Below are 271,321 nucleotides of genomic sequence, written 5' to 3' on the forward strand. Positions count from 1 at the left end.
ATTGAGATCGATGAAGAGGATCTGTGCCGATTGATTGAAACGAAGAAGATAGCAACAAATCTAGGTCAAAGAAATTGAAATCAAAAGTAAGAAAAAGAAAATGAAAGATGCAAACAAAAGAAATTGAATCACAGCGAAAGAGAAGCTAAGGATGAAATCGATGAGGATCTGGGAAATCGAGCGGCTCATGATTTGAAAGAACAAGCTCAATCTCAGCTCAATCGAAGAAGATGAATGAGAAACAATGGCAGAAGCTTTGAAATTCTGTTAGCTCTGATACCATAACAAGAATTAAGCATAAAGTTGTGTAAAACTATATTTCTCATTAACTGTAAAATGTGTGATTACATTAGCTTATATACAAGAGTAGGATTAAGTGAAAAGAGGCTTAATCCTACATCAACTATACTATACTAAACCAGTTTGTTAAACCTGTTATCTCTCCTAATAGTTTACTTGCTTAATTATATGAGATAAGTTTACGTAATGGCTTCCTGTGACAATGAACATATTATATATGAGTGTATAAAACCCAAATGACATAATATCTGGCTAGTGTGACCTCTATATATTATTGTTTAGCTTTCAATCGATCTTTAGACACATAGTATATATTAACTGTTTGCCAAAAAAAAGAGTATATATTAACTAAAATTTAAGGTTAAATACACTATTTTTCTCAATAGTGGTCAATGTACTGTGAAGACAAAGAAATCAGATTCTCCTAGATGTTTTTTCTTATTTATTTTTGAATAATTTCATAAAATCTCGTGTTTATGTTTTCCAAAATTATACCGCAAGTTAAAAATAAGAAAAAGGACCAAATAACCTTAACTACACATAAGATATGTGATCGATAATTACCCTAATTGAGCTTCTTTTTTTTTTTTTTTTGTGTTTTGTTAATTGTCTTTAACAAAATTAAAACCCAATTGTTAAATAAGAATCCGAACGACTTACAAAAATTTAAGAACGTGATTTGAGAAGGGGATTAGTACGTAAAATTGTTACGTGATTTTAAATTATAAGAAGTCTTTCTGGATATAAAGCATTTTAAAGGTTAAAATCTATTTAAGGAAAGCTGCATGTTTTATACAGTAAACTTCGTAACTTACGAAATTTGCCCAAAAACAAAAAAAAAAATGAAATTGTGAAGCTTCTATGACCGCCTGCTGAAACCGTTGTGGTATTCTTTTATTGGAAATATACTTTGTTTGGCTATTCTTTAGAAACTTTTGATGCATCCACTGGAACGGAAGATACATATGTATCGTAAAAGCAACCACGTAATGAACAAATGATTAACCCATGCATTGTTATATCATAATCAAACCGCCACGTTTCCAAGCAATCATATAATTCTGTGACACCTCAGATTTCTTTGTCATGCTAATGTCAAACATTCACATAAATTAATTGGTAATAACTAGGGTAATGATAACTAAGTAAGTAACACTTTTAAAACAATTTATCCTGTAAATCGATCTACTAATAAGTCACTACAGTTTAAAAATATGATAATTTTTCTGTTCTTTCCACTCAATCCCAATGTCGAAGCAAAAAAGAGCTAGATGAAGCAATGCTAATTTTGCTGTTTTCCTGAATAATGAAAGGAAATATTTCGATAACCAAGATTATGCATGATAACTAACACTAAAAGAAAAATCGGACATTGTGACGTTAGATTGAGACGAATTTTTTTTGTCATAAATTTGTGATTTTTTAAATACTATGTTATGACATGTTTTTTTAGTTATAAATTTGTAACTATTTCGTCACAATATTATTACGAATTAAATCGTCACTGAAATTGTCACTATTAGCTACTAAATGGTGTCAATATTATTAATCGTAACAAATGTGACGGTTTCACTACAATTATGTAGTCACAAATAGTGACGTTCATTTTGAGACAAAATTATTTGTCACACATTTGTGACCTTTTAGATACTTTATTGGGAAGAAAAAAAATTGTAACAAGTTCGTAATTGTTTGGTCATATAATATTACAATTACAGATAAATTTATATCAAAATGTTATCTCAAATTGTTATGATAATTTAAATCATAATTATTGTAATGGTATTATGATATTTTTTATGAAGCATACATTGATTAACCAGTTAAATATACTTTTACATAGAGAATGATAATTGTATTTTATTAAGGAAAATACGCACTACTAATTAAAAACTTTCTTTTATAAACTAATCAATTACATCCTAAGGATTGTATTGTTTATAAAGTAGATAACTATTTAATAATTATCTTTAAAATATGAAAATGATTATATTGTTTATAAAGTAGATAACTATTTTAACTTATAGTTAAATATCCTTCATAAGTTTACTTCGTGTCTATCCATCTCATTTCCACCACTTAATTAATCCATGAAACAACATGAATATAAACAAAAAAATGTTATAACACTAAATGATTGTTAAACTGTGAATAAATGTTGTTAAAATCATTTGAAAGGTTCGTGAAAACATGTTATATTTCATTAATTAGTGGTTAACATAAAATAGTGTTATGTTTCTTAATAATTAATATTTTTATCTTTTATGTAGGTTGTTCAATAAAATCATGGTTGGTGCTAATCCTGACATAAGTGGAGATAATCTAACCTTGCTTAGAGGAAAAGAATTTGCAAGTTGGTTACTAGAACATGTAAGGAATTATGGTTATTTTAAAGCAGTTTGAATTTATGATTAAATAATTATATTATATTTTAATTAAATTTAACAAAGTAGTTTAAGATACCATATATACTAGATTTTTAATTTTTGGAAAATATTTTATTTTTATTAATAATTAGAATTTTAAGCGCCTAAAGATTTTCGAAATATTTAGTAATTTTTGGAGTTTCCCTCTTAAACTATTTATTAGTATACCTAAAAACTTCACCTATCTTATATATAAAGAATATACCTAATCCTTAAATTTTAACCCTAATTGAAAACTCTATTACTCTTTCTTCTCACCGCTTTGTTTCTCTCATTCTCATCGACCACTCTTGCAAGGTTAGTGGCCATCTTTTTAATTTAATTGTTAGATTTATATTATGCAATCAATCATTGAAATTATCCTTTTTCTATTATCACGTTTTAGCACTTTGTTTACTAAAGTACTGCATCATCATTGATACGTTTCCGGAGTGATTTGATTTTGACTAATCTAATGTATGTATATAATTGTATAAATAGATTTTCCGTTTGACTATTCTAATCGATCTGTATGTATATATAAAGGAATTGAATTGATTTCACACTGTTACATTGATTTGAGGAAACTGTTGTGATTCCATCTACGTATATATTTAGATGGAGTGATTGCAGGAAAAATCGATGAACATGTGAAAGAACTCTTTACACAGAGAGAGTCTTCAAATGGCTAGGGATTGGCAATAGAGTCTAACCCAAAAGGAGAAATATGAAATTTATGTTAAGGTAATATTTATAGATTAAATTATAGATAATTACATATTTTTTAATGAGTTAAACATTTAGTATTTTATTTGCGTTTAAAAATGTTCATATACTTGTGTTTTTTTATAGATTGCTGGAATATCAAAACAAAGCTGGAAAATGGGATTTCTATGTTTTGAAGAACTTGAAAATGAATTGAAAAAGAGTCATGATGTCTCCAAGCACTTGACATTGAAAACGTCTATTCCTCCACAAGATAGAGTGGCTAGTTAATTAAGTTTGGTTTAGCTTTATTTTGTCTATTAATAATACTCCAGTTTTTCATATTGGTTTTGTTTACTTTAATTTATAAATCAACAAAATTATTTTATTATATAAGTTTGTTGTAATTATTAATATATAGCTTATGTATCATTGTGACAATAATTTGATGAAACAATAATATTAAGAAAAATAGGAGACGATGGTTTTGGTCATTAACTGTAATCATTTTGACACTAATGGTTGGTTGTGATGAGTTAAACATTATAACGTAATAATAGTAACAAAATGCATTAAGGGTTAGGGACTAAAGTTTTGTTATAATAAATGACAGTTTTGATACATGTACTTAGTTAGTAACTGTGACGGAAAAGTGACATTTTACAGGTCACTAAGTGTGACGTTTTAAGACTACAACAGCGTCATAAATAGTGACTAACTTGATACGTGATTTCAGTCATGAAATAAAACGTATTTGAGACGATAATTTTAGTAAGCAATTGTGACATTTTAGATACGTTTACAAATCGTTACATTTGGTGACGAAATAGATACGTATGAGTTAGTCGCAACTCGTATGACGTTTTAGAGACTAAAAAAAATTTGTGACCAATATTGTAACCATTCACTAATCGTCACAGATTCGTAACAATATTTTTATTGTGACGAAAAAAAAATTATCGTGACCGAATATTACGTGACAATGAACTCATTTTCTTCTAGTGTAATGTGAATACTTATCATAATCTTTTTTTAAATACCTTAAAATTTACCCTTTCTAATAGCATTAAGTTGCATAACTACTATAAAATATGATAAATAAAGCCTAGTTTGTCCCAATAGCTTAAATATTAGTAGTTTTGATCAGTTTAGTTTGTGTCTACAACTATTATCAGAATTTGCTGCTAACTGTTGTGATTTGTTATTTCTCTTCTAATTGTCAGAAGTCATATTTTCGTTGGCAGCACATCGGTAAAACAATCATTAAGCCATCAGACGAAGTATGTATTAGGTTACCAATTAAAAAAATAATTAATTTCTTAGCATTTGAGTTCGTCAATTTTAAAGAAAATTTTTCAAACGAAGATATTTTCAGCTCTTTATAATACTAGTTATTTCTTGAAGATTTTTATGTGAGATTATGTCCTCTTTCTCACTTCTTTTTTCTCTTTAATATAGACAGAAGAATTTGAGTGGCACAAAAATATTGAATAAGAAAATAGTTTTAACTAAGAAAAAAGAAAAGTAAAAGAAGAGGAGAGGAAATTCACAACAAAAGAATGTGGCTCTTCTATTATACGTAGTTGCTCTCGGCCTCCTCCATCCAATCTCCCTTCTTGCCATATTTTCTCACTTTGGTATCCTTTTCATTTCTTTTTTAGCATCCAACTTGTATCATATTCGTATAAAAATACATACATAATCGACGTCGGTTCATAATACATAAAATAAATATCTGAAAAGGAAAAAACCAAAATATGAGGTTTAATAATATACCGAAATTTATCATCCAACTTAAATCGTATGAAATCATAACACCATCATACAGAAGGAATCGAACACGCGACACGTAATAGATCGATTCAACGTAGACGTTGATGAATGACCCAACGTAAATCATATGAATCAATTTCATTTCAATTTAGTGGAACGAATTACAAGAAACAGTGAAATTCCATTAACTTGGTATGACGATGTCATGATTGTTTTTTCACTCCAAACTTTTTGGCAAATCATGGCTAACCATGTCCATCGTGACTCGTGATGTGCGAGTTTCGTCTCATCTAATAAGATAACGAAAATAAAAAGGGAAAAATAAGCAATTATCAAACAAAAAATGGAAAACAAACATCCATGAAGATAGCGATCACGTCGGCTTTATCTAGAGATCTTATAAAAAGAGAAAGATTAAAAGAGAGATTGGAGAGGATATGATATGACTGGCCAAATTTGTTATTGCCAATTAAATAAAATGCACTGTTTATTTATTTCTAAAAATGAGTTGTGTCAAGTTTAATTCTTCTTCTTTTCATGCCGCCCCTAACCTTATTTATAAGGTCGGGTTTGAAAATTCAACTATATTTTATTGTTTTCGCCTCTTGGGTCTAAAAATGTTTGATATATTTTTGAATAAAATCAGAAATTACTAGCACGAGAACTGATTTATTTTGTAGCTTTTATATTAATATTTTTTGTTAAGCTAGGTTTTATATCAGGAGTTTTTTTTTCTTGATGTCCACACCATGTGAACGAAAACTTAACCTGAAAACTGTGAAAAAGATTTATTTACAGCCAATTTTGTTAGTTGTTGTTACTATTCAAATTCCCTTAACTAAACAAGAAATTTGATTTAAATGATAAGTTGATAACTCATAATTAGTTCTAGAACCACATGTTTACCAAAAACAATTTGGGAACAGTCTAGTATACATTGAGTCACTAACTTCTCAACTTCATTAAAACCACAAAATAAATTTCTTAAATTGGTAAGTCGAATGACTGACATAAGTTTCAGTCATGCTATTCCATTTTGTCTATAATTAGGTAATTCGCAGTTTCATTAGTAGTTAGTACAAACAGATAAATCTATCAGCATTTGTACAAATGTGTTTGTGAACAGCACAAAAAGTGATAATTTTGAGGATTTGTTTTCTTCGAACTGATGATCAGTCGTCATAATATAACGATCAGTTCTCATTTTTCTATAGTCTCTTCACAAACATAATATTTTCTCAAAATTATAAATGAACCATGTATACGACTGAAATAAAATATAAAAAAGTTGACCAAATAAGATTTTTTCTTTTTCTTTACTTCACCATTAACTTTTTATTACATCATGCCTACTGAGCCTTTTTATGATGACGGCGTAGATATGACTATTGTTATCCGTACACTAAAACCATCATTAGTCCAGCAATCCTCCTAAATTACTCTCATATTAATTAATTATATAATTAATACTAAATTAATTAAAACAATTTTAAGAGAACTTAAGCAAAATCATCCGTGCACTAGAGAACTCTAAAGAAGGTTATTCAAGCATTCAAATAATAATTTTTTAATTTGTGTTTATTAATTATCAAATTTTAATTATGTAAATGACAAAACAATTGTTTAAATTTTTTACAAACTATGAAAATGAAGAAAATGAATTAATATTTTAAACATATTTTATAAACTATGAAAATGAAAACTTTAATAGTCATTTCGAAATATTTTAACAATGAATTGAGAAAGGTGAGGATATATATATATATACAATGATTTGTATCACATCATAAACTATGAAAATGAAGAAAATGTACATAGTGGATAATAAATTATTACCTTAACTAGAATTTGTATTACCAAACTCAGAAGAACTGATCTTTTTTGTTGTTGTAACATTAATTATTGACTGGCCATTAGCTTGATGAAGTTTATTTAAACAAGTCGAAAACAATAACATTGACCCCTCTGTTGTTTCTATGACCAACAATGGCGCTATATATGTATATGTTTCAAACAACGAAAACATGGATCATATACAGGGTTCTACTTTCCATATAATACTTGCTAATTTAACTGGTTTCAATTGAGTTGCCAAGTTCCAATGATATTGAACTTGCCAAGTTCTAAATACATTCATGATCGATACTGCACTTATAAATTCTTAATGTTTTCATGAATAACGGTTATGTAAGAAAGAAATTATTAAAAAAATTGAATATATGTTGTAAAACCAGATCAAACTTGACCAATAAGAACACGAATCGAAACTGAATGAGAAGATTATACTTGAGAAAACTTAAACGAATAAGAGAAGAGACGACACGCGATTTAACGAGTTCATGTTTCCAAAGTGGAAACGCTACATCTTGCCGGAGAAAACTTTTCCGGTAATCCACTAGAACAATGATCAATTCCGATTACAAAGCTCTCACTTCTCTCTCTTCTGTAACTGATTACTCTCTCTCTAATCTCTCTTTAATCTGATCTAACAAACTTATGATCGAGCTAAGAAGAAGATAAACGATAGAGTAACAAGAAGGATGGATCTACCCTCAGCTGTTTGCAACAACCTCCATCCGTGCCACTCACACGTGATCCTCACATGTGTGAGTTAGAGCTTGTATCGAACCCTCTCATACACCGAGAGTATTCTCCACACTTAAGCATTTCTTGATGCTGAATCGGAGTCATAACACTTCGATTCTCCACCTTGACTCTGATTCTACTGCTTAACTGCTACTCCATCTAGTCTTGGATTACCCCTCTCCGGAACCTGAGCTTCACCACTCCAAACCCTGAGCTTCACCACCCAGTCTACAAGCTTAATTTCTCCACTTTGAGTTCAACCACTCAACCTCCGAGCTCCATCGCTCCACCCTGAGTTCAACCACTCAGAGAAACCTTGATACTTAACAACTTGTAACCCAGAGCATCTCCAGTGCTCCATCCAACTTATCCATAGGAAGTACCTTAGTGAAGATATCAGCTGGATTGCATTCACTAGAAATTTTACCTTCAGCAACAATATCTCTAATAAAATGCAATAGGATATCTATATGCTTGGTTCTCTCATGATGAACAGAGTTCTTTGCCAAAGAGATCGCACTTTGAGAATCAGAGTGTACCTCTACAGAACCTTGAGAGAAGCCAAGCTCTGCTGCTAATCCTCTAAGCCATAGAGCCTCTTTCACCGCCTCTGTTAAAGCCATATACTCAGCCTCTGTCGATGAGAGAGATACCACTTTCTGCAGCCTTGACTTCCAACTAATAGTATTCCCTCCTACTGTAAAAACATAACCAGTAGTAGATCTTCTGGAACCACTATCACCAGCATGATCTGAGTCACAATACCCTCACAGCACAAAATCATCTTGTTTCCTGTAACACAAACTTCTTTTCTCAGATCCTCTAATGTAGCTCAACACCCACTTAGCCGCCTCCCAGTGACTCTTAAGAGGTTTACCCATGTACCTGCTAATAACCCCAACAGGATACGCTAGGTCCGGCCGAGTACCTATCATTGCGTACATAATACTACCAATAATATTAGCATAAGGAATCACCTTCATCCTACCAGACTGCTCTTCATATTCTTCATCAGTAGCAACTCTTAACTTGAAATGAGCTCCCATTGGTGTAGCTACCGACTTAGCTTGATCCATATGAAAAGTTTTCAACGCTTTTTTTCACATAACCTTCCTGAGACAACACCAATGTTCCTGCTACCCGATCTCGTGTAATCTCCATACCCAAGATTTTCTTAGCATCTCCCAAGTCTTTCATTTCAAACTCCTGACTCAACATCTTCTTTAACTCTTGAACATGAACCTTGCTAACTGATGCAATCAACATATCATCTATGTATAACAGCAAATATACGTACAGTCCATTTTCAAGCTTTCTCCAATAAACACAACTGTCATAGGCACTTCTACTATAACCTATCCCCTTCATAAACTCATCAAATCTCAAATTCCACTGCCTAGGAGATTGTTTAAGACCATACAATGACCTCTTCAGAAAACATACCCGATTAGGATGGCTCTTGTCTTCAAAACCCTCCAGTTGAGCCATCACAATGTCTTCATCCAGGAAACCATGTAAGAACGCCGTCTTGACATCCATTTGTTGAAGCTCCATATCAAACTGTACCACCATCGATAGCAAATACCGAATTGAAACATGTTTAACCACCGGTGCAAAAATCTCAGAGTAATCTACTCCTTCCTTCTGGGTATAACCCTTTGCAACCAAACGAGCCTTAAACCTTGGAGCCTCAACCCCAGGAATACCAGGTTTTCGAGTGTAAACCCATCTACAACCAACCACTTTGGCATTCTCCGGTTTATCTCCAAGATCCTAGGTATGGTTCTTCTTCATAGAAACCATTTCCTCCTTCATCGCTTCATTCCACCTATCCCAATCAGGATCTAATAACGCTTCCTTATAGGATCCTGGCTCTGACTTTCCTCCATGTTCAGTGTAGTAGGCAAAAGCCACCATATTGGACTCATTATACCTTTTGTTAACTTTGATCGCCCTCTTTCCTCTATCCCTGACCAACTGGTAGTCACTTAGGTCTTCCTCTTCTTCAGATTCCACAGTCTCCTCTTCAACCATAGACCCTTGACGAGTCTGTGACGAGTCTCCTCTGACTAGAACCTTATCCGCAGGGACATCACTCTCCTGTAAGACTCCACCTTGATCAAGTGAATTAGAAAACAACTCTTGATTCTGTAGATTTAAGTTGAGAACATCAAACTGAGAGCTATCCTTAGCATCTTTGTACATAACTTCTTCCCTGAAAATAATATTTCGACTGATGACACATCTTCCTTCTTCTGGAACCCACACCTTATATCCCTTAACTCCTTTAGGATAACTCGTGAAGTAACCCTTCTTTGCTCTAGGATTCAGCTTGCCTTGATCAGCATGAACATAGACTAAACAACCGAATTTCCTAAGTGAACTCAAATCTGGTAACCTCGATGTCCACCTTTCTTCTGGAATATCACACTCAATAGCTGTAGAGGGTAATCTATTAATCAGATATACTGCAGTTGAAGCTGCTTCTGCCCAGAACTTCTTCTCCATGCCACTCTCACTAAGCATACTTCTCACCTTATCCATTATGGTACGGTTCATTCTCTCTGCAACCCCATTTTGTTGAGGAGTATAAGCAAAAGTCCTGTGTCTTACAATACCATCATCTTTACAAAATCTATCAAAGTACTGATTACAGTACTCTAAACCATTGTCGGTTCTCAGCTTCTTAACCTTCTTCTTAGATTGAGTCTCCACCATCTTCTTCAAATCCACAAACCTCTCAAAAGCTTCATCTTTTCTTTTCAGAAAATAAATCCATGTCTTTCTCGAGAAATCATCAATAAACGATATGAAATACTGACAGTTTCCTAAAGATACCGGATTGTGTGGAGACCCCCATAAGTCTGAATGAACATACCCCAATTTTTCCTTCGTAACATGCTGAGCCGGTGAGAAACTTACCCTGTGGTTCTTCCCAAACACACAATTTTCACAAAACTTTAAATCTCTGATGACATCTCTCTTCAGACATCCTTTCTTCACTAGAACCTCGAGTCTTCTCTGACTCATATGACCGAGACGACTATGCCATAAGTCTGTCTTATCTTTCGACAACTCTGAAGAATGAGACTCATCAATTTCTGTATCTCCTTGTAAAATATAAAGAGTATCTCTCTTCTGTCCCTTTAGGATAGTAGAACATCCTTTGTTAACCTTCAGTATACCATCCTTGGATTTGAACCAACATCCCTTATCCTCCAATGTTCCCAGAGATATCAGATTCCTGGACATCGATGACATATATCTTACATCTGTTAAAACCACAAAAGCACCATCTGAGTCTTTGATCTTCACACTACCAATTCCTTTAACCTGTGATAAGGTATCATTCCCCATTTTAACATATCCATAATGAACCTCCTTAAAATCATAAAACCAATCTCGCCTCGGAGACATATGAAACGAGCAGCTAGTGCCCAGAACCCATTCATCAGCTTTACCTCCTGATGTCACAAGACTCTCATCTACCGCCATTAAGACCATGGCAGAATCAGCTTCACCTTTAGACTTCGCTAAACCAGTTTCTCGCTTCTTAGAACCTTGAGTCTTACCATTATTCTTTTCAATCCACTTGAAACATTGTTTCTTAAAGTGGCCTTCCTTACCACAGATCCAGCATACTCTTTTACCATCCTTTGACTTAGATCGAGACCTTCCTTTACCTTTGTTACTCTGACCATTATATTTCTCCTTAGACCTTCCTCTTGCAAAATGTCCTTCTGAAACTGACTTATTGTTCTGAGCCACCTCCCTTTTCTTTATCTCGAGCAGCTACCATAACATCATCCAGTCTCAACTTTTCTCTACCAGTACTGTACTTCAAAGTCTCAACAAGACTATCAAACCTAGCAGGTAAAGAACTCAGCAAGAATATCTCATGTACCTCGTCAGACACTTCGATCTGCAGATGATTGAGATCCGCAACTATCTTCAAGAAGTAATCAATGTTGTCATTGATCTTCTTGTTATCTTGCATCTTAAACGTGTAGAAATTTAACTGTGAATAGACGCGATGCGGGAGAGAAGTCGTCATGAACATCTTGTCTAAGGTTGATCATGCTTCCGCTGCACTTTCACAAAGCTCAATGTTCCGCAAAACCTTATCTGCAACATTCAAGAAGATTACATTCTTCGCTTTGTCACACCGCTCCAATCTCGCTGCATCATCCGCCTCATGTTTCTTTTTCTTTTCCGGATCTTGTTCTTCTTCCTCCGTAAGTGGCGGAGGCGAAACCTTCTCGATCAACACATCCTTCAACCCGATCACACTCAGATGAGCTCAGATCCTTTTCTTCCACAAAGAGAAATCCCCCGAACCATCGAACACCGCGATCGGAACCCCAACCATCTCCGATTCGATTAAACCTTGCCAAAACCGTGGCTCTGATACCAATTGTTGTAAAACCCGATCAAACTTGACCAATAAGAACACGAATCGAAACTGAATGAGAACATTTGACTTGAGAAAACTTAAACGAACAAGAGAAGAGACAACACGCAATTTAACGAGTTCACATTTCCAAGGTGGAAACGCTACGTCTCGCCGGAGAAAACTTCTCCGGTAATCCACTAGAACAATGACTAATTCCGATTACAAAGCTCTCACTTCTCTCTCTTCTGTAACTGATTACTCTCTCTCTAATCTCTCCTTAATCTGATCTAACAAACTTATGATCGAGCTAAGAAGAAGATAAACGATAGAGTAACAAGAAGGACGGATCTACTCTCAGCTGTTTGCAACAACTTCCATCCGTGCCACTCACACGTGATCCTCACATGTGTGAGTTAGAGCTTGTATCGAACCCTCTCATACACCCAGAGTATTTTCCACACTTAAACATTTCTTGATGTTGAATCTGAGTCATAACACTTCAATATAGTATAATACATATTTTTGAATTTCAACAATTGATTTTGTAACGGTTTTTTTTCTTTTATTTTTACATTCATTCAAAAATAAAAAATTGATTTTATGTGAAAAAAACAGGTGTGCTAAATACTCAAAAGGGAAAAAGGCTTTTCGCTTCTTTTGCTACTCGTTTTCCTTTTCACCCTTTAAACAAGCAATTTGTGGCTGGTTCAAATTGCAAAATCCAAATCGATCACAATCATCTATGATCTAAATCGATCCAAACTCAGTGCCCTATTTGCTATTTCATACCGCTTTCAGTAGGTAAGATATTTGAATGAAATATAAGTAATTTAAAAAATATTTATTGTTTCTTAGGAAAAAACTAAAATTAATTTTAAACAGAGTTTTATTAATTTGATGGGGATAACTTTTTCATATAAATACCAAGTTGGTTTTTTAATCTAATACTTGCTCGCATGATAGACTAATTATTGAAGGCTTTATCAGCCTTTCTATGAGTTAACATTCCATTATTCATTTGTTTTCTCCTTTTTTCTTTTGTTGTTGTTATTGTTGTTGTTGTGTATTACAAGAAGAACATATCTTATTTTTTGGTCTTCCCCAAATTTGATGCAACACTTGGCAACTTCGGTAGTTGATTGGGTTGTTGCATACTTTTATAGTCCTCTTTCATAATTTTCAAATCTATATATATATTTTTAATATGTGTGTGCATATACTGATATAAACATTGAATAACAATATCGCAAAATTCATTTTCTAGAGTAAAATAATATAAATGATTAATTAAGGAAAAAACAATAACATTATTTTTGCTTTTTACATTATTTAGTCTTCACAATTCAACAATGCACAGCCATCTAACACAAAATATACACTATATGTATATATATGCATTATCCATATATCATAATGCCTCTAATGATTTTAAAATATATATACAGTATTAAAAAACACACTAGTCATCCATTAAGGGAAAAATTTAAAATATATTTTTTTGTCTTGTGTACAGTTGGCCGGCAGCTTTGGTCACCAACAATATTTGTCCCTCTTTCCCCCCTTCTTATTATGCCATTAAGTTTATCTCCTAAACTTATTACAAAATCATACATTTTTAAACAAAAAAATTCCCATAATTATTGGGAATGAGGTGCTATTATACGTACCAACTCCACACACACACACACACACACATATTTGTATGTGTATGTAATGAGATTTTAATTAATTAAGAGTACAATACTTCTGTAGGTGTATGGATGTATAAAGACGAAGTATTGTCTACTCGTAAACTAGTTCGCGTTAACTATTTGGGAACAAAGCAGAGAGAAGTTTATTGGTTGTTGAAACAAAACAAAAGTCTGCGTGCGTTTTGATAGTTTTCTTTATTTCTCACAGTGAATATTTTCGATCTAAAATTAAAAAAGTCTGATATTATATAAGCCCAGCTGAAATCTTATCTAGGTACATTAGCTTATGTAGTCAACAGAGTATATAGTGATATATATAGGACTTTAGTCTGTAGAGTTTATACATATTTTATATTTACATCTCAGCTGAAATATATTTCATTAAGAAAAAAAATAGTTTGATATAGATTTCTTTTTTTAGGCTGATGTTTGCTCATTTTGATACTAAACACGACTCCACATTGTAATTTATTTGCGAGATTGAATCCTCTTTTTCTAAACTAAAGGAGATTCTCTCTTTTAGTGTCAATACTCTCTATTGTTTTTTTTTTTTTTTTAACTTTTCACATTTTTGTTTTCAACCAATCCAATTATACTATCTAATAAAAAGAAAAAAATAAAATAATAATATTATTTATGTAGTATAATGTTGACAATATACATATACATAATTTAATTATAATTTTCACATACAAAGTTAATATATATTAACATGTTATACCAATAACTGCAATTTGTAAATTTGGTAAATTTACAATAATTTTCACTATTGTAAATTTGGTATTTTTGGTATATTAATTTTCACCGTACACAATCACATCCACGATGTAATACATACTCACTGGTCAATAAATGTTTTTTATTTATTTTATTTTTATTTTATCGAATGTATAATTAACGAATTTGATATTCTATCCAAATCAAAATAGTAGTATCGACTACGGGCCAAAATCGAAATATAAAATTAAGTAAATTAAATACCTAATTTTATAAAATTTATAGAATAAATAATTTATCTACTATTATTTTGTAACAAGCAAATTCAAATTTACGTAAATATTTCCCATGAATCACTATCTCATATATTTTTAAAAACTAACAATATAGGACACGGACGCAGTAAGCTTTGAGAATGCACAAATACTAAGCTTTCAAAGTTGTAGATGGGACATCCACGATTCTGCTCCTTCATTGGTTGTGACTAGCTGTGAGGATTTTTTTTTTTTTTTTTGAACAACCAACTACCTTCAATAAATTCAACAGGTTCATTACAAAGTAAAAGGGTGTTTTTTGCCAGTTTATCAGCCTCAATTTGTCTCTTGGAATGAAATTGAAAGAACATCTAATAAAAGAAGTCGAAAGGTTCAGGATATTAAGGAGAATCCCGTGAAGTTCCTTGGATCGGATCTTCGAATTAAAGACTTTGATCGGCATCTGCGAGTCTGAAGCGAAAAGAAGATGGGTGAAACCCAATTCAATTGCAACTCTAACTGTTGTGAGAGTTGCTATTGCTTTGGCCATCAAGGGGGAATCAAAATGATCGGAGGATGAGGATCCATAACGCAGTGTTGTTCTGGGTCGATCTTTGAATGTCCAGCCGAAACCTGCGTTTTTATTCGTCGTCCAAGCCGCATCCGTGTGGCAAATTATGGTGCAAGGGGGCAAAGGTGGTTGCGGATTGAGCAGGTTTGGCCTCTTGGTTCAGTTCTCTTTTACATGTGCTTGTTGCCATTATTTAGCTCGGGTAATTGCTAACAGGAGGATCTCCTCTGCCTGCATCTGTTCTTTACGAAAGATTAGGCGATTTCGGGCTGACAAAATGGACCAGAGAATCCATGGGAAGAGAGGGCCATTACAAAGTCCGGATGGTGGGAGGTTAATCATTCGAGAACCTATAGCGATGCCAGCTTTAAGGTCGCTGATGAGTTCGGGTTTGATGGGATCTTTTAGGGGGGCCAAGGACCAAATCTTGGAGACAAACGGGCAGTAGAAGAAGAGGTGACAGACAGATTCCGGTTCACCACAGTGAGGGCAGTTAGCCTCTTCTCTGATATGTCTGTGAAGAAGATTCTCACCCACTGGGAGGGCATTCTGTGCGGCTTTCCATAGGAGGAGTTTGACCTTGGGGGAACAGTTGATATTTTAGATGCTAGTTCTCCAGTCAAAAGCGATAGGTGGGTTTCCTTGGGTCCATCGTTATCCTTTGAGCACAATCCTTCATAATATCCTGATTTGGTGGAGTAGATACCATCGATTGAAGGTAACCACCCCCATCCATCAGAACCATGAATTCCACTTGGTCTTAGTTTAAGAATGTCTTCCTCATAGAGGGGAAGGATCTGGCGGATACGGTATCTGTTCCAGTTTGTCGAGTTGGGTAAGAGGAGGTCCGAGACAGTGAGATTCTGGGTGGTTTCAGTGGGTGGACCAAAAGGTGCAAGAGGTCGTGAGAGAGATAACCATGGTGTTCTCCATATCGGTGTGGAAGCTCCACTCCATATCAGGCGTCCCAAATGGGGTTTGAGTAAATCCCTGCCAATGCATATACTTTGCCAACCGTGAGAAGCCGATGAAGGGGGATTACAGTCCGTAAAGGAGTTGGTTCTGCAATATTTTCCAACTAGGACTCTTGCTAACAAGCACTGTGAGTTTGACAGGATTCTCCAGCTGATTTTTGCCAGTAGCGCATTATTGAAGATTTGAATGTCCCTGAAGCCTAATCCTCCTTCTTTGTTTGATTTTGTCAACTTTTTCCATGCTAACCAACACATCTTCTTTTTTTCATTGTTGGAGTCCCACCAGAATCGAGTAAGTGCAGATTGGATGCGTTTACACAGAGAGTTGGGGAGCTTGAAGCAGGACATTGTATATGATAGGATAGCCGCCAAGATAGATTTAAGGAGAGTTAGTTTGCCAGCAGATGAGAGGAAGCGTGAGGACCAGCTTAAGGCCCATTGTTGAATCCTATCAACAATTTCACTGAAGAGGTCTTTTTTCTTGCGTCCAAACAATTCCGATAGTCCGAGGTATTTCCCTTGGCCTCCCTATTTCGATATGCCTAGTATTCTTTTGGTTTCCATCTTGACTTCAGTATTCGTCTTAGGAAAAGGTAATAGATGATTTGGCTTGGTTGATTTGCTGACCAGATGCCTCTTCATATTTGTGTAGGATATTCTTCAGTGTCCGACAATTCTGTTTGTCTGAACGACATAAAAACATGGTGTCGTCTGCAAACAGGAGGTGGTTGACTCTTGGGCTGTGTTTTGACACTCGCAAACCAATCAGGCTACTTTGAGCATGTGGATTGTGGCATAGGCCAGAAAGGACTTCGCTACATAAAATGAAGATGTAGGGGGACAGTGGGTCGCCTTGGCGTATACCCCTGTGTGGATTCACGAATCCTTTAGCCTGACCATTGATAAGGTATGCATATGATACCGTGGTTATGCATTGCATGAGCCAGTTAGTCTATTGGTGTTGAAAACCTAACCTGTCAAGGACAACTTTGATGACATCCCATTCTAGGCGGTCATAAGCCTTACTTATTCCTGTCTTGACAGCCATAAAGCATCTTAGTTTAGTCTCTGATGTCTTCAAATAATGAAGAGCTTCATGTGTGATTAGGACATTGTCTGTGATAGCTCTTTGAGGGACAAAAGCTGACTAGTTTCTGATATGCAGATTGCAAGGATTTGTTGGAGTCGGTGAGATAGGAGCTTTGCAATGATCTTGTAGTAGACAGAACAGAGAGCGATGGGTCGATAATCCGAAAATTTTGTGGGGCTTAGAATCTTTGGTATGAGCCTGACGTGGGTGTGGTTTATATTCTGTGGGAGGGATCCAGATAAAAAAAAAGATTGAACCTCTGCAATCACTTTATCGGCCATTGTCTCCCAGTTACTTTGAAAGAAGCAAGCCGAAAACCCACCAGGTCCCGCGGCTTTGTCCGGATGAATAGAAAAGCATGCTTTTTTGATCTCCTCAGTAGACGGCATTTTTATCAACTGATCATTCATCTCCGGCGTGATTCATGCAGTTAAGGCTTCGTGCACAATAGAGTGCCTATTCCCACTTTGAGAGGTAAAAATATCCAGGAAGTAGTTTGAGATTGCAACTACTATCTCTTTTTCTTCATAAACAGGGACTCCAGTTTACTTTTCAATGATTGATATATTGTTCATTGCCCTTCTTCCTTTTGTTGCAGCATGAAAATACCTGGTGTTCCTATCTCCCAGCGCTAACCATAACTGGAGACTGCGTTGTTTCCAGAATTCTTCCTCCTTTTGGTATGCCTGGAGTAAAAGAGAGTTTAAAGAGTCAACCTCAACTTGTCTACAGGTAGAGTCACTCATTGCTTCCTCTAATTGTTCTCTGAGGCCCAGGATAAGGGCTTGACTATTTGTGTGGTGTTGTTTTGACCAGGTTATTACCGCAAGGCGACAGAGACCGAGTCTCTTTTATACTTTTGCGTTTGGGGAGGAGTTCCAGGCTTCAGGTATCAAGGTTTTGACCTCATCATTATTCTTCAGTCGTCTGTCATAACGGAACAAGCCTCTTATTTTCTTTGTCACAGGATCAAAGGAAGTCACAACAGGCCTATGATCCGAGCCTTCAAACCTAAGATACTCGCACCGACCTGACGGGTACTCCAAAGTCCAAGAGCTATTTGCCATAACTCTATCTAGGCGACATTTGACAAAATGCGTGTGTCTCTGTCCTCTCTGGAAGAGGCAGTTGCCCGAGTGCTTTAAGTAATAGAGATCACACCTCGGGTGCTAATCCACCAGGTGCTGGAGTTAGAGGTATTAGACTTGATGGAAGTAGTAACAAAGGAGTAGAATGATATCAAGGCTCCATCTAGGCTTCAAGTATCATAAAGGGCCGAATTAGTGTCCAATTAAGGCCCAAGATAATTCTACACTTAGTAAACCTAAGGGAGAAGAAGATAGAAGAATCTAGAAAGCCCATCAAAGCCCATGAAAGAATGAAAGGGAAGATGTTGAATAAATCAAAGGAAGGCAAGTGGGAGCAAAGAGACATTGGGAGTGTTCACATGTGAGCATAAGAGAACATAAGTGGGCAAAAGAGACGTTGGCAATGGTCCCCTCACTCCTTGGGCGCTCATGAAGACGTTGGGAGTGGTCCCCTACACGCCTTGGGCGCTCATGTAGCTCCTTCTCTTTCCTCATGTCACTTTCACTCTTTGTCGTATGTTTACAATTCAAATCTCCTTCCTTGCCTATATATAAAGGCTTTATAACTACTTTGTAATAATACACATATTGAATACAAGTATTTTCTCTATCTAGTTTGTTACTCTCTTCTCACTACATATGCTTAACTAATAATCATAATGTAGATTAGTTAGAGAGTAATGTATTAAAGGCTGCCCTTAAGGGCAGCCTAATACTTGTTAAATACACTCTAAACTCATCTTTATTTAGTAGTTATTCTCTAGTTTATCTAGTGGATTCCATCACAAGTTGATGGCTTGTTCACCTTAGAAATGAGTTCTCTTTTGTGTGGGTAAAGGGGGATTCAATCGCCAAGTGATTGTTTGCTCCCTCTTGTGAGCTTTGTCTCATAAAATCCAACATGGTATCAGAGCCTAGTTGCTCTCTTAGTTCCTTAAGAACTCATTTCTAATGTTTGCTATTTTTCTTTCTTGTCTTAAAGATCTTTCCTTTCACATCTTGTTGTTGCAAGCTTGTTCTTGGTCTTGTTGGTATTCCCAAATCCAAGCTTGAGGAGGGGAAAGATCTAGTTTTTGCATCTCCATTTAGCTTAGTCAAATAGATTAAAGCTTGTTCTAAAGATGCTTCTTTGTAACCAATGGACAAATGGTTGTTCCACAGGTTCATTTATTTTTTTTATTTGCAGTTGACCACGAAAATCATCTTCAATATGATATTTTGTGGGTCTTGTTCAGTTAAAACCATCGAAAAATCACTTGTTCATGTGTTATTTCGTGGGTTAAGTTGTTCAAAACATATGTCTTCTGTCTTTACCGTTGGATAAACTAATTGTCCAAATGGTCCATAAGTTTCAGCCATTAAAGCACCAAATTCTCAATGACTATTGGATGCCTTTGGTTGTTAAAGCTTCCGGAAAACTCAAGAAAACAGAGCAGAACTCTGTCCATTTGAACTCTTGAGCAAACTCTCTATTCTCTACTCTCTATTCTCCTTATACTATTGCTTATACTCTTTAATACTCTATATTATCTGATTACTTATTCTCCAAAATTCTCTTTTTATTTTCAGTAATATACTCTATTCTTTAATCTCTCACCATCTCTTGTTTAGAATCTGTCTTACTCAGGTTCGTTCTTTAAAGATGGTGAGGTTGTTAGCACATCACAATGCTTGGAAGTTAGAACCAATGGCCATCAAGCTGGTGGAAGGTGATGAATCAGCTCCAAAGCATGTGTGGTAGTGTAAAAGTTGTCAAGAGCTGATTGAATGTGCACTAGTTAAGATTCTCTAGGCACAAGGTTTCAAGACTCAAAGACATGGTCCAAGCCATGACCAAGTCAAGAGAGTGGTCCCAAAGATGATTCAAACCATATCTCTAATTTAAAAAGGCTACCTTCTAAACTCTACCTTTTAAATTATTTAAATTCATCTTATTTCAAGTTTTGTTCAATTTGAATTTCAAGTTTGAATTTATTTAATTCTATATTTATCTAAAAATATTTTATTTCGTTTTTAAAATAATTTTAAAATTATTTTAAATTCGTTTTAAATATTTTCTTAACATAAAAATAGTATTTAAAGAGAAATAAAAACCATTACCTTATTTATCTTAACTCTCTTAATTGGTTTCTCAAGTTTTATTTAGTGTTTTCTTAAACCCCACTACATATACTTTAAAATTTTTCTTTAAATCTCATGATAAAGGTTTAAAGGAGAGGAGACATGTGTGGACATTCTCATGAGAAACACAAGATAAAGCAAAGAGATCCATAAAGAGGAGAAATCAAGTCATGAAGGACTAAAAAGGGAATGGAAACACTTAGAGGAAGGAGCCAACTCTCATTCTAGTTACTCTATTCTAGGCAACAAGAAAATCTCTGCCGAAGCGTCTCAAATATCGACACATACGGAGGTCTTCCACTGTTATTCAGCTTCCGCGTTCTTCACAAAACCTGTAGACAATTGTGTTGTCGGGCCACTGGAGGTGAGATCATGCCAATCGGAGCAACCGTTCACGAGTTATGCTCGATTAAGTGGAGATATATCAGTCTGGCGCGACTAAGAAGAAGCACTCGATCATTGAGATAAGTTGAGGGTCGAGTGGCCATTGAATGGACACGAAAAAAGCTGCAAAAGAAGCTACATTGAAGTTCTTACTGGAATTATCGGTCCATTGTTTGAACTAAAGTAGGGTTTACACAAACCTACAAGATTGGTTCTCATTAACCATTCAAGCCAATCTTGAGGGGGAGAAAGGTGTAAACTACCCTTATGGAGCTATAGAAGCAGTTTGAGGCAATTATGCTTCAAAGAAATGTTGGATTGGGATCAAGAAGTCATCAAACATAAAGAGGAGACCTATGGGGAGAAACTCAAATGGTGGTGCAAAGATTGTCTCAACCAACACATTTCAACAAGAAGATCAAAGGCTATCTCTAAATCCTTAACTCTTTCAATATATTTAATTCATTAACCACATTTTAATCAGATTAGTCATGCATTGAAGTGAATTATTCATGCTTAGAATCTGAATTTAGAGAACATTTTTTAGGTTGTGGTTTTAGAGAATTTTCTTGTATTAAATCAGATTATTAATATTTAATTTGTCATGTTTAAAGTTTAACTTTAGAACTTAAATTCATGTTTAAAATCTGAAATTCATCTTGTTGAATTATGAGTTTATAAACTGAATATTAAACCGGATTTAGCATGATTTAAAATTGAATTTGCATGTTTGAAATTTGAGTTTTAGTCATGTGTTAAAATGAATTTAGACTTAATAAAACCTGGTTCTCTCAAGTCTCAATCTATGCTTAATGTTATTTATTTTATGATAAACATACTTAAAAACTTTCTTTACATATTTTGCTGAAGGTGTTAAAGAAAAGAGGCCACTTAGAAGCTAGATGACAAGAAGAGAAGCAATGGGAAGAATTCCAAGCAAAAAGCCAAAGCTATCCCACATTCAAACCATGGCCATAGCTACATCATTCAACCATGAATGGCTATACTCTTTTCCCCTAGGCAAAGTTTTATCCCAAGTGGTTTTCTTTGCTAAGGTTTTTAATGAGGTAGTTCTTTGTGTGTTGCAAGCTTGGTCTTTGGTTCCCACCGCCCAAGCTTGAGGGGGAGTATTAGAGAGGAAGAAGAGAACAAGAACTTAAGGTGGATGTCAAGAAGACAAGGCTGAGCTTTTATCTACTTAAAGGAGAACCTAAGGAGAATGTTTAAGAAAGTGTAACACTCAACTAGGCTCGTGATTCTCCAAGCTTAACCTCCAATATCTCTACACTTAAGCTTGAGGGGGAGTATTAGACTTGATGCAGGAAGTAACAAAGGAGTAGAATGATATCAAGGCTCCATCTAGGCTTCAAGTATTATAAAGGGCCGAATTGGTGTCCAATGAAGGTCCAAGATGATTCTACACTTAGTAAACCTAAGGGAGAAGAAGATAGATGAATCTAGAAAGCCCATCAAAGCCCATGAAAGAATGAGAGGGAAGATGTTGAATAAATCAAAGGAAGGCAAGTGGGAGCAAAGAGACATTGGGAGTGTTCACATGTGAGCATAAGAGAACACAAGTGGGCAAAAGAGTCGTTGGCAATGGTCCCCTCACTCCTTGGGCGCTCATGAAGACGTTGGGAGTGGTCCCCTACACGTCTTGGGCGCTCATGAAGCTCCTTCTCTTTCCTCATGTCACTTCTACTCTTTGTCTTATGTTTACAATTCAAATCTCCTTCCTTGCCTATATATAAAGGCTTTATAACTACTTTGCAATGATACACATATTGAATACAAGTATTTTCTCTATCTAGTTTGTTACTCTCTTCTCACTACATATGCTTAACTAATAATCATAATGTAAACTAGTTAGAGAGTAATGTATTAGAGGCTGCCCTTAAGGGCAGCCTAATACTTGTTAAATACACTCTAAACTCTTCTTTATTTAGTAGTTAATCTCTAGTTTATCTAGTGGATTCCATCACAAGTTGATGGCTTGTTCACCTTAGGCATGAGTTCTCTTTTGTGTGGGTAAAGGGGGATTCAATCGCCATGTGATTGTTTTCTCTCTCTTGTGAGCTTTGTCTCATAAAATCCAACAAGAGGAGGAACGAGGAAGCTTTTTGGAAACTCCAAGCCTTGTAATTTTGTCAGGACAACATCAGTAGGATTTTTTGTTTCCATTAGAAAGATAAGGTCAGGGTTAATTTTCTTTGACATGTCCTTTTTCCTCCGAACTTTCATGGGGTTCCCCAGCTCACAACAGTTCCAACTAACCATTCTTAAGGAAGAAGGGGTGGTGGATTCTGAAAATTCACTCTCTTCTTCTTCTTTGAAGCATGTATCAAGTTGATGGTGGGAGATCCCGTAGAGGAGGCTTTCCAGTTGGACCCAGCAGGAGTAGATGCGCCCTCTCGAGAGGACTTGACTGGAGGAGAGGCTGATTTGGCAGTTTTGGGTCTGCTGGAGCTACCTTCGGTTAGTGTAGTTGCCCTTTTCTTCTTTATTGCCTTCTTTGGTGAATTTTTGGTAAGGTGTCGTTTTGAGATTTTTTTCCTGGTAGTGTTTTACTTTGAGTGCCCATCAGTTTGTGTAGTGGGGGTCGGCCTCTACCTCTCTTAGTGGTTTTCATAGCATCAATAAGTATAGGATAGGAATTTTCTAACCTTCCTTGTAGCAGAGTGGGTCTGACTTCTTCAGAAGGTGGGACTTCAGGGTTGGAGCCAGTCCCATTCATGATTGCAGAGGTAAGAATTCCATCAACGGTATCCTCCATTAGGTTTCTTGTCTCTCCTTGAATGACTCACAACTTCCTGGCAGCACTTTCTGTAGGGTCCGCACACGCCGTATACTGGACAATCACCTCCATCAGATCCTCCATAATTTGTTATCTTGTTGGGATATCAGCAGGAGTGTTTTTTTTAGAGTAGGCGTTAGAATCTGTCTGTCGTCAGGGAGCTTAGTCGGAGATATAGCTTTTGGTTGATCATCCTCTCTTTGAAAACGCTCAAGAGGTGGTCGATGGGTTCGAGAGGGGTCGCTGTTACCATTTTGCTGTGGAAGGGATGCTTGAGATTTTTCTCGCCACTAAAGGTTTCTTGGTTGGAGAGCTGAGGGGATCTCTCTTTGTTAACAGATTCATGGTATTGTGTCCTGTCCCGAGAATGTCTGTGGGAATCCCTGGATCTGGTGTAGGTGTCATAAGGTGGTCGGTGGTTTCTGCGGATTCCTTCTCCATAACTACGGTTGGATTCCATCTCCATATATTCATAGGTTCTCTTTTGGGGAGCAGAGCTTCTCTGTGAATTTTTGCTCCTTGCAGGACTGTGAGGTCGCGATATTGGAGCCCTAAAATTGTCTTCATGGGTGTAGTAGTTTCTAGCTATTTCTTGAGAGGTAGGCTGCGATGAGACGTGGATCGGGTGAGATTTGTCTTGTTGTTCCTCTGCATCCTTCAGACCAGGGCAGTTCTTCTTATCATGAGTAATTCTGAGGCAGTGCTTGCAATGGTTTTTCAGGTTTTTGTATTCCAAGTAGATCAGCATCTCTGAGCCTGTTGAAAACTCCACCATTGTTTCCTTGAGTAGTGGTTGTAGACCATCAAGCATTATCTCCAAAACTTCTCCTAGTTCCTCACCTATGGTTTGGAGCATTAATGGTTGCCAGAAGTGTTTAGGGAGTCCCTGTACTTAACCCCAAAAGGGGATCTGTGAAGGGAAGGCGTCCGAGATTACAGGTTCCCACCGTTGTAATATAACCATCCATTGGTCAAAATGGTACGGCCTCTCTTCTAGAACTTTGAGTAAATCTTCCTCATAGTCAAACCGGAGTTAAAAAACACCACGACCAAGGTCGGAACCTCTAGATATTCCTTTCAAGTTCCAGCGGTTTTCAAAGAAGGGCCCAGATCCGTTGTCCTGCAGGGTTTGTTAAGGGACCAATGAGGATAAGATAATTCTCTTCAATGAGGGCAGAGCAGTCCAGTTCAGGTGCTTTTATGCATTTTCGTGGGGGGGTGGGGAGTAGCTTTGGGCTAAACCCTTTCCTTTCTGGTAAGCAGGGATTCTGGAGGTCATGGGTTTCGGTTATAGAGGGTTGGGGATATGTGTTCAGTTGGTTTGGCGAGGAGGATCGGGAAGTGTATAGCAGAGGTTTCAAGAAGAGCAGCAGGATTTCACAGGAGAGAAAGTTACTTGACAGTTTTGATGGACGCCAGGACTAACAGCGAGAGTTTTGGTACGGTTTCCGGCCCAGAGTTGTGGTTTGAAAGTTGACTTGAGGAGGAGGATTACTAACCATTGGATAAAGCCTTAACGATCGGATAAAGACTGGGTAAAGGTACCTTTTTAGTGAAAGGTGTTAGGTAAGATCCAGATAAAAACTTGCATCTTGGTTGGAGGGATGGAGACACCGGGAGTCGTGCCTTGGTTGGGAGCTGTGAGGATTAGGCTTTGTTTTCTAGGGGTTTTCTCCCTCATTCTAATAAATTTTCTTTTTCTTTATTATTATTTTTTTTTCTTGGCTGTTAGGCCTCATTTTTCGTTTTAACTATGTATATCATTATTTTATACGTTTTGTATCTCAGATGTTCTGCATTAATTATGATTACACTGGTTCTTTCTAATTAATGAAAGCTGAGTTGAAAAAAAAAATTATGGTCAAACAAATTAAACTTGTAAAACAATTCGTTTCAACATTTGTTCATTGGGATTTGACCAAACTTTTCATTTCATTCGCTCAAAAATAATTCCGCAAAAATTAATATTAACTGTTAATACAGGGGATTGCACAATACTAAGTACATAAAAATGTTGGGGGAAGAGTGGAGCTAGTCCTTTATTAACAAGAATTTGAGGTCGGCAATTACAAAGAGTCGAGATTGAGTTCGTAAGTTTACAATAAAACTAGTGAACATAATCGTGACGAGCTCAAATGTTGGTGCGAATTACACAAAGAATAAAAACTTAATTATCGATGCAAAGTATTGCTCTCTGAGTAATGTCTGGGGTCAGGATAGTAATCTCAATAAATGTTGTCTCCTTTTATAGCGGACTGTTGACCTAGGGTTTCCAACGCGAAATACCGAAATTATCCTCTGCGGAGTGTTAATGACTATCTCCCAATGTTGTCAGGCCGAAATCACAATTAATGAATCTTGTTGGGCCGAATGGCATATTGGATGCAGCCCATGTCCAACATTAACTCCAATAAATTGTTTGGGCAAAAATTAACCAGTTTGATTTGAGATAGTATTACAGAAGGAGGGAAAACAATACTTATTTTTTTATTTATCAACAAACTTCGGTTAGTAAACCGCTCAAACTTACAGTAAATTACTGATACAAAAAAACCGGTCGAATATGACTTCGTCCTAGGTCGTAAATCGTATGTTAATTCTAGGTTCATGGCTCTTTTGATAGATTCATTCAATGACGAATGCCTCGTTGGCGATGGTGGTCTTCCTCGTGGTAATGCTCTCATTGACCGCTATCTTTAGAAACCAAATAATCAAACAGGGACTTCGCAGAGAGAAAATGAATAGCCGGGAATATAGTCTCCCTCTTAAAATAGTCATTCATTTAACCAAACATAAAACTCAGTAAGTCAAGTTTTCCCCTTTACCACTAGAGCTGTGAGTAGCCGGGAATATAGTCTCATTCTTAACGATAAGTTCTCATTCTAATATAGTCTCTTCACAAACATACTATTTTCTCAAAATTTAAAAGCACGCATATAAGAAATTTCCCTTTCCTTACTTCAATATTGACTTATTATTACAACCCCCAATAGATTCCAATGGTCTTGAACTTGCCATTGAAGGATTAAGCTTTGGTGTGGAAACCCCTAGATTCAGTAACTGTAATCTGAATTTACGCCAAATTCTAGATACATTCATGATAATTAATTACTACACAAAAATTCTTAATTTTTCATGAATTATGGTTTGAAAGGAATAAGTTATTTTGAAAAATTATATAGAGCATAATAAACATTTTTGACTTTGAATAATAGATTTTAAGTGAAGTAAAAAAAAAAAAAAAGTCATTGTATATGGCTGCTGCAATTTGCACAATCCAAGTCGATCACAATCATCTATACTATGTATGATGTAAACTGATCCCACTCGGGCCCTATTTGCTATTTCATACAACTTTCATAGTTAGGATATTTGACTCAAGTATAATAGGGGATTTTCAAAAATATAGTTTGTTATATGTCACTTTTCAAAAATACTTTTTTATGGTATTTATTTCCAAAAATATATTTTTTAAAATATATAAAATGACTAAATTTTAAACTATAAACACCAAATACTAAACCTTACCCCCTAAAATCTAATTCTAAATGTAAAATACAGATTCTAAACTTAAAAAAAAATTCTAAAAATTAATTTAACATATTGTAATTGTGTAAAAGAGGTCAAAAATGAAAATGTTCAAAAAAATATTTTTGAAAAGAAGTATCTCAAAAGGGTATTTTAAAAAAAACTCAATATAATATAGATTAATTGTTATAAATATTTATTTTGTAGATATTTCTTTCAAAAATACCTTTTTTAGCTATTTTCATTTTTACTATCTTGTAATTACAATGTATTAAATTCATTTTTAGATATTTTAAGTTTGGGTCCTCTATTTTACATTTAAGGTATAATTTTGAGAGAGTAGGGTTTAGTATTTGGAGTTTAAGATTTATAATTTAGTCATTTTTATAGAGAATTTGTTAGAAATGCCCTTTTTAGATACTCTTATTCAAAATACCCTTTTTTAGCATATTTATTTTTACCCTATTGTATACAAATTATAATATGTTAAATTAATTTTTAGAAATTGTTTTTAGGTTTGGGTTCTCTAATTTATATTTATGATATAATTTTAAGGGGTAGAATTTAATATTTAAGTTTTAAGATTTATAATTTAGTCATTTTGTATATTAAAAAGGGGTATTTTTGAAAATGGACAACATGAAAGTGTATTATTGATAATGGACATAGAAAAATGATATATTCAAAATGCCATTTATATAGAAAATGGTAATTTTAAAAATAGACAATAAAAGAGGCTATTTTTGCCAAAAGGTATAGAAAAATGTATTTTAGCAAAAAATCAAAACTAATTTTAAACAGAAATTTATTAATTCAGTGGGGATAACTTTTACATATAATTACCACGCTAGTTTTCTAATCTTATACTTCACATGATAGATTAATTGTTGAAGGCTTTATGAGCCTTTCTATGAGTGAACATTCCACTCTTGAAAGATAAATTCTATTTATTGGTTCATCAAGTTTCTTAGATGGTATTATTATGATACAGCTCCAATAAATTGAAACATGATACAAAACTATAGTTAGGGCCTGACTGGTTCAAACGCAGCATTTGCGGTTGCGGGAGATAGCGTAAGCGGGTGGTTGCGGTTTCAAACGTTATTAAGCGTCTTGAATGACTGATTTAGCGTTTTAAAATGGGTGCATTTGGGGGAGTTTTCCGACTGTTGACTAGCGGGTGCAATAGCGGTTAAAACATAATAAACGCAATATATAAATATATAAATGTTTTAAAACACCAAAATTCCTATTAAACTTGATTTATAATTAAAATTAATTAAAAAATACTAAAATAATTATTCAGAAAACAAATAAATTTATATTGAAAAGAGTTATTGGTGATTTGTTTTAATATTTTTCATAAATAATCTTATATTTTTTTAATTTTCTGATGAAATGTTAAATTTATTTAGATTTTTTTGAACTTATGTGCAATGTATCATTAAATTTTCATCAAGTTTTCCGGGTTATTGTTAATTGGAATCTTATTCTCTTTTATAATTGTTTATTTTCTAATCTCTTCAATCTTATCCATACTTCATTTTCTCCTATCCTTAATAGATAAAATGGTTAGATAGAAGATATATAAAAAATAGTTCAATATCATTGATTTGTTGTAAGTTAAAAAAAAATCCAACCGCAACCGCAAATGCTTGCGGGAAGCAGCCTTTAAAATTCAGTGATTTCAAGTGGTTGAGAGCGATTGAAAGCGATTGAGATCGGTTTGTGTGATTGGTACCAATCGCTAGCAACCGCTACCACCCGCAAATGCAGCGTTTTTGGGAGGTAGCAGGAGAACTAGTCAGGCCCTTAATAGAGTATTAGAGGGGGGTATTGAACTTGGTATTTTAGTAGATTTTAGAGTATTCTTAAAATCACTTGTTATTCAATTGATGATTTTTAAAATCTTTTAAAATCCTATGTTATTCAACTTAGATTTATGTAAAATCATTTAAAATAATTTACAATCCCTTGTTATTCAATCAATGATTTATAAAACTTACTTAAAATCTATTGTTATTCAAAATATCACAACTTTTTTAAAAACTACTACTTTGAATGATTTTAGGAGATTTTGATTTGTTTTTTAGTTAAAAATACTCTCACTCAAAATCATACCCTTTGAGGTAGTATTTTACAGGATTTCATAAAAAGAAAAAACAGTTTTTCGTGGGAAATTAAAATTAAAGTCTCACCTCATCACATCTTCTAGCTCTTGGCAGAGTCATATATAAACATTTCCTTTGCTCAGTTGACTAGTTAAACACATAAACGTTTTGCTCAGTTTGTTTATAAGCGTATTTGCTCATGCCTAATGTTTAAGCGTATTTAGCGTGGATTTAACATTAATAAGTGTTCATGCCTAACTAACAAGAGCATAATAAAGTTCATATAAACAAAAGTGCAGGTGAAAAACAGAACAAGAGACTCGACAAATGAGCAACTTCAGCGTCACAAATAGTTAAGGCTCGCTCAAGCATAGGAAATGTACATAGAGTCATAACATACCTCTTTTTGCAGTCTCAAGCGAAGAAAGCTGCGCAGCTTGTACTTCAGGTAAACAATTTTTTTTGAATCATCAATACATTTGTTAGTAGTATGTTTTAGAACCTGGATCTAATGTAGTGTCTATGTATAAAACAAATGAAACAGATGAAAGAGAAAGAGGGACAGAGAATGTTGCAGAGAAGATAGCAAACGGTCTGTTGAATGAAGTTAGAGCAATGCCTACAAAGGACAACACCTCCATCATTTACTTATGTTTCGATACTCCCACTTTGGTTTTTCTCTAACATTTGCTTCTTAGGCTCTTACAGACTTCATCTTCTTCCAAACGACGGTCAGTCTCATGAAAAATTGATGAGAAGTCGAGAGCATCTATCATCGTCATCTGAGTTCTAGAAGCAATTTTTTTTTATTATAAAATATCCTAAAATTTCTCAAAATCTGAAACGAGAATTTATCCATATCCCAAAGTATTTTTTAAAAAAATATAAAAACTCTAACAAATAACCAAACATCTTCAAAAAGAGCAATAGAATCTTGCAAAATCCTAAAATATTAAAATCCCATCAAATACCTTAAAATACAAGTTCAATACCCTCTCTTAGAAAGAATGGAGGTTTTTTTAATAGAAAAATATTATCTACTAAAATTAATAATTTGCTCAAGTAGATATTTATTAAAACTTCAAATAAAGAAAGCTTGTGAACATTGAAATATTTAAATGGTATTATTTATTCAATCAATATTGATATGATAGAATTAATGATTACAATAACTTTTTCCAAGGACCATCCTCCCATTTGAAACAATACGGTTTGTCTTTCTCAGAACGAGGAATACGACAAATAGGGTTTTTATCATCTCTTCCCACCTCCCATATACATTCTTTACAAACAAGAAATTTCCCATGTACATGATCATCTCTTGATACTTTAAATATATAAAAATAGTGAGATCCGCCTCCAGTCCATGTAAAATGACAATGAAATTTTGTTGTTTTTGAAAAGTTAATTAACATGAAATCTAAAATCCCATGTACCATTCCATGGAATATGGACCATCCCTAAATCAGTTTTGCTAGATTTGCAATGTACATTCAAAATTTCTTTGTTTTTTACCTTGTTGATGATTATAACATGTTTTTTGGCGAAAGGTAACCAACCGTCACCATACGAAGTTGGTGCTTCTGCTGGAGCATTTGACAAATCTAATGACAACGTAAAAAATATAAGAGTCGAAAATATCATAAACAACAATATCAAATTAGGTTTATTAGTGAATGACATGGTTAGGTAAATTATGTAAGAGTGGTTGGAAACAACATATATGTTCTATATTTATAGATTCATGTATTTATTTTATGTTAGTATTTTATTTTCCAGTCAAGTCAATATTACTAATTTATAGATGTAAATTTATGAATAATTTTTTTTTTTGGGGGTTATAAAAATATTTATTTTAAAATAAGAATTGTATATACATACTTTTGGTAAGAAAATTATTTTGGAGTATAATCTTATATAGTATTTACAATATTTAAAATTTTGACTTTGACTTTATTATTGTTAAAATATTTTGTAGGTTTAGAAGTATTTATAATGCAGCTAATAAGAAAGTTACCAATCCATTAATTTTATACTATGTGCATAATACTCATGAATCTAACAAAAGAAGTTTGACTAAACATACTTATCTTAAATAAATATTTATATTCAAATTTCTTACAAGATTACTAAAATTTACAAATTAAGTTAACATATATATCTTTTATCCTATAAAACACAAGTCACACATCCATAAGATTATGCCACATAGATTTTATTTATGTTTACTTTTAAAAAACAAATAAAACAGTCATAAAGATCGTGTGAAAAAAAGAAAAAAAAGTTAAAAACTGAACAAATCTCCATGTTTTACGTAACTGAACAAAAAAAATGGCAATTGTAAACCCATTACTGTTCTTAAACCTAGAACAAATAGATTTTTATTGTCTTCATCCACATTCTTTTTTTTATTCATCATGAAAGGAGACAACGTAAAAATACTACAATGGTAATCACAATTAAATAAAGGAATAAGAGCCAAAACAATACAACTTCAATTAAGAAAGAAGCTTGGTATTATCCAAGCCGAAACCGTAAACCTCCCGTTACCTTACCTACTCTCGTGTAGTTCCTCCTCGAGTAGATCGTGTAACCAGGAAGGGCCACCCATAGACGTAAACCTCCCCTCCCTCGTGACAATGCAAGCAATCGCCCTGGCCAAAAAACTGGCTTTCCGTGAAGAGAGTCTAAAAGTCACCTCCCCCATCACCTGTTTTTCTTGGTTAATCTTCTTAATTTGGGTTCTGTACTTCGGCCATTCTGTCGGGTTCTCTAAAGCAGCAAAAACAACACCACAATCAGTCCATATTTCACACCATGTAATGTGCAATTCCTGCAAACTATGTATGCACCACAAAATGCATTGAAGCTCCGCTAAAATCCTATTGTTCATTGGTCTGAAAGCATCTCAAGCATGAAAAAGCGCACTACCATCATGGTTTCTTAAGATCAAAGCACCACCAATAAAAGTTGTATTTGTCATCCATGAAGCATGAACATTTCACTTTAACAAACCAATTGGTGGTCTGCTCCAGCGCTGGGGACATCGTACCACTCGCCTCTGCTCCATAGTTGTTTCCTGTGTCTAGAAGTTCTGTTATAACAACCACTCCTCAGCTTCCTCCAAAGCTCGAGCTAATTGAATATTGTGATCATGTGCTTTTGCTGCACAGAGAGATGAGTTGCACGCCTTCTAAATACCACACACAATCCAAGGAATAGCATTTCGGATCGTCACATGCAATTCTGTTTTTCTCATCAGTCTGATAACTCTCTAATTTACATGTTTTTAGCATCTTTTTTTGTCTATATTTTGCATTGTTTATATCCTTACCTTAGCATTTTTAGGTCATTAACTGTAGGAATTCACTTTTAGACCATTTAGGGTGTTGCATTCTTGCATCTGCATACTTTGGATGAAAACAGGTGCTTTAGAGCCTAAAATGGGGAGAAACAAGGACAAATCCGAGCATGTACCCGAAGGAGCAATCGAGCTGGAAGAACAGTCTGAACCCCAACACGATCGAGGAGGATCCAAGAGCAAGAAGAACAACCCGAAAATCTACCCGAGGTGTAACCCGACCTTATCCTCGTGTACCCCATCGAGTAGACCTTCGGGCAAGACTGGGAAGCTAGGTCAAAAGGGTTTCCATATATAACCCCCCCCTCTTCTTCCTCGAAAACGAACACGCCGCAAACCCGAAACCCAGAGAGCGAGAGCTTCTGTGAGAGGACTAAGCGACTCAAAACACTTTACACTTTTTGTTAGGATTTCTTTTATATATTTTGTCATTTCTTTAGATTTCTACTTTGTACTCTTATTTATCTACTCTATCTTTTAACACCATGCAATTTTCGTTCATATATGCTTTTATGTTTCTTGTTATGATTTCCAAGTAGTGTAGCAAAGTTTCTAGGGATGGGATAGATGATTTTGTGCTCTTGATCGGCTAGGATGTCTTAGTTTGATTGTATATGTTTTATAGATTCCCTTCTAGATTGGTGTTCTTAATGTTGTCAACAAACCGAGAGGGTGAGATTAGATCTAAGGTGTTTTACCACCGAGAGGTGTAGATGAAATGCTTAAACCAACCAATGCCAGAGATTTACTCACTTAGCCTAAGAGATTAGATGACTAAGAGGTTTATTGACAATAATGAATCGGTTCTTATTGCCTGCTTGGTCATGTTTCTCCAACGAGAGTTGGGTAGGGGAGTGATCAAGGTTGATTATTTCTATCACGAGAGTGTTTTGACAAGGTTTTAGAGATTCATTGTCTAGGGAATATTTGCTTGAGGCATGTAAGACATCTATATTGGTCAGGAACACTTAGGATTCGATTACCCCATCCTTAGAAGCTTTTGTATTTTAATTGCTTGCATTTTTATTCGTCACTCGATCCATTACCCGAACAGGTACACGATCACCTGCTTCGAATAACACCTCGAGTTGTTCATACCTTCTTTGCTTACTCGATCACCCCCCCCCCCCCCGATCATGTACTCGAATGCTTGCATCGAGTGTTTAGGTCGTGTGGTTTCTTGTTTATATATTTTCTTTATTTATTCTAGGATTGTTAGATCAAAACCATATTTTGCTTGGCTTGACTTGCATTGTTCTGATTGCATCATTCCTGCTAGCATAAACAACCATTTAGATTGATAACCCTTTGTACTACAACTGCATAGGGAATTGATACCCTAGGTGAAAATCATGTTATCAATTTGGCGTCGTTGCCATTTGGTTGAATTTAATTTTGCTACGTTTCGGATTTCAGCACTTGTTAGATCAAGTTCTTTTATCCATATTGGTTCGGCATCTGACTTGTTTGGTTTCGTGTTTGTTGGTTTTGAATCTCAGGTACAACCCGAGCACCCACCCGACCCATCACTCGATCACATGGATCGGGTTGACCCTCGTGTACACACTCGGTCGCCTACTTGTGCAAGCAAACACGATCCAAGGGTAAACAAAACCTGAGTCCATTCATCGACAACATCGACAGACCACGGTTACTTCGACAACAACAAGTTCAACAACCGCAACCAGCAACCATTGAAGAGACAATGAACAATCGGAACGGTCCACTAGCTCCTTAAGCAAGGACCAACATAGGAGCAGGAGATGCTCCATCTACTCATACTCAAAGGAATGGCATTGATCCACCTGTTGTCCAGAACAACAATTTTGAGATCAAGAGTAGTCTCATCCAGATGATTCAAAGCAACAAGTTTCATGGATTGCCAATGGAGGACCCATTGGATCATCTAGATGAATTTGATAGGCACTGTAGCCTCACAAAGATAAATGGAGTTAGTGAGGATAGATTCAAACTCCGGCTTTTCCCATTTTCCTTGTGAAACAAAGCGCACCTCTGGGAGAAATCATTCCCCAAGGAGTCCATCACCACCTGGGAAGCGTGCAAGAAGGCGTTTTTAGCCAAATTCTTCTCCAACTCCAGAACCGCAAGGCTGCAAAATGACATTTCCAGCTTTATTCAGAAGAACAATGAGACGTTTAGTGAAGTTTGGGAACGTTTCAAGGGATACACTACCAGATGTCCTCATCATAGCTTTAGCAATGCTTCATTGCTGAGTACACTTTACAGAGGAGTGGTCCCCAAGATACGAATGTTGCTAGACACCGCAAGCAATGGTAACTTCCTCAACAAGGATGTTGATGAAGGTTGAGACCTAGTGAAGAACTTGGCTCAATCTGATGGGCATTATAATGAGGAGTATGATCGTACTGTGCGATCTACAGGAGAGAAAGATGCCAAGTACAATAGGGATATGAAAGCCCTCAATGACAAGCTCGAAAAAAATACTCAGCCAGCAGCAGCATGTTCATGCATTATCAGAGGAAGAGCAGTTTTTACAACAAGATGGGGAGAATTTTCAAATAAAGGATGTGAACTACATCAACAACCAAGGAGGTTACAACAAAGAGTACAACAACTACAAGCCGAATCCGAATCTGTCTTACCGTAACCGGAATGTTGCCAATCCTCAAGACCAAACCTACCCATCAACAGTTCAAGGGAACCAGGTCCAACATAAGCCTTTTGTTCAATACAATCAAGGTTATGCCCCTAAGCAGCAGTATTATAGAAATTACCACCAACCCATGGCCCCACCTGGATTCCAACAACAACAAGGCCCACAGAACCAATCCCAAGACGCTAAACTACGCGGCCTAATTCAGCAGATGATTCAAAATCAGGCATCCGCCACTATGGACACCGCAAAACGATTTGTGGAGATGAGCAACAAGATCGATTCTGGATACAATGACTTGACTGCCAAGTATGATTCGCTCAATACTAAGCTGAGGTACCTAGAGGGCCACCACAACAACCAACTAGCTCCAAAAATCAACCAGCTTCCAAGTAAAGCTGTTCAGAACCCAAAGGATTATGCCACTGCCCAAGCCATCTTCCTTGATGATGACTATGAGGATTACCTAACTGGGGACAGTGATGATCAATATGGGGAGGATATGGATCACTATGGGGTAAATGAGGCCAAGTACTACATATACGAGTATGAACCCGAGCCTTCACTCGAGGAGACTGATCAATTTGATGATCAAACACTAGTTCGAGAATCACAAATCGAAGAACCACCAGAGGCAGAACCCGATGATGGTGATCGGACGATATATCTAGTAGATGTTCAGATGACAGATCAACTTCAACTACTTGTAACAGCAGAAGAGGAACTAGAGGAAAGGTTTAATGCTGCCCTTGACATCCAACTGGAGGCACTTGCAGAGCGTATGGCCAATCGTAAAGCTCGACCTCCTAAACTTTTGCCACCACACGAGCTTCAAGAGGAAATCACCAAGGAGGCAGCTCAGTTGGAGATTGAGGTTAAGGAGGTTGTCAAGGATATTGGGTATGAGATTCTCAGGAGTGGAGTGTGCTTAGATCCTGAGCTGTGAATGGAAGAGAAATTGGAGATTCTGGCTCTTTTACTTTGCCATGCTCGATAGGACTTCGGATTTTCAAAAATTGCTTGTGCGACCTAGGAGCCTCCGTCAGCATCATGCCACTGTTAGTTGCCAACAAGATGGGTTTCAGAAGTTTCAAACTGAGTAGTTTGTATTTGGCTCTAGCTAATAGAACAATCAGACATCCGATTGGGATCCTAGAAATTTGCCTCTCAGGATTGGAACGGTGGAAATCCCTACTGATTTCATGATCCTTGATATGGATAAAGAACCAGACGATCCGCTGATCTTGGGGAGACCATTCTTGGCAACAGTAGATGCAGTGATTGAGGTGAAGCAAGGCAAGATCAGAATTGAGCATGGGGAGCACTTTAAGATGGAGTTTTATGTCAAAAAGGGAATTAAGAGGCCAACTATTGACGTTCAAGCTTTTTCCATTAAGACAAAGCAGAGAAAAGTCAAACATCTTGAAGAAGTCAACACCACATTTGCTGTGGAACCTGGACAAGACTTGGAGAATCAATTGAATCAGCCTGCTACAGTGGAGAGGATTCCAGAACCTCTCCCTCCTAGATACTATGCTTAAGGAGTATGAAGAGTCAAGCTAAGTGACTTTAAACAAGCTTTACATGGGAGGAAGTCCCAAAGGTATCCTTTATTTTGTTTTAAGTTTTATCTATTTATTCTTCTTAATTTTCTATTTTTGCATATTTATTTATTTATTTATAAAAAAATAAAAATAAAAAAAGGAAAGTGAAAAAGGAAAATTTGAGGAACTTGAGGGTCAACCCAACACCGTACTCGACACGCCTGATCGTGTCTCTACTCGGGTGGCGAGTGGAGTCCGAATTCCACAAACCAAGCCCACTCTCAGTGAAGCCCAAATTGATAACCCTACTCTATTTAAAGGGATTCGAACCCTTCTCCCTCATTAGCACAAACTTATAAGTCTTTCAACCCTAAAAGCTTTTTGTTTTCCTACTTTCTATTCTCTCTCAAACTCGAGTGATCTTTGATTTTTGGGAACTAACCCTATTAATCTCGAAGTTTAGCTTTTCTTTCTTCTCAAGGATTCGATAATGGAACCAAACATGAAAACCTACCAAAGGAAGGGAAGAAGATCAACCTCTGCTGTTGCTAGATCCGGAGGTGATGCCGTCAAACCTCGAGAAACCCAAGTAAGAAGAAGCGTTCTGCATTCCCAACCGCTGGTTGGTCGTTTCGCTTCTCCTATTCGATGCTCAACCCGATCCGTCACCCAATCCGGTGCTCGAGCAACCGATTGTGTAGACCACCGAGTTCACACACCAAGTCCGGTGGCTAGTGCTGTTCGCTGATCTCCTCGACGTAGGGAACTGTCTACGTCCAAGAGAACTGTTACCGACCCTATGGAGGTCGATTATGACGCTGGTGGAGGAGAGCTAGAGGAGATCCAAACGTCGCGGGTAAGTAGCAGAGCTGCGGTTGCAAGAGGGAAGAGACCAGCCTCTAAAAATGCTGAGAGAGTGGCTGAGAGAGCAGATGAGGAAGAGGATCGAGACACAGAGGAGGAGAACCGTGAGCGAGAGGTGGAGCAGAGAGAACGCACACGACAAGCCTCGCGGAGGCTGAAGCAGAAAGAGGTGGAAACTACACAAATCTCTTCAAGGTTTTCCGCAAGATGAGTTTCGTTGGTACCCGCTACCCTCACCGAGAAACGATGAAGCAATTGGGCATCGCAAGAGATGTCGAGTTCTTGTTCGACATGTGCCACCTGGGCCATATGATGCGAGCCCAACTTGAAGCTTATTAGGAGGAGACGATCCATTTTCTCTCAACACTAATGTTGCACTACGTTGAGGACCACCGGACCCTACTACCCGATGGGGGGATCGGGTTCATCACCTTCTCCGTGCCAAACAAGGAGTACCGGCTTACTTTCAAGGAGATGGAGAAGTTGTATGGTTTCAAAGCTGGGAGTGGAGAAGGAATGGAGGTGAGCAAGGAAGAAATGAGGTCCCTATGGCTGAAAATAGGAGACAAGCTCCCCTACAAGTCCAAAAGCTCCAAATCCGCTCAAATAAGGAGCCCTGTTTTGAAGTATTTTCACAAGTCCTTCGCATGCACTCTTTTTGCTAGAAAAGAGACTGGAAATGTGAATGATCATGAGCTCCAACTGCTAGACATTGCATTGTGTGGAGTGTTAGAAAATGCTAGGGATGGGACACCGCTAGTAGGAGATGTTGCGGATACTAGTATGGTATTTGTGCTGCTCGATCAGTTCCTCTACCTCAAGTCATCGGCTAAGAAGAGAAGATAAGGGGGCAAAGAGATCTCCATTGGAGGACTGGTCTCACCAATTTTGGTGGCCTGCGATGTACCTTTGAAGGGGGTGGTACACGATCCGAGATGGCTGGATATCGACTACCTCACGATGGCGAGGTACTTGGCTTATGAGAAGCCAAACGACATGCTACTCTTCAAGTTTGTCCATCCAACCGCCGACGCCACCCAAATAATCTTGCCCAATGTAATGTGCACCAAGGTCCGGCTGGGGGACAACATCGACTTTGCACCACCTTTGGAGGAGCTGTACAATCAGGACGAATAATCCAAAACTGAAAAGGGAGAGACAACCGGGCAAGGACAGGGAGATAGCTCGGAAGACTTTGACTTTGAGGAGTATGCTTGCTCTCAAAAACAAGTCATTAGAGTGAGAAAAGCCCACAAGAGGATCGGGTGGCTGAAGAGAATGAACAAGTTTTTGGTGAGAAAGGTTAAGGATCTTACCGGTTCAGTGAAGATGATGGGAGGTCAGATCAAGGAGCTGCAAGACAAGGCAAGCTGTGCCTCAGCTCCTACCTCGCCATACGCACCAACATGGATGGGGAGAAGCGGACCGCTAGGAGGAATTCGAGGACTGACACCTCCAGAATCTCACATAGCATCATCCTACGAGCCCCAAGCTGAGAAGGATGTCACAAGACCTGAACTACCGCGGAGATGCCATTCAGACGCCCATCTGATGCCTAACCCGATGGGATACACGATGCCTTATCCGATGCACCCATCGAGCACACAATCGGGTGATTACTCAGGTCTCTTCCCTCAGCCGTACCAGATGCCTTACACGATGCCATATTCAATGCACCCTGCGAGTGGCTATCCGGTTGATCACTCTGGACCTCTTCCACCACACCCGTCGTATTACCTGATGCCCTACCCGATGAGCTACGCGATGCCCCCCACGATCAACCCTCGGATGCTGGTCCGAGCAAGTCGTCCGTACATATCACTGAGCTCTCTGACGAGCAAATACCGGCACCTGCTGAAGCCGGTGACGACCCTGGCTACACGTTGGCGACTGTGTATTTACACAGGGCCGGTGATTCTTGGATTCTTTTTCTGACTTTTATTTACACAGAGACTGTGTAATTTAAGTTTGGGGGAGGGTCCTAGAATATTTATAACATTGTGTTTCATTTTCTTAATTTTCTTATTTCAAGTTTTTGCATGCTAGTTTTATTCATTTGAGTCTGCATCTATGTGCATTGAAAAACCCAAAAAAGATTTGAAAAATTTAAAAAAAAAAAAAAAAAGTGTTCATGTAGTTGTATTTACATATTAGGATTGAGTCTAGTTTGCTTCATATAGGATTGTTGCATATGCATCTTAGGGGACAATGATTAAAACCACCTTCGTTAAAATCAAACCTTAGGATTGAAGCTATAGCCCTTAATCACAGTTCATTGTTGCTAGATCAATATTTGGGAAAAAATGAAAAATGTTTTCTTAGAACCTTGTGTCCTTTGAATGCTTCCTCCACTTGTTTGAACATTGGAACATCTCTATATTATTAGACTTAATTTGAACTTAAACTATCTTGCTTATGGAATTTGAATACTTGCTCATGGTAACTCTAAACTCGGATTAGCACTCCATTTTTACCAATCTTTTCATTTAACCCGATTTTTTTTCCCTACCCTTGAACCCAAACCTTTCTTTCAAACCTTGTTGTGAATTGTTGAGTGATGCCTTTTTCATTGTGCTATAGGTTGTGAAACCTTGGGAGTATTGAGAACGACAAAGAACTGCCTCTTGATTTAGCTAAGTTAGAATTTGAACTAGCTAATAGAATCGGTTTTGAAAGATAGGTGGTTAGCATGTTTATTTGGGTTGGGTTAAGGAATAAAAGAAAAGAAGAAAAGAAGTCCCTAAGGTTAGAATCAAGTAGCTCTAAGTCTCTTAGTAAAAAAAAAAAAAACATCTTGCTAGTCTCCTAGAAAAAGAAGAAAGAAAAATATGCATATTAGGAGTTTAGCAAAGAAAGAAAAGAAAAAAAAATGAGCTAGATGTTTAAAGTTTAAAGTTTAAACCTTAGGGATTACAAAAAAAAAAGAGTTAAAATCAAGGTTGTGGATAGTTTAAATCTAGGGGAAGGTTAAATAAATAAAAAAAGGTGACTGAGAAAAGGGTAGATTATCAAGAGTTAAGCTTTGTATGCCCAAATTGTTCTCAATTTTAGATAGTTTTCACAACTGTCAAGCATTCCTTCTTTTGAGAGAAAACCACCCAAAGAATTTGTTTGAAATCACCTTACCAAAAAGCCTTCCCTTGAAACCGATTGAGCTTGATTCACCTTACATTTGCAAGAATTCGCCAAATACTTAAATGAATGTGAAAGAGATGTTCTTTATTTTAGGTTGAACTAGATCGATGCATGGTAATAAGCATAGAAAAATATTTGTAAGTATGTTGATTGATCTTAGCACTATTAAACTATCTTTAAAGACTATAACTTGAATCCTTCGCTTAGCATATAAAGGTTATGAGTCCCCGTTTTTAACCCGCACCCTCCTACTTCCTTGCTAGAGGACTAGCAAGATTTAAGTTTGGGGGTCTGATAACTCTCTAATTTACATGTTTTTAGCATCCTTTTTTGTCCATATTTTGCATTGTTTATACCCTTACCTTAGCATTTTTAGGTCATTAACTGTAGGAATTCACTTTTAGGCCATTTAGGGTGTTGCATTCTTCCATTTGCATACTTAGGATGAAAACAGGTGCTTTAGAGCCTAAAATGGGGAGAAACAAGGACAAATCCAAGCATGTACCTGAAGGAGCAATCGAGCTGGAAGAACAGTCCGAAGATCTACCCGAGGAGTAACCCGACCTACTTGTGTACCCCATCGAGTAGACCCTCGGGTAGGACTGGGAAGCTAGGTTAAAGGGGTTTCCATATATAAACCCCCCCCCTCTCCTTCCTCGCAAACGAGCACGCCGCAGACCCAAAAACCAGAGAGCGAGAGCTTCTGTGAGAGGACTGAGCGACTCAAAACACTTTTCACTTTTTGTTAGGATTTATTTTATATCTTTTTGTCATTTCTTTAGATTTCTACTTTGTACTCTTATTTCTCTACTCTATCTTTTAACACCATGCAATTTTCGTTCATATATGCTTTTATGTTTCTTGCTATGATTTCCGAGTAGTGTAGCAAAGTTTCTAGGGATGGGATAAATGATTTTGTGTTCTTGATCGGTTAGGATGTCTTAGTTTGATTGTATATGTTTTATAGATTCCCTTCTAGGTTGGTGTTCTTAATGTTGTCAACAAACCGAGAGGGTGAGATTAGATCTAAGGTGTTTTACCACCGAGAGGTGTAGATGAAATGCTTGAACCAACCAATACTAGAGATTTACTCACTTAGCCTAAGAGATTAGATGAGTAAGTGGTTTATTGACAATAATGAATCGGTTCTTATTGCCTGCTTGGTCATGTTTCTCCAATGATAGTTGGGTAGGGGAGTGATCAAGGTTGAATGTTTCTATTAGAGTGTTTTGACATGGTTTTAGAGATTCATTGTCTAGGGAATATTTGCTTGAGACATGTAAGACATATGTATTGGTCAGGAACGCTTAGGATTCGATTACCCCATCTTAGAAGCTTTCGTATTTTAATTGCTTGCATTTTATTCATCACTCGATCCATTACCCGAACAGGTACATGATCACCTGCTTCGAGAAACACCTCGAGTTGTTCATACCGTCTTTGCTTACTCGATCACCCCACCTGATCATGTACTCGAATGCTTGCATCAAGTGTTTAGATCGTGTGGTTTCTTGTTTATATTCTTTCTTTATTTATTCTAGGATTGTTAGATCAAAACCATCTTTTGCTTGGCTTGACTTGCATTGTTCTGATTGCATCCTTCCTACTAGCATAAACAACCATTTAGATTGATAACCCTTTGTACTACAACTGCATAGGGAATTGATACCCTGGGTGAAAATCATGTTATCATAGTCCCAACAAGAGGGTGATATTCTCTGAAACCAAAGAGGCAACACCATTTGTAGGCTTAGGTAAGGATGTTGCAATCCATACTCGCTGCAGGAAAGGGCAAGTAAACAGGACATGAAAAATTGTTTCCTCCTCAACCCGATACAGTTGACAAACCTGATTAACTTGGAGACAATGTTTTTGCAAAAAAACTGCAACGGCAACAGCCTCAGATAACATTCTCCATAAAAAAATGTCTCTTAGGGGCTGTGGCTATTTTTTAAATCTATTCCTCGAGTCCATTTGTCTCCTGCTCAAAAGTTAGTTCCGCCCCCGCTATCTCTGCATCTTGCGTTAGCAACTAATTACTACTCTTGACTGAATTTTTCCCATCTTTTATATAAGCCCACACTAGTTTATCCGATAAATTAGCCTCTGGGGAAAACAAGAAAATTTTAGTAATATCACCTGGTAAAAACAATTGATTCAAGAATTGCATGTTCCACGCCCCCTGAGATGTTATAAGAGAAGAGACTTGCAGGCTAATGTTCATCATCCGCTCTTTGTTGTAGGGTCACCTTGGTTGACCATCAAAGAGCCATTTATCTAACCAAACAGAGTTATTAATCTATTTCCAATGGAGTTCAAAAGACCCTTCTCCAAAAGCTTCCTGTCAAATAATATGCTTCTCCATTCATAAGACGGTCTGTAGCCAACCTTTGCTTCCAAAAACGTTGTATTAGCATAGTATTATGCTTTATACACCGTGACAACAAAGAAGTAGGGCAATCCAAAAGCCTCCATGCTTGCTTGACCAGGAGGTCTTGGTTAAAACGCCCAATATCCCGAAAGCCCATACCTCCTTGAGCCTTTGACTTACATAACTTCTCTCAGGACACCTAATGCATATTATTTGTCTTCACTCTCATTCCACCAGAAAGAATCCATAACACTCATGATTTGTTTGCATTGGTGTTTTGTCAATCTAAAACATGACATGGCATACACATGTAATGCCATGGCTACTGATTTTAGTAAGACCTCTTTCCCACCCAAAGATAGTTTATTTTTCATACCATCCTCCCAAGCGTGATTTGAGTCGATCCATAATAAAACTTAACAGCTCCCTTTTTGATCCACTGAAAGATGCTGGTAAGCCCAAGTATTTACCAGCTCCCCTTTCTTTCTCCATTCCCGTGAAGAGACCAATTACCCTTCTCATAATTGGATCCATCTTCTTCCCAAATGTTATCGCTGACTTCTGGAAATTGATTTCTTAGCCAGAGGCCTTTCCATACAACTTAAGACAAGCCAACAACTTAGAGCATTCCTTCAAGTTGGCCTGACATAAGAATAGGCTGTCATATGCAAATAATAAATGTTGAATTGACAGGCACTCCAGTGTGAGTCTCATACCAGTTAGGTGACCTTCACTCTCTGCCTTATTCATGATATGGACTAATGCTTTAGCGCATAATATGAACAAAAATGGTGAAAAAGGGTCTCCTTGACTTCTCTCTGGTTTAAAGAAACCATGCACTATGCAATCAACAAGGAAAAAATAAGAAACTGATCTAACACATGAAATTATATATTGCACCCATGTCATATCAAAACCCAGGCGGATCAACAAATCCTCCAGAAAGCTCCACTCTACATGATTATAAGCCTTGGACATATCTGTTTTGATGGTTATAAAGTCCTCATCACAAGTTGAATTAGTCCTCAAAGCATGGACTAACTCATGAGCTAGAAGAATCTTGTCAGAGATGAGGCGTCCCGATACAAAAGCGCCATGAGTGTCACATACTATCTCTAGAAGAAACTGTTTCAGTCGAGTACACAAAACTTTGGAGATAATCTTGTAGATAACTAAGCAAAGAATGATGGGTCGGAGATCAGTCATACGAGTTGGGTTTGGCCGCTTTGGGATTAGACAAATCTGAGTAAAGTTCCATTCAGAAGGCAGAACACAAGATTTAAAAAACTGTTGGACCTTAAAGATTACTTGCGGCCCAACAGTGTCAAAATACGCTTGATAAAAGTGACTTGACATGCCATCCTCCCCTGACGTGTCCGCCCCTGAGGCGTTTCTAATACTGAAAACTGCACGCTTAATCTCTTCACCTAAAACTGGTTTTGTAAGTTCCAAATTCATTGCATTTGTTACTCATGGTATCATCCCATCTAAAGCTTCAGTAAATAAAAGACGGATTACTACAGGAGAACATTGAACGGAAATAATCCACCACCACCTCTCCTTTAGATCATTCATTATACTGTTCCACACCATTCTTGTCAAAGAGAGATACGATGCGATTTTGTGCTCTTCTCCTTTGCACACTACCGTGGAAGAATTTTGTGTTTCTATCTCCCTCTCGTAACCAACTATCTCTTCTTCTTGATTTCCAATATACTTCCTCCTCTTTATAAGCTTCTGCCAATTCTCGCCTCACTTCACGCAAGATTGCAAAGTTAGGTTGTTGTTTTGTGCCTTCATCTTCAAGTGTAGCAGTCAGCATATTGATACGGTTCTTGGAATTTTGTTTATACATTCTTTTCCACCTTGATATAGATCGCCTACATTCTGCAAGTCTATTCATCACCGAGACTTGTCCTATAGCTACTCCTTGTAGCCACCATTCCTCACTATTTTATAGAAATCCGGTTTTTATATACAAAGCTTATTAAACATAAACCGCCCTAAACGAGAGGCGTTATCATTCACAAATCGAGTAAGTAAAGGCCGATGATCAGACCCAATGTGGTCAAGATATTCAGTCTGAGCCTGAATCCAGACTCTATTTCTTTCCCCAGCACAAGAAAACTTATTCCCAATGCTTGGAACCTCCTGTAGATGGTAGTCACTGATCATATTCTGAAAGGAATAGAACGATGCTTCCACATGTGATGGTCCACCAAGCTTCTTTGTGTTATCCTGGAGTTCATTGAGGTCAATTAGCTTGTCCCAAAAAATCTAGTGTAGACTACATACCGAATCACTATAGACAAAGGAAACGAAACAAAAAAAACTGATCCCAATTTCACTTTGATGTCTATAATATGACTATCTGAGCTGATAACTTCAACCTTGTACGCTCTCTTCCATAATTAAGCCAAACCAACACTAAGTCCTATCGGCTCAACTCAATGAGAGTTCTCATATCCCAACCCTTCTGAACATTCTTCACATAGGTGTTGGAGTTCTTCGTCTCCTTGACAATTCCAACTCATAAAACTCATGATTGCGTCGGCAGTTCCTCATGTATAATCACCTTTCCTTGACTAGTTTTGGTCATCTTCAGTGAAGCTTCCATTGCAGCAAAGGATTTGCCCTTGGACCGAACACCCTCTCATACATCTCTGATCTCATATGTCACCCTCAATTCCACTGTATCATTCTCCTTTCGTGCAGCCTGAGTTTTCCTTCTCCACTGTTAGGGACGTATGCTTTTGCTAGTATGCTTAGTTCTGGTCCTGGTGGAGCCATCTAAGAACCTAACTCTCGGATCCGTCGAACCATTACCATGCTTAGTAGCACTCGCAAAAAGAGGTAGAAAAGGATTGAGCTGGCTGGGAGATCCTTGTCATTGCAACACTAGATTGTATCGCCCCAATAATCTCCTTTTCAGTTCCACTTTTGTGGTCCCCTACTCCCTCAAAATCAATAATTAGACATTTCCCTTTGTCCACATCTATGGTGAACTTTGGTGGTGCTTCCAAACACAGCAAAGTTTTTTTCCTTGAGAGTCTCCAGCTAAGTCCCACACAGAACGCCTGACTCTCTAAGCATGAATCTTCTTTTATTTGGGATCAGCAACACATAAGTATTGTCGCATTTCATCCAGGACAGCTTTTGCAATTTTTGGTTTTCCAGAAACCAAATCAATGTCAAGATTTTCATGAGTTATCACTCCATACAAGGGATCGTCTTTGCTAATCTTCAGTATCAAGCGGCTGGGGATGATCTTAGCAACTTCAAAACCTCCCGTAGCAATTATTTGCTGGTTAGAAGGATTGAAAGGAAAATGATCCTTGTCATGAGTGAGGCAGTGACATTGATAGCAGTGACGACTGATTTTTTCATACTCTAGACCAATTTTGATAACATCTCCATTAGGGATTTGGACCTCTCTTAAATTCTTCAAAGGTTGACTAACATCAAACAAAACTCTTACCGAGACATATCCCTGCTTTGTGGCTTCAAAGGGTCAAAAGCTACATCAGTGACCTGACCCAAATGCTCCGCAATCTCTCGAATTGTGTCAGCCTTATTATAATTAATCGGGATATTCCTCAGATGGATCCAAATCGAAAGAATCTTTAAGTAGTCGGAAGGTGGATTTGCAATACATCTCTCTATTGTCATGCTCTAGTCGTTAAAAGACCAAGCTCCAGCCCCCAGAACTGCTTGTAGATCAGTTTTTGAATCAAGATGAACTGAAACTTGTCATCTGGTAACGCTATTCCTCTTGCTCGATTATACACTCGCCATATCCTTGGCATCTCGTGAATCATACTTGACATTTTTGGTTCTCCGGAGAGAGCAAGCGACCAATGATGTTGCATTCATTTCTCACACTCAAGCTAAATCTAGGGTGATCCTTCAAGACAATTGGATTTTCATCCTCCAAAGACATCTCTTTTAACGCTTTGTCAAGAGCATATTCTATTTTTTCACACTCCATGACCAGAAACCCAAAAGGCACTCTTGAAATATTCAATAATGCTCAAAACAACTACGACGGCGACTCAAAATTGGATGAACTAGGTTAAAATCTATCGCTAAAACACAATCTTTCATTTGTAACAGAAAATATTCTATCCAAATCTAGCAAAAAAAAACGAAGATATTCCCGGTATTCTCAATTTTCTCAAAGGGTTTGAAACCCTCTAAATGAGACTAAATGAAAAAGAAGTTAGTAAGCAAAAAAACCCATAAAAATCTCAGCTTTCTAGAATATTTTTTGTTACATATAAACAAAGTTGTAAAAAATTATACCTCTCTAATTTTACTCCCACCAACGACTCCACACGTTTAAAGCTGATTTACAACCGACTGTGTCCTATTTAAATCCAAATTCTCTCTTGATCTTCTCTTTATTCCCTTCATAGTATAATGGTGTATCTCTTTCCCTCCATTTTTTTTTAAGTTCTTAACCTTCTAATAACAATCACCACTGAAGACCATGATCCTCATGAAGTTTTTATTTCTTTTGAATTATGATGAGTTAGGTGAGCCACATCATAGATTAAATAGAGTGGATCGGAAGCTATTCCGTCAAATACAAGGAAATCACTATTTCATCTACTTCTTTATTTTTCTGAAATATTTAAAGCAGTTTTTTTATTAAAAAAATTTGTCGAACACTTTAATCTCCCTTCTTGCTTTTAGGAAGATGACAAAAAATTCAATATCAAACACCAACAACCATTACAAAAGACATGATACCTTATCATACCATCATGAAAAGGTATAATCACTATCTTCTCATGTGTATGGCATTTTTTGTTCTTCTCTTTCCCTATTTATATAATTACTAAGGGCATCTCCAACGGGGCCCTGAAGTGGGAATTTCTTATAAAAAAGGCTAAAAATAATTCAAAAAGAAATAAAATGTGAAGAATCGTCTCTGAAAAGGGAGCTTTAAGACCATGTGCATCGGTGATGATTTGGGCCGTCCCCCGTTTTTTTTGGATTTAAAATAAATAAAAAAAGCCCAAATTTGAAGAATTGTATCTTCATTCGGGACGTTTTTTGGTCGTCCACTTCGACGCGTGTTACGTTCTCATTGGATGTTCTATTTTCTCTAGGGTTAGAACAAAAATTTGTCGAGACTTTGGTTGTATCGATTCTCTTCTAAATATTATTATTAAATGTGAGGGACCAAAAAAAAGTCTCAACCGATGTGCTTGCTCTAAAGAGATGGTAAGAGACGCTTACGTGTCAGTTTTTGATTGGTTAAAAATTTTAGACAAGGGGAAAAAAATTTGGACGATCTTCTTCGTCTCTTTCGTCTTCTCTCGTCTCTCTCGCGGATGAAAACGACGGCGAGGTGGCAGATGAAAATGCCGGCGAGGTTGCTGTTATTATCTTCTTCAAGTCTGGCAAGCTCTTTGAGTTCTCCAGTACTAGGTATTTTACTTATTACCATTTTTAAGGATAATTTGTGTGTTCATCTATTGAAATTGTTTTGTTTTTTTTATTCATTTACTCTTTCGAACTTCCCCTCGTTCTTTTTCTTCGCATTTTCCTAATAAATGTTATGTGATTTCAGGAACAGTTGTTGACAATCGAACTTGAAGAATCACACCTCAAGGTAAACACTAGTTTTTCCTCTTTAGCTTCCAACTGCGCATAACCAAATGTAAGATACTAAGATAATGTGATCACATGATTCTGTAGTGGTTATGTTATCATTCGACACTCTTATGCTCTAATTAGCTAGCGTGCATCATGTTTGTCTTAAAACTCCTAACTAGGCACATAGTGCAAAAGTATATTTCTTTTCTTGACCAGCGATAATATTTACTTGCAGGGACAGCGGGCAGAGTTGTAAGTTTGTAGACAGTAAGTTTTGCTTTTAAAATTGGTCGAAGTTGAAGTCAGTGTAGCGACATAGTAGCTTAAGTAGGTGAATCAGTTTGATTTGAGCTTGTAACTTAGAACTATACTGACCTTAACTTGTTATTTTTGTTTAATTATGAGAATGATATTCTTAGATGTTTTGTTAGATTTTTACATAGAAGGTAGCTGAATCAGTTTGTGTTTAGGATTTTGGGTATTTGCTTAGTTTGTATTTTCTTCTCTACCCTCTCTACGTTGAGAATTGAAGTTCTGATTTTTAATGGCTATGAGAACTTATATCAAAGATTGATCAGAGAGAAGCAATGAAGCATCTCTGTGTTAACATCTTCAAAGGGTTTTGTTCCTTCCACTTAACACGTCTGTTGCTTCTTTTTGTTCATGTTCCTTACGTTTTGGAAGCTTTGTAGTGAGATGATGGTTTGCTGCAGATCAAAGGCGACGAAATTGGGCTGGAAAAATAGTCTCGACTAAACTATTGTAAGAAGATTGTACAGAAACCCATATAGGTTTCTACCATTGGAGGAATCAAATTTTAGTTAATAGTAAAGAGTCTCTTAACTTAAAAAGAAACAAATTCTATAACTAAAGTAATGTAGGGATACCATGAGGGTTTCTTTGCATTGGAGATGACCTAATTACCTTGATGGTCTATTTATTTTGTCTATAGTTTTTTCCTTCAAAACATGTAAAAATTGTCTTTCATAAAGCAGATTTGACAATGAGATACAAAAGTTAAGGAAGAAAAAGAGGGAAATTGGGAATACAAGAAAGGTAAATGAAGAAGCATTAATGGAAGCTGCATGAAGAGCACATAGATAAACAGAAATGTCTTGGCGGTTTGCTGACACGACATAGATTTTAATTTTTACGCCAAAGGAGAAGCCTTTCAAGAATGTTAACATGACATAAAGCTCAAATCTTCTCAACCTAACAACAAAACCTTCAGTCATGATGTCATAAATTATGTTTGGACAGTGTGGTCAACCGTCAACTTCTTCTACATTGAGTTGAAGCGTTCATGTCTTGGAGACACTTGTTTATTTGGAGTTTTGTGATTTAACTTCTTGATCCAAAACATATTATATCTTTCATGAACTCTCTTTCGTTATTTAGTTCTATGTATTCAAGAAGTTGAAAAAGAGATGAAGAATTACACCGTATATGTAATTATATAGCACATATGAATTTGATATAAATAGTAAGTGAGTTTCCGGTACGTAGTACATGTTGAATACTAGTTAGTTTATAACACATAGCACTAAACTTATATAAATTACGTAAACAACTACAATTTTGTTTTTGTTTACAACATACACTCGATTGGGTTGGGTGAAAAAAAAAAAAATTATTAGCTGTAACACTCAAATTCAGCTAGCCAATAAGTTTGCAATACTTGGCATTGAAGAGGAACCTAAAACTATAATGCCTTTTGTATATATAGGCTTACTATTGTAATAAAGAAAGCAAGTAAGAAAATGCAATAATAAGAAATGCTTATCTTCTTCAATTCTTGACTATCTCACACTTCGTTAAAACTATAACTGAGCTTCCGTTCCAAATCACCAGTCAATTTACCTTGTAAAAATATAAGGTCTATTGAAAAGCCATCAAGGCTAAAAGGATGGTTCTACGACAAAACTAAAAAAGAAAACAGGACTAACATCAGAGTTTGAAAGCCTAATCGACCAAAGAAAACATTAATATATATATATATATATATTAAAGTTACTTTAAAACATAATTTTTATTAAAACCAGTGGTAAAATTAAGGGTTACGTGAGTCTGTCATACAACATTTTATTTTTAAGTTTTTAACTACTCTAGAATCTAGATGGATTTATTTCTTGATTAACGTAAACTGGTAAAAATTTAAATCGTTATATTGATAAAAGTTACGTATTTCAATCAATCGGTTCTATGGTGTAGTGGTTAGCACTCTGGACTTTGAATCCAGCGACCTGGGTTCGACTCCCGGTAGGACCTTTCTTTTTCAATTTTTACCACTTTTCTCAATTATTGTTTGTTTGAGCTTTTTTTTTTTTCTTTTACTTCTCTTTCTCTCATCTTCATATATACTATCTTTTATCAAGTAAAATCTTTATTTGGGAGAAATCCTCACCAATTATATATTTGGTTACTTAAGAATAATTTGAATAAATACATGAGGAAAATGGTTTTTGTTTACATCCCCTCTCGTTTGTGATCCTGAAAACTTGATATTTTTTTCATTGGAAGTTTTTTTTTTTTTTTTGGATATAAACAGCCCGTCTTCTTTTTTAATATTCGTCTATTTCAAATCTACATTGATACTTGAGAAGTATCCAATATCTACGGAAAAGGTAGGGCAAAGTGTGAACCAGATTTCTTCTGAATGGTTCTCTTGAATCACACACTTCTTTGATAACAGGAACTTGAGCAACATGGCTTGATGATTGTGAAATAGGAGCATAATCTGGTTCTTCTAACACTTCATTTCTTTTTTTGATGAACTTCAAAGGGACTCCTAAAGGTAGGATGCATAATTCTGCAGCAATTAGCTAGTGCATATATATTACTATTTGTATAACAAACAACATAAACACAGCTCAATTTAGATACACTAAAAGAGGCATGATGGAGATTCAAATGAATACGACTTCTATCTCTTAATACAACAACATTCATAAAATAATTTATCACTTTATTATTCTCCAAAATTTATCTTTGAGTTGGTCATTGGTGCAAGACTTTATTATTTACATTAAATGTTGAGTTGCTTAATGACATAAACCTTTTAATTAAAAATAAACTTCTCCCATTTATCTTTGGGTTGTTGGTGCTACAAAATATTTTTTTATCAGGTACATTTTTTTCTTTGAATTCAACTTTTTACCGATCCAAATTCCAAATTGTGAGAACTAGATCCGAGTTCTCCTTCCGATGTGTTTTTCCGAACGGAGGAGACTATCACTGTCGAAGGTTCCGAACTGATTTTAGAGACTAAGTGTTGTAAATTGGAAATGTATGTTATTGCTCTTTTAGAGTTTTTTTGATCTCCTTTATAGTCTTCCCTACTCTCTACTTACACTATTGTATTACAATTAAATGCTAAATCAATTCATTCCGTTAATCTTGCTTTCTCATTTAAGCTAATTAATACAGAAAATCTTTTGACCGTTCCGATCTCCAAAGTGACGCGGAAGGCTTTGCTTCTCTTCGCTGTCGGGCTTAGCGGGCTTCCTTTGCATTGGGTTTGGGCCCATTTCATCAGTCTGCCTTGGGCTTCCTCGTAACCCGGAATGCGAATCGTGGTACCAACACAAACCGTCTCTTTCAGAATTAGATTCGGTATATTAAAAAAATACAATTTCATACCACCAAGTTAATGCGGTTAGGTAAATTAGTAATCAAAGAAAATAAAATAACGAACAAAAATTTCGTCACTCACACATTAATTAAATAAATAAATAAAAAGAGAAAAAAAAAAAAAAAGAAAAAAAACCCTGACTCAATTAAGTCAATCGCCTTTCGACCCTAGTCCTCTCTTCTTCAAGCTTCACAGAAACCACCACCCTCCTTCTCCCTTTTTCTCAGAGACAACAAGAGCTCTGAGAGAGGATCCGTCGGTGTGCTAGTCTCACTCTCACACTACATCCGATCGTCGTCTCCGGTAACTTGATTCTCGTTACTCTCCGATCAATTTCTTACTGGATGAACTTTTTTTTTTGTTTTCGTTCGAATTCTGACTTGAAACCTGTTGTTGTCAATTCAACCTTACGCTTTCTCTTCTCTTCGTATTCCATTATCTTACTGCTTCGATGCTGATCTCTACTTGTTTCCCCCCTTTTAGCATTTCCATTGGCGTCTCTTACTAGTGTTTCTTCTCTAGATTTAGACTACTTTTTTTTTTTTTTGTGTGCATTTTGTCGTATGATTGTTCGCTTAGCTCCATGTTTCTCTGGATTGGAGAAAAATACGAGTTCGCTGCTCTGGATTTCGTTTTCATTTTCCCGATTTGTCCTCTTGAACGATTTAAAGCAGCCTTGTTTGATTGTTCATTTTCATAATCTGTCCAAAGAAATTAAGTCATAGTAGCTTGGATCTGAGCTATTTTTGTTTGTTTGTTTGTTTCCTGCGTCTTTTTGTATAGTTTGACTTCATACAACACTTGCTGTTTAGAATGTGCTGAGATAGCTCAACTAATATAGCCTGCGATGTTTTCTTATTCTAATGTGTAGGTGAATTTTGCGATTAATTTGTGTTTTGTGACATTCAGATTTACATGTGCAGAGTTGCGTCAGTTTGGTTATTCTGGAATTGATGGATCAGGTTTGTGTAATGGTTGTTTAAGTTCGTTGTGACACTGCTTTGCTCTTTGACGAGAGTCTCTGTTAAAAGTGCTCTTACTAATAATGCAGTACGAGAAAGTTGAGAAGATTGGTGAAGGAACTTACGGTGTGGTTTATAAGGCAAGAGACAAAGTGACCAATGAGACTATAGCTTTGAAGAAGATCCGGCTTGAGCAGGAGGATGAAGGTGTACCTAGCACAGCTATTAGAGAAATCTCCCTCTTGAAAGAAATGCAGCACAGCAACATTGTCAAGTATGAAGTTGTTTGAAAATTGATTGTCGAAAACTGATTCAGCATGAGTCTGGTGAACAATTTTGGTTGATTTTTTTTTAAAACATTTGTTCACAGGTTGCAGGATGTAGTGCACAGCGAGAAGCGTTTGTATCTGGTCTTTGAGTATCTTGATTTAGATCTCAAAAAGCACATGGATTCAACTCCTGATTTCTCCAAGGATCTACATATGATCAAAGTGAGTGCTACACTTTAGGCATTTTTATTTATTTTTGTGCTTAATGCAGTTTTATGTGAAGCACTTTAACAAACCAGAAACCCCTTAAAGTACTGTCATATTGAGCTATTTGGTTGGTCATGTTGTCATAAAATACCTTCTGATCTATTTAACAACTCTACCTATTACTGCATATTGGTGAAATCTAAGTTTATGTTATGTCCTCCCAATGCGTTTTTAGTACTCAACACAAGCTGATTAGAGCTGTTCATTCACTCTCTGCAGACATATCTTTACCAGATTCTCCGTGGAATTGCGTATTGCCACTCTCACAGAGTTCTCCATCGTGATCTAAAGCCACAGAATTTGTTGATTGATCGCCGCACAAACTCACTAAAGCTTGCAGATTTTGGACTGGCCAGAGCATTTGGTATCCCTGTCAGGACGTTTACTCATGAGGTGCCGAAGAACTTAATTTTTGTTCATATGTTTCTGTTATGAAATCTTTGGCATGGCTTCACATTTGCTTCATTCCTAAAGGGTAAAGAATCACTTAAGTATCTGATATATGTGGGAATAAAGGACTAAGACATTTCAGATAGACGGATTCGAGATACCCTAATAAGTTTCAGTGCTATATTCAGATTTTGACGTCTCTTGATGGTTATTCTCACAATTTGTTCGTTGTGTTCCTTCTAGGTGGTTACTCTCTGGTACCGAGCACCAGAGATACTCCTAGGATCTCATCAGTACTCTACACCCGTTGATATCTGGTCTGTGGGATGCATATTTGCTGAGATGATCAGCCAAAAGCCCTTATTTCCTGGAGACTCCGAGATTGATCAACTCTTTAAGATTTTCAGGTTTCATTACTAACTTACTCAATCCAGTCATCTTCTATATATTACAAGTCAAAAGAACTTGTCTGCAACGATATAACAAGGAATTCTGAAAACATTCTCAACTTGAAATGTAATTTTGGAGTACTCATGAAAACAGAGATTGAAGTGTCAACTGATTATACATTATCACTGCCATGCATTTTTTCTTCAACCAGAATCATGGGAACTCCATACGAGGATACGTGGCGTGGGGTAACTTCTCTGCCAGATTATAAATCTGCTTTCCCTAAGTGGAAACCGACGGTACTTAAAATTTCTTTGTTCACTTCTTGTTTTCATCAAACAAGAGTTCACGACACAATAATATTCTTGCCCTTATTTTATTTTTTTTCGTATACCACAGGAGTTACAAACTTTTGTCCCCAATCTAGATCCCGATGGAATCGATCTCCTTTCTGTAAGTTCACTGACCATATACACACACATCTATATATTTAACTTCTGCTACATTAGAAATCTGGATGCTTGATTTTGATGGACCTGGTTTCATGCTTACTCTACTCAACCTTTAACCACATGAGGTTTTAGTTGTCTTATAAAGTCATCGATAGGACTATGAACAAACCTTCGGTTAGGTGAATGGTTTCTAAACAAAAAGCAGAGACATTGGGTTGGCTCCTTGTATATGCCACATCAAGCCAAAACCAAACTAGTCTTAGACATGAACAGTATTCAATAACCAGGATTCATGGAAGTCCTAAACCAAACCAAACTTGTGAAGCTCATGTGAAAGTGAAGAGGATGATCATAATATGCCTCCGTTTTTTATTTGGTTTGTTACAGAAAATGCTGATAATGGATCCGAGCAGAAGAATCAACGCAAGAGCCGCCCTGGAGCATGAATACTTCAAGGATCTTGGCGTCATGCCGTAGAAAGAGATAAAACCAGTAATCTCTCCTTCATTCTATATATAATTATCATCTTTCAAAATTAAGAACAATATTAATGGGTTTTGTTTATTCTTTCTCTGAGTTCCTTTCCTACTTATATATTCTAGTACGCAAAAAAAAAAGAGAAGATTTCGAGTGTGTGTTTTTTTTTTACTTTTAAGCTTTTGAGATCACTTTCTTGTATCCTTTGTTACCCAGAATAACATTCCCCCCATATATGGTTTTTGTTTTGCAAAATTACCGTAACTTCTTTCTGTATAATAATAGTAGTGATTATCATCAGTTTGATAAAATATCACTTTTTGCAGTTGTGACTTTTTTCATATACTTCTCGGGACAAAAAATCATTTCATCATACTATGCATGATATTTTCATGTAAATGTGCCAATAATCAAAACCTAAAAACTTAACAACAAAATAAAAAAAATAAGACTAAGTTAATCTTTATTAGCTGGACTAGGATTTGACAGAGATTAGAGGGTGGATAGTTTTGTTTAATTAGGATACGTAAGGAGAAGAGAGGGTCCAATAAAATCAATTAGGTGAGACCAAAATTGACGAGTTGTATAACGGCGACAAAAAAAAATTTGACGAGAAGAGCTGGTCAACACGTATTGGATAATTTGGATTACACATTTTTACATTCAGTCTATATTCGAATAAATCAAAAATGTCAAAGAATTAAATAGAATCTAATAAAAAAAGGTAGACAGATCATTACCCGATGATGACCATCTAAAAATGTTGACATAGTTGTTGAGTCGACACATTGATATAAACTGGAAGCAGTAGGTCCGTTTCAATCTTCTATTACCATGATTTTCCGATATAAGCTTACTTGGTCTCAGCTGCTCTTTCATTGAGCAAGGAAGCACTGTGTTCTTCTTCGGAATAAGACATATTTTGGGTGAAACTACATTTCTAATGTAAAACGTTCCTAATCTGAAAGAGTTTATAAACAAGAACGTTAAAGATATGCAAATGCAATAATGATGGCAGATAATGAAATTAGGTGTTTGGAAACAAATTATAGTTAGTGCGGTTTAATGCGTGTGCCCCTAGCACATTCATACGTGAATAAAAAATGTATAAATTATCGAAGGGAATAAATCGCCTTTTATAAGTACTAGTACTTTTTTTTCACATAACGTGTGATCTTTTTTTTTTTTTGAGATGTTATTTTAAGCTTTTATATAATTCGTAGAATAAAATTTAAGGTATTTTTACTTATAATTATAGAATGCATGGTTTTATATTACAAGTTATATATTATCTATATGATATGAACATCTATTTCAACAAACAAAAATTGTATATTTGTAACGTAATGATGTATTGTTTAATTTTTTATGTCATTATTTATTGCGTAAATAATAATAATAGCAGTTTCTTACAACAATTAATAGCACATTAATAATAAAATTAGTATATAGAGGAGTAATATTTTTTTGTAATCAAAATTCAACTGCTACATGTCACCCCTTATAGACTATGTACTTAATTTTCAGTTAATTTCATTGTCATTTACCTAATAAATTATGATAAACTTAATGGAAATAACTTTAAAGGCTTATTATCTATTAATTATTAAAACGGAAGTACATTTGTTCATATAATATTCTACTAGGTACTAACACCACGTTAAACTGTGGGCTGAACATTTTATTTGAATTAAATTTGAAATATTATTTTTGTTATTTTGGTATTCATTATTAGCAATTCATCTAGCTCTCTTACAATCAAATTATTGCTGTAGAGATATTGGCGGAAATATCTATATAAAATCGGATAATATTTGTAAAAATCTTAGTTGTTTAACCGAACAGATATTTCTAAGTATCTTATTTTTAATACCTTAATTATTTATCTACCCTAGTTAAATTCTCTTTATTATCTTTAATGATCCTATTATTTATTATTTCTAATGACATTTCAATGTAATTTTTTACACTTTTAATGTTATTTTTATAAATGTACTTCTCAATTAATATAGTAGGATTTGTAAGAGTTACATGATAAACCCTTATCATTTTATTACATACTACAACTTAAAGTTATTATTTGTAATATTATAAATATATATACATCATTTCTTTATAAACAGTGCACTATTTCTAACCAAATCATTTTCTTATACCTATCTAAACATATCTCTTTACGCGTTTCACATTATTAACAAGGTAAAAAAATTACATAATAAGATAAAAAAAAAATCCGGATATATCCATTGAATCAACAAGATAATAATCAAAATCAAAATACATAAACAGTTGTAACATATAATAAAAATAACAATTTAGAACTTATAACAATATATATGCTATATTTTTTAAAATAAATACAATAAGAATATCAACCCATTCTCTAGCAAAGATCCTGCTCTAATAATGCCAAGACTGATTCCTCTAAAAAAAGAAACAGCTTACTGAATCTATGACACATCAATTCAATTATCTTAGTTGACAGAAAGAAAAAAAAATCATTAATACATTACCGAAATAAAACAAAAATTAAATTTTAAATTGAATTCTTGAAATTAGTTGTTGACTCGTAAAAAAAGAGAAAGGTGGCTTAAAGTGGCCAAGTAGGCTGCTGCTAGCTTTTAAGAAAGACAAAAAAAAAAAAAAAAAAAAAAAAAAAACATAATTCTCATCTCTGTCTCCCTCTAGTCAATATTTCCTTTTTTATTTTTTTGAATTTAATCTTTTTGTTTTGGTCTCTCTGCTTTTAAAAAAAATAACAAACAAAAATTGATTGCTCCAAAGACTTTGTAGCAAGAAAAAAAAAACGCGATTTTTATTTTTTTCCCTGGGTTTCCTCCGATGTTAGATTTGCAGCCGTCAGATCGGCGTCACGGAGCTCCGAGTTCTAGTGATGGTGGAGATGAGCTGATCAGAACTTACAAAGGCTGGAAAGGGAACAACGTGAGCTTCTTCTTCTTCTTCTATCTCTTATAATGATTGATTAGAGTTTTTTTTTCTTTTGTTGTTGGTTGGGTCAGATTTAAGGTCTTTTTTGAGTAAGATCTGTATCAGTTTTTTGGTTGAGTTGTTGTTGTTTACCCAGGATATGTGGAAAAGTCGTTTTTTTTTTTTTGGTTCTGGGTTTGTTTCATTCTTCACAAGTTTGGAGTTTTAAGTTTGACTTCTTCTATACCCTAATGTTGAGATGTATAAAGCTTTAATTTTTAGGGTTTTTACTCGTTCTTTTTCTTGATTTTGGGATTTGACTTTTCAAAGCTCTCAGATTTTACTTTTGCTCATCGTTTGAAACTAGTCTCCATTTTGCTTTTACCTGATGATTGATTCATCAAGATTTGTGCTTTCAGTGAGATAATTAGAGACCCATGGATGCTCAATGTTTTCCTCGTTTTGTTCACCTAATCAGTTCAACTACTTTGTATGGAGATTCGACAGTATAATGTGTCTTCTTAAGCTGATAAGATTTTGTCTGGTTTATGCTGTCAAAGAAGCTGAATTCTTTCAAAATTAAACTTTTTTGGATGTTTATCAGAGTTTAGTGAAGAAGATACGTCTAGATGTGTGATCTCATTAGTTACAAGAGTTGTTTTTTAGTGACTTTAAGTTGTTTGTTCTTTTCTTTTTCTCCAGGTGTTCTTCCTTGGAGGAAGGCTTGTGTTTGGACCCGATGCTCGATCTATTCTAATCACCATCTTCTTGATTACAGTTCCTGTTATTATATTCTGTGTGTTTGTTGGCAGAAAATTTATTGATGACTTCCCTCACCATAGAGGAGTATCCATATTAGCTGTCGCTGTTGGTCTGATCGTATTAGTGAGTTCCTCTTTCTCATGATTACGATTCTGCATTTACATATATCTCTGCTGCATACTGATAAGAAAGTTTGGTACTTTTTTCTCCACAGGATCTAATATTTCTTCTTGTTACCTCGGCGAGAGACCCAGGAATAATACCACGTAATCTGTATCCTCCTGAACCAGAGGTTAGTGAAGGCAATGGAGAACCACGTCTTGCTCATACTCCTCAGAGTCGGTTGCCTCGGACAAAGGATTTGATTGTAAATGGAATTACTGTGAAGATCAAATACTGTGACACATGCATGCTTTACAGACCGCCCCGTGCTTCTCATTGCTCCATATGCAACAACTGCGTTGACAAGTTTGATCACCACTGTCCTTGGCTTGGACAGTGCATTGGATTGGTAATGGATTTTATTTTGCCTCAACTAAAATCTTGCTTGTTCCCTCTTTTGTCATCTCTCTGACTAGTAAAGAGGATAATTGCATATACGTAGACGATTCAAGAGTAACTAACAGTAATTTGGGGTATTTGATTGCAGAGAAACTATAGGTTCTACTTCATGTTTGTGCTGTGCTCAACTCTTCTCTGCATTTATGTCCATGTGTTTTGCTGGATCTACGTCGTACGCATAATGAATAGTGAAAACATAAACATTTGGAAATCTTTTCTCAAGACTCCTGCTTCCATCGCGCTAATAATCTACACTTTCATCTGTGTCTGGTTTGTTGGTGGGCTTACTTGTTTCCACTTGTACCTAATGAGTACTAATCAGGTAAAAATACTTGCTCTCTAAAAGCTCCATGTTTCACTAAAAGCTCCATGTTTCATTATGCCCTCAAACTGTTGGATAGATTTAGCTGCCTTGTTAACTGGTTCTCTGTTGTTTGATATGTTGTGATTTGGCAGTCAACTTACGAAAACTTCAGGTATCGGTATGATAGACACGAGAACCCCTTCAACAAAGGAATAATAGGGAATTTCATGGAAGTATTCTGCACAAATGTTGCCATATCACAGAACAGTTTCAGAGCAAAGGTTTCAAAGGAACCAGCAATCCCACCAAGGACAGTAAACGGAGGGATGTCAAGCCCGAGCTTACAGAAAGTTTCCAACGACATAGAGATGGGAAGAAAACCAGTGTGGCACGAGACAGTAGAGGAAGAGCTCGGTGACATGGACAAGGACATGGAAGCAGCTGTTACATCACGGGATTTGAGCAGAATGCTTCCACCAGAGGAGTCTGAAGGACGAGGTATTATGCATTCGAGAGAGTCCAGCAGAGGACGAGGGATTATGCATTCGAGAGAGTCCAGCAGAGGAAGAAGAGGAGGGAGTTGGGAATTGTCAAGCCGTATTAACGAAGATTTAAGAACCAGAGATGATAAAAGAGCTGGTGAAGAAGACGACAGCTCAGACTCTTCAGACAATGATGCTTCCAGGGATTTACATGTTGAGATTTTCGATGCAGCAGCAAGTAGAGGCAGAACCGGAACTGGTATAGGGCGGTTATAGTCTACGGTGTAAGCCATTTTACAAGATTGTGAAAAAAGGGTTATGAAAAAAAGTAAGAAGAGATCAAGGAAACAAAAGATTTGTGATTCAAGTTGTTTGGTTTATTACCTCTCATTGTAACGTGTTTTGTGTAAAGTATACGTTAAAAAAAGGATAAAAAGCCTTTTAATTGCTGGTAAAATGAAACAACTGACATATTTCATTTTTATAAGTACTTCAAAAGAGTAGGAATGTTACAAAAGCTCCAAATACCAAAATAAAAACACATAAACAAGACAGACATAGAGACTAGAGTTCCCTATGGTTACTTGGGATATAAAGTAAACCTGCAAAAAAGAAAAAAATATTGTTAATTTCACAAATGCAGGAATAAAATCTACAGAGCAAAATTACCAGTATAAATTCTGACATTGACGTACCTTATTTTTTACTTGAGAGAGAATTCATCTGAGATAAGTTTCTCATCTTCTTCGTAGACTTGAAGGTTCTTGGACTTCATAAGAAACTCTAAAGCCTCTTCATCAAACTCAACCAAGTAAGCCATCTTCACAAGCTCTGATAACCGTCCGATCAGATCTTCTCTTTCCCACATCACTCCCTTTGCAATCACATCGGCAAAACACGTGGCGTACTCCAAAACCTTTCTTTTCCCACAAGCTTCCTCCAACTTCTCTGCATACACCACTCCTTTCTCTCTCTCCCATCTTATCATCCTCTTAGCCTCTGCAATCAGCTTCTCTCCCTTGGACGGTAGATTCAGAGTATACTCCGTCGTGATCGTTTCCAAAGTTTCTTTAACGTCGATGTCAACAAGGCACTGTATCATTCTTGAACGCTCCTCAGCTTCTACCTTGAGAGATGGATCTCTAAGGTAAGCTGTATATTATTATGAGAATGTTTACAACATATATAGCCTTTGTACAGTAGGGTTTTGATGAGAACTAATTACAAATGTAACCATATTCTAAGTCTTTCCTTTACACGCCCCCTCAAGATTGAGGCAGTAACTTGACTCCAATCTTGTTGTTGATTTCGTGAAAACGAGGGCCAGCCAGCGGTTTGGTAAGAGCATCCGCAAGTTGATCGACAGTGGAGACATGAGTAACACGAAGCATACCCGACTGAATGTGTTCCCAGACGAAGTGATAGTCAAGTGCCACATGTTTCATCTTGGAGTGGAAAACTGGATTAGCACAAAGATATGTAGCACCAATATTGTCACAATATATAACTGGAACCGTGGGGAGAGTGATACCAAGCTCAGTCAACAGGTGACATATCCAGCGAAGCTCAGAAGCAGTATTAGCAACAGCCCGGTACTCCGCCTCTGTAGAGGACCGTGACACACTCCGTTGTTTCTTGGAAGACCAGGAGACTGGACTACCACCAAAGTAGATAATATAGGCATTTGTTGAAACATAAGTCCCCTTATCGCAACCCCAATCAGCATCTGAGAAGGCATGTATGGTGAGAGGAGCATCACGACGAAGAAATATACCAAGTGATCTTGTGCCCGCCAGATAACGTAAAATTCGCTTAGCCGCTTGCCAATAATCTGATGTTGGTTTGTGCATAAACTGAGATAATCTATTCACCGCAAAGGCAATGTCTGGCCGTGTGAAAGCTAAATACTGAAGACTACCAACCACCATTCTATATTCAGTGGCAGTGGGAAGCGGTGTTCCAGTATATAGCGTGAGCGGTTTCTGAGTCATAGGCGTGGTGACCGGCTTTGCATCGAGCATGTGAGTCTTGGCCAAGAGATCAGTGATGTACTTTCGCTGCATTAAGTGAAGTCCCTGGGATGTGCGAGTGGCCTCGATGCCCAGAAAATAACTCAAAGGACCGAGATCTTTGAGTGAAAAACGAGCAGCAATGGAAGCATGAAATGATCGCACCAAAGACGGGACTCCAGTAATTATTATATCATCGACATACACGAGTACGTAGAGATAGTTGTTACACTGTTGGGAGATAAAAAGAGAGGCATCCCCAAGTGACGACTTGAAACCAAGGTGAAGGAGGAACTGTCGGAGTTCATGATACCATGCGCGGGGCGCCTGCTTTAGACCGTATAAGGCCTTATTTAGTTTACACACATGATGGGGACGGTCTTTGTCGACGAATCCTGGAGGCTGAGAGACATAAACATCTTCATGTAAGGTACCCTGAAGAAATGCATTATTGATGTCGATTTGATGGATCGTCCAGTTCAACTTGACTGCTATCTCAAGAACGAGACGGATGGTTGTTGATTTGATGACGGGACTGAACGTCTCAGAGTAATCGAGGCCATATTGTTGATTGAATCCTTGAGCGACCAGTCTCGCCTTATACCTGTCAATAGATCCATCAGGGCGCTATTTCAGGGTAAAGATCCACTTACAAGTGATAACGTGATAATGCGGTGAAGGAGGAATCACGTCCCAAGTGTGCAGCTTCAGTTGCGAATTGATTTAAACCGACATCGCGTTACGCCAATTAGGGTCTTTGAGAGCCTCTGCCACAGTCCTTGGGATCACCGGAGATGTGGATGCAAGAAGATTAAATTTTGGTTTTGGTTTGGTAATATGATTTTTAGCTCTCGTACGCATAGGATGGAGATTTTGCGGAGGTGGAGGTGGAGGTGGTATTGGGTGTGGGATTGGTGGAGGAGGTGGGAGTGGGTTTGGATTCGGTGGAGGTGTGATCGGATTTGGGATCGGTGAAGTAGCAGGAGAATTGGGGTTTGTTGGTGTGAGGGTGCTAGAAACAGAGGTCGATGATGAATGTTCAGGTCGAGTAGAAGAAGATGATTGAGTGGGTGAATTTGGGCTTGAGGTTATTGGGCTTGGTCCAATTGGAGTGGATAGGCTTGTTAATGGATTAGGAGAAAGGAGAGATGTGGATGGGTTACGATGAGAGTTGGGCTCAACTAACGGACCATCATGAACTCGTTTAGTTCGCGTTTCATGAGCAACATCAGGCGAGACCGACGGTGAGGACTGTGGCACAGAAGAGGACGATGTCGATGGCGTAGTTGGTGGCGATAGCGGTGCGATGTTGGTCGGCGATGGAGGGTGAAGGGCAGAGCACGGTGGCGAAGAAAGAGCTGTTGGCGATGGAAGATTTATCACCGGAGGCCAAGAGGACGGATTGGAAACAACACCAGACGTCGACACTACTGGATCCGGTGACATTGGCGTGGTTGCAAACGGAAAACTGTTCTCCACAAACTGCACATGGCGGGAGACATAAACTCGACCACTTTGGACATCGAGACATAAATACGCACTCTGTGTGAGTGAGTACCCAAGAAAAACACAAGGAGTCGAGCGGGACTCAAGTTTGTGTTGTCGGTAAGGTCGAAGCCAAGGGTAACAGACACAGCCAAAGACTCGCAGCTTGAGATAATTAGGGGTGGTGTTGAACAGCTTCCGGTACGGCGAGACACCACTCAACACAGCGGTTGGCATTCGGTTAATGAGGTATACGGCAGCGGCAAAGGCATACGGCCAATAACTCTTGGGAACCGACGCATGACCAAGCATAGCGAGACCCGTCTCAATGACATGACGGTGTTTTCGTTCTGAGATGCCATTGTGTTGAGGTGTGTGTGGCGGAGATGTAAGATGAGAAATCCCATGTTCCACCAAGAACGATCGCAGACCAATAAACTCCCCACCATTATCCGAATAAAGTGTTCGAATCTTCTGTTGAAACCGATTCTCGACAAGGGTCTTGAAGGCAATGAAAACTTCTTTGACCTGAGATTTCTGTTTGAGAGGATAAAGCCATGTATATCTGGTGAAATGGTCAACAATGAGGAGATAATATTTGAGATTTTCAGTGGAGAGAACAGGAGAAGACCAGACATCAGTATACAAATATTCAAGAGGTTGTGTAGAGACAATTGTGTTTGTAGAAAATGGTAACTGTTGGCTTTTATTGATGAAACAATCAGAACAAGAAAACTGTTTATGAGGAGAAGGAGAAAGAGGTAAAGAGAACTGAGAGACAATTGTTTTTAAAACAGATAAAGAAGGGTGCCCAAGTCGAAGATGCCAAGAGGAGATATCGGTTTTTGGTGTAGGAGTGGCCGCAAAGATAGAGATGGTGTTGTTATTAATCGGCCATTCATAAAGCTCATTCTTAGTTCTGCCTTGGAGCAATTTGGCCCCCGTGCTCAGATCCTTCACCTGAAAATAGGCAGGATAAAATTCAACAGACACATTATTAGCGTTGCACAACCGATACACCGAGATAAGGTTCTTGCAAACATTTGGAACATATAGAACATTCGTAAGAGCAAGAGATCGAGATGGGGTAGGGAGTAAGGCGGAACCAGTATGTGTTATCGGGAGGCCAGAACCATCGGCGATGGTGACCTCTTCACCACCCGTATATGGTTGATGAAGCGCCAAGTTGGAGAGATCAGATGTTAAGTGATGAGTAGCTCCACTATCGCAGATCCATGGAGAGGAGGAGGACGCCATGGCAGCATTTGCACGAGGTTGCCACGGTGGGTTAGACGAGGAATTGTATCCACCACGACCGGAGGAAAGCTGAGAGCATCGGCGAGCACTGTGGCCGAAGACACCACAAAGCTGACAACGCCCTTGGTAACCTCTGCCTTGGGAGCCACAGGAGGAGTTTTGATGGTTCTGCCAGTGTCCCCGAGACGACCCGCGAAACGGACCACGAGAATGAGTGTTGTTGTCGTTGTTGGTGTTGTGATTGCCACCAGAAGATTTGTAAGATGCTACATTCGCGGACATTGGAACAGAGGAAGAGGCAGCATGCGCAAGAGATTGAAGCTTCAGATCAAAGTTGAGGAGTTTCTCGTGGAGCTCCGTCAACGATGGAGGAGAGTCACGACCATCAATTTGGTCAACCACCGGTTTGTATGCATCGGAGAGACCACTCAGAATGTAGTCAACCTGATCTTCGTGATCCATTGGCTTGCCAAGTAAGGCTAGTTGATCAAACCGTGTGGTAAAACCTTGGACATAGTCATCGACAGAACGAGTACCTTTCTTCCATTGTTTGATCTGTTCGCGAATCTGTTTGATGTGTCCCCAACTTGGCTTTGCATAAGTGGAAGAGAGTGTACTCCAGATCTGAGCAGAGGTTGTCGCCTTGGATAAGATAGGTTGAACCTCAACAGCGATGGCACCAAGGAGACTGGAGTAGATGAGTTTATCCTGACGTTTCCAAGTAGTGTACGCGGGATTGACGGTAGTGGTTCCAGCAGAAGTAACTGTGGCAGCAGGAGCAGCGGTGGAACCATCAAGGAAACCAGCGAGATTATATCCATCGAGTAAGGCGTGGACTTGGCGGTTCCACATCAAGAAGTTCGATGCCGTGAGTTTGGTCACATTCGACATGTTAACGTTGTGAAGCATGGAAGCATCAGAAGTGGCAATAGTTTCACTCTGAGAAGACATGATCGGAAGAGGAGAAGAAGACGAGAGGGAAAAGAAGAAGAGGAAGCAAGCGGCGGAAAAAAAAAAAATTAGGTCTTAGGATACGCCCGCTCTGATACCATGTAAGGTAAGCCGTATATTATTATGAGAATGTTTACAACATATATAGCCTTTGTACAGTAGGGTTTTGATGAGAACTAATTACAAATGTAACCCTATTCTAAGTCTTTCCTTTACAGGATCAGAGAGGAATCCAAGAATCAGTTTCACAAGCCCTGGTCCGATCAGATTACTCTTTGACTCGTTGACCTCTTGCTGCTCGATTTTGACTCCACTTAGCTCAGCTTCTGTGACCGTGACACATTTAGAGATCTCTTTAACACCGATTTGTCTGTAAAGCTCAACAAGCTTGGTTCGGGACAATGCAGGGATGCTTGGAGTTGGATACCAGACAAAAACAGGAGAGTTGATGAACAGATCTTTCAAGAGCAAGTCATCAAAGTCAAATTTGAAAGACCCTTGTTGTTTCTTACTTGTGTTCTGTTTCAATCTTTGGCAGGAATTGGTTTCAAGAGTGTGTTTCTTATCACCTCACAGCCACATATTTTCAGCAATGGCTATCAGATTCGCTTTAATGAGGCACCTTGCAGCCACTGCAGCCTTGGTTACATTGTACCCGAGTGGGTTGAGCAGCATCCGTCTCTTGTTGATATACAAAGGATGTATGGTTCGGGTTCTGCTCTCCCGACAACAACCATTATCTTGCCTTTGAAGAGTGACAAAGTCAAGCCGGTGAAAGAACAGCTTTCCAATGTTCATCCTGAGGTGTTGCTGTTTTTGTCAAAAATCAAGCGCTTGTCTATCAGAGAATACTGCCAAGATCCAAGGCTCAGCACTGTGACCTCAATAGGGATTGTAAGTGAGACTAATTTTGTCACGAGAAAGAGCATTGATGCTGAATCTTACACAATACATCTCTCAGTTTCTGAAAAAGGGAGAAACTCTGAACAAGAATGCTCTTACTACATGTGGAGGCAAAAGTTTCCAGTAAAACATGAGAACCGTGTGGACAGGAGAAGTGAGGTCGATGATTGGGTGATCACTTTGGCATTTCCATTTGGAGAGCGTCTTGGCCGAGGAAATACCTCTCCTGGTATCTATGCGTTTCTTCCCACCGAGATGGTAACAAACTTCCCATTCATCAGTCAATCAGATTTCATCCTCGCATCGTCTAGAGAAACTATATTACTGGATGATTTATGGAACCAAGGGATTCTCAGCTGTGTCTCTACAGCTTTTGTGAATGCATTCACCTCCTTGGTGAAGAAGACTGAAGCTCCTGTCTCTAGCTTGGTGCCTACTTTTAGGTTCTTGCCTGTTAAGCAGTCTACTTACACACAGCTGAATGTTGTCAGAGACTCGATCAAGGTAATGGTTTCTGCTGAGGAAATTGTACCAAGCATATCACATTTGGGACAGAATTTTTTCCACAGGCCGTGTGAGGTTGGTCGGCTCATTCCTGCTTTTTGGGACATTTTGGAGAAAGCGAGAGAAGAAGGTGCGAGCTTGCAGAATATATCATCACATGGGATCTACATTCTTGACTCCTCCTTTGATAGAACAATTTATGATAACGTTCTGGAGTTCTTGGGTTTGAAGCAAGTCAGCAACGAGTGGTATGTAAAATGCATTCAGGGCTGTGATCTTGTGACAAGTGTGTCAGAAGGTACGTATGTGGAGGTTCTACTCTTCATCGCTGAGAGTTAGCAGTCTAGGTTTCAGAGTACAAACATGGTGAAAGTTCCACTTATCAAGTATGTTGTCCAAAAGGGAGTGAGTTCTCTTAGCAGTTTGGCAGAGTTCAGTCCTCGGACTCTTTGCTTGTCCACAGAGAAGAACCAGGCATGGTTACTTGACTGGAACGATGAGTTAAAATGTATGTATAACTTTGTTTTCATGCCACAGACAACGCGGACAGCGTTCAAAGCTTGCGCCAAGAAGGAAACGATAACGAACTGGCTCAAAGAGAAGATCAAGGTCGCCAATCTGAGTATCTCTGACTATGCAAAACGTCTCCGGGAGAATCTTAATGGAGACAAGAGGCTTGTGGTTGCATTTGCACACTTCCTCCATCACTCACTCTCAAAGGATCTTTTATCAGAAGAAGAAGCGGGTAAATGCTGCAAAGACATGCCGCTTGTGGACAACTATGGTAATGTCAACACAAGCAGGAATGGGGTTCTTGTCCCTGCTAGCTCTGGTAAATGGGTTAGCTTAGTTGGCTCCAATCCATGGAGACAGAATGGATACATAGAACTGTCGGAAGAGTATTTGTCATCTGACAGGTTTGCTGGTCTGCGGTCTAACAAGAGAGACCTTCTCGAGTTCTTGAAATCTTATGTTAAGGCTGGAGATATTCCTGACATAGAACCACCAAATGCTGCTATACCTGCGTTGTCGGGAGCTCTTAAAAAGGAGAATGTTTTGTTGCTGTTGGAGTGGATCAAGCGTAATAGACATGCTCTTCGTTCCAACTTTTTGGATTCTGTTAGAGGAGGAAGCTGGTTGAGAACAACAATGAATGGTTCCTCTGATTATCGTCCGCCTTCTCAGTCGTTTTACCATACTTCATCCTGGGGAAGTATTCTGCAGAACGGATCTATTCTAGTTGATATCCCGCTGGTTGATCGAACCTACTATGGGAAAGAGATTGAGAACTACAAAGATGAGCTGAAAACTGCTGGTGTTATGTTTGACTTTAGTGAAGCCTGTGCATTTGTTGGCAACCACCTAATGAGTTTAGCTGAGACTTCAACACTGTCAAGCGAAAACGTGTTCTCCATTCTGAAGTTTATTAGGTACTTGAGAGAGAAGCGCCTGCCACCAGCTGATTTCATCAGTGCCATCAAAGATGGTCCATGGCTGAAGACAAGTTCTGGTTACAGATCTCCAGATGGAGCTGTTTTGTTCAGCCAAGACTGGAAAGCTGCATCACTGATCAGTGATATCCCATTCATTGACAGAGGTTTCTATGGTGAAGTTAGCCTCAGTGGCTACAAGGAAGAGCTTGAGTTGCTTGGCGTTGTAGTTAAGTTTCCTGGTAATCACAGCCTCATCGTTTCTCACTTGAATACTTCAAAGCTGACTTTTTTGACACCTGATGCAATGCTCCTAGTACTTGACTGCATGCGTCATCTCAGTCCTCATAGGCTGATCAACGCCCTGAAGACTTCTCAATGCTTCAAGACAAAGAAGAATGATTATAAATCGCCTGCTGAGTGTTTCATACATGATCCAGAGTGGAGCTGTCTTCTTTCTGTTTTTGATTGCTTCCCTTTGATCGACGATGGTTTCTATGGAAGTAGAATCTTTTCTTACAAAGAAGAACTGAAACAGATTGGTGTTAAGCTTCAGCTTGAAGATGTTGTGAACAAGTTTGTGCGCACTTTCAAAGAGAAAGCTACCTCCTCTGGGTTAACCCAATGCACCTCTTCGTCTCTTTTATCTTGCTACAGGCAGTTGATGGGAAATTTTCACAAGTTTCCTGTAGAACTTGTGAATAGCTTCAAAAAGTTGAAATGGCTGCGTACCACACTCGGCGATTCCCGAGCACCAAAGGATTGTATTCTCTTTGATGCTGACTGGGAACCTCTCCGCCTCATAGCGAATCTTCCTTTTATCGATGACGGCTCCAACTGGTATGGCAAGAGTATCTACTCTTACAAGAAAGAGTTACAAAGCTTGGATGTTACAGTTGAGCTGAGAAAAGGCATGAGTCATGTGGTTCGCTCCCTAAGTCTCCCTGATCCATCTCGCATCACTCCTGCAACCGCAATGTCTCTTTTTAAGTGCTTCACCTTCTTGCGTGAAGACAGAAACTGTATGCTCCTTGAAGATTTTCTTGATAAAGTTTCTGGCAAATGGTTGAAGACACATGTTGGTTACCGCAGTCCCGGTGAGTGTCTCTTGTTTGATAGCCACTGGAAATTAGAGCCGTGTGATGGTCCTTTCATCGACGAAAAGTATTATGGCTCAGAGCTTAAATCGTTCAGAGAAGAGCTTATCCAGATAGGAGTTGGTCATACTTCAGCTAAAGCTTGCCAGTTGCTTGCTAGTCACATCTATGCTCATTCTGAAACTGATAGTATTACTCGAATATACGGGTTTCTCAATGAAGCTAAATGGGAACCTAAGAAAGATGCGTCTCTAGGCCGGATTTGGTTACCGAGCGATGAGAAATGGGCAGATGTTTCTAGCTGCGTTCTCTATGACAAGGGTAAGCTGTTTGGTTCAAGACTTAATGTTCTTGATAACCATTACAAGGATCATGAGCTCTTAGCCTTCTTCTCGTCTGTGTTTGGAATGAGAACCAACCCGTCTATTGAAGATTACTGTGGTTTGTGGAAAGATTGGGAGAGAACGAAGGAGATGTTGTCAAATGATGAGTGTTGTGCGTTTTGGAGTTTTGTTGTGAGACACAACACACGTAGCGCTGAGAAGCTCCTCTCTGAATCTTTTACGCGTTTACCTGTATATGCATTGGGCTGCAACAGCGATGAAGGAGTTATGTTGGCTAACATAAGCGACGAAATCAACAACAGATTCAAGAAAACATATTTCTTTACTGATGGGTAGAGAAACTCAAAGATTACTAGAAAGTTCTAACAAGCTTGAATAGCCAGCTAGATTTTTTCTACACAAATATCGAGCCTAAAGGTTTCCTTTTTTTCTACATAATTTTGGTGTGCGGATATCGAGCACCTTTTTCAAGTTTATACTGAGTAGGTGTGGAAAAACGGTACCTGAACAATTAAAATATGTTGAATTCATATATCGGACTTTTGTTAGTTAAACATATATGCAGTTTTAAAATATTTGAATTTCGTAAATAAACTTTTGATTTTGTGTCTAAATATGCATAAACTTTTGATTTTGTGTTCAAATATAGTTTAATAAATAATTTTGTTAGTCTTTCTATTAAGTCACTATGACATGGAGTCCATTTGAGCACAAAATCAAGTTGAGTAAGGCTACATTTGAACCCTTGACCTTTCTTTGTACGTCAAGGGAAGCTACATACCACTGAGCTACATAAGTTTTACTTATAATTATAACGAATATATATATATAATAACAATGGTGGCCCATCATCTTCTTCTCCCTAACCCTACTTCTTCCTCCTCCTCGCCATTGTAGAGATGTGGTAGAACGTGTGGAGCGTAGCTGCCCAATTGAAGACGGCGAAGTCATAATGAGCGAAGAGAGAATGGTGACGAAGCTTCGAACGGAGGAACCTGAGGAGAGTTTGTGGAGTTAGGGTTTCGTGGTGACTGGTGAGGGAGATTGTTCTCAAGGAAGTTGTCGAAAATGGAGTGCTTGGAAGATGGAGAGAGAGTAAGAGTCGGAGGAATTGAGGTCTAAACCCTAGAAAATCTAGAACCAGAAACGCTTATGGTGAAGATGATGTGGCGTTAGGGGGTAGAAGATGGACCGTCATTGTTAGATATATATATTCGTTTATTTTATTAAAAGTTTATGTAGCTCAGTGGTATTTAGCTTCCATTTGTACGTCAAAGGTCAAGGGTTCGACGGTAGCTTTAGCCATTTCGGTTCAATTTTAATTTTTCAACTTAAAATAAAACGACGTCGTTTCATTATTTCTGGATACATGGAATCCACGTCATAGTGACTTAACGGAAAGACTAACAGAGTTACACATTAAACATGTTTATGTATATTTAAGCACAAAATCAAAACTGCATGTATGTTTAAGCATAGTTAATAGTCCGATGTATGAATTCAACACATCGTAATTGTTTAAGGTGTTGGTGTGCGGATATGACTTAATCCTTGGAAAATAATCTTTTATTTTTGGATTTGTTACATAATATTTATGTAGATTTGATCTTATCTTTCTATATTTGTTCGAGTAGGTATATTAACAAGCTAGCCGTACCGAGCTGATCGAGCTTTTGCTTAGATTTATTTCTAATTTAAACCCGGTTGATACTAGATGTCCTAAATCATTCTCCTAAATAGTGTTTTTTTTTCTGAGCATCATATGTATCATTCATTGTGATCGACTTACATTTATATTCTAAATTATTTTTAAAGTACAAAATGTAAGTCGATCGGTATACAAACTAACCTTTCTTTTACGAGTTGAAGTAGTGCAAGATTGGTGAGAACGTTGGTCAACTTCATCGTCTTCCATTTCAAGATCCAGAACGATTATTTCCTTTCGTTTTTCTTCGTTTTCTTCCAATGATGTTCTCATGGACTGTTGAACCTTGGAAGAAACTTTTGGGCATGCACTTCTACTTCCTTTCAATCCAGCCAAGTGATGTTTCATTCTATTTATTTCACTTCCAACATATTGTTTACCACAAAAGTCACAAGCTGTAACTTTTCTCCCTCTTGAATCAACAGTTTCACTGGCATAGTTCCACGCCGGATCTTGTTTCTGATGAAGAGTGGAGCGTTGCGAAGATTTCTCTTGCTTTACATTGTTTGATGATACATTTTCCCGATCACTCTTCTCCATCGATGAGTACAGTGCCAGCTTAGATAGGGGGACAAGGGTTGCGACCACCCCGGGTTTATGGATTAAGGAGGCAAATAATTTAAGATTAAGGAGCACAAAAAAATAAATAATGCAAGATAAAGGGGTACAAAAAAGAAATAATGTAAGATAAATGGGCACAAAAAATAATGTAAGATAAAAGAGGTAAAAACAAAATTTGTAACACAAAAATAATTCATTAAAATATGTTTTAACAATTTATTTTTACGAGTCAATAACCAAAAAGACTCTTTATCTTCTATAATTATCTCAACTGACTCCAACTTAGAATGAAAATAAATTTTTATAATTTTATCAAGTGTTTATATATTATCAAAATGAAATCTATATTTTTGAACATATAACAAAGGTTAAAAAAAATTGGTCTTTCATTCAAAAAAAAATTGTCAGCGCCCCTAAAAACCTAGAGCCGGCACGGCGCTGGATGAGTATATCACTACAAAAAAAATAAGTCAAGAAATGAAGAAGATGACAATATAAATTGTAGTGAAGACAAAGAGACATGATTATTAGTGGTTGTGGAATGGAAAAAACGAAGCGAAGATGGGATTATACCTTAAAGCTTGACTCTGCCTTGAGAGAGAGAAGTGGGTACCAAGGTTCCGTCTTCCGTGGAAACATACACAACCACTTAGACCAGTGATTCGACTTGGTGCATAATTATTATAACTCTGCCTTAGACTCCTAATTTTGAGAGTTAGAGGATCGTCGTTGAACCCGACAGTTGCAGAGAATATTTTAATTAATCCTCTAAATTTTAAAAACCCTAACAATCAACTTCATATCTTCCTATTTTTTTTCTTTTTTTTTGTTAATTTCCATTAAATGTTTAAGATTTCGGACATATACGAATCTCGTCTCCAAATATTTAACTCCTCACAAAAATTGCCGTAATCGAATATCATCAATGCATCATAATGTGGCATTTTCCGTTTAAAGAAATAAGTGAAATTAAATTACCAAAAGAGAGGACCTTTTAAAAAAAAAAAATTAATTTCTCACCACGAGTCCGGTTTAGTGAGTATACTACACAATACAGTTGCTCAATAACAATTGGAAATCCGGATTTGAAATAGCGGTTTATAAAGTTAATAATCAGATTGAATCACCAAAAGGAAAATTACACCAACTTGTATGAGCAATATAATGAACAATTGACAACCTGTAATCTCCTCTCTATGTATCAATACTGACAAAAAAAAAAAAAAAAAAAACTTTATGAAAACATTTCTCAGAGTGCATTTTTTTAGCATATTCCGTTTCCATTAGTTATCATAAAAATGATGGTTTATATTTTTTGAGAATAATACTTAATAAATTTAGACATATCACATATGTAATTGAGTAAATAAATATCATGTAAAACAGTTGAGTAAACTAACATTTAGGGTAGGGGAGTTGTTATTTAAAAATATTTCAATTCTCTTAAAATGTTAAATAATTAAAACTATTTATTTAAATTTGAGAAAATTAAATTATTTTCTTAGAATTATACTTACCGTTCAATATAGAATAGTCAAAAAAAAAAAACGAAGAGGAGAGAAGATGATTGGTTTAAGGATCCGATTATTCGACGAAAGGGAAGAAGAACTCAAACAAAGGTTGAATTCAAAATCTCTCTTCTCTTCTCTTCTCTTCTCTTCTCTCTCTTGCGTGAGAGCAGGCGCAGATTTTTCCAGATCTTGAGAGAGAGAGATAGAGAGGAGAGAATCGTATCGGAGAAGAAGAAAACGACGCCGGAGGAGCTGAAACAATGATTACGATCCCATACCTTACAGCTGTATCAACGTATTTCAGCTACGGCTTGCTCTTCGCCTTTGGCCAGCTCCGCGATTACTCCCGCCTTCTCTTCGATTGGTGGCGCACCAACAATCTCCAGGTTCAATTTCTTCTCCTCACAAAATCAATCTGATTCTATTGTGATCGCTTTTGTGGCGGCGTTGTTGAGTCTTCATTCCTAATTTGTGTATAGGGATACGCACCGATCTGTTTGGCGCATGAGGATTTCTACATCAGACGATTATATCATCGTATTCAGGTTTCTTCTCCAATTTTGTTTCTGTTCTAACATTATGTTCAATCTCTTCATTTGTGGCCTTATTGGTGAACATTTAGTTGTTGCAAGCCGTAGGAATAATATAAAATGTTCCTGTTTGTGGAGTATTGTTTATGGACTCTTTGTTTGGTGTTTGATTCTTAAATCTTTAATGTTGACACAGGACTGTTTTGGACGTCCAATATCAAGTGCACCTGATGCCTGGGTTGATGTTGTTGAGAGAGTCTCTAATGACAACAACAAGACGCTTAAGTGAGTCTGTTTCCTCTGCTTTATCTATTGAACAGTCATTGTTTCTGTGGTCACGTTAGGAGATAATGAAACCAAATGTGAATTGAGAATTGAGAATTGAGAATTGAGAATTGAGATTTATCACCTACGCCGAGGATTTCAAATAGTAAACCTTTTTGGTTGCAAACTCTGTGTAGGCGAACAACAAAGACTAGCAGGTGCCTTAATCTGGGTTCCTACAATTATCTTGGATTTGGTTCTTTCGATGAATATTGCACGCCTCGTGTTATTGAGTCTTTGAAGAAATTTTCAGCTAGTACATGCAGCTCTCGCGTTGATGCAGGTACAAAGTGTCGTCTTTGTGTATTAGGTCTCCAACAATTCTCTTCTCTTTGTTGTTGCCTGACATCTGTTGTTTCTGCTATCAGGAACTACGTCTGTGCATGCTGAACTTGAGGAATGTGTTGCTAAATATGTGGGACAACCTGCTGCTATTGTCTGTGGCATGGGCTACGCAACAAACTCAGCTATCATTCCTGTCTTGATTGGAAAGGTACGTATGCTGCTCCATCTTCTGATGAACACTTATTTCCATGTTTTTAGTAGCTTACTTACTGCCATGTATACAGGGAGGGTTGATAATAAGTGATTCTTTGAACCATACTTCAATTGTCAATGGTGCTCGAGGTTCAGGAGCCACTATCCGCGTTTTCCAACATAACAGTAAGCATTTCTCATGATTCACTTTCCAAAATTTTTTGCCAATTAAATAGGTGACATTATCTTTATGCTCTCTTGTTGATTGCTTTGCAGCACCTTCTCATTTGGAAAAAGTATTGAAAGAACAAATCGCTGAGGGACAACCCAGGACGCACAGACCGTGGAAGAAAATTATTGTTGTGGTTGAGGGTATTTACAGCATGGAAGGGGAAATTTGTCATCTTCCCGAGATTGTCTCAATATGCAAAAAGTATAAGGTGAGGTAACATGGTAAACCATCTTTTGTGTTTAACATGAATGAGAGATTAAGGAACTCGATCATTAAAAGTTGTCCAACACTAATTTGGTTGTCTGATGTCTTACATAACTTCTTGCATATCCTCGTTTCAGGCGTATGTTTACTTGGACGAAGCTCACAGCATTGGAGCAATTGGCAAGACAGGAAGGGGTGTTTGTGAACTCCTGGGAGTTGACACTGCTGATATAGACATAATGATGGGAACTTTCACAAAATCGTTCGGGTCTTGTGGTGGCTATATTGCCGGATCCAAGGTTAGCAATTATATACCTTTGTTTTCACTCACTGATTGATTGTTTGCACATTTCCATGGTTTATATTGTTTTCATAAATCATAAGTTGGACCTTCCAGGAAACTTAGATATATGAAAAAAATGTTGTACATTTTATGCAAATTAAAATAATCTCTTATGATGAAGTAATGAAACTTTTTAAAGATGAGTAAAAAGCGGATACAGTAAGGCCATTCTATATCGACACAAACAGACAGCGTGATTCCTTAGGCAAGCAGTACACTTCATCATCCCAAAATCGACCAAAGGCTTTATAACATATTGTGTTTTAACTTTGTAGGACCTCATCCAATATTTGAAGCACCATTGCCCTGCTCACCTGTACGCAACATCAATTTCAACTCCTTCCGCACAACAAATCATATCGGCCATACAAGTTATCCTCGGAGAGGACGGTTCAAACAGAGGTATCTCTGCAGTTTTTTTTTTGCTCTTGCTACTGCAACTCTTTTGCTCTTTGAGTTTCATAATCTCAAGTTTCTGTCTCAAATTCTTCTTAAAAAAACGTTCGCAGGGGCACAAAAGTTAGCAAGAATAAGGGAGAACAGCAACTTTTTCAGGGCTGAGTTGCAGAAGATGGGGTTTGAGGTTCTTGGAGACAATGATTCCCCAGTGATGCCAATAATGCTTTACAATCCAGCAAAAATCCCAGCCTTCTCAAGGGAATGTTTGCGAGAAAACGTAAGCCTTCTCTTATTTCTGCTGCATTATCTTACTTGCTTTCTCACACAAGGGAAATTCAGCTCTTATGTTAACGTATTTTTATAAATCGTAAACAGTTGGCAGTTGTGGTCGTCGGTTTCCCTGCTACACCTCTATTGCTAGCCAGGGCTCGTATTTGCATATCGGCATCTCACTCAAGAGAAGATCTTATTAAAGCCCTACAGGTACTACATCTCCCTTTTAGTTCACTCTCTTTCTCTCCCACATCATTTAACATGTATTGCCCTAGTAATAGTAGGAAACCTGAATCCTCTGATAAACTCCATGAAAGCTTGACAAATTCTCAGCATATCATACATGAATTGAATCTATACACAAAAGGCTAAGTCCTAAAAAAAGGGACTCTGCTTTTAGTTCATCCTTCTCACACTCCAATCCTATATTTGTTATGGACAGGTTATAAGCAAAGCTGGTGACCTTACCGGGATTAAATATTTTCCGGCAGCTCCAAAGAAGCAAGACGAAGAGAAAAATGGCATTAAATTGGATTAAAACAGTAATGCATCAGTTTTCTTTTCGGAAGAGGTTTTGGTTAGCAATTAATTATCATTAGTGTACAATTTTCTGGCTGTCGGTCTTTGTTTTGTCGTCCTGTTACTTGTCGTGAAACATGTGATTGTTGTCTTCTTCTTTCTTTTGATTTCCTATTGCTTTTGTAAGGGTTTAATTGTATAGTTCCCCTCGTAAATTATTGCCCAAAAAAAATTCAGATGCTATCGTAGACATTTGTGCTTCTGCTTCACTCCACGAACTTAGGGGCCCAATTCGTTGGACCTGAAGTATCTTCGAAATTTTGGTTTCGGTCTTCCAGAGACCACCAAGACTATACAAGCCGTAGTAGAGTGGTTCTCAAAATTATCAAAATTTCTGTGGCAACAATTTATAATTCTGCTTGTTGTAGAAAGCTTTCCCGTATATTAAAGCTTGTGGATACTTGAATGGTATGGTAATGGTACTCTGCCATTATTGATCTTGTTGGGATCATGAGGCGAAGTATGTATACTTCCTCTTAACATGTTGAGGTAAACCTAAATTTAGTTGATATGGAAGTTGTTTTATCATGCATTATCTGCCGCCAACTAAATAGTTAGTTGTTCCAATTCCAACACCTGAAGCTATCCCGGGTAAGCGGTAACGCTTATGATATTACCGTTCTAAGGCAAGAACTCAAGAAAAGGAAACTAGATGATCTTGGTATTGTGCTAAAGGTTGAAACGGAAAGTGGATTCAAGAACTTGTCATTGATTCTGTTAGAGGCAATGAAGTGTTCGAATCCTTTGGGAGTTATGATAGCTCGAGGTGATCTTGCAGTGGAATGTGGATGGGAGAGATTGGCTAATATACAGGAAGAGATTATAGGTATCTGTAAAGCTGCTCGTGTAGCGGTAATGATGGCAACTCAGGTTCTGGAATCACTTGTTAAATCCGGTGTTCCAACTCGAGCTGAGATCACAGATGCTGCAAATGCCAAAAGGTAAAATATTTTGCACCAAACATGATCCTGGTTAATACTTACAGTTTCTTCTTTTTGTCTAATTTTTTGATTTCAAAACTTTTGCAGGCCGAGCTGCGTGATGTTGAACAAAGGCAGGAATATCGTTGAAGTTGTATCTATGTTGGATACTATTTTTCACACGAAGCTTATGTATAAGAAACCTGACTCTGAAAACCCCCATTGCTCTGCTTCTCACTAGTCTTTACAAAGACAAGTTGGCCATGTTCGTTTCATCATTTAGCATTTCCATCTAAATGATCTATTTAAATGATACATCTAAATGATTCATTTCAATGGCAAATGATCCAACAAACAAGATAAAAAAATAGTTCATTTGGATGGTTAATCAATAATTCTCCTGTTATGTTTTTATGAACCATCTTCATCCAAATGGTCCAACTAGAATCATCCAAATGAGTTTCAAATTTTTGACTAAAATTTTAAAACCCATTCAGATGATCCATGTGAATAATTCTGGATGATGCTCTTTTTTTTTGACAAAAACGAACAACACCTGAATGATTCATTCAGATGGTCCATCCAAATGAATAAACGAACAAGGTCGTTGTAGTTTTCTTGGCAAGTTCATGAACTGGATGCGTCCGGATAAATCCTGGTTCAGTAGCAAGTCCTCTGGTGATGTTACAGTTTCAAACAAGGATTTGGACGCTGGTATGCTGTCCTGCATTGCAATGTCTCTATACTTATTAGTACATATCTATGCATCTTCTTGGCCATGTTCCGTACATCAGATTATTTTAACTGGTTAACTCTCTAATATGATCTGATCTGATCATCATTGGCCCAAGTCAGTAGCATAGTTGATTGTTTTAAATTCTTTACTTGTAAGTTTTATAAGCTACGTACATGCTTTTAAAAGATTTTTCTTTATATGCAAGAAAGAAGAAATGTTTGATTTGGTTACACAAGATGGTACCAAGTTTTCTATGTGACAACAAAAGTCCAACGTTGAGAAGCTTAGCATCAAATACTACGATTGGTTAACATATAGTGTGACGGACGTTTTTACTAAAACCTAATTTACTTATCTTTTTTAAAAAAGTAAACAATAAATTAATTAAACGCTTAATGTTTCCAAAAAAAAAAACAAAGGAAAAGGAAAAGGAGTTCAGGTGATTTTTTAGGGTTCAAAAAAAGGAAAAAAGGAGAGTTGAGGCTAAAGTCTCTCTATATATACTATATAGTATACATTGTTTCTCAACACAACAACAGTCGCAACAGGCAAACACGAGAAAACCCTAAACTCTCAGTTTGTAATTTGATCGTCTCTCTCTGGTTCGTAACTTGATCTCTCTTTGGTTTGTAACTCGATCGTCTCTCGAAAACATCGATCAATAACAATGGGGGCCTTGAAGAGGAAGATAGATACAGAGAAGAAGATAGAGGGGAAAGATGCACGTGCTGTTACATTCTCGAAACGTAGGAAGGGCCTTTTCAGCAAAGCGTCGGAGCTTTGTCTTCTCTCCGACGCTCAGATTGCAATCTTAGCCACTCCTGTTTCTGCTAATTCCCACAACTCTTTCTACACGTTTGGACACTCGTCTGTGGATAGCGTTGTCGCTGCTTTCCTCGCTGATGAGACTCCGACTCGGGACGTCGATGACGAAAATCTAGGGTTTTGGTGGGAAGACGAGAGTCTCGCCAATTCGGAGAATGCGGAGGAATTGGGTGACGCGATTGTTTCGATGAAGAGGATGTTACAAGATCTCAAGGAGTTGCAAAGAGATCATCAACACGTCGTCGTGGAGAAGGACAACAACAACAACAAAAACAACAACAACAATGCTTCTTCTTTTACTTTACGTGGAAACGACGACGTGGGTGGATGCAGCAACCAAGGGATGGAATACTTTGATCAAATATTTGCTTCTGAGGTTGAGACTCAGTCTCAGGCTATGCCGATGATCGATTACGTGGGTGAAGGATGCAGCAACCAAGGGCTCGACTTTGATCAAATATTTGATTCTGAGGTTCATGAGACTCAATCTCAAGCTGCTATGCCGATGATCAATTTGGACGACGACGAGTTCTTCTCTTCTGATTTCTTCAATGATTTTGATATTGATGCTCTATATGCATAAGTAGTCTCTCACACGTCTACAACCTTCTAATCCCTAAAATACACTTCTTGCTACTAATTTGTATTGTATTCTCTGCACTGCACTGTAATCTCTATCTGTTCTTTATGATATTTGTTTTAGTGGTTAATCTTAAAATGTATTTAGGATATGATGAACTTGTTGGTTCATACTGAATAATAGATGTGAGAGATCGTAACATCCTTAAGAGTACTTTTTTAGCTTCTTTCTTTTCACTCTTGTTTTCCCATATTTCTTTGTCAAACTGTATGATTAAACGCACCAACAAGGATGCTACTTTCTCCTGAAGCCATTCTTAAAATATCAATTGAAAACTCAAGATCGTACGTAAAAGAAGCATTAATGTAACTTACTGTTTGTTACTCCCTCCCAGGTTAAAGAGAAGGCTAAAGTAGAACAGTTAATTAACTAATTATATCTCCACCACAACTAAATCAACTAAAATTTTGACAGTAATATAACAACAATATAAAATTTAAAGAAATGTCTGGACTCTCTGTTGACACCAAAAGTCAATGCCGGATGCTGTAAGAATGTCAAGAGGGGGAGAAAGAGAATATTTACCACCATACCTACATCATCACAGACAATACCTTAAGTTAGGTCGATATGAATACAAGTAGGAGGACTTTTTACTGCAGCTGTACACAATACTAGTCACGAATTCTAAAGTGTCAAAGCAGGCATCAAGTAACATAGGCAATAGGTGATTTATGCTATATCTAAATGCAAACTCTCCCACGTTCCATGTCTAAGTTAAAACATTCAAGACTCAAGAGTGTCAGCAATGAAACATTCCATACACACTCAACTTCTTTCCAAAAAAGCTCAACTTATAGTCTTTCACTTGAACATAACAACCAGAATCTTATATCGATATGAATCTTTTAGAATCTTGTAATACTATTGGAATTGGGAACTAATAGCCTCTTTAATTAGAACTATGTACAGAGAGTAGAGACTTTTTTTCTGTTACTGTAAACAATATCTTACGGATATGCATGAAGTCAGGTCAGTGCATATATTTCAATTGGTCTGAAATTTATGGAATTGTAATATTGCAGTAAAATGGCTTCTAATGTCTATCAAACTATGTACGTTAAAAGAAGCTTACTCCTTCACCAATTTTTGGAACTCTTATCTGATGTCTAGCAAGAGCAGCTGGATCCCATCCCTGTGCCAATAAAGGAAATTTCATGGGTGAAATGACAAATGAGGAAATAGAGCTGATACTAATTGTGGGAACTTTTTGGGTTAAGATTCATTGCACATGCACGAATGCTAAAAAAACATATTAGTATGGAGAGTACTTTTAAAGAAACAGAGTTGTGGTACCTGATCCTTCATCTCTGCCATTGCTGTATAGTGTAATCCTAGCATCTGGATGATCAAATAGTATTATTATAAAAAATGGTGATAGGATAGTACACTGAGTATGTATGTAGCACAAAAGCACTTGCATCGAAAGCTCGTTTAAAAAATTATATTAAATATAATGAATATAGTTGAATCTAATGCTATAGTTGGCACTTGGCAGTTGTGGTCGTCAGTTTCCCTGCTATTATCTGTTGCGAGTCAGGGCTCGTATATGCATATTCGATCCGCATCTCACTCAAAAAAAGATCTTCCTAAAGCCCTACATGTAAAATATCTTGCATCGAGCTCACTCGCTTGATCTCCCATATCATTTACGGATTTACCAAGAAGAGCCATACTAGTAGTAGTAGTAGTAGTAGTAGTAACTCCATGAAGGCTTAACAAATTATCAGCATAGTATACATGATTTGAATCTACCCCAAAAGGCTAAATCTTGAAAAAGGGACTGTGCTTATAGTTCCTCTCTGTGTTATGACAGGTTATAAGCAAAGCAGGTGACCTTACCAGGATCAGATATATTCCGACAGCTCCAAAGACGCAAGAAGAAGAGAAAAATGGTTCATACACATATGAAAAGAGGTCTGTGTGAGTTTGAAGAGAAAAATGGGATCAAACACATAACAAATTCCCGTATTAAGTCAGAGCCGCTACCTTTTTTGGTTAAATGGTTCCTCTGTTTCCACCCACATATGAAAAGAGGTAAGTGTGAGTTTGAAGAGTCTAAGTTTATATTTCTCAATCGCTCCGATTTCTACATATTGAGAAAGCTGAAGACTTCACAGTGTAACTAAAAGACATTCGTTCTCTTCTCCTTAAAACTTCTATTGCAAATAGCTACACCTATTCGACTGCATAATCCTTGTCATCATCAAGAACATCCATGGAGACAATCTCAAGTGAAGAAAAGTGAGATCAAAAGTGTTCAAAACCTTCTTCTACTCTACTTTTGCCACTCCCACTTCTACTAACACTACTGTGTCTGATGCTACATTCAAACAACAAATATCAAGATAACAAAAAATAGAGACGAATGAAAGATCTATAGAGGAAACAAAAAAAAAGCCTTTCATGGTTTCAGACATTGCAAGCTTATACTCTGCCATGACTGACTATCATCAACAAAAAAAACAAGAACAGAACAAAAAAAAAACGATCAAAAATCTCTCTCACACACTCATGAGAACTCCCTACCAAGCTTCTGAATTGCACGAAACATCTTCCTCCTGGATCCAACAGCATTAATCCCCATATCTTTAAGATCTTCCAATGTCAACAATGGCAAAACCTCTTCATCAACCTCATGTATCTCAAACATAGGCCAATATCTCCCTAACCCTAACTCTTGTAGCCATATCTTCACACCTTCTCTTCCTCCACCACCAACTCCTCCATCCATATTCGATTCGAATTCTCTGTTTCCACTACTATTCTTACCCTCATACCTTCTTCTACCGTAAAAGCCACCACCATCTCTATCCAAAGACTCTTCCTTTATCGGACTCTCTGAATCTTCTCTGCTAAAATCCCTAAACCCACCTTCCAATTCTTCCCCTCCACTAATTTTCTCATCCCCATCCCCAATTTTTGATACCCAATTGGATCGGACCCTCTTCGCCGCCGCTGACCCGACCCGTTTCTTGACCCGCCAACTCGCAACACCAAAAGAATCCACATTTCCATCTCTTTCATCATCTAGGGTTCCGATATTCTCATACCCAGAACTCAAATTCGTTAGGGCTTTCGTCCTCGACGATTTACTCATATATTTTCTATTACCACTCGTCGTCGTCGCCGCCTGTGTCCATTTCGATCTCCTCCCCTGCGAATCGTACGCCCCCGCCGACGCCGCCGCGTGGTGATGATGTTGCTGCTGATACTGGTCCCCGCCGATTTCGCCTAATCGAACACTTGGTCTTCTCAATCGTTTCGATCCCGCGGCTGTAATCGCCGTCGCTTCGGCTGAAGTTGACGCCGGAGTAGGATTAACTCCGCCGTTTGTTTGCTGACCATCCAGTGGCTGCAATTCCGCCATCTCAAGGGCAAAGTGGTTTCTTTATTTCCAAGTTTCTCAGATTGGAACCGCCATAAGCAAAGTGTGTTACTGGAGAAGATGAAAGGGCAAGTCTTTTTAGGTTTTATCTGAAGAAAGGAATCGGAAGTGGGATGTGAGAATCGTCATCAGGAGGAATCGAATCGAAGAAGGAAGAAGAAGGAGAGGTGTTTAGTTACTGACACGTGTGTATAACAGTTTTTTTAAGAATATTTATAAACAAGTCCCTCCACTTTTTTCACTTTCTTTTCTAATTCCTAAAAAATAAAATTTTGATTCTCCCCCTTTGAGGAAGGGTAAAATGGTCATTCACTCATCTTCTTCATCTTCATCCTTGAGAGAGAGACCTGAGATTTTTCAGGTTCGGCAGAAGATTTGGGTATATTCGCGGCGGTCATGTATCTGAAAGAAGGATGTTCGTTGCTGTTGAAAGTTCAAAAACCTCTTATACCATTTGTTCTCAATACAAATCTCAATGTGAATCATCTCCTCCCAGAAGCTACAACAAACCATGCGGAGATCAAAGAATCAGATGTGGTAAAGAGGCTGAGACAAGAGTCTTGTGTTCCTTTAGCTTTGCATTTCTTCAAATCCGTTGCAAATTCGAATCTTTTCAAGCACACGCCTTTAACATTTGAGGTGATGATCAGGAAGCTTGCGATGGATGGTCAGGTTGATAGTGTTCAGTATCTTCTGCAGCAAATGAAACTCCAAGGTTTCCATTGTTCTGAAGATTTGTTTATCAGTGTTATTAGTGTTTATAGACAAGTGGGTTTAGCTGAACGAGCTGTGGAGATGTTTTATAGGATTAAGGAGTTTGGGTGTGATCCTTCGGTTAAGATTTATAACCATGTTTTGGATACTCTGCTTGGTGAGAATAGGATTCAGATGATTTATACGGTTTATAGAGATATGAAGAGAGATGGGTTTGAGCCTAATGTGTTCACTTATAATGTTCTTCTTAAGGCTTTGTGTAAGAACAATAAGGTTGATGGTGCGAAGAAGTTGCTAGTGGAGATGTCGAATAAAGGGTGTTGTCCTGATGCTGTGAGCTACACTACTGTGATCTCATCGATGTGTGAGTTTGGTATGGTGAAGGAAGGTAGGGAGCTGGCAGGAAAATTTGAACCTGTTGTGAGTGTGTATAACGCTTTGATTAATGGGTTATGCAAAGACCATGATTACAAAGGAGCGTTTGAACTGATGAGAGAAATGGTGGAGAAGGGGATATCTCCTAATGTTATCTCCTACTCTACAGTTATCAATGTGCTTTGCAATTCTGGTCACATTGAGCTTGCTTTCTCGCTTTTGGCGCAGATGTTGAAACGAGGGTGTCATCCAAATAATCATACATTGACTTCTCTTGTGAAGGGTTGTTTTGTAAGAGGTACAGCAGTCGATGCTCTAGACTTGTGGAACCGGATGATCAGAGGATTTGAGTTGCAACCGAATGTTGTAGCGTTTAATACTTTGGTTCAAGGATTTTGTTCCCATGGGAATATGAGAAAGGCTATTTCTGTCTTTTCACACATGGAAGAAAACAGATGTCCTCCAAACATCAGAACCTATGGCTCTCTTATCAACGGCTTTGCCAAAAGAGGTAGCCTCGAGGGTGCAGTTTATATATGGAATAAGATGCTAACTAGTGGATGCTCCCCAAATGTTGTGGTGTATACGAACATGGTGGAAGCTCTTTGTAGGCACTCCAAGTTTAAAGAAGCTGAATCTCTTATAGAAATTATGTCTAAAGAGAACTGTGCTCCTTCTGTGCCAACGTTTAACGCTTTTATCAAAGGTTTATGCGATGCTGGGAGGCTTGATTGGGCTGAGAAAGTGTTCAGACAAATGGAGCAGCAGTACAAATGTCCTCCCAACATTGTAACATATAATGAGTTGCTGGATGGGCTCGCAAAGGCAAACCGAATAGAAGAAGCATATGGTCTTACCCGAGAGATATTCATGAGAGGTGTGGAGTGGAGCTCATCGACTTACAACACACTTTTACATGGATCATGCAATGCAGGTCTCCCGGGGATAGCTCTGCAGCTAGTAGGAAAAATGATGGTCGATGGTAAATCTCCGGATGAGATTACAATGAACATGATATTATTAGCATATTGCAAACAAGGAAAAGCTGAGAGGGCAGTCCAGATGTTGGATCTAGTTTCATGTGGAAGAAGAAAGTGGTGGCCTGATGTAATCTCTTACACAAATGTGTTATGGGGTCTATGCAGTTCTAATTGTCGGGAGGATGCAGTGATTCTTCTTGAGAGGATGATAAGTGAAGGTATTGTCCCAAGTATTGCTACATGGAATGTATTGGTTCGATGTTTTATTCTCGATGACATCTTGAGCCCATGAGATCAGTCTACCATATGGAAAATTAATCTTGTTCAATTTGTTGGGAAGCCATTTTCGTATCTGTCTTGAGTAGAAGCATCAACTGCGGTGGATATATGGAAATCTTGTGTCAGATGGAAGCTTGGCTTGTGGGTCTTCACTGAACCCTTTAAGAACTCCAAGCAAACATCTCAATCCTAGCAAGAAAAATCCTGACAAATACATTGCTGAGAGATTGGTAAGGAAATATGAAGAGACAGATACTCTTTGGTCATGCTTCTGTAGTAAATGATTATGGTCAGCAGTCTTTTATTCTATAATTATATTTTTGGTTACAGATAAGCCGTATAAGCCGTATATGCTCTCCGTAGAAGCTAAATACAATTCTCCAGGCTCTTGTAGAAAAAAATCCAAAAGAAAGTTTAACAAAACCCAAATACTCTGGGAAAAGGAAAATAGGTTTCTTTTTTTGGGTTATAAATAGAAGAGACAGGTTTACTAACTTTTTATTTTTATTTTTTATGTTTTGTTGAAGTCTTGAAGAGAATCGATATGGTGAACTCTGCGAGGTATTTGGAAATACAGGAGGAACGTAGGAACCTACCAGTATGGGTACACAAAGACGAGTTTCTCCAAGCTTTGAAAGAAAATCAGAAGGTGATATTGGTGGGTGATACGGGCAGTGGTAAGACAACGCAAATCCCACAGTTCGTTTTAGAAGCTTTGGTCAATGAAAACCCTAATCCTGGTGGGACTGGGAGGTTGGTTGTTGGGTGCACGCAGCCTTGTAGAGTTGCAGCGATGTCTGCGGCCCGCCGAGTTGCTGAAGAGATGGATGCAGTGATCGGTGAAGAAGTCGGTTGCACAGTCCGTTTCGACGATTGCAGCAGCTCCAGAACCGTGCTCAAGTACCTGACCGATGGAATGCTTCTGAGAGAAGCACTGGTGGATCCGCTCTTATCAAATTACAAAGCGATCATTCTGGACGAGGCCCACGAAAGAAGTATAGCCACGGATTTGCTTTTTGGTATTCTTGTAAAAGCCTTGACTAGCCGGCCTACTCTTAAGCTGGTTGTGATGAGTTCAACCCTATACGCCCACAAGCTCCGCTACTATTTTGGCGGTCATGTGCCTCTCATCAAAGTCCCAGGTAGGCTCCATCCAGTGGAGATCATTTATACTCAAGAGCCTGTGACTCACTATCTCGAGGCTGCTATACGCAAAGTTATCCAGATTCACATGTGTGAGCCACCTGGTGATGTTCTTGTTTTCCTAACCGGGGAAGAAGAGATTGAAGATGCTTGCAGCAGGATCTTACATAAGCTCGGAGATCAAGTCAAAGTCGTGCCACTGTATTCCTTCCTCCCGCCTGCCATGCAACAGAGGGCTTTCGATCCCACACCACATCCCGTGAGAAAGATTGTCGTCTCCACAAACATTGCAGAGACTTCTCTATCCATCGACGGGATTGTTTACGTCGTTGATCCTGGTTTCTCCATGCAGAAATACTACAACCCAAAAACTCGTCTAGACTCCTTGGTGGTGTCCCCAATATCCATGGCAAGTGCTGACCAGAGGGCACGTCGTGCCGGTACAACAGGGCCTGGTAAATGTTTCAGGCTATACACACAGGAAATTTACAGTGGCTTAATACCGCTGGAGGTTCCTGAGATGTATAGAGCAAACCTCGTAAACACAGTTCTGGCCTTGAAAAGGCTGGGTGTGAAGGACTTGTTATCCTTGAACTTTATGGATCCTCCTTTCCCTAAGACCCTTTTTCAGGCCTTGACGGATTTGTTTGACCTGGGAGCAGTGGACGATGAAGGTAACTTGACAAAGATAGGCGAGATGATGAGTCTGGAGGTCTAATTTAAGTTGATTTAATCGATATGTAGTCCCTTCGAATTTACAATTGTTCCTATTTTTTGATATTTTAGATACTTACTTAACTTCATTATGTACATGCTTAACTACAAATTTTAAATAACATTAGCCAAAAATACAGACTACTACTTTATACCACAATTTTATGCGACAAGATTAGCCAAAATTTGATTATAAAGAAGTGATGTACAATGCTTCTTTTTCTTTTCACAGCTGTTTTGCCAATGCAGACAAATTAAGGAATCCAAATACACAAAAAAGCTCGTGTTGACGAGTTGAGTGTTAACAAAAATCTCATAAAACTCGTAATTTTTGTATAAAACCTACAGGTGAGTGTATTGATGTATGAGTTGCAAATTTTGGTTTCAGTTTAAGATCCTGTCCGTCAAGAAGCTGCTCGGAAGACTGTTCCTAACGATTAGCTCGAGGAGAAAGTTTTGGTGTCTATTGAAGCCCTTGATGAAATTTGGAATATAAAGTTTGGGTTTTTAACTGAAAGTTTGGCTTCAAACGAACATGTAGGAGGGGAACTTCGAGCCACTGAAAGATGTAAACTTCCTGCTTCAGATACTTTTCTGGTTAAAAGATCTGTCAGGTATCTTCTAAGCTCCTTGTCTTTTAGGACTTGTCAGATTTCATATTTTCATTGACTGGTGTGGTTCCAATTTAATTTCCTTCCTATTCATGCAGCTCGTAGGAACAACGTGAGGGCTGACTGCTGAGGCCACTATACACTATTCTTCCGCATTATCTACTTTAGCAACTAGTAAAAAGTCGGGGAATAATAACAAGACAAGATTACAAAGAACATAACATTTGCTTTATATTCTATAATTAGACATGGAACAAGCAATCTCTAGCTTCCCATTCTATTTTAGTCTTCTATGATTTTACCTACATCTCTCGTGAAGAAAATTTTGGAAAAACAGGATAACGAAAGAATAAATGCTCTATAACCTCGAGAGACTACGCAGAAAACTATCACCTCGATGATCTTTCAATCCCTAAAACTGTGCAATAGCAGAGGGACTTGCTTTCAATGAATCTATTATCTTCCTGGGATTCTGTTTTGTGCTTCAGTGTGGAAGGTGATCAGTCAATTCTTAGATATGCAGTTTCTTAGTCAGCTGGTGTTATGCAAAGCTGACCATGCCCAGGACTGTGCTCTACAGGGTACATGCTTGTGCTTCTCACAAATTTTTGATGGTCGCTCACAGGTTTTCTGAGGTGTGAGACCATTGGACGCTTGCTTTTGTTTCTCTTCTTTACTATCGAGCATGAAGCTAATGGGTTTGCAGATCCTGCTCCAACTCTCCTGCACATAAATGGTTTGTAAGAGAATATTGATGAAGTTTGGCAAAGAAAGAAGATGAAATTGGGTTATTGATAATTACCTCAAGAGCTTCTCTGCTGCAATTCTTGCAGATCTAATTGTACTGCGGCTTGGCACCCATTTCACGACTCGGTTAGGCTCAGCTCTCATGGGAGAGTGTATTTTAATGAGCTAAAAGAAAAGATAACCATGTTAAAACCAAAAAGCTAGAAGGGATCTCCTAATCTAGAATAGGCCAAAGCAAATGACATAAACGAATCAAGTGGTTATTCCATAATAACTCGTTAACTGGATAATGAGCAAAAACGAGACACCAGATACTTACACCCAAGCATTCCATCATCTGGTAGTAAGCTCTACCATGCAAAGGAGTATGCCCTTGTCGCGATTCTGAAAAATATCTAGTCCTGAAAGAATATTACAAGAGATTGCTGTCAAACGTAAACATGGTTCATAAACAGACAGGTATAAATAGTAAACATGGTTAATAAGTAAACAGCTAGACAAAACGAATATAGGTAGACTTAATACCACTCTTTATAGCCTGGATCCACAGTAAAACCATACATATCAACTGAATCACACGTCGAGAGAGCAAACTCAAGAGCCTTGAGCCCAGTTCCTTTGGCTGCCGAGCCAAATGAAGCACCAAGCATTAAGTACACAGGATTTTTTATTGGGACTTCCTGCATAGAAAGAAAATCGTCAAATATGTTTCAAAGACCAGGTGCAGATTACAGATATTCAAAATCAAAAGAGCCAAGAGACAAATAAGTGCAATGTACAAACCCGAATCATCTTGTTCATAATATCATGAATTGTTGTTTTTACTAGGAGGACCTCTTGCTTTTTTTCTGCACAATTTCAAAGGATCAGAGAGAGTGGAGTATCTAGTTGCAAGCATAAAAAATGTGACACACACAAATGAGTGAAAAACAAGGGAACAGTTATACAGTACCATCCAACTCCACGACTTTGTCAAGGGCTTTTGCTGACCCTCGGTTAAGAAGACGGAATGTACTTTTCTCTCCTACATATTCCTTGTAGTTCTGCAAGATGATATTCCAAACAAAAATGAAGGTACGTGAGACTACAGAGGGAACAAAAGAATTGGAAGTTTGGTAAAATAAGTCTTCATTAACCTGAATCGGAGCACCATTTTCTCGAAGAACCGCATCGTAAGTATCTATCTCCTTTCCAAACTTTGTTTTTAAAAGATCACCAGAGTTACCAATAACAGCACATCGCTCAAACTGCCGAGGGAAATATGGTGGTGTTTCAGGAAGCACCAATGAAAGCTTCTCAATGCATAAAGATTTATTCTGGCAACGATTACTGCACCAGAGTGCGAGTTTCATTAACGCCAAGAAAAGAAGACGACAACACAGCATTGTACACTATATTTACAAACTACCAAATATATTGTGACTGAGAACCTTAAATTCTAGCTAAATTTGAGCAGTTGGCTATGAAAACAGAGTGATAAACTGATAATAACCAATTATCATGCATTTCATCCCTCGTCTAGTGTCAGTGAAATACTTACAGTTGAATTCCTTTATTGATTCTGCGCCAAGCATAGTCTTCCCATCCATTTGGTAAGGCATCAATGTATTCCTTGGTAAGTATGGTAGAGCTATTCCTGACCTAGTCAACCAACTCGCCAATTAACCCATCAGTTTAAAGACTACAACAAATAAATATGAACTGAAAGTTACACAAACAATAAGAACGGCAACACCCACTTGTTCCCATGTAGCTACTGCTTCGCACAGGTCAAACTCATATGAAAGTCCTTCAAGCTCTCCAGACTTGGGATCTTTCTGTTGTTGTACATAATCCAAGACATCAAAATAAGGTAAAGTACAAATATTCAACAAACCAATCTTAAATCTGCTAATGTATAGAGTCATGCAATCAGTCAAGAGGGAGCAATTACCCATTTGGGAACAGTATCCTTGGGGAAGTTAATTGAAACTTTGCAATAATCTCTACCCGTAGCAGCTTGTAGTCCCAGGCCATTTGCACTCTGCATCATCATTAGATCAGTTCTAATCAGCTAACTCGAAACGGATCAACCAATCGATTCCTAATGACTGATTCGGATTCACTTACTACGCACTTCTTGAATCCGCTCTGCAAAGACTGCAACGCCTCTAAATCTTCATTGCTAAGCCGATTAGACTCGTCTAAATCCACGGAATCATCTTCTTTATCATTAATCATCCCCATACTTCAGAAACAAAAATTTCACGAATACAAACACTATACACTGACACGACGATGGAGTATACATACACTTACATAGATTCGAGACGCCAAAAATGTAGATTAGAACAGCAGAGATTCCAGTAGTTAAAGCTAATAGGAATATCAGATGCAAGAGCTTCATCGATTCCCCCAGTAAAAGCTTCGGCTTCGATCTTTCAAGGAGACGACGACGATGTGAATTAGAATTACTAACGCGAAAGTTCCCGATCTGAGCATTAATGAACAGCGTGTAGTCTCCTTTCTGAAGCTTAAGACGGCATACAGTTTTATCTTAAAACAAAACGCTGCGTATTTAACGAATGATGTTAAAACGGCACGATAGTTATGAAATGAGAACGGTCCACGTGGCTAAAAACCCTTTCCTTGTTCATCTTCAAAAAGACAAACAAAAACCCTAACAATCTCCTCTGTAAAAAAATGTCTGATAGTTCAGATTCCATTAAAGCAAGTTTGATAAGCATCAAGAGCCCATGATGAAATGGTGAATCGTTTTGAATTTTCATGGCGGTTTTAAGTATGGGTTTCGCTTGCAGATCCCATTTCCCTGTTCGTCCCCTGTTTTACTGTTTCTCGAAGGTAAATATATACACTTTTAACAACTACGACAGTATAATTCTATGTAATTTCGTTTTCATATATTTTTATATTCGTGTTCTTTGTTTGTGTTAATATGTTGTTTCGCTTACAGGTTCAGTTCAACACTGCTACTGCTGCTGCAATTTATCATCATGACAAGGGTAAAGCACCAAAGTGGAAGAAATTGAATTCAGAAGATCTTGGGATAACCAGTTCTATGATTTCAAAGCCCGCCCGGGTAGTTCTAAATGGCCTTAAGAGTAAAGGTTGATGCTTTTTTTTTTTTATCTTCTGATAGAATCTAAAGATGAAATCTCAAATGTTTTATTCTTTCTGTTGCTGGTTTTAGAATTTGTTTTCTTTTTTCCATGATGTGATGTGTGTAGGACATGATGTTTACCTTGTTGGAGGCTGTGTAAGGGATCTTATTTTGAAGAGGACACCAAAAGATTTTGATGTACTTACTAATGCAGAGCTTAGAGAGGTTGGTCTCCAAGCTAAAGGTCATCTCTATAGCATTGTCTCTCAATCGGATTTCAAGAAATGATTCTTTTTTTGTTGGAAATGTGTTTAGGTTGTTCGGACTTTCTCAAGATGTGAAATTGTTGGAAGAAGGTTTCCTATATGTCACGTGCACGTTGGGAATGATATGATTGAGGTTTGATGTTTCCTTGTCAAGGATTATCTTTTTAAAACCAATATAAGCATAGCAAAGTCAAATAAGAACAAATCTCGTCACTTTAGATTCCTTTGTATTCTTTTTGAGTAGGTTTCGAGTTTTAGCACATCTGCTCAACATTCTCCTAGAACTGGTTCTGGAAAATCCAATGGCTCCTATGACAAGGACAGTATCCGTTACAATAATTGCTTGCAGCGTGATTTCACTATTAATGGGTATCTTATTAATCCCTAGACAATCTCCTGTCGAAAGAGAGAAATGAATTGGTTCTTCATGTTTCCTGTTAACTTTTATTACATTTCCTTACTAATTTATATTGCTTTTCCTATCTCAGTTTGATGTTTGATCCGTATGCCAAAGTTGTATATGACTATCTCGGGGGAATGGAAGACATTAGAAAAGCCAAGGTGTGGACGTAGTCTGTAATGCCTTTTTTTTGGGGATTAATTATCTACAAATACATATGGTCTAAGTGTGGTTCTTTGCGCACAGGTACGGACGGTGTTTCATGCTGGCACATCTTTTCAAGAAGACTGTGGTGAGTTTTCACTTTTCAGAGAAAAAAATTCATCTATGAATACCATAAATAATCTCTATAATGGAAGCTCATTAGTGCGACATGGTTTATACTATTTCCAGCCCGGATTCTTCGTGGAACAAGAATTGCTGCGCGGTTAGGATTCACAATATCCAAGGAAACAGCTCATTTTTTAAGGAACCTTTCCTTCCTTGTACAAAGACTCCACAGGGTAGGCTTTTGTTATTGCTACTCTCTACAAAGAAATAATTTCTACACATTTGTGTTACAACATCTTGGTCACGAATGATTCTGCGTCAAATGTGTAGGGAAGAATCTTGATGGAAATGAATTACATGTTAGCATATGGATCAGCAGAAGCTTCTTTAAGATTGTTGTGGAAATTTGGGATACTAGAAATTCTTTTACCAATTCAGGTTAGTAGTGATTTCACTCGACTCTTGTTGGGTCTTTTATCGCATCTAGTCTATCTAACTTCAATATTCACAGGCAGCATATCTCATTCACAGTGGTTTCAAGAGACGTGACGAAACGACTAACATGCTTCTGGTAATAAGCAGATGCACATTTTGAAATATTCTTCAGAGACAGGTGTATGTTGCTTAACATGTGGAGTAAAGAACTTATACTTAACATTCAACCATGCAGTCTCTCTTCGGCAATTTGGATACTTTGTTGGCTCCAGACAGACCTTGCCCCAGCAGCTTATGGTATGTGGGTCTTCGTCTATTAAGATCCTTTAGGCACCATCCTTATTATATACAGTTGACAATATTGTAATGCCTAACATAATTGGGTGGGGAATTTGCAGGTTAGCAATCTTGGCTCTTCACAAAGCCCTTGCTGATCAACCTCGATATCCTTCAGTGGTTGCCGCGTTCAGCCTTGCTGTCCACAATGGTGGAGATGTTCTAGAAGCTATAAAAATCACCCATGAAGTCACAAAGCCACATAACAGAAGCTTCTTTGAGCTACTGGAGCCAGAGGAACTGGACTCCCAAACCTTATTGGATGAAGTCATGGATCTTGATTCGTCTATCAAAGAAGCCTTGGGACAGATGACTAATGGGAAGTTTATTTCCAAGGCTATGGCAGCGTATCCTCAGGCCCCACATTCCGATATGGTAAGCACTCCTACTTTTCTTAGCTTCATATAACGAAGTATCATTGGTACATATGCAAATGCAGATTCGTCTCCGTAGAAAGCCTAGACTATTATAGGATAGGGAGTTTGATATATCTTTTTGCTAATGATTAGAAACAAGATTTCCTTGGTTAAGCTGTTGTACTAATTATCTTCTATCGTTGGCCTTTCTACAGGTTTTCATACCGTTGCAGTTGTACCTAGATGCAAGAAGAATATTCGAGTGTGTGAAGGAAAATGTGCAGAAGGAATTTGTGCCTAAGCAAGACAGTGAAATTGATTATACCTCATTATCTTCAGGCAACCTTCCAGAAGTTAGACATGTATTTGCTAGGGTTGTTTTCGACACTGTCTTTCCATTAAACCCATCTCAAGAGTTGTAGTCCCTCTTGGATTGGTTGTGTTTAAACTGATATACGGTAGAACGCAAAAGGATATTTTCGAAAACTCTCATATGTAGAATATAATAGCTAGATGCAGTGAACACCATTTTTGTACTATTACAAGGTAGAAACAAAATAAGAATAATAATTGGGAGTTTTGCTTCCCTTTTATTGGTCTAGTGTTTATGGCTATGCGATGGAATGTCCTTGTAGTTTTATGCACTTACAGATGGAGCAAGCGCAGTAACTGGAGAAGCACCACCAGTGGATGGCGAAAGAAAATGAGAAAATTATAGGTAAGTGATGGAGTGTCTTTCATATGTTGGTTCTAAAATGATTTGATTATTGATGAGAATATCTTTAAGTGCAGGTGATGAAAAACTTACAATCCAGCTAAAACTTTGACAGCATCAGAGATAACCCACTGCGCTCCTGTTAGTGTTCCTATCATGAAAATGCAAAGTGGAGGGCCCCTAGTTAACATACCCCAAAAAATAGCCTTTTTACTGCCTGTAGCATGTGAAAGAATAACAACCAAGTCGGTAGCAGCCATAAGTAGCCATATATATATATATATATATATATATCAGTGGATGAATCTGAGCTGTTGGCTGTTCTGGTGAAGTACGGATTTGTATGGAATTTCACTCACATCAGTAACAGTATCTCCTTTAGAGTTATTGAGGAGAGAGATGAAGTTATCTGCAGGATGTGAGATGACTGTACAGAAAATTCCTGCAATGTATCCACCTGCAATGTATCCACCTGCAAAGCTTGACTCAAAGCTGAACTGGCTTCGAGCACTCCTCTTTTGGGGTAGGGATCACTTTCTTGTATATGAGCTCCCCATTATTTTCAAAAGTAGCAAATTTCAAAAATGTATCCACAGCAGGTATTCTTTTTAGACTTATCTGATGAGTATTTGTCTTGCCTGCCGTCAGAAATGTTATGTTGGATCTGATTTTGTGGTTCTGTTTGGCATTCAACTTTTGAGTTGATTGGGGATATTCAGGAAATGCTCTTGTTGTTTCTTCCGCTGCTCAACTCTTAAGTTGATTCTTAGTCCATTCGCCAAGGACAAGTTTTCAAGCACAACAGAGGAGGTTTCAGTTACTTGCCCTATTTGCTAAGCAGATCCTGCAATTCTGTTTATTGCTCTGCCTTGCTAGAACAGGTATGGTATTTTTCTGCAAAAAAATTGGATCAGAATAGGGTGATTACCTCTCTCCCACAGATATGTAGTATAAGTGTATAACTAATTCTACGAGAAGCCAAGTAATTGCACATGATTACGTATTTTGAGGATATGAAGTTAGAGAAGAGAGCAGTAATGTCATTGGCAGAAAAATACCATACCTTGTGCTATGTGCTATAGTTTTACTTGCGCTTAAAAGAATGACTTGTGGCAGGTACTGTTACTTACTACTGCACAAGAACTGACTCAGTCTTCATGCCTACTAGGATGCAGACTGCTCCTACCAACGCCTACATAATCTACTACCTTGGAAGTCATCCCGTATCTGGAATGTCGACAGAAGCGGACTACCGAGCCGTTGCAAACACTAACCCTTAACCATATATACCTGATAAGATACATATATGGTTGCAATCACCAATCATGAAGATTGATTTTGGTTGTATGAAAAAAGTCAACGGACGATTGAACAGAATAATCTAATTGGGCCGAAGCTTATTAGCCCCTCAAGGCCCATAAAGAAGAGCGAAACCCTTAACGAGTATATAAGCATGTTTTATTTTTTTTAGCTCTCAACTCTTTCCGGGAAAGGAAGAGCGAGACTGTTTTCATCTTCTCTATGGCCAGCTTATTGGGTTTGTTTCGGGTGGCTCTCTCTTTTATTTAATGTCTTATAAAATAAACATGTCTGGTGGTACTCTAGCTGGAGAGGTTGTTGATTTTAAAACTTTGTTCTTTTAGGTAAGCGAGAGCTAGAAGATGACTTGGAGACCAAACCTATTCTGAAGAAACATAAGGAACATCCGAGGAGGAGAAGAAGGTAACCTAAGATGGTCGGATTCCTCTTGCTCTTTGAGAATTACACTCTGTTCTAATAATGGCTACTCACTCATGTAACAGGATAGTCTCCAGCAGATCAAAGGATGGGTCGAGTTGTTGGAGGATACGAAGCCTGATGAAACTCCCGATTTTGTAGAGGCAGTTGCAGCAGTAAGAAAAAGGACGCTCTTTATTGACCATGTCTCTCGCGGTATTGTAATATCAAATATCATCGATTTCTTCAAAGATGTTGCAAAACTTGTTCGTGTTCAAATTGCTCTAAACCCCAATGGCAAGCGTCGGTCCTGTGGCTTTGTTGAGTTTGCTTCTGCTAACGAAGCAAACAAGGTGAGAGACTAGTTTTTTAGTAGTATTGATGAAATGTATCTTACAGGTGTTTATTTTGAAATTACACCATTTGCTGATTTAAATATTTTCAACTGCAGGCTCTGGAAAAGAAGAATGGTGAATATTTGTTTGGTAATAAGATTGCTCTTCTTGGCGTGGCTGACATAGCTCCCTACCCTCCACGACCACAACGACCCAAGTAAATTGATTTTGACATTTGTTTCTCTAACTTATTGCTATTCCCATTACACAAGACTAACGCTATTATGTTTTTTTTGTTAATTAGTTATTGCATAGATCACAACGTTTGGTAAGTTTTTTTTTTTTACACTATTTGCCTCTTAAGTCATTAGTTGAAATTTTTGGTCTACAAGGATGGAGAGATCACAAGGGTTTTTGATATTCCAGGTACGAAGACTACCTTCTAAGAGAAAGCCTTCCGATAGAAGAAGAGGAGACACCTCCCGATTTTGTTGAGGTACCTCTTCTTGTTTTCTTCAAAATATGCCATGCTCACAAGAATCGCTTTACTTTTTTTAGTAACACAAGTGTTGTCCCAAAGTCGACAGATGACTTAGTTTTAAGGCCTCTTCTCCTTAGAGTTGTGCTAACACACTTGGCTGTTAAAATCCAGATAGTTGCAGCAAGACTACAGACGCTCTTTCTTGCCAATCTCTCTCCCCAAACTAGAATATTACATATGTAAGTAGCACCTTAAATTTTCCAGTTACGTTCTCAGAGCAAGGTTTTCATGTTCTGATGTTTAATCCTTCCACTCTTTTACAGCATCAGCTTTTTCGAAGATGTTGAAGTTGAAGTCGTTAGTGTTCGACTTATTGTAAACCCCGAGGGTAAGCATGTGGGCTATGGCTTTGTTGAGTTTGCTTATGCTTACGAAGCAAAGAAGGTGAGACTATACAAGTAGTTATTCTGTAGTAATGAAGAAAAAAAAAGTAATAAAGTAATTCGAATATACAAGTAGTTATTTGAAAGTATGATACCTGATTAAATCTTACATACACTGTAGACGCTGAAAAAGAAAAATGGCAAATATTTGCATGATCGTAAGATTTCACTTCACTTGGCTAAGACAGCTCCATACTCTCCACGACCCAAGTAAATTATTTTCCGTATAATGGAGATTTGTTTTATGCAACTTATTGCTAGAGTTTTGATGCCATACAGAAGACTAACTCCATTGGTTTTTTTCAATTAGGTACAACCTTGTAGAGAAGTTTTGGTAAGGGATTTAACTATTTACCTCTTGAGTTTGTTATCAAGAACACATTGGGTGAAATTTTTGGTGTACATGGGGAGAGATCACAAGGGTTTTTGATATTCCAGGTACGAAGACTACCTTCGACGAGAAAGCAGTCTGGTACTAGAAGATGAGACACTGGAAGGACTTGATGAAACTCACATTTTTGTTCAGGTACCCCTGTACTTATTATCTTCAAAATATGTCAAGCTCAGAAGAAACGCTTAGCGTTTAATAACACAACTGTTGCCACAAAGTTGAAAGATGACTTATTCTAGGGATGAATCTTTTTAGATGAGGCTACTTTGAGTTGTTATGCAATTTTAACTCCTTTTCTCCTTAAGAGTCAGTGCTAACAAACTTGGCTGTTAAATTCAGGCAGTTGCGGTAAGAAAAAAGACGCTCTGTGTTTCCGATTTATATCACAAAACTAAAATATCAGATCTGTAAGTAACACCTTTAATTTCCTCTCTCTTTCCATCTTGCAGCAAGTTTTTTTCATGACTAATATTTTATCCCTCTAATTGTACAGCATCAATTTCTTTAAAGATGTTGCAACAGTTGTTCATGTTCGACTTGCTGTAAACCACAATGGCAAGCAACTTGGCTATGGCTTTGTTGAGTTTGCTTCTGCTAACGAAGCAAAGAAGGTTACATTAGTTTATATATTAATGATGAAATGTATTTTAGTAATCATTTGAAAAGTAGTGTTTACTTTTGATGGAAAAATTATACAAGAAGTTTTTTGCTGATTCAATCTTTTATACTGTAGGCGCTGGAAAAAGATGGTGAATATTTGCACAATCGCAAGATTCATCTTGATGTGGCTAAGACTGATCCTCCATGCTCTTCTCCACAGCCCAAGTAAATTGATTTTCCCATTTTAGGGAGACTTGTTTCTGTAACACTGGTTGCTAGAGTTTTGATAGCATTACTGAAGACTAACGCTTTTATTTTTGTGAATTAGGTATTTCATAGATCACAAGGTTTGGTAAGGGATTTAACTATTTGCCTCATAAGTTTATTATCAAGAGCACGTTGGGTGATGTTTTTGGTATACATGGAGAGATCACAAGGGTTTTAAATATTCCAGGTATGAAGACTACCTTCGACAAGAAAGCCTCCTGATAGAAGAAGATGAGGCAGTGGAAGGACTTGATGAAACTCCCAATTTTGTTGAGGTACCTCTTCTTATTATCTTGATATAATTCATGCTCAGAGGAAACGCTTTAGCGGTGTAATAACAGAACTGTTGCCACAAAGTCGAAATATATGACTTACTCTAGGGATGAATCTACGTTTTGTTGATATGCGATTTAAGTCTTTTTTTTCTCTCCTTAGAGTCGTGCTAACAGAACTGCTTTTTAATGTCAGGAAGTTGCCGTAAGAAAAAGGACTCTCTTTATTTCAAATCTCTCTTTAAAAACTAAAGTACCAGACATGTAAGTAGCGTAGCACCTTTTAGTATCCTCTTGTGTTCTTGGAGCATGTTATTCATGACTGATATTTTATCCTTTGTTTTCACAGCATCAATTTCTTTGGAGATGTTGGAGAAGTTTTAAGTGTTCGACTTATAGTAAACAGCTGGGGTGGCCGTGTTGGCTGTGGCTTTGTTGAGTTTGCATCTGCTAACAAAGCAAAGGAGGTGAGAGCAGTTTAATGATGAAAAATATTTAAGTAGAGTAGTACTTATGATGACAACTTTACAAGTAGTTATTTGAAAGCACCATTGCTGATTTAATCTTTCATATGGTAGGCGCTGCAAAAGAAGAACGGAGGAAAATTGCAGCGTCATTATATTTCTCTTGATGTGGCTGAGATAGCTCCATACCCTCTCCGACCCAAGTAAATTGATTATCCATGTTTATGGAGATTTGTTTCTCTATTCTTATTACTGGAGTGTTGATGTCATTTTAATGCTATTATTTTTGTTAATTAGGTACAACCTTGCAGAGAAGCTTTGGTAAGCTTTTTTTAATTACTTGCCTTTTGAGTTTGGTTATCAAGAGGACATTGGGTGAAATTTTTGGTATTCATGGATGGAGAGATCACAAGGGTTCTCTTTTGTTTATTTCAGGAACGAAGACTGCCTTCGACAAGAAAGCCTTATGATAGAAGAAGATGATTGGAAGACAAAACCCAATAGGAAAATGAAGCTCTATGGGGTTCATAAGAAGGTAATCTTCAGTGTATCTCGCGGTAAGAAGATTACCTTCTCTGACGACGACAAGTGATAGAAGAAGAAGAAGCTCTTTAGCGTTTTTAACTTGTGATACAATGCTACTTTTTTTTAACTAGTTGGGTTTTTCAGAGAATGTTTTTCACTCCCTTAAGCCGTTGCTCTTTGACTGTTGTCATGAAAGCATAAGTTATGTTCTTGTAATTTAATGGATTCAAGTTATGTTACTAGAAGCTCAGCTTTGTTTTGCCTCTATTTCAAATAATGTTATTAGTTATGGCGTAAAAAATATCAAACCTAGACTCTCTACTGCTTGATCTTACGATCCATAAGCAAAGTACATAATGTGATCGTGACTGCCGTAGTACATTGTTGAAAGAAGAAATTTGAGAAACTAAACAAACATTAGAGAGCAAGCAAATCAACCATGGATACTATCTGTGGAAGAGTTTCGACAATAACAAGTCATGACTGAGATTGGTTATTTTAACAAGATATAACTTGTGCATTGTTCGGAACATAACATTCGAGTCAAATTCGATCACGAAATAACATATTTTGGAAACAGAGAAGTAACTCTTTAAGCCATCACATAGTTGTGCGATTTTGTAACCTGCACATCAAGAAGATTTCAAGATCCATTTTTAATGATCTCATTCACCAGATAAAGAGTCATTAGCAAACATAGAATACAAAAACTACAACTACACTTTCAAATTTCCAAAATCAGTTTTTAACAAACAAAAACTCAAAACAAGTATGATGATGATATACCTAAAACTCAATTAAGCTAATTCAAGTTTGATTTCAAGATGCGAGAGAGCTCTCAATTCTCAAATTGACTACTTAAATCACACATGAGAAATCAATGAAAATTTTGATATATATCAATATATATATATATATAACCAGAGGCAATCGCGGAGAAGGAAGGGGGAAGAAGAGATCACTGACTCCGGATCTGACCTATTTGGAGGAAGATTGAGAGTGTTTGGAGAAATCAGGCGGCGAATAGATGAGAGACGCGACCATAGTTCCAGGAAGAACGGCGTATTTGGCGAGCGCAGCAAGTTTCGAGACTAACGCTTCTCCTCTCATGAATGACATCTTCTTTTTCTCTTCTTCTGCAAAATCTCTCGAGCCGGCGAATGAATTGAGGAAGACGGAGACGATCTGATTGTGTGATACTACGACCCCAACAAAAAAAACAACAGAAGTATTGGGCCCTTATGGGCTTCCTCATTACGTCATCGTTTAAGCCCATATTACTTGGGAGTAGGATTGCTGTTTAAATCTTACAAATTGATGCCATTAGAGAAGAGACTAAACGCTATTACTTTTGTTAAATTAGCCACAACCTTGCTGAGAAGCTTTTGTAAGGGATTAAATTAATTTCCTCTTGAGTTTGTTTTATTATTATTGGGTGAAGTTTTTTAGTGTACATGTGGAGAGATCACAAGGGTTTTTGATGAAACTCACAATTTTGTTGAGTTACATGCATGTTCTTATTGCCTTCAAAATATGTCAGTATTTTGTTGAGGTAGTACACGTATTTGCTACGGTTGTTTTTGACACACGTCTCCATTAAACCCATCTCCAGAGTTGTAGTCCCTCTTGGATTACATAAATTACACGTAACACAACTTGTGTTTAAACTGATTTAGCAGAGCGCAAAAGGATATTTTCAATGACTTCCATATGTAGAAACATAATCGGTAGAGTATAGATGTAGCTAGCAAATACGTACCATTTTTGTACTATTACAAGATAGAAACAAAATAAAAATAATAATTGGGAGTTCTGTTTCCCTTTTTATTGCTCTAATGTGACGGCTGTGCGATGAATGTCCTTATGATATTATGCACTTACAGCTGGAGCAAGCGAAGTAGCTGCTGGAGAAGCACCACCAGTGGTTGGTCTAAGAAAATAACCAAATTATAGGTAAGTGATGGATTGTATTTCATATGTTGATTCTAAAACGATTTGAGTATTGATGAGGATATTTTAAGTGCAGGTAATGAAAAAACTTACAATCCAGCTAAAACTTTGACAGCATCATAGATAACCCACTGCGCTCCAGTTAGTGTTCCTATCATGAAAATGCGAAGAGGAAGTCCACGTGTAAACATACCCCATAATCCTAGCTTCTTTACTGCCTGTAGCATGTGAAAGAACAAAAACCAAGTCAGTGTCCACAAGCTGATATCAGTGGACAACTCTGAGCTGCTTGATGTACTGGTGAAGAGCATGGATATGTGTATGGAGTTTTTTACTTACATCAGCAACGGTTGCTCCTTTAGAATTATTGAGGAAAGAGACTAAGTTATCTGCAGGATGGGAGATGACGGCGCAGAAAATTCCAGCAATGTATCCACCTGCAAAGCTAACCCCGAGCTGAACTGGCTTCGAGCACTCCTCTTTTGGTGTAGGCATCACTTTCTTGTATATGAGCTCCACAGTGTTTTCAAAAGTAGCAAATTTCATCATCGTATCTGCAAAACCTCAATATTACTTTAACTGAAATTATCATCTCAATGACCTTCTTACATTTTCTTGTGTATAGATATACTTACATGGAATCTGGCGTCCCCAGAGAGGGACAAGTCCTTTGTGTAACCCTCGAAGGCCTTCGGATCTGATGATCTTTGGTAAACCATCAGATAAACCACGGGCGAAACCAGGCTGAGTCTGGACCCTGACTTTGACCGCTTCCATTGGACAGAGAGCCACATCAGCAACGATTTCCGCAGAGGCAGAGCCAGCTAGGTAAATCAAGGTCTTGTACTTGGCTGCGTATTCTGGTCCAACGATGTCTGAGTAGTATTTCTTGGAGTACTCATAGAGTCCGTATTTAAAAGCTCCCTGGGCACTGTACCCGAGAAGCGTGGGTGACCAGCCTCTGGTGAAACCCTTGAACCCTTGCTCTTTGATGGTTGTCTTGAAAGCAGAAGTTATATTCTTGTACTTCAATGGATCAATCTGAAAATAACAATAAAATTAAGGGTCTTTCTGTAAACTGAGCTTAGATTCCCTCTCTGAGTTCACATCAAAAATCATGCATGAGAAAAGTCTCTGACGGCGTTGAAGAGTCGATGCCGTGTAAAACAAGAAACTCAACAGTTGACAGCATGTGGAAAGTATAACAAGAAAAGTGGAATTAACAAAACTTTACTAAGTTGAATAATTCATTTGAACAAAAGAAAAATCATAAAATACATCATTCAAGATTTCACCATTTCAATAATAAAGTAGCTTTTGAAGAAGCCTTTACAAAATACTATAAACAAAGTAGTTGGTTTGGAAATTGGAACTTCACCTGCATGTTGCATTTGATGACATCAAGTGGCGTAATCGCCGTGTGCGTGATACCGCAGCATAACATCCCGGCCACCGTACACGCCGCGAAATACGTCGGCGAGTACATTTCTACTTTCTCATTCGGCGTCGCGATGGCGAAACTGGCGGTACCGTTAGATGATGAGACTGAAGAAGTCGGAGAAACTAACAGCCGTGATTTGAAATGAGTCTTCATGGTCGTAGCTGACTCCTCCGGCGACTGAAACAGACGATGATGAGCGAACGAGTAGAGGAAGCTCGGGATCAAAGATCTGCTTGAGTCGCTGAACTCGGACATTTACAGATCGAGTAGAGATGAGATAACTCAAAATTATTTCTGTTGGTTTTTGACTATTCGGGAGAGAGCAAAAAATCTCACAGGTTGAGTGAGTTTTGGTGGAATCGAATTTGACGTATTTATAGGTGCTGAGAGTTTTTGGTTATGAAAATGTCAATATTTTAATCAACCCCCCTCACCATTTGCATCTTTTTACCATTGACTGACCCTGACGTACGTCAAACATTCAAATACTGCTTTGTCACGACTCTTTACTTGTCAATGAGGGTTTGCATACCGAATAAATCATTGAAAACAAACATTGTTATATGTACCCAAATAATTTGGAAAGCCGTCAAAGCAATATATATGCCCCTTGGTAATAATAACTAAAAACATTGTTCCTTCTATTTATGGGTGTTTATGTAACAATTCCAAGTATGGTTAGAACTTAATTTGCTGCAAGCTTCGATTAGGCTTAGAGTACAAGCTATAGTTTCCTCTGTGGGATTCTTGTCAAGAGGCATTGAGGCTGGGTTTTGGATAATTATAATTAATTAAATTCTTCAACATATTGTTGAGTTAATTCAATTAGTGACATATTGAAGTCTGTGAGGTCTTTCATACCAAATCAAGTACCCCATGTGCTTTGAATAATACTAATTGAAATTGTAAAATCTTCACCAAAAAGAACCTAACTTGGACGAAAAAAATAACATAGCACCAAGAAAAGATATAATTAACTTGAATCAGGAGTGAATTTTACTCATGTTGTGATTAATATGTATATATAACAACAAGAAAATAAACATTACTAAATTTCATTTAGAAGAGAAAATAGTATGATTTGATACAACATAAACAGTTGTATTTATATGTAATTTAAATGAAAAGCAGATTAAAGATTTTTGTTAACTATTTATCTAATTATTTCTTTACTTGCCTTTGAATTCAAAAATAAAATATTAAATACCTTATTTGCTACAAAAAAAAAAATAAAAAAAAATAAATAATCCATCGGCTACACTTGACTGATAGGTCGCATAGCCACGGTGGACAGGTCATTTGTTTTTCTTTTTCTCTCGAGGCTCGCTGCTCGCTGCTCGCATGTGTGTTCTTCTCCGCATCAAACGCTGTCGTTTGTAGTCACTAAATTATTTCAACACTTTTTCTCCAAATCTCACCGAACGTTTTCTTCTTCCTTTCCGTTTTCCCGAGAAAAATCCATTTTCTCTGGTTCACCTTCTTTTTACCCGCTTTAATCCAGCGATTTTTCATTTATCCGGCTAACAAACTAACTTCTTCACGAACACACACATTTATGGATCGGAGGAGGGCGGGTAGCCCAGTGTATGGTCGCCAGTGGAGCGAATCATCGAACAGTACGGAAGCGACATCTCCGGCGATGTCTCCTGCTCACCGGAAGCAACTCGGAGGTGTCGGAGGTTTCTCCACCGTCAAACGGACTCAGAACGTAGCTGCCAAAGCGGCTGCTCAACGATTGGCTAAGGTCATGGCCTTGCAGAACAAAGACAACGGAGACGAAGATGATGAAGACGAAGACGAAGATCTAAGTCTCAGATTCGCATCTCCTTCTCTTAAACCTGCTCGTCATGCACCTTCTTCTCTTTCCTCCACTGGAAGCAATAGCAGCAACGGGAATAGTAATTTTCCGGCGGTTTCCTTCGCTCCCCGAAATAGATCGCCGTCGCCTGCGGTGAATTCCGTCTCCTAGCTTATAGAATTATTTCAGATCAGCTTGATTTGATTATGTTATCAACTGTTATTTTCTGGGCTTGGTTTTAGCTCTTGGTGAAGTTTTGGTTCTTTAGGGCTAATTGGTCTCTCTTTTGTATTGCTTTGATTAGTTAGGCAGAAACTTCGCCGAACAAGTGCCATCAGTGCGTTCTGCTTCGACCGGAAGGCCGTCAATCTCTGCTAGATCCACGACTCCGTCTCCTAATCTAATGCCGCCTAGTAGGGTGTCGGTGAAAACTCCGGTTTCTATTCCTCCACTTGATCCTCCAACTAGGAACAGAGATAAAAGGTGATGCTTTCTCATTTTGAAGTTCTTAATTTCTTATTATAGTTCTCAAATCTTGTTAGTCAATTGAACATGTGGCTTAGTTGAATATGTCAAAACCAGTTTGGTCACTCATTGGTTGACCAAATATTTGTCCTCAAAAGCCTAATAATAGAGTTTGCTAGAAAGGTTCATGAGAAATGAGTTCCTTGATCAAAGAGATTTATCCACCCTGGAATTGGTTGTGTTGCTTACGTTTGATTTCGGATATTTAATGTTTTTAGGTTTTTTGCTGATGTACCATCAGTGAATTCAAAAGAAAAGGGTGATCAGCGGGAAGCTTCAGCTCTTCGTGATGAGGTATGTGATTGTTACTTTTAAACCTTTGGAGTATCTGGTCAATTTTAATTACATATTGGCAATTATAGTCAAATCAGAATTTGTGTACCAGTCAGAAGAGTTGACTTGAGGCTGATTCATTTTTAAATGCAGCTGGATATGCTACAAGAGGAGAATGAGGTTGTACTGGACAAGGTTTGATCTCTGTCACTGAGTTTTTTATATATGATAGATCTGTTAACTTCCGTTGTGCATAACATTCATACTTGATTACAGCTTCGTCGTGCAGAAGAGAAAAGGGTGGAAGCAGAAGCTAGGGCTAAGGAGCTTGAGAAACAGGTTTTTGAACTTTTTCTTTTGAGCAAGTTGCTTGAGTAGTGAATTTTGTTATTGATGCTGTATCTTGAAATTCTGAAGGGGAAAAAAGTACTCCACTCATTTAAATCTCTTAGTATATCTTGTTGAAGCAGACTCCCACCCCGTTGTTTCTTCTACATCCTTAGATTTGTTTTAAGGAGAAAGTTTAAATATGAACCATTCTGTCTAGCATATGCAGATAATAAATTATCTTGTATATTTGAATTATACTTTGAAATACATATTTCTAAGTATTGGCATCTGTACAAGGTTTCATTTGTTTTTATTTTTGGTTTCAAAAGGTTGCCTCTCTTGGAGAAGGAGTGTCTCTGGAGGCAAAATTGTTAAGCAGGTGGGAGCCTTTGCCTTCTTTAGCTTCTCTTTGTTGTTCTTTTTTCCAGAATATATGGTGGTTGTATTGATCGCTCACGTTGAATTGTGTGTCTTTCTATAGGAAGGAAGCAGCATTGCGTCAAAGAGAGGTTAGTGTGAACTGGAGTGTCTTAGTGCTCAGATGTAGTTTTCTCTTCGTCGAGTTTCTTTCTCCACCATTCTGATCCTATATGAAAGTTTTAAATAGACACTTTTTGCAAAACATAGAATTTAAGCTGTGCAGAAAATTTGTACCTGTTACAGGCTGCTCTAAATGCTGCAAAACAGAAAAAGAGCGGGAAGGATGAGGAAATTGTTTCCCTACGTGCAGAACTTGAGGTAAGGTACACTGATGTACTGATGTACTGATTCCATGAGATGTACCACTTTTAATTGCATGAAGAAATCATGTCTTATTTTTCTGTCCTATGTTCAGAATTTGAAAGACGAGGCTACAACTGCTGCAGAACGACTTCAGGAAGCCGAATCCGAAGCAAAGTCTCTTCGCACAATGACTCAAAGGATGATTTTAACACAGGACGAAATGGTTTGTTGATAAAGTTTGGGTCTTAAAATCTACTAATCATTCATTTAGAAGTTTCTGAATTTATGAATTGTTGAATTATCTAGGAAGAAGTAGTCCTGAAGAGATGCTGGCTTGCCCGGTATTGGGATTTGGCTGTACAACATGGTAGGTGGTTCATCCGTATCTAAACAAAAGAGTTTATTGTCTGAACTAAAGAAAATATTATTATGCTCCAATAGTAATTTAAGACACATACTTGTGATGTGGTAGTTATACATCAAGTTCACAGATATTTGCTTTTTCTATGGTGTGCTTTTGTAGGCATCTGTGCGGATATAGCACCATCTAGGCATGAGCACTGGTCAGCATTGGCTCCTCTTCCATTTGAGCTCGTCACCTCTGCAGCACAGAAAGCCAAGGAGTTATCCTGGGATAAAGGCTCGTCTAATATCTGCTATAGTTTAAAATGTTAATGTTATACTGTTGCTTGAAAAATGTTTAATTACCGGCATATGAAATAACGCAGGTGGGAATGTTCGGAGTAAGGTTGCTAGAGATTTGACTGATCTTACCGGAGAAGGAAATATTGAAAGTATGCTTTCAGTTGAGATGGGATTGAGAGAGCTAGCATCATTAAAGGTATCCACGATTCTATCTGAGTTACCTATAAGTGTTTGTCACCTAGCATAGATCTCCAAGGACAATGGTTTAAAGTTTCTTCTCTTTTATAAAATTCAGGTTGAGGATGCTGTCGTGCTTGCATTCTCCCAGCAGAGAAAACTGAGTTTGGTTCGTCAAACTGTTTCTGGTATGTATGTTTTTGCGAGCTATAACTGCAGTAATGCGCAGTGACAAATATATGCCTTTTGTTCTTTTTCGCTTCTGTCCTTAGAAATTAGAATGTTTAAACTAAGTCTGAGCCTATGAGCAATCTGTTTTCTGTATAGATACTTAACACTTGTAAGAAGGCATAACTAAAAGCAAAATTTTAAGCTTTTGTTTTCTCTTTATCTTACAGACTCCAAAGGTCATGGAGAATCCAGATTTATTGATGCATATGGTAAGGATAAAATTCTCCCTAATCCTCTAAGATAGAAGTCTTTTCGTTCTTTTACTTTTTGTTTTCCACCCTTAGTAGAGGTTCTTGGGGCCGAACCCTCAGCACCTTGAATGTTGTGTAAGGGATGCACTAAGTATACCTGCATCTTTGACAAAAAGAAAAAAGACAAGAGTATAGTCTTTTGACATAGTGCATGAGTAGTTGATTTAGTAGAAAAAATAGTTGAAAATAATGAACCTGAAAACTCTTGACTGGCTTAGAGATAGAACTATTGATGTAGCGAACCTAATAGGATTTTTCTGTGGTTTCAAATTTTACCTTTGCCCTACACATATGTTTTTCGTATGTAGACGTAATCAACCATATCATGAAAATGTTCTTACAATGTTCTCATGCTGTTTAAAATGCAGAACTGGGCGAAGCGGAACAAGAAGATGTTGCCTTTAAGCAGGTACTTTTTTAATACATATACACTCACGGTATACACAAACGTAAAGCCCAAATCTTCCATCAATTCACTTGATTTTGATTCGACTACACTTTATCCATGTTGTATATCATTATCACATAGATAGATAATATATCCTAGAAAAAGTAACCACATCGATTCATCAATTGGAACGCATCTGGATATTGACGGAGTTTATGAGTCCAAACAATGTGGATCTTTGCTTATCACTTCAAAATAAGATATTGTCTTGATTCCTACAATATATAATGCAGGCATGGCTGATGTACTTCTGGGGCAGAGCAAAGTTACACGGTGTGGAAAAAGACATCGCAGAGGAACGCGTCCAGTTGTGGATCAGCCGTAGCAGCGGGAAATCTCAGACAACCTCTCATGATGCCTTGGATGGTAAAATCAGACTTGGCCATTTTGTTTCCATTTCTTATTTTTGCTTGAGTCAGGTTCGGAATGATAAATTAAAGTTTTCCATTTTGCTCGTTTCAGTGGAAAGAGGGTTGATAGAGCTCAGGAAACTGGGAATAGAGCAACAGCTGTGGGAAGCTTCTCGAAGAGGAATCGATCAGCTTCCGTCTCCTACTTCTTCGAATCACGAACTCGATGCAGATTCATAGTAAAGTCTCTTCCCTTCTCTTTGATAAAAGAAATTTTCGTTTTTGTATATTTCTCTTCATGTAAGTTTCACGAAGAATCTGTGTGCCATTGTTTTCTTCTCTCTTTTTTTGCCCCCTTCTCACAGTCGAGTGTGTAAGCTTTGGTATTCTTATTTTCACAATTAAGTCCAACAATTTTGGATAAAGAAAGAAAATCAGAGTTACTCCAAAAATAAGATATCGAAAACACTGATCCCAATAAGAATCAGTATTGCCCTTGCTGTGTAATATAACCTGGTTGAAGTCTTATGACAGAAGAAAACCATGCTTCGAAGATTGGATATAATCATATGTCATAGAAGTATTGAACAAGTACCATCTACCAGTGAATCTCTGAGTATCTGACACTCGCCCCTCTATTCAACTTACCAAATACTGCATTCTTTTTGTGGGAAATGCTCCATGCTTACCAAATACTGCATTCTTTTTGTGGGAAATGCTCCATGGTTCCGAACAATCAATATCCCAATCAGAAACGAAGAGATTAAAGTACAAATACGAATTAAATGAGACTCAAATTCAATAACACTTCAGGGAAGACAGAAGGAAAAATCTCTAGAAGAAGAACCCTTCTACAATATTGGAAGTGGATCTTCCATGACATCTTCAGCAACAAAACCACCAGCACGTCCATTGGTACCATTTAACACAACCACACTTCCTTCGGCATCCACATCAACAATCACAGAATCTCCTTCTTTAATGTCCCTTGAAAGCATCTTCTCCGCCATGCTATCCTCCAAAAGCCTCATAATCGCTCGTCTAAGCGGCCTTGCACCATAACTCGGGTCGAATCCTTCATCCACCACTCTCTCTTTAAACCTCTCAGTGACCTGAAGCTCAATCTCTTTGACTTCAAGTCTCGCCACCACTTCTTTAAGCATTATATCAGCAATCTCCTTGACTTCCAGCTTCGTCAACTGTCTGAAAACAATCATCTCATCTAACCTGTTCAAGAACTCTGGTCTGAAATACTGTTTTAGTTCCTCCGTCACTAAGCTCTTGATTCTGTTGTAGCTGCTGTCTTTCTCGTCGTGGTCGAGATCAAACCCAATTCTTCTACCACCTTTTTCGATCACACTGCTTCCTACATTTGAAGTCATGATGAGAAGCGTGTTCTTGAAATCGACAGTTCTTCCTTTGCTATCAGTTAGTCTACCGTCTTCTAGGATCTGAAGCATCATGTTGAAAACATCAGGATGGGCTTTCTCGATTTCGTCAAAGAGAACAAGTGTGTAGGGCCTGCGTCGAACCGCCTCAGTTAACTGACCTCCTTCTGTGTATCCTACGTAACCAGGAGGTGAACCGATGAGTTTTGAAACCGTGTGTCGTTCCATGAACTCACTCATGTCAAGACGGATCATCGCTTCTTCTGAACCGAAGTAGTAAGCAGCCAAGGCCTTGGCAAGCTCTGATTTCCCTACACCAGTTGGACCAGAGAAGATGAAACTGGCGATAGGACGGTTCGGGTTCTTGAGTCCAACACGGGCACGGCGGATAGCCCGACTGATGGCTTTGACAGCTTCATCTTGTCCAATGACTCTTGTGTGAAGAGTCTGCTCCATTTGGAGAAGACGGCTAGATTCATCAGACGAGACTTTCTCTACTGGGATTCCTGTCCAGGTGGCGACAATGTGTTGGATGTCGGATTCCGTGACAGTAGGACCTCCTTCCTCAGCTTCATTCTCCGCTTTGGTCACTTCTTTGCCTTTAGCTAAAACAGCAGCTATCTCAGCCCTGAGCTCTATCTCACGGTCGCGATGAGAACCAGCCTGTAGCAAAAAAGAACTCAGTCTCACGAGCTGTAAATATAAATCTTCGGGTGTATGGAGAGTAAGAAAAAAACTCAATGTTGATACCTTCTCAAAGTCTTGGCCTCGCACAGCTTCATTCTTCTCCTTAGTGATTTGCCTGAGTTGCTTTTCAAGCTCTCTAGCTTCCTCAGGAACCTAAACAAACCAATACTTTCTCTGAATCAGCTCACGTAGCTATCAAAACACATATTTCTTGGTACTGAGTGAAACAATGAAAATATGAATGAACCTGAGCATGGCGTAGCCGAACCCGAGACCCAGCTTCATCAATCAAGTCAATCGCTTTGTCGGGAAGAAACCGATCACTGTCCATTCAAAAGAAGAAGCTGGGTTGAGATTATGCTGCGTTTTGTTCTGTGTTGCTTAAAGACTGAAATAAATAAAAAGACAAAAACCTGATGTACTGATGTGACAATTGAGCAGCAGCAACCAAGGCCTCATCAGTGTACCGAAGTTTGTGGTGGATCTCATATCGCTCACGCAGACCGTGCAAGATCTGTATAGCTTCCTCTACAGTTGGTTCAGGTACCTTGACAGGCTGGAACCGTCTCTCCAATGCCGGATCTTTCTCAATGTGCTTCCTGTACTCATCCAATGTTGTTGCACCAATACACTACCAATAATAAAAATAAAAAACATTTAGTAACTTGAGTTTCCGGTTCTAAAAATTTAATTTACATTTTGACATAACTACACCAATAAAAAGTAAGAAAAGTTACCTGTAATTCACCTCTTGCAAGAGCTGGCTTTAAGATGTTAGCAGCATCGATGGCACCTTCAGCGGCTCCTGCACCGATCAACGTGTGCACTTCATCAATAAACAGAATTATGTCATCACTCTGCCTGATTTCCTCCATAAGCTTCTTCAATCTTTCCTCGAATTCTCCACGGTATTTCGTTCCAGCCACTAGAAGACCCATATCAAGTGTTATAACCTGACAAAAAATGTAAAAGGTACATTACTTGAAGCATATATACACACACACTCTAGCTAAGTATCTTAAATTTCATTATTAATTAATGAAATAATGGGAGAATATTTTACCGTCTTCCCCTCAATTGTTTCAGGAACATCACCACTAGCAATTCGCTGTGCAAGTCCTTCAGCTATTGCTGTCTTACCAACTCCAGGTTCTCCAATAAGACAAGGGTTGTTCTTGGTTCTTCGAGCCAAGATCTGGACCACTCGTTCGATCTGAGGCTGTCTTCCAACAACTGGATCCAGTTTACCCTGCAACAGGAAGTGAAAAATATTTATATTCAGCAGAAACCTTCAGGCATTAACATGACATTCTCTTCAAAATGAGTAAGGATTTTAATTACCTCCTCTGCTAGTTTAGTTAAGTTAGTCCCATACTCTTCTAGTGTTGGCATTTTGCTGTTACTGCTGCTTCCTCCACCAACGCTTGCTGTGACTTCATTGTTTTCCCCAACCATACGTATAACCTGAAAAAATGTTATATGAATACCAAAAATGTTATCACGAAATGGTTTACTAAAACAGGACATTATTGTTATAGAATCCAGAATTAGTGCATTTACCTGCGTCCGGATATTACTAGGATCTGCACCCAAATTCTCCAAGACACGAGCTGCCACACCCTCTCCTTCACGAAGAAGACCAAGCAAAAGGTGCTCTGAACCAATGTAGTTATGCCCTAGAATTCAAATAACCAAAAGTTACCAAATTGATAAGAAATGGTTAGTTACATCAGTAAAAAAACACCACATAACACGCTACAAACCTAAAAATAATTAAATAGCAACAGATCCGTACCAAGTTGTCGAGCTTCTTCTAGTGACAACTCCAGGACACGCTTTGCACGAGGAGTAAATGGGATCTCCACTGCCACAAAACCACTACCTCTTCCAATGATCTTTTCTACCTCTACACGAGAATCTTTAAGATTGATCCCCATGGATTTAAGAACCTTTGCAGCAATCCCAGTCCCTTCTCCAATTAGACCCAACAATATTTGCTCAGTCCCAACAAAGTTATGGCCAAGTCTCCGAGCTTCCTCTTGAGACAGCATAATAACCTTAATTGCTTTCTCGGTAAACCGCTCAAACATGGCTTTTGGTACACATCGCCTAGCTTTTTCTATCCGAGATGAGATATTAAGGTTAACCTTAGAAACGAAATCTTGATGACTAGGCCTTGCCCTAAAATCCAATGCATTGGAAGCCCTTAACCCTGTGAAGCACTGAATTTTCAAAACAGGTGCTTGTAAACTGAACATCATCTTCACACACCCTCTTGGGTTTCTGTATCCTTTAGACTGCACATGCCTTCCGGGACAAACTAAAGGAGCTGTAAAATGAGCTACCAACCTACCCATATTGTGGAGTTGGAGGCTGCAAATGGGTCATGGTAAAACATAAGTTCTAGCACTATATTGGCTAAAACCAAAATACTTAAAAAAAAAAAAAAAAAAAAAAAAAAAAAAAAAAAAAACTCCGATAAGTTTTGTGCATTCATTGAGTGATTAAGAAAAACACAAACATCATACAATGACAAAGCTACACTAAATCGAAAATATGTGCATACAGGGAATGCTGATAATAAACAAATGCCAAACACTGATACTTAGATCCTATTGAACCAAAAACAGAGAACAGAAAGAGCTCAAGGCACATGAATACACCATTTCAATTCACCAGCTAAGAGCAGTCACGATTTAGCAAAAAAAAGCATTCAACTTTAAACAAATCTATACGCGAATACACAACCCTAATCTCAAAGTAATCATTTTTTTTTGGCAAATCAACACAACCAAATGAAAAAAAGTACCCAGATTCCTGAAACACAAAAATGAAACCACCAAAAGAAACAATCCAAATCACCATGAGAAACAGAAGAAGAAGAAGAAGAAGAAGAAGAAGAAGAAAAACTCAACCTTTAAAAGCTCACACAACAAAGAAACAGAAGCCTTTTAAAGAACCACAATAACAAATGAAGAAGAAACAGACTGATAAAAAAGAGAGTGAGTGTAGCAAAAGAACAAGGGTTTTTTTATTACCGTCGACGCCTTTGGGGATAGATAGAGAAGTTGGGAGAAAGCGAGAGAGAGTCCTTTTTACTGGTCGGCCCGTCTGAGGGAAAGAGATAGGAGGAAAGGAAAGCGAAGAGACTATTTCTCTCTTTTTATCTACTCTTCTCCTTCTCTCGCCCCATCGCCGCCCTTCATAGATTAAACCACACACACTCACCTACCAAAACTGCATCTCAACCGTTAGATTTACACAGAAGCATTCCAAACCGTCGGATGTAACTACTTTTATAACGAGTCAACCTCAATGAGAATCTTGTTCCCAAAGATAAGGGTTTTGTAAATTGAGTTTAAGATCGGTTTTGTCCGAAAACTCCGTCAAACCGGAATCAAATCAAAAGAACATAATTAAACCGAATCTAAACCAAAATCAAACCGATTTATCATTATATAGTTTTTTGTTTTTTTTCATATAATCCACTTTCATTGGCTAGAGAGAGATTGTAACGGTGTCGTCGTCGCCAAACGATTGATTTTTGCATTTGAGAGCTTCTTCCTCCCAAAAAAAGGTTCCTTGATTGATTCTCAGTGCTCTCTTTTGCGTGTTTCAACTTCTTTTGTTCTTTAACGATCTGATCCCATGTCTTTGTTTCTTGTTCGATTGTGAATTTGAGAAAATGGCGATTCGAGATCTATCTATGTATTATACGTTTTTTTTTCCCCTCAGTTTGAACTGATTCGGAAATGTCAAGAGATCAGATCTATTCGTTGATAGAGTCTTTGGGGGTTTACGATCTTAATTCGTTTACATCAGATTTGGCTTAATTCTGTATGTTCCTCCTAACTGAGATGTACGCTCTTTAGCAGAGTCTTTGGGGGAGGTTGTTTAATTATGTGTTCTTCTGAGTTTTAATGGCTGATCTTTTGAATTTGAGACTCTTGCAAATGGGATAGTTATACTGTGAATTGGTTTTTATGTTTTTGATTTCAGTTCACTTTCTGATTCCCGAAGTTTCCCATTTTACGTTTGGTGTTTTACCTTTTTTTTTCTTATAACTTAGTATGAAGATCGGTTTTGATAAACTTGTTTAGAATATAGATTGTTTATGGAAGAGAGGTTTGAATACTCTGTTTGTGAGATTCATTCTGTTTGGTAACTCAATTGATTGATAGCATCAATCTTGTGATGGAATCGTGGAAATTGATGTGCGTGTGTTTCCTGCTTTCCTATTCTATAAGGGCTTGAGGTTATATTATTACTTGGATTCTTGTGAAGGATAAAGAACAGTTGATTAACGTTATATTGCTTGCTTGTTCAGGGCACAACGAGAATGGAAGAAGAGTATGAGAGTCGTCGAATGAGGAGATGGGAAGAGTTGGACACTGACATCTTAGTAAGAATTTTCCAGAAGTTTAGCGTCTTTGAGCTGACTTCGGGATTACCTCATGTTTGTAGAGGATGGAGAGCTGCTTGTTGCGATCCTATTCTATGGAAGACTCTTGATTTGTCACACATGAGATCTAGTTTCATCAAGATCCCATTAGAGCCTTATGTCTATGTTGAACGCCGCTCTGATGAGGCCCTGACCCGCATCCTGAAACTTTCCATGAACCTTAGCGGAGGAAACACTAGGACCTTGATCTTCCATTTTAACTTGTTTCTGAGTGATGATCAGCTTACTTACACCGCTGAAAGGTATGTTTGTTTTCTTACTTCCCTTAAAAGAGTCTTCCACATTGTTCCATCAAAGCATGGCCAAAGTTCTGGTTTAGGTTTAGACACTACTCATCAGTTTTAGACAAAATATTGTTAGGTTTTTGGTTTGGTTCAGGTTATATGCCCACTCTGAGAATTCCTGAATTGCAACTGAGTTGAATCTTCTAAATGCTAAAAGATTTTAAAATTGGATGTACTCAATTTGTGCAGGTGTCCAGGGTTGAGACGGGTCGTCCTTCCAGCTTGGAACAGAATAAAGAAGACGGGTATATGCAAAGCTATAAGGATCTGGAAAGATCTAGAGTCACTAACAATGCCAAGCATCGCAAACCCGCCTTATCTCTTAACAGAAATAGCCAAGAACTGCAAGAACTTTAAAGAGCTCAAGATCATGGGTCCATTCGAAGTCTTCTTTGCAAACACGCTCATCACTTGCCTCCCAAACCTCAAAATCCTCAGCCTTAGATGCTCGGCTATAAAGCGGGAAGCGCTCGTGAAAATCCTTGACGGATTACAGAGCCTTGAAGTGCTCAACATATCACACTCTCACCTGGTGGAGTACAACAGTTGGCAACCGCAGCAGAAGGTGATTGTTAGGGAGCTCGATAAGACGATAATGGAGAAAACAACGAGGTTGAAGAGGTTTTTGACTTGTATGGAGCACAAGACGTGTTTGATGTGCCAGAGGACAGAGAACGATGAAGGGATAGTGAGATGGTATAAGTACGAAGAAGGAGAGTGGAAGGTTGATGAAGTGAGTTCTCTTCATCTTTGATGTTTTTTTTTGTGATATTTTTTCTTTGTGGAGACTTAACTTCTTCTTGTTCATTTATACTTGTTTGAGTTGCTTTGTGAGTTGTTTTGATGTGAACGATATTATGTGTATATAATGTGTAGACGTTGTATGTAGTGATCAACTTTGGATCACCAACTTTGACACAAAATAGGAAAATAAAACAATAAACTTTCAATATTACAATGTTTTTTTTGGGTCTTTTTGTCCATAGTTTTGTTTATTTATTTCTGGAACAGACATAAAGAGGACCAAATAAGTATTGAGAAAAAGGTTGAATTATGATTTATAAATTATGAGAGTACACTAACTAGTCAAAATGTGAACTTGTTTTGAAAAGTTTGCAGAGGAAAAAAAACATGCAAACATCACACACGAACTGAGATGGCGCGCATGTTACATGCTGCAATTCATATTTCATCACACACAACAAAAGAAAATGGCACTAAAAGTGCATTTGTCACAGTTGGTTTTGCTATCTCAAAACTCATTCACTAATAATCAAGATTTGATTAGTTAATGAGATATTGAATAATTTTGACAACCTACTCTAAACATAGATTAGATTATAGTAGTAGCTAGTATACAACTTTCTTAGATAACCAAACCATCGCTAATCGAAACCATAGAAATCAATTCTCTTTTGCCACTGAAAACGTGTACGGGTAATAAAAACGCATAATTATGTTTAAGCGTACGCAAATGTCTAAACATAAAAACGAAATGTCTATGCAATGTCTAAAACAGAGTATTCAAACCCAAGTATGATAATGTTTAAAGTTTACGCAATGTTCGCTTATAAATTTATAACCTAAAGAGAGTTTACGCATTGACAGAACAGTTTGGTTGGGTGTTCTTACCCCGATAAAATGAAAAAGATATTGAACAGTGCCCATATAGAATATGTTTTTAGGTCTTCAATTAAAACAGATTTTGGCCCAGTTTTATTACGACATAGCAGTCCGCTATTGGTTGATTTTTTTTGCAAAAGAGAAATTTTTTCATTTCTCCTTCTGTTCGAAATCGCATCTAGGTTTTCGAAGTTTCTCTCCAAAACGGCGAAAGCTTCGTGGTCACCATCTTTGCCGACTAAAGTTTGAATTTCAGCCATTAAAACACCAAAATCGAGAGCTTTTCCATGTAGAAATCGATCTTTACATAGCTTTTCCGACAAATCCGTTAAAATTCTCTTCTTTTGTCGATTCATATGTCCGGCGATTTGAAGGCGAAGTCGTAATCTTCTACCTGAGCCTTTGTCTCCTCGTCTCATTTGTCTGGCAAATCTCATCTCCGGCGATATAGACAAGGTAGACCCGTCGTTTCCTCTGTCAGTCATTGTTTCTTCGATGTTTCATCGATTTAGGGTAAAATTGAAATCTGTGAATTAGGTTTGGGTTTAGTAACATGGTATAGGGTTTCGTCGCATCTGTCAATTAAAGGTGTTGTATGTTGTATTTGAAATCAACCTTAACACTGATGAACATTAATCGATTTTGCTTTGTTTCTGAGGCTTGTAGGTGAGGTTAACCAGAACATTAATCGATCCTATTCTATGGAAGACTCTTGATTTGTCACACATGAGATCTAGTTTCATCAAGATCCCATTAGAGCCTTATGTCTATGTTGAACGCCGCTCTGATGAGGCCCTGACCCGCATCCTGAAACTTTCCATGAACCTTAGCGGAGGAAACACTAGGACCTTGATCTTCCATTTTAACTTGTTTCTGAGTGATGATCAGCTTACTTACACCGCTGAAAGGTATGTTTGTTTTCTTACTTCCCTTAAAAGAGTCTTCCACATTGTTCCATCAAAGCATGGCCAAAGTTCTGGTTTAGGTTTAGACACTACTCATCAGTTTTAGACAAAATATTGTTAGGTTTTTGGTTTGGTTCAGGTTATATGCCCACTCTGAGAATTCCTGAATTGCAACTGAGTTGAATCTTCTAAATGCTAAAAGATTTTAAAATTGGATGTACTCAATTTGTGCAGGTGTCCAGGGTTGAGACGGGTCGTCCTTCCAGCTTGGAACAGAATAAAGAAGACGGGTATATGCAAAGCTATAAGGATCTGGAAAGATCTAGAGTCACTAACAATGCCAAGCATCGCAAACCCGCCTTATCTCTTAACAGAAATAGCCAAGAACTGCAAGAACTTTAAAGAGCTCAAGATCATGGGTCCATTCGAAGTCTTCTTTGCAAACACGCTCATCACTTGCCTCCCAAACCTCAAAATTCTCAGCCTTAGATGCTCGGCTATAAAGCGGGAAGCGCTCGTGAAAATCCTTGACGGATTACAGAGCCTTGAAGTGCTCAACATATCACACTCTCACCTGGTGGAGTACAACAGTTGGCAACCGCAGCAGAAGGTGATTGTTAGGGAGCTCGATAAGACGATAATGGAGAAAACAACGAGGTTGAAGAGGTTTTTGACTTGTATGGAGCACAAGACGTGTTTGATGTGCCAGAGGACAGAGAACGATGAAGGGATAGTGAGATGGTATAAGTACGAAGAAGGAGAGTGGAAGGTTGATGAAGTGAGTTCTCTTCATCTTTGATGTTTTTTTTTGTGATATTTTTTCTTTGTGGAGACTTAACTTCTTCTTGTTCATTTATACTTGTTTGAGTTGCTTTGTGAGTTGTTTTGATGTGAACGATATTATGTGTATATAATGTGTAGACGTTGTATGTAGTGATCAACTTTGGATCACCAACTTTGACACAAAATAGGAAAATAAAACAATAAACTTTCAATATTACAATGTTTTTTTTGGGTCTTTTTGTCCATAGTTTTGTTTATTTATTTCTGGAACAGACATAAAGAGGACCAAATAAGTATTGAGAAAAAGGTTGAATTATGATTTATAAATTATGAGAGTACACTAACTAGTCAAAATGTGAACTTGTTTTGAAAAGTTTGCAGAGGAAAAAAAACATGCAAACATCACACACGAACTGAGATGGCGCGCATGTTACATGCTGCAATTCATATTTCATCACACACAACAAAAGAAAATGGCACTAAAAGTGCATTTGTCACAGTTGGTTTTGCTATCTCAAAACTCATTCGCTAATAATCAAGATTTGATTAGTTAATGAGATATTGAATAATTTTGACAACCTACTCTAAACATAGATTAGATTATAGTAGTAGCTAGTATACAACTTTCTTAGATAACCAAACCATCGCTAATCGAAACCATAGAAATCAATTCTCTTTTGCCACTGAAAACGTGTACGGGTAATAAAAACGCATAATTATGTTTAAGCGTACGCAAATGTCTAAACATAAAAACGAAATGTCTATGCAATGTCTAAAACAGAGTATTCAAACCCAAGTATGATAATGTTTAAAGTTTACGCAATGTTCGCTTATAAATTTATAACCTAAAGAGAGTTTACGCATTGACAGAACAGTTTGGTTGGGTGTTCTTACCCCGATAAAATGAAAAAGATATTGAACAGTGCCCATATAGAATATGTTTTTAGGTCTTCAATTAAAACAGATTTTGGCCCAGTTTTATTACGACATAGCAGTCCGCTATTGGTTGATTTTTTTTGCAAAAGAGAAATTTTTTCATTTCTCCTTCTGTTCGAAATCGCATCTAGGTTTCCGAAGTTTCTCTCCAAAACGGCGAAAGCTTCGTGGTCACCATCTTTGCCGACTAAAGTTTGAATTTCGGCCATTAAAACACCAAAATCGAGAGCTTTTCCATGTAGAAATCGATCTTTACATAGCTTTTCTGACAAATCCGTTAAAATTCTCTTCTTTTGTCGATTCATATGTCCGGCGATTTGAAGGCGAAGTCGTAATCTTCTACCTGAGCCTTTGTCTCCTCGTCTCATTTGTCTGGCAAATCTCATCTCCGGCGATATAGACAAGGTAGACCCGTCGTTTCCTCTGTCAGTCATTGTTTCTTCGATGTTTCATCGATTTAGGGTAAAATTGAAATTTGTGAATTAGGTTTGGGTTTAGTAACATGGTATAGGGTTTCGTCGCATCTGTCAATTAAAGGTGTTGTATGTTGTATTTGAAATCAACCTTAACACTGATGAACATTAATCGATTTTGCTTTGTTTCTGAGGCTTGTAGGTGAGGTTAACCAGGGCAAATTAAATCGGATAACCATCAACAAACCTGCATTTGCTCGAAACTAAAAGGTAAGTCACACTCACTATATGTAATGCAAGGTTGGTTTCCTGATTTGAGTGGTGTTGTGGTTTGTGTAGTAGTGTATAAGTGTTTATTCACAGATTTTATTTGATTGTAGTGGCTTGTTAAGTGTTGTTTGATTGTGTAATGAGTTTCTCAGAATTGTTTTGTGATGGTCTCGGATGTTTGATTGGTTTATGTTTTGTATAATATAATTGAGTTGTTGTGAGTTTAGTGTCACTTAGTTTTGCTTTGTATGTCTCAGTATCTAACATGTTATCATCTGGTCATGTTCTCGTATAAGTGGTTATTCAAGGATAAGTTTTGATTGTAGTTTTGCTTTTTATGTTTGAGTTGTCTTAAAACTTTAAAAACTGATTTCTATGAAAGCTTTGAAACTTTTAAAACTTTTAAAACTGAATAATATGAATGCTTTAACAAAACTAGTTGAGTAGGTAATGAATAATATGAATGTCTTGGTTTACATAACAAAACTTTTAAAACTGAATAATATGAATGTCTTGTTTACATATAAAAAACACTCAATGACCTTTATTTACTTCTGATTTGACTGAAGTAGGTAATGATTATTTAGAATTAAAAGTCTCTAACAACACCAAACTTTTGATTTAATGATCTTCTTAACTTCTCTTTATTACATCCGACCCAAATACTCAATCTCTCATATCTTTTACTTCTCTTCTATCATCTATCTTATTTGCTTCTTTCTTAACCAATCTCTAATAACTTTCCAATAATATCTCTGCCTCAGCTTCTTCCTTGTTTAAATCTGATTGCTATGAAATCAAACAATACTCCTAACAGTCAATCTCAATCCTACTTTAGCCTTCTTAACTTCCCATATGACAGCTTTGCTCCCAATGTAAACATTGGTTCCTCTCAAATCCCTGCTTTTAGTTCACAAACTATTTCACAGCCGAGTCAACCTCCTAGTCAATCAGAAGAGATAGCAGAACAGCGTATGGAGAGAAGGATATGGTCCACACAAGATGACTTAGTCCTAATAAGCGGCTGGTTAAACACATCGAAGGATGCAATAGTTGGGAATGGCCAAAAGGCAGGGTCCTTTTGGATCTGTATAGGAGACTATTATGCATCAAGTAGTCATGTACTTGGTGGTGCTGAGCCAAGGCGCCCTGACCATTGTAGACAAAGATGGCAAAAAATCAGTAAGGAAGTGACCAGGTTCTGTGGAGCTTTTGGAGAGGCAGAGAGTGAGAAAGCTAGTGGCATGAACGATTTAGATATTCTGCAGAATGCTCACCAAATCTACACTAACCTGTACAAGAAGAAGTTTGGTTTGGAGTATGCTTGGAATGTGCTACGCTATGAACAGAAATGGGTAAACCTGGAGGCTATGAACCCCACTCCAAAGACAACCAGCTCTAACAAAAGAAAAGCTGATGATGCTGCACCATCTACAGGTTCTGTCGTTGGCGAGCACGAGAGCAGGCGTCCGGGCATAAAGACAATGAAAAAATTAAGGAACAAAGGTAAAGAGAAGGTTGCACCATCTGCAGAGTTTAGTCACATGTGGGAGATAAAACAGAAGGATTTGGAGGGCATCAGAGAACTCCAAAAGATGTCCATTCTTGACACTCTCATTGCCAAGAAAGAAACTCTAGACGAAGATGAAAAAGCTCTAAAGAAGAAGCTAATGGCTGAACTGTTTTTAACTTAACTATGTTTTTCTATGTTTGTTTTAACTATGTTTTAACTATGTTTGTCTTATGTTTTTAATGTGTTTATGAATCAGATATGTGACATTGTTCAACTTGTTCTCTTATGTTTTTAATGAATCTCGGATGTTTGGTTACAAACTTGTTTTTTGTTTTCATTGTTATATATTAGTTGGAAACTTATATATGTGTTTTCGGTTTCAGGTTGAAGAAGACATGGGACTTGACTCTATATACGACTATGGAATAAACAGCCCATTAGACTATAGTTCCGAAGAGGAGGCTGAGACCTGTTACTATCCTCCGCAACCATCAACTGAGATTGGATTCACAAGTCTGTGGAGCCGTGAAGCTGAACCACTACCTGATTATGAGACACAACTGATCCAGCTCAAGGACCATCAAAACCATTCAGATCAGAGGTTGGTGAACCTGGAGCGGCTTGTTACTGAGGCACGAGAGAAGAGACAATTGTTTCAAACGACTATGGAATTGGTAGTTGTTGTTTGCTTTGGTATGATGGTTATGGTAGTGGTACTTCTCATGATTACTAAGTAAATTTGTTTAGGCTTTTTGAGAAGGAAACTAGTAGTGAACTCGTGATCGGCTAATGTATGATTGTAGGCTTTTTGGTATTTGGATTGTAGTTTTAAAGAGAGTCACATGTCTTTGTTTGTAAGGAAGACCAAAGTTCACATGTGTTTGTCCGAAACACAACTTGATGAATCACAAGAGTTATGTGCCCTCTATATATATCAGAAGTAATACAAGATTTTATTTCATCAAAATCAAACAACTCCTTCTCTCACCAAAGACATACAATCAAAGTTCTCATTGCAAGTTTATTTTCTTGTTTCATTTTCTCTTGTTCATCTTATGGCATCTTCTTCCAACAATTTTCACTACCATTATGATCCAAATAATGATAGTTTTAACCAATTTTTTCAAGAGCAATTTAATAATAAATTTGAAGCTGCTGAAGAGGAAATTCTGGCCGAAAAGAATAAACGTACATATATCGATAGAAAACGGGAAGAAGGGCACGAACGTTTGTGGAACGATTATTTTATTGATAATCCGACTTACATGGAGAGGCAATTTCGCAGACGGTTTCGAATGAATAAGTCATTGTTCTTGCGTATTGTGAATCGTCTCAGTGAAGAAGTTCCATATTTTCAACCAAAAAAGGATGCAACCTTCTGGAATGGTTTAACACCGCTACAACAATGTACTGCAGCAATTAGACTATTAGCATATCGAACTGGGTCGGACTCGGTTGGCGAATATATACGTCTTGCGGAATCGACTACTCATAAATGTTTGGAACATTTTGTCGTCGACATAGTTGACTTGTTTGGCACTGAATACCTATGCCGACCCACACCAGAGGATCTTCAAAGGCTACTCTTTTATGGAGAACAGCGGGGTTTTCTCGGGATGGTTGGAAGCATCGACTGTATGCATTGGAAGTGGAAAAATTGCCCAACCGCTTGGAAGGAATGTATTCACGAGGCACCAGTAAACCGACAATTGTTTTGGAGGCGGTAGCTTCACAAAATCTCTGGATATGGCACGTATTTTTTGGAGCTCCAGGTACTTGTAACGATTTAAATATTCTTGATCAATCACCAGTATTTAATGACATTATTTACGGTCGAGCTCCCGAAGTTACGTACTATGTCAACGGAAGTGAGTTTAATTTGGCTTACTATCTGACGGATGGTATTTACCCCGAATGGACGACATTTGTTAAATCCATCCCACAACCACAACACCCGAAACATTGTTTGTTTGCAGAACGTCAAGAAGGTGCACGAAAAGATGTTGAGCGTGCATTTGGAGTCCTACAATCTAGATTCGCCATGATTAAAAATCCATCTCTTTTATGGATGAAGGGTAAAATTGCATATATTATGAGAGCATGTCTCATACTCCATAATATGATTGTCGAAGATGAACGAAATTCATACACACTCTATGACGAACAAGAATTCCAACAAGAAGATGGAACCGGATCCTTTGCGGATCATACGTTTTCAGTAAATATGGCTTTAAATCTAGAGGGTTTAGGTGATGGTCATAAAAGAATTCGTGATAGACAAGCACATCACAAATTAAAGGAGTATTTGATTGAGAATATATGGAATAAATTTGGACATTAAACTATGTATTAATTAAATAAAATGTTTGTGTGCTTTAATTAATCAAGTAATATGTTTGTTTGGTTTTTTTTTCTATTTAAAATGTTTTTTTGGTTCATAAAAATTTGGTATTGTATTTTGTATTTTAGTATAAGTTTTTTAAGTTTGCAATTTAAATGTTATTTTTTAAAGTTTTTATAGTTGTAATATATTTAATATTATTATATTATTAAATTTTATGATTTTAAACATGTTCTCCTAATAACTAATTTCTTAACAAAAGATCTAAACTAATGATCTTACATTATTTTCATATTATTTTTACTCTAACAACATCCAGAAATGTTTCTACAATGCACATGCCCTAAAGACGAATAGCTGAGTATAAAGTAAATTACGAATTTTTTAATATACGTGAGTTTACACAATATCCTCTTGAGCTACAACAAGTCTCAACTAGGTATAGTCAAAAAGCACATAGCAGCATACTCGTCTTAAATAAATAAGATTAGTCACATTTTTGTATTTGCAATCATCTACCTATTTTCTCTTACCTAACCAGTCGTCTCGAACGGCATCACCGAACACTGTTTTTATTAAAACTCAGCCACCACTACTAAGTTAGGTGTAACGATCTATTCTTTAAATAAAAACGTTTGCAAAAATTTACATGTACACTAAATAAAACCAATACTTTTTTCAGATTAGAAAAAAAGTACCTCTAGAAAGTTTTTTTTTTTTTTTTCTTTTGAATACTATATTACTATTGGTCAGTACGTTTCTGACGACGACTATTAAAAAATAAATAGTTGAAAATTATTGTTGCGTAATTGACCATTTTATTTGTATTATCTACCAAATCGTACAATAATATCGTATGTTTAATGCTACCCGATTGCAAAATTAAATTATAAAATCTATAAAAATTAAAAACACAAAACACGTTACTCTCTTTTTGTTGAGCTCTCTCTCTGACGAGTGAACCACCCGATTCTATATCTAATCTCTCTTCTCTTCTCGATTTAGCTTTCAATCATGGTTCTGCAAGTATGGGAGACGTTGAAAGAAACAATCACAGCTTACACGGGACTATCTCCAGCTGCGTTTTTCACCGTACTAGCTCTCGCTTTCGCCGTTTACCAAGTCGTCTCCGGTTTCTTCGTCTCTGACGAAGTTCACCGACCTCGTTCTTTAGAGGTACAACCCGAATCTGACCCTCTTCCTCCGCCGGTTCAGCTCGGAGAAATCACCGAGGAGGATCTTAAGCTGTATGACGGCTCCGATTCCAAAAAGCCCCTTCTTATGGCCATCAAGGGTCAGATCTATGATGTTTCTCAGAGCAGGTACATACTTTATAAATCAATTGTTTGAATTGTAATCATCACAATTTAGTTAGATAGCAGAAGAAACGATTCAATCCAATTATATTTCGAAGATTTAGGGTGTAAGTTAAGTTAGTTAATTTCAGTGATTATTGCATTTGGGGGTTTTGGTTGATCGTTTGATTATGCTCTTAATCTCGTTTAATTATAGAGATATGTAGTACAGCTGATGAACTATGTAACTATGACTGGGTCACAAACTCCTCGTATGTTCTTTTTTGTACACAGAATGTTCTATGGACCAGGTGGGCCGTATGCTCTGTTTGCAGGGAAAGATGCGAGCCGAGCTCTGGCTAAGATGTCGTTTGAGGAGCAAGACTTGACTGGTGATATCTCAGGTCTCGGTGCATTTGAGCTAGATGCGTTACAAGACTGGGAGTACAAGTTCATGAGCAAGTATGTCAAGGTCGGAACCATTCAAAAGAAGGATGAAGAACGCAACAAAACTTCAGAACCTTCGGAAGCAAAGGCTGCCTCTGCGGAAGGTCTTTCTACAGACATTGGAGAAGAAGCGTCCGAAACAAAAGCTGCCTCTGCGGAAGGTCTTTCTACAAACAATGAACGAGAAGCTTCTGCAGTTACCCATGATGAAACTTCTAGAGGCATAGACGAGAAAATCGCGGAAACCACTGAGAAGAAGGATGATCATGATGTTGCAAAGGAGTAAAGTCGTCAATGTAATCAGAGGGCACACTTTCGCTTGAGAAATCAGTGGTATTTTTCAGGGGTTTTTAAGTATGAGTCGTATATAGCTCAAGGTGGAAGAAGCTGAATAAAAATGGTGGCTTTGTTTGTACTTTTTGGATCTTTATATAAAATGATTACATCTAATTATCTGGTTATGGAAGCTTCATATTACATTATTTCTACAATGCACCGAGACCTGAGAAGTGGTCAAATCGGTTCTGAGTTATAAATGCTTTGCTCTAAGGAATTGGTTTGTATATGCTTTGGAGCATACTTGCCTTCCTGCTATGTGTCTCATAAAATGAACATGGTTCAATTCCTAGAATTTAAAGCACCTACTTACATTTTACAAAACTCATGTTTTGCCTTGTAGTATTAAGAAAACATATTGAATTAGTAGAGTATGTATGAGAATGATAACATCCAACTCATGAAAGGTTTGGCCGTTTGGGTTCTAAACTGCTAACGTGTTAGAGTTTTGTGATTTACTTTGAATCCAGTCACGGAGGGAAGATAATGTATATATTTTTAATTTCGGTGTAATGAGTTGCAATTTTTTAGTGCAAATTATGAAGAGTTCACGAAACTATTTTGTATTTTCTTTGTTTGTATTTTTTGTATAAAGGTTTTATCTCTTATTCCAAAAAATTAGTTTTTTATGTTTTCTAAACACTTTTTTGTGATCAATTAGGGATGAGTATACCACCCACCTTATTCATGTTTTGGAAACTGCAATTTTGCAATATTTTGCCAATCAAAGTATTCATCAAGTTTTCACGTGTTTAGTACTAATAAAAAGCTAGTTTAGTTTGTTAAAACTAGTTTTTTTAGTATTTATAATTTTTTACAAATTTTTTTGTCCAGTTTAGTTTGTTCTGCTATATATCATTAGCATGTTAATTATATAACTAATAAAAATGGGATTAATCTACTAAAACTGGTTTTTCAGTATTTATAATTAAGTTACAAAAAAATGTCCAATTTAGTTGGCCGCTAACAATAATTATGTCAAGCCAAGAGTTAAATTGAAATTTTCAAAAACTATTAATAGTGAATATTGAACTTTGATAAGTTAATATTAATTCATCGTTAAAGCATGTGCAGTGAAAGTCTCTCACCCACAAAAAGTTATATAATATTGAAAAGTAAGTAAGAGAATTGAGTGAGTCTCTCAAATAAGAGACTTTGAGAACCTTACGAGAGACTCATTTGACACATGTCTCGTCATAATTGGTTCTGGATTTTATTTAGAATTTAATTTTAAAATAAAAAATAAAATTACACAAAATTTAATAAAATAATATATTTGAGACACTCACATATGTTCTCATCACTGCACATGTTCTTATTGAGAAGAATTTTTTGCATTAATTATTTTTTAATTTGTGTGAATACTCTAAAATGAATGCTCAAAAAAGCGTTCTAGGCGTCCGCCTCCGCCCGTCTAGGCGTTAGGCGCTTTGACCGCCTAATATTGTAGTATCATCATTTTAGTGTATTTTTAAAATTTTAATTGCACAACATTTAAAATTTATAAGGTTTATTTCTATAAACATAATTATAAATGTTTAATATGTTATTTAAAATAAATTGAAATAATGTTTTTATCTATTTTTTTGTTTTTGATTTAATATTTTATAAAAGTTCATTTTTCTTATACATATTTTGTATTATTATGTATATAATATCAGATATATATTAGTTTATAGTGTAAACACCTAAACCGCCTATATTCTGATTAGACGTTTTAGGCGCTAGACATTGGATCACCGCCTAGTTAACGTCTAACGCTTTCTTGGACATAGCTAAAATCAGTTTTTTTATGAAGTTTGTATGATCAAGTGATCGTTGAAAATCCACATGGAAACAAAATGAAAGGGTTTGTTGACGAGGTTTAGTTTATTTTACATTCTTATAAACTTGTTCAAAACAAATCTGATAGCATTTAAAAAAAAAATTACAATCCTATATGATCTGAAACACCCAGCCAATATTTTTTTTTCTCAACTTAGCCAACAATATACATTGTAAATCGTTAAAGTAGAATTAAAATCCATACATGATAGCAGACGACACGAAGTACGTCCAACGATTGACAAAATACCAATAACATGCTCACATGTGAAATCATCTTCACATATTTCTTATTATCTCTTCATCTCACTTAATAAATTTTTATCAACAAAAAATGAGGATTTCTGATATTCTTTTTATCAACAAAAAAATGAAAGTTTTGAACTATAGCAAAAAAATAAAAAATCAACCACAAAGTTGTCCTCGTGATTCTATTCAAAACAAAATAATAATAAAGAATGGTTATTATGTTCTGGATCTCTAATTATTGGAACGACGTTTTATTTCCCCCTCGGAACTATCACATCGTACCTGATCCACCCCAATCTTTGACCTCGTTCTATATTTCCTTCGAACTTATCCGTTCCACCTATTTCTGTCCGAATCTATAGTTTTATTGCTATTTCTCCATTAACATTGGTTTAAACGGTTTTGAAATTAAATCCGATTATAAACCCACATAAAACCGGTATGAAATCAATCTATAATCCAAGTAATATATACAACCCGACCCATCATGTTCTTCACTTGAAATCAAAAATCCCTAAATTTGTTTTGTAAAAACCCTAAACGGCTAAACCAGAAGAACAAATCATGAACAATTTTGAGGTAAAGAACATTAAATTGTTTCAGAGAATGAGAAGAAAAAGGATATCGAAACCAAAACATATATTCACCAACGCTTAGGCTTAGCTGATAGCTAATCTGGAGTCTACAACGAGTCAAGCTGAAAAAATGTACTCCTTCTCCATGAAGGAGCTCTTGAATCTGCAAACACTGACACGATTCCTGGATATTTTTTTCTGGATCGAGTGCATATTGATCTCTCTGCAAACGGATAAAAGAATATCACAATCTCTCAGCAATTTTGTTTATTTCTTTGGTGGATTTTTCAAAGTCCATCTCTGACTCTCTCTTTCTCTCTTCAGCGTGATTGTGTGGAATTATTTTATAATTTTTGTTATGGATTGTGTGACTTTAAAAACGATTATTGATCTCTCTCTATCTCTATTTTTTGTGTTGATACAGGGGAGAGTTTAGCTTAACCAACTTTGAGGATGGTCTTTTGTCATCTGCGTATATGGTTAGACTTCTTGTTGATTCTCCACTAATCGCTGGATTGTCGAAAATATATACTTTTATAAACAGAATAATTTGTTTTTAGGTATATGTGTATACTTAAAAGTCATTGTTTTGATTATCTGTCTTTTTATGATTATTTGCAGGGTTTTGAAAAGAAGAAAAGGAGAGGAAGAGGAAGACAAATCGATTTGGAAATTTCTGATTTTAGAGTTTTTTAGGTTTGGTTTTGTAATTGGGTTGAATTTTGGTTTAATCTGGTTAAATAGGTTCATTAGTTGGTTAGTCAAATAGTAAACCAACAGTAAACCAACAGTAAACCATATTAACCGAGATTCATGGGGTAATAGACGATATCTGATATTCCGATGGGATAATAGCAATAAAACTATGGATTCGGGTAGAAATAGGTGGAGCGGATAAGTTCGAAGAAGATATAGAATGGATCTGGTAAGATGTGATAGTTCCAAAGGGGAAATAGGACGTCGTTCCCGATTAGTTCTTTAGACAGTTGACTAATAGATTATGTTTTCAGTCGGACTATCTTTCTTTTGTGTTAGAGTCTACAAAAGACAGTACAGAATACAAAATGTTAGATAGCATCATAGAATAATCAAACTATTAACCTAATCGCAGATTTTAACGAATTAAACCAACAAAAATAACTATTTTACCTTTTAATTTATTATTATTTTTTTTTACTTGAGGATAACGACATAATCTATATTAACATGTTATATTTATATTTTCTCAACTAGATCATGACCAGCGGAACAAATTTTTATATGTTTTATTTCGATTTACAGTGTCATTTATCTAAGTTTTAAAATTTAAAATAATTCTTCTTTGTGATAAGAAATTGTTTTATTATCATGATTTTTAAAAAAAATTATATAACTTGTTTTTTATAAATGTGTTAAATTTATATTTATTTACTTTTAAATTTAGATTTATTTTTGAAATGTACTAATTTTATTGGAGTTTATTTAATTATTTTTAAGATTGCATATACTAATCCTAATTAAATCAGTTTATTTGACATATCTTATATTGGTATTGTTAAAAATAGTAAAATAATGATTTAACTCGTGTTTAAGTATTAGATTAATGATGATTTAATCTATAGTAATACCGATTCAAACCCGTCACATCATACAAACCGTCATGCAGTATAACTCGTTTGTGTTATTTTAAACTTTTAATATGTTTAAATATTCATAATTTTAGAAATTTTATTAAGTTTATATCAATTTTTAAATTCTACTATATATGGTAGAATTAAAACAAAATCAACTTTACAAACCAAACAGATCATATATAAATTTTAAATTTGGATTCTTATTAAGTGAAGCTTCCAGCTCATTCGGATGTAGATTAATTTTGATTTTATATATAATAAGACTCTGAATTATTATCTAATCATTTTAGCTAAAGTGGCTTGGTGAACACACTATTTATATTAATAGAGTAATATATGTCCGTTTTTTAAAATTTGAATCAAAGTATATGCAGAAAAAATAGATTTTTAATAATTTTATGTATTATGTGATAATTCAAGAAATTAAAAATAAAAGCAAACAAAGATGAAAGGAGAATCAAATTTAAATTTTAAACAAATATCACTTTTAATTGTTTTTTTATAATCTTAAATAGAATCATGAGTTAAATACATTAGTGAATGTTTTGGGTAACAAATTAATGGCTTTAACAATAAATATGATGGTATGCTTATAAATAAATCTAATTCGAGGATTTATTTCTGCAATTATACTAGTTACTAGTATAGAATATAGATTAACAAATTGCGGAGGGTATGATAGGTTTGGGCATTAATTTTGAAATGAAGTTGCCAAACCGAAGTGAACCGTATAATTCAGTAAATACGGTTAGAATTTTGGTCATATTTCTTATTGGATTTAACTTGACATTTGTTTAGTTTCGGTTTGGAACCTTCAAACCGATCGGTTGAAATTATTATTGATCCACATTTTCAAATTCAAATATCAAATTATATTCTTCCCTCTTTCCGCCTCTCTCTCTCTCTCTTCTCTCTTCTCGAAGGTGAAGCTATGGGCGTGAAGTATCTGTGGGATGTTTTGGAGCCTTGTAAGAAGACTTTCCCACTCGATCATCTTCAGTGAGTTTATTTCTTCATCTCAATTTCTTTTTTAACTTTCTGGGTTTTTTGAAAAAAGACCAAGTCTTTACGAGATCTAATCGCTGTAGAAACAAAAGGGTATGCGTGGATCTCTCTTGTTGGATGGTGGAATTGCATAAAGTTAACAAATCTTATTGCGCCGCCAAAGAAAAAGTTTATCTTCGAGGGCTCTTTCATCGTCTCCGAGCCCTAATTGCCCTAAACTGCTCCATCATTTTAGTCTCAGGTAATTCTACCCTGCTGTTGTAAAATTGAAATCAGATTAGCCAATGTGGGGTTTGTTTGTAGCTCGATTTTTTTCATTTCGCAGATGGGTTTGTTGTTTATGAGAGCGTTTGTATCGTTTTCATTAAAAATATTTGTCGCAGAAGCATGAGTGATCAAATCTGTTCTGAATTATTAATGATTTGTTCTAAAGAAGTTATTTTTTTTAATGGTATTGGAGTATACTTGATTTGTTGCAATAAGCATTGTAATTGTAGATGGTGCAATTCCTGGAATCAAAGTGCCAACTTATAGGCGTCGGTTGAAAGCAAGATTCGAGGTACAATGACGTCAAATTTTATCATTGCATATGATGGCTAAGTTTCTCAGATTATGTTTCGATTTAATGCTTTATTGGTTCAGCCAGGTCGCTGATGATGGCGTTGAACCTGGTAAAGAGACTTCACTCAAAAGAAATATGGGGTCCGAGTTCTCCTGCATCATAAAAGAGGCTAAAGTTATTGCATCAACACTGGGGATACTGTGTTTAGACGGGTAACTCTCCAAGACTGTTCGCCTAGATTGACAATGTGACTTATGGTCTGAGTGTTTTGCTCTACTTGTGAGAGGGTTTGCAACTGTAAACATGGACACTTAAGCATCTATGGTCTAGTTTCTTGTTTGACCATATTGTTTTCCCTTCAAATGCAGGATTGAGGAAGCTGAGGCACAATGCGCTCTGCTAAATTCAGAATCCTTATGTGTAAGACACATTTTTCAGCTTTAATCAGTTTTTTGTTCTTCATGCTGTTAACACAATATTCAATTACAACTTATGGTTTTCATGAAAATCCATAGGACGCCTGTTTTAGCTCTGATTCAGATATCTTCCTTTTTGGTGCAAAGACTGTATACCGAGAAATATGCCTTGGTGAGTGTAGAGAGACTCGTTAGCCCTGTTGGTTTTTTTTACTATCTGATAATGGTTGATGGTATTATATGGCCTAATAAATCTGCCAATGAACTAGGTGACGGAGGTTATGTTGTTTGCTATGAGATGGATGACATCAAGAAAAAGCTTGGGCTTGGACGAAACTCATTGGTAACTTACGAGTCTCTTTAAGTGATTAGCTTTATATACTTAACCCTGATCTTGCGAAGCTACACCATGTTATTACAAAATGATTTGACTGGTAGAAGCATGAATGCAATCTTGCAAAAGGGGGCCTGTGATATTTTAGCCTATATTTTCTCGATAAACTCAGGCGAGATAGGACTAAGCGTATGAATGGTTCCTCTGAACGTTGTAGCTTTAAGGGATAAATTCCTTTAGTTGCATCAGTAGACAAGAAAACCAGCTACACATTATTGACTACTATTCGATACGTCAAAGAACCTTAAGATCTTAGATATGTTGCATCAAACTGTAAAGTTATTTATATAATGTTTTCTTGGGTGATGTTTCAGATAGCTCTAGCGCTTTTGCTTGGCAGTGACTACTCTCAGGGAGTTCGTGGTCTTCGCCAGGTGTGTTCATGACTCAAGCTTTTACAAAACCTCCATATCGGGGTTGTATATTATTCTACTTCGTGTGTTTTATCAATATGTGTACAGGAGAAAGCTTGTGAGCTTGTGAAGTCGATTGGAGAAAATGTTATTCTTCAAAAAGTTGCATCAGAAGGACTTGCCTTTGCGGAAAAACCTAAAAAGTCTAAGAAGCAAGTTAAGCCTTCTGTGTGCAGTAAAAAAGGGACCTTACCTTTTGTGGTTATAAATGGTATTGCAAGCAACAACTTCTTTGTGTTTTGTAATATGACATGCTTGTCTTTTAGCATTAAAAAGCTCTTTCCGTAATTTCAATTTGTTGTAGGAAATAATCGTGCTCCGGAAGGACTGGAACAGATCAAGCATGTGATTGATGCATTCATGAACCCCAAGTGCCACCAAGCAGACTCTAATACAGTTTCCAGGTTAATACTTCTTTCCATTTCCTTGTTTTTTTCAGTCCTCTGATGATAATTCTGCTGTAGACTATACCTATTCTTAGAGCTAGCACGTACATATGCCCATCTTATGTAGCTACAAGCTTATAACAGGAATGTCTGTTAAAAGCCTGGAGATTAGTGCACTTGAAAAAGAGTTGAATGTCTATTCAGATTTGGGATGAAGGAAGTGATCAAATTTTTTTATACTGTTTCTTTCAGGGCCCTAGCTGAATTCTCTTTCCAGGGCACCAAGCTTCAGGAGATATGCCATCAGTTCTTTGAGTGGCCCCCTGAGAAAACAGGTATTACTTTGGATTTATACATATTTCTTATTCCTTGTAGGTTGCATTTGCTGACATTGTACAAAACCAATTGTGAAACTAGCGTTTCTTCTTTTTCACTATGTTTCATTTTAGATGAATACATACTTCCTAAAGTTGCTGAAAGAAATCTGAGAAGGTTCGCTATTTTGCAATCAAAAACAACTGAGGTTGAAGTTAATCTTCCTCTCCATAAGGTACCTCTCTCCCCCTCTCAGGCGGGTTTTACGTTAGATTTACTCCAAAACATGAATTCATAAAATCTATATACTGCTCATAGAAGGTTATGATATTGGTAAATATGAAACTTTTGTTTTTGTTTTGAGTTTGGAGATACCAGCAGCTTAAAAGTTAACTGGTTTTCCCTTGCATAAATCAGTTGGAAGTTAGCTGGATTTTATTTAACTCTTGTGAGAAAAAAATTCTCTTGCAGCCAGAGAAGTGTCCGGTGTCTGAAATCATAAAGACCCGCAAAGTACAGGGACGAGAATGTTTTGAAGTCTCATGGAATGATCTAGAAGGGTTAGAGACGTCCATTGTTCCTGCAGATCTTGTAGAAAGGTAACGATAATGATCATAGCCTGACCTTCACTCATTTACTCAAAACATCGATCTAGCTCAAGTGATTGGCATTGATTAAACCTGTGTTGTTTGGTCAAGTGATTGATTCATAGTGAAAGACATAACGCACTATGAATCAATAACTGAAATAGTGTCTGAAGTAGTTTGGCTTGGCAATAGAAACTTCATAAAAGAGTAAATACTTTGGTTTCCAGAAAGCTGCAAATACTGAATATGGAACGTCAAACAAAACTTAGTACTAGATCTACTTATGCAGCCAAATAGCTTCGGTTTATGTGACACATAACACCAAATTTGGTTCAGTTTTATGTTCGTGTTCCCTGAAATACTATTCTCGTTCTGGTTATGCATATTTATCCTACTTGTTTCTTTCAGGGCTTGTCCTGAGAAGATCATAGAGTTCAAGGAGAAACTGGCAGCAAAGAAGAAGAAACCAAAGCCGAAACAAAAACAGAAGGAAACTGGTTCGCCGACCAAATCTTCTTCTCTTGCAGAACTCAGCCGCGAACTCCAACACCTTGATCTCAACTCAACCTCTGTAGTAACTACAAGCATCGTAAAAGAAGCTAAGCAAGGGAAAGAACAGCAAAACTCCAAGAAACATGATTACTTGTGTCTTATCGATTCACCCGATAGAGAAAACTGCAATAACGCCTGGTCGACGACCATGGATAGATTCAGTGTTGGTCTGAGTTCTTGTTCACTGTATCCGGAAACAGAAGTCATTGATCTGATAAGCCCTTGTCCTGAAGCTCGTTCGCGGAGCGTGTCAAGAAGTTATCAAGAAGAAAAGAAGAGCCATGATCAGCAACAACTTGAGAGTGTGATTGAGCTGAGTGATTCAGAGACAGATGATGAAGAACATAGCAAAAAAGCGAGAGAGCTTAGGATGTTTCTCCAAAATATCAGGAAAGACATTATCCTCTGATGAAACAAACAAAACTGGACATGGATCATTTTATAATAATAACTATATATGGCATTGTATAAGAATAATGTTATGAGACTTTTTTTAATCTTAATTCTTTGTGTTAAGCTCTGCTCTTTCATTTCACCTCCGATTGCACCAATGTTCGAATCCACGCTCTAGGTTTCTCGTAGCAGGTCTTTCTTATTCACTCGCCAGCCAGCCGTGATGTTTCCTAAAAATACGGTTTTATCGGATATAAGCGCGTGTGGGATCTTCGGCATCATCACCTTCTCGTGCCTCAGTTTCTGGGGAGAGATTGGCAAACGCGGCGGCATCTTCGACCAGGTTCATTTCACATACATACGACGTCGTACGTCGATTCCTTGGTTTAGCATCTGTGGTTGACTTTGGTGTTTTTTTTTGGTTTTCAGAAACTCATACGGAAGCTTGTGCATATAAATATTGGGCTAGTTTTTCTACTTTGCTGGCGGCCTCTGTTCAGGTAATAACGGAATGAAAAGTGTCGATTTTGATAGGACCAATTTCAGCTTTCACCAGTTAAAATCCAATTACTCTTTGATTATTTCAGTTCTGGAATCCAAGGAGCGCTTTTTGCATCTATTGTACCTGGACTCAATATATTAAGGATGCTATTGCTAGGCCTTGGAGTGTACCACGACGAAGGAACCATCAAGTCTATGAGCAGACATGGAGATCGCAGGTATCTCAATCAGTGACATCACATTGCCTTAGTATTTGACTTTACTTGGATCTCTTAGCAATCTTGGTTTCTATTATCAAGATTCAGTTATTATATGCTTTGTGTCACTTCACAAAGTGTCTATAGTTGCTCTCTTCAACCAGGGAACTACTTAAAGGACCTCTTTATTATGCACTGTCAATCACATTGGCCTGTATCTTCTTTTGGAAAACATCCCCAATCTCTATTGCGGTTATATGTAACCTTTGCGCAGGAGATGGTACGTACATACAGTTAGCTTTGGTTATATGATACAATAATCGATTGAATGATGAATCTTTATACACGTTGTGTTAAAAAGGTATGGCTGACATTGTTGGGAGGCGGTTTGGAACAGAGAGGCTTCCTTACAACAGAAACAAATCATTTGCTGGTAGCATTGGAATGGTCACCGCCGGGTTCTTAGCTTCTGTTGGGTATATGTACTACTTTGCTTCATTTGGTTACATCGAGGTTAGCGTGGGAATGATTCTTCGGTTTGCCGTCATCTCTATAGCATCAACTCTTGTGGAATCACTCCCCATTAGCACCCAAATTGACGACAATCTCACCATCTCCTTAACCTCTGCATTTGTCGGTATCCTACTCTTCTAATAGTGCCCTAGCTCTCTTTGTTTTTCTGTACCATCAAATAAAATAAAGGGTCGAGCTTGATTGCCCTGTGGCTGTGGGTGTGGAGGTAAAACTGCATTGAGAATCCCCCATCTTCTTGTATATGTAAGTAGTAGTGAATAATCTCATATTGTTGTTGTCCATGGATCTTATTAATTTTCAGCTTTGCTAGGTACAATGTTGTAATGTTCTATCCATTAGTGAGAAATATGACTAATACGTATGGAGCTTTCTAGCTCTCTCAAGAAGAAAGTTTCCAAAAAAGAACACATCACTTTTTTTTTCTGCAATGTTATTAAAAAATGATAGGAAGGTTTCAATTGGATGCATACATACATCACCAGTGAACAATTCTTTTTATATGCATGCATGATGACAAATCAAAATGTACCAATAAACTGAGAGACTCTTTCCAAGTAATACACTTCTCAAAAAAAAAAAAATATATCTTTTGTTTAAAAGGTCAATGATTGATTTTTGAAAAGGTGTATATTCACTAATTAGCAGTAGCTGCTTATTTAAAAAAAAAAACATTTTGTCTCAATAATTGATATTTGAAGAGGTGTATATTCACTAACTAGTAGTAGTTGCTTATTTAAAACATGTTTTGTTTGAACGATAAAAGAAATCCTACTATGAATTTGTCTAAATTGGGAATGAAACTTATAAGAAAAAGAAAAAAAAAAGAGAACAAATATTATTTTTTACATATAAGTGTGTGGTATAAAAAATAAAGATTTGTTGATCACAGTTATGAAGTATCAGAAAAGAAAAAGAAAACATCCTACAAATTAAATGACTATGTTACATAATCGAAAATTCAAATATAAAAAACTTGTTTGGTAGACAACAAACAAAAATGAAATAGAAATGAGAAAACACGTGATTGGTTAACGAATTTTTATTAAATTGTTGACTTAAAAACTACTTTGCGCAACGTGGGATTACATAATAAGCCTGGTAGGCGAGCTTATTTTATAAGTTTACGCAAACTATAGTATATGTTTTGTCACTGTTTGATATATATTAGAACCACTTCTCTTTCAATTAAACTTTCTTTGATCGACATAAAACAAAAGCAAAAGTATAAAACTTTTACAATCACAATTTGATATTTTGGTCAATTTCTATCCGCAAGGCAAAGAGTTGACTCCAAACAAATACTTGTTTTATGTCTTCAATAATGATTTTTTTTTGTGACAATTGCATTTTGTATACCTTTATTTAGCCTTAAATGTTAGGGCTGGGCAAAATAACCGATAACCAAATAACCGACCGAAACCGAACCGAAAAAAACCAAACCGAACCGAACCGACAATTAAATGGTTAACCGAAATATCCGAAAACCTAGAAGATATCAAATATTATATACTTAATATTATGCAAAACTATAAAATAAACTTAAAATATAAATTATTTCTAGATTCAAAACAATTAAATATTTTAAATAATCAATATATGTAAATGTTATTATTTTGAATTTACAAAGTTAAATACTATTTTGTAAAATTGAATCCATATTTTTCCCTTTTTTGTATTTTTGTTATTGTCTATTTGGTTAATTTTGGTTATATTCGGTTAGTTTTGGTTATATTTGGTTTATTTGGTTAATGTTAATATAATTTATGTTAGTTATGGTTATTTATTTAAATAACCAAACCGAAACCGAACCGAAGAAACCGAACCGAACCGAACCGAAATTTCAAAAATATCCAAATGGTTACTATATTACTATATCCAAAATAACCGAAACCGAATACAACCGAACCGAAACCGAATGGTTAACCGAATGTCCAGGCCTATTAAATGTAATAGTAGATTCCATATTCAATATTTGAGAAACATAACCACTAAGGGTACTGAAATTACAGTTGACTCCCTTACGACCAAACAATAAACAGAAGTCGAAATGACAGATGTAATCCGGAGGAAGTCTGCAATAGATTTATTTAAGATAGATTACAAATTGAATATATGTGAAGACATAAAGGTAGGTCTACTCCTTAATTATAGCTTAAATTTTAATTAAAAAATTTATAAAAAATAATTTGATAAACCTATTGACCAAATAATAACCACATAGACTTCCTGCATTGAAATAAAATAAATTTACATATAAACGAGTCAAATTAAGGGAGGAAAGGCTGATTAGGTTAAAATTATTTGATTTAGGGTTTGCTTAAGTAGACTTCTCTATAGACTATTGGTGGTTGACTTTGTTATGCCATCAACTATTAATAATTAGTCATGGGCGTTCGGTCAGAATGAGAGAACAGAACCGATTAAACCGAGATGTTTGGTTTTCGGCAGCATCTGTGAGAGGATCAATAAACTGATCGGCGAAATTAATATGATAATTCGGTTACCGATTCGGTTCGGTTCGACAGGGCATAACCGATCGGTTTTAATTAACCGAGTTAGATATACCTAATTTTCACTAACCCTAACCCTAATAATTTTCATTTCTTTCTCTTCCACCTTCTGCCTCTCTCTCTGGCGATAAGCGATTCTGAAACTGAAAAAATCTGTCTCTCATCAAATCATCATCATAATCACCTTTCTTCTTCATCTTCTTCATCTACATCTCCTCTCTCTGTCAAACATGGTGTAGAGATCGACCTTTTAGTCCAAACCCTAATCTCGAGTTTTAGACAGGTAATGTCTTCTTCTTTTCTTTGTCTTCTCCTATGATGCTTTGTTTTTTGCTTCTCGTTAATCAGTGTATTAATGTGTGGGTGGTTTATTATTTTGACAGATCTGAAGATTGTAGCGGCGGCTAAATCAGAGCCAGATCTGGTGGAATTTGAACGACGATGTCGATGATGATATTGACGCCGCCGCCGGTATTACTTCAGCTTCTCTCGTAAGAATCCATCTCTCAACTTCTTCTCCTTATCGATTTTCTCATTTCCAAATTTTAATGACGACTCATCGTTTACTTGTTGTTTTCTTTTGGTACTAGATCTGAACTCAGAAGATCTCCGAGTTTGTATCTTCTCCGTTTGAGCAATGGCTTTTGATCGCCCCATTTCTATGCCGCCGCTGGTTTTGCCTGAGTTCGATCAGAATCAGCCGGGTTCAATCGATGAAAAGAGTTTCGGATTCGGGCTTCCAAGTTTTGATTTCGGTGGATCCATGGAGCTAATGGCTGTGACTAAGAAGAAGGTCATGGAACTCTCAGTCTCTCTTATTTGGTTTTTCTCCTTTTCGTTTTCCTGCTTCTGAAATGTTCAAAATTTCATTAGGGTTTTGAATTATTGTGGCATCTGGGTTTAAGCTCAGTTCTAAATTGATTTGGTTCCTTAAGGCTCATATGTTCTTGGGTGTTCAGAGCTATCTAGTATGATATGTGTATTTTTGTTTCCTTGGAGAATGATAGTGTTAATCAAAGTTGTTCTTTATGAAAAATGCAGATTTCTAAACACAAGAGAGGGATAAGAAATGGGCCAAAGGCTCTTAAACCTGTTCCTATAGATTGGCTTCTCTTGTTGCTTTATCTGTTTGTCACTGTTTAATTCAATAGCTGAAGTATAAGCGCATATGCTTTCTGGTTCAATATTCTGTCATTTAGCATCACTTGTTAGAAACTGCATATCATTTAAGTAACTAGAACTGTGAACCTTTAACAAGCTTGATGAAATAACTTCTTGTGTTCATCGCGGTACAATAGTCAACTTGTTTGGCCGTGGCAATAAATCACACTTGTTTGGCCTTGGCATATGCTTGATTTTGTATTTGTATCGCTTATCATGATCTCATGATGAGGGCACTTGTATATACCGTTGTTAAGTGCATACTTTTTTTGTGTTCCAGGAGTTGCGGGCGAGTTAAGCTGCCACATTTGTTTTGTTGCAGTGGTGAGCGGCTAAACCCTAGTGAGCAAGGCAATTCGAACAACTGATAAAGGTTTTCAATATGATCACTCCTTGTTGGATATCAAGAGGCAGCAACCTTGGCTTTTTAGTAGTAGACTCGAGTGATATGATAGACTTAGTTGATGTTGTTTTGGCAAACTATTTGGGTTATTGCTGCAAGATCAATATGCTCATGCTTCTTACGCTTGTTGTGTCAATACCTCATAATTTCTTAGAGTGTTTCAAGGGTAATTATTGGTGTATCATAGTTAAAATAGCTCACAGGTGTAATCACTGTTGTTTGTTTATTAGGTCTCTCTCCCATTGTGACAGAGAGAGCACAACAATAATAGCCCTAGGTAGAAAAGATTGTTATATCCGAAGACTCATCATGCTCATTTCCTACTTCTTTATTGTTTTACAAGGAACTATACAAAATTGGAGTACCACTCATGTGAAAAAAAAAACCCTTGATTTGATAACAATATAAGATTTAACTATCTCGATCTTCCTCTTCATCATAGTTGAATGGTAGCGGAACTGATTTGAATGCTCTGACTTTTCCCACATTGTTCAAATGCTCGTTCTCCAACCTTCACAACCAGACAAAGTAAGAACCCTTAAGTAAAAAATGCTTTAAAAGGAGCAAGCACAGTGATTAATTTTTTTTGGGTTCAGAAGTTACCTAAAGAAATTCCAGATACCACGACGTATGATCTCAAGAGCAGCAAGAAGAGCAACCATAATTTCACAATGTAAGAACACGAAGTTGAAATCCAGCACGGTCTGCAGCCACGCCAACCTCAACACAATGTTTATGACCTACAAAGAAGAGAAGACAGAAACAAAATTATAAAGAAAAACTAAATCATGATATGCAACTGTTCCTTTTAAGTTTCTTAGTTCTCACCATTGCAATGTAGTAAACAGATTTGTGAAGAACAAGAATCTTCTCTCTCAACCAATATATAGATGGATTGTGAAGCAATCATACTTTTTTTTCAATTAAAGACTTTTTCAATTATACAGATTTCACACAGAACTTCAACTCGTTGACTTCAAAAATAAGTCTAAATTAATAACCTAACTGCCTAAGAAAACCAAAAACTTGATTGCTCCATATGTATAATATATAATGATTTCAAAAACATACAGAGGCAAGTACATATCATATATCAAAGAATACAACAAGAAAATCTGTCAAACTTTTCACCAATTTGCAATAACTTGGTTATCAAATTATGAAAACTTCATGTTGATGTCAACCTTGTAGACATAAACTAGCCTCTATGAAGATACTTCCCTTGAAGTCTATTTTGTATGGTCTATTTTTGCAATTACAATTTAATAAACCAGACACCGGATGAAGTCTACTAGGATAGTTGACTTCTTTTGTTGTCTTCCTTTGTTAATTTTTTGGTCAGTTTTGCAATTAAAAACATAGAACAGAGTAGACTTCTTAGAAAGTTTCAACAAGTTAACTTCGATTATAGTCTGCTCTGGCTATTTTTGCAATTGACCAAACCATTGACTTTGTAGTAGACTTCTAGCTAACAAGTAGACTTCATCTATTCGTCAACTAGAAAAAGTAAACTTCGTTGTGGTTAGTTTTGCAATTGACCAAGTTTGACTTTCGCCAAGTAGACTACGTACGAAGTCTCCAGGATTGTTGACATCGTTTGCAGTCTGCCGTGGTCATTTTTGGGGTTGACCAACATTTTAATTTTTTAACTAGTAGACTTCTTTTGCAGTCAACTAATTAATTTTCTATCAATAATATGACGGTCAATGTTTTTATATTTTGGTCAAATCCAAAAATAGCCACTATAGAAGTCTACTCTTTTATTATTGGAAGAAGACTTCGTCCGACAGTCATAACTAAAAAGTCAAGAATTTGGTCAATTGCAAAAATACACCTTAGTAGACTTCAAACGAAGTATCCGACAGAGAGATTATAATGCAGTCTGAACCATATTTTTTTGTTTTCAAATGAAATTAAGAAGACTAAAATTTCAGTCTACGGGCTCGAAACTCAATAAATTTTTAATTGCAAATTTGACCACATAGTAGACTTTACATGATATTATGATGGTTAGACTAACAAATGAAGTCTAATTTCGCAAAAAAATCAAGGAAAATCACGAAAATCTACCGGAAAATAACCTTATCGGTGGTTGTTTCGCAATGTCAAGCACCGAGGACGTCGTCTTTAGTCACCACAGAAGAAACCCAACACCAATTTAATCACTATCCAAGAATCATGACATATAACAAGATGAATGCACTTGCAAATTTTCTTGGATTAAAATGGAGAGGAGATAGAAGAAAATGAAGTTATCATAACATTGGGTGTTATTTAAGCTTACAAATTCAGGTTGTTAAAGCTTTAAGAGATTCAAATTTGGTTGTTCATGGTTGTTGGAAAATTGATGGCTGTGGCACAACCATAAATAAAAGAAGAAGATGAAGATATGGATGTAATAAACATTTTCACAAGAAATTCAAATAAATCAGAAATAATGGCATTTTTGTGAATAAAATGAATGGACAAGAATTTAATAGAAAGAAAGTGACAAATGTTGGAGAGAAAAAAAGGGGTCTAACATTACAATTGACTCAAGTTTGTAGTCTAATTTTGCAAGTCTCCTCTTTTTTTCTTCTTGTTAATGCATATAACAAATTCTCAATTATATTGGACGATAGATCCTTGTTGAATCCTTCAATGATAATTTCTATTTCACAATAGACATACGTGAATCATAGCTATAATTAAGTCTATAACTATATGTTAATAAAGCTTTATTTTATTTTAAAAATTACACGAAGTATTAGCTCTGACCGACCAAAAATCTACAAATGATTTGCAAGATAGTTAATTACACTTCTTCTATTTTTACACAATTCAGATACAAAAAAAAAAAAAAAAAAACTCGTTAAAAAATGGTGATGAAAACAGAATAATGTTAGGAATGAGTTATATATTAAACGATCACAAAATTGACTCTTATAATTGTTTTAACTGTTATAATTGTTTTCTTAGGCTCAGCAGAATAATATATTAATTAAGCCACTTCTACTGAATTGAAGGATTACACAAGTTTGCTATTTTTTTGTTCTGTATCATGACAACATAATGCTTTATAGAATTTTGTTTTGTCAAAATTGTCGGTAGATTTTACAAAAAGGATGCTTGTTAGTTTTACTCTGACAAACTGTTATTAAAATGTGTATTTTTACGTAATAAAATGTAACCTATCTTCTTTATCTTATTTGCTTCTTTTAACCTAATAATACATCGACTAGATAATCATCCACGCTGCGGGGAATTTTTTTTTCGTTATTTGTTAAGCTTATGATTATGTTGTATCATTCATTTACATGTTATATAATATATATAGTATTATATGGTGAGTTTTGAGTCATATTAAACTACTAATTGGTAGGTATAGAAACTAATATCGTTACCCGTGGCTTGTTTCTGTCCCGAAAAAGGGTACCCACAACTTTAGGATCGAGTGAAATGTATTATAATTATATTATTTGTGTGTAAGGATCGAGTATCGGATATTAATTTAATTTTTGATATCCTTGCTGTTATCCATCTTGTTACTCGTATTGTTACATGGCCCATAAATACCCGTTAATATTTTGTAGTATTATCATTTATTAATAATTTATATATATATATATATTCTAGATTAAAAGTTAAAGTCTAAGTTCAACTTAGCTTTATTTTTAATGGAAAATAATTGTTATTCATACATTTTATCTACATATGAATGATCTAATTATTTTTTGTGTATAATATAAAATAAATACATATGATGGACTATGTATATCGACATCGGTATAATATGTAAAATGTCAGAATCTTAATATGAATGACCGCAATCAATCCCCAAACACCTATTACATTTACTACAAATATAATTATATATATTGATCAGGTAAATTTCCCCAATTTCTCTCATCAATAACTATAACTTATCTCTAGGTTTTTTTTTTGTGAAACACTTCATAATAGGTTATGTTTTATTTGCTATTTTTGTGGATAAACATTTTCTGGTTACAACAAATTAATATTAAGATTCTGTTATTATATTTTGTATTAAAATACAGTAGCATTTTGTGTAATATACTATATGAAGTAAGGTTATTTATTTAAAGGGTTGTTTAAATAATATAATAGAGATGCCACACAATAAAATTAATAAGATCATCCTTTATGTTTCTTCTTTAATATATACACGTCAATGTGTCATTTTCTATATTTTTTATATATGTCAGTAACTCATTATGTGCATTTAGATCTAAAATTCGCTATACTGTAGTGTATTTACCAAGGGATTCTTGTTAAAAATACTACTTTTTTAACAAAAAAATTGGGTATACCATTTTTCCAATAGTTTATGGATTTTATTATTTTGAGAAGGAAAAAAATAAGTATTTTCAGATTTTTCAAAATATAATATGTACTTAATACCAAATACTAAACCCTAAAAACAAATAGAACTTACTAAACCCAAACATAACAAATAAAACACATGTTAAATCAAATTTGTAACTAAGAAAGTGGTAAAATCCACAAACTATTCAAAAAGTGGTAAAACCAACAAAAACCATTCCAAAAAATGGTTTTCTCATAATTGATTCATAACAAAACCATGCTAAGTAGTAGTATAAGTCGTGCGTGGCACAGAAGCGATATTGGAATCTTGTTGAGCTATAAAACAAGTATGAAAATATATAGTAAATGTCAGATGATTTAATCCGAATCTAACGTCATCACAGTGTCGGCTACCTATGTGTATTTCTCAGTGAAGGCATCACTTTCTCATTATCAACATAATATTGTAAAACATATGTTATGCTTTTTCAGTTTTTGTATAGTAATACTACTAAATATATTACTTGTATATAATACGGTGATAAGTAGATATATAAATATATTTCATACAAAGTATCATTTGACACAATTCACACAAATTAAGTAATTAATAATTTAAATTCAATGAAAATTAGCTCTGGGTTAAGGAGTAAATTAGAAAAAAAAATAATTTTAAAAATACATTAGAATTTTAGAATGACACTTTTTATGAAATTAAATTTTTGTTTAGAATAGCATTCTTTGTGAAACAGAGAGAAGATACTTACTATGTTATATACAATTTTAACAGAGAGAATAATAAGTTACTTAAGTGAAAGTTATTATACCCATGCATTTTTTTTTCAATATAATATTTTATCAGATGTTAAATTAGAATAGTGACACAAACGACATTAATATAAATAATTAAGTTATTTGTAGTTGTCAAACCAATAATGTCATTACTTTAATAATGTCGTTAATAATTTAAACAAGTATCTCTTATTATAATAAAAACTGATTTAATATAAGAGGACAAAAACAAAGGCCAATTCACCAATAATATGTATGTTTATATTTTAATTTACAAGAGTTCATCTTGAGGAAGGCAAGTAGGATTTAGTTATAAACTGCAAAAGTCTTCTTTCAACTCTCTATCCTTAGAAAATTAACTAACTTGAACAGTTATATTAGCATAATTCTATTCATAACCAATAACAATATCACATGCTAGTTATTTTCATTTAAATTTTACAAAGATTACTGTGAAAATGTCCACTTTCGCATATTCAAAAATTGGTAGACCAATCGTTCCATTTTCACAGAAAAATTAATAATAATTGCAAGCAAATAAAATAACCTCCCCAATCACCAGTGATCACTATATTATTGTAGCAGTTTAATTGAGTTAACCCCTAACATAATTTGAAAAGGCAAGAAAAACAAAGACAATCTTACATAAGTCTGGATATTAATCCTGAAACAAAATTCTATAGTTTTTTAATATACATAACAATAAATCAATTTTAATACACACTGTCGTATAGAAAATTGTGACACTTAAATTCAAAGATTATGGCTCCACCTAAAACATCAATTAATAAAAGATTTGATTGATACAGTGTTCCAAAATGCGATATATCATCTACAAGATATGTGTTTCGTGTTGAACAAGTCCTCTTTCATATGAATAGTTCTACACAAGTATGAATTAGATATTAGTATATTTATGTTAAAATATATAATAATAAAAATTTGACCTTCAAAAAACTGTCTATATATTTCCCCTTTTCGGGTTACGTATCTCTGTCAAAGATTGTCATCACCAATCTACATTGTATATACTTTCTTTCGGTATCATACACGTATAATATAAATTCAAAGTAACTTAGGAAAAATAAAAAATGGTGTATAAATCAGAAAAACCAAACCGGAAATTGAAATCACAGGAGAAGCAAAGGAAAGGATTATGGTCACCGGAAGAAGATGAGAAGCTTAGGAGTTATGTTCTCAAGTATGGCCATGGTTGCTGGAGTACCATTCCTATTCATACTGGTAACTCTTGATAATAAATACCTTTAGATTTTTTTTTTTTTAATTATGTAAAGACAGCAAATATGTCAATTTTGATTTTGGAATATGATTAGGAGTTATATACATAATATAAATAATTTAATGGTGGTTTACATAATATAGGATTGCAGAGGAATGGGAAGAGTTGTAGATTAAGGTGGGTTAATTATCTAAGACCAGGACTTAAGAAGTCTACATTCACTAAAGAAGAGGAAATTACACTTCTCTCACTTCACTCCATGTTGGGTAACAAGTAAGCCTTTTTAATTTTGATATGACCATTTTTTCATCAACATATATCGATTACAACATTAAGAAAGATATTTATTATTTTGTTTAGACTTCACCGTTAAGAATGTAAGTAATTATGAGTTTAAAACTTCATGTTTATGGTTTAGGTTTTTAGACTTTATAATTAGGAGATAAATTATTTAAATGTAGACTTTAGTGATGACTTACTATTCTCTTAATACTGATAATAATGATTTTAGTGTATTTTCATAATTATCCCTTTTAATTCCCTATGTTTTTTTTTTCAAGATGGTCTCAGATATCGAAATTTTTACCAGGAAGGACTGACAACGAGATCAAAAACTACTGGCATTCTAATCTAAAGAAGGGTGTAACTTTGACGCAACTTGAAACCTCAAGAACCCATCAAACACCTTCAATCACAAACTCACTTGAGACCTTCCAGAGTTCATCAACTGAAAGATGTTCTTCATCTATCAATCTCGGAGAAACATTTAATGCTCAAACCCCAAGCTTTTCGCCAAGTCTAGTGTTTTCCGAATGGTTAGATCACAGTTTGTTAATGGATCAGTCACCTCAAAACCTTGTTGTACCGCAAGAGAGAGGATTCATTGTACCATGTGGACCTCTTCATCATTTAGAAAACAACTCTTCCCCTGATTTGGTACACTTCAGATTTTTTGTTGGAGGATGAGATATCTGAGGTCGAGTTCTGTACTTCATTTTCAGACAATTTTTTGTTCGAAGGTCTCATCAACGAGCTACGACAAATGTAAATGTTTGGAGATCCAAGTAAATGGGTTTAAAGTTATTTAAGTAGAAGAGTAAATAAATAAATACTCTAATTTGTAAGTCCTTCACGTTGCTTCTGCTTTCACGCTTTTCTTGTTTGATCATTATTTGACCTATTACATTAAGATATTGACTAAGAACATCAATTCTAACGAACACGAGAGTATTTGATTGGACTAGTCGGATCATCAAACATTGTAAGAAAGGTAGCAAAACTCAGGTCTTAAACAGAGATATCAGATTGGGATGAAAGAGTTTGAGCAAAGTAAACAAAATTTAATGTCGGGAGAATTCAATATGAAAATCACCATAAAACATAAATTCAGCTCTATCCAGAAACATAATAGACTAACATCAACAGCAACCTTACATTCCAGTGAAAGCCTTCTTTCCAAAAGACGAAGAGGACCCAGCTGGGATCACCTTCAACACATTGAACCTCACTGTCTTCGACAATGGCCTGAGATTTAGCGATAACAGAAAACAAAGATCAAATCAAACTGTAACAAAAACAGAATTAATAAAGATGATGTTCTGAATCAGATCATAACCTGCATTGGCCAATGATGACATGGTCTCCTTCCTTGACACGGAAGCAAGGTGAGACATGAGCAGGGATGTTTGAATGCCTCTTCTCATACCTGAGACCAAAAGTATAATACTTTCTTAACACCAATGTAAAAGACTCAGCAAATGTATAGTATGAATGTATGAATGTTATTAACCTCTGATACTTCTTGACAAAATGGAGGTAGTTCCTTCGCACGATAATGGTCCTCTGCATTTTAGCACTGTGGCAAGTACCAGCTAAGATACGACCTCTAATGGAAACAGTTCCAGTGAAGGGACATTTCTTGTCAACGTAAGCTCCTGTTACAAAGAAAAACCAAAAACACAATCACGCCTGAGAATCTATCACAAAGATACAAGGATACTGATGCATATTTATAAGAAACCCTTTATTCTATTTCATCATACTATGATTCTCAATATCAGAACACATTCGAATCAGTGCCCATCCTACTAATACAATATGTACTGATTACATTGGAATCAGGGAAAAAAGTAATGCAGATCCAAAATAAGGCTGGAGAGTCCTGACTCACTAAATCAAAGCTTAATAACTCTACCAGACAATTAGAAAATGAACGATTTTGAGAGCTATGAATTCAAGGAAACACTAATGTAGATCCAAAATCAGGCTGGAGAATCAAGACTCACTCTATCAAAGCAAATGAATTTTTTTTGAAGGCTATGAATCTAACAGCTATACGAAAACACTAGCTCCCAGGGTTCCTAATCTACAATAAGGAGTTAGGCACTAAACAAAAACCGTACCATCAATGGCTTCACGAGGAGTCTTGAAGCCCAAACCAATGTTCTTCCAGAAACGGTTTCCACCTTTCCCAGGTCGCTTCCCTTTTCCAGATTTCTTTGAGCTATTGATAAACACACACACAACAATGATCAATATAAACAACTTGGATATTTGAAAAAGCACAGTGAACAGAGAGGGAGAGAGGGAGAGAGGGAGAGAGAGAGAGAGAGAGATCGAATCGAGGAATTATACCTAAGGAAGACCTTGGGTTGCTTAAGAAAAGCTTTCTCAGTCTGTTCGGCCATGGTTGAAGCTTAGCTCCCTCGTGAAAAGCTTGAGGCAGTGATGTCGGAGGAGACGAGATAAAGCGGCAGCGACGACTGAAATGAAAACCCTAATTTACCACACACCTGCTTTTATATAAGAAATTTCTAAGTGATCTATACGATTGGGCCCTTTAACTGGGCCTTCGTATCTAAAAAAGCCTATGGAATTAAAACCCTAAACCAGTCCTAGAGTTCCAGTTGAGTTTGAGTATTTTTTTTTTTTTTTTTTTTACATCCTTTTGTTTTCTTTTTCTTTTTTGGTTTTAATAAATTAAATAGTATTTACGCTCTAAAAAAGGAAATGAAAAATTTTGGTTAGTTTTTCAGAAAACAAATTTCTACAAATATCAGTTCGCACTTTTGTTTAATTTTCTTAAAATTATTTGTACTAAAATTAAAATTGTACAACACTTTAGTATATCAAGAAATTTCAAAAGAAGTCTTTTTCAAGAAAAAGCTGTACAACTTACAAATTAATGAGTAACAAAACACAGTAAAACGTTACATTATGACTTTGTAACTTGCTATGTAGCCACATTAAAACACACACCAAACCACCACCTAAGTAACAAAGTAACATTTCACAATCCATTGATTTCAGAACAATCCAAATAGCTTGGTTGGAGCGGTTCCTGTGGCGCGGTACTTTGCGGCCATTTCTTCGGCTTTGAGAACATCTTCTCCGCGTTTAGCTTCGGCCATAGCTCTCTTCTCTTCAGCTTCCTTGTGGATTCGAGCTATTTTGTTTTTCATTTTCTCTGCGTACTCTGCTTTCTTCTTTAGTAGTTGCTCCTATTACCATTCCCGATTTAATTAAGGGGCTAAATTATAATAAGAATCTAAAAAGACGTACGGAAAGAATAATAATGAGTTTATCCTTTTTAATTACCTCGATCTTTTTTAGCTCAGCTTCCACAGAAGCTTTCTTGCTGTTTTCCCAAGCTCCAACGTACGAAAGCTTCTTTTGAGCTCTGTTTCATTATTTAAGTTAATAAATTAGATTATAATACTATACAAAATATATAGGGAACAAACAAATAAAAAATATCATGGTATTATTTATTTTTGTTAAAAAAGGCTTTTAAACTTATTTAAGAAAAGTAGAACTGATCACTTGTTCTCCACTTTGGATTTCTCGGCCTCTTCCCAAGCTTTGATGAGAGAGATCCTCTTATCTTGCTCGAGCCTTACCAAAACAGCATCTTCATACACACACACACAAAATTATCAGCAAGGAAAAAACAAGAGAAAAATTAACTATTATAATGCGGTATATATACGTAAAATTAAATTAGCCGAATCATCTCAATTACGTATTCTCTTTTTAAATATATTTTCCTGATTACGTATCAATCATTATCTAAGTAATTTGTTGTCTTGATTACCTCGGTGAACTGAACCTTCTTTCTTCTCTTCCGCAGCCTCTTCTGCAGCGACGACAACAACAACACAAAAAAAAACAATTGAAAAGGTTTAAAAACTATGACAAAAATAACAATGTTTTGTCAAAAAAATCATTGTTAACACGGCCAAGAAAAAATAAAATTATAAACAGAAATTAAACAAGAAGTAGAACAACAAGTGTTATAAAATATACCAAAATTGTGAACAATAAAAAAAAAGAGATAAACAATAATATGAAATAGTTGTATATGAAAATTTAAATGATTTGTTACTTGCAGCGACGACGAGAACAATAGTTTGGAATCGTCTGACTTCTCCTCCGTGGACAGCGGTGTTGAGTCCGACGCGTTGGTTTTGGGCTCTGTGACTTTCTTCTGCTCCTCTTGAGTCATGTTGCCTTGTGGTAGGTAGCTACGATATTACAACCGATCAAATATCTGATAATAATTCTGATTAGTTTTCATATTGTTATCGGAAGTTTGATTATTTAATAGAGATTTCTGTAAGCATAACTGTAGATACGAAAACTGAGCTGGACTAAGCAATGTCCTGTCTTTCGTTGGCATATAATGACTTTTTAATTTTTTTTCTTAAACGCAAATATTCGTGACAGAAGAAGAAACAAATGCTACTCTTTCCAGTTTATCGTTGTGTGCACGATCATTATTGTTTTACACAAATTCCTAAAACGCACCCATTCACCCAACTAATAATGATATTTAATTTCAAAATTTTAACCATGTTTTTTTTGTGTGTGTATAATATAATATTAATTATATAATTATTGCTGATGATGAAATGTTAGAAATTATTTTCCAGTTTCTCATGTATATTTCTTTTTGGCATAAAAATTACTTTACAACAAACTAAAAAATCTGACACGTCGTGATCACGTTGGCAGAATAAAGGAAAAATGACAACTAAGAATAATATATATAAACCAATAAGCAAACAGAAAAAGCTCACCGGTCATGCACGTCCAACCACTCTCTCGATTGGGAGGAGAACAGGTGAATCCAATCAATCACATAAGTCCGGTTACCCTAGGGTCCACCACTTTTCTTTATACAAGTAGTTTCTGCTCACGTCGTGGTAGATATAGGCATATAGCGATGGTAATATATAGCAATGTTTTAGTTTTTAGATGAGGAGGTAGTTAAAAAGATGAGCATATTCGATCAAGGTTTAGAGTTTAATTAGGCATTGCATATATATGAATAAAATAAAGATGGGTCAAAAAGGGAAATGAACTAAGAAGTTTTTACGCGTTTTTAAAAAAAGAAAAGAAAAAGAAGACATGCATCGCGATGCAATCCACCATTTTCTTATATTTTTGTATTGTTGGTCTTTCTTTGTAATCCACATTGCCACTCATGCGGTTTTCAAACATTCTTCATACATCATATATAGTAATCTATTTAATATAGATTTTGGTTATAATTGATAATGGTGGAACTGATTTATATTTTTATGTAATTTAGGATTAAGACTCCTAAAATTGAAATCTTTTCATCTATAATTAAAAGCAATGGATTATAATTATCATAAGGGTCAAATGTAGCCAAATTAAAATAAAGAGAGCGTTTAAATGTAGCCTCTACTATAAATAAAAGGATATGGAGCCGTGCGTTTGTTTTTTATAGCTCTCGCTTATTTTGGTAAAACCATTACCCATCTATAAATTAAGCAACTTATTCCTAATCTTTGTTCAACTTACGACATTGACTATCATCTTTGATAAACGCCTTTGATTACGTATTCAAACTCTGAATTTTAAAGGTAAGTAATCAGATATTTTTCTCTATTTTTCAATAATAAGTATAAGTCTTATATGTTATACTTTCGATATTAAATAACGGACGATGATTCATTTGTTTTTCAGCGATGATTCGGATAAATTTTTGCATATTAGTAGTTTTGGTGGTATTGGATTTTCCGGTGATAGAATCACAATCACTCAATAGCAGTGAGACATACTCAGCTCGGGATCCTACACTTGGTAGGGATTTTGTTGAAAACGTGGTTTTGGAGTGCCGGAAACATAGCGCGATTTTGACGGATTTTGGAGGTATTGGAGATGGAAAAACCTCAAACACGAAAGCATTTAGAGAAGCTATAAAAAACCTTAGTTCAAAAGCGGCCGATGGTGGAAGCCAACTCATTGTCCCCAAAGGGAAATGGCTCACCGGAAGTTTCAACCTCACGAGCCATTTTACTTTGCACATCAAAGAAGGTGCAACCATCCTTGCTTCTCAGGTAATGTCTATGTTTAGGTTGCTAGGTTTATAATAAGCCTCTCTCTATATAGTAACTACACATCTATATCCCAATTATAATCAGATATTTAATAGCGATATTCATAAAATAAATAGATATGTAGATACAAAGATTAATTAAGTAAAACCTCTATATAAATTAATAACATTCTTGATCATGATATATTATTAGTTTATTGCTATACAAATTAAACTGAAAAACTAATTTAGGATTGAAGAAATATACTAATTTATTGAAGTACGTATCAGTGTATTGTATTCTCTTTGGGATAAATAACATTTGGTTTGAAACAAACAGGACGAATCTGAATATCCCATGCTTCAAGTGTTGCCGTCATACGGAGATACAAGGTTTGCTAGTTTAATCTACGGAAGAAACCTAACTGATGTTGTTAGCACTGGTAAGTGGTAATTAATTAAGCACACACACGGGAAAAATATTAACATACATCATACAATTTAATAGGCATTCGACCTAATCAAATGAATATTGGTTTATACAACCAAACGTTTATTCGTTAGGTGACAAAGGGATAATCAATGGACAAGGGAAGTCATGGTGGGCAAAGTATCGAAATGGTGGTTTCAAGTCGATACAAAGACCCATGTTGATCGAGATTGAGTCCTCCAAAAACGTTCAGATCTCGAATATCAATTTGTTTGATGCTCCGATGTGGAGTATCCACCCTTTGTATTGCAGAAATGTCATCATTAAAGATGTTAAAATATATAATCCTATCGATTCTCCTAACACTGATGGAATCAATCCAGGTATATTGTCTACACAAAACTGATATAACAACATGATTTTCTATATTATTTCTGTTATAGTTAACATTAGAATAAATGAAATGACCAATCTTTATTTTTATAATCAGAACGTATTAAAGTCTTGAATGTTTATAATATACGTTTGCAAAATATGAAAACGTCTGTTTTTCTTTTTTTTTGTTACGTATTATTATGAACGAAACTGTCTACAATCAAAATGTATAATTACCACTGGTTCCACAGATTCTTGTGTAAACACACTAATAGAAGACTGCTTCGTAATCTCTGGCAACAATTGTGTCGGCCTCAAGAGTGGAATCGCAGGTGTTACGGCAATCCAAATGCTTATGATCCGACGGCTCTCATGCATTGCCCCCAACGGTGCAGGCGTATCTCTAGGAAGTTAAGTGTCCGGAGGAATTTCAGGTGTAAGAATCGAAGACGTAGATCTATACAACACACAATCCGCTGTCAAGATTGAAACCGGTGTGGACGGCGGCGGTAACGTTCAAAATGTTTGGGCTCGGAGGCTCATGATCAAGACATCGAAATACGTTTTCTTGATGACTGGATCAGACAAATCAGTACCAAGAGGTGGATACAATATTTCCAAGTCCAAGCCGATCGTTACCAATATCAACTTCCGAGATATTAAGGCTGAGAATGTTACCACCTCGGCGAAGCTCCAAGCGATGAAAAAGCAATCCTTTTACGAGTATATGCATGTCGAATGTTAGTATATGGCTTTCTCCGAATGCGAGTAAGCAGCAATTCCATTGTGTGGATATCGTCGGAAAATCGAAGAGCGTTACGCCGCAGCCATGCAGTTTGTTACCGGATACGGGACTTCAGTTTGGGTGTACTTTTCCGACGGAAAAGATTCCTATTGAGAATGTTGTATTAAAAAGATGCCGTGCTCATATTTCCTAGATTAGGATATGCAACATGCGCAGGTTTATGATTTATATAATCCATAATGGTAAAATATGAATGAACTAAAATGTAACATTTGTATATAAAAATTCAAGAAACCCAGGAGTTCATCTTTTACGTTTTTGCTGACGTTCAATAAAGGCTTGCTTGCTGAAGCATTTGTAGAAGACAAATTATGAAAATTTAGAAACTGGAAAGAAATATTAACTAGATCCAACATACAGTTTTATATCACTTAATATTATCATTATCAGCACCAATCAAGAAGTCATAAGAACTTTTACAAAAAAAAAAAAAAAAAAAGTCAGAAAGAAGGTTCGTCTTTTTTTTCTATACATATGAAGACAACTGCATGGAACTTTTAATATGTATTATTTACTGTGGTTTCATATTATACAAAGAAAATCCATGAGTATAAGAGCGAAATACATTGACCCATGCAAATTTATCTCAACCCTAAGAATGTCTAACGTCTAGACCAAAGTTTAATAAATTTACTAGGTACCAACCCGCGTTATTTGCTGGATAAACCGATTTAAATAAAATATTATAGTAAAATTATTATTTGAATTTAAGATTATTTGTGTAAAATAAAATATGTAAGTAGAGTTTATTTTTCGTTTATTTAAATTGGTGTTTATTTTTTGTAAATTAAGTTTTATACGTGAAATATTTAAACTTGGAAAAGAATTTAAGTTGGTGTAGAAAATTTTGATATATTTTTGTGTTTATGAAAATCAAATTCACATATTATATGTGTCACATCACTATACCATTAAATGGATAAAACAATTTTTTTTTGACATAATTGCAATCGGAAGATAAAAGACTATATTCCATAATGTGTTTGGAAATAAATCTATAAATATATATGAATCTCTTATGATATCTCTCGCAGACAATTAGACATATTTCTTTGTTCTTTCTTTGGTTCTTAAAGGTTAAAGTATCTTAAGGTAAACAACAGATTCTTCTTCTCATTTTTCCTCCAAAATAATATTGTCCTAATTTACTTGTTTGTCGTCGTAAACTTCTTTATATCCGCTAATAATTTGCGTTATAGCTCGTTATGATCAGATCTATAGAAGATCAAATTATCTAAACCAATACATCACGGAAATATTAATATGATTAATTTAAATTTTCAATATATCATCGTCACTTTTAATCATCTATGTGCATGTTTCTATGTTGTGTAGATGATTAGGCCGGTGTTTGCTATACTAGCCATTTTGGCTATATTCCATTTCCCGGCAATTGAATCCCGGAGTCACCGGAATTTGGGGAATTCCAAGATTGAGTTCCAAGCGTTGAGATGTCGGAAACATCAAAACTGACTGATTTTGGTGCGGTTGGAGATGGAAAAACTTCTAATACAAAAGCGTTTAAAAAAGCCATAAGCAAGCTCAGCCAAATGGCAACCGATGGCGGAGCTCAACTCGTAGTTCCTCCCGGGAAATGGCTTACCGGAAGTTTCAACCTTACCAGCCACTTTACTTTGTTCATCCAACATGGTGCTACCATCCTTGCATCTCAGGTAAGTGTGTGCTTTAAATCCGTTTCATTCATATTTCTAAAAACCAGTAGTAACCAAACAATAGTTTTGTATCAGTTTTTGGTTTAGGGTTTGATGGATCCGAGTTAAACGTCTTTACATTTCATATACCATATCAAGCTATACTGATTTGACCAAATCAAACTGTTCCTAATGAATCAAATTTAGTCTAATAGAGGGTTTTGACGTTAGAACTTAGAATTCTTTTCTGTAAGCACCTCACCCTACTATTTTTTTTTTTTTTTTTGCTAAGTAAATATCATATAAAATGAAAAGTTTTGGTTTTACAAATGAGTACCAGCTTTAGGTTCCTTCGCAAAAATAAAATAAAAAACAAGGAAGCAAAGTTAGAGTGAAAAGGTTGAACCGGTTGATGCAAACTTCAGATAATCCAGAGACTCAACAGCTTCTTGAATTTCCTGCGATGGTTTCTAGCATGGATGGTGTTGATGATCTCTCGGTTGATGGTCTTGAAAACAACAGCTGGTGGGATGACTTGAGAATTATGGAGAACATTGTTTCTCCGCTTCCAGATAGCGTAGATGGTGACTTGAGAGACAATTTTCCGGAGCACCGACGGAGAAGAGGCCGTGCTGAGCTTGATCCAGGAGAGAAGACTTTCCCAGTCTCGAAATTGAAGTGGAGTAAGTCTTAGTCTGGACTGCACAAGGTTCCAAATTGATTCGCTGAAATTACAAGTAAGCATGAGGTGGTCTCGAGTCTCATCACTCGTTGCACATAAGCAACAAAGTGGAGAAACCTGCAGACCCCAGGAGATCATCCGAGAGCGAGTGGGGAGTCTGTTCAGATGAGATACCCACATGTGGAAAGAATTCCTCGGGGTAGCACCTTTAAACCAGATCACAGGTGACCAGTCTTTTTTAGGTTCTCTCTGTCTTAGAGCCTCCCACGTCCTTGAAGAAGAGAAATCGTTGCAGTCGATGTTGTTGACTATCCAACCGTAGGAGTCTTCAAGGTCAGGGTGCAGCGGGAGTGTTATTGTAGTGAGATAGGTATGCAGGTCAAGGGCTTCTTGAGATCTTGGGGAAGGTAGTCGCCAGGTGGCTCCTTCGACGGCATCGGCTACCGTGGCTGCTATTGGGATACGCAGGTTTCTGGGACCTTCATCTCCCAAAAGCTTTATTAGGGGGCCAAACGGACTCCAGGAATCATGCCAGAAACTGGCAGATAAACCGTTACCAATAGAGCACTTTAGGAATCTCTCTGCAATCGGTCTAAGTTGTAAAAGAGATCTCCAGTTCCAGGTGTCATTTATGCCTTCTTTTATATACCAAAATGCTGCTATAGGGCCGTTTACGGATCCTGGGAGGTGGTGGTGCCTGTGCCATTTAACCCAAAGGGACCGACTGTTTGAGAATAACAACCAAATGAGCTTGAGATTGAGAGTTATGTTCCAGTCGGAAAAACTTCTGAAACCAAGGCCACCTTCATCCTTTGGCAAGCAAACTTGAGACCAAGCTACTTTTGCTTTGTGAGGATTTTCGATACCTCCAGACCAAAGGAAACAAGAGCACAAAGACTCTATTTCTTTGATACAACCTTTCGGGAGCCTGAATGTAGAGATCCAGAAAACAACAATGCCAGAAATGACTGAAGCTAGCAGTTGGAGCCGCCCTGCAAAAGATAGAGTCTTCACAGACCAGAGGGTGAATTTACTCTTCACTTTCTCCACAAGAGGGGCATATTCGGCGGTTTTGAGCTTGCGACTCATTAGGGGTAGCCCTAAGTACCTTATAGGCAATGAAGCTTGAGGGAAGCCGTATTGAGCAATCGTTGATTCCTCGGCTTCAGTCACTCCCGCGAGGAACAGCTCAGTCTTGTCTACATTCATGTTAAGCCCAGACCAACCAGCAAAATCATCGAGTATCTCATTTATACCGTATAAAGAAGAGATGCCTCCATCGAAGAAAATCATAACATCGTCCGCAAACATCAGATGAGTTATGTTAAGTTCTGATGTTTTCGGATGATGAAAGATATAGCCTGAGGAGTATCTTGATGAAAGGAGCTTTGAGAACACTTCCATTTCAAGAACAAAAAGATAGGGTGACAGGGGGTCACCTTGCCTTAGGCCTCTCTTACTCTTGAAGAAACCTCCAGAGACTCCATTTATAGCGACAGAGAAAGACGGAGTGGTGATGCATTCCTCGATCCAACTAATAAAGATTTCCGGCAGATTGATACCCTTTAGAACTGATAAAATGAAGTCCCATCTAACCGAATCGAAGGCTTTCCTCAGGTCGACCTTTAGCATGCCGCGAGGGTCTACATTTTTCCTGTTATAGCCGTGAACTATTTCTGTGGCAAGCAACACATTCTCCGAGAGGTTTCTCCCTTTGATGAAGGCAGATTGGCAGGGGGAAATGACATCCGGGAGTAAAACCTTGAGCCTGTTTGCGATGAGCTTTGAAATGACCTTATAGAGAATGTTTAAACAGGAAATTGGTCTGAACTCTGATGGTTTCGACGCATTCGGGATCTTTGGGATCAGGACCAACGAGGTTGCATTCCATTGCTTGAGGAGCTTTCCTGAAGAAAAGAATTCTGTGACTGCTGAGATGACCTCTCCCCCGATAACACTCCAACAATTTATAAAGAATTTTGCTGGATATCCATCTGGCCCGCTAGATTTATTTTTTGGCAAAGAGCAAAAAGCCTCTTTGATCTCTTCCGAGGAGAATTGCTTTACCATTTGGTTTTGTTGATCAATTGAGCATTTGAAGTCCAGGAGGTTTGTGATGTCTTCCTGTGTGAATGAGGCAGGTGAAACGACACTTCCTAGGAGGTCTGAAAAGTAATCCACACAGATGTCTTGGATGCCCTGAGGAGAATCGATTCTTTCACCGTTTGCGTTTTCCAAAAAGTGGATGTGGTTTATCGCTTTTCTTGAGTTTACCATCTTGTGGAAATACGCAGAGTTACAGTCTCCATCTCGCAACCAGGTTATACCTGCTCTCTGGCTTAGGTACTTCTCCTCCGCAATGACCAGGAACTGCCATATTCACTCAGCTTCGATGAGGATTTCAGCATTAGAAGATGAGGGATTTGAAAGCAAGGTGGCTTGGTGCTGAATCACTATCTCGTGTGCTTCTTTGACTCTAAGCTCAATGCCCGAAAAAATTTCTCTACTGAAGTCCCGAATGATTTTTTTCAGAGCTCTTAGCTTTTGTGAGATACGGAACATCTCAGAACCCTGAATATTGAGAGAAAACCAATTCTGTCAGATAAGCTCGATAAAACGATGGTCCTGAAGAAGGAAAGTGAAAAGCTTGAAAGGTCTCTTCTGCCTCTGACGATCAACAGAGAGAGTGATAGAAAAACAAGCATGATCCGAGAAATCTGGCTCCCCAAAAAATGCAAAAGAAGATGGAAAATGTGTAGCCCAAAGATCATTTACTAGAGCTCTGTCTAGTTTTTTTGCAACCGGGTATTGTTTTCTTTTGTTCCACTAGGTGTAAGAGCAGCCTCTGAAAGTAAGATTATGTAGGGAAGCATTTATAGGTGGAACCGAACCGGACGGTTGTTAATGCATACACTCGTTTTAATGCATTTAAGATGTGTATCAATCAAGCACCTCTCCCTACTTGATTGATACACATCTTAAATGCATTAAAACGAGTGTATGCATTAACAACCGTCCGGTTCGGTTCCACCTATAACTGTTTTGACAATCATAGGACGAATCTGAATGGCCAGTGATCGGTCCATTGCCATCGTACGGGATGGGAAGAGACGGAACCGGAGCCGGGAGATTCAACAGTCTCATCTCCGGTACAAACTTAACCGACGTGGTTATCACCAGTAAGTTTCCAACACAATCACTACACACAATGCTGTCAGATTATATAATCAAAAAATTACCGATTCTGATTTTGATTGTTTTTCTTGATTATAAAGGCAACAACGGGACGATCAACGGACAGGGACAGTATTGATGGGATAAATTCGAAAAGAAGCAGTTTAAGTTGACAAGACCGTACTTGATCGAGCTCTTGTTCTCTACAAACATTCAAATCTCGAACATCACATTGATCGATTCGCCGTCGTGGAACATTCATCCGGTCTATTGTAAAAACGTCATTATCAAATCCGTCACCATTCTTGCTCCCGTCACTGTTCCTAACACCGACGGAATCAATCCAGGTAATGTTTAGTTATCTCCTACGTGACAATATTATTATCCTACGTGGCACATTGTTTCATCCTCTGTTTTTGTGTGTTTCTGTTTCTTGATCATCCAGATTCTTGCAAAAACATATTGATCGAAGACTGTCACATAGTCTCCGGAGACGACTGCATCGCTGTGAAGAGTGGTTGGGACCAATACGGGATCAAGTTCGGAATGCCGACGAATCAGCTCTCTATCCGACGGCTCACATGCATCTCCCCAAAGAGCGCAGGAGTAGCGTTAGGAAGTGAAATGTCCGGAGGAATCAAAGACGTTAGAATCGAAGACGTTACTCTAACGAACACAGAATCAGCCATCCGAATCAAAACCGCTGCGGGGCGTGGGGGTTACGTAAAGGACATTTTCGCTAGGAGGATCACAATGAAGACGATGAAATACGTTTTCTGGATGAATGGAGACTACAACCAGCACCCTGACAAAGGTTACGATCCTAAGGCGTTTCCGGAAGTTACTATAAACTACCGTGATACGACGGCTGAGAACGTGACGATGTCTGCGAGTCTCGAAGGGATTGACAAAGATCCGTTTAAGGGTATTTGTATTTCGAATGTGACTATGGCTTTGGCGGCTAACGCTAAAAAGGTGCAGTGGAATTGTACAAATGTTGCTGGAGTTACGAGCAGAGTTAAGCCGGAGCCATGCAGTTTGTTGCCGGAGAAGAATGAGAACTGTGTGTTTCCGTCCGATTTGATTCCGATTGAGAGTGTTGTCTTGAAGAAGTGTTTTGTTTAGAGTCAAGTCTCACAGATTAAGATGAGATTTAAAAACTATATGAAACTATATAACAAAATATATAAAATATAATATGATATGATATTTTCCATAAATTCAGAGAATCAAGCTAGCAACAAAATCGAACATTGAATGATTAAACACTGATGAAACCAAAAACAGATCCTTGCTAACACAGAAAAAAATAAAAAATTAAATCCAAAATATGATAAAGATAAAAAGAAGAAAATAAGATTGTCACTTCTTTTCTTGTTTCTCAACTTCAGCACCTCTCTTGGCTCTAGCACCAGCATATCTCTTGTTCGTGCTCTCTAGACGGATCTCATGTCAGAGGTCAGCTTCACAAGCTCCATTGTTGGCTTCTCACAGGCCATATGCATGTAGTCTCCTTGGACTTGTGTTGCATTAGCCAACTCTTCGGTGAAGAATCACCAGCCTGATACACAAACACAAACGACATAACTAAAAGATTAGAACCAAATCTAATCCAATGATCAAGACCAGTAAAAATATCTTGGAATTTGGAAGAAGTACCTTGGCATTATGAGCACCACGCGGGAAGATAACCAACTTAGCCTTGTAGGATTTTAGCCTCTGGAAATTGGATTGAAGACCTTCTAAAGATCGGTTCTTGCGATGATGGTCAAGAGAATTACCTACTGCAGGAGCCAACTTCTTGGGGATATCAGCAGCCTAAAGTTGATTTAAGAAATTAATAACAATCTGAACAACATCCAACTTGAAACAAAATACAAAAGCTATAAAATGAAGAACAGAGAGATATTACAAACCTTGAGCTCTTCAAGAGTGAATCCTTTACCGGTTCTGATCCTTCATGTTGTACTTAAGAGTCTGACCATTCACAACAGGTCGGAGAGTCTGACCATGCACTGGGACGGGGGAAGATCTTCACAGCCTTTTTATGCCTCGCTGAGTAAGCAAAGAGAATATAGTGTTAGTGAAACATCAAAGTTTTCTCACTTCTTTTTGAAGTGTCGTCCATTGGGGATGACATTGTTGTGCTTCATTTCTTCACCACAATCTGCAAAAACAATAACAATGGGCAACATGTGAATTCATGCATTTAAAAAAAAAAAATACTTAGGCTCAATACTCAATCAAATGACGTAACACACTGCAAATTTAAGACACCTCAACAATGCTATATAGCTAATTAACATCAAACAAGCAAAACATATAATAACTAAGGATCTAGAAAACGCTTATTAAAATCAGTACTACACTAGGGAGTTTTCAACATCGTCAAATCAATGAAAAAAAAACACATCAACGAATCCAAATTAAAACTCGGAATAAACGCAATAACGAATGAGCTAGCACAACACATGAGATCGAAGTAATTAAGAGAGGACCACAAAAACATTACACAATTAGCAGATCGAATACAGATGAGTACAACACAATCGATGACACGTAGAGATTAAATAATAAAAAAAGAACGTCACTCACACGTAACATATCCCTAGATAATTTCCCGCTAGGTTTATTTATATTTATATGTTTTTTCTGTGGGCAATTTTATATCATTACTAGATTTTAATCTGCAGACACTACTGCAGACATATAATTTTTATTATAATTTATATTTTATAGGGCAATTGACAAAAATAGCACACATTTAAGTTTTTGTTCCAAAACTAGCACACACATTCAAATATTCCAAATTTAGCACAAATTTGTATATCATTTAAAATAAAATATTAAAAAATTAAAACAATAACCTCTCTTACATCTGAAACAAAATCGTGACATTGTAACCACCGTGTTCTCTCTCACTCCTCCCTCTCCGTCGATTCCAAAACCAAATGCAAACGATGTACCACTGACGAACCCAATCAGATCTGAATCGGAGGTGAGTCATCATCGGTCGGTGTATCATCGTCGGTCAATCAACGGTGGTATCACGTTCACGTATCAGATTCATGATTCTTCTTCTTCCCCGATCATCTTATTCGTCTTTGTGTCACTGTTCATCATCTGGTCTTCCTAGTGTAAGCTTTATATCCATTTTCACTTGCTATTCTTCTTTTATTGTAGAAATTGTAAGCATTGTAACTTTTATATGTATGTGATTTTGACTTTTCCAAATCCCTAAAAACCTAAATCACCATATTCTTATCAATTTAGTTAGGCTAGTATTTGAGGACATAAACAAATCAAAACAAATCAGAACTTGAGATGATTCAGTGTTGGTTTTATGTGTGTATGATTTGCAGTTGTAATTTTTATGTGTGTGTGATTAGGATTATTGATTATGGAAGTCTCGTTCTTTCTTACTTGAATTTGTTGCAGAAATTAAAGAATCAAGTTATTGTTGACTGTAAAATAATTTATATTAGTCTACTTGACTTGGTCGTTTTAGTTTTGTAAGAACAAGTTTATTGTAAGTATATTTGCGACGAGTCTTGAAATTGGATGTTCTTGTTACTTATTGAGATGATGTTGGAGCTGAGTTAGCCCTAGCATGCACCATCAATTAAGCTTCTATCTTTGTGTTGTTAGATTTATATACTACCTAATGATAAATTTAAAGTGTGATTGCCACAGGATTTGAACATTGCCCATCATACAACATTTTTAAAAAAGAACTCAGTTGTCTTATCTCTTATGTATAATATGTTGTCATCATTATTGATTGTTGCTTGTGTCTTGTTTATTGTTTGTTGCTTGTGTATTGATGTGTTTCTTAGTCACATTTGAAAATTCAGGAAACATTGTTGCAAATTCAGAAAGACTTTCATGAAACATATTCCCTGTTTTCATTTTTATTGCATGAAATGGGGATTGATCATTGCTTGTTGGAGTTTATCTTATAATTCTCTTAATTGGGGAGATAATAGTATGTAATTCAAGATTTGCTTTAGTTAGCTTCTGATTACAAGATAGTAGCAGTATTGCAGTAGTTGTGAAATTGTTCTCATAATCAGTGCATCTAATGCAATACATGATGTTCTTGAATTTCAGGGAGACCGTCATGAAAAGAAAAAAAAGAGCATTAGGAAGGAGTCATTGACGTTTAGCAAGAACTCCTTGAAATTTAGGAAGAATTTATTGACGTTTAGGAAGATCTTCCTAAAACATCATGTTGGATATTTCTATTTGCTACCTTTATTGTAAAACACCAATATGCGCACATAATCAAATCATTATACATCACTAATGAAGTAATATGTGATACAATAAAGCAAAACACATATAAAGAGATTTAAAAACACATTTTTTAAAAAATTAGGAATGATTCAATAGCTTTTAGGAAGATGTTCTTGAATTTTAGGAAGACCTTCCATAATGACGAACTCAAACTTCCACTTAAGTGCCCATTTTCCTATCTTCATCATCAACTCTGCTTTGTTCTTGAAATATTTGTCATCATGTATATCATCAATCACTTGAATTTGCAGGTTGTATGTCTCTGAAAAACTGTAGCAAAATCTAGTTGTAGGTTCTTCAAGTTTAAATATGATTGACACCTTAAACGGAGATGCGAGATCACAATGAAGTAGGATGGTCATAATATATTCAAGTTTAAAATTGTTAATTTTGCACTAGTGCCAAACCTGCAAACTACAAGCCAAAGAAGTCGACGACATTGAAACCAATGACAATGATGAACTTCTCTTACTCTTATAAATCGTTTCCTCATCTTTCTCCACTCAACAATCTTCTACAGAACACCAATTCTCAAATGATTGAATGATGTTTAGGAAGGATCTTTTTAAATTAAGGATGGTTTTCCTTAAAACATCATAAGCATCTCTGTTGCAACCTGAACGCTCAGATAGTCAGATACAACTTTATGACATGGCTTTAGGTGTGCATTGCCCAACCCAAAAAATCAACAAAATCAGTCTAAACACACATTAACATGAAAACAGATTCAAAAATTGATTAACCAAAGCTTTTTACTTGTTCCTGTAAGAGGAATTAAATCATCCACAATGACTTTAACTCCCATCTAAGCAAAAAACATCAACGAAGGAAAGTGTAAAGCTCATCACTGTTACAAAGCACACCGTCATTGTCCATATCAAACAAAACCGCTGATACTTTCCCCAAATCATCCATCGTAATTGTACTCGAAGGATTCTCCGTCGCCGTATTCACTATCATAGATGACAGAAGTGTCGTAGCTTAATTAAACTCTTATCTTCGATCGGAATCTGGTGAGTGAAGATGTTATTGATGTGGATTTTATTGTATTGGTTTCATCGATCGATTTTGACACTTAATTGAAAAGATATGAAAATCTGAGTTCAAAATCTTCACCGCAAGTTTCGCTGGAGCTTGGAGATCTAAGATCGTCAATTTGATTTTAAAAAAAAACAATTTGTTATTTAAATTAAATAATAATCTCAATATACAAATGCTAGTTTTGGAAAATTTGATCATGTGTGCTAATTTTGGAAGAAAAACTTAAAAGTGTGCTATTATAGGGTATTTCTCTATTTTATATGGATTTAATTCTGGTGTATCCCTATCTCAAAAATTCTTTTCTATATTATCCACTTTAATTCTACATACCTCTGTACTTTCACAATAATTATAATTCTCAATTTTGCCCTTTTTATTTTTGTATTATTTAAATAAACTAGAGATAATTGAATATATTAAAAAAACAAAAACAAAAAACTAACCAATCACAACTCATATATTTCTCCAATTCAAAATCATTCGACCCACAACCCACAAAAGACAAAACTTCCACCATTGAAGCTCGATCCTTTTATGCTTATTGGGTAAATCTTGTTAATTCTCTTTTGTTCAAGTCTATTAGAGTCAAATTACGTTTATAATTTATGTAGCTAGTGGTTGAATCGAACTAGATAGAAATTAGGTTTTCTCGTTTCTGCAGATATAGGTAAAACATATATTAACTGGTACAATTGGGACAACTGAAAAAAGCAAGAACTGGTACTATGGATTTCAAGAGAAGATGTTCGTCACGCTCTTTTGATGAAAGCACTTATTGAGCATGTTACTTATTCTGCATTGGCTGATTAAATATATATCTTTGATGATGATGATCTTTTGTGTTATCTAGAATGGAATCAAACTGAATTTAATGTAGTGCATATCGAGCTGGATAAAGATGACGAACAAAATCAAGGGTGTGAACAAAATCGAGTTGGTGAAGCTTGTGAAGTTGGTAAAGTTGCAGGAATTTGTAATGCGGAGGAGTTGATTTCAAATGCAAAACCTTGTATTTGTTATGATATCATAACAATTTTCCGTGATTAGTTTCTATGTAAGTGATGTACGTAACAGTTTTTGTTTTGTATTTGGTTATAAGACTCGATTGTTCTGTTTTTGGTTGCAAGATTGATTTCTGCAGTTACGGTACAACTAACTGTAACATGTACAACTATAGGGTACACCTACGTTTAATTTAAAACTCGACAATTTTCATACTCGTGGTACAACTACGGTACAACTATGAACTTTATAAGTACTACAAATTAAAATTCAACTAAATCCATCTATTTATATGTTAGTGAATACAAACATACACAAAACAACTATAGAGCAAATATTATGGTCACTTTGACCATGTAAATTTTATGGTCACTTTGATGGTCCTACATAGAGCAAATATTCCTAATACTTTGATAGTCACTTTGCTATTTCCATCCAAGTAATTATGTCAAAACATGTAAATTAGTTTTTTTAGACATATTATCTTCTGAAATTGTATTAAATGTATTATAATTACCTAATATGAAAAGTACAACTATAAAAATTTAATTTATTATAAGGTACTACTGGTAATAAGATAAAAGTAGTAATGTACAACTATGTTCATGCTTGTACAACTATAGGTTTGAAGTACAATTACATGAAAAATTTGACAAAATTTTATTATTTTTCAAAACATGTGTTAAATGAGATTCATTTTATTATTATTTTCACTTACCATTTAAAACATGCGGTAAATGAGTTAAATGAGATTCATTTTCATCCATATTTAATTTATCAATTTCATTTTAATTCATTTTTTACATAATTTTTTTGTTAATCCATTCAAAATTCACTTTTAATACACATTTTAAATAAATTTCGATAACTCATTTTTATTAAATGGTCTTAGTTGTACCTAAAATATCCCAGTTGTATCTAAAATATCTCAGTTGCACCTAAAAATATCAGTACCAAAAACATCTAAATAGCATCCAAACATCTAAACTAACGTCAACCAAAAAAAGTACCAACATTAATCCATTACAAAAAAATACCAACAATAATCTATCATGAGTTGCACACACATTACTTTGCAGGTTTACCTTTCTTTTTTCCCCTATTTTCCTTTGTATACAGACTTTTAAGGTATTTTGAAGGTTGGCATGTTATTCATTTTTTTAGTACAAGTCTTCAGCTTCACCAACGTTCATCCACCGCTTATATTTTCAGTTTCCATCTCATCAGTTTCTTCCCCTGTTTTAGTTTCATCTTTTTCACTAGCCACCTCATAATTTCCTGCTACTGCATTTGTCGAAGCTTCATCAGCCTCTTCTCTAGTTGCTGCTTCATCTTCTTTACCAGCCACCTCGTGATGACTAGTTGTATTATACCCATAGTTGTATCCATCGTTGTACAAGAAAACTTATTTGTACCAAAACACAAAGGTCTCTGTTCCGCTCCTACACAAAAACCAACCAAAATTTCATTCTGGAGGATTGTTCTTTCTCCTTTTCTCACAATTTATACTGTTTCACGTTTTGGGTGGTATTGATATAGGTGGGATTAACAAAAGAAACACAGAATTTTGAGAGATTTTGACTCTAATTTTGAATTTAAATCATAGTTTACAAACCCTAATTTCAGATGAGATTTTAGAGATTTATCTTTGAAAGAGAGAAGAAAATGGAGAAATATATCATATTTGATTAAGATTGTGAGAAAACATATGGGATTTTGACCAGAGAAGAAAGGAGAGATTGTTAAAAAAAATTTGGTTCACCGGAGAAGAAAGAAAGAATCGAGAGAAAGAAGATAAAGTTTAGATCCGATTTTAATGGATAACGGGTGTAACAAGTGGATAATCCGAATTAAACTGGTTGGGTCAATAATTAAAGAAATTTCTACAAGTTTTATGGTCTTTCACCAATTTTTTTCATTAAAATAAAATAGAAAATAAATAAGTTATTATAGGAGGGGAAACGAGAAAAATATTTTTGAGATAGGGGCACACTAGAATTAAATCCATTTTATATTGTATTTATTTGTTAAATATTGGATGTTTTGTAAATAGAATAATAACTAAATTTTCCGATTGTTGTGCGGCTAAATATTTATATTATTTTTTTAACCCGCAACACACTTCATGACCATTTGTTTGTTATATTTAGTTTGTTTTGTTTAGTGTTTGATATTCTATTTTGATTTTTAATTATTATAACAAAAAATAAGGGATCTAAATACATAATCAGTAATTTATACGCTGTGATTAAGTCACATTTTTCTTAATGATTTAATTATTTTATACAATCTTAGTTAAATCAACTTAATTTTATGTCAAATATTCTAATAGTAGTATTTATAAATAATTAAGTGAGAATTTAACTCGTGTTAACAAAAATTTAATAATATTTTATGAATTCCAACATGTCCTCTTTATAACTTATCTACTATATAACCACATTATATAGTATTTTAGACTATTTTTAATTTTACATATTCGTAATAATTAAATTTTTATTATGTTTATATATGTTAATTATGATATTTAAATAAATGTCAATCGAAGTTTTTCTTATGTTAAGAATCAAAACTCACAGGTTTTAGAAAATAAAATGAGAATCAAATTGTTGTTTTCTTTGTTTGCGAATGATTCATATATTTTCAAAACACAACAGAATGTGTGGTTAAATGTATGAAAGTTTCTATTTCCATATTTATTAATGTAATTTTTTTAGTTGAATGAAATGTAAAATATTTAGGAAACAAAATCTGGAGTAATGTTAGTTATGAAATTTTTAAGGGTTAATGTTGTAAATAACTTTTTAAATAAACAAAACTAAAAAAGCATAACACAAAATGTACTTCAAAAATGTTAATATAGACTAGAATTTAACCTGTGATACACCACAGAACAATTATTTAATTTTATTTTTAATGATGTTTGATTTAGCGGTAATTAATTTAGTAATAAAACTATATATTTTTAATTTTTAATATTTTTTTAATATTTAAGCGGTGATACAATTATTCTTAAAGTATTATAATTTCATCAGGATAAAACACTAAAATTATGAATTATAATTGTTTATATAATATATAATTAATCAGAATATTTTTTTTTTATTTAAAATAATACTATTATTGTTTTGTTTGATATATAATTATTTAATTTAACTAATTGTTTATTTTTCAGTGTATACAGTTTAATATTGCTTTTTCTATTTTTTTTATTTTGCGACTTATATATAGAAAATAAATTTGCTAGTAATAAAAAATTTAAATAGAATTAATTAGTTTCTATAAAGAAAATTGATTTTGTCAATTTACCATATTTTACTTATTGCTTTTAGTGTCATTTGTTTTGGCAATTTCCCCGATTTTGTTATTGATCGTATATTTTTCAGTCTAATTTCGTTTGAAAACAGATTTCGAATCGGATAATATTTGTTTAGTTCATGTGTTGTGATCCAATTTATTCACTCTATTTACTCAAAACAACATATACTTTACTTTCTCATTCCAACATTAGTTATACAAAAACAAACACATCAAATCAAAGCTGGACATGGAAGATGCACTGAAAACATATTTTGTATACTTAAAAAAAAAAAAAGATTACATAATGGTACAAGCATGGGGATTATCATCGCTAAACATCGAAGCCGCGATCTCATCGCCGGCCACGGCAACAGAGTAAACCGCAGGAGTGTGGAAGAAAGTGTGGACACCACCGGTGGGATCCGTACGGTGTGCGTCAGAGTAATAGTGGTTGGTCACATAAGAAGGATATTTGTAGAAAGAAGCAAAATGGCTATTACCTAACCGGTATGGCCACAGTTCAGCCGCTTTACCGGCTCGTCGTACCGCTTTCAGTACCTTCTTCTCCTCTAACCGGTATCCTCGAGCTGTCACTTTTTGGGTTTCCATCTCCACTTCTACTTCTTCCACTCCTGCATGTAAACCAATAATAACCAGAGAAATTAATTAAAAAATCTGACCATGCGAAGTAACCGGAAGTTGATGTTGATATTAATCGGTTCATTATGGTTTAAGATTCGGCTGAGATGTTTAAATTCAGATATATGAACCAAACTCTAATCTTAATTTTGCTAAACTTAATTAATCTGTTCTTAAAATCTAAGAAAACAAAACAAAAACATATCAAACTAAACAAATCTAAAACTTAAATTGGTTTGAATATGTAAGATATTGATTTTTTTTTTTTTTTTTTTTTTTTTGAAGAAAGAATATGTAAGATATTGATTAAAATCACAAATACAATGAGAACCGACGTTACAACGATTCATGTATTGTTTTTAATAGTCAAAACTCAAAACAAACCAAAATCCGTATGAGCGAGCACTCTCACTACTTAGATTGAGCCAAAAGAAACATACTAAAACGCAAAAGCTTTCAATACCTTTAAGCTTGAGCAGAGTCTTCCTAAGCTTAGAAGCACATCCTTCACAATCCAAGTTTGGAACTCTTATCTCCACTGCCATCTACAAACTCACATTTCAGCTATACATATATGGATTATATAATCGAATGACAATAAGTAAGAAGAAAGGAGTGACATAGATACTCACAGACATGATCTTATCAACTCAGTTCAAGCTTATAATACTTAGTTCTAGAGAATGAAGCAGTGTGCTCAAAGGCTCCTAAGTGTGTATGCCTATATATATAGGTGGATTCTGTATATGCACTGTGAATACAGATTAGTATATTCGTATTTTATTATAGTATATGTTATAATGGAAAGGGTTCTTGGGTTGTGAAATAGGGAGACAAAGGAAGAACACAGCACGCGTGAAATAGAAACAGAAAAGGTGTGAGTGTGAGCTTTCGGTTTTCTTCTCTGCCCCCAAATCATATCGCTCTCACTCTCTTCCAATCTCTTGTAATTAATATTACTTTCTAATATTAGTTAGGCATCGCAATATTTTATAAATGGTTTATTAGTTGATATTGATTAATGGAACAAGAAAACAGTCCCTACTATAAAGCAGATAATGAAAATCCGGATTTATGCAAAGCTTTTGTGAACCCATCACTTTTTTTTTTAGTTCAAATATCTTATCATGTTTTAATAGTATATACTTTAGAAATGAAATAATGTCGTTCAAATAATTGAAAAATCTTATTTAGAAAATAACAAAAAACGAGAAACCTATAAACTATATTATCCTTTTTGGTTTATTGAGTTTTATTAAATTAAATGCAATTTCTTGGAGGCAGCATGATTCGATGAAGTAAAATTACGTATCAAAGAGGGTTTCGATTAACTCAATTTAAAGTTCTTGACGATGAGGGTTTAAAATTTTAGATACTTGACTTTCATTGATACTATTTTAGTTTTACCTCATAATAAAACTATTCAACTTTTTGTGAAAGAATGTAAAAAAGCAAGAGCGTATAGTCTCATTTTTTATATAAAGTTGTGATTAAAGGTATGGACATGGATAGTTATTAAGCATGAGCTTTAATTCAAAAAATGTCAAAGAGGGAGGGCACTCCTAAAAAGATTTGTTAATCCATAATTCGATTTATTTGCTTTTCTCTTCATCATTCTGTTTAAGAAGAAGATCCAAGAAGATGATGTGATATTTGCAAGTGCGGAGTACAAAAATTTCCTAAATATATGAGACCTAATGATCCATTAACTTTGAAATTAGTTCTGAATATTCAAACATAAATAATACCTCACTTAAACACTAGTATTTGACTATTTCTGATATATCAAGGCTTCCGCGAACCCTTTATTAACAGTGAACTCCGACCAAGACAGCTCTACAATGTAAATGTCATGTCGTAACCAGATCGTCGACAGTACTATATGATATTAAAACAAAATCACTTAAAAAAAGGTGGTAAACAACATTGGTCCATTTTCTCGAAATGACCACATGTGTAGTAGTACTCCAATCCAATTTTGCTTTATTGTGGTCCAAATAATGCTCGGTTTGTTAGTTGTTGCCACTTTTTAGAAAAAAAATTGATGTTTAAGTATGAACCTAAACCGGGAAAGGTATATGAGTACATGACCCTATAACCTACGGGCTAGGTCTATTATTTGATCGGTTTGAACTTTGAAATAAATAATTACGATATGATGATCTTCTGATCTTAAGCCTAGTCAAATTATACAAACGTTTAATTCGGGCTTGGGCTTGGTCTCGGAGTTTGGCGTCGACCTATAGGCCTTATAGACGTTTACACTGTTTTTGTTATTTTCCCGAAATTCACCTAATCTTATCTAGTACTACTTTTGAAGAATTTTATTGAATCATACATTTTAAAATCTTACAATTAAATTAACTTCTCCAAGTGCGTTTTGCCACACACAGTGCCGATCCGGTATAATCGGATGCCCTATGCACAATCCAGTTTGGAGACTTTAGAACAAATTTTTTTTTACCTCTTATACTAAAGAAAAAAAAATTGGACCTAATTTTAATAGATTCAGACCAAAAGTTAATTTTTTTGAACCAAATTCATACTAAAATCTGATTTTTGGGACAAAATTTATTTATTTTGTATAAAATTGAGCATTTTTTCTAGAGACTTAATCAAATAAAACTTAAAAAAGGCCTTAATTACTAAAGAAAAAAAAATGAAAAAATTTGGGACCCCAATCCTTTGCTTGGGTTGCTTCCCCTCTCGGCCGGCACTGGCCACACACTCCATCGTTTTTGTTTTCTGTTTTTTGTTTTGTTTGTTTACGATCTAAACATTTTTATAAAAAAAGCATTTTCTAGTAAAAAAAAGAAAGAAAACATTTAGACGAATTGTACTTATATGTCTCCCATTTCACCTAGAAACTTTAAACATTTATTCCTTTTTCGAGGTATACAAATAGTATACAACCTTCAGAAGTCTTGCAAACATTAAAAGAGTTAGTTTAGTTTAGTTTTTAAATAAACCAAACCTTTTCTTGTTCTGGTTCACATGATTCTCTGTCCTTTCCTTTTCTCACACAACAAAAAAAACTCTCTTTTTCTCTCTCTTACCTCTCACCTCTCTCTTCTTCATCTTTCGTTTCGTTGATTGATTTATCAAATCAAATTTGGCATGCAACAGCAAGGAGGAGCAATGATGAGGAACTCGCCGTCGTATGTCTCTGGAGCAACCCATTCTCGTAATTTCGACACCATCTGGTCTCCACTTGTCAAAACCGGCACCGGTGCTTCCAACCGATCCTACGCCTTCTTCTCTCTCTTCCTCTTCCTCCTCCTCGGCGCGTTCCTCTCCACGCGCCTCCTTCTCGACCCCTCCGTACGCTCAAATCACTTACTATAATAAGATTTCTTGTTCTATTACATCAAAAACGACGCTCCTTCTTGTCGTTTTGCTCAACACGATATTTTTTTTGCCACGTCGGACTTTGGTAAATTAGTCGTGGTGCTAAAAAAAAACTCTTTCGCGCCTAATTTCTTGCGTCACCATCACTTTTTGTCAAACAAGTTCACGGAGAGTTCAACACGTGTTTTGCACAGGAGCTTTACTAATCTCACGTGATTGTCTTTAGTCAATAACTAACCCATCTCATTTTTGCTAAACGGCTTCGTTTTGTAGGTTCTGATAGAGAAAGAAACGGTGACCGTGACTCAGAGAGAAGCTACGGAATCCCCAAAATACCCTCAGTCGACTAAGCTAATTACGGAAAAACCAATTAAAGAGTTCACGCTAAACTGCGCCGCTTTCTCCGGCAACGGCACTGTTACCTGCCCAAGGAACAGTTATCCGACGAGTTACCGATCCAACGCCGGAGAAGACGAATCAGATCGTTCTCCGTCCGCCACGTGTCCAGACTATTTCCGATGGATTCACGAGGATCTACGGCCGTGGGAGAAGACCGGGATCACGAGGGAAGCCTTGGAGCGAGCCAATGCGACGGCGATTTTCCGGTTAGCGATCATCGACGGGAGGATCTACGTCGAGAAGTTTCGTGAGGCTTTTCAGACGAGAGATGTGTTCACGATCTGGGGCTTCGTTCAGCTATTACGGAGATATCCGGGAAAGATTCCGGATCTAGAGCTCATGTTTGACTGCGTTGATTGGCCGGTGGTGAAGGCTGCTGAATATGCCGGAGTTGATCAACCTTCGCCGCCGCCGTTGTTCCGGTACTGTGCTAACAACGAGACGCTCGACATTGTGTTTCCCGATTGGTCCTATTGGGGATGGTAATTGCTTCACCACTGTAGGTTTAGATTTGACAAAAATGGAATCCTATAGTGAATTTACTTGGTAGGTTAAGAAATAGCTGTGAGAGTTGTTTAGAGAATGTTGAATGCATAGGTTAGAGATGAGAATTGCATTGGTTTTGTAGGGCTGAGGTGAATATAAAGCCATGGGAGAGTCTATTGAAAGACCTTAATGAAGGGAACCAGAGGACTAAATGGATAGACAGAGAACCTTATGCTTACTGGAAAGGGAATCCTACGGTTGCTGAGACGAGACTTGATCTCATGAAGTGTAATCTCTCTGAGCAGTATGACTGGAAAGCTCGTTTGTACAAGCAGGTACTTGACTCTATGCCGATATCACATTGTTCTTAACGTTTGATGTACTATGGTGCAACCAGTTGGGAGTTCTGGAGTTGTGATGTCGGTGAATGTTTATATGATGCTTTTCTATGGGCTTAACTTTGGTGTGTTTTTGTAGGACTGGGTCAAGGAATCAAAGGAAGGTTACAAGACTTCAGACTTGGCGAGCCAATGTCATCACAGGTAGTATTAGCACATAAAATTATTAGAGGAACCTTTACAATTCCTTTTGGTGTTCTAAGAAGTGGCTTATGCAAACAAATTGTTATGTAGGTACAAGATTTACATAGAAGGGTCTGCATGGTCGGTGAGCGAGAAGTACATTCTGGCTTGTGACTCGGTGACATTAATGGTGAAACCTCATTACTACGATTTCTTCACACGAGGTATGTTTCCAGGGCACCATTACTGGCCCGTCAAGGAAGATGACAAATGCCGCTCCATCAAATTTGCCGTTGATTGGGGCAACTTGCATATGCGAAAGGTATGATATTTACTTAAAAAGAGTATTAGATTATACTGCCGCTGTATTAACTGATTCTCAATCTCGGTATAATCTAATAATATCTGCACTGAGAACAGACACACAGACATGTCCATTTATTTCAATCAACACACATTAGGTAGTGAATCCTCTTGGCTTAGTTTACTGGATTTAATCTCTATTAGCTGCATATCATCAGACGCACCTTAAAATGCATTTCATGAGTGTGGTTGAGAATCTGGTGTAGGTACTCCAAATGTTATACTCTCACCGCTCTTTTGTCTTACCAGGCACAAGACATCGGGAAGAAGGCAAGTGAGTTTGTGCAACAAGAACTTAAAATGGACTATGTGTACGATTACATGTTCCATCTCTTAACCCAATACTCTAAACTTCTCCGGTTTAAACCCGAGATCCCTCAGAACTCCATCGAGCTCTGCTCAGAGGCAATGGCATGCCCAAGGGATGGAAATGAGCGGAAGTTTATGATGGAGTCACTCGTGAAACACCCAGCTGAGACCGGTCCTTGCACCATGCCGCCTCCCTATGATCCGGCTTCGTTTTACTCGGTTCTAAAAAGGAGACAGAGTACGACTAGTAGAATCGAACAGTGGGAGAGTAAGTACTGGAGGAAGAAGAACAAGACCGGTTCGTAAAGTAGTTAGGCGTATAAAGTTTTGGTCTGTAGAGTAAAACCACTTTTCAGCAAAATTGTATAAGTAGTACCTAGAAAACGTGTGATCTTTATTTACTTTTCCCTTTTTTTTGGGTAGAAATTCATTTCACTGTATTAAAATATTAACCAATGTAGTATTGTCTATAATGAATTCGACGATGCAAGTTCTAATCGGTGATAGAAAGTAAACTGTATAATTTTTATAAAAGAAATGCAACGCTAAAATTTTAGATTTGTCAAATGAACATCAGCTATTTCACAGCAAAATGGTGGCTTGAGCAATACACTGTTTGATTCCGATGACTAACGCCAATATTGCACGACTAATAATAAGAAGATATTGATGATAGCACGAGTAGAGACTTAACTTGTGTAAGCCTACCTGTCCCACTAAACAGTTGGTTTGTTCTCTTCTTACATGAAATATTATAGATACGTGTGTTAAGGAACTTAAATGTGTATTGTCATTACTCATTCAGCTTTATCCGTTTTGGCAAGCTTTTAGTTGTCAAATTGGTCACGACGTATTAGATGAAGGGCATCTTCAACAAACGACGCAAAGACAACACCAAGAAAAAGAAACTCTCCTTTATTGTACAGCAATAATCTCTTATCAACTTTATTTCCACTTTTGTAATTTAACTATACCCTTCACCACCATGTGCTCTTTTAACCATGAAAAACATATGAAAAGTAACTTTTGAACCAAGAACCAATAGAGAAAGCAAATCCACTTGCCTAACTTTTAAGACTCATCATCAAGGATTCGAGCAAGATGGCGTTTTGTTGTGTGTTTTAGGGTTTTTCGAGGAAATGCTGAGCGACGATGCGGCGCTGAATCTTACCGGAAGCAGTTTTGGGGAGGTTATCAGTGATGAACACTCTCTTTGGCACCTTGAAAGCTGCCAAATTCTTTTTACAAAATGTTTTAATGTCCTCTTCCGTCACAGTTGTTCCTTCTCTTGGAATCACCGCACAATTAATCTGATAAACCAAGAAAAAACTCTGTTATTAACCAATCTAATTAAACAGCTGATTACGTTTCTTAAGAGCATTACTGAAGTAAGTTCACAAAAAGTTTTAATAATTATGCAGGGCATAATGGTAGAAAAGGGAGACCAATTGATAAATTAAATTAGAGCAACTTCAGTAAAGGTTTGGTTTACCTCTTCGCCATATTTTTCATCAGGAACACCGAAAGCAACTCCCTGGGAAACGTCCGGATGGGTTAAGAGTACTGCATCCACTTCAATTGGCGATATCTTCTCACCTGAAATAGAGGTTGTAAGTAAGTACACATAGAAGGCCTAAGTACATGATACTGCAAAGTAGCCTCTTTCTTTGACTTGTCTCCTTTCTAACTTGTTGAGATTTTATTTGACAAGTCTAGTCATTCCATTTAGACTTTGCAAATACAGAGTTTGACCCATATAAACCGCTTCCCATAAACTACTATACTTTTGAACAGTAAAGCCATCACATAAGAGTAAATGAGACTAACCTCCACGGTTAATAAGCTCTTTGATCCGACCCACCAGAGACAAATACCCATCGGAATCAAAGTAACCGATATCACCCGTGTGGAACCACCCAAACTCGAAACCTGCCTTGTTGGCCTCTGGGTTGTTCTTGTAACCCTTAGTCACATTTGGCCCTCTTATACAAACCTCTCCTTTGTTATTTGGCTCTTGTATCTCGCCTTTCTCATTAAGGATGGCCATTTCTTGACCTACCGGTTTCCCAACAGACCCAGGCTTGTGTGGACCTTCCTCTGGTAAGGGGTTTGAGCTCATCAAGTGGGTTGCCTCTGTCATTGCATAAGCCTCAAGCACCGGTGCTCCAAAAGCTTCCTCAAGCCTGGACAATATCACCTAAACAAAACCATAAGACATACAAAACCATAAATATGTTGAAAGTCCAAGCAACTCAACATTGTGCTGCACTATGTGTTTCTCCATAAATAAAAATTGGCTGGATGGAAACAAGAGCTTTACCGGAGCCAAAGAAGCACTGCAACTCCTGATGAACCTGAGTTTAGGGTACTCAGGCTCAGGGTGGCTGGCGTGGCGGTCCAATATGATCTGATGAATAGTGGGAACAGCAGTATACCATGTAGCGTTATACTTCTTCATGTCAGGCCAAAACGTCGTAACTGAGAATCGCCCAACAGCTGGGAGAGTCACAGCAGCACCAGCTCCAAGGGAGCTGAGCAAACCAGCTAACAGTCCATGAACGTGGAACAGAGGGAGAACAATCACCGTAGAATCAGTCTCAGTAAGCTTGTAAACCGATTTAATGTTCTTGACGGATGAAACTAGATTGAGCTGCGTGAGAGGTACACCCTTGGGACGGCTCGTGGTTCCAGAAGTGTGGAGGAAGAGTGCCGCGTCGTCCGGGCTATTAACTAGCTCCGTCGCTGAGTCAACGACCGAGTCAGAATCCGACACGGACAGAGCCAAGTCCGAGCCAGCGTCTACCAACGTAGCGGTTATGTGAGAGATGTTAAGCTTCGAAGCTGCTTCTTGAGCCGGTGCGTTTCCTTCTTTAGCGGTTAACAACAGCTTTGAATCCGAATCGGAGAGATAAAACTCAAATTCCTCGGCTGTGTACGCCGCGTTTAACGGCGCCGCCGTTGCTCTAGCTCTTATCACCGCCAAAAACATTATCACAAACTAACAAAAAAAAAAAATTCGAAATCAAATTCTGAATCTGGAAATCACCATTTCTGCTTCCCATGAGATTGTTCAGCACGCAAAAATAAAACCAGAGACAAAGCTTTAAAATCCAAAAATAGGAAGAAAGATAAAAAAAAGACTACCTCGACGGTGTTAGGGAAGGTGAGAGCGACGACATCGCCAGGTTTGATGCCAGCGGCGGAGACGAGACGTGAGGCGGCGCGTTCGATTAGATCGTTAAGACGCGCGTGAGTGAGATCGAATTTACCAGACACAGAGAGAGCTCGTCGATCGGGGAATTTTCTGGCGACGTTTTCTAACAATCCGGTGAGTGTGTCGGCATCCATGGTTACGTCGAAAACACAAACACGAGAGGAAACGATGAGGATGAGGAAGAAGAAGAAGAAGAAGCACAGAATGTGAAAGCAAAAATGCGATATTTATAAATTAATCCGAAAGGCCTAAAAGATGATGACACGTGTAATTTTAGAACCGACGTTTCGGTTTTTGAAGAGGTGGGTTTAAATAGTTTTAATTTGATTTCCCGGTACAAACCCTGAACCGAACGGCTAAACCCGCTTCATCATGTCATAGCAAATTTTGATTTACATGTACATCGACGTACTAAAATAGTTGGGTAAAAACAAAAAAAAAAACTTAAAAACATGTAATAAACAAAGCTTAAAAAAACATTATTTTCTATTAATCTTTGACCATCTCTATTTATTCTTCTATAATAGAGATCTTTATAATAAAGGTGAATTTTACTCCAATCCAATTCTATTTATAGAGGAATCTTTTATAAGAAAAAATAGAGCTCTTCTATAAGACCATTTCCAATAGTTTTCCCTATTTTTACCTCTAAAATAGAGAAACTCTATAATAGAGGTAACTTTTGCTCCAATAGATACCTTTATTTTTTCCTCTAAAAAAGAATATTTCATAGAGATTCCTTTTTTATTTTACTATTAATACCTTTTACTTATAAAAGTTACAAACTAACCCATTTATTTTAGTATTCGTGAAACTTTCATAAAATTATGTTATTATTTAAATTTTTAACATTCATAAATATTATTTAAATATCACATTTATTAAAAGAAATACATTGCATCATATAAAATAATAAAACATAGTAGATTTTTTTAACCATCGACATTAGTGTATTTTTCCCACAAATACTCAATTAATGCATTTCGAAGTGAGAAATGAGCTTCTTTATCTTTGATTTTCTAAATCGACCTAGAAATTCTTTGAATCGGATATCATCATCTTCCGCCATTTGGACTCATGGAGGTGGAACTTCTCTTTCAACTTCAATCGGTGCATTGAGATCACGCTCCTCCTCCATCTACGTCGTTTGGTTCGATTGGACAAATTTTTAGGGATATTAGTGGATCCGGAAGTAATTTACCAGAATATTAAATAATTAGTCTTTGTTGTATTAAAAATAATATTATGGTATGAATAAAAACTAAAATATTTAAGAGAATTGAATCTTACTACAAACTTTCAGTATTGTATTGTGTTGTTCAATACAAAACCTCAACTTCATTAAATTATTATTAAATTATTTAAATATATATTTTATTTATTTTGATCATAAATATAAAAGTGTTAAAAGTTCAAGGACCATTTTATAAATAAAAAAGTTCAATTCTATTATAGAGGAAAAAATAGAGTTCCTCTATATATAGATGAAAAATATAGATTTCTATTATAGAGGTAGAAATAGAGATGAGTTGGAGTAAATTTTATTCTAAAATAGAGTTAAAAAGCAAATATAGAGGTGGGTTGGAGATGCCCTAAATAGAAGAAAAAATAGCAATCTTTATTTTAGAGGTAAAAATAGAGGACCATTGGAGTAAAATTCACCCATATTATAAAGGATCTCTATTATAAAGAAAAAAATAAAGAACCATTTAAGATGCTCTTAGATTTAAATAGGATAGTGAAACTACCTATTAGTTTTATTAAAAAAATGCTAATGAGTCCATTGAGCATGTGCCTTTATTTTGACTCGGATTAGCACAATTTCAAAGATGCTCCTATGTACGTAGCACTATTGTACAAAGAAAATAATCTTAAGAATTGGAGGTGGGTGGTATAACTATAAACTAAATGAAGTGTACACACTTTTAATTAGTGATCTTTTAAAAAATTCGATCATTAATAAAATGCCTCTCAAGATGACGATTCACGAGCTTGAGTTTTAAATTAACTTTTCTGAGTTCCGGATCAGAAACAATTAAGGGTAAAATGTCCCAAAGTTTGTTGATATATTCAAAAGAAAGGAAATAATACTATTAGTGCTAAATGACCAAGGGGGGGGGGGGGGGGGGGGGGAACCTTAGAACGATAAGAGTATATGGGACATACGTTTTTTTTGAAGTTATCAATTTTGGTTTGTCCATATTATAATTTTATATATATATATATATCTTTTAGTTGGATTAGTTGTTTTGTCTGATACATGCACACCATTTAAATATAAATTATTGAATTCGGATAATAATTCAACCATTACAAAACGATTACACTATGGTGTGAATGGTTGCAGCGGTTGGGGCGGACAAATTCATCTACGGACTGTACCGTTTTTTATTTACCATTCAGCAAATGTAATCCGCAGTGGTGCGGTCCAAATAAAGCAGAAACAAGACTGTAACAGACCAACTATTGATCGCTTTTGCATACAAATAGAGTTGGTCCGCAGCGGTTTATAGTCTGCTTTACAAATGGCGCGGTCCAGATTGCAGATGGATTTGGTCACCCTGATCGCAGTTACCATTCAAACCCGATGACTTTTTTGTTTTTTGTTTTTTTTTTTTGTTTTAATGTGTTGTTCATATATCTATAAGGAAGAACGCATATCTTAAACTGACTAATTTGGAATTATAAGCTTAAATATAGGAAGTGTAAAGTCATAAAAAATTAGGTAAACACGAATATATATGTCAAACATTAGTAAAATATAGTTATCGGTTTAGAAGAGAAATGATAATAGTTATGAATTCCAACAGACAATTTATTTACAACTCCTAATAACAACTACTAAAACATTTAACTTACTTTTGATAAAAGGACAAAAAAGTATTTTGTTGAATATTGATATCGTGATTCGTGAAATGTCTTTTGCTAGTCCAAAATTATTGAATTGAAAGTTGAAACCACAGTATTGTATCACTGTTTTGGGTCTATATCACTATATATGTTATCATGATTCACTATACTGGACCATAATTTTGCTTGCAATAGCTTAAGAAAAGAAACACAGTAGAATTTAGAAACTCGAAAATGTTTGTTATACCTGATTTAAGATGAAACATTATGTTATCATGTAAATAGAAGTCGATTAATAAAATCTCCTATACATGAAAAAACGTCGTATACAATTTTATTTCAAAAAGAAAAAACAAAGTCATACTCATGTAGCTGAAAAAATCATTTTCCCTTTCTCCTAATTAAAAACATGGTCGTCAATTCATGTAAAAATGTAAAGCCATCACATAGAGTTACAAATAGAAGAATTTGATTTGTGTTTGTTCTTCTTTACCGACATACACAAATAGAGAAGCAATGGGCCTCACCTCCATCAAATTGGGCCTTACCCTCCATCAAATTGGGCTTAGGTTTTTAAACAAACAATCGCAGAAAAAAAAAAAAAAAATTGAGAACTTTCCGATCACCCTTCCTCCACCGGCGGAAGCTATCTTCTGTCACCGAAACCCGTCAAGGGTTTTGAGACTTATATAACTCAATCGAAGCGTAAAGAAGGTACTTTTTCAAAAGATTTGTCCTTTTTAATCAAATTTGCGATTTTGCTAAAAACCCTTTTGTGTGTTGTTTGTGTGTTTGCGGGAGACAGAAGAAGACAACAAGTGTCACACTAATCATGGAGACGACTGAGTATGGCATCGTCTACGCCGTCCACATTATCTCAGTCCAGTTCGGAACCGTCGTCTCGGTAAATTGAAACACTTTGATGAACCCTTCCAAAGATTATGAAATCTATGATTCCTGTGTTAATGAGTTTTTGGTGATTGGCTTTATTTGCAGAAAGTTTGTGAATGTCTTCTCCGTAGAGGACCTCTTTCTTCGCGAGACATCTCTCGTTTAGCAAAATCTGAAATCAATCATAACCAAGTCAAGGATATTTTGTACCTCTTGATTCAGCACAATTGCGTTCAAGCATTCTCTATTGAGCCGCCTGGTTAGTCCTGTTTGCTTTTTTTTTTCAGTTTCTAATCGCTGAGTTTCATGGCATAGATAACTAAGAGTTCCGAGTAGGTTTTGTGATTAGTAGTAACCTTTGAGGTTTTCTTGTTGTGAAACACAGAAAGTGAGTAATCATGAAAGTTTTGTTGTATGATTTTTTGATATGTAGATGGTTCCGAGAGCAAAGCTACTGTACAGTACCTTGTGCTGCTTAGCAACATTCTTCATCGTGGGAGGTATAACAAGTTTTCAAGGGTTGTAAACGAAGAACTTGGGTCTCAGGTTTAATCCTCCTGCTTCTTCTTCGCTCTGTTCAGTGTTTGACTTATTTGGTTGTGCTTCGAGACATGCTAACCTTATACGTTTGATCTACATGTACAGTGCGGTGCAGTTCTTGATGGTTTACTTTGTAACGGTAGGCTTACCTTAGGACAGCTGATAGAAAGAGACCAAGGTGAGTCCTAATATCTTACGTACCTCCTGTGTTGTATTGCCACAATACTCTCATTGTAGGCGTTGGCTTTGTTTTTCTCGTTTTGAGTACAATAATGTGTCATAACAAATGACTTCTAATCTGTTATACATGTTTTCTTCATACATGATCAGATTCAGAAAAACCGATAGGTTCAGAAGTGATCAAAGATTCTCTTCAGAAATTGGTTGCTGCCCGTTTTGTTGAGCGCATTCCTTCTCCCGAACCTGTTCTTGCAAACAAAGAACAAGAGCCGGCAAAGAAAAGAGGCCCTAAGGCTGCCAAGGTAATTGGTAAAAGTCTTTCTGTTGTAGTTTGTTAGTAGGAAAACTAACAACTGTATACTTTTTCGGATATATCAGTTTCTTGTTTATTAGATCCACCAATTGCAGCGATATGAATCTCTGTTTGACTGTTTTTTCTTTTTTTTGGTATTAATTAACAAATTTCTTAAACTGTGCAGATTCTTAAAGAACCGGAAACCTTAGAGGAACGTGTTCTTGAAGCAGCAACTCCAGTTGAAACAATAAGGTTTCCACTTGTATTTGAACAAGATTCAAATTCATCAATAGCAGATAATGATAACAACATTACTGAGGGGAAGGTATCAGCATTCTTACCATGCAGTTTTGGAGAATAGGAATACATTTCTCAATGATGTAGCACTAAATACCTTTTGTTTTGATGTTTCTCTCTGAAACCGAATATTTCAGCGTAAGCAACGTGATGTGGACTTATCACCTACGAGCAATGAAGTGATTTGGCGTCCTAATTTTGAGGAGTTCATCCGCCGCCTTAGACATAAGGTAAGTTACCCGTGTCTCTCATTTGAGGTTATTTTATTGGTATTCAAAGTTTAATTTTCCTGATTTATCTTTAGGAGTCTTTTGACCACCTGTTTCTTTGTTTAAGGTGTGTGTGGAGATAGTGAAAGAACGCAGGGATGAAGGATGTGCCATTGTCATGAGGGCAATGTTAGAAGTAGGAAGATCGCAGGAGAAGAAGGTGAAAACAGACAAGTCGGGTAATATCTGAGATGCTTACTCATTTTCATTAGATATCTTAACATAAACAAAACAAATTGAAGTCTCCATTGTTGTTTTTGGTGCGATTGATTGATCATTTGACACTCTCCACCAAAATCAGAACATTCTGTCGGGTTACTGAATTTGCTTTCCTCTTTAAACAGTTCCAATGTCGGTTGGTTCCATTTATGAAGAGGTTATAAAGACAGAAGCTGGTCGTACTATGTTACAAGAGCGAGTTGAAGCATACCTTGATCAATTGTGTGCATCTTCTTCATATCTACCAGCATTTGTGATAGAAATGGATAGTTCATACATAGTTGGTATAGTAACTCCATCAACGTTCTATTCAACTGATTTTTGTATTCAAACTTACCTTTCAATTTCTTCTGTTAATTGTTTTTTGCAGATTTTAAATCAATTATCAGCGTAGCACAGAAAGACGAGGTGTGTTTCCATCTTTTTCTATATTTCCTGAAATATTTCTGAAATTGAAAATAAGATTTTTGAAATGGTGTCAGATGGAAGCAGTAGTTATGAGAAGATATGGGAAAGAAGCTTTCAGAATGTTCAGATACTTATCACAAGAAGGGCGTTTTGTTGAGACCGATAAGGTTAAAAAGATATGTTTTTTCTAGTGAAATATTGAAACATTATTTTTTTGTTGATAACAAGTTTCCTAACTTTACTTCAACTTTTTATTTTTTTAAGATTGCTGATGCCGCGCTGACTGAAAAGAAAGACACGCCTCAAATCCTTCTGAAGATGTGGAAAGATAGTTACTTACATATGCAGGTACTATCTTTTTTACCAAGTTGAAACCAAATCTTTTTAAATGAAATATTGTTTTAGATGTTGATTCATTATTTTCCTCTTATGTTGTTTTAGAAATTCGTGGTTACGGGTGGTGGTTCTGGATATGCGTCCTTCTTATTGTGGAAGGTAAACAAGTTGATTGTGACGAGGCAAATGTTGGATGAGATGTATCATGCTTCTTTAAACTTGAGTCTCAGGTTGACCCATGAAGGAGATTCCGAGAAAGAGGTTAGTCCACGCTTTGAAATTACTAAAGATGGTAGAGTTGATGAATTCCTAGATGTTCTTTTTACTAAAAAAAATAAACTGTTATTGCGTTTGTGGCAGTTGATGATGTTGTCATCGAAGATACTAAAAAACACATCGGATGGAGCATTAAAGGAGAGAGTGAAAAAGGTTAACGCCAAGAGAATGTTGCTTTCTGCCAGTAGGTTTAAACTCGATGATGCAATGATGCTCTTCCATGACTTCTAAGCTCCAATTTTAAAACCCATTTCTCGTTGTCTTCTTCATTTTGCTATGGTTGATTTAGTTTTGTTTTACCTACCTATACTATCTGTGAACAGTTTTTATTTTTGTTTTCTGTGACATAATCATTGGCAACTCTATAATATAATTGATATCTTATTAACATACAAGTGTCTTTTAGGTTTTTTTTCTCTTCCGAAAACGTGAATATATTGGAAATACGAAGCATCAAAAATGTTTACGTGGAAAGATACCTTCTTCTGACCAGAGTATAGATTATAACATGTCGCCTTGACTAAAAAATGAACATCATCGCTAAATATTGTTCTAATCGGCACTAGCGTGATTTTAGAAACTAAGCAGAAGGGTACAAGTTGCACAAGTAAAACAATCCTACTCGTGACAATTTTTCAAATAGCTTAAAATACTTTGTCTACAGTAAAAGGTGGGTACGAATAGAGATGGCAAAATGTGTGATATGATCTTTTTCATAAAACCAGAGAAGCAAAGTATCAGCAAATTCAAAGATTCAAGGATACAATTCTTGAAGAAACAAAAAACAGAGTTTGATACACCAAAATTCAGATCCAAAAGATGATAACAAGGATTCTAACTAAGATGAAGGATCCTCACTTCTTCTCTTCTTTCTCAGCCTCTTGAGCCCTCTTGAGCCTAGCACCAGCATGTCTCTTGTTTGTCCGTTCCAGACGGAGCTTGTCATAAGCCTTAAAGGACTTCATGTCTGAGGTCAGCTTAACGAGTTCCATAGTGGGCTTCTCACGTACAATAGGCATGTAGTCTCCTTGGACTTGGGTAGCATTGGCCAACTCTTCTGGTGTAGAGTCACCAGCCTGACACAAACAAACAAAAACAGAACAAGTAAGAGATCAGTACCAAAATCAAACCATAATGATGAAGACCACTAAACCATAAACTTGTTGCTTCGAAATAGTACCTTAACCTTTCGGGCACGGCGTGGGAAGATGACCAACTTTGCCTTGTAGGTTTTCAACCTCTGGACATTGGTTTGAAGACCCTCCAAAGAACGGTTCTTGCGACGATGGTCAACAGAGATACCGATTGTAGGAGCCAACTTCTTGGGGATACCAGCAGCCTATCATTAATAAAAAAAAGCAATCAGAAATCAACAATCCCAACAATGTTCAGCAAGAAATGAAACATGATAGCACCAAAAACAAAGAAATATCCAGCCTAATTTAATCAATCAGAAATCAAGGGTACCAACCAGGTAAATGTAATCAACGATCAGAAATAAATAAATGAAACTTGACAGACGGAGAGAGATAGATGTTACAAACCTTGAGCTCTTCAAGAGTGAATCCTTTACCGGTTCTGACCTTCATGTTGTACTTAAGAGTCTGACCATGCACGACAGGGCGGAGAGGTCCAGATGTTGGACGAGGGAAGATCTTCACAGCCTTCTTTTGCCTCGCTGGGTAGACATGACACATAACACACATTTAGATTCTGGAAAACCATGGGAGTAGGCTTAAACAGAAACATGACACAAGCAAAGTGGGAGAGATAAACCAACCAACTCTTCTTCTGGTCTTCCTGGCAGGCTGGTTGAACCACGTCTTCACATAGTTCTGCCAGTGCTTTTTAAAGTGTCCGTTGGGGATGACATTGTTGTGCTTCATTTCGTCACCTCAAGCTGCAAAAAAAAAAACCCAACAACAATCAGCTCCATTAGTGAATCATACATTCAAAAACCATTAATGTATCTCTAAAGATATCAAAATGATGAAACTTTTACACCGCAAACCGTAAGATCCATCTCAATGCTTTAGCTAAGATAAAACTAAAAAAAAAGTGATACAAAAAGCTTGTAATACTTCCAAGTATCTAGACAACTCTTCTTAAAACCATACTAAAGATGACGACTTATAAACTCGTAAGAGATCCCCAACGGTATAACAACGACATCAAAACTACATTTTACAGTTCATCAATAAAAACTCGAAATCTTACGCATTCAAAGTGCGAAGCTTTGATAAATCTCCAAAGCAGAACAAATCACAGACTCTAAAAATCGCTTTATCAGGTCAAATAAAACTCGAAATGAACAAAGCAACGAACTTAGAAAATACCAGGAGCAGGGACAAAGAGAGAAGAAACACACTAGTAAACCCTAAACGAAGAGAGCAGCGAGAGAGAGATTCACAGAAACGAGAAGTAGAAGAGGAACGAGAAAACTCACAAAGATAGAGAGAGGGAAGCTTCTTCTTGCGCGGCTGGACGGACTGGTGAGGTATCTGTCTGCAACTCTAGGGTTACGAGGTTTTTATAGTATCAAAGCCCTAAAAAATGTTGTTAACTCTTCGTATAATTGGGCCTGGGCCGGAAACAAACAAATTTGGGCTTGTGAATGTTTTGGGTATTTAAAAAAAAACTAAAAAAAAAAAAAAGGGAAAATGAAAAGACTCAAGTTGTGTTGTTTTGTTTGCTTCCGGCGTCTTTTTTTTTTTTTTTTTTTTTTTTTTTTTTGTAAACATATCATTACCAATTTTTGATTTTTTACAGAATACATGAACAACAAAGAGAAGCAGATAAAGCATACAACATTACAAAAGAACACGGCAAAAAAAAAAAAGAATCCTTTTGTTTGTCTAATCAAAAAAAACAAAAAAAAACACAAGTGAATGTATAATTTTGAAGCTGAATCTTGTCAATATTTATCAAATGTAAGCATCAGAACGGAATTAGTGTGGTAGGCTGCTTTTGCGTTTGCGTTTGGAGCGTTCGTAATCTGAAGGAGTTTGTTCCAAATTACTGTGTTTGTTAAACGATAATGGAACAACGACATCAACAGCGGTATGTCTCTTTGCTTCGTCTATGGTTTTTTCTTTTTTCTTGCTCGGAATCTATTTATATGGCTTTCTTAGTTGTAAGCCCCGACCTTAATCTCTGTGAACCCTAAAGATCTTAACTTTTTGTTATTTTGTTTTTTTTTTTTTTTGAATACAGCAAAATCGGTGGTTGTTTAGGTTTAAGTAATCGAGGTGTAGTGAGTGAGGATAGGATCAGTGAGTTGCCTGAAGCTTTGCTTGTGGATATATTGTCTTCACTTCCAACAGAAACCGCCATAGCCACGAGTGTTTTGTCAAAAAATTGGAGATCTCTTTGGAAGTTGTTGCCAAAACTCAAGTTTGATTCTGATAATCATCCTCGCCATACATTTTCAGAGGATGTTTGCAGATCTTTGATATCACATAAAGCTCCTGTTTTAGAGAGTTTGCGTTTAGTCACAGAAAAGAATTGTGATGCTTCGGATGTAGGGATATGGATTGGAATTGCTTTTGCACGCCATGTGCGAGAATTGGTACTCAGTTTTGAATTTCAGAAGGAAGGCTCAGTAAGATTTCCGAGTGTTTTGTGTACGTATAATGACACACTTGAGATCTTGAAACTCGAGTACAAACAAAGAAGAGTGGTGGAATCTTCTTTCGCTCATGCTCGATAGTTCTCCTAAATTACAAAACCTCAAACTTGTAAGAGTAGTATAGAACGAGGGTCTAAGTATAATTAAGTTTTCCTAGGGTTTTCTCTGTATACTATATATATGCTGTAAATACCTTACATAATATTCATTCAAATATATTTCCTACATGGTATCAGAGCCTCTGATACCTAAATAATAATAATAAAAAAAACAAACAAACACAAAACCCTTATTTTTTTTCTTTCTTTGTCTTCGCCGCGTCCTCCCTCGATTCAACGAGATGTCCACATCCAACCTCTCCACTGCCGATACAGTAGCTGTGACTGACACCACTTCGTTGGTTCATGTCAACACCTCTAATGTCATGAAACTCACTGCAACAAACTTCCTCATGTGGAGCCGTCAGATCCATGCCTTGTTCGATGGATACGACCTTGCCACTTATCTCGACGGTACCGTGACGGTACCAACCCCAACCATCACCGAAGCTGCTGCCACCGTTGCTAATCCAGCGTTTTCCCTCTGGCGTCGACAAGATAAACTACCATTCCCCTTGGTCGCCATCCACTCATATACTTGTCACCGGTCCCACCAAACTCGGACCTTCACCGCCGACCACCGTCACTAACGTCGCCGCTCAATGCCTCACGCTCACAGGTATGTCCCTCAACTCAAACTCAATCTCGTGACACTCTATTGGGCTCCCACAACCTACCAGGCCCAGTTCCAAGCCCAATCAATCCCATATTAAACCCACCTACACAACCCCACACCAATCCTCTACCCACTTCGACACCATCGTTAGCCGATACACCATCACCCTCTCCCTCACCGTCTCCACACCCACCGACACCACCACCACCACCACTACCAACCACTCCGACACCTCCACCCGAACCGACGACTCCACCCCCACCATTGCAACCTAACACTCCACCACCACCACCAAATCCTGTCCCTCCTCACGTAAATCATCACCCCATGCAAACACGTGCCAAAAACAACATCCGTAAACCGACCAAAAAGCTTACCTACACCGCCATTACCACACACTCGCCGGAACCTACGACCATCACACAGGCTCTCCAAGATCCGCGTTTTCGCCCAGCCATGTCCGTCGAGATCACTGCTTTAGTCTGTCTCCGTACATGGGATTTGGTCCCTCCACATCCATCACAAAACCTCGTCGGCTGTAAGTGGCTCTTTACCACAAAATATCTTCCTAATGGCTTAGTTGACAAATATAAAGCACGTTTTGTCGCAAAGGGATTTTAACAAAAGCAAGGCCGGGATTACAACGAAACGTTCAGTCCGGTGATCAAGTCCACCACCATTCGTGCGGTTCTTGACGTTGCGGTTCATCATTCCTGGCCAATTCGACAACTTGATGTCAACAACGCCTTTCTTCAGGGAACGCTAGAAGATGAAGTCTATGTTGCTCAACCCCCAGGCTTCGTTGATCCGGATCGACCACACCATGTCTGTCGCCTCAACAAAGCTCTCTATGGCCTTAAACAGGCACCACACGCCTGGTACACCGAACTCCGTCACTACCTTCTCTCCATTGGCTTCAAGAACTCCCTTGCGGACACTTCACTCTTTATTCATTGGGAAGGTCGACACATCACTTACATGCTTGTATACGTCGATGACATCCTCATCACCGGTAGTAGTACTGCACTCGTGTCGAACATCATCAACTTGCTCGCCACCAGATTATCCCTCAAAGACCTCGACCACCTAAGCTACTTTTTAGGCATTGAGGCCATTCGTACGCCTGCAGGACTACACCTAATGCAACGTAAGTACACCATTGATCTCCTCACCAAAACGAAGATGCTCGTTGCAAAGCCCGTTTCCACACCAATGGCTCCCTCACCACAACTGACACTCACTTCCGGAACGCCGTTGGTGAATGCTACTGAATATCGCAAGGTTCTTGGTATGCTCCAGTACTTGTCTTTCACCCGTCCTGATATCGCCTATGCGGTCAATCGCCTCTCACAATTCATGCACAGCCCAACTGATCTGCACTGGCAAGCTGTGAAGCGTATACTCCGTTATCTCGCTGGAATATCGTCACATGGGATCTTCCTCCAGGCTGGTACACCTCTCACTCTCCATGCCTTTTCCGATGCAGATTGGGCCGATGATCGCCACGATTATCTCTCTACAAATGGCTACATTCTCTATCTTGGTGGTAATCCTATCTCCTGGTCCTCGAAGAAGCAAAAAGGTATAGCTCGTTTTTCCACTGAAGCCGAATACCGCGGCGTAGCAAACACGGCCTCAGAACTTCGGTGGGTCTGTAATCTCCTCACTGAGATGGGTATCACACTCCAGTCACCGCCAACCATATACTGCGACAACATGGGAGCCACGTACTTATGTGCCAACCCCGTATTCCACTCACGCATGAAGCATATAGCCCTTGATTATCACTTTGTTCGTGGTCACATCCAAGATGGTGCTCTTCGTGTTGCTCACATTCACACACAGGATCAGCTAGCCGACACTCTCACCAAACCTCTACCAAGACCACGTTTTCAAAATCTCAATAGCAAGATTGGAGTTCGTCCACTACCTCTGAGGGGGCGTGTAAGAGTAGTATAGTATGAGGGTCTAAGTATAATTAAGTTCTCCTAGGGTTTTCTCTGTATACTATATATATGCTGTAAACACCTTACATAATATTCATTCAAATATATTTCCTACAAAACTCATTGACGTAAGCCATTTCACTCTTTAGGATAGTCCGAGCTCTACTTTCATGTATTTTGATGATCTCTAAATATTACATTGATTGATTGCTTTTGCCGCAGCCATGTCACTCTCGTAACAAAGATTGTCCGAGCAGCTGGGAGTTGAAGCAACCAAAATGTGTACCTGAATGTTTGTTGTTCCATCTTGAAATATTCGTGTGGACAAATTACTATTGGCAACGAGAAGATGAGAAAGAAGTGGCTACATACATCCTTAAGAACGCAAGACGGTTGAAGAAAGCTACTCTCTCCACAAAACCCATCGAATCTAACGAGCTCGAGAAGTTTGAAAAGAGACGTCAGATGCTCAACCAGTTGGCTATTGAGGTCAGGGCTTCAGATTCATGTCACCTCGTGTGTGAAGCTGATACCTACTCTTCTAGTTAATTATTAGGATATTCCTGTTCAATTAGGATTTCTATTTTGTAGATTTATAAAAATTGTTTAGAAGGGATGATGATGAATGGAACTGCCAATTTCAATTTTATCTATGTAGTGAACTTTCACAAATTTTTATTTCAGTAAGCAGTTCAGAAACACACAAAGAAGGGATGGAAGTGCCCAAACTACGAAAAATATGTATATCTCCAATTATTGGTTTTCTCAAATGTTTTGAAGCATAAGTAATTCACAGGGTAAATTGGCTGAAGTGACATGAGTTGGGTTCTTAGTAAGAATCTAGCACCCATATTTAGTCAATTTGGTATCTGTTTTGCATTTTCAAAGCAACAGATGAATATAGCCTACATCTCCGTTTTGTGTTAGCATTAAAAAAATATATATGTTCACCTTTAGTTGAAATCATCTTCTGAGAAAACAAAAAAAAACCATCATAAGCAAATTATATATTAGTTTATCCCCTTTTTCTCTTTTGACTACTTTCAATTTAGTTCTTTTATTTTGGAGTTACACAATTTTGTAACATCTCTATATTCTTATTTTAGCAGTATTGACAGCAAAATAACAAGTTGGCATGTGGGATACCGGATATTACAAGATGTGCCACTGGGCAAATTAAAATTTACACAACAAACAAAATCTTCGACCAAAGGTAATATAGACAGTAATTTTGACAGCAAACTACAAAAGCACGCGAACCTTAAAACGACCCATTGGAACATTTGACTAGATTTTTAGATGGCACGCAGATCCAATTATAGTGACCCTTCGTCGGTCAATATACTTGGCTCTATATTTTTGGGAGCATTTATCTATTTCGTTCAGCAATAATATTTTTGTTGTACTTTCTTTGTTAGGTGTTCAAATAATCAAATTCACGATTGTGTAAAAAAAAAATTGTATCTTATTGTATAAAATTTGATGTCAAATTACTCATTAACGAGATCGTGACACGTGTCAATTATATCGATAATATTGATTTCAAATATTAATATGTATTATTTTAAAAAAATTGATTCAAGAATATTATTCTTATTTTTATGTTTGATTTTATAATTTGAACACATGTATTTTTGTAATGCATATGTTAAAACATAAGATAATACGAAATATATTATAATTTATAAGAATGAATCTTCACTAATTTGATGGTAATGTCTATATATCTTTATATATGTTTTTATTTTATAACTTTCACTTATTTAAAATTAATTATGAAATGAGTTAAAATTAGTACTTATGAGATAACAACATAAAAAATATATCTTAAATATGTTGATTCAGTTTTATTGCGAATTACATTTTGTTAATTTTTATCGGTATTTTCAATTCTTACTAAGATATAGACTTGATATGATTTATTAATTGTGTTTGATATAAAATATTTAGTTCTATGCATTAAGATGAAATATATAATGAAACTTAAAATATGGTTTATTACGATGTTATAGATATTTAAATGGCACTCCATGTCCTATAAGAGTTTTTGGATAAAAACACAAACATTAATAAACAATAAATATTATGTCATTTATAAAACTTCAACCAATAAGAAAGTATACGGAAAAAGATATATTTCTCCAAGATAATATCATATCAAGCCAGATAGAGCTCAATCTATTACCACATACTATATATCTCCGAGAAAATATTTCTCAATCTATATCTCTCATACTCCATAGTTCAAGATTTATATCTCCTTTGAAACATAGTTTTCACCTAATTACCACAAACATCGGTTTTGTTCGGTTCACTATTTACTGAACTAACTAAATAAAATAATAAAACAAATATAATATAATTTAAACCGAATTAAATTAATTAAAACAAATTAAAAGAAAAAAAAGAACATAATGATTTTCTTCTGTTGATCAAAGATTGAGCTCTATCTAACTTGATGTGATACTTTTTGTGGGAAAATATATCATTTTCCCGAAAAATATATTGCATAGTTCAAATAGTTATAAATTGTTATATTAAAAAAAATTGTACATAGAAATTTGAGAAAATATTATAAAATAATGCAAAAAGCCTTCAAACTCTTAGAGGGGGGTATTAAACTCATATTTTTTAGAAGATTTTTAAAGTATTCTTAGAATCACTTGTTATTCAATTGATGATATTTAAAACTCTATTAAAATCCTATGTTATTCAATTTAGAATTTATATAAAATCATTTAGAATGATTTAAAATCTCTTGTTATTCAATCCATAATTTGTAAAACTCACTTAAAATCCATACTTTGAATTATTTTAAAAGAATTTGTTAGTTTTTTTAGGTGAAAAATGTGACTCATACAATCACACCCCTTAAAGTGGGATTTTGAAGGATTTCCCAAAAAAAAAAAAGGTCAAACCAATTGCATCTTCCACCTACCTACATGACTCTGTTTTTTTGTCATAGCCACTACGTTTTCCCGATTCGTGAACGTCAGTGCAACAATAGATGAGGGCTTGTATCTTCCTACTGAACCAGTTGTACCCTCATTTGCAAAATAATTCTCCAAAAGCTTCGTTTAATACGACATTATAATCACTACCAAAACAATCAGAGTTATTACTGTCCAAATTTCAGCTTTTTATCAGAGAATGAAGTGTGAGATCCGGTGGGAAGCATAATGATGTTCAGTTATTGTTTATCAAAAGGCCATTTCATCGTTTCTAGTTTACTCTAAAGTGTTTAATGTTTTTTTTTTGCAGGCTCCAAATGATGATGAGATATCAATTATGTTAATCATCAAATCTTCTGGCCATCGATCCACCATCAAGTCAAAAAGGACATGGTGTATACAGTTGGAACTTGGAAGTCTGGTAATTTCTCTAGAACCATCTTTCTCAAGAAATTTATTTTCAAGGCTTGAAGATGATGACAAAGCAAGGTAACAAAGCTTTAGTACTCAACAGAAAAACACTCTTCAATTCTAGAATTTGGTCCCATTTTCAAAGCCAACGAATCAAACTCAGAAAACCCACAAGGATCTTCAAACTTCTGCATCGGTTTATGAACCCTCCCTACAATCACTCTACATAGCACAACTGCTTTCAATGAACCTATGTTCATTCTCTGATCGGTAATTTCAATACATTCAAGAGCTGTAGAGCTCGTTGATGCTGTGAGAACCCCATTAATCCCATCCGGTCTCGTTTTAGCACTGAACCCATGTCTTAAAATATGACAAACTCCACATTGATCCGGGAAACAGAGGTTTGAAGAGCTGTTACTGGAACCGAGAGTGCAAGAAAGAGTGGTACCATGGAACCCAAGAAACTCGTTCCCATCAGCCATACACCGCGAGTGTTTCTTCGAAAGCTTGTTCGTTCTTATTTTCACAAGTTCTCTGTAATCCTCAAACTCTACTACAATTTTTTTTAACAATGGTTCACCAGTAAATCTCTGCATTTTGTACTTCCCTTTTTTCATTAGACTTTTTTATCTTCTTTTTGGGTCTAAATAAAACCACTGCTACCCCAAACTCTTGTAAAAAACTGTTCCTAAACAATATTCATATTTTATCAAAATGAAAAGAAGATAGATGGTGTGTTTTGAAATATTCTAAAATCACTTACAAAATCTCACAGATTCTCATTTCATTTTCATTTTCTTTATATTAAAATCTCTAACAAACCATCAAATCTCCTAAAATCTTACTCAAATCTCTCAAAATCCTAAAATATTAAAATCTAACCAAATCCTAGAAAAAACAAGTTCAATACCCCCTCTTATATAATAGAACTGAGAGAGTATTAAAATGAAATATGAGAAGTTCATATTCAATATTAAAATGTTACAAGATAAAATCTAAAAACATGTCTATTACTACTTAATTATTCTCAATAATTATTTAAAATTTTTACCCTCGTTATTACGCGAGCCTTATCTAGTATTGTATAAAATTTGATGTCAAAGTTACTTATTAACGAGATCGTGATACGTGTCAATTATATCGATAAGATGTCGACACGTGTTCAGATTACTGATTAACATAATCACAACATGTGTCAAATTAACGATCTTAGATTTTGACATATGTCTAAGATAATCACTAAAAAAAAGTTAAAAAAATATTTATCAAATAAAAATAAAAACTAATCCAAAAACAAAAAAGAAATATTTACATATCACCCTGAGGAAATATAGGATATATCTTATTATATAAATATGTATATTAAAAGGTATCCTATATTAAATCAAAACCTTAAATACGCTACAAAATCATGAACAACAAAAAAACAAATACAACCATGCGAGATCAGAAAATCTTGCTAACAAAAGAAAATGGGGTATCATGAGTGATGATCGAAAAGACACTTGCAGATGAAGCTCATATAAGGCTGGATTTAACTATGTTTCATATATGGGTAGACAAACTAAATCATTGTGTAAGTACAATATTTATATACTACTATACATATATCTTTGACTACTTCCACCTATCTGACTATTTTCACATCTATGAATAATAGACATCATATTATTTTAAAATATTCATTGATTTTCGTTGTCTAACATAGTTTACCAAAATACAGGGTTCCCAAATTACAAATTCGCAACTTAAACGATGGTAAAGACTTTTATCCTATCTGTCTTATACAATTTTGGATGACGAATCTACGTACTATCAATATTTGTTTTTTTTTTGTCACAACTATCAATATTGTTTATTCCTTTTTCATATTTTAATTCAATTATGTTGTAGTATTTTTAGTGTTTTGTTATATTATTTAGTTAAACTTGATTTTCTTATTAGAAATCTGTGATATTTTAAAATAACATTTTCTATATTCTTTTGAGTTTCTTTTTTATTTTCCAGTTAAGGATATGTAAGATTAATTATTTATTCATTTAAAATAAATATTTTAAATTTATTATGTTGTAGTATTTTTAGAATTTTTAGTTTAGTTAATATTTTATATCAATAAATTATCTAAGACTCCTATATTATCGCGGTTATAACTTTTTTTTAACTGTTTTTTAATTTCTTAAATTTTATGGGTTGGTCATAAACTCATTACAATCGTGTATATATTTTTTCTCAGTTTTTTCATCCAAAATATTGTTTGAGTAAACAAATTTAATGGTTAAACAAACTGTCACTACAAATTTAATTGGTGAAAAGAAAATACGTCAAAGTGAAAGTAAATAGACAAAAATTGTTTAACTTGTTCACAGATACAATTTGTAGGTGGTGATAAATAGCGTATTTTAACAATAAAATATTTTAGGGTGTAAGAACACATTATTAATAATAAAACATAAAGTTAAATTGTATGTGAACGCTAATAAGATAATGTTTTGACGGGTCGATTGCATGTAAAATATTTTGTGAATAAGTTGTTGAACATTTCGAAATTTGACAATAATAATATTCGTAATGGTTAATGTTTTGAAAAATATTTTGGTGGTCGATAATTTTGCTTTAGGTTATTGTAAGAATTTTAAAATATAAAAGATAAAGTAGTGTATTAAAGTAAAAAATTATCTCTAACTTAAAATAATCTATCTTTTTATTTTCAAAAAATATATTTTAAATTTTTTAATTTTATTAAATAATTTTAAAACCCACACATGTGCGGATCCTAATCTAGTTTTTCTATAAACAATCAGAAAATAATTCATTTTACAAAACCCATTTTAGTCTAATTCTATGTTTACTTATATCATAGTCGATTATTAACATGCTATTGTGGTACTGGGGTCCTAAATACTCTCTATTCCAAATTATAAGAGTTTTTGACTAAAAACACAAAAAAAAATAAAAAACAATAAATGTTTTACTATTTAATAAAATCCAACAAATAGAAAAAATACTATAAAATTTAAATAGTTAAAATTATTAAATTAATAATAAAATGTATCTAGAAACTTGAAAATTTATAATAAAATGGAACAAATAAAAAAAGCTAAAAGATCTTCTATATTGGAATTGGAATAGTTAAGAAGAGTATATAGAAATATGATAATATTTTTGTGTGTGTGCTCGATAAGTTCTGGACTTCAGTTCTTTGCATTTTTTTTTTTTTTGCCTTGAAGATAAATATATAAAAGTAACTTTTTTTTTTGATATACCTCCTTCAATTTATTCAAACAACAAAAAAGAAATCATACATGGACGTGCCGTGGTCTCGTAATCCCACAAACATCCTCAAAGGCAAGCCGGTCAACAATTTCCGGTATTACATCAAAAAAGTGAAAACCCAAAGATAAAAAAAAAAGGCATAGTTAGCCAACCATCAGCAAGATAATGACTTAAAATTAACTATATAAAAGTAACTTATCATGAAGCATGTAGTGACTTAAAATTTTAGAAGAAGATTCTCTAAACTTTAAATCATAAATAATTCAAAATTTGAATTTAAATCACATATAAATAATAAAAGCTATAAATGTTGTTGATTTGTATCAAACGCTCCATTTCATTTTTTTGTATATCGTAACTACGGGTTATTCGGATTTAAACCAAAACTTTCAAAAAGTGAGAAACTCTATACTTTGAATTGAGTTTAATAGATATTTCTTTGTTGCGTATAACTCAAAATCGGAACAACCTAATTGAACTAAATCCGAAATTCAGACTAAAACACTCTTACTTATTAGTATCATAACAATATTTCAAAGTACATGCATTTTTATCGAATATAAATTATCAAATAAATTTAACAATATTTTCCTAGTAATTTCTAATTATTCACACTACAAATTGTTAAATATTCGTTAACTATTCATGGGCCTGGACCGGAAGAAAACAAATATATTTAGGCTTTGGTTTTCTCTTCTCCAGAGTCTAATGCATGTGAGTTTGTGACCATTGGTATTTGGTGGTATTCTATTAATTAGGGTTTTGTGATTCTTTTACTAATCAACAAAAGTGAATCTCATCACCGTTATCATATCAAAGCTAGCCGGATTCGTGTATTAGGGACTGCGTTTGGAGCGTTCGTATTCTGAAGCAAATTGTTTTCTCTATTTAACAAAAATGGAACAACACCCTCGGTATGTTTCTTTGTGTCGTTTATGTTTTTTCTTTTTCTCCTGGAATCCGTTTCTACAATATTGTAAGTTCCAACTTTAATTTCTGTGAACCCGACAATTTTCTTTTTGTTATTGTAATTTTTCTTTGACAGCAAAATCGGTGGTGGTTTAGGTTTGAGTAATCGAGGTGTAGTGAGTGAGGACAGGATCAGTGAGTTGCCTGAACCTTTGCTTGTGGATATATTGTCTTCACTTCCAACAAAAACTGCTATAGCCACGAGTGGTTTGTCTAGAAGTTGGAAATCTATTTGGACGATGTTGCCAAATCTCGAGTTTGATTCTTCTCACTATAATCACCAAACATTCTCAGAGGATGTTTCCAGAACGCTGATTCTACATAATGCTCCGTTTCTAGAGAGTTTGAAACTGGAAGTTGGATATGAATGTGATGCTTTGGAGATTGGATTGTTGGTTGGAATTGCATTTGCACGCCATGTGCGTAAATTGGTACTCACTGTTTTCAGTGAAGGGCTAGGCTCAGTAAAATTCCCGGGTGTTTTGTGTAGATGTAATAACACACTCGAGATATTGGAACTCACGGGTTCAATTCTATTAGACCTTCCTTCTCCGGTTTGTTTCAAGTCCCTGAAAACGCTGAAGCTTTCCTATGTACACTTCAAAGATGAAGAATCTGTTCCGAAACTTTTATCTGGCTGCCCTATTCTTGAAGATTTGGTCGTGCACAGATTTAGCAATGCCGATGTGGCGACTTTCACTATTGCCGTGCCATCATTACAGAGACTAACCTTAGAAGATGAACACTATGCAAACCGTGTTGGAGGCTATGTGATAAATGCTCCTTCTTTGAAATACTTGAACTTCAATGGGTTCTATGGGCTTGGATTTTGTTTGATTCAGCATGCGCCAGAGCTGGTGGAGGCAAAAATCACCAACGTTTCTGGTATATTCAATGAGAACATTTTGGAAACTCTAATAACAGCCAAACGTCTTTCCTTAGACTTGTCGCCCTTACAGGTAATTTTTTTTTTTACATTTTAAGATTTTTTTCATCTGCAATTGGCCTAACATTGTTTTGTGTATAATATAATACTGCCTGATGATGCACAGATTAAGTATCCTATTAGTAAAATCTTCTATCAGCTTTTATCTTTGGAGCTGCATACAAACAAAGAATGGTGGTGGAATCTTCTTTCACTCATGCTCAATAGTTCTCCTAAATTGCAAATCCTCAAGCTCATTGACGTAAGCCATATATTTCACTCTTTAGGATAGTCTCCGAGCTAGTTCTACTTTCATGTATTTTGGTGATCTCTAAATATATTACATGGATTGCTTTGGCCGCAGCCATATCACTACCTTAACAAAGATAGTCGGATCGGCTGGAAATGGAGTCAACCGAAACGTGTACCAGAATGTTTGTTGTTCCATCTTGAGACATTCGAGTGGACAGGATACGAATGGCAACTAGAAGGTGAGAAATACGTGGCTACATACATCCTTAAGAACGCAAGACGCCTAAAGAAAGCAACTCTCTCCACAAAACCCATAGAATCTAACGAGCTCGAGAAGTTGGAAAAGAGACGTCAGATGCTCAACCAGTTGGCTACTGAGGTCAGGGCTTCAGATTCATGTCACCTCGTTCTCGAATCTGAGAGATGAATGTAAAGCCAATTCGAATATTTTCTTTAGTAACTTTTACAACTTCAGTGCCCGATTGAGTTTTTCTTATAGTTATGTATTTAGTTGCACAAGAAACATGGTTTTGTTTGGAGAAGACGTCCCTTTGGGAAAACAAGAAAGGATTGATCCACCAATGAGCTATCAGCATATAACAATATATACTATCCACACTTTAAAAATCTTCTCTATTTTGCCATTTGCCGGTTGACATCAAACGCATAACTTTTGTACTACAAAATTGTTATGGAACAACAACAAATGCTTCGAAAACTTTATACGGAATGTTGATTTTGAAAATTATGACCAATTAACAATGTACATACTTTTTTCAAAAAAAAAAAAAAAAAAAAATGTATATACCGCATAATTTTTAGTGCAATTTGACTCTATAGTGCAATGTATATACGAAACGAAGCTTTCAAAGGCGAAAACAATTGGTGTCAATTTTTCTCAAACTCTTTTCACATTCTTCTCCAAATCTTGTGCTAGCTCGACTGAGTGACTGCTATTGCATTACTTTTGTTAATCATCCTCTCTTACTGATTGAATAATTTCTGATGCCGAATCGTCACTGTAACCATATGTCTAATTGTTATTTTGTAATTTATTTCAAACACTTTTTAATTAATCTAAAAAAAACAAAAACAAATCTCGACACAAAACCAAGAAACTTGATTGACTCAACGATATATACTGGGGCCTCAACTGTGACCATACAAACCAATTTAAAATCCCTTTTATTGTTTTTTTTTTTTTTTTTTTTTTTCAAACTCTCTTACTCTGTTAGGGTTTTGTGGCTGAATCTTTCAAATCAATAATGTTTTGCTAATCCTTTTGCTTATTAGTTTTTACAAAACCCAATTGAATAGTTGCTAAGCTGAATCTATCTTGCCAGTCGTCACAATGATCATATCTAAGCTCTAGTTGGGGTTCGTGTGCTTGCAATTTGACGGATTTTGTACCAAATTGCTGTCTCTCTGTTCACAAAAATGGAACAAAAATGGTACTCTTCGCTTTCCTTATCTACATTCCCATTATTTTCTTTGAACTCCTTTTAAGTCTTTTAACTTTTTTTTTTTTTTTTGGCTTTGTACAGCAAAATCGGTGGTGTAGGTTTGAGTAATCGAGGTGTTGTGAACAAGGACAGGATCAGTGAGTTGCCTGAAGCTTTGCTTTTGCATATATTGTCTTCACTTCCAACAGAAACTGCCATAACCACGAGTGTTTTGTCTAAAAGTTGGAAATCTCTTTGGAAGTTGTTGCCAAATCTCAAGTTTGATTTTAATAATCATCACCATACATTTTCAGCGGATGTTTTCAGATCTTTGATTTCACATAAAGCTCATGTTTTTGATAGTCTACATTTGAGAGTTAAAGATGAGCGTGATGCTTCGGATGTTGGGATATTGATTGGTCTTGCTTTTGCACACCATGTGCGAGAATTGGTACTCAGTTTTCCATTTGAAGATGAAGGCTCAGTAAGATTTCCGAGTGTTTTGTGTACATATAATGACACACTTGAGATCTTGAAACTCGAGTATTTCACTTGTTTAGACTTCCCTTCTCATGTTTGTTTAAAAATCCTAAGAAAGCTACACCTTTACAATGTATTCTTCGAAAACGAATCATCTGTTTCCAACCTTTTATGTGGCTGCCCTTGTCTTGAAGATTTGGTCGTGCATGAATCTACCAGTTGGTCTACTTTCACTATTGCGGTGCCATCGTTACAGAGACTAACCATTGAAGATGAATACAATGTAAAACATTATGATTACTATGGAGATAGAGAGGGTGGCTATGTGATAAATGCTCTTTCTTTGAAATACTTGAACCTTAAAGGGATCCATAGGCTTGAGTTTTGTCTGATTGTGAATGCTTCAGAGCTGGTGGAGTAAAAAATCACTGACGTTTGTGATATAACCAATGAGAACATCCTGGAATCTCTAACTGCAGCCAAACGTCTTTCCTTAGACTTATCACCCTTACAGGTAATATTTACATTTAAGATTTTATAGGGGATTTTCTCTACAACTTGGGTTACATTGTTTTGTGTACTACTAATGTTACTTGATGCACATATCAAGTATCCTACTGGTAAAAGCTTCTGTCAGCTTCTATCTTTGGAGCTGTATACAAACGAAGAAGAGTGGTGTAATCTTCTTTCGCTCATGCTTGATAGTGCTCCTAATTACAAATCCTCAAGCTCATCGATGTAAGTCATTACATTATTCAACTATCTCTTTTCCCAGTGCTCTTTCAGGTATTTTAGTGATCATAAGTATTACATTCATCTTAGTCAACGCGATTTGATAAAGATTATCTGGTGGACCGGAGATGGAATCAGCCAGAGTGTGTACCTGAATGTTTGTTGTTCCATCTTGAGACATTTTTGTGGACAAGATACGAATGGCAACGATACAGTGAGCATGAAGTTGAAACATACATCCTTAAGAACGCAAGACGATTGAAGAAAGCAACTCTCTCCACAAAACCCATCGAATCTAAAGAGCTCGAGAAGTTGGAAAAAGACGTGAGATGCTCAACGAGTTGGTTAATGTGGTTAGGGCTTCAAATTCATGTCACCTCGTGTGTGAAGCTGATACCTACTCTTGTAATTGGTAGGATAAATGCTATGAAAAAGTGCAAAACTGCAAATCAATCTACTTCACATCTCCTAGGGTCATTAGCTTAAGTGTCATGAGTTAGGGTTCTTAATAAGGCACCCATATATATTTAGTTCATGAGGTACTGTATATAGCAATGGTCAAACCAAAAGATGCATTAGAGTTTCCAAAAATACCTTTTGCATTTTCAAAGCAACAAATGATTATGGCCCATGTCTCTGCTTGTGTGTTAGCAACTTAGCATTTAAAATATGTTCACCAAAACTCATTTCTTTTGTGTGTGTTAGATGCAATGTTTTAAAAAGCGGTTTAGGCGGTTCAGTGACATTGCCTCAACCGCCTAATATCAATATATATATAAATATATATGTATATTACTAACGTGCATATGTTGTTTATTAAAATTATATAAATATTTTCTTTATTTTTATTTGTGTAATATATAATTTTTATAGTTGTTATCTATTAATTCACATTTCTAATGATTTATGGCGTAGACGCTTAAACTATACTTCAATCATCATCTGCTTACGGCCTAACACAGAAAATCAATCGATTTTACCATCGTCTTTTGGAAAAAAACACCATTATATACAAATTCGTGTCTACGATCTTATAGACTCACTAGTTATTTTTGTAACTTGTTCTGTGTTGTAATCTATGGATAACATAGTAGTTGACTATATTCAGTTTAGTTCTTTTATTTTGGAGTTTGATTTTATAAACTCACACAATCACACACTATATAAACTAGAGTTGGGATAATAAATCGAACCAAAGTGACCGAACAAATATTTTGGTTTGTTTGGTTCGGTTTTGGTTGAGGGTCATTAACCGATCAATAATATGTGAAATTTAGTTCGGTTGACCAAAAACTTCCGTTAGTTTAGTCCTCGGTGTTTTTAAATAACCTGATTATACTGGGTTTAAGACATCTCCAATCCACCTATATATTTGCTTTTTAATTCTATTTTAGAATAAAATCTACTCTAATCCATCTCTATTTCTACCTCTATAATAGAGATCTCTATTTTTCTCTATATATATAGAAGAACTCTATTTTTTTCTCTATAATAGAGTTGAACTTTTAACACTTTTATATTTATGATCAAAATAAATAAAATATATATTTAAATAGTTTAGTAATAATTATTTTATATGATGCAATGTATTTCTTTTAATAAATGTGATATTTAAATAATATTTATGAATGTTAAAATTTTAAATACTATGATAATTTTATGAAAGTTTCACAAATACTAAAATAAATGGGTTAGTTTGCAACTTTTATAAGTAAAATGTATTAATAGTAAAATAAAAAAGAAATCTCTATGGAATATTCTTTTTAAAGGAAAAAATAGAGGTATCTATTGGAACAAAATCACCTCTAGATGTGAAAAAAAAGAAAAACCAGTGGAGATGATTTTACAAAAAAAAATAAATTAGTTTTTTAATAACCGAACTGACCAAGGAACTGAGGAACCGAACTAACCAAACCACTTACATAACCGAAATTATTCCAAAATAATCGAAATAACCAGATTTTAAGAAACAAAATTAATTTTGGTTTTGAAATTCCCAAACCTAATTAACCGAGGAACCAAATATATCAGAAATTTATTCCGGCTAACCTCGGCAAGTTTTACGAAACTGAAAAAACGAAAAACCGAACGGAAGTCTCAAAATTGTTGATTCCGTCGTCTTCTCTATCTTTTCTCTTCAGAGTTTGTCGATGCATTTGATTTACTGTTGATGATATTTGTATTAGGGTTTTGTGACATGTGACTCATATATCTTTTTTAACTGTTGGTATTCTCTCTCTTAATGCATTTGATTACTCATCACCATTAATACATTATCATATCTGAAGCATTAGCCGGATTCGGGTATTACATTTGCGTTTGGAGCGGTCGTAAATCTGAAGCAAATTGTTGGACGAAAATGGAACAACAACAACATCGGTATATATATGCTCTCTTTGTTTCGTTTATCTTCTTTGAGGTTTCTTAATTGTAAGCTCCGACCTTGATTGTTATTTTGATTTACTTTGACAGCAAAATCGGTGGCGAGGACAGGATCAGTGAGTTGCCTGAATGTTTGCTTCTGTACATATTGTCTTTACTTCCGACAGAAATTGCCATAGCCACTAGTGTTTTGTCTAAACGGTGGAGATCTCTTTGGAAGGTGTTGCCAAATCTCAAGTTCATAGATTCTAGCTATAACCAATACGACCATAAATTTTCAGAGAATCTTTGCAGATCTTTGATTCTACATAAAGCTCCGGTTCTAGAGAGTTTGCATTTGGAAGTCGGACATAAATACGATGCTTTTGAGTTGGGATTATGGATTGGAATTGCATTTTCACGCCATGTGCGTAAATTGGTATTGGATTTTCAGTTTGATGAGGAAGGATTTGCACACTTTTCGAGAGATTTGGGTAGATGTCATAACACACTCGAGGTCTTGGAACTCAAGTATAATATTCTTATACATCTTCGACTTCCTGTTTGTTTCGAGTCTCTCACAGAGCTGAACCTTTACCTTGTAGAATTTGAAGACGAAGAATCTGTTTCCAACCTTTTTCTCTGGCTGCCCTTGTCTCGAAGTTTTGGTCGTGCATAGAAATTGCAATGCCGATGTAGCGAATTTCATTATTGAGGTGCCATCATTACAGAGACTTACCATAGAAGTTGTATGCTCAGGAATGGGGGATGGAGGCTATGTTATAAATATGCCCCTGCTTTAAAATACTTGGACATCAACGGGTTTCATGATCTTGAGTTTTGTTTGATTGAGAAAGCACCAGAGCTAGTGGAGGCAAAACTCTGTCACGTTTCCAAAATAGTTGATGAGAACATCCTGGAATCTCTAACTCCAGCCAAACGTCTTTCTTAGACTTATCACCCGTACATGTAATTTTTAGATTTTAACTCCTATTCTCCTAGGATCAGGTTTATTGTTTCAGTGTAACTATGACTACAAGCTTTGTGTGGAATTCCTTAACATCCATGGCCAAGAGCTTCATGCGAGGGAGGACCCACCTGCTTTGTTACAGTTTTGCATTTATCTTCTCAAGTATGCCCTCTGGACAAGCCCAACTCCCAACCCCCTTCCCATTCGCCTATTGATGGTAAGCTTGGGTATGTATTACTATTCCAGTGTGCAACCGACTACAAACTTTGTGTGGAATTCCTTAACCTCTATGGCCGATGACGTCATGTGAGAGAAGACCCACCTGTTCTGTTACGGTATCACATATATAACTTGCGTTTCCCGCTTGGAGTTTCACCCACTGCCCTGAGATTTGAGGTTAAAACTGTTGCAACTCTTGAACCTTTGTTCTTGATTAGTCTCTTATTGGCGAGCTACCTATCATGTACCTCCCTTGTGGAGCACCTTTTTAAAAGCCAGTATGCATATATTGCGCTAGCTGTTTATGATCACTTGTTGGTCAAGGAATTCGAGAAGTCTATCTTCATGTTCGATTCCGCTTTGGTCCCAAAAGATCTTTCAAGCATTGCAAGCCTATCAAGGTTAAGCACCCTCTTGGAAAACTAATGGAATCTCTCTTATTATCTGCTTTGTATTTCAGTTTGTATGAACTCACCTCCTTTGAGGTCTTAAGTTAACGAAAGCTTTGTTTGACCAAAAAAAAAAAAGATGCAATATTCTAAAAAACGGCTTAGATGATTGCCTCAATCGCCTAAAATCACATAAGTTTTGTTTTTGTGTATTTAATTTAATTTAATTTTCTAACTATATAGATTAAAAAATTTATAAGTCTAATATATATATATATATGTGTGTGATATATAGTTTCTACTTATTAATTCACATTTCTAATGGTTTATGGTGTAAACCATACCCCAGTCATCACCTACTTACGACCTAAGGTAGAATATTGGTCGATTTTAACATCGCCTTTTGAAAGAAAACACCATCATATACAAATATGTGTCAACGATATTATAGACTCACTAGTTGACTATATTCAGTTTAATTCTTTAATTTTGGAGTTCGATCTTATAAACTCACACAATCACAATATACACTAGAGCTGCGATGATAAGTCGAACCAAAGTAACTATATCAATACTTTGGTTGTTTGGTTCAGTTTCGGTTAAAGGTCTTTAACCGATCAGTAATATGTGAAATTAGTTCAATTAACCAAAAACATTGGTTAGTTCGGTTTAGTTGTCGTTTTTTTTATAACCGGATTATACTGGTTTGACAAAAAAATAGATCAATTTTTTGTATAACCGAACTGGCCAAAGCATTGAGGAACGGAACTATTCAATTTCAAACTAAATATATAACCGGAATTATCCCAAAATAACCGAAGGAACCAGATTTTTGAAAGAAAAAGTAAAAGTTTGGTTAATTTCGGTTTTGAAATCCCGAAACCGAATTAACCGAACAGAAATTTATTCCGGTCCGAGATTAACAGAACCGAACGGGAAGTCTCAGGGATACTAAAAACAGTTAAACTATTCAGGTAAGTGAGCCTGGGCCGGAAGCAAAGGAATATGATATCAATGTAGTTTTTAATTTGTTTTGGGCTTGTAAAATTTTTGGATTTGGTTTGAAATTAAAAACTCTACAGGGGTGAAAAATATGATATCAATGTATTACATTTGCGTTCGTAGTCTGAAGCAAATTGTTTGAAGAAAAATGGAACGACAACAACAAGTCAACAACAACGGTATACGTCTCTCTCTCTCTCTCGACCTTAATTTATCTGTGCACCCTACTACGAATATTGATTTTTGTTGTTAATTTTGGTTATCTTTGATAGCTAAATCGGTCGCTTTGTAGTGAACGAGGATATGATCAGTGAGTTGCCTGAATCTTTGCTTCTGCACATATTGTCTTTTCTTCCGACAGAAATTGCTATATCCACTAGTGTTTTGTCTAAACGGTGGAGATCTCTTTGGGAGGTGTTGCCAAATCTCAATTTTAATTCTGGCAATCACCAAACATTTTCAGAGGATGTTTGCAGATCTTTGATATCACATAAAGCTCCGGTTTTAGATAGTCTGGATGTGGAGGTTGCAGATGAGAGTGATGCTTCGGATGTTGGGATTTGGATTGGAATTGCTTTTGCACGCCATGTGCGCAAATTGGTACTCAGTTTTCCATTTCGAGTTGAAGCCTCAGTAAGCTTTCAATAATACACTAGAGAGCTTGACACTCAAGTACTCAATTCACCTAGACCTTCTTCCTTCTCGGGTCTGTTTCAAGTCCCTTAGAGAGTTGCATCTTTACAATACACTATTCAAAGACGAAGAATCTGTTTCAAAACTTTTATGCGGCTGTCCTAGACTTGCAGATTTGGTGTTGCATCGGATAAGAAATTACCGTGTGGAAACTTTAACTATTGCGGTGCCATCATTACAGAGACTAACCATTGAAGATGGTCACTTTGGAGGTGATGGTGGCTATGTGATAAATGCTCCTTCTTTGAAATACTTGAACCTCAATGGGTTCAATAAGCTTGGATTTTGTCTCATTGAGAATGCCCAGAGCTGGTGGAGGCAATAATCACCAAAGTTTCTGTTATAACCAATGAGAACATGCTGGAACCTCTAACTTCAGCCAAACGTCTTTCCTTAGACTTATCACCCTTAAAGGTACTATTTACATTTAAGTTTTTGTCTGCAACTTGGCTAACATTGTTTTGTGTCATAATCACTACTGCCTGATGATGCACAGATCAAGTTTCCTAATGGTAAAATCTTCTATCGGCTTCTATCTTTGGAGCTGCATACAAACAATGAAGAGTGGTGTAATCTTCTTTCGCTCATGCTCGATAGTTCTCCTAAATTACAAATCCTCAAGCTCATTGACGTAAGCCATTTCATATTTAGTCAGCTACTCTTTTTTTTTTTTTTTCCTTTTTCCCAGTGCTCTTTTGAGGTATATTGATGATCTTAAAAATAATACATTGATATCTCAGTCAAGATCGTATATTAATAAAGATAATCTGATGGACCGGAAATGGAATCAACCGAAATGTGTACCAGAATGTTTGTTGTTCCATCTTGAGACATTCGAGTGGACAGGATACGGATGGCAACTAGAAGATGAGAAAGAAGTGGCTACATACATTTTAAAGAACGCAAGACGCTTGAAGAAAGCAACTCTCTCCACAATATTCCTCGAACCTAACGAGCTCAAGAAGTTGGAAAAGAGACATGAGATGCTCAATGAGTTGGCTAATGTGGTTAGGGCTTCGAATTCATGGCACCTCGTGTGTGGACCTACTCTTCTAGTTAAGGCTTGAAGATATTAGGATATTTTCCTGTTCAATTAGGATTTTAAGTTTATATATATAACTGTTTAGAAGAGATGAATGGAAAAGCCAGTTTCGATTTATTATATGTAGTTAACAGAGTTGAGGAAGCAGTTCAGCAACACACAAAGAAGGGATGAAAGTGCCCAAACTACTAAATATATATATATATATCTCCAATTATTGGTTTTCTCAAATGTTTTGAAGCACAACAAGTAAGTACTTCACGTATTCTAGGGTAATTTGGCTTAAGTTGACGTGAGTTGGGGTTCTAACTTCTTAATAAAAATTAAGAAGGTCTAGCACCCATATTTTTAGTGGGCAACCGTCAAAACCAAAAGATGCATTAGAATTGCCAAAAGGTAACTTTTGCATTTTCAAAGCAACATAAAGTGTTGTGAATATACCCACCCACGTCTCTGTTTGTGTTAGCATTAAAAAAAGGAGATTTGCAACAAGACCCACTTTCCTCAAATTCACTTTCATCCACAACCAATTATTGTTAGTGGTGTACTTTTGTGGGTGTATTTGTTAGTTTGACATAAAATGTGGGCATATTTGCCCTTGTTGCTAAGTTTGAGACAACAATTCTTTTTGTCCTTTGTGTGTTTTTTTCACAATATACATCTTAAAACGTAGAAAAGTATAATTACAAGATATTATATAAAAATGAACAGATATTTTTTTATAATAACTAACTAAAGTGTTACAACAAAGAAAATAAGAAAAAGGAGAGATAGAAACTAAAGAATAAAGTAGAACAAATCTAAAAATACGTCATCTAATTTTTTTTTGCTGTTTAATTCCTCTATTTATTAAATTTCCCAAAAAATACTTGGTTTAATTTTTATTATTTTAAAAGCCTTCATTTAATTAATAACGGTAGATCCATACTTACGACATAACGACTGTTAACTCTAATGACAGAAATATTACCCAAGATTAAAATATAACCCCACATGGTTAATTAGAGGGAACTAAAGACATTGTTGCCCTCTTCTTCTTCCCCAAATAGATTTCGAGTTGAACCCTAAAACCCTAAACATTACAATTGAAATTAACAATGGTTTCATACCTCATATCTCAGTCGATTCTTGCAACGAACACACCACACAATCAACCAAAACCGCAACTACTCAGACGACAACTATCATCGCAAACAAAGCAATTCGGGATTTGAAGTTTGAGAAGAAAAATTGCTTTTAGGGTTCTAGGGTTCTAAAACTCGATTTGGGGGAAGAAGAAGAGGGCAACAATGTCTTTAATTCCCTCTAATTAACCACGTGGGGTTTTAATTCTAGTTAACATTTTCGTCACTAGAGTTAACAGTCGTTATGTCGTAAGTATGGATCTGCCGTTATTAATTAAATGAAGGTTTTTAAAGACAACTGAAATTAAACCATGTATTTTTTGAGAAATTTAATAACTAAAGGAATTAAACGGGGAAAAAAAATTAGATGGCGTATTTTTTGGGTTTTTTCCCGGAAAAAAAGTATATATATATATATATATATATTTATTTATATATCTCGTAAGAAGAGGGAAAAAGAGCAGAGAGAGAAAGTGTTGAGATGTGTTTGGTTTGATAAGTGAGTAAAAAGTAAGTGAATTGAGTTTGAAGGGCAAAATGTAATTTTATAGGGATAAAGTATAATAATAGTAGAAAATGGATGTGAGTATTACTAAGTGGGTGTGAGTACAATATTCCCTTAAAAAAAATATGTTCACCAAAACTCATTATTTTGTGTTTGTTGAAATCATCTTCTGTAAAAAATAACCCCATCATAAACTACTAATATATGTGCCAACGAAAATAATATTAGTCTAACCACTTTTTCTGTTTTGACTACTTTCAATTAAACTCTTTTATTTTGGAGTTCTACAGTCTTGTAACAAAACTTCGATCTTATAAAAAAAACTGACTCTTAATTTGTGCAATTTATTAGGGCGATGAACGACTCTGTTAATTTGTTAAAGGGCCGAGTTTAAGAGGAAAACGATCGGTCTCATTTAGGTTTCTCACACTCTTTTGTCTTTTCCCAGTCTCCAAATCTTCTTGTGCTAGCTCGAGTGAGCGACTGCAACTGTAAGTGTTGTTATTGTGTTACTTTTGTTAATCATCTCTTGCTGATTGAACAAATTTTGATGCCCGAATCGTCACTGTTACCAGATATCTTAAGCTTTTAGCCGGTTTCTTCTGTTAGGCTTTGTTTGCGTTTGCGTTTGGAGCGTTTGTTATTTTGATAGCACTGGGGAACTGAAGGATTCTTTCCAAATTGGTGACTCTGTTAACGATAATGGAACAGAAATGGTATGTCCCTTTCCGGTTTAACTGTAAGATCTAAAAACCCTAATTCTTTTGTGAACTGAAATTTCGTATCAACATGTTTTCTTTGAAAGCAAAATCGGTGGTGAAGGTTTGAGAAATCGAGATGTTATGAACAAGAACAGGATCAGTGAGTTACCTGAAGCTCTGCTTCTGCATATATTGTCTTCACTTCCGACAAAAACTGTCATAGCCACCAGGGGCGGATACAGACAAATATTTAGTATGGGGCACTAATAAGATTAATAATTAAATTAGAGGGTATATAAATAAATATTATACTATTTATTCAAGGAAAATAAAAAAATAGAGTGGGGCATGTGCCACACCCACGGTCAACGTGCGTCCGCCACTGATAGCCACTAGTGTTTTGTCCAAAAGTTGGAGATCTCTTTGGACGTTGGTGCCAAATCGCAAGTTCAATTATGAAATTCACAAAAGTGAACACCATAGATTTTCAGAGATTGTCTTCAGGTCTTTGCTTTCACATAAAGCTCCTGTTCTAGAGAGTTTGCATTTGGTAGTTAGAGATAAATCTGAAGCTTTAGATGTTGGAATATGGATTGGGATTGCATTTGCACACCATGTGCGTAAATTGGTTTTGGATCTTCATGATCAGGAGGAAGTGTTCGCGAGATTACCCACTTTTTTTTTTTTTTGACGATCAAACCCCATATATTAAGTTATCGGAGATGACTTTCTTCGAAAGAGAACCAATTAGGTACCGACGAGCTTACATGGGAAAAGCAGAAACCTCGTGCTCTTGCACATTTCGCAAGTTTATCGGCACGGATATTATCCTCTCGGGAAATATATCTAATACTAAAATTAGCAAATCTATCTCTGAAATGAATAAAATCCTTCAATTCTGATGAAAAGGTCGGCCAATCCTCGATATTAGACGTCATCCTTAGGAGGTCTGAACAATCCGTAGCAAAAAGGGTTTTATCCAAGTCCAACGCTAATAAGCACTCCATAGCCCAAATAAGGGTATCTAACTCTGCATGTAATGGGGATAAGCTTCTGCGCGATCCTTTTAGCCCCATGTGTAGGATTCTATCACCGATAGACGCAATCCAGCCATGCCCACTCCTATCCACCTCTGTATGCCAAGATCCATCTATAAAGCATACAAGGGATTCTTGAGGAATTGGGATCGAAGGTATGCATGCTTCTACTACCGCTGGTGCTAAGTCTCTGTTATTTGCTCTTCTCCAAACTTCTTCTTCTTGGATAGTTTTCTCCAGTGTATCTTGCGGAGATTCAGAGATATTTTCAAACACTTTCTTATTTCTTGCCTTCCAAATGTACCACATCATCCACGGGAACATTCTCAAGTTTTGATCAGTTGCACCAGAGTCTCTGCCACGCCCATATAGAAAATCGAGGTTGCTATATAGGGAAGATGAAGGGAACACCATAGGATGGGAAGGGATTGTCGATAAAGCCCATACTTGATGTGCTGGGGGCATTCAAATAGCATATGATTTATAGTTTCCTCCTCCGCTCCACATCTAGGACAATCTTTATCTCTACCAATATGGCGATAATGCAGGCGTTGACATGTTGCCAAGCACCCAGTCACACATTGCCAAACGAAATGCTTAAGCTTCCGTGATGTTTTTAGCTTCCATGCTTGCGCCTTAAGTGTCGTAACACTAGGTCCCTGAGAAGGGAGGTCGCAAGCAGGGCGAGAGATAGCTCTCGCGGCTTCGTATCCAGATTTAACGGTATAATTTCCAGACTTTGTCAGAGTCCAAGAATAGCCGTCCCTCGAGGCATTCAAGCTCGGTTTAATCCCCAAAATAAGGGTAATTTCTTTCGGGGGGAAGAGTTCCCGAAGACGTTCAATTTTCCACTTTTTTGTGTTGAAATCTATCAAGGTGTTAACAAAAATCAAAGGATTTCTCTCACTAGTTAAACTTTGGGGTGGCCGTGCTGGCGTATCTGGGATCCATGGTTCAGTCCAGATGCACGTATTAAAACCCGAGCTTATGGTCTTACGAATTCCGTACGAAAGAACCTGCTTTGCTGCCAACATGCTCCTCCAGCCATACGAAGGTCGATTTGATACTTGTATCTCTAATGGACTACAATATCGAAAGTATCTCCCTTTTAGAACTCGGCTAAGAAGGGAATCTGAATATCTCAGCAATCTCCATAGTTGCTTTGCCAAAAGGGCAAGATTAAATTCTTCTAGTGTTCTAAAGCCTAGCCCACCTTCCGAAAGTGGAGTACACAATTGCTTCCATGATATCTAGTGTAGTCCTTTACTGTCTGCTTTATTGCTCCACCAGAAATTGGCTATCGCGCTAGTTAGTTTTGAGCATATAGCTTTTGGTAAGAGAAAACACGACATTACATATGTCGGAATTGCTTGCGCCACTGATTTGATCAGGACTTCCTTGCCTCCCTTGGATAGAAATTTCGAAGTCCATAAGTTTACCTTCTTATGGAGTCTATCCCTCACGAATGCAAAGACTTGTGCCTTTGACCCATGAATCTTCTCAGGGAGACCCAAGTATGTACCCATGCCTCCTTCTTGTGCTATCCCAACAATAGATTTGATCTCTTGACGTATATGGGACGGGACCTCGGTTCCAAACATGATAGAAGATTTGGAGAAGTTAATTTCTTGTCTAGACGCCTCACCATAAAAGCGGATTATATCGATAATTTCCTTACATTGCTGAGGATCGGCTCTGCAGAAGAATAAACTGTCGTCTGCAAAAAGTAGGTGGAAAACACGTGGGCTTGCGTTCGAAATACGTAAACTCTGGATCTTTCCCTCTCTTTCTGCGTTCCTAATCTGGGCAATTAGGGCCTCAGTGCAAAGTATAAATAGGTATGGAGAGATTGGATCCCCCTGACGAATCCCACGCGTTGGCCTAATTCGTCCCTTGGGATCTCCATTGATCAAAATACGGTAGGAGACGGAAGTAATGCATTGCATTATCCATCCCACCCATTTTTGATCAAATCCCATTTTTTCCATCAAAGCTCTTAAGAAATTCCATTCCACCCTATCATAAGCTTTACTCATATCCGTTTTTATTGCCATAAATTTTTTCCGGTTGGCCTGATTGGAACGGAGGGCATGGAAGTTTTCTTGAGCAATGAGTATATTATCTGTGATTAATCTTCCTGACACAAAGGCAGATTGGGTCTCAGATATAAGTTCCGGCATAAACTTCTTGAGACGTAAGCTCAGAATTTTTGAGATCACCTTATAGCTCACATTACACAAGCTAATAGGGCGAAATCTTGACATTTCACGAGGTCGTTCTCCTTTCAGGATTAAACATATATTTGTCTCATTTAGCTTGCCATCAAAGATTCCAGAGCTAAAGAAATTTTTCACCATCTTAGTGAGATCACCTTTTACGGTTTCCCAAAATTTTTGAAAGAATAATGCAGTCATCCCATCTGGACCTGGAGCCTTTCCTGGATTCAGGGAGAACAATGCTCGTTTGACTTCCTCTTCTGAGATCTCTTTCGTGAGATGCTCGTTCATAGCAGGTGTGACCAAAGTAGGAACATCCTTAATGGCCACTCTAGGATCGCTCGCATTCGAGGATGAGAAGAGGTTGCTGAAGTACTCCACCGCTACTTTTTCTATTCCTTCTTCTGTATCAACCCATACTCCGAGCTGATTAAGGATGCCAGTGATCTTGTTCCTTGCCCTCCTTTGTTTTGTGGAAGCATGGAAGAATTTTGTGTTTTTATCTCCTTCTGCAAGCCAAAGTTCTCTGCTTTTTTGGTGCCAATATGCTTCCTCTTCCCTGTAGGCCTCACAGAGCTGCCATTTTAGATTGAGGAGAGTCTCCGACGATGCTTCATCATCTTCGTAGGTCTCATCAATCTTTTCTTGGAGGTCTTTAATCAGCTTTTCCGAATTTGTTTGGTTATTTTTCTTCCAAATAGAGATAGCTCGTTTGCAATTTTGGATTTTTTTCATGATGGATCGTTCGACGAAAATATCATCACCACCCCATCCGTCCAACACCGCCTCTTTGAGGCCTGGCTTATCAATCCACCTCTTGTCAAACATAAACCTTCTCAAAAACTTCTTTGGACGTGTTAGTATCGATGCGAGGAGAGGACGATGGTCTGAACCCCACATCTTCAAGTACTCCACATTAGTGTGGGAAAAAATATTGTGCCACTCTTCGTTTCCCATGGCTCTATCCAGGCGACAGCGAATCTTACCATTTGACCGTTGACCAATCCAAGAAAATTGATTCCCTTGGAAAGGGAAATCGATTAATCCACATGAATCAATCATAGCACGAAAAGGTAGAAAGGAGGATTCTGATCTTTTTTTTCCTCTTCTTTTCTCATGATTTCCTATTATTTCATTGAAATCTCCCATAATAAACCAAGCTTCAGATCGAGCAACTCCAATACGCATTAATCTTTCCCACATATTTTCGCGATTTGCGGGGATAGGATCACCGTAGATAAAAGTCATAAAAACTCGGTTTCCATTAATGATAGTTTCGATGCCGATCAGTCGATCATCTAACAACAAGAACTTAACTGGATAGTCTTTTGAATAGAAAAGAGCTAAATCTCCACTAGTGCCATCAGGCTCAACAGTTTGGAGATTATCAAATCCTAAATCAACTTGCAAAGTTTGCAGAAATGTTTTATTATTCTTGGTCTCAGATAAAAACATAAAACCTGGAGAGTACATGCAGCACATCTCTCTCAGTCGACGAGAAGTTTCTTTAGCTCTCGCCCCTTGACAATTTCATGCTAAGGTTCTCATAAATTAGTTCCGGAGGGAGATTGATACCCCACCGTACTAATGTTGAGTTGAGTGATTTTTGGTTCTGAGAATATATGCTCCTCAGAACGAGGGATGGAAACTGGTATTCTATGATTTCTCCATTTTAACAAATCGAGATTATTGTCTTCACAATTCTGTGAAAAATGTTTTCTCTCATGATATGAGGACATTGGTGACTCACATAACATCATCAAAAATAAAAGTGACACCTATGATGGCATGAGTAAACATTCCATGTAGGAAGATTGTTGAAATGAACTCTCTTTAAAATAGGAAATTAGAACACTTATAAGCATAGCATTGGGCCTTGGGGACATGCTCTCCGTTGGGCTATCAAAATTCCACGAGACAGCCTTTGCATCAAAAGCCCACCAAGAAAACTCGTGTTGACCTAGATTCGTCATAACCGAAACACAGCGATGAAGGCTAGTATCTTCAAGGCCGGCGACGGAACCCAATAGCTTAGCGTTGGTTGATGAAATTTCCGGTGTAACAGTCAATCGGAAGTAGGATTACCCACTGTTTTGTGGAGTTATAGTAATACACTCGAGACCTTGGAACTCAAGAATTCGATTCTTTTAGATATTCTTCCTTCTTCGGTTTGCTTGAAGTCCCTTAGAAAGCTGCACCTTGACTATGTGTGGTTCGAAGACGAAGAATCTATCTCCAACCTTTTTCGTGGCTGTCCCAGTTTGGAAGATTTGTTAGTGAACAGAAAAAGCAATATAGATGTGAGGACTTTCACCATTGTAGTGCCATCGTTACACAGACTAATCAAAGATTGCGTAGTATGCATTATGAAATTGAGAAACAAAACAAAATTCAAGGAAACGACAGACAAAAACAAATGGTAATATCTAGGAATCTATTAATATAGTTGCTTAGATTAGACAACAAACAAATTGGCTTCAAGACTTGTTGAAGAACAATGATATGTCAAACAAATGGTTAATAAAAACAAAGAAGAAAAGTATACCAAACAAATAGAATATTAAAAAAGAAATATTATCTCAAATAAAATAATTTTTTAAAAGAAATATAATAATAATTTTTATTAATATATTATAATTTTTAGTTAAAATGTTGACACATGATTTACAGCACAGGAAATCTCCTATTATGTAAGTATTTTGATAAAAAAATATATAGTTCATTTTTTTACTATGTTATATTTGTGAAATTTTTATTTTATATTAAATTATAAGGGATAATTGCATTTTGTATACATTTATTTGGCTTTGAATGCAATAGTAGACCCCATATTCGATATTTGAGAAACATAACCATTAAGGGTACTGAAATTACAGTTGACTCCCTTACGACCAAACAAAAAACAAAAGCCGAAATAACAAATGTAATCCGGAGGAAGTCTGCAATAGATTTATTTAAGGTAGATTACAAATTGAATATATGTGAAAACATAACGGTAGGTCTACTCCTTAATTATAGTTTAAATTTTAATTAAAAATTTTATAAAAAATAATTTGATAAACCTATTGACCAAATATTAACCAGATAGACTTCCTGCATTGTAATAAAATAAATTTACCTATAAACGATTCAAATTAAGGGAGGAAAGGTTGATTAGGTTAAAATTATATGATTTAGGGTTTTGCTTAAATAGACTTCTCTGTGGAATTTTCGTAGTCGACTTTGTTATGCCATCAATTATTAATATTATATTAATACCGATAATTTAACCAAACCGTTAGCTGAACCTAACCGAATTTGTACCGATTCCTTGTTTTTAACCTAACCGGATAATTTAAAGATATATATACTTCTTTCTGTAGGTCAAACCTAGTTTCTTACGTGATCTCTCTCTCTCTCCGAACTTTCTCTCTCCAAAATTTATCTCTCAAAAATTTCCGAAATTGTGTTCTCGGAAAGTCAGATTCTCAAACTTCTCTTTTCGAATCTCAAGAACATCTCATATAAGTATTTCTTGGTTTATCGTCGGCGATTTGCTTTTGTTACGCTGTAGATATTTTTGTTCGTAAATATATATGTTCTCATCTTTTTTTGTTCATTTTGCACACAGATATGGGGTTGCACAGCTACACTCAGCCATCTTCTAGTTCTTTGCAAGTATGGAGTGAAGGTCCACCAGAAGTAAACTTTCTTGGCCTAACAGTTGGAATTCCTGACAAATGTTTCTGCGGAAGGGAAACCGTTATGAAATGTTCCACCACAGCCGACAATCCTGGAAGAATTTTCATTGGATGCAATAACTATGAGGTTGTTAGATTGTCTGGTGGTTTATTTGTTGTTATTATTTGAGTATATAATATTCTCATGGTTTATTTATTTCTATTGTATAGGATGGAGAGGACCATATTATGAAATAGTGGGAAGAGGCTATTATGCGAGAACTTCAGGCAATGAAAGGTGGACTTGCTGACCAAAGGGATTCTATAACAGTCATCCTGGAAAATGATGAAATGATGTGGGTTCAGCAGGAGCTAGACAAAGTGAAAGATCAGATGAAAGAATTACGTCTGTCAGTTCGGCGTGTAAGGGGGCTGGTCGAGAATGTCTTAATCGCCGGTATAATATTCATCGTGGTATTAATCTCTTTGGTTTCGTAGATCTTTCAATTAAGTTCTAAAATTTGTGAACCTTTCTTCATCTTGTCTGTTTGTTTGAATGACGTATTTATGTCTGTAATCTGTGAACTTGCTTTAGTTTTTTTTAATAGTTGGATGACTTCGTTGATTTCAATTCAGTTGATAACTGTTTACATATTGTCGAAAAATTAAGATTATGAAGTCTACTACTTAATCTGTGTAAAGAAGTCAGGCTTTGAAGTCTGCATATTGGTTTTATTCGAGGCGACGGTTTGCCTTACTTGTTTGACAATCAGATAATCTTGAGGCAATTGCTGAAGCATCATCTCTGTTAAGGGATACGATAGCTGAACCATATCTGTTTATTTGACAATCAGATAATCTTCTACATCCATTTCACCAAGCTCAGCGTATGTACAACCGTGCCGCAAAAAAACATTCTCCCACCTTTGCGTCCATCCATGTCAAAATGCCAAGACCCATTTCTCGTCAGCCATACTCCAAAAACAACATGTATTTGCGCCATTTACCTGAAAGAATAAGCAGCAAGTTAAAATACCATAAACCCTAAACCCTAAACCCTAACCCCTAAAGCCTAAGGAAAGCAAAAAGTATAAAAATTTTATCATCGTCAAAATATACATAGGCAATTACATAACCGATATAACACGTACGAACTAAAAAATAAAAAAAAATCTTTATAAATTTCCAATTACAGACCATTTCAATTGTACAGACTTTAGAGATAAATCCAACAGTTTGACTTCCTAAATAAGTATAATTTAATAACCTAACTGCCTATGAAAACTAAAAATTTGATTTCTCCATATGTATAATACATAATCATTTCAAAAACATACAGAAGCAAGTACATACCATATGTCAAAGAGTACAACAAGAAAATCTTTAAAATTATTCACCAACTTGTTGCAAATTGGTTTTCAAATTCTGAGGACTTCATGTTGATGTCAACATTGTATACATAAACAAGTCTCTATACATAGACTACTTGTGGTCTATTTTTGCAATTACAATTTAATAAAGCAGACACCTTTTGAAGTCTACTATTATTGTTGACTTCTTTTGTTGTCTTCCTTTGTTAATTTTTGGGTCAGTTATGCAATTCAAAACATAAAAAAGAGTAGACTTCTTTGAAAGTTTCAGAAAGTTAACTTCGAATACAGTCTACACTGGTTATTTTGGCAATTGACCAAACCATTGACTTTGTAGTAGACTTCTATCTAATAAGTAGACTTCGTAAATCCGTCAACTATAAAAGTTAGACTTCGTTGTAGTTAGTTTTGCAATTGACCAAATTTGACTTTTCACAATTAGACTACTTACGAAGTCTCCAGAAATGGTGACTTCGTTTGCAGTCTGCACATGTCATTTTTGGAGTTGACCAACATTTTAATTTTTTCACTAGTAGACTTCTTTTGCAGTCAACTTGGTAATTTTTTATAAATAATATTATGGTCAATACTTTTATATTTTGGTCAATTGCAAAACTAACCACTATAGAAGTCTACTACCTTTTTTCATGCGAAGACTTCGTCTAACAGTCTGGACTAAAAAGTCAATAATTTGGTCAATTGCAAAAATACACTTTAGTAGACTGTAAAGGAAGTATCCGTTAGAAATATTATAATGCAGTCTAAGACATATTTTTTTGTTTCCAAATGAAATTAAGGAGACTGACATTTTAGTATACGGGCTCGAAACTCGATAAACATTAAATTGCAAAACTGACCAAATAATAGACTTTACATTATATTATGATGGTTCGACTAACAAATGAAGTCTAATTTCAACAAAACCATAAGGAAAATCACGAAATCTACCGGAAAATAACCTGACGGTGGTTGTTTGCAATGTCAAACACCATGGACGTCGTCTTAAGTCACCACGGAAGAAACCCAGCGCCAACTTAATCACTATCCAAGAATCATGATATATAACAAGATAAATATTTTCTAGGATTAAAATGGAGAGGAGATGGAAGAAAATGAAGTTCTCTTAGCATTGACTGTTATTTAAGCTTACAAATTCAGGTTGTTAAAGCATTAAGAGCTTCTAATTTGGTTGTTCATGGTTGTTGGAAAGTTGATGGCGGTGGTACAACCGTAAATAAAAGAAGAAGATGAGGATATGAATGTAATAAACATTTTCGCAAGAAATTCAAATAAATCAGAAATAATGGCATTTTTGTGAATAAAATGAATGGACAAAGATTTAATAGAGAGAAAGTGACAAATGTTGGAGAGAGAAAAAGGGGTCTAACATTGCAATTGACTCAAGCAATTGATTCAAGTTTGTAGTCTATTTTTGCAAGTGTCCCAAATTATAATAAGTTTTTTAGAAGAAAAAAATAGAACATCATTTATTATAGTTTGTAAGTATATATATTAGATTTTAATGTTATTAAAACCTTAATTAGATTTAAAATCCTTAATTAGTTTTAATATATTAAATTATCATTTAAGTATTTTAGAAGAAAAAAATAGAATATCATTTATTATAGTTTGTATGTATATATTAGGTTTTAATAACATTAAAACCTTAATTAGATTTAAAAGCCTTAATTAGTTTTAATATCTACAATATATTATTTATCATAGTTTATAAGAAAAAATCAAATATCATTATTATAGTTTGTAAGTAATATTAGATTTTAATGTTATGAAAAATCCTTAATTAGATTAAAAATCCCTAATCTGTTTCAATAGCTACATTTTTTTAGTTAGCATGTACTGTGATAACTATAAAGCCTTAATTAGTTTAAATAATAACAATATTTTATTTATTATATTTTGTAAGAAAAAAATCTATATCATTTATCATAGTTTATAAGTAATATTAGATTTTCATTATATGAAAAATCATTAGCAGTATTTAAAAGCCCTAATTAGTTTAAATAGCTGCCATATATTATTTATTATAGTTTGTAAGTACTGTATATACAACTTTGAAGCTGAATCGCATCATAATCATATCTAAGCATTTGCTTTTGGAGCGTTCCTAATTAATCTGTGCCAAATTGTTGTTTCCTTTCAACTAAAATGGAACAAAAAGGGTATGAAACTTTGTTTCGTCCATATTCTGTCAACTCTAAAAGATCTTTATTTTTTGTCATTTGTTTTTTATTATACAGCAAAACTGGTGGTGAAGGTTTGAGAAATGTAGATGTTGTAAACGAAGACATGATCAGTGAGTTGCCTGAAGATTTGCTTCTGCATATATTGTCTTCACTTCCAACAAAAATTGCTATAACCACTAGTGTTTTGTCTAAACGTTGGAGATCTCTTTGGATGTTGGTGCCAAATCTTAGGTTTGATTGTGAGGATCCAGAGAATGTTTGCAGATCTTTAATTTTACATAAAGCTCTCGTTTTAAAGAGTTTGCATTTGAGAGTTGAATATGATTGGGATGCTTCGGATATTGGGAAAATGGTTGGAACTGCTTTTGCACGCCATGTGCGAGAGTTGGTACTCAGTTTTGCATTTGAAGATAAAGGCTCAGTAAGATTTCCGAGTGTTTTGTTTAGTTTCAATAATACACTAGAGATCTTGAAACTGGAGGGTTCAATTCTTTTGGACCTTCCTTCTCCGGGTTATTTCAAGTCCTTGAGAGAGCTGCACCTTTACTTTGTACACTTCAAAGACGAAAAATCTTTTTGCAACCTTTTATGTGGCTGCCCTAGTCTTGAAGATTTGGTCGTGAGTATATCTGGCAATGTGGAGACCTTCACTTTTGCGGTGCCATCGTTGCAAAGACTAACCATATATGATAGTTACTCAGAAGAAGGTAAGGGAGACTATGTAATATATGCTCCTTCTTTGAAATACTTGAACCTTGATGGGATCCATAGCCTTGATTTTTGTCTGATTGAGAATGCGCTAGAGTTGGTGGAGGCTAAAATCAGTAACGTTTTATATATAGCTAATGAAAACATTTTGGAAACTCTAACTCACGCCAAGCGTCTTTCCTTAGACTCACCCTTACAGGTAATTTTTAGATTTAAGATTGTTACATGGTTTTATACCTAATTGGGCTGACATTTGTTTTGTTTACCAATGTTGTCTCATGCACAAGATTAAGTATCTCTTTGGTAAAGTCTTCTATCAGCTTCTATCTTTGGAGCTGTATACAATCGAAGAAGAGTGGTGGAATATACTTTCGCTCATGCTCGATAGTTCTCCTAAATTGCAAATCCTCAAGCTCATCGATGTAAGTCATTACATTAGTCAACTACCTCTTTATTCTTTTCCCAGTGCTCTTTCTGATCTTAAAATTATTACATTGATCTCAGTTACGGTGGTATAGTTATAAAAGGCTCTCTGGTGGACCGGAAATGGAATCAACCAAAATATGTACCTGAATGTTTGTTGTTCCATCTTGAGACATTCGTTTGGATAAATTACGATTGGCAACGAGAAGATGAGAAAGAAGTGGCTACGTACATTTTAAAAAAACGCAAGACGCCTGAAGAAAGCAACTCTCTCCACAAAATCCATCAATTCAGAGGAGCTCGAGAAATTGGAAAAAAGACGTGAGATGCTCAAACAGTTGGCTACTGAGGTCAGGGCTTCAGATTCATGTCACCTCGTGTGTGAAGCTGATACCTACAATCGTAATTGGTAGGATATATTTCTTTTCAATTAGGATTTCTATATTTTGTGGATTTATAAAACTGGTAGGATATTATTATGTTATTAAAAATATCTACATATACGTCTTCTTTCTTCTCCAGACTCTTTATGCAACTGCTTGATCCTTTTATATACTTATAAACACAAGTAAATAGCTGAATCTAATCACCTTAGACAGCGTTTGCATTTGCGTTTGGAGCGTTCCTAATTAATCTTATCTGAAGCAAATCGTAGTCTCTATTCAACAAAAATGGAACAACATCAGTTCATTTATGTTTTGCTTAAATTCCGTTTCCATGGTTTTTGTAGTTGCAAGCGTTCCAACCAATAATATAAATATCGATAATTGCTTATGTATTAACTCTGTTTAGTGTTTACCATTTTTCATAATATATTTTATACGTATAATCGTTATTTTTTTTTGCATGGTTACTTGATTCATTATGACTTTTGATTTAATATTTTTTACTTTAAGTTTATTTGTCATATTTTATCATAAGTTTCCATTTTGATGGTTATACTTTTTTTATTAACAGTTATATAATATGTTCAATATTTATGTAGTTTTGGTCATATTTGTTTTTATATATTTTCCAAGACAACTTTAATTTTATTTGTAACCTATACTTTCAAACTATTTTGTTACTTTCAAATTATATCATGATACATAATTCTAAATTTTAAAGTTTTGTTATATATATTTTTTAAAAAATATTTTTCTGTGACATGGCAAGGGATCTGAGTTCTAATACAAGTAGAATTATTAATGAGAAGGCAATATTTGGTAGAAACAGAGTAATTTTTTTTATCCTTTTTTATGGAGACTGGTAGTTATGTTGTTGAATTTATTGTTTTAATTGTTAAATAGGTACTCACTAAAATAGAGGTCAAAGCCAAAAAATAAATCTATAAAATGCTGCCATTCATTGTCTAAATTTTTTTGTCTCCTTTTTTTTATTTTTTCTTTTTTCTTTTACTAGTTGTTAAAGGAGACTATTGTGGATAAGCTCCTATATTGTTCTTATTTATCTTTGTATTCTGATAAGGACATGTTGTCCGATAGTTTAGCAACTTTAAGCTTATCGCTTATGGTGTGTCTCCTGTATAAATACTCTTCTTATGAATGTGAATAAGACAAGTTGGTTTGATATCAAAACTCTACATGGTATCAGAGCTAAGATGTGTTTAAATAAAAATAAAAAAAATTCTTCTTCTCATTTTTTTTTTCTCTTATTGTTTGTTTCTTCTGTGTCAAGCTACAATGGTAAACGAAGAAGAAAGTAATGCTTCCGCTCTCAAATTTTGGTCTGAAGTACAGTTACCAGATGCACCGGTGGTGTCTCCTTATACTTTGTCTAGTTCCGACAACCCCAGGGCTATGATCTCGTCTGTTTTGTTAACCGGTGATAACTACAATAAGTGGGCAACTGAGATGCTCAACGCTCTCCAAGCCAAACAAAAAACTGGTTTCATAAATGGAGCAATTGTACAACCAGCTCGTGATGATCCTGACTATGAGAATTGGTTGACAGTGAACTCGATGATTGTTGGGTGGCTACGAACCTCTATTGAACCTAAGGTTCGATCTACCGTTACTTTCATCACCAATTCTCATCACCTGTGGTCGGATTTGAAGCAACGTTTCTCAGTGGGAAACAAGGTGCGTGTTCACCAAATTCAAGGTCAGCTTGCCTCATGTCGCCAAGAGGGACAATCCGTCATAGATGTTTCTGGTGGAAATAGGCATGTGGGTTTCCTTGCTCATACTGATGTTTCTGGTGGAAATAGACCTGACTCTATCTTAAACAAGGGACGCCTCTCGTGTTCTCATTGTGGATGTACCGGTCATGAGAAGCGCGATTGTTGGCAATTGGTTGGTTTTCCGGACTGGTGGACAGAACATAATGAGAAGGGTCCCAATGGCCGTGGTACAAGTAGTCGAGGAAGAGGTGGTCGTGGTTCTAGTCCTGCCGGTGGCGGTCATGGACGCGGTTAGACTATTGTTGCTCATGCTACAAGCTCCAACTCCTCTGCTTTTCCTGAATTTACAGATGATCATCTTCGCGCCTTGACTCAGCTTCTTCAAGAGAAATCCACCAATGCCAATCCAAGTCCTGCGGGTTCCGACAAGTTGTCTGGTAAGCTTAATCTTGGCAATGTCATCTTGGATACAGGTGCGTCCCATCATATGACTGGGACGTTATCCTTGTTAACCGATGTTGTTCCTATCCAACCAAGTCCGGTTGGATTCGCTGATGGTAGTAAGGCGTTTGCTGTTAGTGTGGGAGTGTTTCCTCTTTCAAACAATGTCAAGTTGACAAATGTTCTCTTTGTGCCATCGTTAAACTGCACATTGATCTCTGTTTCTAAAAATTTGAAACAAACAAAGTGTCTTGCTACGTTTACTGACACGATTTGTTTTCTACAGGACCATTTTTCGAAGAATTTGATTGGAAGCGGTGAAGAGCATGATGGTGTGTATTACCTAACGGATGTAGCTACAACGAAGATTCATATGGCTAAAGGATTTCCTGATCAAGCTTTATGGCATAGGCGTTTAGGTCATCCGAGTTTCTCTGTTCTTTCAGCTTTACCTCAATTTAAACGTGTTTACTCTTCTGTTAGTTCCTCGTCTTGTGAGGTATGTTTTCGGGCTAAACAGACAAGAGAAGTGTTTTCTGATAGTTCAAATAAAACTCAAGAGTGTTTTACAATGATTCATTGCGATGTTTGGGGACCATACCGACTTCCTTCCTCTTGTGGTGCTGTCTATTTTTTTAACAATTGTTGATGATTTTTCGAGGGCTGTGTGGACTTATCTGTTACTCGAAAAATCCGAAGTTTGAAGTGTTCTTACTAATTTCTTGAAGTACACGGAACGACAGTTTGGAAAAACTGTTAAGACGGTTCGTAGTGACAATGGGACGGAGTTTATGTGTCTTGCATCTTATTTTCGTGAAAATGGTATCATTCATCAAACATCTTGTGTTGGGACACCGCAACAGAACGGTCGTGTCGAACGCAAGCATCTTCATATTCTTAATGTTGCTCGGGCTTTGCTGTTTCAGGCAAGTTTACCAATCAAGTTTTGGGGTGAAGCAGTTCTAACAGCTGCATATTTGATAAACCAAACTCCGTCTTCTATTCAATCTGGTTGTTCTCCTTATGAGATTCTTCATAAAAGCAAACCGGATTATGATCAACTTCGTGTTTTTGGGTCAGCTTGTTATGTTCATCGTCTAACACGTGATAAGGACAAATTTGGACAGCGTAGTAGGGTGTGCGTATTTGTTGGTTATCCTTTTGGCAAAAAGGGATGGAAAGTCTTCGATATTGAACGGAATGAATTTTTGGTGTCTTGCGATGTTGTTTTCCAAGAAAACGTGTTTACTTTTGCCACATCACATGGTTCTTCTCCGTTGTCTGTTCCTCCTTTGGTTGTCTCCGGTGATGATGACTGGTTGGTTCCGACTTTGTACGACAGGGGGAGTCCTGCAACGAGCCTTCCTTCTGATCAAGACAACAACACCGGTGGAGATTTACTTGTTGTTGGTCTGGATCCTATGCCATCATCGGCGCCTCCTATTGTTGACAACACAGAAGATGTCTCTTCTGTTCACCCAGACTCTGCTACTCCACTAACGCCTGCAATAACTGGTTCTCCAGACAGTCCGGACTCTGTTTCTGCAATTGTTTCGGTTCCACAGTCGGTTCCCACTCCTCCGTCGAAACACTGTAAGAGCATTCGTACTACACAACCTTCTGTGAGGTTACAAGATTATGTCCTCTATAATGCTACACACACACCATCACATCACGCTCTTCCCGGCTCACCTACTCAGTCTTCGACATTGGTGCAAGGTACGTCTCCTTATCCTCTAACAGATTTTGTGTCTGATGAAAATTTTTCCCCTAGCCACCATGCTTACTTGGCTGTTATCACTGCTAATACGGAGCCAAAGCATTTTAAGGAAGCTGTTAAAATCAAGGTTTGGAATGATGCTGTTGTTAAAGAGGTTGATGCTTTGGAACTTCTTCGGACTTGGGATGTGTGTGATTTGCCTCCTGGCAAAATCGCCATTGGCTGTCAATGGGTCTTCAAAAATAAGTATAATTTCGACGGTATGTTGGAACGTCACAAGGCTCGCCTTGTTGCTCTTGGCAATACTCAAGTTGAGGGGGAGGATTACAGGGAAACTTTTGCTCCTGTTGTTCGTATGACGACAGTTCGTACTCTTCTTCGTCTTGTGGCTGCTAATCAATGGAAGGTTTATCAGATGGATGTTCATAACGCCTTTCTCCATGGTGATCTTGAAGAGGATGAAGCTTCCTCCTGGTTTTCGTCATTCTCATCCTGGCAAAGTTTGTCGCCTTCACAAGTCTCCGTATGGTTTAAAACAGTCCCCGCGTTGCTGGTTTAAGAAGCTGTATGATTCTCTACTTAAGTTTGGCTTCATTCAATCCTATGATGATTACTCATTCTTCTCTTATTCCCACAAGAACATTGAATTACGGGTGTTAATCTATGTTGATGACCTTATCATTTGTGGAAATGATGGGCACATGCTTACGAAGTTTAAAGAGTATCTTGGTCGTTGTTTTGCAATGAAGGATTTGGGCAAACTGAAATATTTTCTTGGTATCGAAGTAAGCCGTGGTCCGGACGGCATTTTCTTGACACAACGTAAATATGCTCTTGACATCATTGCTGATACTGGTAATCTTGGTTCTCGTCCAGGTTATACTCCTCTTGAACAGAATCATCGTCTTGCTTCCGATGATGGTCCTTTGCTTTTGGACCCTAAGCCTTACCGTCGTTTGGTTGGTCGGTTGTTGTATCTTCTTCACACTCGACCTGAACTCTGTTATTCAGTTCATGTTTTGTCTCAGTTCATGAAGTCTCCGAGGGAGGCTCATTTAGAGGCTGCTTTGTGAGTTGTTCGGTTTCTTAAGGAGTCTCCTGGTCAGGGTATTATGCTTAAGGCGGACATGGATTTGTCCATTGATGTATATTGTGATTCGGATTGGAGTTCTTGCCCGAAAACTCGTCGTTCCTTAAGTGCTTACGTTGTACTACTCGGTGGTTCGCCCATTGCTTGGAAAGCTAAGAAGCAGGACACAGTTTCCCATTCGTCCACCGAGGTCGAATATAGGGCTATGTCATTTGCACTTAAGGAGATTAAATGGTTGCATAAGTTGCTCAAGGGTTTTGGTATCAACCGCGCTGCGCCTACTCGTTTGTTCTGTGATAGCAAGGCAGCTATTCATATCGCCTCTAATCCAGTGTTTCATGAACGTACTAAGCATATTGAGAATGATTGTCATGCTGTTCGGGATGCTGTTCGTGATGGCATTATTACTACTGAACATGTTCGCACCACTGAACAGTTAGCGGATATCTTTACAAAGACTCTTGGTCGTGATCAGTTTCATTATATTATGTCCAAGTTGGGGGTTCAGGATCTTCACACTCCAACGTGAGGGGGAGTATTGCGGATAAGCTCGTATAATGTTCTTATTTATCTTTGTATTCTGATAAGGACATGTTGTCCGATAGTTTAGCAACTTTAAGCTTATCGCTTATGGTGTGTCTCCTCCATAAATACTCTTCTTATGAATGTGAATAAGACAAGTTGGTTTGATATCAAAACTCTACATAGACCGAGATAATAGAATGGGAAAACGTCAAGATTGGTCAGTGACCGCTTGTGTTTTCCTATTCTTGTCTCTGGCATCACAAGTCCATTGTACGAGCCAAACACATTTGTCCCGGTCTAAGCTAGGAGTTCGTTCGTTATGTGACAATAATGTGCTTCCTCGCGTGCTATCGCCAAAGGAAAAAGATCTAATCAAGGAGCTCCCTCGACAATCCTCTGACGTTAGTTTCAGACAGTATGGCGGTTATGTGGCTGTAAACGAAACAGCTGGTCGATATTTATACTATTATTTAGTGGAAGCCATCAAACCCTGTGACTCTACTCCTCTTGTGATCTGGCTAACCGGAGGTACACATAGATAATAATCCCACTACGTACAAACTCTTTTTATATTGGAACTATTTATATTTCTATAATCAGACTCTTCTAAAAAATTGAAATGATAATTAGTCTTTTATAGCTACTATCTAATTTTTGATGAGGAAGTATTTTTTTGTCATAATCATTGAGACTTAAACGAGTATCTACTTTTAAAAAAAAACACAGGACCGGGCTGCTCATCTCTAAACGGTGGGGCATTTCAAGAGCTTGGTCCATTCCGAGTACATGAGGACAAGACGCTATTCCGCAATCCTTATTCATGGAACAACGGTACATACATATACCTTATAAAAGTCTATTATTAATGACTCTTATAAGCTTTGATGTATATTCACAAGATATAATGAGATTAGTCAGTATGCAACTAATTACACGTATGGATATGCATGCAGAGGCGAACGTGTTGTTCTTAGAAACGCCTGCAGGCGTAGGATTCTCGTACTCGAAAACTGAAGATGCGGAGAAAATTGGGGAACAAGGGGACACGCTAACAGCAGAATATAATTACATGTTCTTGTTGAATTGGCTTGAAAGATTTCCGGAATATCAAAAAAGAGAAATTTACATCGCCGGTCAGAGTTACGCCGGCCACTATGGTCCCCAGCTTGCCCAGATTATCCTTCGCCGTAAGGCCCGTAACAACCAAACCTTCATCAACTTATGAGGCATGATGATTGGTAATGCAGCACTTGAGGTGAGTTCCGTGGATGAACATACCCAACAATATTTTATGAGTCATGGTTTCTTGTCCCAAGAACTTGTGGACAACGTCGACAAATTCTGCACCATAGACAAGTTATCTGATATGGATAAGTGCATAGAATGGCAACACAAAGTAGATAATCAAAAGAAAAATGTGGAGGTTTACAATATATACGCTCCAATGTGTATAAACTCCACATCGAGCAGCAAACTCTAGAATTGCACGACAATAATGAACGTTGATCCGTGCTAAGCCAATTACGTGAATGCTTATTTTAACATGAAAAATGTTCAAGATGCGATACATGCCAACACCACAAATTTACCGTACCCGTGGGCCGCTTGCAATGATGGATTGGCAAGCAATTGGAACGATATTCAAAAAGAAGAGTCAATGATTCCTGTTCTTCACGAACTGATGGGTAAGGGTGTCCGAATGATGTTTTACAGTGAAGACATGGACGCAGCAGTTCCGTTTACATCTACATTGGCCACGCTGAAGGATAATCTAACGGTTGTAAATGAATGGCTTTCGTGGTTCACCGAAGGGCAGGTGGGAGGGTACACAGTGGATTACAAAGGGAACTTGTCCTTTGCAACTGTGAGAGGAGCAGGTCATAGTGTCCCTATGGACCAACCTATACGTGCTCTTACTCTCTTTAATTACCAACTTTATCCGTAACACTCCTCTCCCCAAAACACCATGATTTGTGTAACATGTCACCCCTATGATAAATTAATAAGACACTTTGGTTCAATGATTGAATGATATATGAATATCATGTTTTTTTAAATCGTATATGTGAAAAAAAAAAAAAACTCCCGCCAATTTCTTCCTTTTGCATGTTGTTTATATAAGAGATATTTGGCAAAATGATACATTTTTCAAACATAATTAGACATTCACTATTTACAATTAAAAAAACCCACATTTAACACTGTTTGACTATTTTCTCAGTTTTTTTTGTCATTCAACAATATTCCTAATTACATTTTATGCCATTGTACAATTACTTTCCTTTTCTTCATATTTCTTGATTTTTCAAATTAATATAATTTTTTTAGAAAACTTCTTAGATACAAAAAAATATATTTTGTTCTCTACAATTTGATATGAATTTTGTTTAATAGTTTTTAAATATATTATATACCTCTTTTGTATCAGTACACTTTATTAAGCTCGATGGTTTAAACCGTACTCAAATATTGCTGGATGGTTTAAATCGTACTCAAATATTGCTGGATGGTTTTAACCATACTCAAATATTGCTGGACGGTGTGAATCTATCCAACATGCTGGGTGGTTTAAACCGTACTCAAATATTGCTGGATAGTGTGTAGTGGATAGTTTAAACCTAACTCAAATATTTCTGGACTATGTGAATCTATCCAATATGCTTGATGACTTAAACCGTACACAAATATTTGCTGGACGGTTTGAATCTATCCAACATGCTGGATAAATTCACACCATCTAGCAATATTTGAGTACGGTTTGAATCTATCTAATATGATAAATTATTTAAACCATACACAAATATTGATGTACAAAAGATAAAATAGTTAATTGAAAACAGTTAATAAAAAATATATTTGAAATTATTAATACAAAATACATATCAAATTATAAAGAAAAAAACAGAGATTTTTTGTATGTGGAAAAAATAGAAATAAAAAATATATTAATAAAGATTATAATAATTAGGAAAAGAGTAATATGATAAAAAAGAAAAAAAATTAAAAAAATATATATAGAAAGAGAAAGAGAGAGAGAAAGAAAATGTATAAGCAAACACAAAAATATTAAAAAAAATCAGTATGTTCCTTCCCACTCTTCCTTTCTCTCATATTTTTCTTCTCTCTACTCTTTCGTCTCCAAAACCATCGATTTTTTGGTAATGTCCTTCCATCACCTCTTATACACTCTGATTTCTATCTCTAATCACCTCTATCTCACACCATCCTGTTTTCTTTATTATAAATAGTGAATATATCATTTTGATAATTAAGTTAAAAAAATGTACTAAAACCCGAGCAAATCCTTTATATAATTAGTCATTTTCAGGTCTAAATGGACATATACATGTACGTGTGTGATACAACACTCTACAAATTATTTTATTAGGTTAATTATTGTCAAGCAAACAAAATGTCGAAATCATCAAGCATAAGATTAATTAATACAACAGTGGTCACGTACACAAATATTCTCAATCCGAAAAATGCATTGTGTCTCGTCCAAAGATATATATATATATATATATATATATATTCGATTATTTTTTTATTCATTTCATTGCGATTTGTTTTGTTTTCGCTTCATAGCAATAATGGATTCAATTTATAACCCTAAAAAAAACACATCGGTCTCATTCTCATACGTGTTACTTGAAAGTCACACTCGTCGTCTTCTTTCTTCTCAAGATCATGTATTTTAGTGGGATCTCAACTGCATTAGTTTCGAAACTCTGTTAGGGTTTCCAATTTGGTTTAAGATAACACAAGTGAATCGTTTTGAAGCTGGATCGTCATCAACTCATCATATCTTAGTTTTTAGCCGGATTCTTGAGTTAGGCTGCGTTTGCGTTTGGAACTGTTCGTAGTGCTATAGCGCATTAGCACTGGGAAGGATTTAAAGAGAAAATTTTACCCCTAGTAAAAATTCTTTGGAGCTGCATATAAACGAAGAAGAGTGGTGGAATCTTCTTTCGCTCATGCTCGATTGTTCTCCTAACACTACAAGAAAACATGTTGTTTGAGACTCCAAAAATCGTCCCAAATTGGTCGCAAATACACTATATACGACTGCTTTGCGACCGTTTTAAATAGTCTGTTAAAAATTGGTCGCAAAATAATTTGGTCCCAACATAGTCGCAAAACACCGACCACTCAGTGACCTCATTCATGGTCTTAAATTTGCTACTGCATTAAGACTGTAATACGTAGTCATATATTATAGACTAATTAGGGACATACATTTGTAGCGACGTTTTTGTTACTCTTAACTTATAGTCGTATATTTGAGACTGAATTGTGATTGTAACTAAAGTGTTATATTAGAAAAAAAAATAAAAAAAAATTAATTGATATACAAGAAAAGGAAATTAATAATAGTTTTTATTTGTTTCTTAAATTCATTATATATAATCAATATATCTATAAAACTATATCTATAGATGGGAACGGCCAAAGCCACCGAGGTGTATTATTGCGGCGACGGAGAACAAAACTGTGACGGTGACGGAGAACAAAACGGTGGCGGCGGCCAGAGGGTTAGAGATGCGACGGTAGAGAAATCGAGATGTATTGGTGGTGAACTGGCGGAAGCTTCAAAATGTAGTGGCGGTGGTAAAAGGTGCGAGCATCTTCGGTGGTCGTCCACTTCCACCACCATCTCCGATGTCATCGTTGACACAAGGTAAAAGGTAAGAGCATCTTCGGTCGTCGTCCACTTCCACCACCATCTCTGATGTCATCGTTGACACAAGGGTCTTCAGATCTATCACCTCTGATGTCGTCGTTGACACAAGGGTGTCATGTCCGGTGAAAACAACAGCTCCATAGACATACTCTATGTTTCTAAGCTTGGAATCACTTAAGAAGAATCTGCTGAATCTGTAGACATACTCTGTGTTTTAAAGCTCCGTAGACACAATGGAAAGAGAGAAGATGAGGAAAAGAAAAATTGATTTTATTTAGAGAAAAGAAAAGACACGATGAGCATAAGAAAGAAAGGAAAACAAGGGATGATTTTTGTCCGTTAGATCAACTCAATCAATTGTGGATGATAAACCAAAAGGCAATCCTTGCCTTTCATATTAGCCAATGAGATTTTTTTTTTTTTTTTTTTTTTTTTTTTTTTTTTGTCTTTTGATAAAATTTTGATAATTTGCTATCATTTAATGTTATAGTTTAGATATTGAGGGTTTAGGATTTAAAAAGTATTAGATTTGATTTTAATTTAGATTTATAAAGAAACCATTTTTATTTTTTAAAAGTGATGGATTTCAGTTTTGAGTATATATATATATACATACACAAGAGTTACATTATATTATTCGTTTAGAGTTTTATAATTTTGATTAGTATTGAAAAAAAATTCTAAGAAAAATTGGCAATAAGCATTTAAAAGCACTTACAGTCCAAACCTATGCATATGAATTTTTAAGTTTTAGGGCCACACATATTACATAAAATCACAAGTAGCACTTATACATGTTACAAATATTACATGAAAATCACATGTAACACTTATACATGTTGTGAAAGTTGCAAATAATTTTTTCTAAACATTGGAAACTGAAAGTGTTTTGGTATTATAATGACTCAGTGTCAAAAGTAGTTCATATCTATGTAGAAACAAATAACTTGACATATTTTACAATTCTCTATTGTTAAATATATAAATAAAATCGTTAGGTGTTGGTAAAAAGTAGTAAATTCGTCACAATCTCAGGTGTTAATAGCAAAGTGGTGGCAAACTAGTTGCAAAGTGTAACTGTTTTGTGACCCTATTATAAATCTCAAACTTATACATATCAAATTTTAATTTTAAGAGCCACCAAATTCTACAAATTAGTTGACAATCACACATATATATTAGATTTCTAACCACTATCTACGAGTTTAATAAGTAAAAACTTGATATGGTAAGTAAAACTAGAAATTACAAAACAATCACAAACAATACATGGAAATCACATGTAATACTTATACATGTTAATATGTTATGTAAGTTGCAAATATTTTTTTCTTTTCGATATAATAATGATTCAGTGTCTAGTGTCTAAAGTAGTCATACTAATGTAGAATTAAATACTTTAACAAATTTTATAAGTCGTTATTGTTGAATATACATAAATAATTATGGTGTTGGTAAAAAGAAGCAAACAATCTTAGGTGTTAGTAGCAAGTTAGTCACATAATTGTCCCAAATGATTAACAAAATAGTCTCAAAATGTGACCCTTTTGTGACGCTATTTTATGAGACAAACCACAAAAATTTAAACCCTTCAAAAAATATATTATTTCTGCAATCACTCGTTAGAATTATAAAAAAGACCTCTTAATTTAATGAATAGAAATTGATATAGTGAAGACACTTGAAATCATAAACAAGTAGCAAATGTGGGACTACTTTTGTGACTAAAACTCCGGACTAAAACAAGTGTCTCTAATTCATCACAAATTGCGACTATTTTAGGACTACAATGATATAGTCAGTTAATAGTCTGATAATGGTCACATATATGAGACGATTTGCAAACTACAACTGTCCGTCGTAATACTGAGACGGTTTTGCCACTCTTGTTAGTGTAGTCGTATACTAGTCACAAATTCATCCTAAAAACGTTACAATTATTTGTGACAAAAAAAAAGTCACAAACTTTAGTCTCAAAATGCATGTTTTCTTGTAGTGTAAATTACAAAGTCTCGAGCTCATTGACGTAAGCCATTTCATTACTCAAGTACCTTTTTTTTTTTTTTTTTCTTGTGATCTAATTTCTAAGTATCTTAATGCATCTTTTAAAACGCATTGATCCGGAAAATCTCGAAATGTTGAAAAAGAGACGTGAGATCCTCGACGAATTGTCTAGTGTTGGCAGGGCTTCAAATTTCATGTCACTTTTTACTGTGGTGTTATTGGCCTTTCACCTTTGGGAGATGAAAATGAATACAGTATGTTCCTCTTATTATTTCGACCGCTTGGTAAATATATAAGCCAGTTATACAACAACCTAATTTGGCCACCTCGTATATTATTGGGCCGTACTTAAAATGGGCTGACTTAATAAGCCCATTTAAAGAAAGGCATGTTTTGTTGGGATTAGACTCGAATTCGATGAATCAACCATCGTTCTCACTTTACTCATTTTGATTTCACTTTTCGTCATCTTTCTTCTCCAGATCTCTCTCTCATGGGATATGCTCGACTCGAGTGTGCTCTCTCTAACTCTTTAGTGTTGTTTAGTTAGGGTTTATGATTACACAAGTGAATCATTTTGAAGCTGAGTCGTCAATCATTTCTTAGCTTTAGTCCGATTTTAGTTTGGAGCTGTTCGTAATGCAAAATGTCTTTGTAGCAAATTGTCACCTCTATAAACTACAATGGAACATAAATCGTAAGTATCTTTTATGGTTTTCTCTAGCTGCCTGTTGTAAAGATCCAACCCTAATTCGTTGAACCTTTAAAAACCTTACCTTTTTATTTGTTTGTTTTCCTATGATTTTTGACAGCAAATCCGGTGGTGTAGGTTCGAGTAATCGAGTTGCTATGAATGAGGAGGGCAGAATCAGTGAGTTGCCTGATGCTCTGCTTCTGCAGATATTGTCTTCACTTCCGACAGAAAACGCCATAGCCACTAGTGTTCTGTCTAAACGTTGGAGATCTCTTTGGACGATGTTGCCAAAACTCAAGTTTGACTGCGATTACAATCCTGTGATTCATGATGATAACATAGACCCCCGTGTATTCTCAGAGAATGTTCTCAAGTCTTTGGCTTTACATAAAGCTCCCGTTTTTGAGAGTTTGCATTTGAAATTTGCTGGTGAATATGATTGTTTGGATGTTGGAATGTGGATGGCGACCGCGTTTGCGCGCGGTGTGCGCAGATTGGTATTGGATAGTTTCTATCAAGAGGAGCAGACGGTGACGCTTCCGAGTGTTTTGTTTGGCTATAATGATACACTTGAGATCTTGAAACTCAAGTGTGCTATAGATTTAGAGTTTCCTTCTCGGGTTTGTTTGAAGTCCCTTAGAAAGCTGTGCCTTGACCAAGTTCACTTCAAAGACGAAGAGTCTGTTTGCAATCTTTTCCGTGGCTGCCCTAGTCTTGAAGAGTTGGTCGTGGATAGATATAGTAATGCGGATGTGGCGACTTACACTATTGCGGTGCCATCATTACTGAGATTGACCATAAAGGATCTTAACCAAGAAGGAGGTTATGGAAATGGAGGCTATGTGATAAATGCCCCTGCTTTGAAATACTTGGACATCAGTGGGTTTAATGGTCTTGGGTCTTGTCTGATTGAGAAAGCACCAGAGCTAGTGGAGGCAAAGATCAGTTACGTTTCTGATATAACCAATGAGAACATTCTGGAGTCTCTAACTTCAGCCAAACGTCTTATCTTACACTTATCTCCCCTTGAGGTAAGATTGAACATTCTCTGCAATTGGGCTAACACTGTTGTTTCCTGTATTAAAAGTTACCTTGTTTTGTGTAAATGTACTCAGGTTAAAGTTCCTACTGGTAAAATCTTTGATCAGCTGGTCTTTCTAGAGCTATGTACATACGAAATAGAGTGGTGGAACCTGCTTTCGATCATGCTAGGTAGTTCTCCTAAACTACAAATCCTCAAGCTCACAGATGTAAGCAATTCCACTAGTCAGCTACCTATTTTTTGTTTGTTTCCACATCTCTGCTTTCAGGTAATTTGTTGATCTGGATGACATAAACTGCATTGTTCTCAGGTATATCTGCGTGAAGACAAAAAAAATCCGGACGAACGGATATGGAATCCACCAAAATGTGTACCCGAATGCTTGTTGTTCCATCTTGAGACATTCGTGTGGATAGGATACGAATGTCAACGAGGAGATGAGAAAGAAGTGGCCATGTACATCCTACAAAACGCTAGACAGTTGAAGAAAGCCACTATCTCCACAAAACGCATCGAGATGGGAATGCTTGAAAAGTTGGAAAAGAGACGTGAGATGCTCAACAAGTTGGCTAGTGTGCTCTGGGATTCAAATTCATGTCAACTTGTGTTTGAATCTACTTGATATCTTAAACTTTTACTATGTTGTTTTGGCTGTTGGGAAATGTATAATTCACTACTCCACCTACCTGTATGTCGGATGCTATAACGTTTGCCTGGTGACCTTTTGAGGAAGAGATTCAAAAAATTATTACTTTATATAGTGTAAAGAGTAGATTCGTTTCCATTGGAAGTTCTAGTTTATTGAATATCTTGCATCAAACTGAAGACTTGCTTCAAAAGATCTATACAACTTCTACATAGAAATAGAAATCGTCAACAGAAACCACATAGGATCGCTATACGACAGAAACCATCAGAAGTGACAGTGATCTTTGCGCACTGGGCTTTACCACCAACTTTGAGCCTCTCTTGAAGCAATCTCAGCCGGTTAATTTGCGGCAATCGACTTCGAGGAACATATGTCCTGAAACCCCATCAGTAGTTCTCCTTACTACATGATGTGTAGTAGTCCCAACCGTTGGCCCTGAAGCTTATGTGGAAGATATCATTCATAGACGGGTCAGTATGAGTTTCTAGGGTTTCCACAAGTATCTTCTTTATCTCAAATTAACAGCCTCCTAGCAAACATGGAAAAGTGCAAACTCGATCGGTATACAGATGAAGCCAATCATTTTTTTTTTTTTTTTTTGTCAAACGAAGCCAATCATTTTTATAAATGTCCTTGTCCTGAACCTCGTAGAATCTCATAGCATCATCAGCTTCTTCTGGTGGTACCGACAAAAAGGTAGGCATACATCCAATTGGTAAAACCCATGTAGCAGATAACAATGGAAACAGTTATAATACAAGGGATCTGTTTCCACCTCTCTGATTTGTGGGTTTGATTCTGCAGCGTTGCATGAAGAGTTTCAACTCGGGAAAGGAAGATCTGCTGACCATAGTTTGCAAAGTGAGAGAATCATCAGCAGCAGCATCAAGTACATCTTTAACCTCGACAGTAATATAGTAAGACACAGAAAAGGATGTTCGGTATTCAGTTTTGGAATGCGTATGAACCCCAAGTTCCTGAACTCCCAACCGGCCGTAGAGAGCCATTTCTGTAGGTGGTTGTTGTACTTCTTCTTCGTTTTCCACAAAATAAAATGGTGAGATTCCTCGAATACGTGGGATACGAATGTCAGGATCGAAATCGAAACCCTGACTCTCGAAAGTAATATAGGTCCCCTTCTTCATCTTTTTCTCCATTCATTAATTAGGCGATCCAATTAATAATTAGCTGCCTTTCAGAAGATGATGGCTTCCGGATGTCCAACAACTCGTATAACAGTTTCTTCCTCATCATTTGTTCCTTGAATCGCTTTCTCAGATGTGCATCCACCCACTACTTTGCCTTCTTCATCGAAACCTAATCCGCTCAATATAGAGAGGCATTGTTCGTCCGTTAGCAATCCGCTTTCCAACATCCGCCAGAGAGTATCTGCTATAGCACCACGTAGACGACTGCTTTGACCGCCTGAGTATCATCATTTCAATATATTTTTAAAATTTTAATTACACAAATTTAAAATTTATAAGGTTTATTTTTATAAACATAATTATAAATGTTTAATATGTTATTTAAAATGAATTAAAATAATATTTTTATATATTGTTTTGTTTTTGATTTAATATTTTTATTATTTCTATACATATTTTGTATAATTATGTATAAAATATCATATATATATATATATATATATATTAGTTTATAGTATAAACGCCTAAAACCGCACATATTCCGATTAGGCATTCTATGAGTACTATTAACCAATGTTCACAAGAAATAACAAAATATATATTTTTGAATCTTAAAATTTTGTACTATTAACCAATGTTCAATACCAATATCTGCAGAAGCAGGAAATTAGGTAGTGGATCACCGGTCTTCTCAGACTAACACAAGAGTTATGAAACAAGTATTTGATTAGACAGTGATCAATGCTCATAAACAATGAATAAACAAGTCTTAAATAAATAACTTTAAGAGGTATACTTACATGCTTTCGTGCTCGGGCTTTAAAAGATGTCTGACCAGATCGGTGTTTGTGTATTCCGGTGCCATCAGGATCATTATACCGAGCATTACAGCTGTTGATACTCTTTGCTTCTGACTTTGGTTCAAGCCAAAACTTGACCAAGCCTTCCCATACTGTAGGATCAAGCCACCACAACATTGCTTCATCACCTTTTCGCTTCCACTTATCCTTCCACCAAGACACTTGATCACTCATCCGAGTCTTGAACTTGGTTTCAAACTCAGTTCTCACTCTTCCATTGATGGACGGGTCCCAGTTATATGTTGTCTTCAACAAACATCACATGCATTAGTAATTAAAACACAAAATTTATATTTAAAACACATCAAACAAAAAGTAAACTTACCGCAAAAGTTTCAAACCACCGATTTACAACCGGTCATGGTGTTTGGGTCCAATTGGCATGAGCATGTTTGAAATCTCTTTCAAACATGGCCCGAACAGTAGCAGCCACAGAAGGGTCCTGGTCAAACCTATAAAGCAAAGGATAAATCGAATGAGGTACTATGAAACTACAAAAAAAAAAAAAAAAAATTAGACAGGAGAAGATACTTACCAGAGGGTACTCGAAGGTCGCATAGGATCTAGTTTCGGTAAGGAAGCACGTCCGGGACTTGCAAGTAACTCTTCCAAAGTAAAAAATGATTGTTGTGGAGACATACGAGAAGTTGATTGCTGAGGAGGATCATCAGGCATCGCCGGAGAGCTTCCATGTAGATTATCCTGCATCGCTGGTGATGTACCTTGAAAAGAAGCGGGAGAAGGTAACCTTTGGGGATGAGCAGAAGCAAAAGTTGTCCTTCGAGTAGAGACTGGAGGAGTTAAACCTTGAGAAGAGATGAATCTTCTGTAAACGTTTTGGTTTACAGAACCGTGTTGCTCATTAGTCAACATCTGAAAGGAGAACAAAAATCTGATTAGAATTAACCCTAAACCCCCAAAATCAAATTCAATCAAAACCCCCCAAAATCATTAGAACCCTAAATTCAAAACCCTAAATTGAATCCCTAAACCCCAATTGAATCCCCAAATTCGAAACCCTAAAATCAAATTAAAACCCTAAATTGAATCGAAACCCTAAACCCCAAATCAAAACCCTAAATCAAAACCCCAAATCAAAACCCTAAATCGAATCGAAACAAAGAGATAGAAGAGGAGAGGAGGAGACTTACCGGATCTTGAGAGAAGAGATTGAGTTTAACCGGCAAAGAGAGAAGAGATCGAGTGGGATCTGAGAGAAGAGGAGGAGAAGGGTTCAAGAAGGGTTAACCGGACATTGGAGAAGAGGAGGAGACTCACCGGAAAAGACAAAAGAGATCGGAAAAGACAGAAGAGATCGGAGAAGAGAGAAAAAATCGAAGAAGAGAAGGATTAAGGAACTAGGGTTTTTTTTGGCTGCAGATTAGTCAAGGTTTGAGCTTCGCTCAAACAAGGTTTTTTACTTATATAGAAGAACATTGCATCGCAAATCCCACGCAAATATTGCTAGGGATTAGCTATGGTCCCTCGCAAATCCCTAGCAACCATATTAAAATATGTAATTAATATTTCCAGACTTTGCGAGAGAATTACGAGAGACCGTAGCAAATCCCTCGCAAAGTCTTTTGGGTTTAGGTTTTGAAGTGTCATTTGCGAGGGAATTGCTATGATTTGAGAAATTTGCGATGGATTATAAATTTGTGCCCTATCTTTGATTATAAATTTTGGATTCACCTTTCTAATCATTAAAAGTATTGTAATTAGTCATAAGGGGTTTAGGATCAAGGGTTTAATGTTGTCATTTGTGAGGGAATTGCTATGGTTTTAGTGTTTTGCAATGGATTTGCGACGCATTTTCTATGCATCTAGCAAATTACTCGCAAATTTGTCGCAATCCTTGAATATCTAATTTAAAAAAACCATCAAAATAATTTAAATAGATTAGTCAAATGAACTTGCAAGTATATTATAAGGTCCTATAAACTCATCATACTTTTCTCTATCATCAAACTTTCCAAAATTGCCCAATTTTGCATCTTCCTCCAATCATTAACTATCTTTTACACTTTATCATATACATGTTCATTACATTTAGACAAATATTCCAAAATTTTCTAATTCTCCAACAATTTTGTGTTGCACTGCCCTATCTATGATTATAGGTCTTGGATTCATCTTTTTAATCATTAATAGTAATGTTATTACACTACAAGAAAACAACCGATTTGCGATGGAAGAATTTATCGCAAGTTCCTCGCAAATAAACAATCGCAAGGGATTTGCGAGAAACAACGATTCCTCGCAAATCGCGTCTCGCAAATTAAATATATCGCAAATCCCTCGCAATTTTTGCGAGGAACTTTTTCCCTCGCAAACGCCTCGCAAATTGCGAGGACCACACTCCTCGCACATCCCTAGCCGTTTGCGAGACACCTCCTGACTCGCAAATCTGAAGCAATTTGCGAGGAATAAAATCCATCGCAAATACATTGCAAGATTCAACCCTCGCAAATTTTAAAATGAAATATAGGTTTGCAAATTCTGGATTAAATTGAAATTAATCTCGAATTAGAAAATATAATGAATTAGGAATGAAAATTGAATTGAAAATATATTAAAATTAAATTGAAATTAAAATTAAAATTAGGAATAGAAGATATAAAAATTAAAATTAAAGTTAACTTGGCTTGACAAAAAATTTACATTACAAAACATAGTCTTTAATTAAGAAAATTAAGAGAGATGATAAAAGGAAGAGTAATTAAAAAGATTGAGAAAGAGAGGTGATGTTTCTGGTATTACTTCCGCTACCGGCATTGGTTTCTGTTCCATCGGTGTTGCCCTCTTCTCCGGCTACTGGTGTTGCCATCGGTGTTGCCATCGATGTTGCCATTGTCTTGTTTCGAAACTTTCCAGCAAACTCAGGATCTTTATCAGCGAGATAGTCGAAATAAGCATCATAGCTATGCATCCTTTGTGCACTCTCTTGGATTTGACTCGCTTGAGTCTGAATACATTCCTCAGCAGCAGCTAGTTTCTGAGCCAAAATGACTGGATCATTAGCTGGAGACACAGGCGGCGGTGGACAGATACTTGAAGAAGACGCTTCAAATTGCATTGAACCAACCCCGAAAATCCTGTTTTTTTTTCTTAGGAGCAACCTAAGAACAAAACAAAAAATGAACTTGTAAGTTAAACATATGAACTTGTAAGTTAAACATAAGAAAGAGAGACACAACTATCCAATGAAAATTTAACCAAGCAGAAGAAGTACTCTACATTACTATACGATTGGCAAACCAAGCAGAAGCAGTACTAAACATTACTATATGATTGCATCTATACAAAGTATATAAATTTTACAAAACTTACCGATGTGTAAATTTTATTTTTAATATGAATGGGCACCCCAACACTCTCTCCATTGTCCCCTGTACAAAGCTCAGATTCCAACTCTTGAATCTTGGATGACACCTCGTTGAACAGAGACTCGGACTTTCCATCCGTAAATAACCCATCGGGCTTTCGATGTGTGTCTTCTAAGATCAGTAGAAAGTCAGGAGTTAACTGACCGGTCCGCTCAGACTGAAATTAGAGAAAAAGAGAATTGATTAGCCAAATAATAATTGTGTATAAGGTAAAAGAAGGCCTAATTTAAATAACTACACTTACATGTTTCCGAGCACGAGCTTTAAAAGAAGTTTGGCCTGAGCGGTGCTTATATATTCCGGTACCTTCTGGGTCATGATATCGAGCATTACGGCTGTTGATGCTCTTGATTTCGGATTTGGGATCAAGCCAATACTGAACCAGACCTTCCCATACTTGAGGATCAATCCACCGTGGCTTTGCCTCATCACCTTTTCGCTTCCACTTTAGCTTCCACCTCGACACTTGATCACACATCCTCTCCTTCAACTTGGCTTCAAACTCCTGCCTTACTCTCTCATTAATGGCTCGGTCCCAATTATATGTTTGCTTCCAAGAAAAAAAGTATATTAGTCTCAGTCAACCACAAAAAAAAGTATATGTAAAACTTGAAAACAAAAAAATGACTTACCGCAAAAGTTTCATACCAACGGTCAACCACTGCACTTGGCGTTTGTGTCCAATTGGCATGGGGCTCTTTGAAATCTCTTTCAAAGATGCTTCGTACAGTAGAAGCAACAGCAGGATCTTGATCAAACCTTCAAACATAAAGAGAAACAAAGAATATGAATCAACCTTAGAATTCAAAAATGAAATTAAAAACATTAGAATTCTAATATGAAATCAAAAACATTACCAGAGAGTTCCTTGAGGTCGGCGCGGATCTAGCCTCGTTAAACCTGCACGCCCAGGACTATCGAGCAACTCTTCCAGAGTTAGACTGTTCAGTCGGGCAGAAGCTCCAGTAGAAGTCGAATGAGCAGGTGGAGACGAACCAATCTCTGGATCTGCATTAGTAGGGGGCAGTGGTTGTTGAGAGGGCCGTGGTTGTTGAGAGGGCAGTGGTTGTTGAGAGGACAGTGGTTGCGACGTTGAACGACGGTTATTTTGGACCGCCGTTGTGTTCTGAGAACCGGCGGAACCCCGACTACGGTTTGAACTGGTGGGTTCGGGTACACGTTGATTAGTGAGAAATCTTGTGTAATCATTACCATGAAACATCTACAATAAAAATCAAAGTAAAATTAGTCAGAAAAATCAAAGTAACATTTGAAATTGAACAACTAAACAACTGAACAATTAAAATTAAACAACTAAACAACCGAACTAAAATTAGGGTTTGGGAACTACCTTGACGGAGAAGTGGAAAAGACAGAGAAGGAGATCGGGAAATCGGGAAAGCCGGAAAAGATTGAAACAGAGCCTAAATAGAAATCTCTTTACGGAGAAGACGGAGAAGACAGAGACGAAGTAGATTGAAACAGAGATTTGAGGGAGAAGATTTGAGGGAGAAGGTTTGTGCGTCTAGGGTTTGTGCGGCTAGGGTTTGTGCGGCTAGGGTTTGAGCTTCGCTCAAACCGAGTCTGGATTGTATATATAGATATTTTGTAACCTCGCAAATCCCTCGCACATATTGCGACGGACTAACTACGGTCCCTCGCAAATCACTCGCAACAAGCCGACAAACTGACCAATAATCATACGCCTAACTTTGCGAGAGATTAGCGAGGAATCATCGCACATCCCTCGCAAACGTGTCGCCGGACGCCGACAAACTAACCAATTAAAATGCACCAGTTTTGCAAGGGATTAGCGAGAACTCCTCGCACTTCCCTCGCAAATCTATTTAACCAAATTCATAAACTAAGGATTAAATTTTTCATAAACTCAAGAGCATGCAAAGAGAAAAAATAAGTAATAGTCATCACATCTCCTCATACAATTAACTCAATCAAAATCTCAAAAGAAATCCCTAAACATATATATCTTATAAACCCTATACCCTAAACAACACTTATCAACCCTATACCCTAAACAACATTTATCAATAACCAATCAAAAATTTCTTGTCTCTTGATGTTGGTTAGTGATGCTCTCCTTTAGTTTGAAAATGTTAATGATAATCACTAACCATATTAACATGTTAATTAAAATGAATAAATACATTTGCGAGGGAACCGTGAGGCAGTAGCGATGGATTAGCGAGTACTCCTCGCTAATCTCTCGTAAATTGCGAGGGATTCGCTAGCGCGCATACCAAACTCCTCGCACTTCCCTCGCAAATCTATTTAACCAAATTCATAAACTAAGGATTAAATTTTTCATAAACTCAAGAACATGCAAAGAGAAAAAGTAAGTAATAGTCATCACATCTCCTCATACAATTAACTCAATCAAAAGCTCAAAAGAAATCCCTAAACATATATATCTTATAAACCCTATACCCTAAACAACACTTATCAACCCTATACCCTAAACAACATTTATCAACCCTATACCCTAAACAACATTTATCAATAACCAATCAAAAATTTATTGTCTCTTGATGTTGGTTAGTGATGCTCTCCTTTAGTTTGAAAATGTTAATGATAATCACTAACCATATTAACATGTTAATTAAAATGAATAAATACATTTGCGAGGGAACCGTGAGGCAGTAGCGATGGATTACTGAGAGATCTGCAAGGACAAGTAAGAAATCCAACGCAAATCCCTCGCAATTTGGAAATTCTTTATAAAAAAACAACAAAAAGTACAATTATTCAATCAAACCCATTACATTATCATCATTAGAATCTTCTCCATCATCGGACTCTTCGAATTCGTCTAACATCATCATCTGGAAGAAGTCATCGCTAATTCGTCGCAATATTGCGAGGGATTTGCGAGGAAGTTTCTCGAAGTCACAAATCTGTATTAACTCCCTCGCAAATTTGCGAGAGATTTATCCGTCGCAAATTTTGCGAGGGAATTGCAAGTGCTCTCGTGTTTCTAGCAATTGACTCGCAAAGCCGTCACAAATTTGCGAGGGCATAGCGCCGTCGCAGATTTCCGTCGCAAATCAACTGTTTTCTTGTAGTGTTAGTCTTTAGGGTTTAGGGTTTAGGGGTTAGGGTTTGAAGTTGTCATTTGCGAGGGAATAGCTACGATTAGTGTTTTGCGATGGATGTATGACGCATTTGGTATATATATCTAGCAAATCTGTTGCAAATATGTCGCAAACCTAGTATATTTAATTTATAAAAACCATCAAAATAATTTTAAAAGTTAGTAAAATTAACTTTCAAGTATATTATAAGGTCCAATGTCTCATCATACTCTTTCCAATCATCTTTTTAAACATTAATAGTAATGTATTAGTAATGAATTTCAGAATAATTCACCTTATGAACATATTGAAATATATTTCAGAATAATTATATTAAGTTTTGTAATATTTATAAAAGAAAATAATTTCTTAATTTTGCAATGGATTTGCTATGGCTATCGCAATTCACTCGCACGTCCATAGCAATCTTGCTATGTTTGCTATGGATACTGTTTTCGCAAATGCGTCGCAATATTGCGATTGATTTGCGAGGAAGGTGACTTTCCCTGCAAATTTGTCGTAAATGCCTCGCAATTGAGCAGCGGATTTGCGACGACTGGCTTCCTCGCAATGTTGCGAGGGATTTGCTATAGAGTTTTCTTTTCTCGTAATGTCCTCGCAAATCCACCGCAAATTTACGAGAGCTGTATTCCGTCGCAAGTCGTTCTCGCAAAACGTGTGTTTTTTTGTAGTGAAACATCTTTTCCTGAACTTCTCACCCTCGAAGGTAATTATTAGATTTAATATTTTCTTTGCTATTGTGCTAACATTGTTTTGTGTACTAATGTTGCCTGATTTGCCTCATGGACAGATCAGGTATCCTAAAGGTAGCATTTTCCATCAGCTGCTATATTTGGATCTGCATACAGATAAAAGGAAGTGGTGGAATCTACTTTCGTTCATGCTTAATGCTTCTCCTAAGTTGCAAATCCTCAAACTCACCGACGTGAGCAATTTCATTACTAGTCACTAGTCAGCTACCTTCTTTTTTTTCCTTTTTCTTTTGTTGTTGTTGTTGTTGTTGTTGTTGTTTAAAACTCCACTTTCCCTACTTTGTTGATCTAATATTACATAAATTTCATTGTTCTCAGCTAGATATGTATTCTAACAAAGGAAATCGGATAAGCCACAAATGGACTCAGCCGAAATGTGTACCAGAATGTTTGTTGTTCCATCTTGAGACAATCATTTGGATAGGATACGAATGGCAACCAAAAGATGAGAAAGAAGTGGCCACATACATCCTCAGAAACACAAGACGGCTGAAGAAAGCAACTTTCTCCACAAAACCCATCGAACCCGGAAAGCTCAATAAATTGGAAAAGAGACGTAGGATGCTCGACGAGTTGGCGACTGTGGACAAGGCTTCAAATTCATGTCATTTTGTGTTTGAATCCATGTAATATCTTGAAACTAATCTGGTTGAAAGTTGAAACAAATATTAATTGATTGTTTAACTAAATGTAGTGCTTGAAAATCTGAACTTGCAAGTTTTGTAATTCGGTATAGTCTACATTTTTTAATTTCAAAAACATCTTTCATCGAATTACTGTATAGTCTACATTTTTTAATCATACAGTATTTTAATTTCAAATAAAATAGCATTAAAAGATTAATATTCTCATCAATGGAAACATTCAATAGAGATATTATTTGTTAGTGAAATTCTTTAACTTAAATGAAAAGAAAAATAGAAAATAATGAGAAACTAAACCGTTGTCGCAATCTCAGGAAAACAATAACAAAGTAAAAGCCACGCCCCTTTTTTTTCTCAGTTTCGTTGTTGTTCTTCTCTAATTCTTTATCTTTCTCAAGAAGCCACAACTATTGAGATTACAACTCAGATGTTTTGAGGGAATGATGAGGTCCCGTTTGATATTTTTGTATTTGGGTCTGGCCTTGCTTTTGGAATCATCGGCTTACTCCAATTCAGAAGAACTAGTGAGATTCACATTGAACATGAAAGAGAGCACAAAAGTACCTAAGCTGATTCTACTCCAGTGGACACCTCGTCTTAATCAGGAGGTTAGGCTATCTGCGAGAGGAGGTCATGCACATGCGTCTCCTTGTTTGAAATATTAGTTATACCATATATAATGATCGATCGACAACTTATTTGATCTTCTTCTTATATATATAGGCTGTGCAAACGCCTCCAGAGACTACAAGTGGTTTAGTTCAGATAGTAGAATTGTGTCTGTGACACCCTATGGGATTATTCGGGCAAAGATGCCTGGAGTAGCCATTGTGAAGGTCGTGTCCACTTGTGATCCTAAAAATTATGATCTGGTAATTAATTAATCATCCTTTTGTCCCCATATATAACCTGTTATATGTATATATAGATTTTTTATTGTTGCATGTTGTTGTTACATTATTATGTGTAGATTGTTGTCAAAGTTTTCGCAATTCAGATCATGTCCTATGAGATGGATAATATGAAGGCGAACGCAGAATCTATATTTTCGAAGCCAAGCGATTTGCTTAATTTAACTTTAATAGGCTTATTAATGTTCTCACTGACGATCTTCATTAGTCACCTCATTCATGTATATTTCCCGGCAAATCCTCATATTGAGCCATGTTCATCTACAAATACAAGTCACAGCGACCAAGAATGCCGCAGAACAAAGCGGCTACGTAGACGGACGACACTAGCAACCATAGTGGTGGAAAAAAAGATATATAGGCGTCGCTGGTTTTTCCGGCCATACATCTCAGGCGTAGTTTATTCTCCAGTCGGGTAAATTCGAATTTATCATAGTTTCTATTTTCTCAAATGATAATTTCGTTTAACAAAGAAAGTATTTATTGCTTATTCATTTATCAAAATATCTGCCGCAAACTTGCGTGATATATATGACCTATGGGCCTCTTATATCATTTGATAAGGAAAGGAACTGCTCAGAGAAAATACAATTATAGCTATCAATGTTCCTGAGAGAAGTGATACAAACGTCCAAACTACATCATATGACAAGATACTGCACATGGCGGATAATGACAAGCATTTTTGCTAGAAAAAGGAATAACCAAGAACAAATATTGGATAACCAATACAGCAAATTAAAGAACACGCATCACAAAATTTACCATCGCAGTATGTTAGCTAAGATACCAATAGCCATTAATTGCCTGATATTCATTTCAGTATCCCTACCTCCCTAGCTTACAAAACTTTTTCGGTTCCAAAGTTAAAGGTGAGAAAAATTAGGGACAGCATGCATATATGATTTACCTCTCCTTGATAAGCCTTGAGGGTGGCATCGTTCAGCTGCCAAAATTAGAAATACATAAGATTTTGAAACACTTGTTAATTATAATCATTTGTCATCTACAATTAACGAAGATTTACTTGAAGATTGATCTCAAATATAAGGCGCAACAAATGCTGAAATAAAAGTCCTCAGGACACTACTATAACCAGAGTCCAGAGACTAGTGGCTGGGAAAGTGAAAATAATGATAGAATCAACATAGGGAAGAATAACATGAACAAAATTAATTTGCAAAGGATTGGTAAAATAGAACTTACGCCCGAGGACGGCTCACCTAATGCACCTTTACGGCCTGGAGCAATGACTCTTGAAACCGATGCGCTGCGTGGAAAGAGGAATCCCACCTTTGTGGCCTAGGCTGCATAGGCAGAAACGAACAAGGAGCAACCAGTTTTAAGGAATCCTCAGCAGAACGCTTTGTCGCATCCGCCCTTCAGTGAGAAGCTCTTGCGATAAAAGTGGGTTTACAATTAGCCATCTCCAAAGGCTTCACTTCCGTTCCGTGCTAGTCAAGTTAGACTCTAAAACTATTGTAGACCTCCTGACCTGATCAACACCGGCAAGGTGGTTAACGTGCTGGTCCGTGATTATTTAATATTTTATTATTATTAGATTTTAAGTTATAAAGTTAATGTTAAGTTGTAAAGAAAAAATGAGGCATACATGTTATGATATGTGTCTTAAGAGTTTCTTATGATTACTCAAAAAATTAAAAACAAAACAAAAACTCATTTCACACATTTTTTCACACTCCAAATTCCAACATTGTTTCAAGTAGATGGGAAATTGAAATCCCCGTAAAGAACATGTCAGAGCATTATAATCTTGAATGGAATAATACAAAAGCGCTACCATATAACTCTCTTCTCTCTAAGCTAAGAGTCCACAAAATCAAATTAAGACACATAAAATATTTCAGATTGCAACCATACATGCACACCGGCTGAAAAGCCATAAATCAATAAGCAGATTTACATATTCACCAGAAAAAAAAAGAAAAGAAAAGAAAAGAAGAGGACTCTCAACGACACACCAGGAGCAACCTCGTGCAATCGTGCATAAGTCCGGCATATATACTCACTTTCAAAAGTCAAACGTAGGGATATTGTGGTGGGTGAATCTAATATTATTATGTAAATGTGATGTATAAAACTTACAACATTTGACCTTGTCAAAAAAAAAAAAAAAAAAAAAAACAGCTTACAACATATCTATATTAAATAACCATTTTAATTAAATAGTGTATTATTATATTTGGTTGACGAAAGTATTTATGTTTGTATTTTGTAAAGTACTAACTATAGTTAGTAGGAGGTGTATATGTTTTCCTTTACATAATCAAAATGGGGGGTTAGTTCAAAAAAAAAAAAAAGAAAAAATCAAAATGGGTGGTTTCTTATGAGGAATTAAATTCTCCTTTGCAAAGAAAAGAAAAACAAAAAGAAGAAACCAAAAATTTGCTCGCGCTACGTTCATCCACTTTCTGACTTCCCGCTGCTCGCTTTTACTGCTAAATATATGCTTATTGCTTACCTTTCTTCTCTTCTTTATGCAGTACTCGATTGAAACTTTGCATCTTTTTTTTTTGTATCGGCTCAATTCTTCTTCCTTTCTCGTAGGCGGCTTTTGAAATCCCAGGTAACTAACTCCTCGTACATCAAATTACTTACTTCACGAACCGTCTCTTGATATTCGTTTTCCTCACTAAACTATAAAGTATAATCACAGTCAGTAGTTTTGTATTGCTTAGTCTTCAGTTGCCCTTGCTTCATCCTACCTTAATTTGTGTTTCAATTTTTTTTTTATAAAAAGCTTAACTTGTTTTCTCATCTTTCTTTAGTTTTGCAATGGCTGATACTGGATGTAGAAGAAATCTTGAAACCGGACTGGCTGTTTTCAGAACAGCTGTTCACAATAGCAGCCTCTTACTCGCACATGCTATAACAATTCCGTTGGCCATGATTGCAGTGAGCCTCAGAGATTCAACTGATGCATCAAACCTGGATTGGGGCCCAACAGATCTCATAGTCCCTATTACATGTTTCATCATACTCATTAACTTCATCTATGCTTTGAACAGGACCGTGGATACAGATGCATATAATGGTAATGTGGGTTACCCTAATCTCTATACCTTCGTTACAGCTACTGGTGGGATACTTGTGATGGCTTTCTTTACAGCCATAGAAAATGAACTAAAAAATATGGAAAGGTTTACTGCAATAACTTTGTGCTTAAGTGTATATTTCTACCTTTTATTTTCTATGATTTTGTTCAAGTTTACCGATGATTTTGATCTCGCTGGAGGTTTCTTAGCCGCTTCTTTTCAACTATTCTACGAAAAGGCAGAAGATTATGACATCTTATCCCTTCTGTTCGTCAGCATGTTATTGGCAGCACTTAAGTGTTATTTACTTGGAGGTAAGGGTTTAGTGGTTCCAAATAGGCTTCCCCGACCTGTAACTCAAATGGTTGATACTGGATTTAAAGTAAAAAATGAAGAAAGATTGGCTATGTTAAGGACAGTGGTTCGCAATAACAGCATAGGACTCGCATATGCAGCAATAGCTACATTTGGCATATTCGGTTTAAGCCTCATATATATATGTCATCAACACGGGTTTACGTTGGAGAATTTGATTTGTCTTGGCATCCTCATTTGTCTTTACTTACTATGTCACTTGCTTTATGCAGAGAACAGAACAGTGGATACCAATGAGGTTACTGTAAACAATTACCCTAACCTTTACTCTTTCATGAAAGGTATAGGAGGACAGCTCGTGCTTTTTGCTTTCACAGCATTGGACAACGAGTTGAAGGAAACGAACAGGTTCAACGCTATAACTCTCTGCACGATAGTGTATTTATACATCGTGATAGCTATGGTTCTTTACAGAATCAGCGAAGATTGTGATCTTGCTGGTGCCTTTTTAGCCGCCGCATATGTTTTGTTTTACGAAAACTCAAAAGGTTTTCAGGTCTTAGCTCTTATTATCATCAGCATACTCTTAGCTTCCTTCAAGAGTTTTTTAGTTGGTGGTGAAAATATAGCGGATCCTAGTGATAGGCTTCCACAGGTAAGGTTGGGGGGTCGGCGGTCAAATAGCCGATAAGAGTTAGTATTAGGGTTATGTTAGAATTAGGATTATAGGATAGTATTAGGGCTAGGGTTAGAGATAGAGGTAAGCGTTAGGGCTTTCTCAAATAACAAAATGGTTGTAACTTATTAACTCATCAGAACAGCAAAACAAAAAAAGGCCAACTCTCGAAGGACAACTCTACATAGCTACAGAAGCTTTACATATTATGCGGTGAGATATTTCAAACTACTGATATATATTGATTCAAAGGGTTCGGACATGCTCTGAAGTAGTCTTTCTTCTACCCTCCTTAGGATATGAGATGCTTTAGTTGATTTACTGATATGTTTCGTTGCCACAGAACCTTTGTGTAGGCCCAGCAGAGATTGAAGGATGACAACATGCTAATGTATCACACTTTCCCAGATTTCTGAGGTAAGAGCATTGTCTCGCCTCTGACCTTGTTAAAAGATTTGGCAAGTACATTCCATAATTGACAAATAGCAATTGTTCACTTTTCCTAATCGAAGATTTTGTTAACATAACCTCTTTTCTCGCTTGTGTGTATGTGGTCATACTTGTTTCCTCCCACGCATTGTGTTGTGGAAGTTGATACTTTGCTCTAAATTGTTGCAGAGTACAGATTCTGGTCTTCCTGGGTTTCATCATCATTTACAAGAAAACCAATCTCAGTTGTTGCAGCTATGATTCTTATTTCTGCAATACTGTATGGACTTCATCCAAATTCCTATTTTCATAGTAGTAGATGATTTGACCAGTTACATGTCTAAAAATCAAATATTTCTTGCAGACTACATAGACTTGTGCTGCTTAAGTGCTGTGAAAGTTCTTTGCTTGGACAGAATCAGCACAAGGTCAAAATCCTATATAACAAGCAATGCAGACAATAAACAGGTTAGAATTTTATCTATGTTTTCTAGTTATCTCTTTATGTTCATGTAGTATTCTGCGGTCTATTTGTAAGAATCAAGACAAAATCAATGATCTTTTTCTTTTTAGATTACAGAATTAAGAAGTTCGGTTACTCAGATCGTAATTAACATATCGGGACAAAATGAAGATCTACTCATTGCCACCTTGAAACTACTAACGTTATTCACCATCACGATCAAGGAAGGGCTGGAGCTAGGACACACATGGAGACATCTGTTCAACGGTCACAGGGTAAGTGTTGAATCCGAATTATTACTAAGTTTCCTTTAATGTCTGTTTTGCAGGATTTGTCCTTCTTAGTTTAGGATCTTTTCGATTTAGTTCCTTAGTTTTTCTTTGTAATTAGCGAATTTTTAATTTCCCTTTCTTGTAAAAGAAGACCCTAGAAGGTCAGGCTGATGAGCATATTAATAAGGCTCCTTGCAGCTCTTGTAACACTACTTTTTATCTAATAAAAAACGAGTATTTTCTTCTAGCAAAAGCATATTAGATTCAGACTAAGACTCAGCTGCTGGCAACTTATAATAGTCAGGCTTGTAAATCTCGCTTATCGCACATTATCCTCTGCAATATGGAGAGAGAGATCTAGAGAGCAACCGATTTTGTCTATAGGTACTTCGAAGGCTTAATTAATATTTTCAATTTGTCTTCTTATAACGCTGTAATATTTAATTCATGGTTTCACCTTCTCCAGATACACACTTAAGCGTCAAAAAAAGTTGTGGCAGCTAAAAGATTCGGCAGGTGGAAGTTGTTTACGTAAGGAAGAAATCTCTAAATTGTTTGTGATTGTTCTGTTTTGGAAATTGTGGCGTGATTCAAATCCCAAAGATATCTTTTCAAAATGGTGTGACATATCAATGGCCTTCTTTAGATGGTGACACCGTGAAATAAACTTCCAAGCAAAGGCACGTATTTCTTTGACCTGGTCTTCTTATTAAACTATGCTCATTGAGATGTATGTGGCGTTCATTTTTTTTACTTATAAATCAGAAGAAGTAGAGTTTCACCACATTTGACACCTTCTGCATAGGTTCATCTATGTTTCAGAAATAGTAACTCAAAGTTTTAAATGTTGCTCATTTTCTGCATTGATAGGTTGCTGCCATTATACCTATTGTGCATTTGATTGCGAAACTGGAAACATCTGGCGCAGGAGTATTGTCTATGGTTTTAATAGCGAAGATCAAACTCATATCAGCATTGTATGTTCCTCTCTTTTGGCTCCATCTATTTCTTTGGTCTTTTCAACTCACTTCTCAAGGCCTTCTTGTTATATCTGATTCTGATGTCTGTTTAAGAGCATGCTGACAGGTTTGTGCTCAAACTGCTTTTTCTGAGTTGTTGGCGCAACATTTCAAACTTGGTTATACGTAAGACCATTGTTTCATACGTTTTTTCTTTCCCAGCATGTCTTTGCTAATTTTCAAATTTAGTAGCGGATTTATCTTTCTTACATCTACAGTTGGCAATGAATCTCCTTGTATCTTTACTTGTTCGTTCTCATGTTATTCAAAGAGTTTATCACAATGTCACATTTTGCTTATAATCTATTGGGTTCTTTAGCAACATGTCTTTGTACAAGAAGTTGCTGTTTGCGGAATCACTGAAAAAGCCATGTGTGGAGCCGAAAGAGAAGACAAATAATGCAGTGTGCTCCACCCAAATTAACTTGGACAGCTGATTCAGATCTGAAGGATAGATATCTTTACAAAAATAGTGTGATGTATCTGTTTTGGATGGCGTTATCCACTCAGTTTCTTCTTTAGATGCTCAAAGTGAAATAAACTTTCAAGAAAAGGTTTGACATAGTCTTCTTATTGAACAATGTTCATTTATGTGGTTTTCATTTGTTTTTCTTATAAAGCATTGGCAGTAGAGTTCCACCACACTTTTTGCTTAGGTGCCTCCATCTTTCAGAAATAGTAACTCAAAGTTTTAAGTAATGCTCAGTTTCTGCATTGATAGGTTGCTGCATTTTTTTACTTATTGTTCCTTTGGTTGTGCAACCGGAGACATCTAGCGCTAGAGCCCGTCTACGGTTTTAGTTAGAGAAAATCAAACTCATCAGAAATTTTATGTTCTCTCTTTTGGCCCAATCTATATCTTTGATCCTTTCAACGAACTTTGTCATAAATATGCTGACAGCTTTGTGCTCAACCTGCATTTCTGAGGTTTTGCCTAGTGTTCAAAACTTGGTTATAGGTAAAACCATTGTTTCTTGCGTTTTTACTGAACTTTTGCAGCATCTCTTTGCTTAATTCCAGATTCAGTAGCGCATTTATCCTTATTAAATCTAAAGTTAGCAATGCTTGTCCTTGTATCTATAATCATTCGTTCTCATGTTTAGCTTTAATGATACACTTGAAATCTTGAAACTCAAGTGTGCTATTGGGTTTGTTTGAAGTCCCTTCGAAAGCTGTACCTTCACGAAGTACACTTCAATGATGAAGAATCTGTTCGCATAGATCTGGCAATGCCGATGTGGCGACTTTCACTGTTGCGGTGCCATCCTTACTGAGATTGACCTTAAATGATCTTAACCAAGGAGGTTATGGAAATGGAGGCTATGTGATAAATGCCCCTGCTTTGAAATACTTGGACATCAGCGGGCTTAACGGTCTTGAGTCTTGTCTGATTGAGAAAGCACCAGAGCTAGTGACGTTTCAAATATAGCCAATGAGAACATCCTGGAATCTCTAACTTCAGCCAAACGTCTTATATTACACTTGTCACCAAAGGTCATCTCCAGCGGCAAGAAGCGCTGATCGTTGCTCAACAAATTTCTTTATTAAAGAAATTGTTTTTTTTTTATATTTTTTTTAATAAACTCATCAATAAACTAGCTACATCTGTTACTTTTTATCTTAGTACCGTTTCTTCCGTTTCTCTGTTGAGTAACTCTTCTCCTCTTTTCCTCTTCTCTCTCTTCATATTATTATTTTTTTAATAAAAGCAACTCATAGAGTTACGCCCACTGGACATGCCCTTAGGTAACATTTTTCGCCTGGTTATTTTCTCTGCAATTGGGCTAAATAGACAGTAACACTGTTTCCTGTATTAAATGTTACCCTGTTTTGTGTAAATGTACTCAGATTAAAGTTCCTATTGGTAAAATATTCGATAAACTAGTCTTTCTAGAGCTACTTACATACGAAATAGAGTGGTAGGATCTGCTTTCGATCATGCTCGCTAGTTCTCCTAAGCGAATTCACTAGTCAACTACCTCTTTTTTGTTTGTTTCCACATCTCTAGTTTTAGGTAATTTGTTGAGCTAGATGACATAAACTGCATTTTTCTCAGGTATAACTGCGTGTGGACTAAAAAAATATGTACGAACGGAAATGGAATCCACCAAAATGTGTACCGGAATGCTTGTTGTTCCATCTTGAGACATTCGTGTGGATAAGATACTAGTGACAACGAGAAGATGAGCATGATGAAGTTGCCACATACATCTTTAAGAACGCAAGACGCTTGAAGAAAACAACTCTCTCCACAAAATGTGTACCGGAATGCTCGAAATTTTTTAAAAGAGACGTGAGATGTTGGTAATTTAAGTGTATCAACGGTTATATTAATAAACCATTGTGACTTTTGGTTTGTGGTTATTAAACGAATGGTTGCAAACATTCGTAAACAACCGTCGGACATATATATAAATACACTCTGTTTTGTTGCATAAAAACAGAGGAGAGATCACGAGAAGAGAGAGAGGTCGAGTGAATCTCTTGTGATAACACAAAACAAACACAAGAAAAATTCTATTTGTTTCTCTTGTATCTTAGCCTAGAACAAGAGAGAAACTTTGATTGTCGTATCCTGCGAGAGATTTTGTGTAACTCAAGGCTTTTGATAAGGGTCAAAATACTCTTTAAGGAAAGTGCTCTTGTGCGCGATTCAGTCATTATCCAAGTTTACCGTACATTAAGATCGAGAGTTACACCGCTTCTACTACATTCTTAAAGAGTATTTTCTGGTGAACATGACGAGTGCATCGGTGCGTGAGATGACTTCAAAGTTTGGGAAGTTGGACAAGTTTGAAGGAGTAGACTTTCGAAGATGGCAGAAGAAGATGCATTTCCTTCTCACCACACTCAATGTGGTGTATGTTCTAAGCATGCCAATGCCTACCGTGATGGAGGATGCGGAGAAGGATTCTGTGGAGGAGACAAGGAAACAACTTAAGTGGGAGAACGATGATTACATATGTCGTAGCCACATTCTTAACGGTATGTCTGATCCTCTCTTTGATGTCTATCAAAATGTCGAATTCGCAAAAGAACTGTGGGATGCGTTGGAATCAAAGTACATGGCTGAGGATGCTTCTAGTAAGAAGTTCCTTGTTAGTAATTTTAATAATTACAAGATGTCTGATTCAAGGCCTGTTATGGAGCAATACAATGAATTGCTTCGCATCCTAGGGCAATTCGCTCAACACGACATGAAGATGGATGAATCCATCTCGGTGTCGAGTATCATCGACAAGTTGCCGCCTTCATGGAAGGATTTTAGGCGCATGTTAAAACACAAAAAGGAAGAGTTGTCTCTGGTACAACTTGGTAGCCATTTGCGCATAGAGGAATCTCTAAGGGTGCAAGAGGGTGGAAAACCCAAAGAGGCTGAACCTTCTTCAATCAATATGATGGAGGAAGGTGGGAGTTCTAAGATGAAGAATAAGGGGAAGAAACGTCCCTTTAATGACAACACTTACGGTGGACCTAACAAAAAGCTTAAGAGCGTTTGTTGGTTCTGTAACAAGCCGGGTCACTTTAGAAGTGATTGTCGAGCTGCAAAGGATAAGAACAGAATGGGACAAAACCGTTCAGGGCAAGGGTCTAAGGACCAAGGCCAAATCACTCATCAAGGTCAGAATCTTGTAAATGATTCACATTCACATGTGTATTATGTATCAAACATTTCTGAGGCATTTTATATGCAGGATGATGGAGTGACGTGGTGGATTGACTCGGGTGCAACTACACATGTTTGCAATGATCGTGGCTGGTTCAAGACATATGAACTAATTCAAGATGGTTCCGTACTTCATATGGGCAACGAGTCAACCGCTCCTATCCTAGGCCGTGGAAAAGTGGTGTTGGAGTTTAGTTCCGGGAAATCTATTGATCTCAATAATGTACTTCATGTACCTGGAATTAGGAAGAACTTAGTCTCTGGTAGTGTTTTAAATAAGTGTGGTTATAAACAAGTGTATGAGTCGGATAAGTATGTTTTATCTAAAGCTGGAGTCTTTGTTGGATTTGGATATTTTTGTAATGGCATCTTTATGCTTAATATTAATAAAGTTGTGAGTTCTATTTACATGGCATGTTCTAGCAAAAATGATTCTTCTCTATGGCATTTAAGATTAGGTCATGTGCACTATAAAAGAATGATTGATATGTCTAAAGAAGGATTGATTCCTAATTTTGACATAAATTTAGAGAAGTGTAGTACTTGTATGTTGACTAAGATAGTTAGAAAACCTTTTAAGAGTATTGAAAGGAATTCTAAGGTGCTAGAACTTGTACATAGTGATCTATGTGATTTGCATGCTACACCATCTTTAGGGAACAAAAAGTATCTCATCACGTTCATAGATGATCATACTCGGTTCTGTTATGTTTATTTATTACATGCTAAAGATGAAGCCCTAGATAAATTCAAGGTTTATAAAACTGAGGTTGAAATACAACATAGTGACTTGATTAAGAAGTTACGCACCGATAGAGGTGGAGAGTATTATGATCCTGTTTATTTTCAGTCTGTGGGAATTATACATGAGACTACAGCTCCATATACACCACAACAAAATGGTGTATCTGAGAGGAAAAATAGAGTCCTATAAGAAATGGTTAATTCCATGCTATCTTACTCAGGGTTAAGTGACGGATTTTGGGACGAAGCCATGTTAACGGCTTGCTATTTATTAAATAGGGTTCCTAACAAAAGGAACAAGATTACCCCATATGAGCTTTGGTACAAAAAGAAACCAAACTTGAATTACCTTCGAGTTTGGGGCTGTAGGGCAGTTGTTAGACTACCCCAACCAAAGATTAAAACTTTGGGAGAAAGAGGTATTGATTGCATCTTCATTGGATATGCTGAGCATTCCAAGGCTTATAGGTTCTATGTCTTAGAACCTAATGATTCTATATCGGTTAACACCGTGATTGAGTCAAGAGATGCAATATTTGATGAGACAGGTTTCTCATCAATACCTAGACCAAAGGACTTGGTTCCTAGTTCAAGTAGAACAAACGAAGGAGATGACACACTCATTCCTTCTAATGCGTCACCTATGCTCCGCAAGAGCAAGCGAGGAAGAATTGAAAAATCTTTCGGTCCTGATTTTCAGCTTTATTTAGTTGAGGGATCAATAGATGAGGTTGAATATCAATATTTATATTGTTATCATGTTGATGAGGACCCTAGAACGTTTGATGAGGCTATGCAGTCTATAGACGTTGCGTTTTGGAAAGAAGCGGTAAACGATGAGATAAACTCCATCGTAGAGAATAATACATGGATCCTAACTGATCTCCCACCTGGTTGCAAGCCTTTAGGCTGCAAGTGGATCTTCAAAAAGAAGATGAAAGTTGATGGAACAATTGACAAGTTTAAAGCTAGATTGGTTATCCAAGGCTTTAGACAAAAGGAAGGTATCGATTACTTTGATACCTATGCTCCTGTTGCTAGAATATCTTCTATAAGATTATTAATTGCTTTGGCTGCTATTAATGATCTTGTGATCCACCAAATGGATGTTAAGACAGCATTCTTGAACGGTGTTTTGGAAGAAGAAGTCTATAGGAAGCAACCTAAAGGGTTTGTTATGCCCGGGAATGAGCAAAAGGTGTGTAAATTAATAAAGTCATTGTATGGGCTGAAGCAAGCACCTAAACAGTGGCATCAAAGATTTGATGAGGCTATCTTATCAAATGGATTCAAGTTGAATCAAGCAGACAAGTGCTTATATAGCAAATTTGATGATTCCGGTAATGGAGTAATCATTTGCTTATATGTTGATGACATGTTGATCTTTGGTACTGACTTAAGACAAGTAGAACTTGCAAAAGAGTTCTTGTCATCAAATTTTGCCATGAAAGACATGGGGGAGGCAGATGTGATTCTTGGAATTCGAATCAAGCGTGAGAACAAAGGCCTATGTTTATCTCAATCTCATTACATTGAAAAGGTTCTAAAAAGGTTCAATTATGAGAAATGTTCTCCTGTGAGCACTCCCATGGATGCGAGTGTGAAGCTTATGCCTAATACGGGAAAAGCAATTTCACAACTCGAGTACTCACAACTTATTGGCTGTTTAATGTATGCCATGACAAGTACTAGACCGGATATAGCTTATGCGGTAGGAAAGTTGAGTAGATATACTAGTAACCCTAGTACTCACCATTGGCAAGCTATTAAACGGGTGCTTAAGTACTTGAAAGGAACCATAAATTATGGTTTGTCTTATGTCGGATTTCCTTCGGTTTTAGAAGGATATTCCGATGCAAGTTGGAACTCCAATGTAGAAAGTAACTCTTCTACAAGTGGTTGGGTGTTCTTGCTTGGAGGAGGTGCCATTTCTTGGGCTTCTAGAAAACAAACTTGTATTACAAGTTCGACTATGGAATCGGAATTCATAGCATTAGCGGCTGCTAACAAAGAGGCGGAATGGCTAAGAAATTTAGTCTATGAGATTCCATTGTGGCCGAGACCGGTATCACCAATTTGTATACATTGTGATAGTAAAGCCACTTTGGCTAGAACTTATAGTCAAGTTTATAATGGTAAGTCACGACACCTGGGTGTTAGACATAGCATGATACGTGAGCTGATCACTCATGGAGCTATTACCATACAGTTTGTTCGGTCTGAACAAAATCTAGCGGATCACTTGACTAAAGGGTTAGCTAGAGACTTGGTGATCAAGTCGGCTAGAGGGATGGGTTTAAAGTCCATTTGAAATTTTTAATTGTGGGATACCCAATTCCCCTCTAATACAACGTTAGAGGCTGAATTCAATGTGGAAAGCTTACAGTTAAAGATTGAAGCACTTGTTGTATCATCCCAAAGTAAGTGCTTGAACCTGCAAGAAAGGATTAGGTTGAAGTTCTCTTCTTAATAGATCTTTTGAAAAATTGCATTTGCAGGTGCAAGATTAAAAGATCTACCTATATGAGTATGAAGTGGAGCCGCATCAAGAAGCTTGGACTTAGCTTCCTATATGCTCATGAATGGATAGGGACACATGGCTTATAATAGTGTCAAGTATAAACACTTAGAATAGTGTGAAAATTCATGTGTATATTATCTTCAAGTGTCCAAAATGAGTTGAAAGGATTCAATCCATAGGACATCCTAATTCTCGGGCATTTGAAATGTGTAATGTCACTAAGATATAAATTCAATCGTTACGATATTTATATTGATGCATGAGTTTGGTTTATGTGTTACTAATGTCGTGAATCAAATTTTACACTTAAATGGGGGAGGAATGTTGGTAATTTAAGTGTATCAACGGTTATATTAATAAACCATTGTGACTTTTGGTTTGTGGTTATTAAACGAATGGTTGCAAACATTCGTAAACAACCGTCGGACATATATATAAATACACTCTGTTTTGTTGCATAAAAACAGAGGAGAGATCACGAGAAGAGAGAGAGGTCGAGTGAATCTCTTGTGATAACACAAAACAAACACAAGAAAAATTCTATTTGTTTCTCTTGTATCTTAGCCTAGAACAAGAGAGAAACTTTGATCGTCGTATCCTGCGAGAGATTTTGTGTAACCCAAAGCTTTTGATAAGGGTCAAAATACTCTTTAAGGAAAGTGCTCTTGTGCGCGATTCAGTCATTATCCAAGTTTACCGTACATTACGATCGAGAGTTACACCGCTTCTACTACATGAGATGCTCAACTAGTTGGCTAGCTAGTGTGCTCTGGGATTCAAATTCATGTCACCTTGTGTTCGACTATACTTAATATCTTAAACATTTACTATGTTTTTTTGGCTGTTGGGAAATGTATATATAAGTCACTGCTCCACCTACCTGTATGTCGGATGCTAATGTTTGGTGGACCTTTTGAGGAAGAGATTCAGAAGATTATTACTTTAGTGTAAAGAGTAGATTCGTTTCCATTGGAAGATCTAGTTTTTGAATATCTTGTATCAAACTAGAAGAGTTTCTCTCGAAGTCTCAATGCTAAAAGTTGCTTCAAAAGATTAGCTTAGAGGTTAATACAAAATATTATTAAACTAACAAAGTATTATCTCCTTCGGTTACAAAGAGGTTAATAAAAAAAATTAAACTAATATTGTTTTTAAAATTCAAAAAATTATTTTGTTAACAGTTTGGCCTTTTATAATATCATTGCTATTTTGTTATCTCTCCTACATAATCTATACTAATAAAAAGTAGAAGTTATAAGCTCCTTAAGGCATCCACCTAAGCTTTAAAACCACCAATAGTGATTAGACACCTCACTAATTAATATTTTTAAAATTTCCAAAATTTTCTATATTAAGAATTATTTTAAACATCCTATCACGATTTGACATGTCATTCATTAACATTTTTTAAATTTCCAGATTTTTTTAGAAAAAGGAAAATTTTAAATTTATGCAAATAAAAGAACTATGTACAATATCCCACATCGGCTATAATTTTTTTAGACAATGGTTCAGAACCATTATAAATAAGATTAATATGCTACCAACAACGAATGAGCAGGAAAACTTGATTTATCAGGCGTTTAAGTTTAAAAGTTTTATATTCGGTTTGATCCATTTTTTTATTTGATCAAATTCAAACTTTAAAAAGTTTCAAAAAAATATATTATAATATTTAAAATTTTAAACAAATTTAATATATAAATATTGAAACTTTTAAAAGTTTTTAGCTTTTAAAAAGTTTTTAAATATTATAATTTTTAAATTTTAAAAGTTTAAAATATTAGAAATATTGAAACTTTTTAAAAGGTTCAAATTTATATTTCGAAACCTCTTAAAAGTTTAAAATATTCTAAATATTGATGTAAAACATAAATTATTTTATTTATCTACGTTATGCTTTTTATTTCTTATGAGCTGTAAAACATATTTTTGTGTATGATTTTATAGATGAGTTGATATTCTTTCATTAATTTTTTATCTTATTTTTTATTTTTGTGAGAAAAGAAATGATTTTATTCTTTGGGTTTGATGGGTTAACAAGTTGTGTGGTAGTATAAAAAAAGTTTTTCGGTGGAAGAATGTGAAGAAGTTGACAAGGATGAAGAAGAAAAAGAGTATAACGAAGAACCTCACAATGAAAATGACAAGAAAGAATATGAATAATAAGAAAACATTGAATTCTAAACATGAAAACATAGGTGCTAGCGATCAATTAATTTTGAAAACGAGTTAAATTCATGATGAGAAAATTGTTTTGTTTTTCTGGTGGTCAAAGAAATGGTTTAGGATATGTGAGGTCATTAGTTTAATTCACCTCGCTTGGACGTCGAGTTAAATTCATGATTTTTTTTTATCATATTTGATTTTATAACACAACTGATTTTTATATTTCAAAAAAATATTTGAAATTTTTTTTTTCCTTAATACTAATTTAAATTTTTTTATAATTTAATATTTTACTACCGTCATCAATCATATATTGTTTTCATCAAAATATATCGAATAAACTCACGCGTAGCGTGGGTTCTAAACCTAGTATATACAAAGAACCACTCATATACAACCATGAACACAAATAAGGGACAAATTCGGTAAATGGAGTTCTTTCCAATCGAAAGTAGTACATGCTAACAAATAAAATTTTCATATCTTATTATATAAAGTATGGTTTCAAAAGTTACTAACTCATCATATCGTAACAAATATCAATTTTACACAAATTCCTATTAAAAAAAAAAGAATCTCTAAAAAAATCAAGAAATAAAAATATTAGTTATTAACATTATCATGACACGTGTCACATATACTGATGAGAAGTTGACACGTGTAAAAAAATAACATTAAATTTAAATCAACATAAAATTTACTGTTTATATCTTTAAAAATTCCTAAATCAAAAAGGAAAATTAACAAAACTAATCTATTTTCTATTGTACGCTAATTATATTATACATTTTTTCTCAATTAGATTTTGACATGTATAAATAAAATAATAATTCATTAAGCATTAAACATGTATATTATTATTAATCAATAAATGAATAACAATTTAAAAAGAATAGCATAAGTTATGTCAACAAAATTCTTATTTTTGAAACGTAATATAACAGCTAATTAAGAAAACAATATTATATCTACATAAAAATTATGTTTGTGAAGTAATCTTGCTGTAGTGGTCATTGGTAACTCCAATTGTAAAAGGCACCATTACACGAGGGATCGAGTTCCGCTATCTATGAATGTAGGGATTTGACTAATGAACCGGCCTGTTGTGGCTCAAATATTGACAAAAAAAATATTATTTGTTTATATCAAAAGCTTTGATCTTTGATTTTTATTTCCGATATAATTTTGCCGATCTATTGTGTGGTCTTTGATTCGTGATGGTTCTTCAATTGAAGCTATCAGATGCAATGAAATGGAATCAAAGTATATAAATCCCGCTAATTTAATCAATGATGGAGACACTGATGGAGGTTCAAAAGGTGATTTTATAGTTAGTAGCATTATAAGCTTGGAAGATTAGTCGGTGATTGATGTTTTTGGTCAAAATCTAGACTTTTCCCTTCTGAATAATGTTGATGATTATGATACTGAAACAAGAGCTGTTTGATCAAGTAATTGAGAAGCAATTTTCAAATTGGGAAGTTGGGATTGTAAACCGTTTTAAAATTGGTTTCAAACCTGATTTATGTGGTTTTCTATCGGGTTTGGTTCGTAACCGTTTAAACTCAGGTATATGGAGAAATATATGAGAACTTTTGATTTAGGTAGATATAAGTTTAGAATTTACGATTCGAGAATATTCGAGACGAGGTCATAGTTTTAAGTAGTTTTAGTATAATGCGATACACTTCTGAGGAGCAAATAGGTCGCCGATCCTTAACTTGATTATGACATATGTCATGTTTTGGATTGTTTATAAAGTGTCTATTTTGTTTATTTGAATTGTCTAAGATGTATATATACAATCGTGATTATAATTTTCAAATTTTTACTTTTATTATGTTATATTAACCTTTTCTCAGTTTCTCAACTTTTATTAGGTTCGTCATAAATTCATTGTAATAGAGTAGATAACTTTCACCAGTTGTTCATACAAAATATCTTTAGAGTAAAAAAACATTCATGGTTAAAAAAAATTATGTCACAAAACAATTTTAGTAATTTAAAGAACTATAATTATGCCAAAATGAAAGTAAAGAAATAAAAAATTTGTTTAATTTGATCATAATATATTTTATAGGTGGTGATAAAGAGCATACTTTAACAATAAAATAATTTTGTAAGATCATAATTTGAAGGATAAAAGATAAAGTAAAATTGTACATGCTTACTAATTAGATTTTGCTTTGATGAACTCTTTTCATGTCAAATATTTTGTGAATAAGTTGTGTAACGTTTTAAAAATTTGACAATAATAATACTCATAATGATGAGTATTTGGCAAAAGTTTTGGTGGGATATAATTTAGCTTTAAATTATTGTAATAATTGTTATAATATATTAAAAATATATAAATATAATTAAGTGTATGAAGATAAATACAAATATGATTTTTTCCTAACTAAAATTATTTATATATTTAATTCAGGAATTTTTTTTTATATTTTTAAAAATTTGTTTAATATTTAGGATTTATTTTTTCAACAAATTTTAAACCCGCACATCGTGCGGGCTCTTATCTAGTCTTATATAATATGAGAAGGTTTTTTATAACTTTGCCTAATAATGCGACATTTGGCACTCTACTTTTGTGATACATGTCATTCTGGTTAATTTTAAATTTAACATTCTATTTTTTTATTTGACTTTATTCTATTTGTATCTTATGTGGTGTATAGTTTGTTAAAAAAAAAAGATAATTGTTGTATAGTTTGTTTTTTTCAAAATTGTTTTTAACATTGTTACAAAAAATATATTCCTTCCATTTTTAAGTTTTAATATATTTCATAATAAAATCATAACCATAGAACTTAAAAAAAAATATTGATCAACCCAACTAAAAAATATAAACAAATTAAAACCAAATAAGAATAGAAAATGGTTTCATACTTTTAAAGTAACAACTGAAACCAAATTAATTTATTATAGACTAATTTAAAAATATATATATATATATATATATCACATTATATTCAATAATCATATATAATGAATTAAGGGACCCATGTATTAAAGACACAACTCAAATTTGTATCTATACTAGTATTTTTGCAGCAATTTTTGCTCAAAAATACATTTAGGAAAGTTTTTACATTTAATGCAATTAATGCTTATATTCATATCCAAAAAAGTATAGTTAATTTTTTATATTATCCTTATAACCAAACAGAATTAAAATATTTTAAATATCCATATATATAATATCCTATAATAAACATAGATATTTAGATGATTTATTCCATATTAAAAAAAATATTCTCCTATCATCTTTATTGATTTTAAAATTTAAATGTAGTGAATCATCATATAATACATAAATTTAATAAAAATATATATTTTTCCTGCATATATTGTGATTTGAATTTTTTTTAAATGAACATATATTACTCAATTAATATAAAAAGTGTGTGTTCAACACACATATATAGTAAATTTATCATATATAGTAATTTATAGAATTTTAAGAAGTTTATAATTTATAACTGATATATCTAAACTTAATAAAAAGTTTAAAATTATGAATATTTAAACATTAAATTTTCAAAATAACATAAACAAGTTATAAATAATGGGTACTATGACATTACATGATTGAATTGATAATACTAAAAAATAAAATATCATTAATATGATACTTCAATACGGGTCAAATCTTTATTTTACTATTTTAACAACACAAATATAAAAAGTGTTGTTGTGGTATACCATGAATTATATGCTAAATCACT

General features: G+C 36.1%; 31 protein-coding genes, 7 long non-coding RNA genes, 2 other non-coding genes and 17 pseudogenes across 70 annotated transcripts; 38 read left to right on the forward strand and 19 right to left on the reverse strand.

Moving 5' to 3' along the window:
- Positions 1-8,092: 8,092 nt before the first annotated feature.
- On the reverse strand, positions 8,093-8,815 carry LOC147942649 (secreted RxLR effector protein 161 pseudogene; annotated as a pseudogene).
- A 21,781-nt stretch (positions 8,816-30,596) lies between these two features.
- LOC109133484 (S-protein homolog 4-like) lies at positions 30,597-31,198 on the reverse strand (annotated as a pseudogene).
- A 640-nt stretch (positions 31,199-31,838) lies between these two features.
- On the reverse strand, positions 31,839-47,923 carry LOC147942650 (uncharacterized). The gene is made up of 2 exons (XR_015559099.1): positions 47,698-47,923; positions 31,839-32,257 (listed from the first exon to the last, which is right to left on the reverse strand). It is a non-coding gene; the product is annotated as an uncharacterized LOC147942650 (long non-coding RNA).
- Positions 34,954-35,060, reverse strand: LOC147942651 (small nucleolar RNA R71). Its single transcript, XR_015560545.1, has one exon. It is a non-coding gene; the product is annotated as a small nucleolar RNA R71 (small nucleolar RNA).
- Positions 47,924-48,597: 674 nt separating the features above from the next.
- Positions 48,598-50,350, forward strand: LOC109133489 (uncharacterized). Of its 2 annotated transcripts, XR_015558986.1 has the most exons (4): positions 48,629-48,831; positions 48,974-49,015; positions 49,235-49,266; positions 49,713-50,350. It is a non-coding gene; the product is annotated as an uncharacterized LOC109133489 (long non-coding RNA). The 2 variants fall into 2 exon arrangements; XR_002038617.2 differs by having other exon boundaries at positions 48,598-48,831; positions 49,235-50,350.
- An 845-nt stretch (positions 50,351-51,195) lies between these two features.
- Positions 51,196-51,267, forward strand: TRNAQ-UUG (transfer RNA glutamine (anticodon UUG)). The gene has a single exon. It is a non-coding gene; the product is annotated as a tRNA-Gln (tRNA).
- A 1,389-nt stretch (positions 51,268-52,656) lies between these two features.
- LOC104791094 (cyclin-dependent kinase A-1) lies at positions 52,657-56,092 on the forward strand. 3 transcript variants are annotated; one of them, XM_010516893.3, is made up of 9 exons: positions 52,657-52,933; positions 53,554-53,592; positions 53,682-53,866; positions 53,963-54,083; positions 54,348-54,521; positions 54,762-54,925; positions 55,120-55,207; positions 55,308-55,361; positions 55,748-56,092. In XM_010516893.3, the coding sequence occupies exons 2-9, from the start codon at positions 53,584-53,586 to the stop codon at positions 55,835-55,837; spliced, it is 885 nt and encodes a 294-aa protein (XP_010515195.1). In that variant the 5' UTR covers positions 52,657-52,933; positions 53,554-53,583; the 3' UTR covers positions 55,838-56,092. The 3 variants fall into 3 exon arrangements, with proteins under 3 accessions (XP_010515195.1, XP_087309253.1, XP_087309254.1); XM_087453127.1 differs by having other exon boundaries at positions 52,661-52,933; positions 53,540-53,592; XM_087453128.1 differs by having other exon boundaries at positions 52,710-52,933; positions 53,502-53,592.
- Positions 56,093-58,291: 2,199 nt separating this feature from the next.
- LOC104791098 (putative protein S-acyltransferase 5) lies at positions 58,292-61,368 on the forward strand. The gene is made up of 5 exons (XM_010516899.3): positions 58,292-58,780; positions 59,468-59,650; positions 59,742-60,038; positions 60,177-60,410; positions 60,545-61,368. Exons 1-5 carry the CDS (start codon positions 58,679-58,681, stop codon positions 61,148-61,150), a joined length of 1,422 nt encoding a protein of 473 aa, XP_010515201.2. The 5' UTR covers positions 58,292-58,678; the 3' UTR covers positions 61,151-61,368.
- LOC147942652 (uncharacterized) lies at positions 61,332-67,024 on the reverse strand. Its single transcript, XR_015559100.1, has 3 exons — positions 66,793-67,024; positions 61,570-62,014; positions 61,332-61,476 (listed from the first exon to the last, which is right to left on the reverse strand). It is a non-coding gene; the product is annotated as an uncharacterized LOC147942652 (long non-coding RNA).
- A 65-nt stretch (positions 67,025-67,089) lies between these two features.
- LOC104791095 (uncharacterized) lies at positions 67,090-71,190 on the forward strand (annotated as a pseudogene).
- Positions 71,191-74,628: 3,438 nt separating this feature from the next.
- On the forward strand, positions 74,629-78,323 carry LOC104791099 (long chain base biosynthesis protein 2b). The gene is made up of 12 exons (XM_010516900.3): positions 74,629-75,017; positions 75,111-75,176; positions 75,358-75,446; positions 75,623-75,768; positions 75,854-75,978; positions 76,055-76,148; positions 76,239-76,402; positions 76,536-76,697; positions 77,017-77,143; positions 77,251-77,417; positions 77,516-77,623; positions 77,856-78,323. Exons 1-12 carry the CDS (start codon positions 74,892-74,894, stop codon positions 77,949-77,951), a joined length of 1,470 nt encoding a protein of 489 aa, XP_010515202.1. The 5' UTR covers positions 74,629-74,891; the 3' UTR covers positions 77,952-78,323.
- A 1,992-nt stretch (positions 78,324-80,315) lies between these two features.
- Positions 80,316-81,056, forward strand: LOC104698973 (agamous-like MADS-box protein AGL97 pseudogene; annotated as a pseudogene).
- Positions 81,057-82,110: 1,054 nt separating this feature from the next.
- Positions 82,111-82,530, reverse strand: LOC147942653 (uncharacterized). Its single transcript, XR_015559092.1, has 2 exons — positions 82,410-82,530; positions 82,111-82,248 (listed from the first exon to the last, which is right to left on the reverse strand). It is a non-coding gene; the product is annotated as an uncharacterized LOC147942653 (long non-coding RNA).
- A 944-nt stretch (positions 82,531-83,474) lies between these two features.
- On the reverse strand, positions 83,475-84,686 carry LOC104791101 (uncharacterized). The gene has a single exon (XM_010516901.3). It carries the CDS (start codon positions 84,481-84,483, stop codon positions 83,626-83,628), a length of 858 nt encoding a protein of 285 aa, XP_010515203.1. The 5' UTR covers positions 84,484-84,686; the 3' UTR covers positions 83,475-83,625.
- Positions 83,720-88,841, forward strand: LOC104791103 (pentatricopeptide repeat-containing protein At3g48810). Of its 3 annotated transcripts, none has more exons than XM_087453101.1 (2): positions 83,720-87,079; positions 87,377-88,841. In XM_087453101.1, the coding sequence occupies exon 1, from the start codon at positions 84,898-84,900 to the stop codon at positions 86,860-86,862; it is 1,965 nt and encodes a 654-aa protein (XP_087309227.1). In that variant the 5' UTR covers positions 83,720-84,897; the 3' UTR covers positions 86,863-87,079; positions 87,377-88,841. The 3 variants fall into 3 exon arrangements, with proteins under 3 accessions (XP_087309227.1, XP_010515205.1, XP_087309228.1); XM_010516903.3 differs by having other exon boundaries at positions 84,804-87,079; positions 87,180-88,841; XM_087453102.1 differs by having other exon boundaries at positions 84,832-85,038; positions 85,152-88,841.
- On the forward strand, positions 87,394-88,841 carry LOC104791102 (putative pre-mRNA-splicing factor ATP-dependent RNA helicase DEAH3 pseudogene; annotated as a pseudogene). Its single transcript, XR_015559091.1, has one exon. The product of XR_015559091.1 is annotated as a putative pre-mRNA-splicing factor ATP-dependent RNA helicase DEAH3 pseudogene (transcript).
- A 682-nt stretch (positions 88,842-89,523) lies between these two features.
- On the reverse strand, positions 89,524-92,564 carry LOC104791104 (sialyltransferase-like protein 2). 4 transcript variants are annotated; one of them, XM_087453103.1, is made up of 12 exons: positions 92,363-92,564; positions 92,174-92,291; positions 91,998-92,087; positions 91,804-91,881; positions 91,605-91,705; positions 91,201-91,393; positions 91,017-91,107; positions 90,848-90,912; positions 90,590-90,744; positions 90,384-90,465; positions 90,120-90,229; positions 89,524-90,040 (listed from the first exon to the last, which is right to left on the reverse strand). In XM_087453103.1, exons 2-12 carry the CDS (start codon positions 92,288-92,290, stop codon positions 89,845-89,847), a joined length of 1,278 nt encoding a protein of 425 aa, XP_087309229.1. In that variant the 5' UTR covers position 92,291; positions 92,363-92,564; the 3' UTR covers positions 89,524-89,844. The 4 variants fall into 4 exon arrangements, with proteins under 4 accessions (XP_087309229.1, XP_010515208.1, XP_010515210.1 ...); XM_010516906.3 differs by having other exon boundaries at positions 92,174-92,265; positions 92,363-92,561; XM_010516908.3 differs by having other exon boundaries at positions 92,174-92,247; positions 92,363-92,547.
- A 100-nt stretch (positions 92,565-92,664) lies between these two features.
- LOC104791106 (uncharacterized) lies at positions 92,665-95,822 on the forward strand. The gene is made up of 13 exons (XM_010516909.3): positions 92,665-92,905; positions 93,018-93,171; positions 93,292-93,389; positions 93,480-93,563; positions 93,675-93,799; positions 93,919-93,991; positions 94,077-94,122; positions 94,224-94,333; positions 94,431-94,538; positions 94,612-94,671; positions 94,771-94,832; positions 94,934-95,246; positions 95,443-95,822. The coding sequence occupies exons 1-13, from the start codon at positions 92,831-92,833 to the stop codon at positions 95,647-95,649; spliced, it is 1,515 nt and encodes a 504-aa protein (XP_010515211.2). The 5' UTR covers positions 92,665-92,830; the 3' UTR covers positions 95,650-95,822.
- On the reverse strand, positions 95,704-97,143 carry LOC104791105 (uncharacterized). Its single transcript, XR_768874.3, has 3 exons — positions 97,006-97,143; positions 96,036-96,836; positions 95,704-95,896 (listed from the first exon to the last, which is right to left on the reverse strand). It is a non-coding gene; the product is annotated as an uncharacterized LOC104791105 (long non-coding RNA).
- Positions 97,144-97,528: 385 nt separating this feature from the next.
- LOC104698974 (serine/arginine (SR)-type shuttling mRNA binding protein-like) lies at positions 97,529-101,686 on the forward strand. The gene is made up of 20 exons (XM_019246339.2): positions 97,529-97,555; positions 97,745-98,011; positions 98,110-98,210; positions 98,298-98,321; positions 98,420-98,489; positions 98,646-98,713; positions 98,798-98,918; positions 99,039-99,127; positions 99,228-99,251; positions 99,356-99,443; positions 99,648-99,715; positions 99,802-99,919; positions 100,042-100,133; positions 100,237-100,260; positions 100,363-100,450; positions 100,644-100,711; positions 100,797-100,914; positions 101,026-101,114; positions 101,209-101,232; positions 101,347-101,686. The coding sequence occupies exons 1-20, from the start codon at positions 97,529-97,531 to the stop codon at positions 101,501-101,503; spliced, it is 1,725 nt and encodes a 574-aa protein (XP_019101884.2). The 3' UTR covers positions 101,504-101,686.
- A 1,443-nt stretch (positions 101,687-103,129) lies between these two features.
- LOC104791107 (mitochondrial phosphate carrier protein 2, mitochondrial) lies at positions 103,130-105,335 on the reverse strand. The gene is made up of 5 exons (XM_087453106.1): positions 104,765-105,335; positions 104,022-104,427; positions 103,726-103,940; positions 103,480-103,604; positions 103,130-103,366 (listed from the first exon to the last, which is right to left on the reverse strand). Exons 1-5 carry the CDS (start codon positions 105,080-105,082, stop codon positions 103,306-103,308), a joined length of 1,125 nt encoding a protein of 374 aa, XP_087309232.1. The 5' UTR covers positions 105,083-105,335; the 3' UTR covers positions 103,130-103,305.
- A 762-nt stretch (positions 105,336-106,097) lies between these two features.
- On the forward strand, positions 106,098-111,030 carry LOC104791110 (coiled-coil domain-containing protein SCD2-like). Of its 3 annotated transcripts, none has more exons than XM_010516919.3 (17): positions 106,098-106,778; positions 106,930-107,108; positions 107,369-107,444; positions 107,577-107,618; positions 107,700-107,762; positions 108,083-108,132; positions 108,235-108,262; positions 108,417-108,491; positions 108,589-108,699; positions 108,783-108,843; positions 109,000-109,116; positions 109,205-109,317; positions 109,417-109,486; positions 109,697-109,738; positions 110,149-110,189; positions 110,462-110,594; positions 110,691-111,030. In XM_010516919.3, the coding sequence occupies exons 1-17, from the start codon at positions 106,383-106,385 to the stop codon at positions 110,816-110,818; spliced, it is 1,725 nt and encodes a 574-aa protein (XP_010515221.1). In that variant the 5' UTR covers positions 106,098-106,382; the 3' UTR covers positions 110,819-111,030. The 3 variants fall into 3 exon arrangements, 2 of the variants coding, with proteins under 2 accessions (XP_010515221.1, XP_087309231.1); XR_015559093.1 differs by having other exon boundaries at positions 106,116-106,778; positions 108,417-108,496; XM_087453105.1 differs by having other exon boundaries at positions 106,116-106,778; positions 106,934-107,108.
- A 210-nt stretch (positions 111,031-111,240) lies between these two features.
- On the reverse strand, positions 111,241-126,841 carry LOC104791109 (chaperone protein ClpC2, chloroplastic). 3 transcript variants are annotated; one of them, XM_087453104.1, is made up of 11 exons: positions 126,717-126,841; positions 115,692-115,890; positions 114,449-115,026; positions 114,214-114,329; positions 113,995-114,117; positions 113,717-113,902; positions 113,391-113,606; positions 113,067-113,284; positions 112,901-112,976; positions 112,717-112,806; positions 111,241-112,629 (listed from the first exon to the last, which is right to left on the reverse strand). In XM_087453104.1, the coding sequence occupies exons 3-11, from the start codon at positions 115,008-115,010 to the stop codon at positions 111,430-111,432; spliced, it is 2,787 nt and encodes a 928-aa protein (XP_087309230.1). In that variant the 5' UTR covers positions 115,011-115,026; positions 115,692-115,890; positions 126,717-126,841; the 3' UTR covers positions 111,241-111,429. The 3 variants fall into 3 exon arrangements, with proteins under 3 accessions (XP_087309230.1, XP_010515218.2, XP_010515219.2); XM_010516916.3 differs by lacking the exon at positions 126,717-126,841 and having other exon boundaries at positions 115,692-115,985; XM_010516917.3 differs by lacking the exon at positions 126,717-126,841 and having other exon boundaries at positions 115,569-115,710.
- On the forward strand, positions 116,132-118,351 carry LOC104791111 (F-box/LRR-repeat protein At3g48880). 4 transcript variants are annotated; one of them, XM_010516920.3, is made up of 3 exons: positions 116,132-116,230; positions 116,981-117,357; positions 117,589-118,351. In XM_010516920.3, the coding sequence occupies exons 2-3, from the start codon at positions 116,993-116,995 to the stop codon at positions 118,151-118,153; spliced, it is 930 nt and encodes a 309-aa protein (XP_010515222.2). In that variant the 5' UTR covers positions 116,132-116,230; positions 116,981-116,992; the 3' UTR covers positions 118,154-118,351. The 4 variants fall into 4 exon arrangements, with proteins under 4 accessions (XP_010515222.2, XP_010515223.2, XP_010515224.2 ...); XM_010516921.2 differs by having other exon boundaries at positions 116,141-116,490; XM_010516922.2 differs by having other exon boundaries at positions 116,165-116,512.
- Positions 119,718-120,924, forward strand: LOC147942654 (F-box/LRR-repeat protein At3g48880-like). The gene is made up of 2 exons (XM_087454063.1): positions 119,718-119,930; positions 120,162-120,924. Exons 1-2 carry the CDS (start codon positions 119,749-119,751, stop codon positions 120,724-120,726), a joined length of 747 nt encoding a protein of 248 aa, XP_087310189.1. The 5' UTR covers positions 119,718-119,748; the 3' UTR covers positions 120,727-120,924.
- LOC147942655 (uncharacterized) lies at positions 123,121-124,023 on the forward strand. Its single transcript, XM_087454083.1, has 2 exons — positions 123,121-123,519; positions 123,598-124,023. The coding sequence occupies exons 1-2, from the start codon at positions 123,121-123,123 to the stop codon at positions 124,021-124,023; spliced, it is 825 nt and encodes a 274-aa protein (XP_087310209.1).
- On the forward strand, positions 124,898-125,569 carry LOC147942656 (uncharacterized). Its single transcript, XM_087456150.1, has one exon. It carries the CDS (start codon positions 124,898-124,900, stop codon positions 125,567-125,569), a length of 672 nt encoding a protein of 223 aa, XP_087312276.1.
- Positions 126,783-128,386, forward strand: LOC104791112 (membrane steroid-binding protein 2). Its single transcript, XM_010516924.2, has 2 exons — positions 126,783-127,505; positions 127,773-128,386. The coding sequence occupies exons 1-2, from the start codon at positions 127,198-127,200 to the stop codon at positions 128,209-128,211; spliced, it is 747 nt and encodes a 248-aa protein (XP_010515226.1). The 5' UTR covers positions 126,783-127,197; the 3' UTR covers positions 128,212-128,386.
- A 4,986-nt stretch (positions 128,387-133,372) lies between these two features.
- Positions 133,373-137,668, forward strand: LOC104791113 (single-strand DNA endonuclease 1-like). 2 transcript variants are annotated; one of them, XM_087453509.1, is made up of 14 exons: positions 133,373-133,521; positions 133,611-133,768; positions 134,025-134,086; positions 134,174-134,301; positions 134,458-134,509; positions 134,605-134,677; positions 134,775-134,848; positions 135,214-135,273; positions 135,361-135,523; positions 135,617-135,716; positions 135,951-136,033; positions 136,148-136,248; positions 136,485-136,612; positions 137,009-137,668. In XM_087453509.1, exons 1-14 carry the CDS (start codon positions 133,454-133,456, stop codon positions 137,559-137,561), a joined length of 1,803 nt encoding a protein of 600 aa, XP_087309635.1. In that variant the 5' UTR covers positions 133,373-133,453; the 3' UTR covers positions 137,562-137,668. The 2 variants fall into 2 exon arrangements, with proteins under 2 accessions (XP_087309635.1, XP_087309636.1); XM_087453510.1 differs by having other exon boundaries at positions 133,392-133,521; positions 134,170-134,301.
- LOC104698976 (farnesol kinase, chloroplastic-like) lies at positions 137,638-139,128 on the forward strand. The gene is made up of 5 exons (XM_010414342.2): positions 137,638-137,888; positions 137,975-138,045; positions 138,133-138,264; positions 138,408-138,523; positions 138,605-139,128. Exons 1-5 carry the CDS (start codon positions 137,769-137,771, stop codon positions 138,895-138,897), a joined length of 732 nt encoding a protein of 243 aa, XP_010412644.2. The 5' UTR covers positions 137,638-137,768; the 3' UTR covers positions 138,898-139,128.
- Positions 139,129-142,050: 2,922 nt separating this feature from the next.
- LOC104791114 (uncharacterized) lies at positions 142,051-142,989 on the forward strand. Its single transcript, XM_010516925.3, has 3 exons — positions 142,051-142,080; positions 142,329-142,389; positions 142,713-142,989. Exons 1-3 carry the CDS (start codon positions 142,051-142,053, stop codon positions 142,814-142,816), a joined length of 195 nt encoding a protein of 64 aa, XP_010515227.1. The 3' UTR covers positions 142,817-142,989.
- A 5,954-nt stretch (positions 142,990-148,943) lies between these two features.
- Positions 148,944-150,315, forward strand: LOC104791117 (transcription factor MYB86-like; annotated as a pseudogene). Its single transcript, XR_015559094.1, has 3 exons — positions 148,944-149,190; positions 149,332-149,461; positions 149,749-150,315. The product of XR_015559094.1 is annotated as a transcription factor MYB86-like (transcript).
- Positions 150,316-150,471: 156 nt separating this feature from the next.
- Positions 150,472-152,010, reverse strand: LOC104791116 (small ribosomal subunit protein uS17z). Of its 2 annotated transcripts, XM_010516926.3 has the most exons (5): positions 151,823-152,010; positions 151,591-151,691; positions 150,978-151,122; positions 150,804-150,893; positions 150,472-150,712 (listed from the first exon to the last, which is right to left on the reverse strand). In XM_010516926.3, exons 1-5 carry the CDS (start codon positions 151,873-151,875, stop codon positions 150,619-150,621), a joined length of 483 nt encoding a protein of 160 aa, XP_010515228.1. In that variant the 5' UTR covers positions 151,876-152,010; the 3' UTR covers positions 150,472-150,618. The 2 variants fall into 2 exon arrangements, with proteins under 2 accessions (XP_010515228.1, XP_087309233.1); XM_087453107.1 differs by having other exon boundaries at positions 150,804-151,122; positions 151,823-151,981.
- A 304-nt stretch (positions 152,011-152,314) lies between these two features.
- Positions 152,315-153,820, reverse strand: LOC104698977 (remorin 1.4-like). The gene is made up of 5 exons (XM_087453108.1): positions 153,591-153,820; positions 153,282-153,339; positions 153,011-153,098; positions 152,786-152,867; positions 152,315-152,688 (listed from the first exon to the last, which is right to left on the reverse strand). The coding sequence occupies exons 1-5, from the start codon at positions 153,690-153,692 to the stop codon at positions 152,494-152,496; spliced, it is 525 nt and encodes a 174-aa protein (XP_087309234.1). The 5' UTR covers positions 153,693-153,820; the 3' UTR covers positions 152,315-152,493.
- A 1,140-nt stretch (positions 153,821-154,960) lies between these two features.
- On the forward strand, positions 154,961-157,394 carry LOC104791118 (putative polygalacturonase; annotated as a pseudogene). Its single transcript, XR_015560173.1, has 5 exons — positions 154,961-155,079; positions 155,183-155,556; positions 155,875-155,977; positions 156,099-156,347; positions 156,591-157,394. The product of XR_015560173.1 is annotated as a putative polygalacturonase (transcript).
- A 5,113-nt stretch (positions 157,395-162,507) lies between these two features.
- On the forward strand, positions 162,508-163,872 carry LOC104791119 (putative polygalacturonase pseudogene; annotated as a pseudogene). Its single transcript, XR_015560176.1, has 3 exons — positions 162,508-162,657; positions 162,754-162,999; positions 163,098-163,872. The product of XR_015560176.1 is annotated as a putative polygalacturonase pseudogene (transcript).
- A 142-nt stretch (positions 163,873-164,014) lies between these two features.
- LOC104791120 (large ribosomal subunit protein eL13y-like) lies at positions 164,015-164,812 on the reverse strand (annotated as a pseudogene).
- A 731-nt stretch (positions 164,813-165,543) lies between these two features.
- Positions 165,544-166,958, forward strand: LOC147942657 (uncharacterized). Its single transcript, XR_015559592.1, has 2 exons — positions 165,544-165,789; positions 166,763-166,958. It is a non-coding gene; the product is annotated as an uncharacterized LOC147942657 (long non-coding RNA).
- A 5,499-nt stretch (positions 166,959-172,457) lies between these two features.
- LOC104791121 (heavy metal-associated isoprenylated plant protein 31) lies at positions 172,458-173,950 on the reverse strand. Its single transcript, XM_010516931.3, has 3 exons — positions 173,563-173,950; positions 173,394-173,475; positions 172,458-172,923 (listed from the first exon to the last, which is right to left on the reverse strand). The coding sequence occupies exons 1-3, from the start codon at positions 173,566-173,568 to the stop codon at positions 172,589-172,591; spliced, it is 423 nt and encodes a 140-aa protein (XP_010515233.1). The 5' UTR covers positions 173,569-173,950; the 3' UTR covers positions 172,458-172,588.
- Positions 173,951-175,704: 1,754 nt separating this feature from the next.
- On the forward strand, positions 175,705-178,855 carry LOC104791122 (uncharacterized). Of its 2 annotated transcripts, none has more exons than XM_010516932.3 (6): positions 175,705-176,251; positions 176,552-177,159; positions 177,306-177,498; positions 177,641-177,705; positions 177,796-178,006; positions 178,297-178,855. In XM_010516932.3, exons 1-6 carry the CDS (start codon positions 176,048-176,050, stop codon positions 178,660-178,662), a joined length of 1,647 nt encoding a protein of 548 aa, XP_010515234.1. In that variant the 5' UTR covers positions 175,705-176,047; the 3' UTR covers positions 178,663-178,855. The 2 variants fall into 2 exon arrangements, with proteins under 2 accessions (XP_010515234.1, XP_087309235.1); XM_087453109.1 differs by having other exon boundaries at positions 175,875-176,251; positions 176,552-177,223.
- A 400-nt stretch (positions 178,856-179,255) lies between these two features.
- Positions 179,256-181,851, reverse strand: LOC104791123 (oxalate--CoA ligase). Its single transcript, XM_010516933.3, has 5 exons — positions 181,501-181,851; positions 180,677-181,354; positions 180,184-180,553; positions 179,849-179,952; positions 179,256-179,666 (listed from the first exon to the last, which is right to left on the reverse strand). Exons 1-5 carry the CDS (start codon positions 181,702-181,704, stop codon positions 179,478-179,480), a joined length of 1,545 nt encoding a protein of 514 aa, XP_010515235.1. The 5' UTR covers positions 181,705-181,851; the 3' UTR covers positions 179,256-179,477.
- Positions 181,852-184,986: 3,135 nt separating this feature from the next.
- On the forward strand, positions 184,987-188,521 carry LOC104791124 (uncharacterized). The gene is made up of 15 exons (XM_010516934.2): positions 184,987-185,134; positions 185,226-185,324; positions 185,417-185,570; positions 185,745-185,857; positions 185,957-186,029; positions 186,182-186,333; positions 186,511-186,651; positions 186,761-186,853; positions 186,960-187,071; positions 187,237-187,395; positions 187,482-187,519; positions 187,594-187,686; positions 187,784-187,867; positions 187,961-188,116; positions 188,216-188,521. The coding sequence occupies exons 2-15, from the start codon at positions 185,253-185,255 to the stop codon at positions 188,360-188,362; spliced, it is 1,587 nt and encodes a 528-aa protein (XP_010515236.1). The 5' UTR covers positions 184,987-185,134; positions 185,226-185,252; the 3' UTR covers positions 188,363-188,521.
- A 297-nt stretch (positions 188,522-188,818) lies between these two features.
- On the reverse strand, positions 188,819-190,785 carry LOC104791126 (large ribosomal subunit protein eL13z). The gene is made up of 5 exons (XM_010516936.3): positions 190,578-190,785; positions 189,912-190,031; positions 189,676-189,809; positions 189,312-189,470; positions 188,819-189,207 (listed from the first exon to the last, which is right to left on the reverse strand). The coding sequence occupies exons 2-5, from the start codon at positions 190,015-190,017 to the stop codon at positions 188,986-188,988; spliced, it is 621 nt and encodes a 206-aa protein (XP_010515238.1). The 5' UTR covers positions 190,018-190,031; positions 190,578-190,785; the 3' UTR covers positions 188,819-188,985.
- Positions 190,786-191,168: 383 nt separating this feature from the next.
- On the forward strand, positions 191,169-191,840 carry LOC109133325 (FBD-associated F-box protein At3g49020 pseudogene; annotated as a pseudogene).
- Positions 191,841-197,830: 5,990 nt separating this feature from the next.
- Positions 197,831-198,428, reverse strand: LOC104698978 (uncharacterized; annotated as a pseudogene).
- Positions 198,429-201,767: 3,339 nt separating this feature from the next.
- Positions 201,768-203,770, forward strand: LOC104698979 (FBD-associated F-box protein At3g49020-like). Its single transcript, XM_010414345.2, has 4 exons — positions 201,768-201,971; positions 202,103-202,985; positions 203,079-203,213; positions 203,316-203,770. The coding sequence occupies exons 1-4, from the start codon at positions 201,955-201,957 to the stop codon at positions 203,628-203,630; spliced, it is 1,350 nt and encodes a 449-aa protein (XP_010412647.1). The 5' UTR covers positions 201,768-201,954; the 3' UTR covers positions 203,631-203,770.
- Positions 203,771-204,430: 660 nt separating this feature from the next.
- LOC104698980 (FBD-associated F-box protein At3g49020-like) lies at positions 204,431-206,374 on the forward strand (annotated as a pseudogene). The gene is made up of 4 exons (XR_015559589.1): positions 204,431-204,654; positions 204,748-205,639; positions 205,730-205,863; positions 205,948-206,374. The product of XR_015559589.1 is annotated as an FBD-associated F-box protein At3g49020-like (transcript).
- A 1,552-nt stretch (positions 206,375-207,926) lies between these two features.
- On the forward strand, positions 207,927-209,877 carry LOC109133326 (FBD-associated F-box protein At3g49020-like; annotated as a pseudogene). The gene is made up of 2 exons (XR_015559588.1): positions 207,927-208,236; positions 208,330-209,877. The product of XR_015559588.1 is annotated as an FBD-associated F-box protein At3g49020-like (transcript).
- A 1,047-nt stretch (positions 209,878-210,924) lies between these two features.
- Positions 210,925-212,666, forward strand: LOC104698981 (FBD-associated F-box protein At3g49020-like; annotated as a pseudogene). Its single transcript, XR_015559587.1, has 4 exons — positions 210,925-210,977; positions 211,071-211,905; positions 211,988-212,122; positions 212,232-212,666. The product of XR_015559587.1 is annotated as an FBD-associated F-box protein At3g49020-like (transcript).
- A 2,081-nt stretch (positions 212,667-214,747) lies between these two features.
- Positions 214,748-215,150, forward strand: LOC147942658 (uncharacterized). Its single transcript, XR_015559165.1, has 2 exons — positions 214,748-214,878; positions 214,968-215,150. It is a non-coding gene; the product is annotated as an uncharacterized LOC147942658 (long non-coding RNA).
- A 10,024-nt stretch (positions 215,151-225,174) lies between these two features.
- LOC104698983 (FBD-associated F-box protein At3g49020-like) lies at positions 225,175-227,027 on the forward strand. 4 transcript variants are annotated; one of them, XM_087455615.1, is made up of 5 exons: positions 225,175-225,325; positions 225,404-226,056; positions 226,192-226,256; positions 226,345-226,479; positions 226,562-227,027. In XM_087455615.1, the coding sequence occupies exons 1-5, from the start codon at positions 225,312-225,314 to the stop codon at positions 226,628-226,630; spliced, it is 936 nt and encodes a 311-aa protein (XP_087311741.1). In that variant the 5' UTR covers positions 225,175-225,311; the 3' UTR covers positions 226,631-227,027. The 4 variants fall into 4 exon arrangements, with proteins under 4 accessions (XP_087311741.1, XP_087311740.1, XP_087311739.1 ...); XM_087455614.1 differs by having other exon boundaries at positions 225,175-226,056; XM_087455613.1 differs by having other exon boundaries at positions 225,404-226,256.
- Positions 227,028-232,552: 5,525 nt separating this feature from the next.
- On the forward strand, positions 232,553-234,348 carry LOC104791127 (serine carboxypeptidase-like 36; annotated as a pseudogene). Its single transcript, XR_015560354.1, has 3 exons — positions 232,553-232,906; positions 233,105-233,209; positions 233,332-234,348. The product of XR_015560354.1 is annotated as a serine carboxypeptidase-like 36 (transcript).
- Positions 234,349-239,461: 5,113 nt separating this feature from the next.
- LOC104791128 (F-box/FBD/LRR-repeat protein At2g04230) lies at positions 239,462-241,558 on the forward strand. Of its 2 annotated transcripts, none has more exons than XM_010516938.3 (4): positions 239,462-239,763; positions 239,879-240,791; positions 240,876-241,010; positions 241,113-241,558. In XM_010516938.3, the coding sequence occupies exons 1-4, from the start codon at positions 239,750-239,752 to the stop codon at positions 241,422-241,424; spliced, it is 1,374 nt and encodes a 457-aa protein (XP_010515240.2). In that variant the 5' UTR covers positions 239,462-239,749; the 3' UTR covers positions 241,425-241,558. The 2 variants fall into 2 exon arrangements, with proteins under 2 accessions (XP_010515240.2, XP_010515239.2); XM_010516937.3 differs by having other exon boundaries at positions 239,486-239,763; positions 239,896-240,791.
- A 224-nt stretch (positions 241,559-241,782) lies between these two features.
- Positions 241,783-242,608, reverse strand: LOC147942659 (UPF0725 protein At3g44770-like; annotated as a pseudogene).
- An 8,227-nt stretch (positions 242,609-250,835) lies between these two features.
- On the forward strand, positions 250,836-251,337 carry LOC109133457 (putative F-box/FBD/LRR-repeat protein At3g49040). The gene is made up of 2 exons (XM_019246569.1): positions 250,836-250,880; positions 251,026-251,337. Exons 1-2 carry the CDS (start codon positions 250,836-250,838, stop codon positions 251,335-251,337), a joined length of 357 nt encoding a protein of 118 aa, XP_019102114.1.
- Positions 251,338-254,547: 3,210 nt separating this feature from the next.
- LOC147942660 (uncharacterized) lies at positions 254,548-256,522 on the forward strand. The gene is made up of 2 exons (XM_087453672.1): positions 254,548-254,849; positions 255,052-256,522. Exon 2 carries the CDS (start codon positions 255,059-255,061, stop codon positions 256,322-256,324), a length of 1,266 nt encoding a protein of 421 aa, XP_087309798.1. The 5' UTR covers positions 254,548-254,849; positions 255,052-255,058; the 3' UTR covers positions 256,325-256,522.
- A 1,738-nt stretch (positions 256,523-258,260) lies between these two features.
- On the forward strand, positions 258,261-260,800 carry LOC147942661 (F-box/FBD/LRR-repeat protein At2g04230 pseudogene; annotated as a pseudogene).
- The last annotated feature ends 10,521 nt before the right edge of the window (positions 260,801-271,321 follow it).

This window comes from Camelina sativa, chromosome 6, assembly GCF_030686135.1.
Source record: "Camelina sativa cultivar CO46 ecotype springtype chromosome 6, ASM3068613v1".
Taxonomy (NCBI): Eukaryota; Viridiplantae; Streptophyta; class Magnoliopsida; order Brassicales; family Brassicaceae; genus Camelina; species Camelina sativa.

What these genes read in the sequence shown, in the direction of transcription:
- LOC104791103 (XM_087453101.1), top strand. Translation starts at nt 84,898, where the DNA reads ATGTATCTGAAAGAAGGATGTTCGTTGCTGTTGAAAGTTCAAAAACCT.
- LOC104791111 (XM_010516920.3), top strand. Translation starts at nt 116,993, where the DNA reads ATGGAAGAAGAGTATGAGAGTCGTCGAATGAGGAGATGGGAAGAGTTG. An exon ending in CTTACTTACACCGCTGAAAG is followed by an intron (nt 117,358 to 117,588) that starts GTATGTTTGTTT and finishes CAATTTGTGCAG; the next exon opens with GTGTCCAGGGTTGAGACGGG.
- LOC104791099 (XM_010516900.3), top strand. Translation starts at nt 74,892, where the DNA reads ATGATTACGATCCCATACCTTACAGCTGTATCAACGTATTTCAGCTAC. An exon ending in TTCCTGTCTTGATTGGAAAG is followed by an intron (nt 75,979 to 76,054) that starts GTACGTATGCTG and finishes CCATGTATACAG; the next exon opens with GGAGGGTTGATAATAAGTGA. An exon ending in CAATATGCAAAAAGTATAAG is followed by an intron (nt 76,403 to 76,535) that starts GTGAGGTAACAT and finishes TCCTCGTTTCAG; the next exon opens with GCGTATGTTTACTTGGACGA.
- LOC104791112 (XM_010516924.2), top strand. Translation starts at nt 127,198, where the DNA reads ATGGTTCTGCAAGTATGGGAGACGTTGAAAGAAACAATCACAGCTTAC. An exon ending in TATGATGTTTCTCAGAGCAG is followed by an intron (nt 127,506 to 127,772) that starts GTACATACTTTA and finishes TTTTGTACACAG; the next exon opens with AATGTTCTATGGACCAGGTG.
- LOC104791116 (XM_087453107.1), bottom strand. Translation starts at nt 151,875, where the DNA reads ATGGCCGAACAGACTGAGAAAGCTTTTCTTAAGCAACCCAAGGTCTTC. An exon ending in TCCTCGTGAAGCCATTGATG is followed by an intron (nt 151,123 to 151,590) that starts GTACGGTTTTTG and finishes TCTTTGTAACAG; the next exon opens with GAGCTTACGTTGACAAGAAA. An exon ending in GTCATCATTGGCCAATGCAG is followed by an intron (nt 150,713 to 150,803) that starts GTTATGATCTGA and finishes GCTAAATCTCAG; the next exon opens with GCCATTGTCGAAGACAGTGA.
- LOC104791126 (XM_010516936.3), bottom strand. Translation starts at nt 190,017, where the DNA reads ATGAAGCACAACAATGTCATCCCCAACGGACACTTTAAAAAGCACTGG. An exon ending in TCACTCTTGAAGAGCTCAAG is followed by an intron (nt 189,471 to 189,675) that starts GTTTGTAACATC and finishes TATTAATGATAG; the next exon opens with GCTGCTGGTATCCCCAAGAA. An exon ending in GCCGTGCCCGAAAGGTTAAG is followed by an intron (nt 189,208 to 189,311) that starts GTACTATTTCGA and finishes TGTTTGTGTCAG; the next exon opens with GCTGGTGACTCTACACCAGA.
- LOC147942655 (XM_087454083.1), top strand. Translation starts at nt 123,121, where the DNA reads ATGAAATCAAACAATACTCCTAACAGTCAATCTCAATCCTACTTTAGC. An exon ending in GGCAAAAAATCAGTAAGGAA is followed by an intron (nt 123,520 to 123,597) that starts GTGACCAGGTTC and finishes GATATTCTGCAG; the next exon opens with AATGCTCACCAAATCTACAC.
- LOC104791123 (XM_010516933.3), bottom strand. Translation starts at nt 181,704, where the DNA reads ATGGATGCCGACACACTCACCGGATTGTTAGAAAACGTCGCCAGAAAA. An exon ending in AGAGCTTATTAACCGTGGAG is followed by an intron (nt 179,953 to 180,183) that starts GTTAGTCTCATT and finishes CCTCTATTTCAG; the next exon opens with GTGAGAAGATATCGCCAATT. An exon ending in ATGAAAAATATGGCGAAGAG is followed by an intron (nt 179,667 to 179,848) that starts GTAAACCAAACC and finishes TTGGTTTATCAG; the next exon opens with ATTAATTGTGCGGTGATTCC.
- LOC104791114 (XM_010516925.3), top strand. Translation starts at nt 142,051, where the DNA reads ATGGAGCTAATGGCTGTGACTAAGAAGAAG. An exon ending in TGGCTGTGACTAAGAAGAAG is followed by an intron (nt 142,081 to 142,328) that starts GTCATGGAACTC and finishes TGAAAAATGCAG; the next exon opens with ATTTCTAAACACAAGAGAGG. An exon ending in TCTTAAACCTGTTCCTATAG is followed by an intron (nt 142,390 to 142,712) that starts ATTGGCTTCTCT and finishes TTAAGTGCATAC; the next exon opens with TTTTTTTGTGTTCCAGGAGT.
- LOC104791104 (XM_010516906.3), bottom strand. Translation starts at nt 92,450, where the DNA reads ATGAAGCTCTTGCATCTGATATTCCTATTAGCTTTAACTACTGGAATC. An exon ending in GCGGATTCAAGAAGTGCGTA is followed by an intron (nt 92,088 to 92,173) that starts GTAAGTGAATCC and finishes ATGATGATGCAG; the next exon opens with AGTGCAAATGGCCTGGGACT. An exon ending in AGGATACTGTTCCCAAATGG is followed by an intron (nt 91,882 to 91,997) that starts GTAATTGCTCCC and finishes GTACAACAACAG; the next exon opens with AAAGATCCCAAGTCTGGAGA.
- LOC104791094 (XM_010516893.3), top strand. An exon ending in CAGCACAGCAACATTGTCAA is followed by an intron (nt 53,867 to 53,962) that starts GTATGAAGTTGT and finishes ATTTGTTCACAG; the next exon opens with GTTGCAGGATGTAGTGCACA. An exon ending in TCAGGACGTTTACTCATGAG is followed by an intron (nt 54,522 to 54,761) that starts GTGCCGAAGAAC and finishes TGTTCCTTCTAG; the next exon opens with GTGGTTACTCTCTGGTACCG.
- LOC104791128 (XM_010516937.3), top strand. Translation starts at nt 239,706, where the DNA reads ATGCAAAATGTCTTTGTAGCAAATTGTCACCTCTATAAACTACAATGG. An exon ending in ACTACAATGGAACATAAATC is followed by an intron (nt 239,764 to 239,895) that starts GTAAGTATCTTT and finishes CCGGTGGTGTAG; the next exon opens with GTTCGAGTAATCGAGTTGCT. An exon ending in AAATCCTCAAGCTCACAGAT is followed by an intron (nt 241,011 to 241,112) that starts GTAAGCAATTCC and finishes CATTGTTCTCAG; the next exon opens with GTATATCTGCGTGAAGACAA.
- LOC104698974 (XM_019246339.2), top strand. Translation starts at nt 97,529, where the DNA reads ATGTCTGGTGGTACTCTAGCTGGAGAG. An exon ending in TGCATAGATCACAACGTTTG is followed by an intron (nt 98,322 to 98,419) that starts GTAAGTTTTTTT and finishes TTGATATTCCAG; the next exon opens with GTACGAAGACTACCTTCTAA. An exon ending in AACCTTGCAGAGAAGCTTTG is followed by an intron (nt 101,233 to 101,346) that starts GTAAGCTTTTTT and finishes TGTTTATTTCAG; the next exon opens with GAACGAAGACTGCCTTCGAC.
- LOC104698983 (XM_087455612.1), top strand. Translation starts at nt 225,312, where the DNA reads ATGGAACAAAAAGGGTATGAAACTTTGTTTCGTCCATATTCTGTCAAC. An exon ending in CCTTAGACTCACCCTTACAG is followed by an intron (nt 226,257 to 226,344) that starts GTAATTTTTAGA and finishes CTCATGCACAAG; the next exon opens with ATTAAGTATCTCTTTGGTAA. An exon ending in AAATCCTCAAGCTCATCGAT is followed by an intron (nt 226,480 to 226,561) that starts GTAAGTCATTAC and finishes CATTGATCTCAG; the next exon opens with TTACGGTGGTATAGTTATAA.
- LOC104791113 (XM_087453509.1), top strand. Translation starts at nt 133,454, where the DNA reads ATGGGCGTGAAGTATCTGTGGGATGTTTTGGAGCCTTGTAAGAAGACT. An exon ending in ATACCGAGAAATATGCCTTG is followed by an intron (nt 134,678 to 134,774) that starts GTGAGTGTAGAG and finishes CCAATGAACTAG; the next exon opens with GTGACGGAGGTTATGTTGTT. An exon ending in GGCTTGGACGAAACTCATTG is followed by an intron (nt 134,849 to 135,213) that starts GTAACTTACGAG and finishes GTGATGTTTCAG; the next exon opens with ATAGCTCTAGCGCTTTTGCT.
- LOC104791101 (XM_010516901.3), bottom strand. Translation starts at nt 84,483, where the DNA reads ATGGCGGAATTGCAGCCACTGGATGGTCAGCAAACAAACGGCGGAGTT.
- LOC104791122 (XM_010516932.3), top strand. Translation starts at nt 176,048, where the DNA reads ATGCAACAGCAAGGAGGAGCAATGATGAGGAACTCGCCGTCGTATGTC. An exon ending in GCCTCCTTCTCGACCCCTCC is followed by an intron (nt 176,252 to 176,551) that starts GTACGCTCAAAT and finishes TTCGTTTTGTAG; the next exon opens with GTTCTGATAGAGAAAGAAAC. An exon ending in GCAACTTGCATATGCGAAAG is followed by an intron (nt 178,007 to 178,296) that starts GTATGATATTTA and finishes TTGTCTTACCAG; the next exon opens with GCACAAGACATCGGGAAGAA.
- LOC147942654 (XM_087454063.1), top strand. Translation starts at nt 119,749, where the DNA reads ATGAGATCTAGTTTCATCAAGATCCCATTAGAGCCTTATGTCTATGTT. An exon ending in CTTACTTACACCGCTGAAAG is followed by an intron (nt 119,931 to 120,161) that starts GTATGTTTGTTT and finishes CAATTTGTGCAG; the next exon opens with GTGTCCAGGGTTGAGACGGG.
- LOC104791121 (XM_010516931.3), bottom strand. An exon ending in GACTCTGCTCAAGCTTAAAG is followed by an intron (nt 172,924 to 173,393) that starts GTATTGAAAGCT and finishes GTTTACATGCAG; the next exon opens with GAGTGGAAGAAGTAGAAGTG.
- LOC104698976 (XM_010414342.2), top strand. Translation starts at nt 137,769, where the DNA reads ATGTTTCCTAAAAATACGGTTTTATCGGATATAAGCGCGTGTGGGATC. An exon ending in TGCTGGCGGCCTCTGTTCAG is followed by an intron (nt 138,046 to 138,132) that starts GTAATAACGGAA and finishes TGATTATTTCAG; the next exon opens with TTCTGGAATCCAAGGAGCGC. An exon ending in TAACCTTTGCGCAGGAGATG is followed by an intron (nt 138,524 to 138,604) that starts GTACGTACATAC and finishes TGTGTTAAAAAG; the next exon opens with GTATGGCTGACATTGTTGGG.
- LOC104698979 (XM_010414345.2), top strand. An exon ending in TAGACTTGTCGCCCTTACAG is followed by an intron (nt 202,986 to 203,078) that starts GTAATTTTTTTT and finishes GATGATGCACAG; the next exon opens with ATTAAGTATCCTATTAGTAA. An exon ending in AAATCCTCAAGCTCATTGAC is followed by an intron (nt 203,214 to 203,315) that starts GTAAGCCATATA and finishes CTTTGGCCGCAG; the next exon opens with CCATATCACTACCTTAACAA.
- LOC147942660 (XM_087453672.1), top strand. Translation starts at nt 255,059, where the DNA reads ATGGCTGATACTGGATGTAGAAGAAATCTTGAAACCGGACTGGCTGTT.
- LOC109133457 (XM_019246569.1), top strand. Translation starts at nt 250,836, where the DNA reads ATGCTTAATGCTTCTCCTAAGTTGCAAATCCTCAAACTCACCGAC. An exon ending in AAATCCTCAAACTCACCGAC is followed by an intron (nt 250,881 to 251,025) that starts GTGAGCAATTTC and finishes CATTGTTCTCAG; the next exon opens with CTAGATATGTATTCTAACAA.
- LOC104698977 (XM_087453108.1), bottom strand. Translation starts at nt 153,692, where the DNA reads ATGACTCAAGAGGAGCAGAAGAAAGTCACAGAGCCCAAAACCAACGCG. An exon ending in AGAAGGTTCAGTTCACCGAG is followed by an intron (nt 153,099 to 153,281) that starts GTAATCAAGACA and finishes GTGTGTATGAAG; the next exon opens with ATGCTGTTTTGGTAAGGCTC. An exon ending in CTGAGCTAAAAAAGATCGAG is followed by an intron (nt 152,689 to 152,785) that starts GTAATTAAAAAG and finishes GAATGGTAATAG; the next exon opens with GAGCAACTACTAAAGAAGAA.
- LOC104791110 (XM_010516919.3), top strand. Translation starts at nt 106,383, where the DNA reads ATGGATCGGAGGAGGGCGGGTAGCCCAGTGTATGGTCGCCAGTGGAGC. An exon ending in ATGAGGTTGTACTGGACAAG is followed by an intron (nt 107,619 to 107,699) that starts GTTTGATCTCTG and finishes ACTTGATTACAG; the next exon opens with CTTCGTCGTGCAGAAGAGAA. An exon ending in AAGATGTTGCCTTTAAGCAG is followed by an intron (nt 110,190 to 110,461) that starts GTACTTTTTTAA and finishes TATATAATGCAG; the next exon opens with GCATGGCTGATGTACTTCTG.
- LOC104791124 (XM_010516934.2), top strand. Translation starts at nt 185,253, where the DNA reads ATGGAGACGACTGAGTATGGCATCGTCTACGCCGTCCACATTATCTCA. An exon ending in ATTCTCTATTGAGCCGCCTG is followed by an intron (nt 185,571 to 185,744) that starts GTTAGTCCTGTT and finishes TTTGATATGTAG; the next exon opens with ATGGTTCCGAGAGCAAAGCT. An exon ending in GTTTTGTTGAGACCGATAAG is followed by an intron (nt 187,687 to 187,783) that starts GTTAAAAAGATA and finishes TATTTTTTTAAG; the next exon opens with ATTGCTGATGCCGCGCTGAC.
- LOC104791109 (XM_087453104.1), bottom strand. Translation starts at nt 115,010, where the DNA reads ATGGGTAGGTTGGTAGCTCATTTTACAGCTCCTTTAGTTTGTCCCGGA. An exon ending in CTAGTAATATCCGGACGCAG is followed by an intron (nt 114,118 to 114,213) that starts GTAAATGCACTA and finishes ACATTTTTTCAG; the next exon opens with GTTATACGTATGGTTGGGGA. An exon ending in TAACTAAACTAGCAGAGGAG is followed by an intron (nt 113,903 to 113,994) that starts GTAATTAAAATC and finishes TTCCTGTTGCAG; the next exon opens with GGTAAACTGGATCCAGTTGT.
- LOC147942656 (XM_087456150.1), top strand. Translation starts at nt 124,898, where the DNA reads ATGGCATCTTCTTCCAACAATTTTCACTACCATTATGATCCAAATAAT.
- LOC104791098 (XM_010516899.3), top strand. Translation starts at nt 58,679, where the DNA reads ATGTTAGATTTGCAGCCGTCAGATCGGCGTCACGGAGCTCCGAGTTCT. An exon ending in CTGTTGGTCTGATCGTATTA is followed by an intron (nt 59,651 to 59,741) that starts GTGAGTTCCTCT and finishes TTTTCTCCACAG; the next exon opens with GATCTAATATTTCTTCTTGT. An exon ending in ACCTAATGAGTACTAATCAG is followed by an intron (nt 60,411 to 60,544) that starts GTAAAAATACTT and finishes GTGATTTGGCAG; the next exon opens with TCAACTTACGAAAACTTCAG.
- LOC104791106 (XM_010516909.3), top strand. Translation starts at nt 92,831, where the DNA reads ATGGCGGTTTTAAGTATGGGTTTCGCTTGCAGATCCCATTTCCCTGTT. An exon ending in AAACGACTAACATGCTTCTG is followed by an intron (nt 94,672 to 94,770) that starts GTAATAAGCAGA and finishes TCAACCATGCAG; the next exon opens with TCTCTCTTCGGCAATTTGGA. An exon ending in CCTTGCCCCAGCAGCTTATG is followed by an intron (nt 94,833 to 94,933) that starts GTATGTGGGTCT and finishes GGGAATTTGCAG; the next exon opens with GTTAGCAATCTTGGCTCTTC.
- LOC104791107 (XM_087453106.1), bottom strand. Translation starts at nt 105,082, where the DNA reads ATGTCCGAGTTCAGCGACTCAAGCAGATCTTTGATCCCGAGCTTCCTC. An exon ending in AAGGAGCAACCGTTGCTGAT is followed by an intron (nt 103,605 to 103,725) that starts GTAAGTAAAAAA and finishes CACATGCTACAG; the next exon opens with GCAGTAAAGAAGCTAGGATT. An exon ending in GTCAAAGTTTTAGCTGGATT is followed by an intron (nt 103,367 to 103,479) that starts GTAAGTTTTTTC and finishes TTATTTTCTTAG; the next exon opens with ACCAACCACTGGTGGTGCTT.